The 288358-nt window shown below is 35.9% G+C and overlaps 1 long non-coding RNA gene across 1 annotated transcript; it reads right to left on the bottom strand.

Moving 5' to 3' along the window:
* Nucleotides 1–56840: 56840 nt before the first annotated feature.
* LOC129533098 (uncharacterized) lies at nucleotides 56841–265483 on the bottom strand. The gene is made up of 6 exons (XR_010133451.1): nucleotides 264784–265483; nucleotides 214487–214586; nucleotides 202857–202924; nucleotides 137519–137619; nucleotides 84223–84325; nucleotides 56841–56907 (listed from the first exon to the last, which is right to left on the bottom strand). It is a non-coding gene; the product is annotated as an uncharacterized lncRNA (long non-coding RNA).
* Between the last annotated feature and the right edge of the window lie 22875 nt (nucleotides 265484–288358).

Below are 288358 nucleotides of genomic sequence, written 5' to 3'. Positions count from 1 at the left end.
TAGAATTATTATGGTAGGAAGGTAAAGTGAGGCCCTTTAAACTGCCAATTTCCTGCAATCCCAGCCAAAACATTATTGGAAGCAAAACCACATTCTCACTGAATTGCAGATATTTGTGTCACTCATGTAGTCTGGAGTGATGGCCCCATCATTTACCCATTCAATTTACCTAGTGGCTGCTACACAAACTAGATAGAGTGAGGTAAATAACAATGGATTATCATAATCTTAACCAATGGAAGTTCAAATCTCAATGACTAGGTAGTTTAGTTTCTTCGGGCTTTTGTAATAAAATGCTGCAAACTAGATGATTCAAAAACAACTGAAATGCATTCTTTGACAGTTTGGGAACTAGATGTCCAGAATCAAAGAGTTGACAGGGCCGTAATCCCACTGCAATTTTAGGTGGAATCCCTCCTTGCCTCTTCCTAGCTTCTGTTGGTAGCCATGAATTCTTGGTGTCTCTTGGCTTCCAGCAGCATCACTTCAATCTCCATCTCTGCCATCACATGGCATTTTCCCTTTGTGTCTCTGTCTTCTTATAAGGACATGAGCCATATTGGATTAAGGCCCATCTTCATAACCTCATCTTTACTTGATTACATCTGAAAAAGACACTGTTTTCAAGGATGCTCACATTTAGAGGTACTGAGGTTTAGGGCCTCAACATATCTTCTTAAGGGTCACAATTCAACACCATAGCTTATAATATCTGTACTGGAAAAGATCAACTCACCCTCTGGTACTTGATATGTACTTATTGATATGTTGAATCAGTTATTTTTATTCCCTTATGCAAGAGAATCAAAAGAAGATTGTTTTTATGTGAGAAAAGAGTATTTATTCAAACTCTCGTTACAGAAATGTTAACTGTCTTGCTATTTGTCACCATATGTTTTTCAGCAATCTTATTTCTCTTGATACTCCATCAACTATTATGCTGTTTCAACATTTGATGATATCATGCTCATCAGACCAGATATACAGGAGTGTCAAGTACTCTAAATTCCTTAGTATTACATGTATTCAAGAGGGTAGGGGAGAAACTCCATAAGGATTTAGAAGCCTGCCACATCAATAGTCTTTTAGGGGTCCAATAGCCTGGGACACTCTAAGACTTATCTTTTAAATAAAGGACCAGTTGGAATTTACACTTCCTATCATTAAAAATGAGACAGTTTGGGCTTGGTGGCTCACTCCTGTAATCCCAGAACTTTGGGAGGCCAAGATGGGAGGATTGCTTGAGTCCAGGAGTTCAAGACTGGCCTAGGCAACATAGCAAGACCCCATTACATATATACATATATATGTACATATATTTACATATAAATGTATACATATATATGTAAGTATATGTACATATATTTACATATATACTTACATATAATTTACATATATATTTTACAGATATATTTACATATATATTTTACAGATATATATATATATATATCAGACTCTGGCAGTAGTCTGAACTGCCCAGTCTCAGGTATGTCTTTATCATCAGCATGAAAATGGACGAATACATAATGTTAACTGTGTTAATTCTACACACACACGTGTGTGTGTGTGTGTGTGTGTGTGTAGAGAGACAGAGACAGAGAGAGAGCTGGGTGTGGTGGCACATGCCTATAGTTCCAGCTACTCAGGAGGCTGAAGCAGAAGGATCACTTGAGCCCAGGAGTTTAAGGCTGCAGTGACCTATGATTGCCACTACACTCCAGCGTGGGTGACCAGAGTGAAATCCTGTCTCTCTCTTAACAAAATAAAATGAGGCAAAACATTTGCTACACCTATTTGCTTCCTGGAAGTATGTATTGCACTTGGAAATACTCCTTGTTCTATTTAAAATACTTCTCAGAAGGTGCTATTGAAGTATAAGGGGAAAAAAAGGATTCCAGTGCTGTTCTTGAGACAGTAAATGGGTCTCATGAGAGCTGATGGTTTTAAAAAGGGAATTTCTCTGCACAAGCTCTCTCTTTGCCTGCTGCCATCCACATAACATGTGACATGCTCCCCCTCACCTTCCACCATGATTGTGAGGCCTCCCCAGCTATGTGGAACTTTAAGTCCAGTTAAACACCTTTCTTTTGTAAATTGCCCAGTCTTGGGTATGTCTTTATCATCAGCGTGAAAATGGACTAATACATGATGTTAAATGTGTTAATTGTACTAAAAGTTAAAGATCCTTAGTTGTGTTTGGAAAGTTTCAGCTTAGGCCACTGTGATTTTGGAGTAAAGCCATTCCTTTAACATCCAAGAACTACGGACCATTTGAAAAGCTGGCTTTTAGCAGAGACTGGGTGACTGATAATAGGAGATTAAGGGAATATAGCTGCCTACGATGAACTGAGTCTTATCAAATCTGCCAAATCATAGTTTGGTGGGTAAAATAGCAAGCCATCATACACTGAAAAGATACTTTGGAAATCAGATCTAAGCAGATATTGAGGACACATGTAAGTTCCAGCAATAGATTGCCCAAATCCCTATCTCTCCTATTGTTGTCGAACCAATGCCTCCCCATCTCACTTCTATGGACACATGAGTTTGTTCTATAACTTGCTTGGGAAGAAGTAAAGAAACTGAGATCTAGGTCACAGATGGGTTTGCTGCATATACGAGTGTTAGCCAATGCTGCCACTTGACAAATCAATTCATGGTGGTCTGAAGAATAGGAATGAAAATAAATCCTCCAAGGGGTCAGGGTGATGAGCAAACTCAAACACTTTGTATAGAAGAAGAAGTGTCTGAAGAAAGGCTGTCAGTCAACTGTTGGCAGTAGTGAATGGCTTGGCTATTTGGTCATGTGCCTGGAAAAAGCAACGTTTGAAAATTAGAGACATAGAAGTCTATAAAAGAAGCATTAAATATACTTAGAGGAATAGGTACAAAGAATGCATATATCTGTGTCTTATGTGAATGCCCAACAAAGAACAGGTTTTGTAAGCTCTCAAAAACAAGGTAGGCAGGATAACTCATTTGATGGATGTCAGTCAGTTTTTGCCTGTTTTCAATGCTAGTGGTTCATAGAGATTATGGACAGCCACCTCCTTGAAAACTTAGTGGCAGTATGGATTACATGGGGCACACATAGACTGGAGTGAAACAAGACAGAAAATGTAGCAGATACTACCAATATATCCCACATAACAGCCCTTTAACCAACCTTCAAATCAGTCACAGATGTGGTCCCTATTACAAATGACCCTTTTTTCCTCAAGAGTTCACAGGATTCCTTTCTGTTTCTGTCTTAGGGTCTTCTCTGAAGCTGCAGAAGCCCATTTCACTGACTTGTAAATGCATGAAGCATGAAGGAGGTAATACCTCTGGGGACACCTTCAAGAGTGGGATAGAGGAGCCTGTTTATCAATGCTTCAGCATCCCATCATTCAGGTAGAAAATTTCAGAAGCATTCGGATTGCTTTTTAGAAGATCCTTGTAGAAATGAGCCCCCATTTTTGACAATCATTACCGTGAAACCATACTCTTATATTGCCTTTTCTTACTATTTTGACTCAATTTTCTGAGTCCCCCTCTCCTTTTTATATGATAATATCTCAAATATAATTTATGTACCCTAATCTTTGTCCCTTGTTCTGCTTTGGGGGCAATCTAAACTAATCTACTTGCCATTAAGAGTAGTTTGGGATAATTTTGAAATATATTTTGGTAGTTAGATGTATGAGAACCAAATTTAGGAGGGTGGTTATGTTGTTGATGGCTGGTTCAGGATCTTGACCTTGCTGCACAGAAGAATTTGAGAGTGAGTCCAAAATAAAAGTAGGCAAAGAAGTTTATTCCAATGAAAGGGTACACTCTGATAGCTGGGTCAGCACAGGCTTCTCAGGAATGACAGCCCCATCTGACATTGGGGAATTTCTCTTTATAGGATGTTTGTAGGATTATTCATAAGAGGATGGGGACAGACATTGCTGTTAAGCATGTTGCTGGTGGTCTCCTGGGTGCACACACACAATTGCTGTACATGCTAGAATATACCTCACATGTCTCATTAACATCTTAATTATCCACTCAGTGCTGTGTTTTTTAGTATTATCATGAGCATACATCAACCCAAGGACACTAGTCATGGATTTTCTGTGCTTGCTCAAATTTGGGGATTTTCACTTCTGCTCTTCTTCCTTGCTGCAGGATATTCTAACCACAAGCCCTGGATGCTGTTTGGGAACTATCGAGCAGTTTGTTCTCTTTACCTGTTTGGCAAGTTTGTTTCCCTTTAAGGGAGGCTATGACCACCCTATCTACCTACCTCAGTTTGGACCAAAGATATAAATTTGTAAGTGGTTCAATAGACAGTTTTAAAGCCACATGATTGAATAAGGTCACCAAGCTAGTGGAATTCTCTGACATAAAACAAATCTGTTGGATAAGGTATTGTCTCAGTTCCTCCAAAATTCGACTCCTCTTTTGAAATCTACCTGGATCTTCTGTAAATCTATTAATTTAACTCCATGATAGTCCAGCGTGTATTTGATTCAGGGAGGTAGTAGTAGGAAAGGGCAGTGATCAGCAAGCTGATAGAGTTCCCCCTTTCACTGTCACTTCAACCACAACACACGTGCTCATAGTTATTGTATGGAAAAGTTCACATAATATTTAATTAGCTGTTTTCAAAAAGTTCTTTTAGTTTGAAAATCGAATTAGAAGATCAGGTCCAGGAAAGGAAACTAACTTTTATTATAAATCTAATATGCTCTGAACACCATGTTATATATTTTTCCATTTACTCTTTCTACTAACCTACTTACTTTCCTGCCCAGGTAGGTGAAGGTCTCCAGAAGTTAACTCTCTTGTCCAAAAGTATATGCCCCTTAAGTGGATTTGAATTTCCAGTATGACTCCTGAAAACTTTTTTTCCTGTGTTTATAAGTGTTTAAAAAAGCCTCCATGTGGTGGTTTGAGGTATGGTCTATTCTCAATATTTCTTTCCTTTTAAGCCTTAAACTTGTGATGTTTTCTATATTCCATTAAACTAAGTAAGATCTAATTTTCAAACATAAATACATAAAATATAAACAAAAATATCCTGTAATAATTGAGTTCAGACTCTGGCACTAGATACCCTAGTTCAAACAAGAATGGCAAATTAATACTTATGTGACTTTTCACAAACTACCTGCCAACTTTCTGTGCCTCAGCTCTTTCATCTGTAAAATATACAGGTCTATGAAACAGTGTTTAAGATCACTAATCATCAGGGAAATGTAAGTTAAAACTACTATGAGGTATCACCTCACACACATAAGAATAGCTGTTATCTAAAAGACACAAGATAAAAAATGTTGGTAAGGATGTGCAGAAAAGGGAACCCTAGTACACTGTTGATGGGAATGTAGATTGGAACAACCATTAAGAAAAACAGTATGAAGCTTCCTAAGGAAATAAAAAAATAGAACTACCACATGATCCAGTAATCATTTTTCTGGCTATACATCCAAAGGGGATGAAATCACCACCTTTTATAAGTTTCTGCACTCTTATGTTAGTTGAAGCATTTATTCACAATAGCCAAAATATGGAAACAACCTGAATATACATCAATAAGCAAATAAATAAAAAAAGTGTTATATATGTGCAATAGTTATTATCCAGCCTTAAAAAACCAGGAAAGCCTGACATTTGCCACAACATGGATGGACCTGGAGGAAAAAGTACTATCTCCTACATAATGGTATACTTATAAAAATTAATTAATATGAATAAGGTACTCAGAAGAGTGATACTTAGTACATGAGTTTGTTTGGGCTGCTATAACAAAATTCCATAAACTGAGTGGCTTATAAACAACATAAATTTATTCCTCACCTTTCTGGAGGCTAATAAGTCTAAGATCAAGGCCCCAGATCCATTTACTCTTTCTATTTACTCTTCCATTTACTCCTTTTATTATCCTACTTACCCTCCTGCCCAGTTAGGTAAAAGTCTCCAGAATTTAATTATCTTGTCCAAAATTATGTGCCCCTTAAGTGGATTTGAATTTCCAGTATGACTCCTCAAAATGTATGATTTTCTCTAGGTCCATCCATGTTGTGGCAAATGTCAGCCTTTCCTGTTTTGTTTTTTTTTTTTTTTTTCAGGGCTGAATAATATCCATTGTGCATATATATCACATTTTCTTATTCGTTTGCTCAAGGCATTCAAAATATAGCCTAGCTGCTTCTAACAACATATGCTCATAAGCATTAGCAAAGAAATGACCTGAAACTGGACCTTATATTTAAAGGGGAAGCAGAGTGTAAAAGTTTGGAAAATTTGCAGCCTGGTCATGTGGTAGAAAAGAAAAGCCCATTTTCAGGAGAGGAATTCAAACAGGCTACAGAAATTGGCATAAATAAAGAGGAGCCAATTGCTAATAGCCAAGGCAAAGAGGAAAAGGCCTTCAAGGCATATCAGAGACCTTTGCAACAGCCCCTCCCATCACAGGCCCAGAGGCCTACGAGGGAAGTTTCATGGGTCTGGCCCAGGCCCAGGTCCCTGCCACCCTGCACAACCTCACAACACAGCTCCCCATATCCCAGCCACTCCAGCTCCAGCTGTGGCTCAAAGGGGCCCAGGTATAGCTTGGGCTGCTGCTTCACAGGGTGGAAGCCATCCACATGGTGTTAAGCTTGTGGGTGCACAGGGTGCAAGCGTTGAATCTTGGGAGCTTCCACCTCAATGTCAGAGGACATGTGGAAAAGCCTGGATGTCCAGGAAGAAGTCTTCTGCAGGGGTGGAACCCTCATGGAGAACTTCTACTAGAGCAGTGCAGAGGGGAAATGTGGGGTTGGATCCCCAGCAGAGTCCCCACGGGAAAACTTCCTAGTGGAGCTGTAAGAAGGCCACCGTCCTCCAAACCCCAGAATGGTAGATCCACTGACAGCTTACATCCTGCACCTAGAAAAGCCACCAACACTCAACGCCAGCCCTTGAGAACAACCACGTGGGGTGAACCCTGCAAAACCACAGGGGTGGAGCTGCCGAATGCATTGGGAACCCACCCCTTGCACCAGTATGCCCTCAATGTGAGACATGGAGTCAAAGGCAATTATTTAGTAACTTTAAGATTTAATGACTTCACTGCTGGGCTTTGGATTTGCATGGGACTGTATATCCCTTCTTTTGGCTTAATTTTCCCTGGAATGGGAGTATTTACCAAAGAGTATTTATCTGTACCCCCATTTTATTTCGGAAGTAGCTAACTTGTTTTTTGATTTTACATGCTCATAGGCAGAAGGGACTAGCCTTGTCTCAGATGACACTTTGGACTTTGGACATTTCAGTTAATGGCTAAAATGAACTAAGACTTTGGGGGACTGTTGGGAAGGATGATTGTATTTTGAAATGTGAGAAGGGCATGAGATTTGGGAGGGGCCAGGGGTAGAATAATATGGTTTGGATCTGTGTCCCCATTCAAATCTCATGTTAAGATGTAACCCCAGTGCTGGAGGTGGGGACTGGAGGAAGCTGATTGGGTCATGGGGGTGATTTCTAATGGTTTAGCACCATCCCCCTAGTGCCGTTCTCCTAATAGAGTTCTCATGAGATCTGCTTGTTTAAAAGTTTGTAGCACCTTCTCCCTTTCTCTCTTGCTCTTTCTCTAGCCATGTAAGACATGCCTGCTTCCCCTTCAATTTATGTCATCATTGTAAGTTTCCTGAGGCTTCCCCAGAAGCCAAGCAGATGGCCAGCATCATACATCCTGTATAGCCTGTGGAACCATGGAGCCAATGAAATCTCTATTTTAAATAAATTACCCAGTGTCTGGTATTTCTTTTATACCAGTGTGAGAATGGACTAATACAGCCAATGTGTACTGAGAATCTCTGTGAGAGTCTGAAAAGATGACAATCCATATTATTCTGTGGTAAAACATTTAGTAGAAGTGTCACCTGTCACAACTTGGAAGGCTAGTAATGTACTGATTCCATTTGTGGTTTTAGGTGGAGTGATTAGTCAGTAATGTTATACTGTGCCTTCGTTGCACACAAATAAGGTGATGCAAGAAAGGTATGAGCTCAGAAGTGAATCGGTTACTTTTCAGGAATGAAAGAAAACCATATATTCCAGATAGTTCAACACTTTTAGGGATACTTTTATAGTGTGAGTGTTTCTCATCTTTGACAAGTGCAATGAAAATAAGAAGGCCTTAAGTAATAAAGGCCAATTAAAACTCCTACTGGTGGCAACATCAAAGGTACAGTATTAATACTCTTTATTAAAATATTTTATTATTATGTGGCACTGAGCAAGTCCTCTATTGGACAAAGTGGCTCAAGGAAAAGAAATAAAAGTACAGTTCTTCTGGGAAAGACTGATAATCTTAAATTACTGATAATGAAGTAAAGGGAGAGAAGATTATCTCTCTCAGAAAAAAAAACACGTGGGCATGGCTATTGGCACACATAATAAAAATAAAATAACCTGTAATTATTGAATATTTAAGAATAATCTATAATGGAGAAATAAGAAGAATAAAATAGATAAAAAGAACTAAAATTACAAATGACCTAAGTGGTGGACAACAAATCCCATTATGCTAACATCCATTATGGACACTAAACAGTTTGATCATTTATTTTTTTTAATCAGCACATATTAATTACTATTTTTATGGCTAATCAGACAGATAAAATAAAACATCTGTCTTGACCTAAATTCTTCCTTGTAAGAAGGGCTGCTTGGTGAATTTGAATTATCTATTTCATGAAGAAATGTATCAAGTTACATATCGGGGTGATTCTTAGATACTAATAGTATTATCACTGAAATATATTTTAACTCTATATCATATCACAATGAATAACATTCTATTTGAAGAGTACCATTTCCAAACAATATTGAAATTAAACGCTCAGGCTTTTAGTCCACTTAGCTGGCTTGCAGACAGCTGTTTTATCCCTGTGTCTGTCCTCTCATGGCTTCTTCTCTGTGTATGTGCAGAGAGGGAACGACAGAAACAGAGACAGAGTGCTCTGGTGTCTCCCCTTCTGCTAAGGACACCAGTCCTGTTGGAATAGGGCATCACCCCTGTGACTGCATTTAAACTTTATTACAGTATCTCCCTAAAGATCCTGTCATCAAATAGGTGGCTAGGCTTCAACCTGTGAATTTTGGGAGGCCACGATTCAGCGCATAATAAAAGTCATCTGGAAAGACGTCAGACGTTTCTAATTTTTTAGTCATTGACAAGGGGAGATATGATCCTAAGAGAAAAAATACAAATTTGAAAAACAAATACTTTATGTGGCCAATGAGAGATGTGCTTTGTCAGAAATACTCCTTAATCTCTATAACACAGACATTCAAGAAATGGGAATTCCAAAAACTATGACCTATCCTAATCAGAACATATATGAAGAAATGCAGCCACATTATTAAGGGCCTAAATTTGTCATGAGATAATTCACATTTCCCAGGATTCCTGAATAGATATACTCAGAAGTTTGAAGTCTCACTCTGACGGAATATGATGTTTCTCTTATGCTGCTTGAAAACTCAATTACTTATGTCTGAGAAGACAGAAAACCGATACCAGAGACATATTGCAACTAAGGGAAGATAATAAAGAAAACAGACATAGCATTTGTGAAGAGACATTTGATATTTAGAAAGCTCTCTGAATAAATGTCTTGACTGATTATAATTGAAATGCTTGATTTTAATATTCTTTTGTAAAGAAGTAAAAGAAGACCTGTGTTATCTTTATCCAAATAAAATTCCTTGAACATATATAAAAACTATTTTAATGGTAGGTATTTGTAGGGGTTAGCTATCCTTTATGTTAAAACAAAATATAAATCAATAAGCCAAAACCATAAAATTCACTCACCTCAAATTGTTTGTTATGAGCTAGACTACATAACAATGCTTTACTATTCCTGAGAGTAAGTCCTTTATAAATAAAAGAGTAAATGCACTTAATATTTTATTGCTTATATTAGTAAGCACAAACTTAGCCATCTTACTGGTCACATTTTCCTAAGAAAAGAGCTCTACTATTTTATGTGTGACTGACTAGGAATTTGGAAATTGTATTTTCAGGCTGATTGGATCTCTGCCACACCCTGATTTTTAACAGAGCTCAGTAAATTGAATTTTTAAAATTTAAACTATTTTACATACCAAATATAGACATAACAAATCTAACATTTGAAGGGCAGTTGTATTGCCCAAAGTGCCAGCAGTATAGATTATAAAATATAGTGAATGCTTGAGACCTCTTGGCTCTCAAGTTTCTATGGGCACAGCTCAGGCTAAGGAAACTGTACAGTATCTAGTGGGGCATATTCTGCAATGGCACCTTCACATGTAGCCAAGGAAAAAACGAAGAAACTAAGGACCTTCCTGAGGGTAGAGACTGTGGCAATAAAACATTAAAATAAGTTGACTCAGGAGCTACACTTAGAAATCCAACTCAGAATCTAATCAAGAATATTACTCATTCTCAGGGTATAGTTAAAACTACCACGGAAAGAAGGAAAAAAAAAAAAAACAAACTTTTGTAGAGAAACCTGACAAATGCTACCTTAACCAGGAGATTAAGGTTAGCTTCGACAGTGACAGGCCGGATGCAGTGGCTCATGACTGTAATCCCAGCACTTTGGGAGGCTGAAGCGGGCAGATCACTTGAGATCAGGAGTTCGAGTCTAGCCTGGCGAACATGGTGAAACCCTATCTCTACTAAAAATATAAAAAATTAGCCGGGCGTGTGGGCCACGCCTGTAATTCCAGCTACTCAGGAGACTGAGGCACAAGAATGGAGAACCACTTAAGCCTGGGAGGTGGAGGTTGCAGTGAGCAGAGATTATGCCACTGCACTCCAGCTAGGGTGATGGAGTGAGACTGTCTCAAAAAAAAAAAAAAAAAAAAAAAAAAACAAGAAACAAAAAAGTGACAAATTTTGTTGACAGACAATATCGTTCTTGATATATGATTAAAATAATACTTTACCTCTATAGTGTTCCTTTCAAAACTTATAAATCGAGTCTAATTATGAGAAAAGCATCATAAAAATTCCAGTAGAGAGGCATGCTACAAGGTAACTGACAAGTATTCCTCAAAAGTGTCAAGGTAATCAAAAGCAAGGAAACTCTTAGAAATTATCCCATCAAAAAGGAGCATAAGAAGCTATGATTACTAAATGTAATGTGGTATCTTGGATGGGATCCTGGAACAGAAAAAGGACATTAGGTTAAAAACTAAAACAGTCTTAGTTTTTAAAGCATGGCCTTTAATTAATAATAATGTATCAACATTGTTTTTTTGTAAAAAATGTCCCATGCTGAAGTAAGAAGTTAATAATGGAGAAAAATTGTGTGTGGGGTTATATGGAAACTCTATACTATCTTTCCAATTTTTTTAGTTCCAAAAATGTTTTAAAATAAAAATGTTATTAAAAGAGAAAAATTAAAAAGAACAGTTTTGTATTCATTGTGTAGGTTTCATTTTTTGCCCAATATTAAGTTTCTGATATCCATGATGTTGACATTTGTAGCTATAGATATTTATTTTTACTGCAATATAGTATCTTGTAAATGAATATACCATTTCTATTTCTACATTCTTATTGTTGTTGACATTAAATTATTTCATATTAAAACATATCAGTATAAGTAGTTCAGTCTATATCTCTTGACATATTTATATCTGTTTTTTTGGTTAGTTTGTTTTTGTTTTTTTCTGAGATGGAGTTTCGCTCTTGTTGCAGAGTACAGTGGTGCAATCTCGGCTCACTACAGCCTCTGCCTCCTGGGTTCAAGCGATTCTCCTGCCTCAGCCTCCCAAGTAGCTGGGATTGCAGATGCGTGCCACCATGCCTGGCTAATTTTTTTTGTATTTTTAGTAGAGACAGGGTTTCGCCATGTTGGCCAGGCTGGTCTCGAACTCCTGACCTCAGGTGATCTGCCCACCTCGGCCTCCCAAAGTGCTGGGATTATAGGCGTGAGCCACCGTGCCTGGCCAAAAACTTCTTTATAGTGTATACCTAGAGGCAGAATTGCAGGATTGTAGGGTAATTGCATATTCAGTGTCACTACATAATACTGTATTGTTGCGTGAATTTATTCTCTCATTGGCAACATGTAAAAGTTCCTGTTACTTCACAAATCATTTAACATTTTATATTGTCACAGTTTTGTTTTTGTTAATGTTTTAGATGTTAAATGAACTTCAGTATAAACTTGCATTTTCTAGATTATTGAGATTAAATATTTTAAAATAAGCTTATTGCCTATTTACATATTTTAAAATCTGTGATATATATATCCATTTACTATTAGGAGTCTCTCTTTCTCATCGATTTTTTAGTATCTACTTTCTCAATTTTAATCTTTTGTCACTTACTTGTGCTGCAAATGTATTTTTCAATTAGGTTGTTTAGGCTGGGAGCTGTGGCTCACATCTGTAATCCCAGCACTTTGGGAGGCCGAGTCAGTCAGATCATTTGAGGTCAGGAGTTCAAAGCCAGCCTGGCCAACATGATGAAACCCCGTCTCTACTAAAATAAAATAAAATAAAATAGCCAGGGTTGGTGGCGGACACCTGTAATGCCAGCTACTCAGGAGGCTGAGGCAGGAGAATCGCTTGAACCTGGAAGGTGGAGGTTGCAGTAGTGAGCAGAGATCACATTACTGCACTCCAGCTTGGGAGAGAGAGTGAGATACCGTCTCCAAAAAAAAAAAAAAAAAAAAGGTTGCTTATATTCTCACAGGCTTTTGGTGTCTTTGATGAATAGACATTTCTAATTTTAATGTATTAAATGTATTTAAACTTATTTTTCCCTTATCATTTATAATTTTTGTGTCTTACCTCCTGCTCATAAATACATTTCACATTTTTAATGAAAAATGTTAAAGTCCATCCAGAATTAAATTCCTTCACATATAGTAAATTTTATTTTCTTTTATTTCCACACTTTTATGAGTTTTGGCAAAAGTATGAGTCATGTAACCATCTTGAAGACAAGGTATAGCAGATTTCCATCACCACAAAAAGATTTCCACATGTCATTTGTGGTAACGTTCCCTTCACCTCCTCACTCTCAGCACCTGGGAAACACTCGTCTATTTTTTACCTATAGTTTTGCAATTTCCCAGCACAATGAAATAGTACAATATATAGTCTTTGCTGTCTGGTTTCCTTCACATGGCAAAAGGTTTTTTAGGTTCATCCATATTGTTGCATGTTTTAATTCATTCCATTTCATTGCTAAGTAAAATTCCATTGTATGAATGTAGCAAAAATTATTCATTCACTAACTAGTTTGTGAACATTTGGATTGTTTCCAGTTTTTTATTATAAATAAAGGAACTATAAATATGATTATACAGATATTTGTGTAGATATGTTTTCAATACTTCTGCATAAATACAAAGGAATAACATTATTCATTCATACAGTAAGGGTATGCTTAACCTTATAAGAAATGGATACAAACTAGTTTTTGAAGTGGCTGTACCATTTGCATTCCAACCAGTAAAATGTACAAAAATTTAAATTGCTTCAAATTCCCTCCTACCTTTTGTATTTTTAGTTTTTGTGATTTTAGACAGTGTAGTACTGTCTAGTAATACCTTATTGTGGTTTGCATTTGAATTTCTCTAATGAATAATGAACTTGAGCATCTTATCTTGTGATTACTAGGTATCCAAATCTCTTGTATACAACTATTTGTGCAGTATTTTAAGGATAGGTTGATTTTACATTATTGAATTGTAAAATATCAGTCTATCCATCTATCTATCTATCATCTATCTATCTATCTATCTATCTATCTATCTATCTATCTATCTATCATCTATCTATTCATCTATCCTGAATATAGACCCTTTATCTAATATGAGATTTGTAAATATTTTCTCTTCATTTATTGAACTTTCTTTAAACTTTTATTTTAGGTTCAGAGGGTACATGTAGTACATATATAGATTTGTTACATGGGTAATTGTTTGTCACTGAGGTTTAGTGTACAAATGATTCCATCACCCAAGTAGTAAACATAGCACCAGATAAGTAGTTCTCAACCCAAGCCCCCACCCTGGCCTAACACTTCAAGTAGTCCCTGGCCTGTATTATTCCCATTTTTGTACCTATGTGTACTCAATGTTTAGCTCCTGCTTATAAGTGAGAACATGTGGTATTTCCTGTTCTTGCATTAATTTGCTTAGGATAATGGCCACCAGCTGTGTCCATGTTGCTGCAAAGGTCATGATTTCATTCTTTTTTATGGCTGCATACTATTCCAAGTATTCAATGGTGTATGTGTATCATATTTTCCTTATCCAGTCCACTGTTGATGGACATCTAGGTTGATTCCATGTCTTTGCTATTATGAACAGTGCTGCTGTTGAAACTAGCCCAACACTCCCATAGAATTGATGCTTACTGTTTTGTGGATAATGATAAAAATTGACCCTCCTGGTCTTAAAGCTCAAACTTACATTTATCTTATCTGAGTTTCTTCCCCAGGAACACCACCCTTGGCCTCCCAGATAGTATTCAGGAACTGAACTCACCAGATCACTACATCCAGACAATGAGATGCCAGAGCCCTCATTCATCATGATTCTTGTTTACCAACTCCTCTTTTTACCTCTCCCTGATTTCTGTTTTTCCACATGTAGTTCCATTTCTTCCTTGCTATATAAACTCCTAATTGTAGTCAGTCAGGGAGACAAATTTGAGTCTCATCTCCCATTTCTTCTTGGCTATAGCACTCAAATAAAGCCTTCTTCCCTGGCAATACTCATTGTCTCAGTGATTGGTTTTCTATGTGGTGAGCAGCAGGAGTCACACCAAACCCCTGGTGTTTCAGTAACAAAATGAAGATACATGTGCATGTGACTTTTAGATAGAATGATTTATTTTCCTTTGGGTATATGTCTAGGAGTGCAACTGCTGAGTGAATGGTTGCTCTGTTTTGAGATTTTTTGAGAAATCACCAAGTTGCATTCTACAGTGACTGAACTAATTTACATTCCCACCAGCAGTGTATAAGTGTTCCTTTTTCTCTGTAGCCTCACAAACATCTGTTATTTTTTGACTTTTCATTCTGACTGGTGTGAGATGTTATCTCATCATGGTTTTGATTTCCATTTCTCTAATGAGTAGCTGAGTATTTTTTCATGTATTTGTTGGCTGTGTGTATGTCTTCTTTTGAGAAATGTCTGTTCATATCCTTTGTCCATTTTAGATTGAATCTGTACATTGCTTTGGGCAGTGTTGCAATTTGAATGATACTGATTATTTCAATCCGTGAGCATGGAATGTTTTTCCATTTGTTTGTGTCATCTTTGGTTTCTTTCAGCAGTGTTTTTTAGTTCTTGCAGAGATCTTTCACTTCCTTGGTGAGCTGTATTCCTAGAAATTTCATTCTTTTTGTTGCTATTGTAAATGGGATTGCATTATTGATTTGGCTCTCAGCTTGAACACTATTGGTGTATAGAAATGCTACTAACTTTTGTACATTGATTTTGTACCCTGAAAGTTTACTAAAATTGTTTGTCAGTTCTAAGAAGTTGTTGACGGAGTATATAGGGTTTTCTAGGTATAGAATTATATCATCTGTGAAGAGAGATAGTTTGACTTCCTCTTTTCCTATTTGAATGCATTTTATTTCTCTTGCCTGATTGCTCTGGCCAGAACTTCCAGCACTAGGTTAAGTAGGAGTGGTTAGAGAGGAAATTCTTGTCTTCTAGTTCTCAACGGAAATGCTTCCAGCTTTTGCCAATTCAGTATGATGTTGGATGTGGATTTGTCATAAACGGCTTTTATTATTTTGAGGTATGTTCCTTCAAAGCCTAATTTGTTCATGGTTTTTATAATGAAGGGAAGTTGAATTTTATTGAAAGCTTTTTCTGTATCTATTGAGATAATCATGTGGGGTTTTGTTGTATTGTGTTTATGTAGTGAATCACATTTTTTTTGCATATGTTGAACCAACCTTGCACCCCAGGAATAAAGCCTACTTGATTGTGGTTGATTAACTTTTTGATGTTCTACTGGATTCAGTTTGTTATTATTTTGTTGAGGATTTTTGCATCTATGTTCATTAGGGAAATTGGCCTGTAGATTTCTTTTTTCAGTGTATCTTTGCCAGGTTTTCATATCAGAATTATGCTGACTCCATAGAATGCATCAGGGAGGAGTCCCTCCTTGTTGATTTTTTGGCATAGTTTCAGTAGAATTGGTACGAGCTCTTCTTTATATGTCTGTCAACACTCAGCTATGAATCCACCTGGTCCAGGGCTCTTTTTTTGGTTGCTAGGTTTTTTATTACTGATTCAATTTCAGAATTCATTATTGGTGTGCTCAGGATATCACTTTATTCCTGACTCACTCTTGGGAGGTTCTGTGTTACCAGGAATTGATCTATTTCCTCTAGATTTTCTAGTTTGTGTGCATAGAGGTGTTTGTAATAATCGCTAAGTGTTTTTTGTAAGGTTTGTGGGAATGTCCCCTTTGTCATTTTTGATTATGATTATTTGGATATTCAATTTTTTTCTTTATTAATGTAGTTAATAGTCTACCGATCTTGTTTAATCTTTTGAAGAACTGACCTCTAGTTTCATTGATCTTTTGTATAGATTTTTGCATCTGAATTTCATTCAGTTCAGCTCTGGTTTTGGTTATTTATTTTCTTCTACTAGCCTGGAGTTGGTTTGCTCTTGTTTTCAAAGTTCCTTTAGATACAATGCTAGGTTGTTAATTTGAGATCTTGCTAACTTCTCGATGTTAGAAATTCTGTGATATAAACTTTCCTCTTTACACCGTTTTTGCTGTGTCCCAGAGATTCGGGCATATTGTGTCTCTGTTTTCACTAGTTTCAAGGAATTTGTTTATTTCTGCCTTAATTTTCTTCTTTATCCAAAAGTCTTTCAGGAGAAGAAGGTTGTTTAATTTCCATGTAATTATATGGTTTTGAGACATCTTCTTGATATTGATCTCTATTTTTACTGTGTTGTGTTCCAAGAGTGTGGTTCGTATGATTTCAATTATTTTGAATTTGTTGTGACTTGCCTTATAAATGAGCATGTGGTTGATCTTGGAGTATATGCCATCTGGAGATGAGAAGAATACATATTCTGTTGTTGTTGAGTAGGATATTCTGTTGATGTCTTTTGAACTGTAATGAAGTCAATTTACAAATATTTTTCATTCATGGCTTTAGTTGTTGTGTGCTAAGAAATATTTACCTAATACAATGTCACAGAGTTTTTTTTAATCCCCCAGAAGTACTACAGTTTTAAGTTTTACATACAGTCTATCACCAACTTTATGTTATTATATAGATTATAAGAGTTAAGATTATTTTTTGCATATGGAATTCCAATAGTTCCAGTACCATTCATTGAAAATATTTTTTTCTTTCCATTGAAATTATTTGGCAACTTTGCTGAAAACAAATTGAGCATACATGTGTGGATGTATTTATATGCTCCCTCTTCTGTTCCATTCATCCATGTAACTATCCTTATACTATGCCATATATTTATCACTGTTACTTTATAGTAAGACTTGAAATCAGATACTATGAGTCTTACAGTATTCTCTTATTCAAAATTGTTTTGTGTCTTTTAATTCCTTCACTTTTCAAAGTAATATACAGCCATTCAACTTGAAAGAAAAAGTCTAGTAGGATTTTGATTGTGATTAAATTCTTAGATCAATTTAGGGAGAATTGACACAATATTCAGTCCATTAACATAGTATAATTTTGAACACATTCAGGCCTTTTCAAATTTTTGTCATCAATGTTGTTTATTTTTCCGTGTTCAAATCTTAGTTCCTTTTGATATATCCCTTTTTTCACACTTTCTGATGCTATTGTAAAGGGTATTTTATTGTTAATTTTCAGTTGTTTATGTCTAGTATGTAGAAATTCTATTGTTTTTGTAAACTGACCTCATATCCTATATTACTGCTAAGCTTATTATTTCTCACAGTTTTTTGTAGATTTTTAGACATTTTCTAAAGAGCTCCCTCTTTTGATAATGGGTAATTTTAAAGTTTGTTGTTGAATATCCAAATATTTGGTAATTCTCTAAGTAACTTTTTATTGTTGATTTCTAGGTTATTTCTCTTTGGATCTAAGAGTACACTTTGTATGATTTCTAAAAATTTGTTGAAATCACCTTTATAGCCCAAATCTCTTCTATGTTGTTAAATTCTTAGTGTGCACTTGAAAAGAACATTGCTACTGGTTGAGGAGGGAGGAATGTCTTATAAATATTGTTTAGGTCAAGTTGTTTGATAATTCTGTCCAAGTTTTTGATAGCATTATTGACTTACTGGCTTTCTGTTTACTGAATAATCACTGAAAGAAGATTGTTATAACTGGATTTTCTATATCTGGATTTTCTATATTACCAAATTCCATTTTATTAGGTTTTATTTTATGTATTTTGAGATTTAATTTTTGGTTGAATACACATTTAGAATTGTTTTGTTTTCTTGGTGAATTGAAACCTTTGTTATTATACAATGCCTCTCTTTATGCCTGTTTAAAAAGTATTTTTAATTGTTGCTATTAATTCTCATTTGGTTTCTGTAGTTTATTGTTTCTCATTATTTTTTGGAAATTTTTGGTCATTTCTCTTGACATATTTCTACTATCCTGTTCACTCTCTTTGTCTTCTTCTGGGTTTCCATTTTAATGTATCACAAATCTCTTGATTTCTTCACAACTCTGTGAGATTCTGGGTTTTTTCTTTTTTACTCTTTGCCTTTCAGATTAGATAATTTCCATCGATGTATCTCTCAGTTTACTGATATTTAATTTAAAAATTTCTAGTATTGTGATAATTCTATTGAATAAATTTTTGATATCTGATACTGTGTTATATATTCCTATAATTCTATTTAACTATTTTTATAGTATCCATCTCCCTATGGAAATTCCTCATGAAAATCTATCTGTTCATGCATGCTGTTCACCTTTCTAACTAGATCCTTTAATGTATTAGATGTAATTATTTTAGAATCTTTGTTAGCTAGTTCTAACATCTGAACCACTTCTGAGTCTGGAAATATTGACTGCTTTATCAGTTGAAATGTTTGTATTTTTTAAACCTCTCTTTTATGTGAGTCATAATTTTTAATTGAATGCTTGGCATTGTATTAAAAAATTAGAGACTGAAGTAAATAGTATTATTTATGAAAACGGATAATCTTCTGTCAGGGTTTTAGTGTGGGAGTATGAGTCAATTTATCAATAGTTGAGAAGTGTTTAGGTTTTTTTGTTCCTCTCTTTGCTTTTGGTGCAAAATAAGCTTTATATTTTTCAGTGGGGGGTTGTTGATACCATGTGCTTAGTGTCGAGTCAGGGTTTGGAAGCATTTTTCTCAGTGTTCTTGCTCTACCATAAGGTAAGCAGTCCCTGCATGCCTGAGCCTTAAAAAAGATCTTTCTCTATGTTCTTATCCCTTCCATACTGTTGTAATGCAATTACTTTTTATCCTGTGTTTGGCTTAGGATGGAGCATAGGAGTAGTGTTTCTGTTTGCTTGGTACAACATTGGTTTTAGGCAATTCCTCTGTGCTTAGGCCTCATTGGTGGGTCTCTTAATTTCCCTGACCCTCTTTCTCAACCTGAGGCAAACATACTTTGCTTTATGTCTATGGTGGCTCTTGGTCAGGATAATTTTTCTTCTCTACCCCAACTGTTGCTTTGTGCCAATGCAAGATCCTGAGCTCAGTAAGTTTTACTACACTTCCCCAAATGCAGTGCATCTTTGTCTAGGTGCTAGTAGCAGGAAGGTTTGCTGAGACTCCCACCAGAACTTAAAACTTTGTTTCATATGAGAAAGGTTACAGGAAAGTGAAAAGTTTTTGATGTCTGTCTTCTAGTAGAAGTCAATCACTACCTGCATACCTTTGATACTATAGGACTATATCTCTCCAGACTCCTTATCCTCTCCAGCCTTTCTCAGAAGAATCCAGTAGAGGTCTGTAAAAAAGTTTCTTGTGTTGAGGGCTCCAAGTTTTTCTAAACTGACATGCTGCATCACAGCAGGCCTTTAAGAAATTTTAAAATTTTAGCTGCTTTCTTTTTATCCACTCTTTTGGTAGTTACCTCTTCCTGAGCTCTGTTTATGTGCCTTATGTACCTAAATGTGTAGGGCTTTGTCACTGTTTGAAATTCAGTTCTCATATGTATATGTGTGTTTAATGAATTCAGTGCTTTAAGAAAAAAAATTAGATTATCTGAAATTTTTTTTGATTTTTAGGGTGGAAGTAATATTTTTTCTCACATCTTTGCTATGTGAAAATGAAACAATTCATTTGTATAGATAATTTGAGGTAAAAGTTATATTTTAATTTATTCTCTGTAAAGAATCAATTATCTCTGAATCATTAGTTCAACAAATTTTCTATTTCATATTTTTCTCGTTTGCTTTACTTTGAAGTGTTTGAAATCTTCAAACCATATAATTAATTTATTTGTTCTTCATTCTGATGTAATTACATTGTGGTCAGAGAACATGGAATAAATACCATTTCTTTGAAATTTGGCGAAACTGCCTTGATGGAATAGTATGTTTTTATTATTTGAAATAGTCTATGTATGCTTAAAAATAAGTACTTTCTCCAGTTGTTGAGTTTATTATTCTACATATGTACTTCAGAAAAAGCTTCACAACTAGGTTGTTCACATCTTCCACATGCATATCTTATGTCTGCTCAGTCTATCAATACTACAGTATGTATATTACAGTTTCCCACCATAATAGTAGATTTAACAATTGCTACTTGTGTTTTTGTCACTTTTTCCTTTATATGTACCTGTTTTACATGTGTTAAATGGTGTATACACATTTAAAATTGCAATAGATATTTATCAATAGAAATAGTACTCACGTACAGAGATCTCACATTTTTATCTTTAATGCTTTTGTTTGGCCTTAATATTTACATTGTCTGTAACTCATATTGCTACTCTAGGCTACGTTTATCTGTTTTTTGGAGTAGTTTAAGTTCTTATATTCTATTATTATCATACTTTTTGTGTCTTATGTTTTAATTTTTTATAAATACATATTTTGTAAATTTTTATTTGTATATATCTGGCAATCCTTATCCATAAACTTGAGTGTTTAGTCTATGTATTTCCATTACAGTTTATTTTATGTATATAGTCTTGCTTTATGCTTCCCACTTATCCCAATTTTTATCTTTCTTTATTAATGCATATTTTTCTCTTCTATTTAATGCTGTATTTTAATAATATTTTAACTTTATTTTTAATAAATCATATCAATTAGAAATTACGGGGTTCTTTACTGTTAATATTTGTTTTATCATATCTGCATATTTGCCAATATCTTTACTTTTGATCTTTCTTGAATATCAGAACTTCCATTTAGGGATTTTTTTCTTTGCATGAAGTAGCCACTTTAGAATTTCCATAAATGAATGGTTACTGGTGATAAACACTCTGTTTTTCTCTGTCTGAAAATATTTTTATTTTGTCCTCATATTTGAAATATAATTATTCTATATTTCTATGCTGACAGTTATTTTCCCTGAGCACATTGAAGGCTATTCCATTGTCTTGTGCTTCCAACACAGATATTTGGATAATTGCCTCCTTTTTGGTAGGTAATATGTTTTGCCTTCTTATCTTCTTTTAAAATCTCCTCTTTGCTTTTGGTGATTCCATTCCATTAATCTGAATCTAGTTGTGGTATGCCAAATAATGCTCCTCAAGATGTCTACACCATAATCTCCAAAACCTGTGGACACACTATTTAGTTGCTAAATAGAAATGAGAAAAGGAAAATAAAAGGAAAGCCTTAAAAATAATCTAGTCCTTTCTTCCACACAGGGACTTATGTCGCAAGAATCAGGTTTCTTCCAGTAACTAATTTACTATCAGAAAAAATAGAGATAGTGGGGCGGATGTCTAATTTTAAAAGGTTACAAGCCTGTGTCTCAATATGTACCAGTGATGTCTCTGTTCTCTATTACCTCATATATTGGTACCGGTAGAGTGGGGTGCTGCTGTAAAGATACCTGAAAATGTGGAAGAGACTTTGGACTGGGTAACATGCAGAAGTTGGAATAGTTTGGAGGGCTCAGAAGAAGACAGGAAAATGTGAGAAAGTCTAGAACTTCTTAGAGACTTGTTGAATGGCTTTGACCAAAATGCTGATAGTGATACAGACAACAAAGTTCAGGCTGAGGTGGTCTCGGATGGAGATAAGGAACTTGTTGGGAACTGGAGTAAAGGTCAGCCTTGGTATGCAAAAACACTGGTGGCATTTCACCCCTGCCCTAGAGATCTGTGGAACTTTGAACTTCAGAGAGATGATTTAGGGTGTCTGGCAGAAAAAAAATTCTAAGCAACAAAGCATTAAAGAGAAAAAAGAGCATAAAAGTTTGAAAAGATTGCAGCTTGACCATGCAGTAGCAAAAAAAATAAAACCATTTTTCTGGGTAGAAATTCTTGCCAGCAGCAGAAATTTGTATAAGTAACAAGGAGCCAAATGTTAATCAACAAGACAATGAGGAAAATGTCTCCAGGGCGTGTCAGAGACCTTCAAAGCAGCCTCTCCCATTACAGGCCCAGAGCCCTAGGAGGGAAAAATGGTTTCCTGGGCTGGGTCCAGGGCCCTCCCGCTGTGTATAGCCTTGGGAGTTGGTACCCTGCCTCACAGCCACTCCAGCCATGGCAAAAAAAGACCAACATACAGCTTGGCCGTAGCTTGAGAGGGTGCAAGCTTAAAAGCTTGGCAGCTTCCATGTGGTGTTGGTCCTGTGGGTACACAGGGGATAACAACTGAGGTTTGGTAACACCACCTGGATTCCAGAGGATGTATGGAAATGCCTGGATGTCCAGGCAGAGGTGTGCTGTAGGGCTGGAGCCCTCATGGAGAACTTCTACTAGGGCAGTGCAGAAGAGCAATGTGGGGTTGGAGCTCCCACAGAGAGTCCCCACTGGGGCACTGCATAGTAGAGCTGTGAGAAGAGGGACACCATCCTCCAGACCCCAGAATGGTAGATCCACTGATAGTTTGCACCCTGCCTGTGAAAGCAGCCAGGCTGGAGAGGGGTGGACACCTAAGCCATACCCTGCGAAACCACAGGGCTGGAGTTTCCCAAGGCTGTGGGAGATCACCTCTTGCATCAGTGTGCCCTGGATATGAGACATGAAGTCAAAGGAAATCATTTTGGAACTTTAAGATTTAATGACTGCCCTATTGGATTTCAGACTTGCTGAGTCTTCTGGCCTTCAATTTACTCCTGTGCTGGATGCTTCCTGCCATTGTATATCACATTCGAAGTTCTTCAGCTTTTGGACTCTTGGACTTACACCAGTAGTTTGCCAGGGGCTTTTGGGCCTTTGGCCACAGACTTAAGTCTGCACTGTCAGCTTCCCTACTTCTGAGGTTCTGGGACTCTGACTGATCCACCACTGGCTTCCTTGCTGTTAAACTTGTAGACAACCTGTCATTGGACTTTACCTTGTGATTGTGTGAGTCAATTATTCTTAATACAAACCCTTTCATATATACATATATCCTATTAGTTTTGTCCCTTTAGAGAACCCTGACTAATACACTTCACTTTAAAATGAGTGATTTCAATCACCATGCATATTATATTAATAGGACACAACTAGGGTTTCCTGAAAAATGTGAGAGGACTTTTCAGAGCTCTCACATCTATAATGAACACAATGAAATATAATGTTGGGGTTTCTGCAAAATAGGTACAAATAATTGATCTGGTAGCAATTGCCTGAAAGATTATTTTAATTAAGTGTGTTTTGCTGTTGACTCATGTCTCAATATCTGCCTATTATCTGCAATATTGAAACTGTATGGCATGATATGACAGGCAGGAAAGCTGCATATGTCTTTTTTGCCATTGCTACTTCTCATGCTCATATCTAGCACTGTCTCTTTGTATCTATTTCCTCTTCTGAAAGTTTCCCTTTCCTGCCCCATCCTCAGGTACAGTCCCCAGAGAGCAACTCTTATTCTTCCATGTCTCCCCAACCAGATACTCACAGGCATTACTCTTTCTGTTTAGTTACTAGGCACCAGTTTTCCATTTTTATTATTGGAAATTCATTATACTATATAAGATTTAAATTGTTCTCTGCTTGAATTTTATGTGAAAATTTTTCCAATTTGCCACATAATGCCAGCCTTGCATATACAGAAACAGGTATTTATATATTTAGATTGAGAGGAGATAGAATCAAACTACTCTTAAGTTTAACTTCATTAAATGATTAAAATGAAGGTTCATTAACCATTGGTAAATACAGATTGGATTAAGAAATAAATTATAAAGTTATTATATACTTGATACTCTATTGATTACTAAATATCATAACACTATATAAAATATAATTGAATAAAACAAGCATTTGTTCTTTTCTGATTATAACATTAATGTACAATTATTTGAAATATATTTCCCTAAAGCATAGTAAAATTAATATTAAAACTCCAGAATTATATGCTGCTTTTCCAAAAATTTCAAAACATTCACATACAAATTAAATTATTTACAGAAAAACATCCAGGGCACACTGATGCAAGAAGTAGTCTCCCACGGCCCTGGGCAGCTCCAGCCCTGTGACTTTGTAGGGTTCATCTCACACCCCCATCTCCCCTCCAGCCTGGCTGCCTTCACAGGCTGGTGTTGAGTGTCTGTGGCTTTTCCAGGTGCATGGTGCAAACTGTCAGTGGATCTACCATTCTGGGGTCTGTAGGATGGTGGCACTCTTCTCACAGCTCTGCTAGGCAGTGCCTCAGTGAGGACTCTGTGTAGGAGTGTCAACCCCACATTGCCCTTATGCAATGCCTTAGCAGAAATTCTCTATGAGGGCTTTGCCCCTATAGCACACCTCTGCCTGGACATCCAGGCATTTCCATACAGCCTCTGAAATGCAGTGTTCATGAATTTGCAAAATAATTTTGAAAAAGAACAAAGCAGAAGATTCACACTTCCCAATTTCAAAACTTACAACAAAACTATGTTGACCAAAACAGTATTGTACTGGCACAAGGATAAACTTATACACCCATGGAATACAATTTAGAGAGCAGAAATAAGCGCAGACATCTATGGCAAACTGCTTTTTAACAAGAATGGCAGGATCATTCAATGGGAGAAAAATGGCCTATTCAACAATTAGTACTGGGACAATTGGATAGCTACCTGTAAAAGAATAAAGGTGGACCTCTCCCTCACTGTGTAAACAAAAATTAATTCAAAATTTATCAAATACCTAAATATAAGAATGAAAACAATAAAACTCTAACAAGAAAATAAAACAAGAAAACACAGGGGTAAATCTTCAAGACCTGCAATTTGATAATGGGTCTGTAGATACAATATCGAAAGCATGAACAACACAAGAAAAAATTAGACGAATTGGATTTTAGCAAAATCAAAAACTTTTAAGTGTCAAAGACATTATTAAGAAAGTGAAAGGACAACATATAAACCAAGAGAAAATGTTTGCAAATTATGTATATGATAAGGATCTAGTCCATGAATAAATAAAACCTCCTACAACTCAACAATAAAAGGAAAGAAACCCAAGTACTGGAATAGACGTTTTCTCAAGGAAGATAAAAAGGTAGGCATAGAAAAAGATGCTTTACATTATTTGTTATCAGAGAAATGCAAATTAAAACCACAGTGAGATACCATTTCACACCCACTGGGATGTCTATAATTAAAAAGACATACAAGTGTTAATCAGGATGCAGAAAAACTAGAAGCCTCATATTTTGCTGGTGGGAATGTAAAATGATGAAACATGCTGTGAATAAGTTTGGTAGTTTCTTAAAAAGTTAAACATAGAATGACCATATGACCCAGCAATTCTACTCCTAGAGAAAATCCCAAAAGAATTGAAAACAGGTACTCAAACAAATACTCACATGAATGTTCATAGTAGCACCATTCACAATACTAAAAGTAAAAACAACCAACCAGACAGATAAAAAAATTGTGGTGTATTCCTAAAACAGAACAATTTTATATCATAAAAAGAATGAAGTGATAATACATGCTACAAGGTGGATGAATCTAAAAACTAAAAAACATTACACTATGCCAAACCAGACACAAAATGTCACATGTTTCATGATTCCACCTATATGAAACATCTGGAATAGATACATCCACGGAAACAAAGAGCAAACTGGTGTTTGCCAGGAACTGAGAGAAGGATGAACGGCAAGTAACATTTTACTGGGTATGGGGTTTTATTTTTGCGTGATACAAGTGTTTTGGAACTAGGTAGAGGAGGTACTGGTATACGACACTATGAATATACTAAATACCACTGAACTGTTAACTTTAAAATACTTAATTTTATGACTTAACACCTTCACCCTGTTAGGAACTGGAATTTGTATCTCCCAAAATTTCATATGTTGAAGCTCTAACCCCAATGTGATGGAATTAGGAGGTGAGGCCTTTAGAGTTAAGTAGGTTTAAATGAGGTCCGAGGGTGGAGGCCCCTTGATGGGATTAGTTCCCTTACAAGAAGAAGAGGCACAAAGCCTCCTCCCTCCACCAACTGAGGACACCAAGGTACAGTGGCTGTTTGCAAGCCTGGAAGGGAGCCCACACCAGAATCCAACGATGCTGATGATCTGGTGTCAGATTTCTAACCTCCAAAATAGTAAGAAATATATTTTCTGTAGTTTAAACCACCCAGTCAATGATATTTTGTTACAGTAGCCAGAGCTAATAAAGATATATCTCAATTAGAAAATAATTTAAAAATTATGAATCTGTCTATAGAATAATTTGCATTTCAAAACTAATTTGATCACTTTTGCAGCCATTAATTTGATATTTCTATTTCATTTAAATCTAATGTGAGAGGATAAAGAGATGAGCATATTTTAATATTTTTTTCTTGTTTGCTTGCTTTGTGAGAAATTTTCTTATGAATTTGGATTGATCTAATTTGAATAGAGGATTTACTTAGAATAACACATTTTGGTAGAAATGTAATTTACTTGAATTATACTTAGTGGGTTAAAATTATTTTTAAAAGTTCATCTTTTTGTTACTGAATTGTCTATAAATATAATATTTATTTAATCCTTAGAAAATCTTATGAGGAAAATGGTGTATGATTTTTTGAACTGAAAATATTGCCCACCAGAGGGCTCTCAGTTTTCTTCTATTGTGCATTTTGGAAAAATGAAAGTTATATTTTAATAATCATAGCTTCTACATTATTGAGCAAATCAAATATATTTTGTGAGTATATATATGCAGTAGCTTCCTGAACAGTAATTTAATTACAATTCAATACATTTAAATAAGTGTAGTGAACACATTAAGTAATTAAGTACATTTAGATAAGCTTGTCATAATTGAGGTACAAATAAAACATACTTTAGATGTACACACTCAGTGTTTTCTGCATTTCTTTATAAAACTCTCTGTGAAAAGGAATTTGTAATGTGAACTGTTATGATTTATCAAGCAGAAAATAAAACAAATTCTGCCTTTGGAAAGTCATAGAGATCAACCTCCAATGTATAGTTAAGTTTAAGTATTAATCTCCATTGAGATGGAAAGAACTATTCTAATCTGGATCTGAAAATTGATAAACTGAATTTATGTCTAAAAAATAATTTTAACGCACTGATACTATGTCTTCAGGATATGTGAGTAATTAAGATACAGGTACTTTTCTTGAGATGCTCAAACTATAATAAGAAATAAGCCCATGGATAAATTATCATATCATTTAATGGCCGTAAGAAGTATGTCCAATGAAAACATTGTATCACTAAATCTCAGGGAGAAGTGAAGACTGGGAATGTAGTATATTTTGAAAAGGTATCTCCAGGCATTCTCATCCCTCTCACATTCCACTGTTGAGAACCAATGTGCTAAGTGAAGATTGTGAAGGGAGTTAGTTATAGTTAGTTAACTGTACCTAGGCTATCAGGGAAGTTTCCTGAACCTGAAATTAAAGAGTGTATTAGATAGATAAAGGGTGGAAGGGGCAATCCAAGTAAGGGGAAGAGATTAATCAAAGCCAGAGAGCTAAGAAATTGATAAGAAAAAAAAATAGGCAAAGGAAAAACCATCTGATATTTTTACAGATCAGCACATGATTCAAGTGTCTGGGGAAATGCTTTGGCCATGTGAATGGTGAAAGATGCCGCCACTGGTGAGTTTGGGATCACACCTTCCAAAGCCCTGAACGCATGTGAAAGAGTTTGACTTTACCTTAAAAGTAGGAAGTTTAGAGTCAGAAATCATCTTTAATCAGGAGAATGGCTTGAACAGATCGTTAATTAAACAGCTAAGTTTGAGGGACCTGGACAGTAAATTAATGGTATGAAAAAGCAGAAGCAATAAAATGTGAGACACAGAATCTGATTAAGAAGCAATTACAACTGTTGAAAAAATTAAGAACCTTTAGAAGACCTGGACCAGTGTGGATAACGAAAAAGAGACTGAGGAAAAGACATTAACATCATTAAAGAAACATTTTACCAAGCTTTAAGCTAAGCATATAACTTTATCTGCTCAATGACCTTGAGCTTGCTAGAGGTTATCCAACTCATTCCAGAACTGTCTGTAGTTCTGTGGGGTAAACCAGAGAAATGACCAATCCCTAACAATACTTTTTTATTCTCACTTCTACTAATCAAATGATATTCTACTTTGTTCAGGGAAAATTTCCTTTCTTTATCCTGTTAAGTGATATGGTGAGGTGAGACCTATAAAAGGGCAGGAAGATGTCCCATTAGAATGGAGAACGAACTTCTAAGCAGAAGAGAAGAAACTGATATAAAATAATGGTGACAGATTTAACAAATCAGGCTAATTCATTAAGCCTCATCCTAGGATTATGGTAAATTTGTTAGCTAATATTATTGTGAATTCACTATATGCCACACACTACTCTAAGCATTTTACATGTACTAATTTATTAAAACTTCACAACAATTTTATTGGGGAAAAGTTTATTGTTATGCCCATTGTGCAGATTAAATAGTGCGGCAATGATTGATTAAGTAACTTGCCAAGCGTACTCAGCCAATGATCACAAAACCATTAGCTGAATCTAGGCAGGGTATATCTTTTGAATACTACTCTATCCTACCTCATCAACTAGCAGGAGGTCACATATGACAGAGTTAATTGCGGGCTAAAGAAAATCTTGGCCTCCATCTACCAGGCTTCCTGGTAAACATGCTAATGTTAGATTTTTTGGAGTTCTTATCTAAAAGATGATTTAAGCAGGTGTGCTTGGTCTGTCTATACTGATTATGGTAAATAAATCTTAAACTTATATAATTATATAATTATGGGAATATAGCTGGCTGGAGAATGGAATGAGTCTTATGCTATCATTGCCCAGCAATGACTACCCACATTATAAAAACTAAGCAGCTTAAAATCTGAATGACTTGCTCTGAGTTGACATACATACCACGCATTGTTAGTGCTTGCTTGCTACTCTCAGTATGGAAAGGGGATGATTAGGATGCTGTTTTGAAGGCTAAAGCCCCTTAAGAAAGAAATATGCATGTGTGTCTGCTTCATGCTTGTGTCTTTTGAATCATTAGTAATTTGGTATTGGGTAAGACCTATGATTTGTATGAGTTTGTTTTGACAATCTTACCTTTTTTATAACTCTAGAAGAGCACTCTGGTGGGTGTTTGGCTTTGAGCGGCTAGAGCCTTGCCCTAAGTTAACCTATTTTTTATACAGAATTCAATGTAACACCTATTTATACTTACACGCATACCTGCAGTATCAACAATTCCTAAGCTTCCTTCTAAGAGTCATAAGTCCAGTTCAGGTCTTTAGTTTGGCAGAATGGGAAATACAAATTTTGGGCAGGTACAAATTATTTGTTTTAAAAAAGCCAATGTTATTGTTTATTTATCTTCACTATTAACTTGTTTACTTTTCATAGTCATCTTATAAGATTAGTAACCTTATTATTGCTGTTTTATAAGTGGAAAAACTTAACATCTGCATCCCAATTATTGTGCTCAGTCTGGCCAGTGCTTCCTTCCCACAGAGGGGCGAGGAAGCTGGTGCAAGGAGTGGGAAGAAGCAGTCACCCCTTCCCTTAGAGGTAATGCCGGTGTCTCCCTCAGATTCTATCTCCTGTGTAGTCAACCCATATGGTTGTATTAGTCTGCTTGGGCTACTATCACAGAATACTGCAGACTATGTGGCTTAAGATCTATTTATCAGAATTTAGAGACTAGAAGCCTAACACTGAGGTCGAGCAGGTTTTGGCTGGTAGATGGACAGATGGACATCTTTTCACTGTGTCCTCTAATGACCTCTTCCCTGCATGTGGAGCCAGAGCAAGCTCCCTGGTGTCTCTTCTTATAAGGACCCTAATCCTATCAGATTAGACCTGCCCTTATAACCTCATGTAACCCCAAGTATCTCCTTAAAAGCTCTCTCTTCAAACATAGTCACATTGGGGGTTAGAGCTTTGACATAAACCTCTTGGGAGGATATGATTCTGTCTGTAACAGTGGTTCCTTTATCTTTCTGTCCATCCACTCTTCCTTTTCCAATTGCCTCAAACCTTTTGAAAACCTTTATCTTCTTTGCCTTGATTTCAGCCTCATGGTACTCACAGAGGTGAGAAATAATTTTGCCACTCTTCCTGCTGAGAACAGAGGAATCAGACTTGCTTCTGACTGAGCTCCCTGCCGTCTCGCCTTCTGTCTCTGCCTCCCCGGTATATTTTTCACATGGCCACCATTATTTTCCTAAAAATGAATTGGATGCTCTTAGTTAGCTAGACAACAATATCAAAATTCTTAAGCATGGTTTCACAGTCTTGCCCAATCCACTTTCCTTGCCTCATCAGCCTGTGTTTCAGTCTAGATTTAACTCCACTGGCTGATCTGTTGCTTCCTGCCATTCAGTGCTTTGCACCTGCCTCTGCTATGACACTTAGATCTTTCCCTTTTGTATGCTACTAGTTGTATATATCACTTTTATAAGATTATAAACCTCAGTAGGTAAAATCACTATTTATTTATCCCTGTGTACTTATCTTGACAGGGGTATGTAGAGTCTCAATCTTAAATTTTAAATTATATGATTACTTATTTAATAAGTATTTATTTGATGCCTATTCTATACCAAATGTTCTGCTTCAAGCTGAAAGCTAAAAAAAGAAAAATTCTATTAAACTGTTTTTCAGTAGGAAATGGTCTTTTAGTTTAGGCAACAACTTACAGGGTAGAAACAAATATTCAAAGGTTTTGGAATCCCTAGTTGAGGTTTCAAAGAATGCTATTAGTTCTCTTTTGTATCCATTAGGATTAGGCTTAGTTGAATGTAACTACATCATAATAGAGTAGTTTACAGTACCTTCCTCATACACATGAAAAATAAGTCCAGAAGTAAAAAGGTCACAGCACGGATGCAAGGGAGGGGTCCAAGAGTGTTAGAGACCCACATCACTTAGATGTTACCCTGCTTCCATGGTGCTCCAGACGCCACATCTGCTTTCCTTGCTGTCAAGCATCTGTCTTGCAAAACAAAATGTCCATTTAAATCTCACTGGCCAGCATAATCATATGGCCAGACCTACATGTAAAGTAAGTATGAGAAATATAATCTTTTAGCCAAACACATTGCCACGCTGAATAAAATCAGATGCTTTATTAAAAGAGAAAGAATGAATGGATATGTGGGTGTTGTTTTTGTTTGTTTGTTTTTTTGTTTGTTTGTTTTTGAGATGGAGTCTCACTCTGTAGCCCAGGCTGGAGTGCAGTGGTGGGATCTCAGCTTACTGCACCGTCTGCCTCCTGGGTTCAAGCAATTCTTGTGTCTCAGCCTCCCAAGTAGCTGGGACTACAGGCAAGTGCCACCATGCCCAGCCAATATTCAGGTTTTGATAGAAGTACATGTAAAGTTCTTTAACCAAAGTAAGCAAATCTGTAAATCTGAAATGAAATGGGATTGAAAAATGAGTTTTTAGATATAACTGAGCTGAACTTGAACTGTTTACATTCTATTACATTGCAGCTTAAATAATCAGTCTGAAAATTTAAAAAAAAAAACACAAGCAAAAATCATTGTCAGTTAAAATTTAAAGTTGAATTGGCCAGTGGGCCAAATACATAACTCTCTCTTCTTCATCTATTCTCTCCTGTCATCCAATTTACTCACCCACATTATTATCCATTTACTTTTATGTCCTAAGGACTATTTTCCCAAGAACTCTCCTACACAGCCCCTTTTCTTGGCATCTATTGCCTCTTATCACCCTTGAAGGGCTTAAATGTATGCCTAAGTAGCTTTCCCAGGCAGAGTTGGGATGAGTAAGATTTATTTGCTGAAAAGCCATGAAATTAATTATTCTCCTCTTTGGGGAAGGACTTGAAATAGTCTTCCTAGAAAAATAGCACAGTAAGAGTTACAGGGTTGGTAAAAAGGAACAGAAGAGCAGAGCAAGCAACTGACTGCAAACTCCTACACTGGCAAGTGCTATCTTGAGATAAAAGAACAAAAGACTTCCAAATGGGAAAAATATAACTGCAATTATAGCCCATTTCATTTTCATTCTGTACTGCCAGAAAAACCAGTGTTGTTTTTCCTAAAAATGTGTCCAGAAAAATATGATAAATATGTATGTACAGTATTGCAATACAAATGATTTGAATGTTATCTAAGAAAAAGTGGGAAATAATAGGCTGCTTTTCGAAAAGCTAAATTCTATGTGATTATAATGAGTGCATTTAGGAGATGATTATCCAACATAATCCATCCTCTTTGTCTCTTAATGCTAGTGTTTCCACTAAACATGTTCAAAATGAAAAATCAAAATATCTTTTCATCCTATTGATAATTCTAAACTATACGCAACTAAATTTTCCTCTTAATAGTAGCTCTAATACAAAAAAGTTGAAATAATTTTTAAGACTTTTTACAGAGCACAGAAGATTAAACATGTTTATTTCAACACCTCTTAAAACTGATTTAAATTATAGCAAATAAAAATTTAAAAATATTAAAAATGCATGGTGGATGAGAGGAAATACCAGTAGATGAGAAATGTCACCATATCTTTGGAAGATACAAGGTGAATTGATGAGTGACAACTTACTTTGTAGGACACGGAAAGGTGAAATCCAAATGCCTACAGAGGGAAATATCAACAAGTTCAAGATTGGAGGGATCTGGTATCACAGATAGAAGTAACAGAAGAATAGGTAATGAGCCTATTTAGGAGTAATTAGATCCCAGATACCCTTTCACACTGTACTTCTATAACCTTCCTTTACTGCAGCAGAAAATTGAAGATTTACTCCCTGGAGAAATTACATGAGAAAGTCTCTCTGTGCAGAGGTGAATGACAGGCTGGCCAGCCCTAGAAATGGAGAAAGTACCTGGGAATATCCTGTGGACAAGTGGGAGAAAGTTAACACACAACTCACTTCCCTAAAGTTGGTCCTAAGTTTGGGCAGCAGGCCTCATCCCCAGTAGAATTATTTCCAGGAGAGACTGACTAGCTAAAGAGAGAGGACTGTCATTTGCAGAACTGCTCATTAAACAGATGGACTTGGTTTTATTTCCCTATGTGAAGCCAACCAGTTGACAAAAACCCTTCCACACACATAGTTTCCAATGAGCTTTTTAAGGTCTCCTTCTCAAACATTAAAGGCTAGCCAAGAGCGCCAGGATGATTAAGAAATCCGCCACATAAAAAATGAAAGAAAAACACAATAAAATAGAGGAAAAATTCAAAAGAATACAGAAGGAAAGAGGGATGGGGGGAAATATACATATATATACACAAATGCATATATATATATGTGTGTTTGTATATAGTATTATGCATAATTTTTAAGAATTGTTTCTTTTTCTCTGCACTCTTTGTTTGCATCTTTTCAGATGTCTTCTTCCCTACTTCGCCATGAATATATTAATTATTTTTTAAAGTTTTATTCTCCTTTGTCCAAAAATGGAATTGATAGAGTACCTGATGCATGTGACTACACTGAGAGGGCTTTGGCTGCTCAATAGAAAATTTGAGAAGTATTAGTAGTAGTTACACCGAAAGTTAAGCAAACAAAAGAGAAGGTGACTGTTAACTCCAAGAAAAACAAGTTGTAAAGGAAAGGAAACAAAATAATACCACACAGTGTGGCTTAGCTATGAAACTTGCTTACTTAATCACAATGATGTAGACATTGAATATCGATATAATAAGAAATTGTGGTATAATGGAACATTATGAGAAAAGGGTATATGTATGTGTGTACTAAATTTGAATCCACTTTACCAAGCAGAAAGTACATAATAAAAAAATGCAAGGAATAGTATTATAAACATATTATCTAGAAATGTAGAGGCAAATAAAACAAAAAGTTAAACATTTTAAGGTATGGTAAACTTGGGAGAAAGAGGAGTGGGCAAATTGCCATTTTCTTTCAAGACTTTTGTACTGTTTGGTCTTTTTAAACATATATATATGTATCAATTTAATATAATAAAGTATTCATTTTAATTTTGCTTCTATTTATCTATTACATGACTTGACTTATCATAGATAATTTTATTTCAGTTGCAAGATCTCCTCCTCATAAAGTTTCATCCATAAAAATTATTTCCGACCAGAAAATATCAATAATTTCTATTTTTATTAATCACGTTTAATGTTAAGTACCCCACAGCATCTTTACTAGTTATTGAGCTCACATAAGAGATGAAAAATTGATTTATCATTAAATTTGTATTTATTTGATATGTGATTAATAATTAAAGATAAAATTAAATTGCCAGCCACAGTTGTAAGTCCTTTTTATACATTAAGTGCTATGCATATAGTTTACATACATCAATTTGCTTAATATATGAGGCATGCACATCATTTTGGAATAGATTTGGCTGCAAGTGAGAGAAAGCCTAAATAGCAGTGCCTTAAACAAGAGGGCAATTCATTCTCACATATAAGAAATGTGTGGGCCCGGTGTAGTGGTTCATGCCTGTAATCACAGAACTTTGGGAGGCTGAGGCAGTCAGACAGCTTGAGCTCAAGTGTTGAAGACTATCCTGGGCAACAGGGTGACACCCCGTCTCTACAAAAAATACAAAAATTAGCCAGGTGTGGTGGTGCGTGCCTGTAGTCCCAGCTACTTGGGAAGCTGAAATGGGAGGATGGCTTGAGCCTGGGAGGAGGAGGTTGCAGTGATGAGAAATCACACCACTGCCCTCCAGCCTGGGTAACAGGGCCAGACCATATTTCAAAAAAAGAAAAAAAAAAGAAAAAGGAAATGTCTGGGGTGGGCACAGTGGCTCATGCCTGTAATTCCAGCACTTTGGGAGGCCGAGGCTGGAGGATCACTTGAGGCCAGGACTTCGAGACCAGCCTGGGGCAACATAGAGAGACCTGATCTCTACAAAAAAAAAAAAAAAAAAATTAGGCCAGTGTGATGGCATATGCCTGTAGTTCTAGCTACTCTACTCATGAGGCTGTCAGGAGGATCACTTGAGCCCATGAGGTGGAAGTTGCAGTAAGCTATGCTGTGTCACTGCACTCCAGCCTGGGTGGCAGAGTAAGACTCTGCCTCAAAACAAGCAAATAAAAAATAACAAAACAAAACAAAAAAACTAAAAAGACACATAATTACCATTATTAAATCAGCTGATTCTATCATTCAAAACTGGACACTGTCTCTAAAAAAGAGAAGGAAGAAGAGGGAAGAAGAAGGAGGGGGAGGAGGAGGAGGAAGAAGAGGAGGAGGGAAAGGGAGAGGGGGAGGAGGAAGAGGAGGGGCAGGAAGAAGAAGAAGAAAGAGAAAAGAAGAAGGAGGAGGAGGAAGAAGGGAAGGAAGAGGAGGAAGAAGGGAAGAAGGAGGAGGAGAAGGAGAGAAGAAAGAAGAAAGAAGGAGAAGAAGAGGAGGAAGAGAGTGAGGAGGAGGAGGAGGAGGAGGAAGGGGAGGAAATGTGTCTGAAGATAACAGGGCAAGGGGCTGGTGAAAGGTTCTGCTTCAAAAAGCCTTCAAGAACCCAAGGTCCTCCCAGCTCTTTGCTCTGTCATGCCCAGAGTATGACCCTTATTTTTATGGTTTAAGATGAACACAGACAACCTCTGGGCTACAGAATAGAAAAATGGATGAAGAAGAGAAGCAAAAGGTGAACTTCATCTTTTACTTAAGGAAGGCTAACCAAAACTGTCATAGGCTGCTCTAGTTTAGTTTCCTTTGGCTATGTTCAAACTACTCTTGGTAACTTTTTACAAAGAAATAGAACACTTTAGTTCTAAATGTTTCCAATATTTTAAATAATAGTGTACTGTTACTTAAATATATATATTTAATATACAATATATATTTAATATATTATTGTATATGTTAGTGCTCTGATATTTTATTTATTTCTATATTTCTAACTATCAGTAAGGGTTTTTATGGTTTTTAAAAATATTTTCAAAGGTCATTGAACAATTGTAATCTCCCTTATTAATTATTAAGACAACCTTGCATGTTCCTACTTACATGGCTATTATGATATGTGAGTACTGATAATCAGAAATTGTGGTATACTGGAATATATATGTATATATGATATGATATATCATGTGCAATGTGAAGATTGTCTTTACAAGAGTAAATAGGCAATGGCAAATGGCTTGTATAATTGTCTAAGGGTTCTGAAAAGAAAAAAGGAGAAAAACTGAATAATGAGAAATGAAGATGTTCAGGACAGAGGCAGGTAGTTATGGGAAAAAGAACAAAGTGTGATGATTTTGGTTTTGCAGTTTAATGCACATTACAGATTATCCCCTACAGAAGTGACTGAAACCATCAGGTTAACAGAATGACTTGACCAGTAGATGTCAGCCAGACTCTATCCTTAGCCACCCTACTGCTCCTACAATGAGATCACGACCTGAGAGTAACCATACTGGCAGAGATGGATGAGTTTTATAGGCCTAAAAGCTCATGCTTTTTGGCCTATTACATTTAGCTGGACTATTCAATGTCCAATATCTCATCAAGGCATTTAGTCATCCAACTATTTAATGTTCAACCTGCCAGCAAAATAATCCAGTGTTGATCTTCTACTATGGTAACATTCTCTGAGGAAATCGAAGCCACTTACTATTAGCTGTAGATGTTTTATAGATGACCTATATCCACAGAAAGTCCCTTTATTCTTAGTTTTTATAATGAATGGGTGTTAAATTTTGTCCAATGCTTTTTCTTCATCTATTGTGATTGTATGTGTTTTCTTAGTCTGTGAATATGGTAAAATATATTGATTGGTTTTCAATTGTTAAACCATCCTTGCATCCCAGGAATAAACATCACTTGGTAATGATGCAACTTGTTAATATTTTTAAAATATTTGTGCCACCTATATTTGTGAAGAATATAGGTTTGTGGTTTTCTTTTCTTATGTTGTCTTTGGTTTTGGTGTCAGGATTATGTCAGTCACATTAAATAAGTTGAGAAGTGTTCTCTTTATCCTGTGAATAAGTTTTGTGGTATTTTTTTTTTAATGTTTACAAGAATTCAGCAATAATGTCATTTGGGCCTGGAATTTTCTTTGTGGGAAGGATTTCAGTTACAAACTTCTATAGTAGAGACCTATCGAGATTTTTTTTTTCCCTAGGGTCAATTTTGTTAGTCTTTCAAGAAATGTGTCCACTTTATCTAGGTGATCAATTCATTGACATAAAATTTTTTATAACATTATTTTATTATCCTCTTAATGTAGGATCTTAGTGCTCCCCCTCTTTCCTTTCTAATATTGACAATTTATATCTTTTTTCCTTTTTCTTCATCAGTCTAGCTACAGGGTTAACAATTTTCTTGACAGTCTATTTGTAATATTCATCCATTTTCTGTGTAAGTTATTTCTGATTCTATATTCATTATTTTCTTTTTTCTGCTCACATTGATTTTAATTCTTTTTTAGCTTCTTAAATTGGAAGTTTTGGTAACTAATCATTTTTAATATATGCGATGAGTTATAAATTTTCCTCTAAGTGTTGATTTAACCATATTTCACACATTTTGCTAGACTTGATATATCGTGTTTCATTTTCAGCCAGTTCAAAATATTTTATACTTTCCATAGATTTTTTTCTCTAATCCATGGTTTATTGAGCAAAATCTGGCTTAATTTTCTAATACATGGTGATTTTTAGATATCTTTCTGTTATTAATTTCTCACAATTCCCTTGTGGTCAGGGAACATGTTCTGTATGATTCAACTCTTTTCAATTTATTGAAACTTGTTAATGGCATAGCTTGGAGCACATTTGACCAATGTTCTACATGTACTTGAGAAAAAGAGTGACGCGCTGTTGTTGAGTGAAGTTTCTATTAATATCAGTTAGATCAGATTGGTAGATAATTTTTTTAAGACTTTTTATTCTTACTCATTTTCTGCTTTAGTCATTCTACAAATTATTGGGAGAGAAATATGAACATAATTGCAGATTTTTTTGTTTCTCCTTTCTGGTGTATCATTTATGCTTCATGCACTGTGAAATTGTTGTTATATGCATAGACACTTAGCATCGTCGTGTTCTTGTTTTCTCAATCCACTTGTTAGGAAATATTTCTATCTCTGTTACTATTTCTTTTTATGAAATATGATAGTAATATGGTTCTTTGGTTTTCTTATAATTGTTTCCATGGGATATATTTTTTCATCTTTTTAATACATCTTTTAGATTTAAAATGTATCTTCTGTAGACAGTGTGTGTTTACGTGTGTGTGTCTGTGTGTGTATGTATGTGTATATGTGTAAATAGCTGGGCCTTGCTTTTTTATCCAGTTTGACCATCTGGCTTTTTATTGGAGTGTTTGCCATTTATATTTAATTTAATCACCAATAGAATCGAATTTACATCTGCTATCTAATGCAAAATCACTAAATAAAATAGCTAAAGATTAAGCTATAACAATAAAAATCTGATTGCATCTATCCTAAAAATGTAACATTTAACTAGGAGAATACCTGTAAATGATTTTAAAATCATTTCAATGAGCTGCTTAAGAAAAAAAAGAGCTAAAAAGTTTATAATTTATTTTGAAAAATTACATATGTTTGAAATTTAAAATAACAATAAAATTTATCTCTTTTAAACATACTATTAACCCCACAATTACTGGAAAAAGTATAAAACTATATCCATATCAATTTTAAAAGCATCAACTTTTATAGTTTATAGCTTTTTTATAGTTTCATCATATGAGAAAACAAGAACATGACAATGCTAAGTGTCTATGCATATAACATATTGTAGTTTCATCTGTATCCTTAGACACTATGGTATGTCATTTTGCATAGTTCAAATGTATATGAATGAAATTATACTGCAACAAGATTTTTCATGAATTACACTAATGATATTCATTCATGTTGATTTATGTAGTTATAGAGTATTTATTTTCCTATCTGTATTAATATGACAAAACATATATATCCTTTTTACTGTGTATAGACATTCTGACTGTTAGTCATTTTTCTATTATAAGTAAATGACTAACTACTAATACAAATCCAGGAGATGCTTATCATATAGAATACAATGTGAAGAGTATCTCACTGAAGTTGAATGGTACATGGATTCTTACTAGCAATACTAACAGAAAAAATTTTTTTATATGTATCTCTTGCTGAGTTTGTGCAAAAGCTTTTCTGGGATATATCTAGAAGTAGAGCTGCTACAATAAACAGTATATGAATTTTCAAGGATACTTTGACATCACTTCACTGTTTGCCAAAGTGGTTACACCAATTTACACTCCCATTAATAGTACTTGAGTTTCCATTACTCTACAATTGGAATGTGTAAAATGGTGAAGTGGTATTAAATTGTGGTTTTAGTTTGCATTTCCTAACTATGAATGAGGTTGTTCATCTTTTACTGTTTATTGCCCATTTGTGTTTCTTCTATTTTTTTGTCCAAGCCTTTGGCTCATTTTTGTATTGGCTTGTTTATCTTTTTCCTATTTATGTTTTTATATATTATAGGTTCTATTTATTTATTATATGTGTTGGAAATTACGTCTACCTATATGTGGCCCATATTTTCATTATATGGTATCTTTTCATGAACAGATAGTTTAATTTTAATGTATTTTTAAACGTTAATCATCAGCTAGTCTTCTAGAGGTTGTCCTTCTGTGACTTAAGAAACCCATCTGCACCCCAGGGTCCTAAAGAATGTCTTCCTATATTTTCTTCTAAAAGTTTAATAGTTGTGCCTTCATTAAGTCTTTGATGAATGTGGAATTTATTTTTGTATATGGTGTGAGCTAAGGATCTAATTTTATTATCTCCCATATTACAACCAATTTTTCCATCACTAGCCGTGTCACAAAGGAAGTATTCATATGTGTGTGTGTTTCTTCCTGCTATTGCTGTGTCACCCCATGGTAGAAGGCAAAGGAGCAAGACAGCAAGACAGAGCAAGAGAATGAGAGGGGACCAAACCCATCCTTTTCTCAGGAACTCCACTCCCAGGATAACAAATGCATTCCCTTGACAGCGGCATTAATCCATCCATGAAAGCAGAGACCTCACAATCTAATCACTTCCTAAAGGTTCCACCTCTCAGTTCTGTTGCACTGGGGATTAAGTTTCCAACGCATATACTTAGGGGTGTAGCAGGACGAGTCACAGACAAGAACCCCTCAGACACTGAGTTGTAGAAGGAAGGGCTTTATTCAGCTGGGAGCATTGGCGGACTCAAGTCACCAAAAACCGAGCTCCCTGAGTGAGCAATTCCTGTCCCTTTTAAGGGCTTACAACTCTAAGGGGTTCCACGTGAGAGAGTTGTGATCGATTGAGCAAGCACGGGGTACGTGACCATGACCAGGGGCTGCATGTACCAGTAATCAGAATGGAACAGAACAGGAGAGGGATTTTCGTGATGCTTTTCCATACAATGTCTGAAATCTATAGATAACACAAGCAGGTAAGTCAGGGGTTGATTTTTAACTACCAGGCCCAGTGTGCAGTGCTGGGCTACCTGCCTGTGGATTTCATTTCTGCCTTTTAGTTTTTACTTCTTTTTTCTTTGGAGGCAGAAATTGGGCATAAGACAATATGAGGGGTGGTCTCCTCCCTTAGGGGGACACATCAAAACCATAGGAAGTCACTTCCATTTATGTATGTATGTTCTATTCTGTTCTATATGCCATTTTCTATCCCTAGCCCAAAATAAATTATAAGAATATGTTATTGCTAATAAATATGATTTGGAGAATGTGGTATAGGTGTGTAGCAACAAAGGGCTTTTTACAACATAGCAATAAAGGGCTTTTTACAACATAGCAATAAAAGGCTTTTTAGAACTGTATCCCAGAATTGAACTTATCTTTTCTGTCACAGTTCTAAACAAGCACAGGTCTTTCTATATTGGATTGGGGTCTGCCCTTGTAAAACTTATAGCGCCAAGTTGCAGAGGAGAATGTCTGGCTCATGTTAGCAGCTTGCTCTCAAAAAGAAGTAAAAGGCAGGAGAATTCCCAATTTCTCTTTTCAGACTTGCTAACTGGAATTCACTCCTACTTCCATAGGAAGAGTAAATAAGGAGGGTAGTAAATAAGGAGGGTATAATAACGTTGTTATTATAATAGAACTTCTTCCAAATGGCAATTCAGCCTCAGGGAAAGAAATTTCCCACATTTTTTCAGGGTTCCCAGTTCTAATTGCTATATCTGGTTAAATTTCTTCCCCATTAATGAATGAAAAAGCACAGGTGGGAAATTTGAATGAAGAACACATGACTTTAAGATCACAATAGGATACCTTTGCCAAGGCAGTTAATCTATTCAGTAACTCCCTGTTACCTGGACTTAGTTAGTCTTTTACCATCATGTTCCAGAGTTAGGTTGAGGATTTGGCCTCTGAAGAAATACAATCTTCATTAAACACTCAAAAATAAACTCAAGTTTTAAGGATGCAAAATATATTATTAACATATTGTTAAAGAAAACCAGAGCTGGACAGTAGTTAAAGTGGTAAAAACAAATTGTATTTAGGAACTATTAGGATAGGATAAAAGACCTAGGTAAAGAACTGGGCTCAACTCTAAGCAAAACATGGACAAGTGAGGATTTATAACTGAGGAACAGAGTGACGGTCAGTGGATGGAAAATTACTGAGAGGAAACATCAGGGGTGGTAGTGGTAGGGATTCTAGTTATCTGGACCTAATGAGATTTTTGCTGAAGTCAAGCCAGGGTGATCAGATATTGCCTGGGGGATGGTGGAAATTGAGGACTTTGATCTGATTCCTAGGGTGATCAGATAAGGGCATGAAGGGGATTCTTCCTAAACTGATGTAACTGGATTCTTGCTATAATTGGATGATGCAGGACTGATAAGGATAATGCCAAGGTTGAGGTCTAGTGGGCTTAGAGGAGCCTGACTAGAGTTTTGTTAATATTTTATGCATCGACGTATCCCTCCATCAATTACAATTAAGATGTTGAAAAACTTCATCTTAACGAAGTCAATACTGTGAAAAACTTCATCTTAATTATTAACAATACTGTGAAAAACTAATATAATGTGGCCCCTAATAAGATGTACTGAGAAGGATATAACATTATTTCAGTGCCATTCCTGCCAAAATACCCACAAGCTAAATCTAATCGTGAGAAAACAAGAAAATAACACATATTTTTATTTTATAAAATAACAGGCCTGTACTTTCAAAGAAGTCAAGGTCAAGAGAAAAAAAAAAAGGCTGAGGGGCTGTTCCAAGTTAAAAAGACTAAAGAGACATGAAAACAAAATATAATGCAAGATCCTGGATTGGGTACTGGACTGGGGAATAAATAGCTATAAAAATGTCACTGAAACGATTCATCAAATTGGAATGTGGACAGTGGATTGGACTGTATACTGTATCACTGTATTACATTTCCTGATTTTGATGACTATACTGAAGTTATTTAAAGGAATTCCCTTGTTTGGGGGACATATACACTGGAGAATTTAATGTAAAACAGCACTATGTCTCCAACTTCCAAATGTTTTGGAATAAATAGAAATTGTGTGCATACATGAGGAAAGAGGGAAGAGGGAGGGGAGGGGAGAGGAAGGGTAGGGAACGGAAAGGAGAAGAAAGGAGAGGAACAGATGGTGTAAACATATAACCAATTGGTAAATGTGGACAAAGGTCATATTTGAGTTACTTGTAATTTTTTATTAGGACAAAAGGGTAACAAAATCATTTAACAAAAGGTACCATGAAAACTTCTTAAAGAGTTATAGGGCTGTAGTTGGTAGGATGTGACAAATGTCATTAAGAACAGCTATGGTTCTGTTTCTGTGAACTTAACTGTTCATGAATTAAAAGGTTCTGAATGGCAGACTCAATTTATAATAAAAATTAACACTCAATTTATAATAAAAACAAAAGCAATCATTCTTTATTAAGGCTCTATTTTGTGCCCAGCACTATACTAAGAATTTTATACACATTGTGTTTAATTTAAACAACAATCCTATAACATTGAACTATAACAGCGCTCATCATACAGATGAAGATACTGAAATGATGAGAGGTTAAGCAATCTGCATAAAGCCATACAGCTAGTGGTGGAGATGTCAGGATTTGATCTCGAGACTATATCACCCTAAAATACATCCTGTTAAACACTACATTATACTCATTTCCAAATATAGTATACATGTTTGGAAGATCAGTCCATTAATTACTTGAAGTTGGTGCACTGAGGTTATGGGTTTTGTTTTCCAACAGCAAGACATAGTACTTTTGTTTTTCTCTTTAGCAGAGGATCTGCTCAAGCTTTTCTAAAACACTGTGGTCTTTGGCTCACACCATCTTAATAAAACCCAGGTGTATTTAGCCAGATTATATGACACATGTTCAGGTTCATGTTTGATTTCAAATTAAGCATCTAGATGATTTATGGTAAAGAGTTTACCTCCTTCTTTCCCGTGGGGATTCTAATTCTAATCTTCAGCCTGCTCTTCTAACACTTCCAGCACTTAAGAGTTTTCCCACTTAAACCCTTCGTTATTTCTATAATCACAAGAGACTTTTACCTAGCCTAGCACCTGTTATTATTTCCTTATTTTTTTTTCTTTTAGAAAAGGGAATGTGACTACACCATATTTTACCAAATTCCTAGGGAAAAGCATTGCTTTTTTGTTTCCCTAAATGTATTTGATTACACCAGTATGTAACTATAATAACGGAGATCATTTAAGCAGTATAAAATTTTAAGTCATTTCCATTTTAAATGTTGAAATATGTAACTACAGGAAATTTATTCTCTACACTTCTCACATTTTGAAGTAAGGTATAAAGGCAAAGACAGTTACATTTTGGGGACAGATAACTTGAATTCTAGTATGATTGATGAATCAGATTACAAAAAAATCTAAACATACTGTAGTTTTCATCACCATGATAAACTGAAAACCAAACCTACATGAAAGTTCAAAAACACTTCATAACTGATTTTATTCATTCTATTATTTCTACAGTTCTTGATTAGTCTAACACCAGAGTCACTATTTCCACAATTGTGTAAGACAAGCTTTTGGGCTGACTAAAATTAGGAAGCTGAGAAAAGTCTCCAGCCAAAGGCTGTTTTCCATTGACTTTATTTTACTGCAGTTTTTTGTACTTGAAAAACCAACAAAGAGAAAATCCTCTTTCATGAGATTTCCAGATTTTTTCCAGATAAAAAATTCAGTAAAATACGTAAACATGGGCATTGTTACTAAACTCTGAGTTGTGGGGTGTCATTTTTATTCACTATATATGGTCTAACAATTTCAGAGAAAGTGCCAGCCAGCAGGTAAAATTGTTTCCAATGCGTAATGTAAATGGGAACACGGTTTTACTAGAATATTTGCCAATATGTTATATTATTGAGAGGCCTGAGTCTATCTGCCTTAAGCTAAGTTTCTTTCCCTAATAAGAGGGATTCAAAGATGAGCAGGCCAGCCATTAACTCACTTATGCCTTTTTTGTGTGTGTGTGAAAAGTCACAAAAAGTTTGCAAATTTTTTTTTGTTAAAAGTCAGGCCTTGGCGATGACCTTGAGCAGTAGGATACATATAACTCCTACAAGCTTAGCATTCCAATAATGGAACACTAGGCATAAATAGGTTAATAAGCTTTGGATTAGTCACTGGTGTTTTTTGCTTGTGCCACAGCTAAATTTTGCTGTAATTGGGGACTTAGACAAGACCTTAAAGATAAGCAAATCCATAATTTTCAGTTTATGTTTGAAAAACTGAGGCTCAGATATATTGACCTGTACATAAGAAACTGGGTGTCAAATTAGAACATAGAATGCTTATTTCCTGATTTAGGACATGTTTTGTGTTGTTTATTTGTTTATGGACCCACAAATGCAATTGCTTTTGAAATTTTAACTAATTTTCTCCCTGTGGAAATGTGAGATGCCTACAGGAACTGCCAGGATCACATCCTCCATGCCTCTACTCAACAAGAATAACCCCGAAGCAGGCAAAATGGACAAGTACCATATCAACAATGAAATACCCATTGATTATGCACTGACGGTTTTAATTGTTGATGATCATGTTTGTATTCTACATCAGAAGCTTGATCCGTTCGTAGATAATTAGGACCAGGAGAACAATCTGAGCAATGAACCAATTCACACATGTACCATCAGTAGAGCCTCCACATTTACCCCCCTCTTGATGTCCTCCATGTAGGGATGTTAGTCACTAGTACAAGAGAGGTAACCTGGGTGCTCAATTACATGATTTATGAATTACACCGATCTGAGCAGAGACAGCAGGTGAAGCAACTTGGGTGTAGTTCCAAGATATATATTCTAGTGAATAGACTTGCATCAGCCTTTTTTTTCTGCTCACAAACCTGTCCCTCACTTCTCCACACATCTTCCCACAACACTAACTCCATTGTTAAGTGCTTTATATTACTTACTCCTTTATATGCTCACTTGAGTTTTATCAAAATACAATAAGGTAGGTATTATGTTTTCCATTTTACAATGGAAAAAAACTGAGTCATTAAGTGGTTAAGTAATTTCTTATAGTCTTCTTTCTTGTTCATTGTGAAACTAACAGTTCAAAGTCCTAGTGTCTAATCATTATCATCAGGCCTTATATCTTCAAATGTGATTTTTAAAGTTTCAGGAATGGAAATACAGTAATCACTTTAGGATTAAACATACTTATGGTTAGGATAATCTCTAATTAAAGTATTGACTTTGAAGTGTAATGCTCATGGTATTTTAATTTTAAGATTTGGAAACAAAAATATGAAAGAAATAAGCTACAATGTTCCATAAAAAGATTAAACTAGTTGTTACCTTCTAATTTAATTAAAGAGTACATTGGCACTACAAAATAACTAGATCAGGTAGTAATTCATCAAGAATTTCTATACGGGTAATAATACCAAAAAAGCTGTATAGATTTTTTTTGCAACTTGTTTTCATTTATCCTAAACCAGACTGTACATTAGTATTGGGAAATCTTTAGAACTCTAGTAGGTTATTTGTTTGCCCTAATAACTAAAATTCACTTAATTAAGGGAAAGTGCGTATATGTGTTGGGAAGGGAGTGAAAGTAACATGCATTTTATGTGTACTAAGAAAACTAAAGAAGTGCTTCTTACATAACTACAACCACACTATTATTTACGATATGGGGAGGAACGAGATAGCAAGAAGGAGGGAAAGAGAAACAGGGTGAGGGAGGGGGAGACAGAAGTGGGAAAATGTTATTATGTACATGTACATCTTAGATCAAAATTACTTTAATATGATAGCAGGGTTCTTTTCCTATCAAAGCAACAGAACACTTTATTTTGAAACAAAGAATCAGTACTTTCTCTTTGTCATAAGAATACCATTCCATTAACTGCCACACTGTCCTGCTCTTGTTCACATTCATGCTTTTGTTTTTGGTGTAACACAAATGGGATTGCATAGTTCAGAGCTGCTAAATTCACTGCTTTTCTTTAAGTCTTCTTTTGGCTGAAGTAAGTTATTTAGTCAGTGATGGCTACCATAATTTTATTGTTTGAGATCTGTAGCCACCTTTATTACTCTTTAAAAGGAGAAGCTCTGTGCAAATGACAAATACCCAATTTAAGAAAATACCGACAACTTTTACCTGTTCATCGAGAAAGTTTACATATACCAATATTCTATCTACAAGTACTTACACATCATCTAGATAGCTTGCAAAATCTTGTTTTAATGAAACACATTTGGAATATGATTTTAATGGAATACATTTACACCTTTATGTCATGGTTTGTGAAATAAAATACAGGTTTGCTGCACTATGTGTGGCTCATCAATAACCTGCAGGCAACCTTGGCTGTTATCAATCACCTGCATGCCTATCTCTCTCATCAACGCTTTCATTTCCTTTGGCTTATTGTAAACCACTTCACATTTCCCAAGATGAAAAGTAAGGGGAAAAAGCTTCCTTACTTTAAGTTTAGAATTGAATCTTTTAATAATAATGTTTTATATGAACATAGTGCTTGTCTCCCAAATATAATCTATACATACAGTAAATAGATCTTCTCCCTGCACTAGTATTATTTTTAAGGCAATATAAAAATGTTGAAAAGGATGGTGTATGTTGGAAAGATCTTGCACAGAAGAGCATAATCTGAGGAAATTGTCATGGGATATTCAAAAACCCAGGAAAATACATTAGCTTCTACTTGAAGAAATCCTTGAATGATTCAGAAATTGCTACATAAAAATAAAGCTCTTCTGTCTTTAAAATTAAAGAATGCTTGTTTCACAAATTGTAATAAACAAGTATATCCTCCTCACTTGTTATTACCTTAATAACAAGTATAATATATAATAACAAGTGTATATCTTAATAACAAGTATAATCTATAATACATTAAAAATGTATTATAGAACAAGTGAATTATAGGTGAAAGAATTGATATAAGTAATCTTTATATTTTTTGCATGCTGAGACTAAATAGACACAGTACTTAAGTTCCCCTTCCTCTAAAGTCACATCATAATATTTGAGTGAAATGTTTGAATGTAGACCAGATCCAAATTCTGTGAAATGAGGATATTTGAATTGATGTTATTCTGCCAGGACATCTTTTCAGCTACTCAACACACCTATGAACTCCAGTAAATAGTAATTAATTGTGACAGGTCACTCTAACTTTGTGATCTGTGTAAAATACCTGTCAAAGATTTAACAGAAACACACTATTTAGTGATTCAAGACCTTGTAACTCAAACACCAGATGCTTTATTCTACACTTTTTATGGCATTTTAGTATGTAGAGCTATGCCAGAGAGAATCCAAAGCATAGACAAAAATTACTACTGCTTTTTAAAAGGTAAACATTTCTTTAAGCCTTAAAAATGTTTCAGGAAAACAATTGAAGACAAAATGCATCAACCCGCTTTAGGGAAGAAAAAAAATTTAGACAGATATGCCCACTTTGACTAATCAGAATGTCATATTCTAATATTAATATCAAAAGTGGATATACTTAAAGTTTATGTTGAATTTGAAATACTTTGTTTCATCATTTACTACTGATCATTTCTTCAATCTGGAGGGCAATAATTTTACATTGTAAACTTTAATTCTAGTTACTTCTTTTTCACTCTGTATATGATCTCCTCATATAATTTCCTAAATTTAAAAAGTTATGTTAAATTTCTATAATGAAGACTATCAAAATGATTAACGTGAAACCAATAATTTCTGAGCCTATTGCACTTTTATATTCTTTCTCTTTCATGCAGATGGTTAATGATGATCTATTAGCATACTCCATTTGTATTCTAGTTTTTTAATTATCCCTTGATGGCTTGAAAAATAATTTAATGCCTTCTGTGAAGTAAAAAAAAAAGAAAATGAAAAAACCCCTTAAAACAATTGAATGCCTGCTGTTGAACATGCTAAATGAGCTAAATAATGGGAAACACATTTACAATATACTTTAATGGTGAGCCTATCCAATTTGTGATTTAAGAGGTCAAACTATTGGTTATTTTTGCATTCTTGGTAATTTAAAGAGAAGCAGACTGGGAACTATGCACTCATAGGCCTTATAAAACTGCCGCAGTGATTTTGACTAATAGACATTTATTGCCAATGTTCTGCTGTTAGAAAAACAGCCTTGTAAGGTTGTAAACTAGTAGGAGAGCTCACAGAACCTTGAAGTGTCCACAGCCACAATTGTGTAAACAAAGCCAAGCCAGAAATGAAGGAATCTTCTGTGTTTGTGAATTTATACAATGTGGATAACCCATTAACAATCCAAGGCTGCTTCATGTGTATGTGTCCACACATATGTGTATATGTTTAACCTTGGTCACCTAAGTCAACAGATAAGATTTAACCGGTAATTTTCTATCTCCTGAACTCTTCCCTTATTTCACATTGTTCTCCATTGATTAATAGAGCTCCCCTTTCCCCCACTTGTATCCTGTGATCCAGTATGGGAAAAACTTGTGATTAATAAGTGCAAAAACTACAATTAATTTTGCTATGCTAAATGAATCTTCAAATAGAGCCAATAGAAGAAATTTCTGTTTTGGTGACATTCCCAGAGAAAATTACATACCAGAAATTATAACTGATGATAAATAGTTCTTAGGTACAAACACATCCCTGTTTGCCCAAAGGCTTTCACTTGAAGAGTGAGAAAGAGACAAGAAACAGAACATTAACTTTCCAACAATTGGGTAAAATTTGTCATTTCTGTTCACATATTCCCATTCCTAGCCTTTATGGGGAAAAATATGATTTGTTAGGACAATATGAACATTCTCAACTCATGCAAATGTTGTAATTGTTTTCATTTCATTCTTTATTAACATTTTAATGTTTAACATATTACACTCTATTTATGAATAGTAAAAGCATTATTTTTCAACATCTTTTATATAATGTACTCAATAAAATCATTTTAATCCCTGCCTAAATCTCAGACACAGATGAAACTATGAAGAATGATAAGAAAACTTTGATAAAGAAAATTATTTGAATTTTTCTCTCCCAGAGTTTAATAGTTTAACAAAGAAAATTTTCTATGCAATTGAAAAACAATGTTGTTAATATAACAATCTTTGTTCACAATATATTGGAGAATATAAGGAATGAAATGCTTAAAAAAGAAATAGGATGAGAAAGAATAGGGATAAAAGACTTTATAGATTGTTGAAATAAATACAGATTATCTAAAAATCTATATAGACAGTTAAATTTGGCATAGTATATTTTCAAGTCCATGGACACTACTACTTAAAAGCACTTATTACATACCAAGCTTTATCAGTATTCATGTGATTACATTTACAACAATCCTATGAGTAGGTATTAAAATTATCCCCAGTTGTTGATGTGGAAACTGAAGCACTGAGAGGTCAAGTAACATATCTAAGGTTATTAAAGGTCAGGGGGTCAGTGGGTAGACACCAGCGGCTCTCCACTGGATCTCCAGACCACTCCCTACCTCCCAACACTGCGTCTTAAGATGTACTTTTATCAAAATCCCTGAGACCAAATATTATGAATATATATTTAAATAGGTTTTGAGGGTTTGAAGTTTTCAGGGCTAAAATACATTATTAAGAAATTTAAAGTATGTCCTGTCAGCACATTTTAACCAAGTTGATTGTGACTAAACATTCCTTAGCTGCACTTCTACTCAATTTCAAAAGAATATTTGTTTCCACTAAATTTTAACTTTCTCTACTTCATTTTGTCAATGCTGTATTTTAATTGAAGAAAATGTTTCTGAAAAGTTATATCTTTGGGTACATACCCAAAGTTTTTACCAATTATTTCCTTTCTTTTGCTCTTAAGGGAGTCTATTAATAAGATAAAATCCAGTGTAGTCAATCCAATGGCCTGGGCTCTATATTAACTAGTAAATTGTTTGGCAACAACAGTCTTGCATTAACAACTGACAGAACTGTATTATTAATGAAAATTGAAATGAGAAAATACCTATAAATTCATGCACCAAATATGTTTTAAATATTATGACATTCAATATTGTAATGCCATATAAATGTTTCAACATTGCCTTGTGAAGATAATTTCATTTCATATTTTCATATAACATTTCTGAAAAAATGATATGATTCTGAATTACTAAAGTAATGGTCAATGATAATGCAGCTGCACTACTTGGTTGATTGGCCTAAGGATAAGAGGCCAAAGAGCCTATTCCTAAATAATTTTTAGCACCCTATACACGCCTCTCATATGTATAAAACTTTAAGGATTTATTTAGAGAAGTGTAATATTTGTATCCTGTCAACAAATAATGACAAAGATTATGGAGGCTAAAGCAATTCCATCTTGGATGCTAATCTGCCATGCTGATTTCCAGTTAACCCCAGTTGCAGGAATATCTCTAAGATTTCTATATTATCTATTGTTCTTTGTGTAAGAGTATATGTACTTACCATAAATCTTTCCCTTAGGTCAAAAAAACCTTGATCCTATCCTACTTCAATTGGCCTCTGAATACCTTCTGAATCACATATATACTTTTCCTATAATATAAAAGCCCTAGATTTGCACAGGTAATAGAAGAAGGATCCATCATCTTGTTTCACCGGCCCCTAAGAAACAGACATGGCTTCTATTCATAAGTCCCTATTAAATGTTTCTTTCTAAGAAACTGGGTATGTCAGCCTCCTTCTTTGGTATCTCAGCTTCCTCACACTTTGGGGTAGGTCTGTGTAGACCTTCCCACCACAGAAAAAGGATGAAACAATAATATCAGTGTAAGTTAGGGTTGTTAGCTGCAAGCAATAGAAACCTACTATATGAGGGGAAAAGGAATTTACTGTAAGGAAATTAGGTAGATCCTAGAATCTATATGAAGACCAGAAAATCAGGCTAAGCAAACAAGATGAATTCAAATGAGGCTTTGCAGCAAAAATAATCTAGTCAAAAACACTAAGGTATCCTTACTCTTTGGAAACCCAACCACTGACCACAGACCTAACAGCCACAAATCAAATCTCAACTTTCAGTAGTCTTTCTAGTGCTTATTCAAGTTTCAAACTCTTTAGGAAGAGAGTACCATTGCTGAAGCTATCATTGTGGACTGGCTGCTTCCTTGGTAGGACATAATGATTTCACTTCTGCTGTTTGGGGAGGGGGTGTGTGGAGAGGGGAGGGGTAGGAATATGCCTCCCGCCTCTTATACATTGGGGAATTCCACAATATAAGAATGGTTGGCCCAAGGCTGGGAAACTACTGATTATAAAAAAACAAAAGTCTATAAAACAGTTTTCATAGAAACTATAGCAGATATTTTTTCTGCTCCATTTCATCTTTCCCACATGAAATGTTTATCATCATAATTGCAGGGCGAAGATCAGTGTTCTGTTTGAAGGCACTGAAGCTCCATCTCCATTCTCCAAATTCCCAAGAAGGGAAACATTTAATAAGGGTTGTAAATGAGACAGATCATCAGTGACATATAAAATCAACTACATAAAAAGTAGGTCTGTTTTCTCTACAATTGTAATATTACTATTTTCCAACCAAAATAAGAAATTAAAAACAAAAAAATGCTATAATTATGGCATAGTTCATCTGGTGATTGATTATATTTTATTTTGCCTCCTCTAGAAGACTGGGTCCTGCCGTTTTACCTCTCCCACTAAGTATCCTGTGGTTTTCAATAATACTAGGGGAATTCAAAACTCCACTGAAAGCATCACACATTACTGAGGTAGAAAACTAACAAAGAAATTTGGGACTAAACTTTGACACTAGACAAATTGGACCTGATAGACATCTACAGAAAACTCCACCCATCAACCACAGAATATACATTCTTCCCATCTGCACACAAAACATACTTCAAGATCAACCACATTCCTGGCTAAAAAGTTCAGCTAATACCAATCATACTCTCAGATCACTGTAGAATAAAAATAGAAATCAATACCAAGATCTCCCCAAATCACACAATTAAACAACTTATTCCTGACTGAGTTTTGGGTAAGGAATGAAATTAAGGCAAAAATCAAAAGATTCTTGAAATTAAAGAAAGCAGAGATACAACATACCAAAATCTCTGAGATGTAGTGAAAATGTGCTAAGAGAAAAGTTTATAGTGCTAAATGCTTACCTCAAAAAGTGAGAAATGTCTCAAATTAGCAACCTTGTATCACACTTAGACAAACTAGAAAAACAAGAACAAACTAATCCCAAAGCTAGCAGAATAAAATAAATAAATAATGTTGAAAGAAATTGAGACCCAAAGTCCATATAAAGATAAATTAAACCAGAAGTTACTTCTTTGTAAGGATAAATAAAATAGATAATTCACTAGCTAGATTAACAAAGAAAAAACAGAGAAGATCCAAATAAGCACAACCAGAAAGAAAAAGTAGCATTACAACCATTCCCACAGAAATACAAACGATCCTCAGAGGCTATTATGAACATTTCTATGCACACCAACTGGAAATCTAAAGGAAATGAATAAGTTTCTGGAAACTCAAAGCCTCCAAAGATTGAATCGGGAAGAAATTGGAACCCTGAATAGACCAATATCAAGTTCCAAAATGGAGTCAGTAATAAAAAAACTACCAAACAAAAAGATCCCTGGACCAGATGGATTCACAACCAAATTCTACTAGACATACAAAGAAGAGCTGGTCCCAATTCTATTAAAACCATTTCAAAAAACTGAGCAGAGACTTCTCCCTAACTCATTCTGTGAAGCCAGCATTACCCTGATACCAAAACCTGGCAGAGACACAAAAAAAGAAAATTTCAGGCTGATATCTCTAATTAACATAGACATAAAAATTCTCAGCAAAATTCTAGCAAATTGAATCCAGCAACACACCATAAAGTGAATTCACTATGATTAAGTAGGCTTTATTCCTTGGATACAAAGTTGGCTCAACATATGTGAATCAATAAATGTGATTCACCACATAAACACAATTTAAAACTATATGGTCATATCAATAGATGAGAAAAGCTTTCAATAAAATCCAACATTCCTTCATGAAAAAACCCCTCAACAAGCTAAGCATCAAGGGAACATAACTCAAAATAATAAGAATAATCTATGCTATTACAAATCTATATCCAACATCATACTGAATGAGTAAAAGCTGGAAGCATTCTCATTGAGAACTGGAACAAGACAAGGATGCCCACTCTCATGACTCGTATGCAACATGTACTGGAAGTCTTTGCCAGGGCAATCAGGCAAGAGAAAAAATAAAATGCATCCAAATAGGAAGAGAAGAAGAAAACTCTTTTTACAGATGATATGATTGTATACCTACAAACGCCTACAGAGTCCAGCAAAAGGCTTTTAGAACCAATAAATGATTTTAGTTAAGTTTCAGGATACAAAATAAATATACAAAAATTAGCAGCATTTCTATACAATAGCATTCAATCTGAGGACCAAATCAAAAACACAAACCCATTTATAATATGCACAAACAAAATCAAATATCTAGAAATAAATCTAACAAAGAAGGTAAAAGGGCTCTACAGGGAGAACTACAAAACACTTCTAAAAGAAATAATACATGACATAAATAAATGGAAAAACATTCCGTGCTCAAGGATTAGAAAATCAATATCACTGACATGGCTATATTGCCCCCCAAAATTTATAGATTCAATGCTATGTCTATCAAACCACCAACATCATTTTTAACAGAATTACTGTTCTAAAATTTATATGAAACCAAAAAAGAGCCTGAAAAACCAAAGCATTTATAAGCAAAAAGAGCAAAGCCAGAGGCATCACGTTACCTGACTGTATACTATAAGGCTGCAGTAAACAAAACCAGTACCAAAACATGGTACTAGTACAAAAGCAGACACAAAGACAAAAGGAACAGTGTAGAGAACTGAGAAATAATATCACATACATACAAACACCTGATTTTGACAAAGTCAACAAAAATAAGCAAGGGGGAAATGATTCCCTATTCAATAAATGGTGCTGGGATAACTGGCTAGCCATATACAGTAGAATGAAACTGGAACTCTTTCTCTCACCATTTACAAAAATTAACTCAGGATAGATTAAAGAGTTAAATGTAAGACCCCGAACTATAAAAATCCTGGAAGAAAACTTAGGCAATATCTTTCTGGATATAGGCAAATAATTTATGACTAAGTCTTCGAAAGCTACTGCAGCAAAAACAAAATTTGACTAGTGGGACCTAATTAAACTAAAGAGCTTCTGCACTGCAAAAGAAACTGTCAGCAAAGTAAACATACAACCTCCAGAATGAAAGAAAATGTTTGCCAGATCTATAAGGAACTTAAACAAATCAAAAAGCAAGAAAAAAAAAACACCACACACACATATAAAAAGTGGGCAATTGACATGAACAGACACTTCTCAAAAGAATACATACAAGTGACCAACAAATGTGAAAAAATGCTCAATATCACTAATTATTAGAGAAAAATTATTAGAGAAATGCAAATAAGAACCATAATGAGATACCATCTCACACTAGTCAGAATGATTATTATTAAAGTAAAAAAATAACAGATGCCGGTGAGACTGCAAGAAAAATGTAAGCTTATACACTGCTGATGGGAATATAAATTAGTTCAGCCACTTTGGAGAGGAGTTTGAAAATTTATCAAAGAAAAAGAACTGAAAACAGAACCCTAACCCTAACTCTAACCCTGCCCAGTACCATAATCTGGGCAGCTTATAAATAACATAAATTTATTTTTCACAATTATGGAGGCTAAGAAGTGCATAATCAAGGCACCAGAAGATATGGTGTCCTGTTCCTTGTAGACAGTACCTTCTCATTGCGTCTCCACATAGTCGAAGGGGCAAACAAGCTGCATTGGAACCTCTTTTTTAAGGTCATTATTTCCATAATGAGGACCATTTTCTTATGACCTAGTCACCAACCAAAGGTTGCACTGCTAATGTTATTACATTGGCACTAGGTTTTGACACACAAATTTTGGGGGCACAAATCTTCAGACCACATTATGTGTCAATCAATAGGCAGAGATCAGCAGAATGAATTTTTTGAAAAATATCCAAATGTATACCTCTAGGAGAAACAAGTTGATAAGTAAGATAAAAATAAGTTGAAAGTAAGTTGATGTGAAGAAGACAACATATAAACTATAATCACCTGGAAAGCTAGAAGAGCTATACAAATAGAAATAAAAAGACTTCGAGAATAAAATTATTAATAAAAATAAAAATGGATATTTTATGCTGATAAAAGTGCCAATCCATGAAGAATACATAATTATAAACATATATGTACTTACAGAGCCCAAAAATACATGAAGAGAAATCTGACAAAATTGAAGGAGAAATAAATGATTCCACAAAAATAATTGAAGATTTTAATAGCCCACTTTTAATAATAGATCAAAGAACCAGACTGAAGAATAATAAGATGAAATATCGGAACGACACTAATAATCAAATAGAGCTAACAGACATCTATAGGACAGTCCATCCCCAATTGGGAAAATACACATTCTCCTCAAGTCAACCTGAAACATTCTGCAGGATAAACTATGTTTGGTCATAAATATGTTGCAAAAACTTAAAAAGCTTAATGTTATTTGAATGTTTCAAAGACAATGCAATAAAATTTAAAATCAACGCAACTGACACAGTAAGATGGCAAAATAGGAGTTTCTGGCCCTCATCCCCCAATCAAAACACCTATTTAAAATCATCCATGGATGAAAATACCTTTATGAGAGCTCCAGAATACAGGTGAGAAGGTACAGCATCCTGTTAGAGCACAGAAAGGAGAAAAATGCATTGAAAATAATAATAATAATAATAAAACAAAAACAGTTTCACTTTACCTGCTTCACTCATTTCCCAAATCTGACATGTCATGACACAGAGAGCACCTCAGCCTGCAAGTTGTCCTATGGAGAAAAAGAGAATGAAGTGAGCATCTGACCTCCCTAGTCTTTTGGGGCACACCTGACTAGCTTGCCTATATCGCACAACACACAGAACATTGAGGGAATCAATATGGCTTGATAACCTGGGGACAGCTAAAGACAAAAAGGGACAGTGGTCTTAATAATCAATTTGGGGACCTTGACAGCCATCTTGTAACCCGTGATAACAGTCCCTTCCCCACCTCCCTGGGACCCTAACAACATGCCTGCTGATGCACAGACCTTAGAACTGAGCATACCCACCCACAGAGGCCAGCTGTGAATCCAGAGCTGTCTGTTGACCACTTCAACAGGCACCCAGACTATTTGGTCACACTGACTACACTGACTAGTGAAGGACTTTAGCCAGTCTGTATAGACCGGAAGAGGTAAATTCTTCCTTAAATTAACAGATACCAATGCAGGCTACAGGCATTATAAAGAATCAGGAAAACATGACATCACCAAATAAATAAAAAATAAAAATAAAACTCTAATATATCAACCCTACAGAAAATGAGACCTGTGCAATGCCTGACAATGAATTCAAAATAATTGTGTTGAAGGAGCTCATTATGCTACTAAGAAACAGAGATAGATAGCTAAATAAATCAGGAAAACAATAATCAACAAAATTAGAAGCTCAAAAAAAAAAAACCTACCCAGAATCAAACCATAGAGGTTAAAAAAAAAAAAAGAAAGAAAAACAAGAAAAGAGAAAAAAACAATTAAAAGAACCAAAAAGAAATTCCGGTGCTGAAAATACAATAACTGACCTAAAAAATTAAATAAAGAACTTCAACAGAAGTTCAATCAATCAGAGGAAAGAATCAGTGAACTTGAAGATAGATTGTATAGAATTATCTACTCAAAGTTGCAAAATTAATGAAAAAGAGTCAAGAAAGCCTGTGGGATGTATGGGATATAATCAATAACACCAATATATGCACTATGGCAATGCAGAAGGAGCATACAAACAGAAAGGAGCAAAAAGCTTACGTAAAGAAATTTTGGCTGAAAACTTCTCAGATCTTGGGATGTAAATGGACATTTAGATTCTTGAAGTTTAAATAAATTTTAGATTAAGCCTAAAGAGGTCTACATGGAGACACGTAATTATATTGTCAAAAGTCAAGGGTAAAAAAAATTTGAAATTAGCAAGAGAAAAGCAATTCATTAAGTAAAAGGGAAATTCCATACGGCTATTAGCAGAAATCTCAGCAGAAATCTTTCTGGCCAGAAGATAGTGATTATATATTCAAATTTCTAAAGAGAAATATTTTTCAAACTGCCAACCACAGATGCTATAAGTAGCAAATCTGTTCTTTAAAAATGAAGAATAAAGACTTTCTCAGACAAAGAAATACTGAGGGAATTTGTTACCATAAGACCTAAATTACAAGAAGTGTCAAACAGTTCTTCAAGTTGATATAAAAAGACAATAAACAGCAACACAAAACCATATGGAAATATAAATCTCACTGGTGAAGATACCTATATAGGCAAAAACAGAATAATGTAATAATGTAATGGTGGCAAATATCTTTTTTTAACCCAGGTATAAAATTTAAAAGACAAAAGTAATAAGAATAATTATAACCACAAAAATGTGTCAATGGATTCACAACATAAAAAGAAGTAAAATCTGACATCAATGACATAAAATGTATCAGGGGAATAAAACTAAATTTTCTGTATGCAATTGATGTTAAGTATTTATCAGATTAAAATAGATAGTTATGACAAGAATGTTTTATGTAAGCCTCATGGTAACCACAAAGTGAAAATATATAGTAGATACACAAAAAATGAAGAGAAGAAAATAAAAGCACACAACTGCAGAAATAATCCATTCACAAGGAAAGACTGAGAGGAAGAAAGAAACAACAGAACTACAAGAAAAAAAACAAATCAAAAGCAATGAACAAACAGGCAATAGTAATTCCTTTCTTATCAATAATTACTTTAAATTTAAATGGACTGATCTCCCTCAATCAAATGATGTAGTGGCTGAATAAATAAAACAACAACGTTTAATATTAATGCTACCTACAAGACTCATTTTAAAGACATATGTAGGTTGCAAGGAAATGGGGTAGAAAAAGATATTCTACACATTTGTTAACCAAGTGAATACAGGATGTCTATACGTATGTCAAAAAAAATGGATTTTAAGTCAAAAACGGTCACAAGAGACATAGAAGGTCATTTATAATGATAAAAGTGTCAATTCAACAGAATGATATAACAATTATAAATATTGCCCAACATTAGAGTACCTAAGCATATAAAGGAAATATTGACAGATCTGAAAGGATAAATAGACAGCAATACAATAATAGTAAAAGACATTACTAACTCCATTTTCAATAATTAATAGATTATCTGGACAAAAAAATCAACAAGAGAAGACTTGAGCAACATTATAGACCAAATGGACCTCATAAACATACAAAACATCTTAAACAACAATAACAGAATACACATTTTTCTCAGGTGACCACAGAACATCCTCTAGAATAGATAACAAGCTAAGTCATAAAACATTAAAAAAATTTAATAAGACAAATTATTCTAAGTGCATTTTCCAAACAACAATAAAATAAAACTAGAAATCAATAGCAAAAGAAAAATGTAAAAATTTATGACTACATAAAAATGAAACACACACTCTTGTATAACATATAGGTTGAAAAAGAAATCAAAAGGGAAATTGGAAAACATTTCAAGACAAACAAAAACACAACATAACAAAACTTATGGGATACAATGAAAGCATTATGAAAAGTAAAGTGTACAATGATGAATGCCTACATAAAAAACATCCCAAATAAAAATCCAACTTAACACCTCAAAAAAAAAAAAAACTAGAAAAAAGAAAAATAAACTAAGCCCTAAGTTACCAGAAGGAAAATAAAAGTAAAGATTAGAGCAGAAATAAATAAGAGAATAGAAAAATATTACAAAAATTCAACAAAATAGAGTTGGATTTTTAAAAAGGTAAACAAAAATTTAAAACTCTTAGCATGATTTTAAAAAGAGAGAAGACTAAAATAAATGAAATAAGACATGAAAGAGGAGACATTAAAACTGATGCCACAGAAATAAAAAATCATAAGGCACTATCATGAATAATTATATGCCAACAAATTGAATAAACGAAAGAAATGGATACATTTTTAGAAGCATACAACCTATAAATAAAGAGGGGGAGAGGAAACGTTTTGACGTAATGGATATGTTTATGTTATTGATAGTTATGATGAATTCCTAGGTATATAATTACCTCTACACTTATTAGGTTGTATACCTTAAATATGTGCTGCTTTTTCTATGTCAGTCATACCTCAACAATGCTCTTTAAAAATTATAAAATAAAACAATTTAAAAATTAATAACGAGAGGGATAGCATTAGGAGAAATACCTAATGTAGGTGACGGGTTGATGGGTGCAGCAAACCACCATGGCACGTGTATACCTATGTAACAAAACCGCACATTCTGCACATGTACCCCAGAATTTAAAGTATAATAAAAATATTAAAAAATAAAAATAACATGAAAATTTTGAAAAGTCATCAATATGTAGATATTAGCATTTCTAAATAACCAATGGGGCAAAGAAGAAATCACAAAATAAATTAGAAAATACTTTAAGATGAGTGAAAATTAAAACATGACAAATATGACATGCCAAAACTTACTTGATGTACCAAAAGCAGTAGGTACAGGGAAATTTATAGCAATAAATGTCTGTATTAAAAAAGAAGAAAGATAACAAATCAATAATTAAACCTTAATAAATGAGAAAATAAAAGGCAAACTAAAACTGAAGCAAGCTAATTTAAGGCTATAATATAGACCAAAGAGAAAATGAGTGCAATAGAGAATAGAAAAAAAATTTAATTGAAAAAGACCAACAGTGCATTCTTCAAAAACAATGAACAAACTGACATTCCTTTAGCTAGACTGAACACTAAATTAAAAAATGAAAGCCCAACTACTAAAATTGGGAAGGAAAGAGGTAACATTATTACCAAACTAATAGAAATAAAAATGATTGTAATTGAACACTATAAAGAAGGTATGCCAAGAGATTAGATAATATAGATTAAATGGAAAGATTCTTATTACAGAAAGACAGAAACTACTGAAACTATCTCACAAAGAAAAGGTCTGAATATAACCACAACAAATAAAGATAATGAATTCATAATCAAAAATGCCCCAGTAATGAAAAGCCCAGTAAAAGATGACTTCACTGGTGTTGTCTACATAATGTTTAAAGAAGAGTTAACATTTATTTTTCCCAAAATCTTCCAAAATAAAAGAGGAGCAAAAGCTTCTCAATTAATTCTATCCAGACAGTATTACACTGCCACCAAAATCATACAAAGACATTACAAGAAAACTACCGACAGATATCACTTAGGAATAGAGACATGCAAATTCTTAACATTATATCAGCAATCAGAATCCTGCAACATATAAAAAGGATAATACAACAAAACCAAATGGAGATTATCCCAGAAATGCTAGGTAGGGTGGTTCAACATAGAAAAATCAAAGTGATACATCCAAACAAAAACGATCATCTTGATAAATAAAAAAAAGCATTTGACAAAATCCAAATCATTTAATGATACAAAAAAACACTCAAACTAGAATAGAAGGGAACTTCTCCAACCTGACAAAGTGTATCTATGGAAAATACAAAGCTAACATTATACATAGAGATAAAGACTTCATTATAGTGAAATCTTTTATTTCACCATAATAACAGGAACAGGACAAGGCTGTGCTTGCCACTTCTTTTTGGCATTTTTTTCCATTTTTAATTTTTGTGAGTACATAGAAGGTATGTATATTTATGAGGTACATGGGATATTTTGATACAGGCATGCAATGTGAAATAAGCATATTATGAAGAATGGGTTATCCATCCCTTCAAGCATGTATCCTTTGAGTTACAAATAATCCAATTACAGTCTTTAAGTTATCTTAAAATCACAACTACACAAGTCACAAGTTATTGCTGACTACAGTTACCCTGTTGTGCCATCAAATATTAGGTCCCACTCATTTCTTCCAACTATTTTTCTGTGTACCCATCAACCAACCCCAGCTCCCCTCATCCTCCCATTACCCTTTCCCAGCTTCTGGTAACCATCCTTCTACTCCCTATGTTAAAGACTTCAATTGTTTTGATTATTAGATTCCATGAATAAACGAAAATATTCAATGTTTGTCTTTCTGTGTCTGGCTTATTTCACTTAACATAATGACCTCCAGTTCCATCCACGTTGTTGCAAATCACTGGATCTCATTCTTTTTTATGGATGACTTGTACTCCATTGTGTATATGTACTACATTTTCTTCATCCATTTATCTGTCAATGGACACATAGGCTGCTTCCAAATCTTAGCTGTTGTAAACAGTGTTGCAACAAACAGGAGCGCAGATGTCTCTTCAATATACTGATTTCCTTTCTTTGGTGTACATACCCAGCAGTGGGATTGCTGGATCATATGACAGGTCAAGTTTTAGTTGTTTGAGGAATCTCCAAACTGTTCTCTAAAGTGGTTCTACTAATTAACATTCCCACCAACAACATACAAGGATTCCCTTTTCTTCATATCCTTGCCAGTATTTGTTGTTGACTGTCTTTTGAATATAAGCCATTTTAACTAGGGTCAGATGATATCTCATTGTAGTTTTGATTTTCATTTCTCTGATGATCAATGATGTTGAACCCTTTTTCATATACCTATTTTCTATTTGTATGTCTTCTTTTGAGAAATGTCTATTCAAATCTTTTGCCCATTTTTTTGATCAAATTATTAGATGTTTTTCTTACAGAGGTGTTTCAGCTCCTTATATATTCTAGTTATTAATTCCTTTTCAAATGAGTAGTTTGCAAATATTCTCTCCCATTCTGTGGGTTGTCTCTTCACTTTGTAAATTGTTTCCTTTTCTCTGCAGGATCTTTTTAACTTGATGTGAACCAATTTATCCATTTTTTGCTTTGATTGCCTGTGCTTGTGAAGTATTGCTCAGACAACTTTTGCCCAGTCCAATATCCTGGAGATTTTCTCCAAATGTTTTCTTGAATCAGTTCTATAGTTTGAGGTCTTAGATTTGCCTTCAAACCACTTTGATTTGATTTTTGTATCTGATGAGAGATAGGGGTCTAGTTTTAGTCTTCTGCATATGAATATCCAGTTTCCCAGCACCATTTATTGAAGAGACTGTCTTTTTCCTAGTGTATATTTTTGGCACCTTTGCCAAAAATGGGTTCACTGTAGGTGTGTGGATTTGTTTCTGAGTTTTTTTGTTGTTTTTTGTTTGAGACAGAGTCTTACTCTGTTGCACAGGCTAGAGTGCAGTGGCACGATCTTGGCTCACTGCAACCTCTGCCTCTGAGGTTCAAGTGATTCTCCTGCCTCAGCCTCCTGAGTAGCTAGGATTACAGGTGCATGCCACCACACCTGGCTAATTTTTTGTATTTTTAGTAGAGACTGGGTTTCACCATGTTAGCCTGGATGGTCTCAATCTCCTGACCTCGTGATCTGCCCGCCTTGGCCTCCCAAAGTTCTGGGATTACAGGTGTGAGCCACTGCTCCTGGTCTGTTTTTCAGTTTTCTATTCTGTTGATCTATGTGTCTGTTTTTATGACAATGCCATGCTGTTTTGGTTACTATAACTCTGTAATATAATTTGAAGTCAGGTAATATGATTCCTCCAATTTTGTTCTTTTTGCTTAAGATATCTTTGGCTATTCTGGGTCTTTTCTTGTTCCATATAAATTTTAGAATTGTTTTATATTCTGTGAAGAATGTCTTTGGTATCTTGATAGTGACTGCGTTGAATCTTTATATTGCTTTGGGTAGTATGGACATTTTCACAATATTGATTCTTTCAATCCATGAATATAGAATACTTTTTTCATTTTTGGTGTCCTCTTCAATTTTTTATCAGTGTTTTATAGATTTTATTATAGAGATCTTTCACTTTGGTTAATTCATAGATATTTAATTTTATATGTGGTTATTGTAGATGAAACTACTTTTTTAAATTTCTTTTTCAGTTTGATCACTGTTGGCATATAGAAATGTGACTAATTTTTGTATGTTGATATTTTATCCTGCAACTTTACTGAACTTGCCACTACTAATCAACACTGTTTTGCTCCAGACCCACTCCAAAAAATATGCAAGAAAGAGGAAAGACATCCAGATTGAAAAGGAGATAGTAAAACTGTCTTTAATTGTAAATAATATAAATTTGTTAAACGGAAAATCCTAGGGAATCCACCAAAAGCATTAGAACTAATTATCAAGTTCAGCTAATTTCAAGATAGAAAATCAAAAAGCAAAAATCAATTATATTTGTATAAACTTGCAATGAACAATCCAGAATGAAATTTAAAAACAGTTCCATTTACAACAGCATCAAAACAATATCATACCCAACATGAATTTCACAAAAGAAGTATAAGACTTGTACACTGAAAATTACCAAACTTCATTGAAAGAAATTACAGAAGTCCCAAATAAATAGAAAGATATTATGTGTTTATGGGTTTGAAAACTTAATACAGTAAAGAGGGTAATATTCCAAGTTGGTTTGAAGAGTCAATGAAATCCCTATTAGCTGCCTTTTTTTCCTTTGCCGGAATTTCCAAAGTGTTCCTAAAATTCATATAAAATTTGAGTGCTAATTTACTCAAAAACAATATTGAAAAAGCACAAATTTGAAGGACTCATACTTCTCAATTTCAAAACTTACAGTACTCATAGCTATAGCAATCTAGACAGTGTGGTACTAGCATAAAAATAGACTTATGATTTGAGTAGAATTGAGAGTCCAGAAATAAATCCTTACATGTAATTCATTTTCAACAAGGCTGCCAAGACAATGCAATGGGTCAATAATAGTTTTTTAAGAAATGGTATAGAAACAACTGAATTTCCTCAAGCAAAAGGATGATGTAGGACAACTTCCTCACACAGAATATAAACAGTAACACAAATTAAAGACCTAAATGAAAGAGCTAAAAGTATTAAACTATTGAAAGAAAACATAGGTATAAATTTTAGTGAACTTGGATTTGGCAGTTATCTTTTGGAACTTACACAAAAAGTAAAAGCAGAAAGAAAAAATATATATGTAAAATGAATCTCATCAAAATTAAACACTTGTGCTTCAAAGGACACTATAAAGAAACTGGAAAGGTAACCCTAGAATAGGAGCAAGTATTTGCAATTCACATATCTGATAAGAAAATAAGTATCTAGAATATGTAAAGAATACTTATACAAAGACAAATAACACATTTTAAAAATAGGCAAGCATTTGAATAGACATTTCTCCCAATGAATATATTCAAGTTGACAATCAGCACATAAAAAGATGCTCATCACTGGCCATCAGTTAGATGCAAATCAATGTCTCCCTTAGATACCACGTCACAACTACTATAATGGCTAGAAACAAAGATATAAACAATAACAATTTTTTTTTGTTTTAGGATGTGGAAAAATTGGAATCTTTACAGTGCTGGTGAAAATGTAAAATGTTGTAGCTACTTTTGAAAACATTTTGGCATGTCCTCAAAAAGTTAAACATAGAGTTATAATATTACCCAGCAATTCCATTTTTAGGTTTATACCCAAGACTAATGAAAGCATATCTCCACACAAATATGTACATTTATGTTTATAGCAGTGATATGGTTTGGCTGTGTCCCCCACTGAAATCTCACCTTGAGTTGTAATAATCCCCACATGTCAAGGGTGGGGCCAGGTGGAGATAATTGAATCACGGGGGCAGTTTCCCCTATACTGTTCTTGTTGTAGTGAATAAGTCTCACGAGATCTGATGGTTTATAAAGTGGAGTTCCCCTGCACGTGCTCTCTTGCCTGCCACCATGTAAGACACGACTTTGCTCCTCATTTACCTTCCACCATGATTATGAGGCCTCCCCAGACATGTGGAATTCTGAGTACACTAAACCTCTTTCCTTTATAAATTACTCTGTATCAGGTATGTCTTTATTAGCAGTATATTAGCGTAGACTAACACAAGCAATATAACAGCATAAAAGTTAAAACCAAAATGCCCACAAACTGATGAATAAGAAAAATGCAGTATATTCCTAAGTTGAAAATCATTTAACCGCATCAGAGAATGAAGTATTGATACACGCTATAACAAGATGAATCTGAAAAGATTATGCTAAATGAAAGAGGCCAGACCCCAAAAGCCACATATTATATGATTCCATTTTTAGGAAATGCTCATAACAGGAAAATCCATAGAGATAGAAGATAGATTAATGACTGTCAGAGGCCATGAAGCTGAGGAGTTGGGGAATGTCAGCTAATGAGTACAAAGTTTCTTTTTGTGGTGATGAAAAACATTCTAGAATTTGATAATTGTGATGGTTGAGAAACAATTGTACACTTTAAAAGGGTGAATTTTATGGTATGTGAGTTATATCTCAATTAATTTTTTACAAAATATTGTCTTTAAAAAATTAACCATTAAGTGAAAAGTGATCCACATTCAAAAATGTAATTGACTTGGTGCAATTTTTAGAAATTTAACTAGAAATTCAAAAAGCTCAATGTCATCTATTATTTTATCAACTTTCTTTTGATTACAGTTATTTAACATATTCTTCAATATAATGACTCTTACATTTTAGAGCTTTTATACACGTTATGACGTGGCTAATCACAGCAGCAAATGTAGACCATTCATTTTCTACTCTAAATAATCAAATGTCACTATTGAGCCAAGATTGGTAATCAAATTGCTGAAATTTGAAGAACTCAATGGGACTGTGAAACAACATTTGAGCAACTGATGTTTTTGGCATGATCCATAAAAGAAAGAAATAATTGATAAGCTAGACATCATTAAAATTAAAAATTTCTGTCCTATCTGCAAAAGACATTGCCAAGAGAATGAAAATACACATCACAGATACAGAAAACATTTGTATAATACTATGTATCCACCTTTATAGTATCATACAGACAAGGTTTCCTGCCTGAAAAAAATCTCTGTGCTCTTCCTATTTATCCCTCTCTCCTTCCCCACCCCTGGCAACCACTGATATCTTTATCGTCTCCAAAGTTTTAACTTTGCAGAATGTCATATAGTTCAAATCCTACAGTATGTAGCCTTTTCAGATTGGTTTTGTCCACTTAATGTGTGTTTAAGTTTCCTTCACACCTTTTCATGGCTTGATACCTCATTTCTTTTTAGTGCTGAATAATATCTAATTGTCAGGATTAACTACAGTTTATTTATCCATTCACCTACTGAAAAACATCTCAGTTGCCTCCAAGTTTTGGCAATTATGTATAAAGCTGCTTCAAACATCTGCGTGCAGGTTTTTGTGGGAAACATATTTTCATCTCCTTTGGGTAAATACCATGGAGCATGATTGTTGGATCATATAGAATGCATATACTATTTAGTTTTGTAAGAAACCGCAAAACTGTCTTACAAATTTTCTGTGCCATTTTGCATTTGCACCACTAATGAATGAGAATTCCAGTAGCTCAACATTCTTATCAGCATTTGGCATTGTCAATGTTTTTTGATTTTGGACATTTTATAAGTGTGTAGTGGAATCTTGTTGCTTTAATTTGCATTTCTCTGATGACATATGATATGAAGCATCTTTTTATAAGTTTATTTGCCATCTCCGTATCTTCTTCAGTGAGCTATCTTTCAAGGTCTTTGACCCATTTTTAAAAAGTGTGTTGTTTTCTTATTGAGTTTTAAGGGTTCTTTATGTATTTTGAATAACAGAATAACAGCTTTATATATTTTGAATAACAGTTTTTTGTTTGTTTGTTTTTGAGACTAAGTCTTGCTTTGTCACTCGGGCTGGAGTGCAGTGGCACAATCTCAGCTGAATGCAACCTCCACCTCCTGGGTTCAAATGATTCTCCTGCCTCAGCCTCTTCAGTAGCTGGGATTACAGGCTTGTACCACCACACCCTGTTAATTTCTGTATTTTTAGTAGAGACGGGGTTTTCCCATGTTGGCCAGGCTGGTATGGAACTCTTGACTTCAGGTGATCTGCCTGCCTCGGCATCCCAAAGTACTGGGATTACAGGCGTGAGCCACTACGCACAGCCTGAATAACAGTTCTTTATCAAATGTATCTTTTGGAAATATTTTCTCCTAGTCTGTGGCTTGTCTTTTCATTCTCTTCCCAGTGTCTTTTGTAGACAAAATAGAATTTTTTAAATTTTAATACAGTTCAGCTTATTCTATCATTGATCATGCCTTCGGTGCTATATCTAAAAAGTTATTGCCAATCCCTAAACCACTTAGTTTTTCTTTTATGTTATCTTCTAGATGCTTTATAGTTGTATATTTTACATTTAGGTTTATGATCCATTTTGAATTAATATTTGTGAAGGGCATAAGGTCCATGTTTGGATTTATTTTTTGTGTGTAGATGTCCAGTTATTCCAGTACCATTTGTTGAAAAAAAAAACACATCTTTTCTCCACTGTAATACTTTAGCTTCTTTGTCAAGGATCAGTTGACTATATTTTTGTGAGTTTATTTCTCGGCTGTCTATTCTGCTTCATTGACCTGGGTGTCTATACTCTCACCAGTATCATGCTGACTTGATTATTAAAGCTTTATAGTAAATCTTGAAGTCAGGTACTGTCAGTCCTCCAACTTTAATCTTCTCCTTTAATGTCACGTTGGATATTCTGGTACTTGTCTCTTCATATGAACTTTAAAATTAGTTTGTCAATTTCCACAAAATAACTGGGATTTTGGTTGGAATTCCACTGTATTTATAGATAAATTTGGGAAGAACTGACATCTTGACAATACTGAGTCTTCCTATTTATGAACATGAAATATCTATTTGTTTGTTTAGTTCTTCTTTGATACCAGTCATATTTTGACCATGAAAAAAAATCTTAATTTTATAAAGCTGTCTTACCAGTCAAGACTTAGCTTTATAAGAAGAAAATAAATTTTTCACATTTAAGCCACTATCATTAGGTCATAAGGACTTGCAGCCAAAAATACAAAAAATTCTAACTGATTTACTTCCACTGTACCATCTCCTAGTTATCTCTGTTATCTTTAACATTTTAGCCATGCAATTCTTCTATTTGATTATGTTCAAAGTATCTAAGTTATGTAATAAAATTTATTTTCTCTAAGTAAGAGTCTAGTTTTGAATACCTTAAAAGCTGTAGATGTAGTCATGTGAGAAAATAAATATTATGGATGCTTCAACATGTTATCCACTATAAACAGGTAATAGATGTATTTTATTATGTACTAATAATGCTCAGCTAAGACTCCAGACTACAGCAGGACTACCATATTAATTTAACTATACTCAGCTTGAGAAAGGGCCCACCCATAAAATTGTAACTCTCCTAAATAAATGTTAGACACTTGTATGCATGCTATGATCTGATTAACTTCAGATGCATATGCTCAAAATTGGCACAATAAGAAAGATATCATAGCCACAGATATTTTTAATTATAAGAACTTAACAGTTATCATGAGAAATGGCCCAGTTCCATAGGGAAGGTCTTAATCAAGAATTTAGAAAGTTTATAATAATTGCAATTTTATAATGCAATATGATAACCTGAATTAAGTTTTATGACTCTAGAACATCAAATTCAATTTAGAAATTAATGTATAGTGGTTAAGTAAATAAAGCAAAGTGACAGACTTTCATTAAAATTAAAATAATACCTATATACTGATGTTACAACCATGGGAATGTTTATAGCCTACCTACAACTGTATGATAGTAACATATATCTCAATCTAAAATTATTATATTCATTATAAAAGGGTGAAAAAATACAGACAATTAAAGAAAATTGTTATTGTGTATATGCATTTGTTTGTGTGGGTTGTGTTTGAACACACACTCACACAAAAATTGAAAGTGTCCATTGCTCTGAAAATGACAATCGAATTTAGTAAACATTTTCATGTAGGGCTATCACTCCTTTTTCTTTTTGTTTGTTCCGCTTTTTTCTTTGTTCAGATTTATTTTTCTTTGGTTTATTTTAGCATGTTCATACTAAATATTACAATAAATTACTTATGACATTTATAATCATTGAAATAAATCTATGAAATCCTTTATATATCTCTGAAAGTCTTTTCCTGACACAAGGGGGAAAATTAAACCCCCGCAAAAAGAACAAACAGTTTTGAAACTACCAAGTGCAGTAATTATTTCATTGTAACATAATAGAAATTAGGTATTTGACAGCTTCTTGGATGAATTTCAGTTGCCAATGACAATCTGCAGAATTGTAAACACATAGCACTTATGCAATTTCTCTGATGCCCTTTGCTTGCTAAACCACAAAGGAAGTTAATATTTAGAACAAACGAGTCTTTAAACTATACCCTTCAATTCAACACAAAGAGATATTTCAACACAAAAAAAGCACACACTGGGGCAGAGGAAGTGTTTTATTGTTTATTTTTCTTTTATTTTTTTTACCTCAAAAAAATTCTTTTTTTGATGCAATTTAGAACATCTTAATGAGACTTTAAAATTGGTTAAAATTTGTTAGCAGGACATACAAAAGGATTAATCATTAAATTTAATAATTTACATTTATCAAGAAATACCACTAAGAGAGCAAACATCACCTGCAGATTGACAGAAATTCACATACAACACATATCACACGCCAAAGTCTTGTATAAAGAATAGAAAAATAGAAAAAAAATACAGAAAAATGCAAACAACACAATAGATAAAAAAATTGAAAATAATATTGAAAAGTCATTTCATACAAATAAAAAGACTATCAAACAATGAATAAACATTCTGAGAGGAAGCTCAGTTTCTTTATCTGCTAAACCACTGTGAAATACCATTAAACACACACACACACGGTAATGTTTACAATTAAAAAGAGAGAAAAGGCTAAATGCTGGCAAGGATATAGAGCAACAGGAATTTAATTATATGTGTTTTTTATTAGTGTAACTCAACATAATCACTTTGAAAACACTGGTGGCACTATACACTAAAATTGAACTAAAATATATCCTATCACCAACAATAATCCTCCTGGGTATTAATGTGGATGACCTTTGACAGCAAATATTCCTAAGAAAAAATTTGTATTTTAAAATGGTTTTTATAGCTTAGAACTCATACATACTCCTGTACCTATGACAAAACTATAGTTCTATATCCTTATTTTGTATCTAACAACAACACCTACAGCAAAACTTTAAAACAATCATGACTGAATCTTTAAAAAATAGAAAAAAATGGAAATTTTATATATATGCTTAGAGAAAAACATATACAAGAATATACATAGCAGCATTATTTATAATAGCCTAAAACAGAAAACAACACTGTATTAGTCTGTTCTCACACCGCTAATAAAGACATATCCAAGACTGGGTAATTTAGAAAGGAAAGAGGTTTAATTGACTCACAGTTCAGCATGGCTGGGGAGACCTCAGGAAACTTACAGTCATGGTGGAAGGGGAAGCAAACACACTCTTCTTGACATGGCAGCATTAAGGAGAAGAATGAGAGTGAAGCAAAGGGAGAAACCCCTTATAAAACCATTAGATCTTGTGAGAACTTACTATCATGAGAATAGCATGGGGGAAACCGACCCTATGATTCAATTACCTCCCACCAGGTCCCTCCCATGACATGTGGAGATTATGGAAACTACAATTCAAGATCAGACTTGGGGTGGGACACAGCCAAATCACATAATTTCACCCCTGGCCCCTCCCAAATCTCATGTCCTCACATTTCAAAACACAATCATGCTCTTCCAACAGTCCCCCAAGTCTTAACTAATCCCAGAATTAACTCAAAAGTCCAAGTCCAAAGTCTCATCTGAGATAAGGTAACTCCCTTCCACCTATGAGCCTGTAAAATCAAAAGCCATGTTAGTTACTTCCTAGATACAATGGGAGTACAGGCATTGGGTAAATATTCTCATTCCAACTGGGAGAAATTGGCCAAGACAAAGGAGAACAGGCCCCCTGCAAGTCTGAAATCCAATATCTCAGTCATTAAACACTTAAAGTTTCAAAATGATCTCCTTTGACCCCATGTCTCACATCCAGGTCATGCCGATGCAAGAAGTGGGCTCCCATGGCATTGGGCAGCTCCACCCTTGTAGCTTTGCAGGGTACAGCCCTCCTCCTGGCTGCTTTCATGAACTGGCATTGTCTGCGGCTTTTCTAGGTGCATGTTGCAAGCTGTCAGTGGATCTACCATTCTAGGGTCTGGAAGACAGTGGCCCTCTTCTCATAGCTCTGCTAGGCAGTGCCCCAGTGGGGACTTTGTGTGAGGGCTCCAACCCCACATTTTCCTTCTGCACTTCCCTAGCAGAATTTCTTCATCAGGGCTCTGCTCCTGCAGCAAACATCTGACTGGACATTCAAGCATTTCCATACATCCTCTGAAATCTTGGCAGAGGTTCCCAAACCTCAATTCTTGACTACTGTGCACCACAGACTCAACACCACGTGGAAGCTGCCAAGGCTTGGGGCTTGCCACTCCCTGAAACAACAGCCTGAGGTAGACCTTGACCCCTTTTAGCCAGAGCTGGAGTGGCTGGGACACATGGAACCAAGTCCCTAGGCTGTACACAGCAGGGGGGGGCCATGTCCCTCCCCGCACAACCTTTTTTTCCTCCTAGGCCTTTGGGCATGTGATGGGAGGGGCTGCCATGAAGGTCTCTGACAGGCCCTGGAGACATTTTCCCCATTGCCTTGGTGATTAACATTGGGCCCCTTGTTACTTATGCAAATTTCTGCAGCTGGCTTGAATTTCTCCCCAGAAAATGGGCTTTTCTTTTCTGTCACATTTTTAGACTGCAAATTTTCCAAACTTTTGTGCTCTGCTTCCTCTTGAATGCTTTGCTGCTTAGAAATTTCTTCCAACAGATACTGTGAATCATCTCTCTCAAGTTCGAAGTTCCACAGATCTCTAGGGCAGAGACAAAATGTGGCCAGTCTCTTTGCATAGCAAGAGTGACCTTTACTCTAGTCCCCAACAAGTTCCTCATCTCCGTCTGAGACCACCTCAGCCTGGACTTCGTTGTTCATCTCACTATCAGTATTTTGGTCAAATCCATTCAACAAGTCTCTAGGAAGTTCCAAGCTTTCCCACATGTTCCTGTTTTCTGAACCCTCAAAGTATCTAGAAAGTTCCAAACTTTCCCACAATTTCCTGTCTTCTTCTGAGCCCTCCACACTGTTTCAGCTTCTGCATGTTACCCAGTTCCAAAGTCACTTTCACATTTTTGGGTATCTTTAGAGCAGCACCCCACTCCCTGCAGTATCAATTTACTGTATTAGTTCATCCACATGCTGCAAATAAAGGCACACCCAAGACTGGGTAATTTACAAAGGAAAGAGGTTTAATTGACTCACAATTCAGCATGGCTGGGGAAGTCTTAGGAAGCTTACAACCATGGTGGAAGGGGAAGCAAACACGTCCTTCATCACATGGGAGCAGCAAGGAGAAGAATGAGAGCTGAGCAAAAGGAGAAGACCCTCATAAAATCATCAGATCTTGTGAGAACTTACTATCAAGAGAATAGCATGAAGCAAACTGCCTCAGTGATTCTATTACCTCCTGCTGGGTCCCTCGCATGACAGGTGGGATTATGGGAACTACAATTCAAGAGGAGATTTGGGTGGAGATAGAGCCAAACCATAACAAACACAAATGTCTATTGATAGAATATATAAATTATGGCATATTCATATAATGGAATCATATACAACCATAAAAACAAACAAATTCATGCCACATACAAATGCTACGTGGATTATCTTAGAAGTCTCATAAATGAAAGAAACTAGATACAAAAGAGTATATAATCTATGATAATTCCATTTTTGCAGAGTTTAAACTCAGACAAAACTAATCCATGATATTAAACATTAGAATAGGAGTTTGGGATGGAGAAAAGTTGTAATTATGGAGATAAACAAGAAGAGGACTTATGGCTTCCTAATAAAGTTTCTTTTTTTTAAATATTAAGTGGTAATTACATGTCAATTTTTATTTTGTGATAATTTTTGAGCTGTACACTTATGAAATTGCACTTTGTATGTTATACTTCAATACACATTTTAATTTAAAAATGAAGTTGTAATGTCATAATCATAGCATTGATATATTTATTTTCCATAATATGTATGATATTTAATGCAAGTGTGCATTTATATATATATATACACACACACATATACTAAATTGAGAGTCAGAGTTATTTTACAATTTATTTATCAGGTGGTTAGTAAATATGTTAAAAATAAAACAATTCAAATTTGTGTGCATGTGTATAAGTCATATTTTCTTAAGTTTTATATTTTTAGTTTTTGTGGGTACAGAGTAGGTATATATATTTATGGAGCATATGAGATATTTTGATACAGACATGTACTATGTAATAATCACATAATGGATAGCAGGGTGTTCATCCCTCAAGCATTTATCTTTTGTTTTACAAACAATCCAATTATACTCATTTAGTTATTTTTAAATATATGATTAAATTATTATTGACTAGTCACCCTGTTGTGCTATCAAATATTATGTCTTATTTATTCATTCCAACTATTTTTTGTATGCATTAACCATCTCCACATATCCCTCACCCCTCCACCACCCTTCACACCCTCTGGGAACCATTGTTCTACTATCTCCATTGGTTCAATTGTTTTGATTTTTAGATTCCACGAATAAGTAAAAACATGCAATGTTTGTCCTTCTGTGCCTGGCTTATTTCACTTATCTTAATGATCTCCAGTTCTATCCATATTGTTGCAAATGTCTGAATCTCCTTTCTACAGCTGAATAGTACTCCATTGTGTATAAGTACCACATTTTCTTTATCCATTCATCTGTTGATGGAAACAGGTTGTTTCTGAATTTTGGCCATTGTGAACAGAGCTGCAACAAACATGGGAGTGCAGGTATCTCTTCAATATATTGATTTCCTTTCTTTTGGGCATATACCCAGCCGTGGGATTGCTGGATCATATGGTAGCTCTATTTATAGTTTTCTGAGGAACCTTCAAACTGTTCTCCACAGGGGTTATACTAATTTATAACCCACCAACACTGTACGAGAGTTGCCTTTTCTCCACATCCTCACCAGCATTTGCTATTGCCTCTCTTTTGAATACAAGCCATTTTAACTAGGGTGAGATGATATCTCATTGTAGTTTTGAGTTGCATTTCTCTGATGATCAATGATGTTGAGTACCTTTTCATATGTCTGTTTGCCATTTGTATGTCTTCTTTTGAGACATGTCTATTCAAATATTTTGCCCATTTTAAAAATAGTATTATTCTATCTTTTTCCTAGAGAGTTGTGTGAGCTCCTTATATATAATCCCTATTTAGATGAGTAGTTTGCAAATATCTTCTCCTATTCTGTGGGTTGTCTCTTCACTTTGTTGATTTTTTGTTGTTGTTGTTGCTGTACAAAATATTTTTAACTTGGTATGATCCCATTTTTCCATTTTTTGCTTTGGTTGCCTGTGATTGTGGGGTATTAGTCAAGAAATCTTTGCTCAGACTGATGTCCTGGAGAGTTTCCCCAATGTTTTCTCATAGCAGTTTCTTGAGTTTGAGGTCTACTATTGCTTTCACTGTGTCCCACAGATTTTGTTATATTGTGTTTCAACTTTTGTTTTAAGAACAATTTCAATTTCTTTCTTAATTTCTTCATTGGCCTGCCAGTCATTTAAGAGCATATTGTTTAGTTTCCATGTATTTGTAGAGTTTGCAAAATTCCTTTTGCTATTTATTTCTAGTTTTATTCCACTGGGATCAGAGGAGAGGCTATACATAATTTTTTTGGATCTTTTAAAACTTATTTTGAGAACCAACATATGGTCCATCCTTGAGAACAATCCATGTACTGAGGAAAAAATGTGTATTATACAGCCATTGGATGAAATGTTCTGTAAATACCTGTTAGAATCATTTGGTCTATAGTGCAGATAAAGCCTTATGTTTCTTGGTTGATTTTGTGTGGAAGATCTGCTCAATGTTGAAAGTGGGGTGTTGAAATATCCAGCTGTTACTGTGTTGAAGTCTGTCTCTCTCTTTAGCTCTAAAAATGTTCACTTTATATATGTGTATGCTTCAATGTTGGGTGTGTATTTGTTTAAAATTTGTATGGCCTCTTGCTGAATTGACCCCTTTGTTATTATTTAGACCTTTCTGTATCCCTCTTAGACTTTTGGCATTGAAATCTATTTTTCTGATACAAGTAAAGTGGCTCCTACTCTTTTCTGGTTTCCATTGGCATGGAATATATTTTTCCTTCCCTTTGTTTTCAGTCTATGTGTGTCTTTATAGGTGAAGTGTGTTTCTTGTAGGCAACAGATTAATGGGTCTTGCTTTTTAATCCATTTATCTACTCTATGTCTTTTGACTGCAGAGTTTAGTTCATTTATAAAGTTATTGTTGATAAACAAGGACTTACTCCTGCCATTTTATGTTTTCTGTGTTTGTGTGTGTGTGTGTGTGCGTGCGCACACGCGTGTGTGTGTGGTCTTCTCATCCTTCTCTCTTTCCTTCCTTTCTTCCTTTGAGTGAAGGTGACTTTCTTTCTCACTAATTACTTCTACTTGACCAATTCTGCCATTAAGACTGATGCATTCTTCAATATGTCCATTGAATTTTAAACTCCAGAACTTCTGCTTAATTCTTTTTAATGATTTCAATCTCTTTTTTATCTGGTAGAATTCTTAATTCCATCTCTGTATTATCTTGAATTTCCTGGAGTTTCCTCAAAAACTATTTTGAATTATCTGTGTGAAAGATCACATATTTCTGTTTCTCCAGGATTGGTCCCTGGAGCCTTATGTAGTTCATTTTGTTATGTCATGTTAACTTGGATCATCTTGATACTTGTAGATGTTCATCTGTGTCTGGGCATTGAAAACTTAGATATTTATTATAGTCTTTGCAGTCTGGGCTTGTTTTTACCTTGTTTTTCCTTCTTGGGAAGGCTTTCTAAATATTCCAAAAGACTTGGCTGTTGTGATCTCAGCTTTATCTGTTTTAGGGGGAACCCCAAACCCAGTAGTGCTGTAGTTCTTGCAGACTCATACAGGTACCACCCTGATGGTCTTGGACAACATTCAGAAGAATTTTTGGATTATGAGGCAGAGACTTTTGTCCTATTCCTTTACTTTTTTCCCAAACAAAAGGAATCTCTCTCTGCTCTGAGTAACCAGAAACTGGGGGTGAAATGAAAGAAACACCCCAGTGGCCACCACCACTATGACTCTGCTGCATCAGACCTGAAGCCAGTATAGCACTGGATCTCACCCAAGGCCTGCTGTAACCCCTCCCTGGCTACCATCTATGTCCACTCAAAGCCCTGGAGCTCTAAAATCACCAGGTGCAAAGCCAGACAGTTCTGTGTCCTTCCCTTCAGTGCAGTGAGTTCCCTCAGTCCCCCTGACAGGTCCAGAGGTGCTATCTGGGACCCAGGGACTAAAGTCAAAAACCTTACATGTCCACCTGGTATTCTACTGTACTTCAGCTGTGTTAGCACTCAAACCATAAGATACAGTTCTTCCCACTCTTACCTCTCCTTTCCAAAGGCAGAAGAGCCTTACTGTGTAGCCACCATCACCTTGGGCTTATGGAGAATACTACCAGACTACCACCAATATTCCCATAAGGCTCAAGGGCTCTTCAGTTAGTGTGTGGTGAATGCTGCCTGACCTGGGACTCACCCTTCAAAGGAATGGACTCCCCTTTGGACCAGAACATGTCCAGAAATGCTGTTCATGAGCCAAGTCCTGGAATTGGGGACCCTAAGAGCCCATTGGTGTTCTATCCTCTGTAGTTGAGCTGGTACCTATGGTGCAAGACAAAGTCTCCTTTACTTTTCCCTTCACTTTTCTCAAGCAGGAGGAGTATTGCCTCATGGTCACAACAGCTGAGAATGTGCTGAGCCTTACCCGAGGCCATCAGGTCTCAGAGCCTCACCCAAGGTCATTGACATACTACCTGGGTATCACTGCTAGTTACTCAGCGTCCACGGGCTTTTCAGTTAGCTGGTAATGAATCCTTCCAGGACTGGGTCCTTCCCTTCAAGGCAGTGGGATCCCTTCTGGCCCAGGATATGTCTAGAAATGTCCAAGAGCTAAGGCCTGGAAAGGGAGCCTCAGGACTCTGACTGGTGGCTTATCTTGCTGTGGCTGAGCTGGTATCCAAGATGCAAGACAAAGTCCTCTCCACTCTTTTGTCTCTTCTTCTCAAGCAGAAGGAAGGGATTTCTTTTGGAGCTGTGAGCTGTGCAGCCTGGGGTAAGGGGCTGCCCCAGGTTGTGTCTTAGTAGGTTGTATCCCCCCTACCTTCCAAGTCCACAATCTCTAGGCCCAGTTCAGCCCTAGGATTTGACTAGATGTTGCAGTCTTTATGGCCTGCACTGCCTTTCAGGTTTATTTGGGGCCTCGGAGAACTTTAGCTCGCAGTGGCAAGGCTAACAAGAACTCACACTTTATGGCTGGAACTGGCCATTCCCCTCTGGTTTAAATGCACCCTCTGTGGGTGGGTATCAGCTGAGTTTGGTCCAGTTTTGCAAAATTTCTGCTATAACAAAGGTAGCACTGAGTTCAATGCCTCACAATTGCTGTCTCTCCTTCTCTCCAGGCACAGAAATGCTCTCCACACCACATAGCTGCTGTGGGGAATTGAGAGAAGGGTGTTGTCAGTGAGTCAAGAGTGTTTTTCCTACCTTTTTGGTGCCTCTTTCAGCAATATGAAGTTAAAACTTGGTACTATGAGTGCTCAACTAATTTTTGATTCTTAACAAAGGTGCACTTTTTGTATGTAGAATGTTAAATTGGTGTCCTTGGTGGGGAAGGTGACAATCAGTGGAGCTTTCTATTCCATTTCTATGCCATTTTTCTCCACTCCCAGGTTCCAATAATTCCGATTTTTAAATTCCTGTATTTGGATGTGCATATGCGCATGACAGAGGGGGAGGAATGGATGTTGTTTTCTAGCAACAGTTGTTAGAAAAACATAGAATATAATACTACTAGTGAAATTTTTCAGGAGAACACTTTGTGATAAGATTAAATTTGATTATCAATAACTCTCTTCAATAAAATTAATATGGAATGTAACACTTTAAGGAAACAAAAGATATAAGTTAAATTGATAAACCTAGAAAATTTGAAAAATATAAAAATAAGTAGGAGAATCACAGAACTTGATCTCACTCAGTTCAATCCTTTCATTACACAAATAAAGCAACAGATTTAGATAATATAAATTAATAACCAACATCAGCTTGTTAATGCAAAGTTAGGGATTCTGATACCCCTGACATCTAGAGCACTACTTTTTCCTATTCATCAGTGAGCCTCTCAACATGCATGTATTGTAATGTGTCTGTGGTTAGAATACAAATTTTAGACCTAAATTCCAATGAGCCTCTATTTAAGTTCACATAGTTTCAATTCCATTCCCCTGCCTCCCAAAATTCTTCAAATGGCTGTGGTACTCTCAGCCTAATCCAATATTATGTTTCTCTATATGATGAATTGCCATATTGACTATGAGTCTGTTAAAAAAAATACATTTTTAATAAAGCAACAACTCATACTAAAGTATAATTTTAAACACATCTTTTCATGGTAATTGGAAATTAATGCCCCGAAACACAACTGCCATGAAGACACCCACTGAATTACTAAAGCCAAGCTTCTTAAAAAGGAAAAACCAGGAGTAATGGTTGTCTCTTTAAAATTTTGTTTTAAAAAGATTAAATGATGAAATATATTGCAATTATCAGTGATTACTAGTAATCTGCTACAGTTTTTCAAAAATAAATCATTGCTTCTTTGGTTTTAATTATTTCTCTCTATGGCAAAAAATCATTTTATTATATTATTTATTTATTTATTTTGGAGACAGAATTTCGCTCTTGTTGCCCAGGCTGGAGTGCAATGGCACGATCTTGGCTCACTGCAACCTCCCCTTCCTGGGTTCAAGCAGTTCTCCGTCCTTAGCCTCCCGAGTAGCTGGGATTACAGGCGCTCGCCACCATGCCCAGCTAACTTTTTTTATTTTTTTATTTTTAGTAGAGACGGGGATTTACTATGTTGGCCAGACTGGTCTCGAACTCCTGACCTCAGGCGATCCACCGGCCTCGGGCTCCCAAAATACTGGGATCACAGGTGTGAGCCACCGTGCCCGGCCAAAAATACAAATTTTATTGTAGTGTTAGATTCAACTTCAACCCTTATCACGTATCATAAGGGTTACTAATGACTTTATGTCATACAGGTGGCTCACAACTACCTAACTCTTTTTTTCAGTTCCTTTATTCAATAAATATTAATGGGTAACTATGATATACAAATCAGTGTGCCATTTTTTTTAAAGGAGCATTAATTAACTCTTCCAAAAGATATCTCAGCTGCTTTTTTAGGAGTTCACAATTCCTTAAGCTCATGGTACACATTGTCTTTCAACAAGACTCCAAAAATTATGGCATGTAAATGATGAGATTTTCAAAAATTTTGAATCATCTATCTTTTCATACCACTGCTCCAGATAGACACCAGTGTTGTGGAAACACCCCTGTCCTATCAAATAACTTTAAATTTAATTTAAATAAATGTTCACATCAAATGACTACTGCAACTGAGGCAATGTCAGGTATTCACATTGGAATGTGATTTTTTTTTTCTATACAGGAGTCCCCCTTATCCCTGGAGATACATTTCAAGACCCTCAGTGGTTGCCTAAAACTGCAGATAGTACCAAACCTAATTTCCATCAATTGCATCATGTTTCTGTTCACATCTTCCACCACAAATATAATGCCTTTTCCATCTTAACTAAGAATTTATCATGCACTGTGGCTATAATTTTTGCAGTATGAGGTGTGACAGCAAAACTAGCATAGATTTTGTTTTTCCTTCACAATTTTGCAGTTAGATTTGTTTTTACTGCAGATCTTAGCAAATTACCATATAATTTTTTTCCTTATTAAGTTGAGAACTTTCACCTTTTCACTTAAAGGAAACATTTTGCAGCTTCTCCTTGGAATATCCGAATTGCTAGCACCACTACTCTTGTACTTCAGGATTATTTCATTAAGGAAAATAAGGGTTACTTATCACAAGCACTGCAATACCCTGACAGTCTGATAACAGACAACTACAGAGTGACTGGTGTGGATATCCTGGACAAAGGGATGATTTGCGACCTGGGCAGGACAAAGTGTATGGCACTACTCGCAATGACATGCAATGTGAAATTGATGGTTTATTTCTGGAATTTTCCATTTAATATTTTGAACTGCAGTTGACTGTGGAAAACTAAAACCATGGAAAGTGAAACAGTGGATAAGGAGGGACTACTGTACATTTTTTATTCTATTATTCAGCTTACATGGGCCTTGTGAAAATTTTGAATTTATGATCTATGTTAAGTATTTTCTTGAAGTATTGTTGAAGCCATATTCATTTGTATTCTGTTCTTTCTAATCCTGCAGAAATATTAAAATGTGAAGTTAATTTCTTTAAAGTATTTTAAACATATTTCTTTTCCAATAGCAATAAGTTCTGGCTCTTCAATGTATTCTGCTGAGATTTTCCATGCCTGAAGTGAAATTATTGAACTCAAAGTACATGGAATAAATATTGCAGTTAAACTCACTATAGGCAACATATTAGATCCATAAAATCCCACTGTATCTCAGGTGACCCAATATTAAAGGTACTGAAACAGACACCATGGCTGTTTTCAACTGCAAAGAGAACAATTCTCAGTGGTATTTCATCAATTGAATGCTTATCTTATGAACTGGTAAAGGGCTCATGCCTAAATTTTAGTCATATGCTGTGCATACACAGCCTTAGAAATTTCAAGGAGTCCTGCTTTCTTCTTTGATTTTTTGAAACTCCATCATTTTATTATTCCAAATTATATTTCAAGAAACATATTTGCAAATGGTGGGCATTTGAAAGTGATTTCTTAAATCAGAAACTTTGTGGTTTGGGGATATTTATTATAATGTACCCTTGTGAGCATATGCAGACAGATGCATTAGTGTCAGGATGTGGGTTTTCACAGAGTGCAGTGTTTCCCAACTTTCATATTTATAAATATATATATTTTTGAAATGTAACAGGTATTCAAATTTGGAAATGTGACCCATACTTATTTAACATTGACAAAAGTGTTGTTGCTATTTACGTTTCATAATAGATTTTAAACCACTGAGGAAAATACCAAATGAAAAGGTTTCTTTTATTGAAAACATCTATAACAGACTCAAAATTATTTCAAAGATTCATGGAAAGTTCTAGAAGACAAGCTAAAGATTGAAATGGTAAAGAATTTATAGGATTTATATATCAAAGTTTTAAGATAAGCATATATTTTCACTTTCTACATTTGATTTGCATGGGCATAGTGTAAAAAGAATGTGTTTCTGGGCATTTTAATATATGTATTATGAAGTTGTTCAGAAGCTGTCACAGACATATTCATATCTTAATTGAAAATAAAGGAAAAATCTATAATGGACAATGTATAATAGAAAGAGTATGGGGGAGGGGGGTAAAATACATAAGACCTGACAAATCAATAACACTTTCAAGCCCCAGTTTCCTAATTTATAAAATTAGGAATATAAATATCTGTGATAGCCTCCTCACAAGGTACTTACTGTGAAGGCTAATGTGTCCATACAATACAAAAGCACTTGATAAACTGTAGAGTCCATTAAACCTGAGATTTGAAGGCATCTGTTCAATTACATGAGCAAGGCTTCAGCCCATAAGGAAATAAACAGCTTGTGTGACATCTTCCTTGGCAACAAAATTTCTCCCCTAGGACTCTCCCTAGTGGCTCAATTCCAGAACACTGAGCAGAACTCTATGGGAAAATGCAGAACCAAATTTGGCCTGTTCCAAGGGCAGTGAGAGTCTTCGTGGCACAACAGGCTTTTAGAGGAAAGCCTGCATTGGTGTCCTGGGGAAAGCAAAGCCATGATCCAAAGAACAATCAAGACTCCACATGCTCCAATAAACCACAATTGGGGAAGAAATGCTCATCGACCAGATTAGTACTGAGCTATTGAGAAACATACACACCTCACCTCTTTCTCTGCTTTCTCTCATAAATTGTTGTGCCTACTAGCACTAATGTTTTCCCTTGTTTTTTTTTTCCTTCTTTTTTCTCATTTACTCTTAAGTGCAGACAGCTTAGCAAAACTGCAGATGTTAGCCAAAAAAGTTACTTCATTTCAGAACCAGGGTTACAGTTTTTAAATTAATATTCACTTTGGCCCATATTTCACTGTTGTTTATATTTTTCTCCAACAATATAAGTCATACTTGAAAAGAATCATTTACAAAGCAGCACAGGACGCTGGCTTCCAAAAATAATGGAAATAAAACCTGACATCCACAATAATCAGATATGCCACGTGAAGGACTCTAGTACAGCCTCTCAGAGTTAATTCCTAAGAGCTTCTTTATAAAATGTACTGACATAAATGCATATTGAAAGCTGAAGTTTTTTTTTAACTTCCCATTTTTCATACTTTATCTTTTTGATAGATTGGTCCACAAGTGGGGCTTTATAAGAAATTTAGGAAGAAGGTTGAAATCTACAAGGCATTTACCTACAGAGCTTGATGACTGAGATCATTAATTTGAAAACCATTGATTTATTATAAAATATGCAAATGTGACAGAGTTCCAGAAGTTTCAGAACACCTGCTTTTTGTGTGGTACCCATTGAAGAATGTTAACCTTGGCAATAAAAGAACACATTATGGAGATTCTTCATAATAGATATCCTGATTTCAAAACACTCTCAAGCCTGTCAAGCAAATGTGTAAAAAGAGATTATAACCACAGAATGTCTATAGCATTAAAATGATTAGATTGCTTTTTATGTCAACTATCAGTAAAATAGACAAAAATAGTTTTCTTGATGTTATCATGGGTAACTTCACCTTATTTGTTTAAAGAAACAGTTAAATTGGACCACAGAGATGTAAAAGTCACATACAGATATTAAGTATTTCGAATGTTTTATTTTGCCTTGCTGTGTGGTTCTAGGCATTCTTCTAAATTTCCACTTCTCAATACCTCCTTTCTGACCACATCTTTCTCTAATTATCTTGACTTCTCTCCCAATTTTCAATGACCTCTTATCGGCTATCAATTTAAGTCTACAGATGTAAACTTACAGTCAGCTTTGTCTGCCTGGATGATAGATGAGGCTCTCCACAGAAGTTACCAAACCCTCAGCTGAGTTCTAGATCATTCCCATGGACACTTCTTCCTTCATGTCTGCATATAAATTTGTAAGAGGAAAAAAAACACAGAAACATGAAAATGTACCAGATGAAATCAAAATCAGTTAACTTATTATACTACAACATTAATTTCTTAATTTTGTATAAGGTTCTGTAAAATGTAACATTAGGGCCAGGTGGGTGAAGGGCATATAAGAATACTTTGTACTGTCTTTGTAGCTCTTCATCAAGTGCAATATTATTTCAAAATACAAAGTTTAAAAAAGTACCAGATATTGCCATTTAACACAAATTTAATATATTTTGCCAAATTCTATATACTTTTTTCTATCAATTTCCTTAATATTTTATCACTGCCATGTTAATTTTGGCTCAGGAAGTGTATTCCCTTTGCTTAATTTTTCTCATAATTCATACTAATCTTTAAATATGTCTCCCTTTGAACATTGTTTACATTTTTTTCTCATAGGATTTACTGCCCCAACAGAAAGTATAGGAGTTAAAAACATTAGGAATGAAAATTATTTTTTTCCAATCCAACTTCTATCTTCCATTGCAAGAAAATCTTTATCTCATTCCAATTACTTAGAAATCTTATTCTCCTGTTCTGAGATTTATACCCTATTATCTCCTCCTTTACTAATCAAGTTTTGCAACAGCAAGTGTTTTTACTAAACTGAAACTATTTGTGTAGAGTTATATATTTCTTAGAACTTTCTTCCTAATCTCATCATCAAATTTAATGATTATTTATATATTTTCCTGTCTAGATCTATAGGGTCTGATAAAAGTAAGCATTAGCTCCATACAGCTACTGGGCAATTGAAGTGGGGCCAGGCCAAATACAGAAGTGCTATAAATGTAAAATATATACCAGATTTCAGAGACTTAGTATGAAAAACAATATAAAATATACCATTAATAATTTGTTATATTGATTACATTTTGAAATGATAATGTGGATATATTGAGCTAAACTATTGAATTAAACTATCGAATTCGATAAAAAAATTAAAAAGAAATTACCTATTTCTTTTTACTTTTTTTTTTTTTTTTTTTTTTGAGATAGAGTCTCGCTCTGTCACCAGGCTGGAGTGCAGTGGCACGATCTCGGCTTACTGCAACCTCTGCCTCCCGGGTTCAAGTGATTCTCCTGCCTCAGCCTCCCAAGTAGCTGGGACTACAGGCATGCACCACCACACACACAGCTAATTTTTGTATCTTTAGTAGAGATGGGGTTTCGCCATGTTGGCCAGGCGAAACCCCGTCTCTACTATACTAGATTCCTGCATCAATTAAAAAGGACTTTGTTACTCAGGGCTTCATTTTCATTCCCATTGGTTCTCCAGGTTCTTCGAGTCCCACAGGGAAGAATGATGCTGGTGATCCTAAATGATACCTTCACGTTCAGTAGATTGCATTACAGGAGAGGAACCCTGAGCTTGGAGGATTTACTGCTTTTTTAATGAGCAGAAGTAAACCTCTCTTTGTCCAGAGAGAGATGCTATTTCATCATCTGAAGTTTGCTCTAAAGACAACGCTGAGCAAATAATTTGGGCAAAGAACAGTTAGAGCCTTTCATTCCTAAGATACTCACCAAGAATGAGCAGGAATGCTCAGTGACCATGGCAGATGGCCTCTCCCAACAATTGACCAGATGTTATTGAATTTCCTATATACTTAGCATTATATCAGCTATGTGCAATGAGAAATAAGAACCAATTTGTCTTACACTTTATATATATATTTTAAATCTTCTAAGTTTAGGCTTATTTTGCTCTTCTTTTTCTAGTTTCTTGAAATTTTCTGTTAGGTTGTTTATTTGAGATATTTCTTCTTTCTTGATATAAGCATTTATTGCTATAAGCTTCCCTCTCAGGACTGCTTTTGCTGTACCTTACAAGCATCGGTATGTTGTATTTCAATTTTTGTCTCAAGATGCTTTCTAATTTCTCTTTTAACTTCTTTCTCTTTTAATGACTTCTTAGATCTAGTGTTCATTCAGGATCATGTTGCTTAATTTACACATATTTGTGAGTTTTCCAAAATTCTTCCTGTTGTTGATTTCTAGTTTCATGCCACTGTGGTCAGAAAAGATATTTGATGTGATTACAATATTCTGAAGTTTGTTAAGACTTGTTTTGGAGCCTAACATATGATCTACCTTGGAGAATGTTTTGTGTGTACTTGAGAGCAATGTGTATTCTGTTGCTGTTAGATGAAATGTTCTATAAATATATGTTAGGTCCATTTTGTCTAAAGCATACCTTAAGTCCAAAATTTCCTTGTTGTATTTGTCTAAGTAATTTGTCCAATGTTTAAAGTGTGGTATTGAAGTCTCCTATTATTACTTATTGCAGTCTATCTCTTCCATCAGATCTCCTAATATTTTATATTTTTAGCTACTCCAATATTGAGTGCATGTATATTTATAATTGTTAAAACTTCTTGATGAATTGACCCTGTTACCATTATATAATAAACTTCCTGTTCTCTTTTTTCAGTTTTTGAAGCAAACTCTATTTTGTCGGATATAAATATAGCTCCCTCCACTGTCATTTGGTTTTCCTTTGCATAAAATGTCTTTTTCTATCCCTTTACTTTCAGTTTATGTGTGTCCTTAGAGGTAAAGTCAGTCTTTCCTGCAGCATTTAGTTGGGTTTTAAAAATTAATTCAGCCTCTTAATGTCTTTGGATTGGATAATTTCATTCATTTGCATTAAAAATAATTATTCATAAGTAAGGGCTTATTATTGCCATTTTCTTCAAGGTTTTTTGGTTAATTTGTAGATGCTTTGCTTCTCTCTTCTCTTGCTGCCTTCCTTTGAAGTTTGATAATTTTCTATAGTAGTATATTTAAATCCTTTGTTTTTATCTGTTGTGTATCTACTAACTATTTTTGCTTTGTGGTTACTATGAGGTTTACATAAAATATCTTATATTTAAAACAGGCTATTTTAGGCCAATAACAACTTTTATCACTTGCACAAACTCTACACTTTTACTTCCCCCTAACAATTGGTTTTTGATGACGTTTTATATCTTTTATAGTTTGTGTCCCTAACAACTTATTGTAGCTATAGATATTTCTAATAATTTTTCCTTTTAACTTTCATACTACAGATATAATTGATTTTCTTTCTTTCTTTTTTTTTTTTTTTTTTTTTGAGACGGAATCTCACTCTGTCACCCAGTGGCTCGATCTGGGCTCACTGCAAGCTCTGCCTCCCAGGTTCACGCCAGTATCCCGCCTCAGCCTCCTGAGTAGCTGGGACTACAGGTGCCCACCACCAAGCCCGGCTAATTTTTTGTGTATTTTAGTAGAGACGGGGTTTCACCGTGTTAGCCAGGATGGCCGCGATCTCCTGACCTCGTGATCTGCCTGCCTCGGCCTCCCAAAGTGCTGGGATTACAGCCATGAGCCACTATGCCCAGCCAATATAGCTGATTTTCATACCATCATTAAAACCTGAGTGTTCTGAGTTTGATTATATACTCACATGTACAAGTGAGTTTTAAATTTTTCTATGTTTTTATGTTGCTACTTAGCAACCTTTTTGTTCAGCTTGAATAACTCCCTTTAGCAGTTTTTGTAAGGTAGGTCTAGTAAGGTAGGTCTAGTTTTTATAAGGTAGGTCAGGTTTTGTTTGCCTGAGAAAGTTATTTACCTTCCTTTTCATTTTTGAAGGACAGAATTGCTGAATATATCATTCTTGGAAGGAAATAACAAAGATCAGAAGAAATAAAATAGAGACTAGAAAAATAGAAAAAATCAACAAAATGAAAGTTGGCTTGTTTTTTGAAAGATAAACAAAATCTACAAAACTTTAACAGAAAAATGAGAGAATACTCAAACAAAATCAGAAATGAAAGAGATGGCCTCACAACAGATACAACAGAAACACGAAGGTTTTTAAGATACTACTATAAACAACTATATACCAAAAAATGGATAACATAGAATAAAATGATGCATTTTAGAAACATGTACCCTACCAAGGCTGAATCCTGAAAAATTGAACATCAGAACAAACTAATAAGTAAAAAATTAAATAAGTAATAAAAAAAATCTTATCAAAGAAAAGCCCAGGACCTGATGGCTTTGCTGCTGAATTCTATCAAACCGATAAGGAAGAACTAATATCACTCTCACTAATTCTATTTAACATAGTAATGGATGTGCTAGTCAGAACAATTTTGCAAGACAAAGAAATAATAGCCATCTGTATGCAGAAAGGAGGAAATAAAATTGTCTCCATCTACTGGACATATGACTCTCTCTATATATAGAAAACCATAAAGACTTCACCCAAAACTGTTTGAACTGATAAACAAATTTACTAAAGACACAGTTTACAAAATAAGCATACAAAATTAGTTTTTATACACTAACAGCAAACTACCCACCCAAAAAATTAAGAAAACAATTCTATTTACAATAGCATTAAAAATACTTATTAGTAAATTAAACCAAAGAAGTGAAAGATCTGTACACTAAAAACTATAGAACATCAATGAAAAAAAAACTGAAGAAGACACAAACAGATGAAAAGATATTCCATGTTCATGGATTAGAATAATTAATATTGTCAAAATGTGTATACTATCCCAAGTGATCTATAAAGTCAATGCAATGTCCATCAAAATTCCAATGTCACTTTTCACAGAAATAGCAAATTAATTTTAAAATTTGTAGAGAACCATAAAAGACTATGAATAGCCAAAGCCATCTTGAGCAAAAAGAACAGAGCTGGAGACAACACATTCCTGATTTTGAAATGTATTATAAAGCTATTGCTATAAAAATTGCATGGTACTGACATAAAAATAGGTATGTCAACCAAAGAAGCATAATAGAAAGCTCAGAAATAAACCCAAGTATTTATGATCGATTGATTTTTGACAAATGTGCCAGAATATACAATGGGGAAAGGACAGTCTTTTTAATAAATGGTGTTGGGAAAATTAGATATCCAGATGAAGAAGAATGCAATCGGGCCCTCATCTGACATGTTACAAAAATCAACTCAAAGTGGATAAAAGATTCATATGTAAGATCTTAAACTGTAAATCTAATAGAAGAAAACAGAAAAATTTCCACAACATTGGTCTGGGCAATTATTTCTGGGATAAGACACCAAAAGCACAGATAACAAAAGTATAAATAGACAAATAATACTGCATCAAACTGAAAAGACTTCTGCATACCAAAGAAACAATTACAAGCATGAAGAGACAGTTGCTGAATTGGGAGAAAATATTTACAAAACTATACACTTGATAAGGTGTTAATATACAAAATATATATATAACTAAAACAACTCAATAGGAAGAAAACAACTCAATTAAAAAAATGAACAAAGAATATGGACAAACATTTCTAAAAATAAAATTATAAATGGACAGCAGATATATGAAAATCTTCAACATCTCTAATTATCAGGGAAATGCAAATTAAAACTACAATGAGAAGATATTAACCTGATTCCTTTCATCATGGCCATTATCAAAAAGAAAATGACAACATGTGTTGATGAGGATATGGAGGAAAGGGAACCCTTGTGCATTGCTGGTGGGAATGTAAATCAGTACACCCACTATGGAAAACTGTATTGAGTGTTCTCAATGAACTAAAAATAGAACTACCATATGATCCAGCTATCCCACTTCTGTGTATATATCCAAAGGAACTGAAATCAATATTGCAAATAGATATCTACACTCCCACATTCATTTCAGCATCATTCACAATAGCCAAGATATAGAATCAACCTGTGTCCATCAACAGATGAATGGATAAAGAAAATGTTGTATATATACACAATGAAATACAATACTGCCTTAAGAAGGTAAGAAATTCTGTCATATGTAATAACATAGATGGAACTGGAGGACATTATGCTAAGTGAAATAAGTCAGACAAAGAAAGACAAATACCCTATGACCTCACTTACATGTGGAATCTAGAAAAGTTCAACTCATAGAAACAGAGTAGAAAGTTGGTATCAGAGGCTGAGGGTAGAAGGGACAAGATAGGGAAAGGGGTTATGTTGATCAAAGGGTATGAGGTTTTGGTTAGACTGGAGGAATATGTTTTAGTGATCTATTGTACTGCATAGTGACCCACAGTTAATAATAATGTATTATATTTGAAAAATAATTGTATATTTCAAAATTGTTTAAAAAATGGATTTTTAACGTTCTCACTACAAAAAAAATGACAAATTGGTGAGGTGTTGGATATGTTAACTCATTTAATTGAATCTTTCTATAATATATACATAGATCAAAACACCCTATTGTACTCCATAAATAAACATAATTGTCAGAAACAAATAGACAAATAAATATTTAAGCACTTCATTACATAGTTTACAGTTTGGTAAACACATTCATGAAATTAATAACATAACAACACAGCTTGTAATTAATATTCTTAGATTCATAAAAAAAGCAATCATTTTGAGGAGATAAGATGACATAGTTAAAAAGAACTAATAAAACACTTAAGATCTGAGGTAAAAAATAACACTGGCATAAAATATTAAGAAATAACAAATGAACCCAAAGTATTTCCCTTATCCATTTGATAATTGATTTAAACATCTCTGAACTAACTCTATCTTTCTAAACACTTACTTTTACAAAATAAAATGCATGCATCTGATTACCTTCCAGATCAAGAAATAGAATATGCAATTTATCCCAGAAGCCTCATGACAACTTTTGGTGAGAACTTGAAGTATCCTCTCAATTTATACAGGTCTTATTTTAATTTCTCTCACTAATGTTATGTAGGATTTTATTTTGAGATCTTACTCTTTTTTTTGTTTTATCTTTTCTTAGTTTTATATTTTTTGAAGCTTTGCCATCAGGGAAAAGATTCAAAATTATGACACTTTCCAGTGGATTAGCCTTTTGTCATTAATACATGTCATTCTTTCCTAGGTCAGAGTCCTTTGGGGAAGAGCACGAGCTAAAGATTCTTGTGTAAGTGATTTATTGAGTGCTCTTTAGAGAAAACTGCAAGGAAAAGAGAAGCAGGAAAGCAGAAAAGGAGGAGCCAAGCATAGGTTTGGGTTCAGCTAGAGTCTAAGCTCAGCCAGATCCCATAGGCACTTCGATAATGAAGGGTGCTCAAACCTGACCTTACTTAAGGAATTTGGGCTTTAATATACTTATATCTGTCAATTATTGGCTGCATTTTTTAAGAGAGTAAATTTCATGTTACATGTTTCTTAAAAATATTTATTGGCTAGGAGTCACCCTCAGGAGGGGATATAACCCCCAGCATCTCTGGGTGACATAGTTTTGGGCGTTTCTCCAGAGCAAGGTACAGTTGTGAACTGGTAGCAGCCAGGACTCAGAGGGCCCAAGGGACAGGGGCTCCAGCATTGGAAAGGGGTCTGCATTGAGCACTGACAGCATACAAGATAGGCTTCCAGTCTACCAACTCTGTCTTCACTGTGTACCTTGTGCCATTAAACTGATCCATTGACTTCTTATGGTCAGTGTGGGTATTTTTCAGTTCTACAGTATCTATTCTTTTTTCTTATATTCTATTTCTTTGGTGAAATTTTTCATTTTTCATCTATTTTCTTCAAAATAATAATCCATTTTTTTTCAAGTTTGCATTTGATAACTCCAATATCTGGGTCAACTGTGGGTCTCTTCCTAGTGTTTCTTTTCATTTGGTTGTTTTGAGGTTTGTTGGTAATTTTTATTGAAAATCAAATATTTTATATGAGAAATAACTGAGGTATTGGTAGAAGTTATCTCCCTCAATAGTGAATTCACCCTTTTTGTTGGAAGGCAGCTAGAAAAGGGACACATTAGCTCAGTCCAGCCAAATGCTGAAATGATTGGGGTTGAGCTATACTCCTAGGAAGATACAGTCTACCTTTGATGTACCTCCTAGGATATTGCTCATGGTGGTTTACAAATGAAATTCTTGAGTGCTACTTCCCCTTTAATGGCCCTAAATTAGAACTTTTGCCTTTCCAGCATTATAATATGATTAAAAAAGAAACTCAGCTCTTCTTTTCACCTATTTTCTGCTTGACATTTTAGCCTCCCTTTCCATGGAACTTAAAAATCAGCAAATATCTTGAGGGAAAAACTAGTGTTGAATGTTGGGTTTACTCCAGATCTCTAGTCCCTCCAGCCTTGGCTGCCTTGGCAGTCTCATTCCAATTTCGGTCTCCCCCAAAATTATGAAATTGCTGAAAATTCTTCTGGGTTTTCTGCCTCTAAGCAGCCATCTTCTGCCCAGAATTTTGGCCTCTCTCCTATTCCTTGAGTTGAGAAATGATCTAAGAAAAAAACTCACGTAAAATATTGGGCTCCCCAAAATGCAACTCTAGAATCTGCAATATGTAGGCTTCCTACACCATTTTTCTGATGCCTCCCTGCTCTCTGTGACACAACAATATTAAACTTAGACCAATTAACAACCTTACAATGGCCCCTGAGTGTTTACGTAAAAAGAATGAGTCACATATATTACTTTAAATCAGAAGGTAGAAATGATTAAGCTTAGTGAAGAAGGCATGTCAAAAGCCAGGACAGGAGGAAAGTTAGGCTTCTTGCATCAAACAGTGAGCCAAGTTATTAATACAAAAGAAAAGCTCTTAAAGGAAATTAAAAGTGCCATTCCAATGAACACATGAATGATAAGAAAGCAAAACAGCTTTATTGCTGACATGGAGAACGTTTTAGTGGTCTGGATGAAAGATCAAACCAGCCATAACACACCCTTAAGCCAAAGCCTAATCCAGAGAAAGACCTTAACTCTCTTCAATTTTATGAAGGCTAAGTGAGGTGAGAAAGCCGCAGAAGAGCTGAAAGCAAGCAAAGCTTTGTTCATGAGGCTTAAGGAAAGCTGTCTTCACAACATAGAAATGAAAGGCAAAGCAGCAAATGCTGATACAGAAACTGCAGCAAGTTATCCAGAAAATTTTGCTAAGATAATTGATGAAGGTAGCTACACTAAACAACAGATTTTCTATATAGACAAAATAGCCTTTTATTGGAAGAAGATGCCATCTTGGACTGTCATAGCTAGAGAGGAAAAGTCAATACTTGGCTTCAAAACTTCAAAGGACAGGCTGACTCTCTTGTCAGGTAATAATACAGCTGATGACTTTAGGTTGAAGCCAATACTCATTTACCATCCTAAAAATCAGCTCTTAATAATGATGCTAAATGTACTCTGCATGTGCTCTATAAATGGAACAAGAAAGCCTGGATGACAGCATATCTGTTCACAGCATGGTTTACTCAATATTTAAGCCAATGTTAAAACTTACTTCTCAGAAAAAAGATTCCTTTCAAAATATTACTGCTCATTGACAGTGCTCTTGGTCACCCAAATGCTGTGATGGAGACGTACAATGAAATTAACATTGATTTTCTGCCTACTAACAAGTAAACTTTTTTTCTGCAGCCTCTGGATCAAGAAGCAATTTTGACTTTCAAGTCTTATTATTTAAGAAATACATTTTGTGAGGCTATGGCTGCCACAGATAGTGATTCCTCTGATGAATCAGAGCAAAGTAAATTGAAAGCCTTCTGGAAAGGATTCACCATTCTGGATGCCATTAAGAACATTAGTGATTCATGGGAGGAGGTCAAAACATCCACATGAACAGGAGTTTGAAAGAAGTTGATTCCAACCCTCATAGATGACTTTGAGTGGTTCAAGATTTCAGTGGAGAAAGTAACTGTGTAAGTGATGAAAATAACAAGAGAACTAGAATTCAAAGTGGACCCTGAATACAGGACTGAATTGCTGTAATCTCATGATGATTGTGATTATGGATGAGCAAAGAAAGTGGCTTCTTGAGATGGCATCTACTCCTGGTGAAGCGCTATGAATGATGTTGAAATGACAACAAAGGCTTTAGAATATTACCTAAACTTAATTGATAAAGCAATGACAGAGTTTGAGAGGATGAACGGCAATTTTAAAAGAAATTCTACTGTGGGCAAAATGCAATCAAATAGCATCACATAGTACAGCCAGCGAAATCTTTCCTGAAAGGAAAAGTCAATTGATGTGGCAAACTTCATTGTTGTCTTATTTTAAGAAATTGCCACAGCTACCCTAACCTTCAGGAACCACCACCCTGATCAGTCAGCATCCATCAACATCAAGGCAAGACCCTCCACCAGCAATAACATTACAACTCCCTGAAGGCTCAGATGATTGTCAGCATTTTTAGCAGTAAAGAACTTTTAAATTAAGGTCTGTATAATGCTATTGCACAATTAATAATAAACATAACTTTATATGCACCAAGCAACCAAAAAATTTGTGACTCACTTTATTGTGATATTCACTTGATTTTACTCGTCTGGAACCAAACCCACAATATCTCTGAAGTGTACCTGTATGTACTTAATATTTGTTAGATTTTTCTATCTAATTTCTGTTTGGCTATCTACCATTTTATCTAGTCTGTAGTCAAATGGCCTTTAATTTTCCTCTGTAATTTTTAAATATACATGTTGCAGTATTAATAACCATAAAAATATTTTCCTGTTTTACAGGCTCTTTGAACTATAAATGCCTTGAGAGTGGAGATTGAACTCACATTATATGAAGCATGAAGCCTGGGTTAAATAAGTCCTCAAAAATTAATCAGTAATATAATCTCATCAAATAATATTTGTCTTCATCAGTGGAAAACTTATTTTTTATTGTTTTGCCATGTAATCAAGAACAATGTAATTTGTATGTGTGCACAGAGTTTAAGTAAACAATTCCCCCCAACAATTTATTTCTGGTTATCTTTGGCTTGTGTGTTCTTTTCTAGAAGGAAACAGGTGGATAAAATTATTTCTCCAGACTCTTTTTAGACTTCCTCAGGAATCTATGTTCTAATATCTCTCACATTAGCACCTTTAACAGAGTTCCTGGTTAACAGAGAGTTAACATGCATCCCTCATACCTGGTTCTGTTTGGGCTGTGAGAGCAATTATAGGTCCCTAGCCAAGGATAACAACTAAAGTTGGACAAATGCTTAGTTCTTCCAATGCTGAAATGAAATATTTTTTCTTTCATCCATGATAGTACCTGATATTTTTCCAATCCTCTTTTCACTGGAAATGTCAAAGCCACGAACACAGTTATTAGGATACAAAATGGTTGTACTACCTGACCCCATAGTGTATCTACGACACAAAGTTTTCAGTATCCTCAGAAACACACTCTCAGGAAAATAGTATTAGGGTGGCTTGTTTGCAAATAAATCTCAAAGTGCCTTTTGCATCTTTATCGACTAGGAAGATGAATTATTTTATGTCATATGAAAATCTAAAATAAATATGGTAAAATCTCTATTTGTTGACAAAGGAATGCTGGTCTTAAGGAGTTACTGTAAATTTTGTTGGATGTGATATTATTATGTTTAAAAAAGAGTCATAATTTACTTGACATACATAATGAATTATTTATGCTTAAATAATATGATTTTAGGATTTTATTTCAAATAATTGGGAATATAAATACCACAAAATGGGGGCAATAAGTAGAATAAAAATATGTAGGAAGTTTATGATTATTCAAGCTAAGAAATGGTAGTTTTTCTTTACGCTCTTCACTTTTGTGTGTATTATACATGCTTCATAACAAAAACTTTAAAAACCTTTTCCCTTCTCATGATGAAAAAAATGTTAGTTTCATTTTTAAAAGTCAGCATATGAGATACTATAAGCCCTCAATACAACTGAAGAATTTGTTTTATAATTTTTTCCTAAACAACTTAAACTTGCTTAATTTTTTATAATTTGGTTCATCGTTAGATCAAATCATAATAAGTCTTTAAGAATTCTTTAAGCTCTGAAATCTATATGGGAAAAAATGAAAGAAATGTAAAATAATTTAACTAGTTTTCTCTGCAACATTTTATTGCATGAAAGGAGCACCTTTCACCCTCACACCCGTTTCTTTCCACAGGCTTTTGTCTAAAGACTTCTCTAAACCATTGCTAGCTTCTGTTCCTTGTTCTTCAATCTTTGTCTTCAATCTTACTTTCTTATTTGTCATCATGATCTTCCTTAGCAACCGATACCTCTTCTACGCAAGTGGCTTATTTCTCCTAAACAAACATTTCTTGCTGCTGCTTTGTACTGACCCTACTAATTGACTGGATCATAATTCCCTGTAATACTTTCCTTTCTGATAACAATATTGCCTATTAACTCCTCTGCTAGGTTTTGACACCCCTCCTTACTCTGGCCTTCTTCTCATGTTTCATCTCTAGACAAATTGCCTTACTTAAGGCTTCTTTCCAGCCTTGATTTCCAGGTTCCTCGCATTGATTGTATGTAATCCATTCTGGTGTTTAACCAAGTGTTGCCAGTTTAGCAGTGGTATTCTCCATCTGCACGTGTCTCTGTGAACCTTCACCATATGTTGAGTCTCCTGGGTCTCAAATGTATATCACTATTAAGTCAAAATTGAGATAAACATTCATTAACATTTTACATGTTTCCCAAAATGAGCCCAAGCAAAAACTCATTTCATATTAGCCTCCTCTAAGACTGTCAACAATATAAAGGAAAAATGATCAGAAATACAGTATTTCTTATAAAAGCCAAACATAACAATTTATATAGTAATTTCTAAAATAAGTCCTTATATGTCTTAATAAGTCATTTAAAATATAGTATAGTATATTATTATAATTGCTAAAATTTGAGCATATTTTCTTATTGCAAATGATTCAGTTGTTTGGAATGATATTTTTATACTTTACATATATAAACTTTTTTATATTTTTATATATAAACTTTCAAAATTATAAACTTTCAGTGAAGTACAAAAAAATCAGAGAGCATAAAATAAGACAACCAATGTAAAAATATACATATATTATCACAATTTTAAGTTGGTTAACACTCATCTATTAAAATACTTTAGAACAAAACACACAAACAAAATATTATGTATATTTTCAAAAGCTACATTGGCTCATAACTTCCCATGTGTAGAAGGTAACTTGTTAGTTTTGATCATCCAAACTCCACTTCCCATTTCAAATAGAACCACAAATTTCTTTCTTACTCCCTAGTAAATGATCTATACTTCCATAATTGGATTCTATCTTCTGGAGATTTAAATATTGAAATGGTTATGCAAGGATAGAAGAAATACCATTGCTCATACAAAGTGGCAACACCCAGTCCATGTTGTTATAGATCTCTTCCTGGAATTTGTGATTCTTGGGTCCCCAAAATGCCTTGATTACAATTAATTTTCAAACCTTGCTCTCTAACCTTTTCAATAATTCTATAACTCCCTTAGGTTTTCAGCAAATTCAAATTCACTTATTGTTTAAGTTAGCCAAAATCAGTTTCACTTGCTTGCAAAGATCTGAATTGATACAGATATTGGTACAAAAATGAGAACTGATAATATCTAGGGAATTGTAGACTGTTTGGGACTGTGCTGTTGAGATGGGGTAGAAGAGAAATACTTTCCATTAATATGTGCATATATGATTCCAGGATAGAAAATTTGGAGTCTTATAACAAAATAGCCAATTAAATATTTACTTATTATGATCTAGAACAATGTCTTACTGAGAGCAAGTTTCAGAAGGAAAAAGTGTGGGCACCATAAAATATTTTGAAGAGCACAAGAAATGTGAGTATCCCTCTGGTAGGGTGGCTGATTTCTATGACATTGCGAAAGAATGACAGGCTTAAAACCCCAAACTATCAAATTAAAATATGAACTGATGCAATGAAAAAGTAGGAATTCAACTGATTCTGTAGTTTAGCACATATAGCCTAACTCTTTGCTTTTTATCTGTGGCCATAAGGCAATGATCACAAAAACAGTACTCTTAAGAGGGGAAAAGAAACAGGAAGGAATGACTCACTGCATCATCTCCTATGAAGCACTCTACACTGTCATTGCCTAAGAAAGAAATTATTTTTATTATTTGGAAGTTGCTCTTCTTCTCTGGCTTTAAAAAAAAAAAAAGAAAAAAAAGCTGCTGTTTCCTTGCCTGAGGAGGCTCCCTTATATGTGGTAATTATTCCTTTTCTGCCTTAAATCATTGTCATTAAACCAGTAACTAGAACCAGACTCAAGAATGCCAGGATGTATATGTAAAATCAAACTTGTATAGAGAAGACCAACAAACCAAAAGAATGGCAAGAATTTGCTGGTTTATACTGTTATAAATCTGTTATTTTGGCCTTTAAGAGTACATGACCAAGGAAGGCAAAGTAAAATTTAGATTGGTCTGAATTTCTCAAAATCCCTGTACTTTCAAAAAAATATACCTACCATATGTCTTCTGAAACACCAAGTATGTTCCTAAACTTTATTAGTATTTTTTAATGAACCTAGACTGAACATTGAAATTTTCTAAAGAAATGTGGCATGCCAGAAATCCTATGGCATAGAGGCCAGAATTCAGAGGAATTTAAAAATAATAAAAATGGAGTTTTGCTTTTACCAATTGTATTAGTCTGTTTTATACTGCTATAAAGAAATATCTGAGACAGGGTAATTAATAAAGGAAAGAGAGGTTTAATTGACACACAGTTCAATGTGGCTGTTGAGACCTCAGGAAACTTATAATCATGGTGGAAAACAAATGGGAAGCAAGATCTTCTTCACATGGTGGCAGGAGATAAAATTTCAAGCCAGGCAAATGTTAGAGGCTTATTTATAGAACAATCAGATCTCTTGAGAACTCACTCACTATCATGAGACTAGCATGTGGGAGATGGCCCCAATGATCCAATCACCCCCATCCCTCTACACCTGGGGGTTACAATTCGAGATGAGATTTGGGTGGGGACACAGAGCCAAACTGTTATCACCAATCATGTATATTCCCTCTTTTCTCTTTAATTTTGTCCCTAAAGAGGGTTAAAAACCTGTCTTTTGCATGCATTGGTACAAGAAGTGTCAGTATCCATAAAAGTTACTTTGTTGACTGTTCTGAAGCTTAGGAAGAGTGTGAAAGATAATAGAGTTAAAACAGGCTCCATAATCTTAGTGGGAATGAAAATACCCTGTATAGGTAGAGTCCAGAGGACAATACCAGAAGGAAAGTGGCTGAGATAACTATAATAGCTAGTGGTGATCAGAATAGTCTGAACTGTATAAATCTCTGGTGGTGGTTAATTAATCATGAAGTCCCTAAAAATAAATTAAACTTGTAAAATATTAGGGTTTTACTGTTTTATGTGACAAAAATATAAATTTTAAATTTTGATTTAAACAAAGAAAATAAGAAAATTTCAATCTGGGAATGTAGACTAAAAATCACAAAGAGGAGGCTAAAAACAAACAAAGTGATACATTGGCACTGACCCATCTTTTGCCATGGGAACATTTGTGAGTATTGGTAACCAAGAAAATTAAGCTTTAAGGATTTTAAAGGACAATTCACACACACACACAAAAATCCAATAAATATCCTAAATAATCTCACATTAATCGGGAAAATGCAAAGTAAAACAAAACTGAGAACAAGCTTTGTACACATCAGAAAAGTCTTACAATATTAAGGCTTACATACTGTTTTGTAATTATATATTTTATACAACCTTATTAGAGAACTACTATCTAATAAAACTAAAGACATACTTTCCCTAAAACCTAGAAATTCTGCTTTTAGGTATATAAAAAATTATGTGTACAAAAGACACGCACAGAATGTTCACTATAATGTTGACTATAATCATATAGAAATAAAAACTGTAAATAATCTAAATTGTTCATCAAAAGAGGAAGGACAAATTATGACATATCCATACAATGGAACAATATGCAGTAGCTAAAATTAATGAAATAGAGATAACTTTACCCATATAAATACCAAAATTATAATGTTGAACAAAATAAACATATTACCTACAGATGTACAAGATATTATCTATTTTAGATGAGGTTCAAAAACATAAAAAATCTATCTAGTGAATATTAATGCTATATTTATAGAAAAATTATGAAAAATATAACTAGAAATCGTAAACCACAAGTTCAATAATTTGGGTATGTCTACAGGTGTTTATTTCTTAAAAATATAGAAGACATGACACCTTTGAAGTGTCTTCCAGGAACCTTTATCATTAGAAGTCAAATGATTAAAATTGATTCCTAAAAGAAGTCATCCCAAAGAATTCCTGGCATTCCACCCATTTTCCCTGACCCTTATTTCTCCTAGATAATCAGATCTTCAGAGAGTCCCCACTAGCAAGAAGATTTTCAGCAGATATGGCTTTTTGCCCTTGGACTTCTCAGCCTCTATAACTGCAAGAAATAAATTTCTTTTCTTTATAAATCAGCCAGTTTTAGGTATTCTATTATAAGCAACAGAAAACTGACTAAGACAATACTAAAACTTCTAGACTATTAGATCAAGAGTCTCACAAATGGGTACTGTGGGAGACCAGAATATGCCACCCCAAAATATGAAGAATTGTGGAGGAGCAGATACAAGAAAGCTGTCTGACCTCCCTGTATTTGCCACAAAGCAGGACACAGATTTACAAAGACAAAAGGTATCCTGTCCCCGCTTCTACCATGGAGAACAAAGGTTAACCACTGAAGACAGCTTTGAACTCTTATCAACCTGAAGATGGTACCACAGGAATCTACTTTAGTAAGCTTTACTAACTAGACATTATCTGTCATGTATTTGCTTTTCCACAAGTTGACAACCCTGGAGACTCAGAGTCCATTTTCTTTGCTGTGTCACTTTTCTAAAAATTTACTGTTCTTTGTTGAAGGTGCTGTATAAACTGGAATTCAAAGCCACCTCTTTGAGAACTACTCATTCCCTGGGTGTCTCCCATGTGTGTATGAAATGTACATTTATAAACTTCTGTTTGTTTTTCTATCTGCCTTTTGTAACAGGGGTCCATTCCAACTAAAAACCAACGGAGATTATTCTTCTCCTACAAGTCAAAACTTTTTCTGAATCTGGCAAAAGGTTTAATAGTGAGAAGAACTTGCCTCGTGTTTATATCTTCAGTTTCCAAATCTATGGCTGTGAGAAAATTAGCACTGTTTATATTGGTCACCAGATCTACACAGATACTGCATTTTGTGACCCAATTATGCATCTGAGCCTTTGATATATCATTTTTAAATACTATACAGCCAGGTGCTTTTAGATATAGGAGTTATTTAGTGAAGTCAGAAATGTACGTGTTGTATTACTACCTGCATCAGTATTTAGTAAGTTCATATAAGGTAATGCTTGCAGAGATATACTAATTAGGAAAAACAAATGTAAGTCTAGAAAATCTCCAGTGAGGACAGATATTTGATTCTTTCAGGATAAAAGTATAGAATAATTAGCCTGAAAACAGAGAAACAGGGAACTGACACCTGACCCCAAGACACAATACCATCAAGAATCACCAAAAAAATGAACTCTTCCACAATACCTGACTTGTCTCTCAATTAGGTAAGTGCCCTAAAATGTCTTCACATAGCAACTAGTACCATAGTTTTTACCAATCTTTATTATAAATACTTTAAGTGTCTATTGTTACTATTTGACTAAGTGGTATGAAGACAAGAACTTTACTTACCATGTTTGCCACTAAACTTTAAATTCCTAGGACAATGTCTGGCATGTAGTAGCTGCTTAGTAAATACTATTGAATGAGTGTCTGCTCAAGAATTGACAGATATCAATAAAATATTCCAGTTCATAAGAAAATAAAATGCATTATAAAAATTGTATTTCCAATGATCAAAGAAAGGATTTCAATTTAATAATAATAGATAACATTATAGAGTGTTTGCTACTTTCCAGGCACTGTTTTAAGCACTTTCTAGTAGGTTATCTCATTTAACACTCAGACACCCAAAGAGCTCACATTTATCATTAGAATGGTTAAGTACCTCAGATTTTGGTCCACACACATATTTTGGGGATTTACAAAATAAAATGTTAAAAATTTGAGTGCATTAAGATGAACAATATGACAGAAATTCATAATACACTCTACCATCACCACCTATTGCATTTTACTTGCCAACTTCAAGGTTTTTTTTCACCTGGCTGGTGACCAATGCCATAATAAGTAAAAGTAATTGCTACTTCTTTCTACTCACACGGTAATGATTTTCCACCTTTCTGCAAGTGAGTGACTATAGGTAGTATTCCCCAATGCACTAGATGCAGAGAACCTATTTGCTGCAGAAAGAGTGGAATAATTAGTTTTTTTTAAAGGATAGTTTAACTTACTAAATATAAGGGTGGGGAGGGGTTCCAAAGGCAACTTGTATTAGTTGTTATAAAATTTCCATCTTGGGTAGAAAAAAATATTCCTAAAGGAAGGTGAAATAAGTACCCACCAAACTAGCTTAAGAACAAAAGCTAGCCATATGCAGAAAAAACTGGCTAGCCATATGCAGAAAACTGAAACAGGACCCCTTCCTTACACCTCATAAAAAATTAACTCAAGATGGATTTTAAAAAAAGGCTTAAATGTAAGACCTAAAACCATAAAAACCCTAGAAGAAAACCTAGGCAATACCATTCAGGGCACAGGCATGGGCAAGGACTTCATGTCTAAAACACCAAAAGCAATGGCAACAAAAGTCAAAATTAGCAAATGGGATCTAATTTAACTAAAGAGCTTCTGCACAGCAAAAGAAACTATCATCAGAGTAAACAGGCAACCTACAGAATGGGAGAAAAATTTTGTAATCTAATCTATCCATCAGACAAAGGGCTAATATCCAGAATCTACAAGGAACTTAAACAAATTTATAAGAAAAAAACAAACAACCCCATCAAAAAGTCAGTGAAGGGTATGAACAGACACTACTCAAAAGAGGACATTTATGCAACCAACAAACATATGAAAGAAAGCTCATCATCACTGGTCATGAGAGAAATGCAAATCAAAACCGCAATGAGATACTATCTCACAACAGCTAGAATGGCAATCATTAAAAAGTCAGGAAACAACAGATGCTGGATAGGATGTGGAGAAATAGGAATGCTTTCACACAGTTGGCAGGAGTGTAAATTAGTTCAACCATTGTGGAAGACAGTGTGGCGATTCCTCAAGGATCTAGCACTAGAAATACCATTTGACCCAACAATCCCATTACTGGTATATCCCCAAAGGAGCTTAAATCATTCTACTATAAAGACATATGCACACGTATGTTTACTGTGGCACTATTCACAATAGCAAAGACTTGGAACCAACCCAAATGTCCATCAATGATAGACTGGATAAAGAAAATGTGGCACATATACACTATGGAATACTATGCAGCCATAAAAAAGGATGAGTTCATGTCCTTTTCAGGGCCATGGATGAAGCTGGAAACCATCATTCTCAGCAAACTAACACAAGAACAGAAAACCAAACACCGCATGTTCTCACTCATAAGTGGGAGTTGAACAATGAGAACACATGGACACAGGGAGGGGAACATCACACACTGGGACCTGTCGGGGGATTGTGGGGCTAGGGGAGGGACAGCATTAGGTGAAATACCTAATGTAGGTGATGGGTGGATGGGTGCAGCAAACCACCATGGCACATGTATACCTATGTAACAAACCTGCACATTCTACACATGTATCCCAGAATTTGAAGTATAATAATAAAAAAAAGCAAGTGCCCATTAATTCAAACTCTAGTTCTTTCTGAGGCCATAAGTGTTCTATTAAGCACAAGTAATACAGTTAATTTATTTCAAAGAAAAAAAAAGAATAGTAGTTTGATATAAAAGCAACTGGATGGCTCTGAGTTTAGTAACTTTTCTCCAGCAAGCTCCTAGTGGCTGAGTGGAGAAAATGAAACTATAGCAGATGTTACTCATGGTCAAAGGCAAAACCTTAGAGGAATTTATTAACACCTTATACAGCTCACGGCACAAAGTAAAGCCCTGATCCATTCAAATCCTTATTCAAAAGACAGAGTTTAATAGCTCCAACGAACATGTAATTTCCCAAGTTCCTCTCAATTCCTCCATCTTCCAGAAAAACCTAATTAATTTACTCACTCATATCATACCCAAACATAGCGGAGGGTGATACAGAAGGCAGCAAAGAGGTTCTTATCTGAAAAAACAACTTTGCTTTTGCCCTAGAATTTCTCCTCTGGCTTTCTTCTTTGAGCTTACGTCACCTTAAATTTTTCAGCATGCAGGAAGGAATCCAAGTGTTACTAGAAATCTTGGAACTTAAGTTTCTTCCTAGGTCCAGCATTATCACATTATTGGATGTCAACAAATATTCAGGATTATGTAGACCACAAATTATCTTGGTAAGAAGTGAAATGTCAGAAGCTTCTCAGAGGGTGGCTCCCTTAACCAGATAAAATTCAGTCTTGAGAGCCACGTATTTCCTAACTCTGGCACAACAGGACTCTGGACACTAGAGTCTTTCCCCAAATACCTTTGAAGGCATCCTAACATTTACATCTACCTGAAAAGTCCTAGTCAGATTTCAAGTCAAAATTCAAATGCACCCTTCTCAATAAGACCTTCACAGGTGCATTTCATCACAATTTGTCTCTCTTTCTCAACCCTCTTAAGACTTCATTTTTACTCCTATAAAATTTTCACCTTTGCCATATGCATTTTATATTTGTTTCCTCAACTAGACTATAGCCTCTGGGAGAAAAGATCAGTTTTGTATTCAGCACCTTATTGAATGCAATTGGCTTCATAGATGCCTGAATCTCTTTGAGGACAAGTACAGTATTTTTTACTCTTTCAGTCTGTTCCAGTCAAAAGTTGCTCACCTATGGCAATATTCACACATGAGGTACCCTGGACCCAAACCTACCTCAAAGTTAGAATCTGATAGCTCACCAATGAAGAAGAAAAACGTCTTAGTAGTTTAGTTTTTCTCATTGACTATATCTTGATGCAGGTCTCACTATTACCATCACTTTCATTTATTAGTAATAAAGGTGGTTGGTAAAGTGCACTGAGATAAACTGTTCATGTGGGGAAAAATATTCAAACTGGAAAGTATAATCCACAAATTAGGAAACAAGGGAAATTGCTTCACATGACATATCATGACACTCAGGAAGTACATTTCATAGGAAGGAAGTTATTAAACAGCATAGGTGACTCAACTAACACCTAATTTTTGGAAGCAATCAAGAAAAGTAAATACAAATTAGAATTCTCTTAAAATGGATTCCAATATTCTAATAACTTAGAAAAAGACACACTAACTAAAAACCCTGGATATTTTTCCTAAATAGATATTCAATTTTCCTCTTGTTTATAAATCTTCAAAGATTAATCATAATGGATATATTTTTCTAAAAGAACATTTTAAAAGGGATGAATCCATTTCTTGTCTCTACAGATATAACTGTTTAAGCAAAAGAAAAAACATCATCAATTCCAAGAGCTATAAAATTATAAAATTTTATGTAACAATGATAATAATGCATAATTAACAAAAAAGAGCTAATTCTGAAAATAACAATGTTTCTACCATAACAAGGAACTCAAACATCTAATGCTTTTAACTCAACTATTCAGTCAGAACTCAATTTGAAATGGTAGTGAACAGGAGGCAACCTTGATAATGAACACAGCAGTAAGTTTATTATTGTTACTGAAATGTTATTTTTAATTATGGGAACACTACATACTTATTGTTTTAAGTATCTTTACCATATATTTATTGATAATAATCCAGAAACTGTATAGAATTAAGATTTCAAAATTCCAAAACATAAAGCAGCATATTTTACTAAAGTTCTCCCCCAACCCACACCCTCAAAATACTTCACTTCCAGAAATGCACTTACTAACACCTGCTAGTATAATTTTGGTTAATCATCGCTACTAAAATGTTAGTAAAAGTTGAAAATAAGTATCATCTCTTCCAAAGTCACTAGAGTATTAACTCTCCTCTAAATCAATCATGCAACTATTATACAGGTTCTAATGACCAGATGTCTTATGCATCCTCAATCATCTGATAGCTTAAGAAACAGTTCCCAGATAATTAATTGATTTTTTTCCCTTTCCATTCTTTCTGAAGCTCATGGGAGTCCACTTGTATTAAGCAGCAGGAACAGAATAGAACTTTTCTGACATTCAGAAAGACTTTAATAAAGCATAGTTTGAAATTCAGCTAAAAAATTCAACCTGTATCAGCACTGGAATTATCCTATGATCGTTTTGCTGCTAAACGGTAGACTCAAACACATGGTGCTATGCAAACCTGTGTCTCTTTAAACCTCAAAGATTTCCATTAGGCTTTTATTCTGTATGCTACTTCCTCTTGTCTCCTTCATTTTTTTTTTAATTGTGGTAAGAACGTTTAAAATGAGATCTACCCGTTTAACAGATGTTTAAGTGCGTGTGAGTATTGTTATCTGTAGGCATAATGTTGCACAGTAAATCTCTGGAATTCATTTACCTTGTGTAACTGAAATTGTATGCCCGTTGATAAGGAACTCCCTATTTCCCTCTCCTGACAGCTCCTGGTGACCACAATTCTATTCTTTGTTTCCATGAATCTGACTATTTCAGATACCTCATATAAGTGGAAGTATTTGTCTTTCTGTGACTGTCTTATTTCATTTAGCATAATGTCTTTCAGGTGTATCTACATTATCATATACTACAGGATTTCTTCTTTTTTAGGGTTAAATCATATTCCACTGCGTTATATAACACACTTTTAATCCATTTATTTGTTAGTATACATTTAAGTTGTTTTCACATCTTGATTATCATGAATAATGCTACAACAAACATAGACTCCTATGTATCTATTCTAGTATCTGTTCAAGATCCTAATTTCAATTCTTTTGAACAGATACTCAGAAATGGAATTTCTGGATCATACATATATTTTAATTTTGAGGAACCTCCATACTGTTTTCCACAGCAGTTGCACCATTTTGCATTCCCACCAACAGTGTGCAAGGGCTCAAATTTTTCCACATCCTCATCATTTGTCTTTTATTTTTATATATAATAGCCATCCTGCAAGATGTGAGGTGATATTGTGGTTTTGATTTGCATTACTCTAATGATTAATGATGTTGGGCATTTTTTTCATATACATGTCAGCCATTTGTATGTTTTCTTTGGAGAAATATTCATTCAAGTCCTTAGCCCATTTTTAATTGGATTGTTCATGTCTTTTACTACTGAGTTGTGGGAGTTCTTTATATATTTTGGAAATTAATCTCTTATCAAATATACAGTTTAGAAATATCTTCTTCCATTCTATAGATTGCTTTTTCACTCTATTGATTGCTTTCTTTACTGTACAGAAGCTTTTTAATTTAACATAATTCCACATGTCTATTTTTGTCATCTCCATTCTGATAATATAAAATATACATTCACTATGGATTCTAAATTACTGGTCAGGTAAAGAGTATGGGTTAATCAGTTCATCACCTCTTTATGCCATTCTTTGCGTATTTATTGAGTACGTGCAATGTTCCAGACACTGTTTTAGACACTGCAGATAACAGTGGTGTAAAACATAGGCCATGCTCACGCAGAGCTTATTTGCTTGGGGGAGAGAGATGACAAAAATGTAAAAAAGCAAATATATGTGGCAAAATGTCACACATTCTTTATTTTGTAAAAAAAGAAGCAGGATAAAGTAGTAGAGAAAGACCAAACTGCTTTACTTTATTGCTTGTATTCGATCCCATTAAATCCACTTAACTTTTAGGTTTTTTTTGTAAGGTAAGTAGCAAAGCCATAAGTAACGAAGCAAATTAACCAAAAGCATGGGATTCAAAGAGCTAATCAACACTAATCAAATTGTCCTTCTGCTGACCTGCATGAAAATCTGATGGGAGAGCAAGGGGACAGAAACCCTCAAGCTAATCACCTTTTAAATTTCTGAAGATAGGTAATTCTTTATTCTTTTTTATTCTCTTGAAGAAAGTTAGATTTCTGAACTAAAAATTCCAAGATGAAAATAAGACATTTGACCTCTGCCACCATATTCTTTCATTCTTCCCATCTATAATTCTGAAATCCTTAGGTATAAATACTAAGGATTTACCAACTGTTAAGTATTTATCAACTCATACTATCTTCCTTTAAAAAAATCAAAGGAACTTATGAAAAGCTTACATAAGGATTTTTGTTTGTTTTTTTAATGAGAAGGCTTATGACTGACATCATTTAATACCTTAAAAATGCTATCCAAGTTCATTTTTATATTGGCAAATGAAAAGTACCCTTATATCAAACATGATATTTAATCACAAAATGTTCATAGTAAGCATTGTCAAGAAGGAAAACCTGGATTCAATCAGCACGGCCTATGAAAGAAGCTAGGAAGTTAGTATCTTGCAGCTAATGGAACTTTGGTAAAGTAATGCATTTATATAGTCATTGTGTTTCTGCAAAAACTATGCATTTTATGTAGATTAAATCAAAATATTTGGGGGAAACTCACTAATGAAAATGCCCTGTTGTTAGAAAAGTTAAAAGTGAATAAAATCTACCACCAATCATGAGCTTCATTATTTTCTTTTCCTTTTAAATGACATCCCTCAAAAAGGACACTCAAACTGTCCTTTTTGAGTCTATCTAGTATTCTACTATTGAGTGTGAATCTGTTTCTTTCTTTTTTTTTTTTTAGATGGAGACTCGCTCTGTCTCCATGCTGGAGTTCAGAGTGCAGCAGCGCGATCTTGGCTCACAGCAACCTCTGCCTCCCGGGTTCAAGCAATTCTCCTGCCTCAGCCTCCTGAGTAGCTGGGACTACAGGCCCTCACCACCACACCTAGCTAATTTTTGTATTTTTAGTAGAGATGGGGTTTCACCATATTGGCCAGGATGGTCTCAATCTCTTGACCTCATCTGCCTGCCTCGGTCTCCCAAAGTGCTGGGATTGTGAATCTGTTTTTTTATGATAGGCAAGAAAGGTAGGGCAGTCAGCCCTATGATACAGGTATCTGATTGACATATCTGGAGCTGCCATTTCTTTCCTTGTTTACTAGGTGCATACACATGGAATATTTGAATGGAGATGCAGCCCATCAATGGCAGCTACTGCTGCTATTTACCTAAACATCTTTAATTCTATTCTGTGTGTGTGGAAGGACTGGACTCCTTGATCCATTTGTAGGTTGGTAATGCCATGTGAGCAAAAAGGAAGTGGACTTCAAAGAAATTTCACTTTAATATGATGTATACACCTCTTATGTGAATTTAGCTCTGTTTCTAAACCAGAGTACTGAAAGATATTTAATATGAACAGCCATATTTATAAGCCAATTTTTAAAGTATTGGAGTCTAGAAATAGAAATATTTGCCTGTAAGCTTATGTATACAAATATGTAAATACTTAGATATTTCAAAATGTTTTAAAGCTATTTTCAATATAATATATACATTCATTGAGAATATAAATAACAATATCACATTTTATTTTTACTTAATACGTGTGTAACAGCTACGAAAGGAATTCAAAAATTCTAAGACTTGCAGAATTGAGATAGAAAACAGTAAATAAAATACATAAATGCATCAACAAAATGACTATTTTTAATATCTTGATTATTCAAATGTGGCATCTGTTAATTTTAAGAGATAGCCACTCACTCTGACCACCTGGGTCCTTGTTCTCCTTTTTAGCATTACAGCATTTTAAAATTATTCAACATCACATTCTGAAAAACAGCATATAACCATGATTCATTGGGCAGGTGACTTTGTTAATACCTTGGAAGATAACTGAATCTGTCTTTAAAAGCTTTCTTACAATAAGTTTCATTTTCATTGATTTTGGTGAATGCTGAAGTATTCCACTGTAATGAGCCAAGCGAATTATTCAGGGGGCAGTCTTTGCCACAGTAATAGAGAATCTTTCACAGCTATCCTTAGAGCCCTTTAGACAGGCCTCAGACAAAGGAAACCACTAGGTTTAGTCTCTCTTTTTCATCTTCCTTCTACTAATTTCAGTGTTCTATTTACAGAGGTGCCCTCAACATGGGGGGAAAATCATGAAAGATCTCAGGGGATCTTCAAAATGACTCAATCCACATATTTTGCAGGAGAGGGCACCAGTATTCACTGGGCATATTCTAGAAGGAATTTTTCATAGAACTTTAATCTGAAGAAAATCTTCTAATAAGTCTCCAAAACATACTAATGGTTTATAAGTTCAGAGGATCTTTTCATGTCACATAAATGTTAGGTGAGAAGAGCATTACCGCAGCAGAATATTGTTTAGTGTTTTTTTTTTTCTTCTCTACTAATAAATTACTCAGATTTGCTCAGCGGAAAAGTTAAAATTTGGCAATTTGTGCATTTGCAACAGTTTTTTTTTTTTGTCAAAGTTAATGTTAATGATCTTCAGAGCTACACAAATACTCCCCAAAGTACTGTTTTAGTTCTGTGATATGTATTTTTTCTTTCATGTGTTTTGCTTAAATGCATAACTCATAACAATAGCTACCATATATAAAGTGAAAAATGCCTCATATACGTCATACACCAACAAAGTTACAAAAGATGGTGTAAATTCTAAATATAGATGAGGAAATTGAGGGTTAGATAAGTTAACTGCTTACAATTCCATAGTAAGAATTGGAACAGTGATTTGAACCAGAGCTTTGATTCTTGTGTCTTATCAAAATATTATTACATTATAACATTATTTTACATATATATTAGGTGAATAACATATGACATATATAGTATAATATTTTGTCATATTTTGCTTTCTCAAAAATATAGTTGATACTAACCTTGAGAAATAAAATACATGAAATTTATTACTTTCCAGATACAGTGGATCTGGTATTAACAGAATAATTATATTAATAATAATAAGTTCTTGGACAGGGAGATGGTAACTGGAGGCAAGTATATTAACAATGTTTGTGTTTTATTGTATTTCAGCCAAGAATAATCAATGAGGTAGAGAGAGTGTGAATCTGAACTACTAAACTAAAATTTATTCTGAAAGTCAGGAAAGTGTAATACTTGGTTAAAACTATTTCCTCTCATTGTTCTAATGACACTTCTCTCCTTTACTGGAATTTTTAAAGTATTGCTATTGTTTCTATTTTGAAATAGCACACTAGAATCTTTGAAAGACCACATTTTTCTGCCTTTTCATCACTGCACATTTGAAAGCTTGATGTGATAAGATTTGATTACAGGTCATTCTGTTCATTTTTGGGGAACCAAAAGTACCATAAGTCTCAAAGAAATTAGTTTGTGAAGTTTTGATTTTTCTCATCTCTCATCCCTACCTGTATTAAATTTTCCTCATCACTGTACACAAGTATGGAAAAAAAGCAAAACCACTGTATTAAAATGTAATCCTACAATTATTTAGACCGTGATAATTTGTGTGGCAAAAATCTTTATCACCTTAAGAAAACATTCTTCTACCATACTTATCCTAGTACATGGGAATGTATTTTTAAGGCATGGACAAATTAAAAGAGGAGAATTTAAATGGCATGGCCTTGGACTCCATTGCAAATTGAAGCTAGGTAAAGAGATTGAGATATACTTAGAATTATAATGTGAATTAGTGGGAAAATATGATTCAATTTGCTAAAATTTCTAGGAATGTGGAAGAGGAAGGTTATTAGCAGTGGACTATACTGATTTACATTTATGTCACTAGAAGCAGATGTAAAACAAGAAAACTAGTGAAACCTATCAAATGATAAAAACAATTTCTCCCTACTCTTCTCAACCAGACACATACAAGCCATGAGAAAATCCGTCTGGAAACTTGGCAGTAGAAAAATTCGTCTTTTCCCGGGTTCCTCAGAACCGGTGTGGCTGACTAGGCTTGTCCCTAGTTGGGAGTTAACTTTATAGCATCTTGTCTCATTTAGCTGACTTTCTGGGCTGAACTTTGAAATGCTTGTCAGTGGACCTTTTATCATTTTATAGGAGATAAATTTTCATGTTACAGGAAGTATTTTCTCTGCTCACTGACTTTATAGTTGTTTCAACTATATCCTACTAATTATTTTACTGTAATAGAATTATGCCATCTTGATTTTGAACCCCTGACCAGTCAGTCTTCAGGGAATTGCTTCATTGCATTATAATTTTATCTTTTATTTATTATTCTTCCAACAGTATTTAAAATTTAGATTTTTTAACCTTTATGTGTATGTTATTCGTCCCTAAGTATTACTTTACATAACTTTGTTACAGTGCTTTAAATGATGGCTTTAAACTGCTCTTACTATATACCCCAAACCTCTGACCTAACTTCTCCACTGAACTGCAGATCCATATATTAACTACTTTCTGGAGACATTTACTTAGACATCCCCAAAATGTTTGAAACTCAAGATGTACAAAGCAGAATTTCTTGATTCCCCATTAATTCTGATCTACCTGTCTTCGCCTACTGGAGACCCAGTGTCTCATAACAAGAAACTTGATGATAATCCTTGAATTTACCTTTTTGTCAACGACCATAGCCCATAAGTCATCAAATTCTGCCAATGCTACTTCCTTAAGCTTTCCCTATACTTTGCCTCTACTGCTTTAATCTCTCCCTATGCTTTACCTCTACTGCTAGTGATATTACCATAGTTTGAGTCCTCATTATTGCTCTTCTCTTCTGGACATGAATTCAAAACCTATCTGCAACCTTACTAGTTGTGACTTTGACTAACTTTAACCTATCTGAACCTAAGTTTTCTAACCTGTTAAATAAAATATATTAAATTCTGCATACTGGTTTGTTTTTTTTTTTACTATAAATTGTGTTAATATAGGCTAATCACGTGGGCAATGCCTAATTTACAGTAAGCATTCATTAAAGCTGTATTTGCGATAGCTTTTTATTGATGTATCAAAAAATACAACTTGAGAGACTACTATGTTTCAGGCATCTGGCAAGATAGACAAGTAATTAGGCAATTTTAATACATGTTGCAAGTGCCCCAGTAGGCATGGACACATGGGAATACACAGGCAGGACATCTAACCAAGTCTTTAAAAATCTTGAAGATTGATGAGTAAGCTACAAGCTGAAGAATTAGTAGGAATTAAAAAAGAGGAAAAACTTTCAGGAGATAGAAATGGCATGTGGCAACAAGTGAATGAACAAGAGATTTATTTCTAAGTCTTTAAATTTAGTATTGTTGAAGCCTAGCAGTCATAAAGAAGAGTGGAAAAATTATTATTAGTAACAACATATACATGGACTATCCCCAAAATAAATAAAGAATCCTTCAATAATAAGAGTGTAAAATGAGATAAGTACGTTAAAAATTCATGCATACACATGTATGCATGCATATGAACACACACAAACACACAGAGAGTTTCCCTGTATTTCTCAAATAATTAATGTAGTAGGTAGAAGATTCCATGCATAATTACAAAAAGTACACAAAATACGTAGGATTATAATATAAATATAAATGACTATAAAGAAAATGATGAGCTCTATTGAGGATATCTATGAGATCTTGAGAGACCGATGGAGATTCCATGTATATGAGAGGAAAATCTCAGTGTTCTAAAGATGCCAACTCTTTCAAATTCAACTTTAATGTATAGTAACCAAAATCCAATGAGCATTTCAGGCATTTATTTTAATATTAAAAAGATGTTTCTAGAATTCTTTTGTAAAAACAACTTTTGATAAGAAGAGCCAGGGAATTTCTGATAAAGAAAGTTAGAAAGGAATACTTGCCCAGATAAATATTAAACCTAATATAATTGACAGAAAAATAAATAGAGGAAAAATACCCTTGAAACCACATGTATTATATATATACATATTATATATAATACATATATGATTTTTGTTCATAGTAAAGTTAGACTGTAAATTCAATAATAAGTAATTCAGTAAATAATGTGGATATTTCTATTTACTTCACAAAACTTGAATGAAACTAAAATAAAGTTATATTCTACCTCATATCTAAAATCAAAGTAATTCCAGAAGGAAGAAAGCATAGATACATTTGTTTAATAAAATTTGAGTGGAACAGGTACATCCTTGTACAGCACCAAAAGCAGGAAGTACCAAAAAATGGATAAATTTGATCACATAAAAACCTTCTTCAAAAAATTAAAGGAAAACAACAAACTGGGGTGATGCTGTTAGCCACCAGTTGTGAAAATGCATGATGATGTGTAGTTGTCACTGTCTTGCATTATACAGAGTTCTTAGTAAAGGTATCTGGTAAGCTGTAACACTTAAGGAAATCATGTCCTTCAGTTCTGGACATTTTTCTTGAATTATGTCTTTAATTATGTTCCTTTCTCCTATTTCTTCTGTCCCTCCTTTGTAAATTCCTATGATTTTGATATTGGATTATTTGTACTAGTCCTCTAATTTTTTTCCCTTATTTTTCATCTATTTATCTTTTTGCTCTATTTTCTTTGGAAGTTCCTCAATTTTATATTCCATTTCTTCTAATGAATTTTCAATTCTGCTGTCATATGTATAATTTCCAAAACTCTTTTATTTTCTAACTTTTGTTTTTAGCATCCTGTTATTATTTAACAGACGTAATATACTCACTTTCTACCTTTAATCTATTTCCGCCAAGTTACTTTTGCTTTGGGCTCTGTTTCCTTACAGAGCTAATATTATTTTGTTATTTGCTCCTATTTATATGTGGGAAGCAAAAAAAGCTATATGCATGAAAGAAGTAATCAGCTGTTGGCTACAGGATAATTTACCAGGTCATTTCAATAAGAAAACCCTCACATCTTAATCTTTAGGTCTGTTCTACTGTATTGTTTAGATTCTCAGAGAACACACTATAAATCTGCTTCCTAGAAAGAGTAAGCAATTATGTGAAAGGGGAATGGAAAGAAGTCTGGGGAATTGCAATATTAAAAACATAAACTTTCACTTAACCCCGTTTTAACCACAGTAACACCTCCCAGCTGGGACTAGGTTCTACAGTAAAAAGAATAAACCTCTGGTCATCTCTGGAGAGAGAAAGTCTTCTTCCTGAGCAGAATGGAAGAGAAAATCAAAAGGTCCAACTGATTTTTAGTCTGATCTTCAAACAATTAACCATATTTACTACTACCTCCAAGGTAACTAATACTGTCATTTTCTGTAGTGTAAGTTGGAATGCTCTGGGCTTTCTCCATAGCAATCTTATGATTTAATTTTCTCAAGTCTGCATCATTTACCACTTATCCATCTGCTTTCTAGCTTCCAAAGATGTTTTCATTTTTTTTCATCATTTAATATCATTTTACAGTTTCAGGAGGAAGCAGAACCAAATGAAAACATAATGAGTGGTTCAACATACCATCTTCAACAAAGCAGACCTAATGCTGAAAACTTGAAAGTCTGCATTCAGTATGTGATTATTCATGTAGCCCAGGCAAAAATGAATCAACCAACAGAGATAAATTCTCCAGCTGCAAAGGAAAGAAACTTAGGATCAAGAATCCAGATAGATCTTTCTTTACACTACAACAATGAAAGTACTGTATTATTGTTAAATAGATGCCTAACTACATTCAGAAATCCTATTACTAGGAAAAAAAAAGCTAAAAATTTCATTAACATTCAAATGCCATGATGCTTTTTCCTGTTTTCTTCTAAGAGTTTTATAGTTTTACTTTTTATGTTTAGGTCTTTGACCTGCCTTGAGTTAATTTTTCTATACGGTGTAAGTTAAAGATCCAACTTTAGTTCTCCCAACACCATTTATTCAAAAGACTGTCCTTTCCCCCATTGAATGGTCTTGGCACTCTTGTCAAAAATACATTTACTGCATATGTGTTTATTTCTGTGCTTTCTATTTCATTCCATTTGTCTCTGTGTCTGTCTTTATAACAGACTATCTTTGCAGTAAGCTTTGAAATCAGGAAGCACAAGACCTTTCATTTGTTGTTTTCTCTCTTTTTTGGCTACCCAGAGTATCTAGATATTCCATATGAATTTTCAGATGGATTTTTCTATTTCTGTAATCTAAAAAAAATTCTGCATCTTAAAAAATAGGAAGTCATGCAATCCATAAACATAGATGTCTTTTTTATTTGTGTCTTCTTTAATTTCTCTTAGCAATGTTTTATAGTTTTCAGTGTACATGTCTTGCCTCCTTGCTTAAGTTCATTCCTAAATATTTTATTCTTTTGATTCTATTGTAAATGGAATTGTTTTCTTAATTTCCTTCTTTATAATATTCATTTTATTATATAAAAATCCAACTGATTTTTGTGTGCTGATTTTGTGTCCTTCAACTTTGCTGAGTTAATATTATTAGGTAAATGGGATTTTTGTGAAATCTTTAAGATTTTTTAAAATATATAAGATCCACTCATCTGCAGAGAATTTCAGTTCTTGCTTTTCAATTTGGATGCTTTTCATTTCTTTCTCTTCTCTAGTTGCTCTGGCTAAGACATCCAGGACTATGTTCAATAGTAATGGTGAAAGTGAGCATCTTGCCTGTTTTTCGTCTTAGGGGAAAAGTTTTCAGTCTTTCACCATTGAGTATGATGTCAGTTGTGAGATCTTCTTAGGTGGCCTCTATTATATTGATGTAGTTGTTTTTCGATTCATAGTTTTTTTAGTTATTTTTAATCATGAAAGGGTGTTGAATTTTGTCAAATGCTTTTTCTGCATGAGATGATGAAGTTTTTCCCTTGATCATGTGTTTACAACTATAAATTTCCCAGTTAGCATTGCTTTTGCCACATCCCATCTGTTTTGTTATATTCTGTTTTTCTTTCCATTTGTCTCAAGGTATTTTCTAATTTCCTTTTGACACATTGACTTTTTTAGTGTATGTTGTTTAAGTTCCATATATTTGTGAATTTGCAAGTTTTCCTTCTGTTGATTTTTAGTTTTATTTGATTGTGATCAGAAAAGAAACTTTGTAAAATTTCCATTTTAAAAAACTTGAGATTTGCTTTTTGTGCTAATACATGGTCTCTTATGGTGTGTATTCTGTGTGCACTTGAGAAGAATATGTATTCAGCTGGTTGAGGGCGGAGTGTTCTGCATATGTTTATTAGCTCCAGTTAGTCTATAGTGTTCTTCAAGACCTCTATTTCCTTACTAATCTTCTGTCTGGTTGTCCTATCCATTATTTCAGGTGGTGCGGTAAAGTGTCCTACTATATTATTTTAGAGCTTCCTATAGTTTGCTTCAATTCTGTCAGTGCTTACTTTGCACATTTTCAAGCTGGTGTTTGGTGCATATATGTTTATAAGTGTTACACTCTCTAATTAAATGGACCCTTTAATATAATATCATAATCTTCTTTGTCTCTTAAAACAAAAAAGTCTATTTTTATAATATTGGTATAGCCACTCCTGCTCTCTTTTGTTATCATCTGCATTGAATATCTTTTGTCCATCCTTTCACTTTAAGACTCATGTGTGTCTTTAGATCCAGAGAGAGTCTCTCTCTCACACACAGCATAGAGTTAGATGTTGTGTTTGTTAATCCATTTTACCAGCTTATGTATTTCGACTGGGGAGTTTATTTATTTGCTTTTAAAATTATTACTAATAGGAAAACACTTGCTTTTGCCACTTTATATTTGTTTCTGTATGTCTTATAACTTTTTTGTCTCATTTCTTTTATTAGTGCCTTTCTTTGTGTTTAGCTGAGTTCTGGAATTACATATCTTTACTCCCCTCTCATTTCCATTTGTGTGTATTCTATAATTATTTAATGATTATCATGGGAATTACATATAACATCTTAAAATTATAACAATCTATCTAAAACTGATACCAGTTTAACTTCAGTCACATACAAAAACTCTAACCCTTTATATATCGGCACCCTCACTTTATTTTCAGAATTTTATTGTAAATTGACAAGTTATAATTGTATATATTTAAGGGGTACAATGTGATGTTATGTTATATGTATATAATGCGGAATGAGAAAATTAATCTAATTAATAATCCATCCCCACAAATACTTTTGTGGTGAGAATATTTAAAATTTACTCTCTCAGCAATTTTGAAATATATATTAACTATAGTCACCATGTCATACAACAGATCACTAAAAATTATTCATCCTGTCTAATTGAAACTTTGCGCCCTTTCACCAGAATCTCCTCATGCCTCCCACCTCCAGTCCCTGGTAACTATTACTGTATTTTCTGTTTCTATAAATTCTATTATTTTAGATTCCACATACAAGTGAGATCATGCAGTATGTCTTTATGTGCCTGACTCATTTTACTTACAATAATGTCCTCTAGTTCATCCAAATTGTCACAAATGACAGAATTTCCTTTTTAAAGGCCAAATAGTATTCCACTATGTGTATATACGTACATCATTTATTCTTCATTTGATGATAGATTTTTCTATATTTTGGCTATTGTGAATAATGCTATAATAAACATAGAAGAGCAGATATTTCTTCAATATTCTGATTTCAAATCCTTTGGATCAGTACCCAGAAGTGGGATAGCTAGATTACGTGGTGATTCTATTTTTGAGAAACCTCCATATAGCTTTCCATAATGGCTGTACCAATTTACATTCCCACCAACAATGTACAAATGATCCCTTTTCTCTGCCTCCCTGTCATCACTCATCTTTCATCCTTTTGATAACAGTCATTCAGACAAGGGCAAGTTGACATTTTGTTGTGATTTTAATTTACATTTCCCTGATTATTAGTAATGTCGAGTAATTTTTTACATATCTGTTAGCCAATTGCATGACTTCTTTTGAAAAATATCTATTCAGGTTCTTTGCACTTTTAAAAATTATATTATTTGTTTTATTGAGTTGTAGGAGTTTCTTATTTTTTTATATTAACCCATTATCAGATGTATGGTTTGCAAATATTTTCTCCCAATCTATAGGTTGTCTCTTCACTCTGTTTATTGTGTCCTTTGCTTTGTGGGAGCTTTTTAGTCTGATGTAATTGGTTTTGTCCATTTTTTCTTTCGTTGCCTGAGCTTTTAAGGTCACATCTAATTACTCAGACTAATTTTGTGTAGCTTTTGCCCTATGTCTTCTTCTAGTATTTTTACAGTTTTAATGTTTAAATTATTAATCAATTTTTGTATATGGTGTGAGACAAAAGTCCAGTTCTATTCTTCTGCATGTAGATATCCAGCTTTCCTTACATTTGTTTTATTGAAGAGACTGCCATTTTCCTATTGTGTGTTCTTGACACCTTTGTTGAAAATCAATTAACTGTAAATGTATGGGTTCATTTCTGGGCTCTCTAGTTTGTACCATTGGTCATTGTATCTATTTTCAGCCAGTGGCATGCTGTTTTTATTACTATAGCTTTGTAATATATTTTGAAGTCAGGTAGTGTGATGCCTCCAACTTTGTCCTTTCTGCTCAATATTGCTTGGGATATTCAGGTTTTGTGGTTTCATATAAATTTTGCATTTTTTATATTTTTAAGAATTCCATTATAATTTTGATAGGGATTACAGTAACTGTGTATATTACTTTGAGTAGTATGGATATTTTCACAATATTAATTCTTCCAATCTATGAATAGAAAATATCTTTGTACTTATTTATATCTTATTCAATTTCTTTTGTCAATGTTTTATAGTTTTTAATTGTACAAATATTTTACTTCTTTGGTTAAATTTATCCTCTTGCTTTATGTTATGTATGTCACAGATTACATCTTTATGTATTGTGTATTCATTAACAGCTTTATAATTGTTTTGTGCATTTTTTATTTTAAATCTTGAACATAAGTGTAGTTACAAATAAAACTGAAATACTATTTTTTATATTTTTATGTAGTTATCTTTATTGATGAATTTTATATGTTTGTATGACTTAAGTTGCTATCTAGCATTCTTTCATTTCAACTTGAAGAAATCCCTTTAGCATTTCATGTAAGACAGGTTTAATGGTAATGAAATCCCTCAGCTTTTTTTGTTTGTCTGGAAATGTCTTAATTCCTTTCACATTTCTGAAGGACAGAATTGCCAAATATGTAATTCTTAGTTGAAAGGCTTTTCTTTCTGCACTTTAAATATACCACACAACTGCTTCTTGTCTGCAAGATCTCTGCTGAGAAACTCATTGATAGTCTTACTGAGCATCCTTGTTCATGATAAAAATAAGAAAGTTTGCTTGCTGCTTTTAAGATTTTTCTCTTAAGTCTTTGGCTTCTGACAGTTTGATTATGTGTCTTGGTGTGTCTAATTGGGTTTAAACTACTGTGAATCTGTTGAATTTCTTGGATTTGTATATCCACATATTTTCTCAAATTTGGGAAATTTTCAGGCATTATTTGCTCAAATAATCCCACTGCTCATTTCTCTCTCTCATCTCCTGTTTGGCCTCTCATCCGCCAGTTGGTTCACTTGATAGTGGCCAGTAAATTCCGTAGCCTCTGTTCACTTTTCTTTATCATTTATTTTTCTTTATGCTATTTACATTTGATGATTTTAAGTGATCTGCCTTTAAATTCATTGATTCTTTCTTCATCTGTTTGAGTATTCTGTTGAACCCCTCTGGTTAATTTTTCATTTCAGTTATATTTTTCAGCTGCAGAATTTTCGTCCAGTTCTTTTAAATAAACTCTGTCTCTTGAGATTCTAATTTTGTTCATATATTACTTTCTTATGTTTTATTCTTTGCCCACATCTTCCTTTAGCTCTTTGAACATATTCAACACAGTTGTCTTGTCAAACATTTGTCCAGTAAGTCAGATGTATGTTTTTGTTTTTTGTTGTTGTTGTTGTTTTAGGAACATTGTTATAGACTGAATTGTGTCTACTCCCCACAAAAAAATTTAAATGTTAAAAACCCTAAACTTCAATGTGACTATATTGATAATAATGCCTCTAAGGAGGTAATCAAGGTTAAATTAGGCCATAATGATAGGTCCCTAATCTAATAGGACTGGCACTTTTGTAAGAAAAAGAAGTCAAACCAGAGATTCTTCTTTCTTTGTGCAAACACACAGAGGAAAGGCCATGAGAGGACACAGTGAAAAAACAGATATCTACAAGCCAGAAAGAGGCCTCATCACAAACCAATCCTGACACCACCTTGATTTATTTTTAGCCTACAAAATTGTGAGAAAACTAATTTTTGTTATTTATGCCACCCTATCTGTGGTATTTTGTTATGGCAGATGGTTTCTGGTGATTTATTTTGTTTCTTTGAACAAAAGGTTTCTGGTGATTTATTTTGGTTATTTGAATGATTTGTTCCCCTGTTTCTTTATATGCTTTGTGATCTTTTCTTGAAAATTGAACACGAGAAAAAAAAGAGAAACCTCTCTCATTTTTGCATGGAAGACCTTCGCTAATTATCAGGCCGCTGGGCCTTGAGATTACCCCATAGTGAAGATTTAAGTTCTTCTTAGGTCTTCTCAGGCCTGTCAAAGCCTGTATGTGCTTTTTAAAAAAAAATTATTTTCCCATGCTGCTTTTAAACGTCTTAAATTTCCACAGTCTGACTTCAACTTCTTCTCAAGGCCCTAGATGTTTCATTGTATTCCTCTGCCTATAGTCTCTTGCCCTCCAGCAATCCATGGGCCTGAACATCCCCTTTATACATCATGGTAATGTATATTTTGAATGTTATTTTAATCTTACACATTTTTTCTATATTTGTTCATGTAATCCACAGATATAAATTATTTTGCTAAATTTTTGCCTTATAGTTTAATTTTTTAAAGGAAAAACTGTTACAGTTGATTTTTTTTACAAACTTGTAGCATTGAGACATATTCATGTTTAATTAGAGTCATTGCTCATAGTCATACTAGATCAAGTTAACACCTTAATTTTACTAAACCTCTAATCTATTGGCTTATGTATTAAAAGTCATATATTAAGTTGGAAATAGAAAAGAGGAAGTCAAATTGTCCCTGTTTGCAGATGACATGATTGTATATCTAGAAAACCCAATTGTCTCAGCCCCAAATCTCCTTAAGCTGATAAGCAACTTCAGCAAAGTCTCAGGATACAAAATCGATGTACAAAAATCACAAGCATTCTTATACACCAATAACAGACAAACAGAGAGCCAAATCAGGAGTGAACTCCCATTCACAATTGCTACAAAGAGAATAAAATACCTAGGAATACAACTTACAAGGGATGTGAAGGACCTCTTCAAGGAGAACTACAAACCACTGCTCAATGAAATAAAAGAGGATACAAACAAATGGAAGAACATTCCATGCTCATGGATAGGAAGAATCAATACCATGAAAATGGCCATACTGCCCAAGGTAATTTATAGATTCAATGCCATCCCCATCAAGCTACCAATGACTTTCTTCACAGAATTGGAAAAAACTACTTTCAAGTTCATATGGAACCAAAAAAGAGCCTGCATCGCCAAGTCAATCCTAAGCCAAAAGAACAAAGCTGGAGGCATCATGCTACCTGACTTCAAATTACACTACAAGGCTATGGTAACCAAAACAGCATGGTACTGGTACCAAAACAGAGATATACATCAATGGAACAGAACAGAGCCCTCAGAAATAACACCACATATCCACAGCTATCTGATCTTTGACAAACCTGAGAAAAAAAAGCAATGGGGAAAGGATTCCCTATTTAATAAACGGTGCTGGGAAAACTGGCTAGCCATATGTAGAAAACTTAAACTGGATCCCTTCCTTACATCTTACACAAAAATTAATTCAAGATGGATTAAAGACTTAAACGTTAGACCTAAAACCATAAATCCCTAGAAGAAAACCTAGGCATTACCATTCAGGACATAGGCATGGGCAAGGACTTCATGTCTAAAACACCAAAAGCAATGGCAACAAAAGCCAAAATTGACAAATGGGATCTAATTAAACTAAAGAGCTTCTGCATAGCAAAAGAAACTACCATCAGAGTGAACAGGCAACCTACAGAATGGGAGAAAATTTTCACAACCTACTCATCTGACAATGGGCTAATATCCAGAATCTACAATGAACTCAAACAAATTTACAAGAAAAAACAAACAACCCCATCAAAAAGTGGGCAAAGGACACGAACAGACACTTCTCAAAAGACATTTATGCAGCCAAAAAACACACGAAAAAATGCTCACCATCACTGGCCATCAGAGAAATGCAAATCAAAACCACAATGAGATACCATCTCACACCAGTTAGAATGGCAATCATTAAAAAGTCAGGAAACAACAGGTGCTGAAGAGGATGTGGAGAAATAGGAACACTTTTACACTGTTGGTGGGACTGTAAACTAGTTCAACCACTGTGGAAGTCAGTGTGGTGATTCCTCAGGGATCTAGAACTAGAAATACCATTTGATCCAGCCATCCCATTACTGGGTATATACCCAAAGGACTATAAATCATGCTGCTATAAAGACACATGCACACGTATGTTTATTGCGGCACTATTCACAATAGCAAAGACTTGGAACCAACCCAAATGTCCATCAATGATAGACTGGATTAAGAAAATGTGGCACATATACACCATGGAATACTATGCAGCCATAAAAAATGATGAGTTCATGTCCTTTGTAGGGACATGGATGAAATTGGAAATCATCATTCTCAGTAAACTATCGCAAGGACAAAAAAACCAAACATCACATGTTCTCATTCATAGGTGGGAATTGAACAATGAGAACACATGGACACAGGAAGGGGAACATCACACTCTGGGGACGTTGTGGGGTGGGGGGGAGGAAGGAGGGATAGCATTAGGAGATATACCTAATGCTAAATGACGAGTTAATGGGTGCAGCACACCAGCATGGCACATGCATACATATGTAACTAACCTGCACATTGTGCACATGTACCCTAAAACTTAAAGTATAACAATAAAAATAAAAAAATTAAAAATAAAAGATGGAAATGGTATGTATGGCTGGTGTATTTTCTGACTCATTTAAAAAATATTTTTTGTTGCCTTCACAGTTTTCTTCAAATTTCTGTTGACTTTTTCCTTTTTTCTAGGAATTAAGTGTCATAAAGAAGAATGAGGCTAGTTGGACTTTTTCTTTATACATGGCATGTTTATCCCTGTTTCACCAGCCAGAATAATTATAGGGTTTTATCCTTATTTAATATGCTTAAAGATTTCTTAAAGACTTTTTTCTCCTAAAACTTCCCGAGTCTGTTAATCTGTTAATAACAGTGTGTTATTTTAGTTCAGAAATGTGTTTTATCAAGAATTTGATAAGGCCATGTTTCTTATAATTTTAGACCCTCAAACTCATATCTTCTAAAATATTCAAAAATATGTAATATGTAATATGCACTTTGCCACTCACAGAATACTAACAAATTGATCATTTATTGAGCCATATATAAATACTTCCTAAAAGTGGAAATCGTACAGGCTTCATTTGTGATTACAAATACTTTACATTTTTAAATTAATAAGAAATTATATTCTTAAAAAACCAACAAACCATAAGGCAATTTTCAGTCTGTTACATATCTTTTGCACCAATGACAATATTTTTAACATACAATAATTTCAAAATATATAACACAAAGAAATAGAAGCCTTGAGTGGAATTATCATCAAGACAGAAGCTAAAGTTTATTCAACAAACTTTGTTCACAAAATGTGCTAGCCTCTGTTGTTTTACATGTGAGTTTTCTCAAACTCTCAAGGAATAGATAATTTCCCATATACAAAATATTTGAGAAAATAGTTGTTATTATGATTACACCTAACAAGATATATAAAATGAAGCAAGCCAATATTATTGATGAATATAAGTACTAAAATTCTAAATAATATTTCAGCAAATTAAATCTCACAATCTTTCATGAAATAATACATAGCCAATTTTATTTCAGAAATACAAGATCTGTGTCCATTATTCTCAGCATTTGATTTTGCCTCTTACATCACTTAGAACACAGAGTTCATGTACTGTAAATGCTCTGAACTTCTCCCCTTCAATACTAAGTGCATTTCCAATATTAATTGTCCAGCTGGCCTTTCAATCCCAACTCTTTTTGTTTCCTTTAGAATTTTTCCCAACACTTTGTTTTCATCTCAATTTCCTACAACTTCAATAAGTCCTTTTGATTGATTCATTCCTTTACTTCTATATCGAGCTGTTACCAATTCTTCTTCCTTTCTTCACAGAATTCCTTTTCTACCTCCACTCCCTTGTCATATACTTACTCCTTAACCATCTGCAATTTATGTTCTGTCCCACTTATCCCAAGATCTTAAACTTCTCACAAGTCCAAACAAGTAGATTTTTATCATACTCTGCAATCATTGACTGATCTATAAAATTAATGCTGTTGACCACTCTCCTTTTACTATAGTGCCTCTGTTCTGTACTGAGTTTCCTTCCTCGTCTCAGAGCACTTTTTCATGCTTCTTTGCAGTTTACTCTTCTGTAGCCATCCCTATGAAACGTGTCCTTTTTTTTTTTTTTTGAGCTGGAGTCTCGCTCTGTCAGGAACCTTAGGAATCTACTTGGTGCTCTATTCTACTGTAGCTGAGCAGGCATCAAAGCCACAAGACAAAGATTTTCCCACTTTCCCTCTCCTTTCCTGAAGCAGAAGGAGTCTCTCCCCATGGCCACCACTGCCCCAGGCCTGTGGCCAGTACTACCTGGCTACCAAGGAGTATACTCAAGGCCCAAAAGCTCTTCAGTCAGCTTGTGGTGAATGCTGCCAAGCCTGGGTCTCTCCCTTCAGGGCAGTAGGCTCCCCTCTAGCCCATTGCAAGTTCAGAAATGCTGTCCAGGAGCCAAGGCCTGGACAAGGAGCCCAGGAGCCTGCTTGGTGTTGTACCTCGCTGTGACAAAGCTAGTACCCAAGCTGCAAGACAAGACCCCAGCTGCTGGAACCCTCTACTCTTCACTCTAGTTTCCTCAAGTAGGAGTCTCTTCCCATGGCCACCACAGCTCGAAATGTGCTGGGTCACACTTAAAGCCAGCATGGCACTGGGTCTCCTGCAAGGCCCATGGTGAGTACTGCCTGGACACGACTGATATTTATTCAAGGCCCCAGGGCTCTTTAGTCAGCAGGTGGTGAATCCTGTCAGGAATGGGTCCTTCCCTTCAAGGCAGCAGGTTCCCTTCTGGCCGAGGGTGTGTCTTGAAATGTCTTCCAGCAACTAGGGCCTGAAATGGGAGTCTCAGGACTCTGCCTGGTGCCCTATTCTACTGTAGCTGAGCTGGTATCCAAGTTGCAAGACAAAGTCCTTTTTACTCTTTCCTCTTCTCAAGAGGAAGGAAGGAGTCTTCTCTGGACCTGGGAGCTATGCTGCCTGGAGTGGGGAGAGGGATGATGCAAGCACTCTCTTGGCCACTCTAGCTGGTATCTCACTAGGTCATGTGCACCCCAAGTCCACTGGCTCTAAATTCAACACAGCAAGGACTAGACCAGGAGTTGTAGTCCTTGTGGCCCAGACTATCTTTCAAGTTTATTTAGTAGCCCAGAATACTTTAGCCCACAGGGCTGGGGCAAGCCAGAACTCAGGTTCCAATGACTGGGATAGATTATTTCCCTCTGCTTAGGACTAGTCTTAATGTTCCTTCCATGGGTGCCAGCTGAATTCTGCCACATGTTGCTTTCTGCTGTGACAGGACAGCACTAAGTTCCAATGCGAAGTCTCACAATCACTGTGTTCTCCATCCCCCAAGCACATAGAAACTTTCTCCCCATCACATGGTGCTGCCAGGGGATGGGGGAGGGGCTGTGGAGGCCAGGGGATGGGAGGAGAGGCTGTGTAGGCCATTCAAGATTGTCTTTCCTGCCCTCATCAGTGCCCCTTTCTTTAATATGATGTTTAAAACCAGGTACTGTAATTGCTCACCTGATTTTTGGTTCGTATAAATATGCTTTCTTGTGTGGATAGTTGTTCAATTTGGTGTTCCTGTGGGGCACGGTGGATGACAATCACTGGAGGAGTTCTATTTGGCAATCTCGCTCTGCGCAGTCCTTCAAACTGATGATACTCTTTACTTATCAGGAGCTTTACATGTATTGGCCAACATATACTTATTGAGCACTTTGAAAATCTTGATAATCATGTAGGGACAACTGTTTCTCTTCTCTTCAAGTTTATGACTTCCCTAATACTGAAAAAAAAGTCTGAATGATTCTAAAGAAAATGAGGTTTAAGTTCTTAGATTCCTTGAGTTGACAACAAGTTATCTTTGCATCCATTTGCCGTTTGTCAAAATGCAAACCCTGACACCTGTTCCAGTGTAATTTATTATTAAGCAATATATTCATCTATATTCATCTAGACTGCAAGCTGACATTCCACTGAAAACTTGGAAAACTTTAGGCCCAACAGATGTGTAATACGTTTTGCCCACCAATCTGGCAGACTTAGAATAATTGTTTCCCATAACACATTTTGAATACTGTAGAGATTTCAGTGCCAGAATAGATGTTGGCTCATTAAGACCTGCGGAAATATCTACAAAGTACGTATTAGCCCAGCAGGCCTTTCCCTGGAATGAGTATCTCAGAATAAGCACATAAATTTGGTTTGTGGTTGTTCAAATTCCTATTATTATACCAAATACACTGTCTCCATGGAACCAGATAAAATAACCTCTGTGGAATTTAAATGGTTTAAACAAGTAGAGGTGCCACGACTATGCACAACATCAAACTTTTCTCCACATTTGCAAATGTTATTAATAATGTTATGATTAACAAAAGAACTGAAAGCAATATCTACCAACTAGTTTTGGCAGTTGGCATTCCTGATAGTTATTCCCACTTTCCTCTACTTATTTGGCAGTTGCTAAATTTTTGCCTGTTGAAAACTTTAGAAAGCATGTCCATTTTATTAAGTAAGATACAAAAGAAATAGTGGTGATTGCGGAGGAGGCCATTTTCCTAGACCCTTAAAACTGATCTATCTTAAAGGCCTGACAAGTGTGCTCACTACATTGAATCTTTGTTTCCATTTGCTGTGCTATCATCCTAAGAACGATCTTTATTAGCTCTTTCACAGGATATTAAAGTAATTCTGTTTATTATTTTTATCCTTTCTCCAATCAGTCTCTACCTCAACAAATCCTTTTATTATAGTCATTTTACTATGTATTTATTTGATAACAATTGAGAGGGAAACTTATAATGGCTCTCTGATACCCTCCATAATAAAATATTTCTCTAAAGTTTTATTACTTCCAATAACTTAACTCACTTAAAAAACTAGTCTTTCAGTACCCAGTTTTCCCCTCAATTTTTTTCTCTTTTCACTTTATTAACTTAAAAAAGGTTTTCTTTTTCTTCTTTTCCTAGCTGAGACCCAACTTTTAAGAAAAAGATTAAATCCATTTACTTCATAAAACTTCTAGATTAAAATGACGTTTCCCTTAAGTAACATAGAGCAATCACAGGCTGTATAATCTGAGGATTTTTAAAAGTCTCAGCTAGGTAAAGATTAAGAATAAGATGCTTCTTATTCCTCAAAATAGCCATTCTAGTTATCATCCCTCTAGGATAACTATCTGTATGGCCACTTCCATGAATAGATGAACAACTAACTTACTCTTGCATTACAGCTCATTTACTTAAATGTGCCTTTATCCCAGAAGTTAAAATAACATTATTTAAGAAGATCATTTTTTTAAAAGCCATTCATCTTACTTCATTCTCATTTCTTTGTTCTGCAAAATGCATTATAGAGTCTCTCTTAATAGCAATAATTTATATTTGTCATTCTTGTAGGCAGGAACTCAGGCTCAGAAGCTGGTCAAATGCAATTAGCTTGAGAATTTCAGGCCTCAGATTTGCTGAAGTATTATATCTACAATAAAGAAAGCTCCACATAGTCTCACAGTAATGAAATCCACAGATTGCCATTACAACTGCAGGCATCATCTGAAACTATTTATTGATATAATTGCATTCTTTGGGCTGCTTTGGGATATCTGTACTGAGAACTGTACTTTCTTAAGTATACATTCAAGACCCAAATCAGAATGCATAGATTTAATATTTGAGAAGATGATTTTAAAAAAGAATTTTACAGCAAGACAGTGAGCTTTGAGATGTGGTGGAAAAGATGACTGAACTGAGGTGGAAAGAACAAGTTAAATTATATGACAAATTGGCTGGGTGCGGTGGCTCACACCTGTAATCCCAGCACTTTGGGAGGCTGAGGTGGGCGGAATACGAGGTCAGGAGATCAAGACCATCCTGGCTAACATGGTGAAACCCTGTCTCTACTAAAATTACAAAAAATTAGCCAGGCATGGTGGCAGGCACCTGTAGTCCCAGCTACTCCGGAGGCTGAGGCAAGAGAATGACGTGAACCCAGAAGGCGGAGCCTGCAGTGAGCCAAGATCGCGCCACTGCACTCCAGGCTGGGCGACAGAGTGAGACTCCGCCTCAAAAAAAAAAATTATATGACAAATCAAGAGAGGTGGTCATGCAATTTTTAGGTTGGAATATTGTTTTAATTTTTTTCTGTCAAGTCCAGAAATATTTTTCAAATAATGGTTTTCATAAATTCCCTTATTTCCATTAACATGTATTACTTTGATTTAGTTAAATGTTACAAGTTTTTACTTGCATCTCAATATGTACAGTCCTTTTACTATGCAAAATTTTATCATTACAAAGAAAAATATTCCAAGTCCAAGCAGACTGATGAAGTCATAGTGTTTTATGGATTTATGATAAATGTCATGATGGTAAGGAATGTACACTGGGAGTCAGGCAAATACATTCAAATTCCAGGTCAGACATGAATTGTGAAGACTTGGACAAGTCATTTAAAATTTCTGAGCCTCAATTTCCATTTACATTAAATGATCCTCAAACTTGTTTGACTGGCAATGCTCTTAGAAAATGTATTTACATTACACACTATATATAGTACACTATATATTACATTTATTTCCATTATGTAAACATGGAACAATTTTGTTTCTATAAAAAGGTGAATTTTTAATATAAATACAGGTCTTGACATCTTAATAAAACCATTTTTTTGAGAATAATTAAGAAATTACATTTCTGTTGATTTGGGGTGGAGAGTTCTGTAGATGTCTATTAGGTCCACTTGGTGCAGAGCTGAGTTCAATTCCTGGATATCCTTGTTAAATTTCTGTCTCATTGATCTGTCTAATGTTGACAGTGGGGTGTTAAAGTCTCCCATTATTATTCTGTGGGAGTCGAAGACTCTTTGTAGGTCTCTAAGGACTTGCTTTATGAATCTGGGTGCTCCTGTATTGGGTGCATATATGTTTAGGATAGTTAGCTCTTCTTGTTGAATTGATCCCTTTACCATTATGTAATGGCCTTCTTTGTCTCTTTAGATCTATGTTGGTTTATATCTGTTTTATCAGAGACTAGGATTGCAACCCCTGCTTTTTTTGTTTTCCATTTGCTTGGTAGATCTTCCCCCATTCCTTTATTTTGAGCCTATGTGTGTCTCTGCACCTGAGATAGGTCTCCTGAATACAGCACACTGATGGGTCTTTACTCTTTATCCAATTTGCCAGTCTGCGTCTTTTAATTGGAGCATTTAGCCCATTTACATTTAAGGTTATTATTGTTATGTGTGAATTTGATCCTGTCATTACGATGTTAGCTGGTTATTTTGCTCATTAGTTGATGCAGTTTCTTCCTAGCATTGATAGTCTTTACAATTTGGCATATGTTTTTGCAGTGGCTGGTACTGGTTGTTCCTTTCCATGTTTAGTGCTTCCTTCAGGAGCTCTTGTAGGGCAGCCTGGTGGTGACACAATCTCTCAGCATTTGCTTGTCTATAAAGGATTTTATTTCTCCTTCACTTATGAAGCCTAGTTTGGCTGGATATGAAATTCAGGGTTGAAAATTCTTTTCTTTAAGAATGTTGAATATTGGCCCCCATTCTCTTCTGGCTTGTAGAATTTCTGCCAAGAGATCACCTGTTAGTCAGATGGGCATCCCTTTGTGGGTAACCCGACCTTTCTCTCTGGCTGCCTTTAATTCTTCTCAGCACCACGTTGCATTTATTCCAAAACTGACCACAGAGTTGGAAGTAAAGCAGTCCTCAGCAAATGTAAAAGAACAGAAATTATAACAAACTGTCTCTCAGACCATAGTGCAATCAAACTAGAACTCAGCATTAAGAAACTCACTCAAAACTGCACAACTACATGGAAACTGAACAACCTGTTCCTGAATGACTACTGGGTACATAACAAAATGAAGGCAGAAATAAAGATGTTCTTTGAAACCAATGACAGCAAAGACACAACATACCAGAATCTTTGGGACACATTTCAAGCAGTGTGTAGAGGGAAATTTATAAAACTAAATGCCCACAAGAGAAAGCAGGAAAGATCTAAAATTGACACCCTAACATCACAATTAAAAGAACTAGAGAAGCAAGAGCAAACAAATTCAAAAGCTAGCAGAAGGTAAGAAATAACTAAGATCAGAGCAGAACTGAAGGAGATAGAGACACAAAAAACCCTTCAAAAATTCAATGAATCCAGGAGCTGGTTTTTGAAAACATCAACAAAATTCATAGACTGCTAGCAAGACTAATAAAGAAGAAAAGAGAGAAGAATCAAATAGATGCAATAAAAAATGATAAAGGGGATATCACCACCGATCTCACAGAAATACAAACTACCATCAGAGAATACTATAAACACCTCTATGCAAATAAACTAGAAAATCTAGAAGAAATGGATAAATTCCTGGTCACTTACACCCTCCCAAGACTGAACCAGGAAGAAGTTGAATCCCTGAATAGACCAATAACAGGCTCTGAAATTGAGGCAATAATTAAGAGCCTACCAACCAAAAAAAGTCCAGGAGCAGACGGATTCACAGCTCAGTTCTACCAGAGGTACAAGGAGGAGCTGGTACCATTCCTTCTGAAACTATTCCAATCAATAGAAAAAGAGGGAATCCTCCCTAACTCATTTTATGAGGCCAGCATCATCCTGATAACAAAGCCTGGTAGAGACACAACAAAGAAGAGAATTTTAGACCAATATCCCTGATGAACATCGATGCAAAAAACCTCAATAAAATACTGGCAAACCAAATTCAGCAGCACATCAAAAAGCTTATCCACCATGACCAAGTGGGCTTCATCCCTGGGAAGCAAGGTTCAACATATGCAAATCAATAAACGTAATCCAGCATATAAACAGAACCAAAGACAAAAACCACATGATTATCTCAAAAGATGCAGAAAGGCCTTTGACAAAATTCAACAGCCCTTCATGCTAAAAAACTCTCAATAAATTAGGTATTGATGGGACATATCTCAAAATAATAAGAGCTATTTATGAGAAACCCACAGCCAATATTATACTGAATGGGCAAAAACTGGAAGCATTCTATTTGAAAACTGGCACAGACAGGGATGCCCTGTCTCACTACTCCTATTCAACATACTGTTGGAAGTTCTGGCCAGGGCAATCAGGCAGGAGAAAGAAATAAAGGGTATTCAATTAGAAAAATAGGAAGTCAAATTGTCCCTGTTTGCAGATGTGATGACTGTATATCTAGAAAACCCCATTGCCTCAGCCCAAAATCTCCTTAAGCTGATAAGCAACTTCAGCAAAGTCTCAGGATACAAAATCAATGTGCAAAAATTACAAGCATTCCTATACACCAATAACAGACAAACAGAGAACCAAATCATGAGTGAACTCCCATTCACAATTGCTTCAAAGAGAATAAAATACCTAGGAAGCCAACTTACAAGGGATGTGAAGGAACTCTTCAAGGAGAACTACAAACCACTGCTCAATGAAATAAAAGAAGACACAAACAAATGGAAGAACATTCCATGCTCATGGATAGGAAGAATCAATATCATGAAAATGGCCATACTGCCCAATGTAATTTATAGATTCAATGCCATCCCCATCAAGCTACCAATGACTTTCTTCACAGAACTGGAAAAAACTACTTTAAAGTTCATATGGAACCAAAAAAGAGCCCCCATTGCCAAGTCAATCCTAAGCCAAAAGAGCAAAGCTGGAGGCATCATGCTACCTGACTTCAAACTACACTACAAGGCTATGGTAACCAAAACAGCATGGTACTGATACCAAAACAGAGATATAGACCAATGGAACAGAATAGAGCCCTCAGAAATGATACCACACATCTACAACCACCTGATCTTTGACAAACTTGACAAAAACAAGAAACGGGGAAAGGATTCCCTATTTAATAAATGGTGCTGGGAAAACTGGCTAGCCATATGTAGAAAGCTGAAACTGGATCCCTTCCTTACTCCTTATACAAAAATTAATTCAAGATGGATTGAAGACTTAAATATTAGACCTAAAACCATAAATCCCTAGAAGAAAACCTAGGCATTACCATTCAGGACATAGGCATGGGCAAGGACTTCATGTCTAAAACACCAAAAGCAATGGCAACAAAAGCCAAAATTGACAAATGGGATCTAATTAAACTACAGAGCTTCCACCCAGCAAAACAAACTACCATCAGAGTCAACAGGCAACCTACAGAATGGGAGAAAATTTTTGCAACCTACTCATCTGACAAAGGGCTAATATCCAGAATCTATAAAGAACTCAAACAAATTTACAAGAAAAAAACAAACGACCCCATCAAAAAGTGGGCGAAGGATATGAACAGACACTTCTCAAAAAAAGACATTTGTGCAGCCAAAAAACACATGAAAAATGCTCATCATCACGGGCCATCAGAGAAATGCAAATCAAAACCACAATGAGATATCATCTACACCAGTTAGAATGGCAATCATTAAAAAGTCAGGAAACAACAGGTGCTGGAGAGGATATGCAGAAATAGGAACACTTTTACACTGTTGGTGGGATTGTAAACTAGTTCAACCATTGTGGAAGATAGTGTGGCGATTCCTCAGGGATCCAGAACTGGAAATACCATTTGACCCAGCCATCCCATTACTGGGTATATACATAAAGGAATATAAATCATGCTGCTATAAAGACACATGCATACGTATGTTTATTGCGGCAGTACTCACAATAGCAAAGACTTGGAACCAACCCAAATGTCCAACAATGATAGACTGGATTAAGAAAATGTGGCACATATACAACATGGAGTACTATGCAGCCATAAAAAAGGATGACTTCATGTCCTTTGCAGGGACATGGATGAAGCTGGAAACCATCATTCTCAGCAAACTATCTCAAGGACAAAAAACCAAACACCGCATGTTCTCAGTCATAGGCGGGAATTGAACAATGAGAACACTTGGACACAGGAAGGGAAACATTACACACTGGGGCCTGTCGTGGGGTGGGGGGAGGGCGGAGGGATAGCATTTGGAGATATACCTAATGTAAATAACGAATTAATGTGTGCAGCACACCAACATGGCACATGTATACAAATGTTAGAAACCTGTACGTTGTGCACATGTACCCTAGAACTTAAAGTATAATAAAAAAAAGAACTAAGAAAACAAAATAAACTATATAAGTAAATGTAAAAAAAAAAGAAATTACATTTCTAAATTTTCCTTTGTTTATTTGTAATTTGGGCATTCATTTGTTACAGCTCAAAAAAAGAGCATTGAGTTTTTACATACTTCCCTATATCACAAAGGTAATAATTGGCAGAGTCAGGATTTAAACTCAGGCCCTGAACACTGAGCTGTTCTTTGAGATACTCTGAACTACATGATCCCTTTAGCACTAAATTCCAAGATTACATTATTAATAATTCCAACAAATGTGTATTGTTGATGTTCACTGTATTATACTGGGGGTGGGAATATCAATATGAATCTGATGTTTGGTCCATCCTTGGGGAAGTATATGAAGAGAAAACAACATGTAGAATGGGAGCAACAGGGCACTGTAATGTTCCAGCTGAAAGAAGGGAGCTCCTACTTGGCTTTGAGGAAGGCATGATTAATGAGGGGGCATCTTCCTAAAAAAGATGACTCTTGGGATAGTGTAATTTGAGAGTAAAGATCAGGTTGAGAGGAATAGGAAGATAATGATAGTACTGTTTTGGAAATGTTGCTGTAGATAAGCACAATTGAAAATATGAAACTGTGCTGTAATCCCAGCATGCTGGGAGGCAGAGGCAGGCAGATATACTCACGTCAGGAGTTTGAGACCAGCCTGGACAACGTGGCAAAACCTCGTCTCTACTAAAAATACTGAAAAAAAAAATATTCTGAAAGTATGAAACGAGGAACAGTGGCTTAAACTATACTGAGATAAAGATTAAATGGTCAATATTCCTTAGATTGTGGTTGAACTCAAGAGAAATTATTCTCTCAGCTTCTGTGGGCAGGTAAGAAGAGGAAAGGGCCTAAAGCCATAATCCTAAGAAAACCCATGTTTAAGGAATCGGCATTAGAAAACAAACCCACAAAGAGACTAAAACAGAGAGAAGGGGTAACCTAAGAGCGAGATGCAAGTGCTAAGGGAGAAGAGTTTGTCACAAAGATGGCAGTAAATGGTTGGATGCCACAAAGAAATCAAATAAGCTGAGAGATTTTTTAAAAAGACTTATTAGTTTTAGAATTGAAGGATCCAGGGTTTTGCCAGGGGGACTCATCACCCAGATTCAGAAACCATCAAGGCATAGTCAATTTCATTTCACCCTAACCTCCACCCAGTTCTCCCTTTCCGGCATTATTTAGAAGCAAATCCCAGATATCACATCAACAGCAGATATGTTTTTAATATGCATTACCAATCAGACACATACTTTGCCAGAGTATTTGCAGAGGGCCTGTGTGTGAGGCATACTGATGGCCAGAGTTACAGCATGAGTGGGAACCAAAGAACTGAACTCCCTGAGAGCAGACTCTTCTTTGAGGAACAGCAGAGAGCAGGAGAGAGAAAAAGAAACAAGGGGAGGACACAGAGTCAAAGCAATCAGAGGGAGGCATTTGCTTTTCTTTGTTTTAATTTTTAACTTAGAAAATACAAGAGCTTGTTTATGGACCACTGGAAGGAGGCTGTAGTAATAGAGAGACAGAGGCGTACATACACACACATATGGAACAGCCGGTAGAGGTGGGGTTTGGGTTGTGGATTCAAAATACAGAAAAGGGAAGGGCTGATAGCGATTGTATAAGAGATGAAAAGGGACCAGCTCAAAAGCTGTGGGACTGACCACGAACAGACAAAAAAAAAAAAAACGCTTCCGTTTTTCTGAGAGAGACTGGAGAAAAGAAGGGATAGTAAAGGCAAATGTCACTTTATTTGAACAGTGGGAGTTCAGAATAAAGAAGTTCATAATTGCTAGCCTTTGTTTTCACAAAGAGGAAGAATACATTCATGTTTTAACAGAGATGAGGACAGTGAAAGTAAAAGGGCTTGAAAGAGTGGTGAAGTTGTCAAATAGTTACTAAGGGGAAATGGAATAAGAACCTGCACAGAGACAAGCAGAGGGGTCTCTCAGTGTGCCCGAGGGCCCAGGGGAGAGTGGCCACAGTGAACACTAATGTAATCAACCCACCACAGGCATCTGGCTCAATTAAAGTTCTACTTGGCCTAGTCTATCTGACATGTTCCTCTATATGACTAATCTGACACCACAGGCTGGCTGGCTCTCAAGAAGGAAATACTTTCCTCAGAGAAATTTCCATTCCCAAAGTATATCTTGCTTGCTCATGTGCTACTCCTGGTTTGCAGAGGTCAAGATTCTGCACAATATCTCAGCAGCACTGACATGGGCTGCAGACAATATGACCAAGAGGGGTCCACTAGCCAGACATGCTCTGCAAATGTTTTGCTCAATCTGCACAGGGTTTTAAAATTAAGGAAATTAAACATAAAACTCTGGAGTTTCCCCTTTTGTTATAAAAGTCCAGAGAGCTCTTGGTTTGTGTCAGGGACTGGCTGTAGGAGAATTCAGAAGGTCCACATGCTGTTGTTCACCACAAGTCCCACCACATCCTTCCTCATCATCTTAATTCACTTATACTTGTTTCTGCTAGAAAGGGAATGGTATTTATTAGGAAGGTTACGAGGAAGTGATATTTACTAAGAAGATTACTAATGTCACATTTTCACCTTTACTACAAAATACACATAAGACCATAGAAGTCATCTTTAAAAGAAGAATTTTAAGCAGTTTATTGATAAGAAGATAAAGGCAATTCTGGAGCTAAAAGGTCTTTCCTCTATTATCTAATAATAGCTCCTCCTCTATTATCTAATAAAACAATGTATCCCTACTCAACAAGTGAGTGCCAGGACATTGTAAAAGTTGTCAATTGTGTTTGCTGTATGAAATCTCACCTAGACTATCACAATAGCCTCTCATCTGAGATTCCCGAGCTCTTCTCTTACAATTTTCTTCTCCACCAGCAATACTGTTCACAAATGTTGTTTGACAAATGAGGAGAACACAGAACAAAGAGGTCAAATAACTTACCCTATTATACAGCTTCTGGGTCTGGTACCGGGAAATAGGCCTTCCTGTTTCTTCCCATACTCTTCATGGTCTGTCTTGTTTTCTAGAATGCTGTTTAATCCCTGAAAATGGAAAACATAATTTCTTCCTAAACTTTTTTTTCCAAAAATTAAATACTGCTTGTATTTCCTTGTATAAGATTTTAACTGCTATGGTTGTATCTCCTGTATCCCAACTTATACACATACCATCTCATTTGGTACTGAACACACAGTAATGGCTCCCATAAAATGAGGCACATTATACACAAATAGGGTGGGCGGTCTTGGAAAAGATATTTCTACGTCAGGCATAGGATAGACAAATTTAGCATATATTAAAAATGTTTTGAAACAAACTACTTTTTCATTAATATATCTTATTCATTTGGATACTGTTATAATAGGGTTACACAGCAAATCTGTATCTTATTTGCAAAAAGTATTTTGGGGGCCTGTATAAATCCAGCCAAACCTGTGTTCTAAAATCCTCTTCGTCCTTTCATATTCTGGACTCTAATACATTTTACACTAGCCCTTAAAACTGTGTAATTCTAATTTTAAAGTATCATGGAATTGGCAAGATGAAAGTCTTTTATTAGAGAACTATTCATTGTAATAGCTACACTCTGCCTTTCAGATTACTAGGGAATTAACCACATAATATTCCACCATATATAATTTTGAATGGCATGTGTGCAAGTATAAGAGTAAGTATTTAGAATAAATATTTGGATTATTATTTAGATTGTGTGATAAAAATGTAGTACAATTCCCTGAAAGTTTTGCTGATAACTATATTAGTCAAATTCAAGGGTTTTATAATCTGGAAAGCAGCACATTCAGTCTTTTTCCTGGCTGATCATGACAATGGAGGACAGAGATGTGTTAAGCACTCGATTGCATTTACTATGTGACAAGCAATGTTCAAAAGGCTTTACCAATAATCAATAATTGAATCCTTTCAACAAATCTATGAGGTGCATACTGTTATTATTCTCATTTTACAGATGAAGAAACAGAGCTATAGAAAGATTAAGTAACTTGACAAGATCATACATCGAACAATTACTTCTTTCAACTCATAATTTTGTAGTTGACGGTTTAAATGTATTCATGTGACACTAGGAGGAAAAAAAACTGAATGAATAAATAAGACAAAGACAAGAAAAGTAAAGCTGTAAATGAGAAAGATACAAATCCAGACAAGAACAAAATACACAGCAGTGAAAAGTAGCAATACTGTGCTAAAAAAAATCTAAAACCAGAAGAGAATTACAGTTCTCGTTCAGTCTCTCAGTTTTTAAATTGGATGTTGAGGACTACAAAAGTACGGTATTGTCTTCACACTTCCACAAATGATTAACATCAGGGTCTAGACTAGGAGTCTGACAGACACTCTCATTGAGCACCATCTCTGAGCCAGGCCTACACTGAGCACATAGGGTAAAATCTAAACTAGTCAGAGTCCTCACCCACCAGGAGGTCACCATTAAGAGAACAAGACCAACAGATGCATAAATAATAACTCTAGTGTGAGGTAAGTGCTAGTGGACCTCTGGACAAATAGAAAGGATTAATGAAGAGTTCTTAGGAACCGCAGGAAACATTCTACAGGATAATTGACTATTAAACAGACATATAAAGGAAAAGAAAAATTTTGCCAGGCAGAGAAAAGGGAAAGTCATTACAGTTGAAGGCCAAAGCTCACAAAACAGACTAGAGTTCTGAAGCACCATAGCATGTTCCATGCACACTGTGTGCATTAGATGTATTCATTCAAATATTTTTTATTCAACCAGCATTTGTTGAGAACCTACTATATAGCATGGAGAATGGTGTTTCATACACCCATGATAAAAATGGTGCTGGTCAGAGAGTTCTCAAGTCTAATTAGGAAAGCCAAGTCTCCAGAGAGTTCACAGTTTAATTAGGAAAGCCAAGTGAGTAAACAAATTAGACTAAGTGCTAAGAGAGATGTCTTGGTCTACTTTGGGGCTTAAAGTTTAAAGAGGTAATTTCTACTGGACAGGAAAGGTTGGCAAGGAAAGGCTTCAAGGTCAACACTTGGTTTGTGTCTCAAGAAATGGGTAGCTATTTGGCAGGAATGTAGAGAAATGAGAAGAGGTGTGAAAATTTGATATAAATATCTTGCTAATGAGGCAAAAGCTACCTAACTTGATAAGAAGGCAAGGTTGGTCATTACCTCATAACTGGCTCCTCCTGGCATCCGGATTCACGTCAATTAGCTAGACTTTTAAGAGAAATAAATAATTCTAAATCTATAAACCTCAAATATAGCCCATCATCTTGAATGGTGCTGACACCAGACCACATGAGGTGGCAAATTCTTTTTAAAAACACTTTCCAGATGAATCAATCACAAAATAAAATGACCCTAGCTACAGAAAACAAATAGAAATCCTTGTCTATTTTATTCTTTTACTTTACACTGTTGGGAAAGCTCAAACCAGCAGTACAGTTTCCTAAACCACACAGGCCTCACCACACACCAGTCAGCATTGTGCTGGTGTCCAAGCCCTTGGAGCAGGGGCTTTGCCTTCATCTCTTTGGGTGGCAACTGAGAAATGGTCCACGGAAAATAATAGAAACACATGTGGAAAGAAGCACAACTGTGACCCTTAATTTTGCAGGCTGAAAACACCAGATCATCCCCAAACCCTTCCTGTTTCACAAGAAAGACGTAGGTGGTAAGAGGGATGACAAGAGGGTTGCAGTTTACATGGATGAATACCTCGCCTCAAACGCAAGCAAGTTGATGACTAGATCTGTAGTCAGGGATCACCTAGCTTCTGATGGGGATTAATTAAGTGCAGCAAGGACACTTTTCAGCAATGTGCTTGCCACCCGTCAATAGCGTCTAACCAATCTTAGGCATCTCTAAGTTTGCCTTAAAATCCCAAATTATTTGTCAAATACCATGCATGTCTAAGAACATGCTGAGTCAGGCTGTACACCAATAAATGCCTTGGGATTGTAAGCATTTTTTAACAAAACATCACAGAAGAAGAAAGAGACTACCAAGAATACATAAACTATAAAAAATGAAAATGAACAGAAGGAATAAACATTTTGAAGTTCACATCATCAAGCTAATCAACTAGTGACTAAAACCAGTAATTCATCTGCAGCCTCTTTAAGAAGGCCACAAATTGTCCCTGCTGAAGCAGCATAACTGACGTAGTTTGCTGGTTGGAACTGTGAAGACTGGACATCAGTTCTTCAAGAAAAATTTTGGAAGAAGCAAGTCCAGTGAATAACAAGCTAGACTCATTATCCTTTATAGCAGATTTATATTCTAGAAAGAATACAATGAGATCGACATGGTCTAATATAAATAACAAAACTCAGGTCCCTCACTTACCTTATGAGCTTTTCATAAGTGGTCTGTATTTTCTGTTCTAGGGACTTTAACATAACTAAAGGGACTGTTTGCTTTTCAGGTTATGTTAGATATAGTTACACATAGTGAGTGAGTGAGTGACAGTTTCTGTGAGGCACATGAGGTCAGAGGTAAATAATCTCATCATTTTTATCCTAAAATTTGCTACAATATCCTATGGACCTTAATTAAAATTTGTTTACACCAAATAGATTAAGTTTTTGAGAATTTTTGTCCCGGATAATTTTTTTAATTGTACTTTAAGTTCTGGGGTACATGTGCAGAGCATGCAGTTTGGTTACATAGGTATACACATGCCATGGTGGTTTGCTGTACCCATCAACCTGTCATTTACATTAGGTATTTCTCCTAATGCTACCCCTCCCCTAGGCCCCCATCCCCCGACAGGTCCCAGTGTGTGATGTTCCCCTCCCTGTGTCCATGTGTTCTCATTGTTCAACTCCCACTTATGAGTGAGAGCATGCAGTGTTTGGTTTTCTGTTCTTGTGTTAGTTTGCTGAGAATGATGGTTTCCAGCTTCATCCATGGCCCTGAAAAGGATATGAACTCATCCTTTTTTATGGCTGCATAGTATTACATGGTGTACATGGTGCCACATTTTCTTTATCCAGTCTATCACTGATGGGCATTTGGGTTGGTTCCAAGTCTTTGTATTGTGAACAGCGCTGCAATAAACATATGTGTGCATTTGTGTTTATAGTAGAATGATTTATAATCCTTTGGGTATATATCCAGTAATGGGATTGCTGGGTCAAATTGTATTTCTGGTTCTAGATCTTTGAGGAATTGCCACACTATCTTCCACAATGGTTGAACTAATTTACACTCCCACAAACAGTGTGAAAGCATTCCTATTTCTCCACATCCTCTCCAGCATCTGTTGTTTCCTGACTTTTTAATGATTGCCATTCTAACTGGTGTGAGATGGTGTCTCATTGTGGTTTCTATTTGCATTTCTCTAGTGACCAGTGATGATGAGCTTTTTTTCATATGTTTGTTGGCCATATAAATGTCTTCTTTTGAGAAGTGTCTGTTCATATCTTTCACCCACTTTGTGATGGGGTTGTTTGTTTTTTTCTTGTAAATTTGTTTAAGTTCTTTGTAGATTCTGGATATTAGCCCTTTGTCAGATGAGTAGATTGCAAAAATTTTCTCCCATTCTGTAGGTTGCCTGTTCACGCTGATGGTAGTTTCGTTTGCTGTGCAGAAGCTCTTTAGTTTAATTAGATCCCATCTGCCAGTTTTGGGTTTTGTTGCCATTGCTTTTGGTGTTTTAGTCATGAAGTCTTTGCCCATGCCTATGTCCTGAATGGTATTGCCAAGGTTTTCTTCTAGGGTTTTTATGGTTTTAGGTCTTACATTTAAGTCTTTAATCCATCTTGAGTTAAGTTTTGTACAAGGTGTAAGGAAGGGATCCAGTTTAAGTTTTCTGCATATGGCTAGCCAGTTTTCCCAACACCATTTATTAAATAGGGAATCCTTTCCCTGAAAATTGCTTGTTTTTGTCAGGCTTGTCAAAGATCAGATGGTTGTAGATGCATGGTGTTATTTCTGAGGCCTCTGTTCTGTTCCACTGGTCTATATCTCTGTTTTGGTACCAGTACCATGCTGTTTTGGTTATCGTAGCCTTGTAGTAGAGTTTGAAGTCAGGTAGCATGATGCCTCCAGCTTTGTTCTTTTGGCTTAGGATTGTCTTAGCGACGCGGGCTCTTTTTTGGTTCCACATGAACTTTAAAGTAGTTTCTTCCAATTCTGTGAAGAAAGTCATTGGTAGCTTGATGGGGATGGCATTGAATCTATAAATTACCTTGGGCAGTATGGCCATTTTCACGATATTGATTCTTCCTATCCATGAGCATGGAATGTTCTTCCATTTGTTTGTGTCCTCTCTTATTTCCTTGAGCAGTGGCTTGTGGTTCTTCTTGAAGAGGTCCTTTACATCCCTTGTAAGTTGTATTCCTAGTTATTTTATTCTCTTTGTAGCAATTGTGAATGGGAGTTCACTCATGGTTTGACTCTGTCTATTATGGTGTATAGGAATGCTTGTGATTTTTGCACATTGTTTTGTGTCCTGAGACTTTGCTGAATTTGCTTATCAGCTTAAGGAAATTTGGGGCTGAAATGATGGGGTTTTCTAAATATACAATCATGTCATCTGCAAACAGAGACAGTTTTACGTTCTCTCTTCCTACTTGAATACCCTTTATTTCTTTCTCTTGCCTGATTTCCCTGGCCAGAACTTCCAATATTTTGTTGAATAGGAGTGGCATGAGAGGGCATCCTTGCCTTGTGCCAGTTTTCCAAGGGAACACTTCTAGTTTTTGCCCATTCAGTATGATATTGGCTGTGGGTCTGTCATAAATAGCTCTTATTATTTTGAGATACGTTCCATCAATACCTAATTTATTGAGAGTTTTTAGCATGAAGGGGTGTTGAATTTTTTCAAAGGCCTTTTCTTCATCTATTGAGATAATAATGTGGGTTTTGTCATTGTTTCTGTTTATGTGATGGATTACATTTATTGATTTGCATATATTGAACCAGCTTTGCATCCCAGTGATGAAGCCGACTTGATCATACTGGAGCCTCAGATAATTTTTTTTACAGCAGTGAATTTAAAGTAACTAAATATTTTTCCAAAACCCTGTAGCAGAAATCTATTTGTAATATGATTTCTAAAAGATGGAGAGTGAGGGCAGGCAGGGGGGATGGATTTCAAGAGGAAGAAAAGTGCTATATTTAGTTAAATTAAAATGGAATGGTTTGCATCTATACATAGTGAATTAGCTGTCATTGCATAACAGATGATTGGCATCTATTTGCACAGTGATTAAAGAGTATTTTCAGTCCCCAGAGTCAAAATCCACATGGAGTGTTATATGTTCTCATCTGAATAATTACTCAGTGGTCAAGAAAAGACAGGGACTATATTCACAAATGGACACCATATTGAATCAGAATCAAGAATTTCATTAGACTCTCATCTGTCTTTTCAGCAGAATACATTTCTATCCTTCATTCATTCTTTTCATCATTCTTTCACAAATTTTGAGTGAGCAGCGAAAAAAATAAGGAAAAGGAAAAAACCTTATATTCTGATTAATAGAGATAGATAATAAACTACATAGTATGTTCTGTGTCATGTATGTTAGATTAGTTAATAAGAAGAATAATAAAGCAGGGACTAAGGCTCAGAAATGTGAGGGGAAACATTCAGGCAGAAGAGCAAGGAATAGCTTGTTAAGAAAGTGGCATTTTATTCGACATCTGAAATAGGTAAGGGAGTGAGCTAGGTACATGGCTAAGAAAATAGAGTCCTAGGAAAGATTACTGCAAAGGCCCTGAGGGCGAAGTACGTGGTGTGTTCAGTGACACCAAGGAGGGCAGTGTAGCTGGACTAAGTGAGAAACAGTTATGGGCATAGAAAGGACATCAGAGAGCTCCCTGGGAACCAAATTATGGAGCGCCTTTATATAAACAAGACTTCTATTTTCACTGTGATTGTGATGAGGAATCATTGAAAGATTTTTAAGCAAAATAGTAAGATAATATCACATTCTTTATAGCAGACTATTTCAAGAAGACTTTTAGCTATGCCGTGAATAGTTACAATATTCTATTCCAAAAATATTTCAACTTTATGGTGGGGCATGGTGGCTCATGCCTGTAATCCCAGCAATCTGGGAGCCCAAGGCGGGCAAATCACTTGAGGTCAGGAGTTTGAGACCAGCATGGCCAACAAGGCAAAACCCAGTCTCTACTAAAAATACAAAAATTAGCCAGGTGTGGTGGCAGCCACTTGTAATCCCAGCTACTTGTGAGGCTAAGGCAGGAGAATCGCTTGAACCCAGAAGGCAGAGATTTCAGTGAGCCCAGATCGCACCAACTGCACTCCAGCCTGGGTGACAGAGTGAGACTGCATCTCAAAAACAAACAAACAAACAAACAAAAATTTCAACTTTATAAATCTTTGGAGTTGATCTAACAATAACTCCAAATTCCTTACTTTACAGTGAAGAAATTAAAGCCCAGTGATGGTGAGTGACTTTTCCCATTCCAGTAGTTGGTAGTTAAGATCAAACTTTTCAATGGAATAAACTAGAGGAAGAAGTGGTAAGTTTTATTGCTCAAAACCAGGAAATGCACTGATTTATTTTGGAGGAGCTCATTTATAGAGAACTCACAAGATTGAATTACAATTTAAGTTTTGGCTAGATCTGTTAATTTTATATGGTCATAACCTACATCTTCTTTCTTTACCAGTAATCCCAGTGAGAATGATGTCATTTAGCCTTTTCCATACTCCAGATACTCTTATCACTTTTTGCAAAACTGGGAACTGAGGAGTATCTTTTCCATGGAGTAGAAAAGACTAACCTATCGACTAGATAAAGTACAGATGACTCTAGGTTTGAAAGAAAGCACCTTGGTTAAACAGAAAAAGCTTCAGCTGAACAAAGAACCCTTCATAGCTGTTTCAGTTAGTGACCTTTTTGATCAAGGCTTTGACCATATAGACCATGACCACCTTTAAGTTATTCATATGGCCGTGTTCCTGAATAAAACCTTTTGGTTCTTCAAAAGTTAAATCACCTAAAGCAGATATAATTTATTTATAGAAGTATACTCTTCTTTACTAACCTAAAGTATGAGGTGTTTTGGGGGCACAATTTGGCTGACTTCTACTACAAGGAGCTACACATTCATGAAAGACAACATCCTTCTCTTCATAGAGTGATTTTCCTCCTGTAGCCTGAGTTCTAGACTCATAGGTCAAAACTCAATTTGGGCAAATTCACATGGGGTGGAAATCTTGGTATCTTTCATCATACCAAAACAATGTACAGTTTTAAAACTTAAAGCACTAAAGAAGCTAGCATCACTGAAAATATCCTCAGGAAAAAATCTGAAAGCCTGGACAAATTCTGAGTTAAACAAACACTATCAAAATCCCAGGGATATATTAGTCTTTTAAACACTGCTACAAAGCCACATCATGGCATGTGGTAAAGGGCCCAAATGAATCAGAAGATAATTAAGCATCCACACATTCATTGGTCTTCCAGTTTAAAAGGAAGAGAGAGGAAAGTGGCTAGTATTCTCACACAGGTCTTATCAATAAGACTAAGTTATCAAAGTAGAGCCCATCAGAAGTAGGATTGGTGTAGCTCACTTGGTGGAAAAGATAATTAAGGGTGGCAGGATGGGTTAAATAAAGAAGATACTGGAGATAAGAAGATGCTCAGGAGGCTGTTGTCATCCAGATATGATGCCAGGAGGAGGGCAGGAGGGGGTTGTTTCCAAAGTTATCATAACTCTTATGGAAAGATTGGCCTCTGTAGATATTTCAAGTAAAAATCTGATAAAACATGGTGATTAGCTAGATCAGTAGAGGGATAAAGATTACCAATTTATTTCAAACCTGGAATGTTAGAACTATGACAGACGTAGACAATTAAGAATAAAATTTGGATTGAGGAGACAAGAATGAAAGAGCTACCATTCATTGACTACTTCCAATGTACTAAGCCACGTGCATTCATTAGCTTATTTAATGTTCTCAACAACCCTGTTGATTCATTACTTTATCCATATATTTATTCATTGACAAACATTTACCAAGTGGCTATTATAGATTGGGTGTTGTTCTATGTAAACATCATTATCTCCAATTTTATACATGAGGAAACTGAAGCTCAGACAGGAGCAGTAATACATCTAAGGTACCTAGCCAGTAAATGGCAGAACTGGAACACAAACCCAGGTTTAATGGGTTCCAATGTCACCATAATTACTATATTAAACTGCTCTGAATTTTAGCTTTGGATTTAATTCAAAAGATGCAACTGACCCCCAAGAAAGTCCAGTTGTGGGACAAAAAGAAAAAGGATTGGAGGGCCATGAGGCTACTGGCATTGGCTGAATAAGAAAGGCACCAGGACATTGGGAATCAAGTGTGTATGTGAGGCATAAAGGGAGAAGCAGCTTTATTACATGAACATCTCAGTGAGGACATTGGCTTTGGCTAATAGTATGGAGGGTCAAGGGCTATAAAACCAAGTACAGCCGCCGCTGAATTTTCTGGTCTCTAGGAGAAGAAAGGATGTTGTAGGGATGAGATGGACCCATATCTCCTCTGAAATTCAGATATCCAGAAACTGACATACCCTATGATGTTAAAGATATCAATGGTACATTAAGTTATTTAATTAACACAGACTGGATAAGCCTGATTTTTTTTAATTTTTGGTACTGTTCTGGTTTGAATTGTGTCCCCCAGAAACAATATGTTGATGTCCTAACCCCGAATACCTCAGAATGTGATCTCATTTGAAAATAGAATTATTGCGGATATAATTAGTTAAGATGAGATCACATTAAAGTAGGGTAGGCCCTTAATCCAATGCAACTGGTTTTCTTACAAGAAGAAAAGAGACACACCTGGGAATACCATGTGATAACAGAGACAGAGACTGGAGGGATGCATCTATAAGCCAAGGAATATCAAGCATTGCTGGTAACATCAGAAGCAAAGAGAAGGGCATGGAACAGATTCTTCCACAGAGCATGCAGAAGGAACTAACTCTACCGACACCTTCATTTAGACATCTAGCCTGCAGAATGAGAAATGAATTTCTGTTGTTTTAAGCCACCCAGTTGGTGATACTTTGTTGTGGCAGCACTAAGAAACAAATATAAGTATTTATCAAATTAAAAAAAATCACTCTCATGATGTCCCAGGAATGTTCTAAGTGCTATACCAAATAAACTAATTTGATCACCGTAACAATCCAATATGCTAAGTACTATTATCTACATATTACTGATGAGAAAATTGAAGCATAGTGAGGTTGCATAACTTCTCAAATAAAGATGTGAGACTGATACCCACATAAGTCTGGTCCCAGAGTCTACGTACCTAAACACCATGCTCTGCTCTGTGTCATTACCCTAAGAATTCCTATTGCCCTTACTTTTCAGTATACTATCCCAGGCCCCTCAATTTCATTCCCAAAGCACTGACAATCTTTTTTTTTTTTTTTTTTGGATGAGTCTCGCTCTGTCGCCCAGGCTGGAGTGCAGTGGCGTGATCTCGGCTCACTGCCAGCTCCGCCTCCCGGGTTCACGCCATTCTCCTGCCTCAACCTCCTGAGTAACTGGGACTACAGGGGCCCACCACCACACCCAGCTAAATTTTTTGTATTTTTTGTAGAGACGGGGTTTCACCATGTTAGCCAGGATGGTCTCGATCTCCTGACCTCATGATCCGCCCGCCTTGGCCTCCCAAAGTGCTGGGATTACAGGCGTGAGCCACCGCACCAGCCCCAGCACTGACAATCTTAAATTACATAATCTCAAATGATGACAAGAAAATTAATTTGCCCACTGGTTCAGCATTTAAACAAATATTTCTCATAGTCAGTCTCACATTTAATCCTTGAAACATTCCAGGGTTGGCCTATCTTTTGTTTTGTGGAGTTTGTTGATAAGGTAGAACGCAGTGATTTGAAAAACAATTATATGGTGTTGGTAAATGCATGTTGAACCATGGATGTTGAATAAACTGAAAATTCCAAGGGATTTTCATGTAATGTATACACCAATTTTGCAGGATTCATAGAAGTTTCATTACTCTTTTGACTTTGGTTAACTGCTCACATATTGTTATAAAATAAGATAGAATAAAGCAAAATATTTGCTTAACTATATTAAAGACTGATGAGGGACTTCACAAGTTTGCTCAGGATGAGGTGCACATATTGGAGGAGAGCTGTACGACATCCTCTCTGGATGTTGCCAATTCTCTTTTGGAGTCATCCTTTTGCTTCATTATTAAGAAAGACAGGATACTCCCTTCCCTAAGGGGCCAAAACAGACCCACTCCACAAGAGGCCAGGACCAATGTGCCTTAACGAGGAAGCTGAACTAAGTTTGCTTCAGGGCAAAGCACTCCCTCAAGTCCCATAAACTTTCCAGGAATCCACCAGATTAGCCAAAAGAAACAATGCTGTGAAGTTGAGGGAAAGGAAAGAAAGAAAAAGAAAAAGAAAAAGAATCCACATGCAACTAAACTCTCTATGTAATCCCCAGCTGCCTCAAATTGGCAGTTCTATGAAGCAAGAGTTCAGAGCAAAAGCTATCAAAAACTTTTTTCTGATGTGGGAACCTTGCATGTGAAAGTTCAAACCAAGTCATAGAACAATATGGAAAACACATGTAGGTATTGTTGATTGACTATGAGAACACAGTTAACCTCCTGTCAGCTTTGTCAGCTGCCTAGGGAATAGCTGTTCGACTTTCAGTTCCCATCCCCATGAAGCCCACAGACAAGGAAGTAAATCGGAAGTCTGCTTTCTAGGGTAGTTTTCAATGTAGTAGATAAAACTATCTCCCATTTCCTGAATACTAGAGAAAACCATTTAAAAATGCCCAGACAGAAAGAAAAACACACACACATAACATAGTGGCCTGAAATACAGTATGTTTTAATTGATAAAGGTCACTCTGTTAAATAATGATTTATTTATATTAAAATTGGAGATCAAGTAGTTGAGCTAAGGAACAAAATGGAGCATATGCTCCACAGGAAGAGCAATGTGGCTTCATTGTTTTCTTTGAAAAATGTGGGTTCTCAGAACAGCAAATAGACATACTGAAATCTACATTTAAACTGTTCCTCGGTTTTAAGTGGTTTTAGAAATATTAATGTGGAAAGAAATGCAAGTGTATCAACATATAGCACATAAACAACTACCTAATTATGTTAATTAATCTGGCATGTTTGGTAAGAAAAAAATTAAGCAGTAGAGGCTATTCTATCCTCCATTCATTCAATAATTCGGTGAATGGGTGCTCTGCACTACGTGTGATACCATTTTGCTTCTTGTAGTGCAGACTGCCACAATAGGCTGAAACAGATCCCAGAACACAAAGCAACCACCGCATCTGGTGCTCAAATGGAGAAAAAGCCATCTGTTCCAATGGCGAAGTTAAATCTGACTATGTTAAACTTCATAAATAAGAGAGAGTGTGTGTGTCTGGGGCCATTCTTGCATTGCTATAAAGAAATACCTGAAACTGGGTAATTGATAAAGAAACATGTTTTACTGCTCACAGTTATGCAGGCCGAATGGGAAGCATCTGCTCAGCTTCCGGTGAAGCCTCAGGGAACTTGCAATCATGGCAGAAGGCCAAGAGAAAACAGTTACATCACAAGGTGAAAGCAGGAGCTAGTGAGAGAGGGAGAGAGAGAGAGAGAGACAGAGGGAGAGAGAGAGGTGGTGGGAGGGGGGAAAAGGTGTCATACACTTTTAAATGACCAGATCTCATGAGAACTCACTGTCACAAAGACAGCACCAAACCATGAGGAATTTACTTCCATGATCCAAACACCTCTCGTATTAGTCTGTTCTCACACTGCTATAAAGAACTACCTGAGACTGGGTAATTTATGAACAAAATAGGTTTAATTGATGCATAGTTCTGCAGGTTGTACAGGAAGCATGCCTGGGAGGCCTCAAGAAACACAATCTTGGCAGAAGGTGAAAGGGAAGTGAACACGTCTTCACATGTCAAAGCAGGAGAGAGAGAACAAGTGAAGGAGGAAGTGCCACACACTTTTAAACCATCAGATCTCATGAGAACTCACTCACTATCTTAAGAATAGCAAGGAGGAAGTACGCCCCATGATCCAATCACCTCCTGCCAGGCCCCTCCAACAATTTGACATGAGATTTGGGCAGCAGACACAAATCCAAACCATATTATTCTGCCCCTGGTCCCTCCTAAATCTCATGTCCTTCTCACATTGCAAAATACAATTATCCACTCTCAACAGTCCCCCAGTCTTAACTCATTTCAACATTAACTCAAAAGTTCACAGTCCAAAGTCTCATCTGAGACAAAGTAAGTCCCTTCTGCTTATGAGCCTGTGAAACCAAAAACAAGTCTGTTACTTCCAAGATACAACGGGGGTACAGGCATTGGGTAAATGCTCCCATTCCAAATGGGAGAAGTTGGCCAAAAGAAAGGGGCTACAGTCCCCATGCAAGTCTGAAGCCCAGATCAGTCGTTAAATCTTAAAGCTCCAAAATTATTTCCTTTGACTCCGTGTCTCACATCCAGGACATGCTGATGCAAGAGGTGGGCTCTCAAGGCATTGCGCAGCTCTGCCACTGTGGTCCTGCGGGGGACAGCCCCTCTCCAGGCCACCCTCACAAGCTAGCATTGAGTGCCTGCGACTTTCCCATGTGCAGGGTGCAAGCCATCAGTGGAGCTACCATTCTGGGGTCCAGAGGATGGTGGCCCTCTTCTCACAGCTCCACTAGGCAGTGCCCCAGTGGGGACTCCATGTGGGGGCTCCAACTCCACATTTCCTCTCCACACTGCGCTAGTAGAGGTTTAATAAACAAGGAATTCCAAGGGATCTTCAAGTGCAATTTTGGCAACAAGTAATTATTAACTAACACACTTATTTTATTATCGAATCCAGAATAAATGTATCTAATATATATCTTTTTTAGATCTGGTTATTTTAAATGTCATATCATTTATCTGTTATATGCATAAAATTGAATATGAATTGCAAATACATATACAGTTTTACATAAAATATATATTAAGTTTTATATAGAGAGAGAGTTATATATATACATATGTAACTTATGCTTTTTACCCACTTTTTTATAGGCATATGGGGATTACAAAGACTGTCACAGTCACAAAGAAGTTAAATACACTTGTATAATGTAACACAATTAATAAATTCATGTCTTCTTATTCCAAGTCCAGGCCTTTTCCCATTAGGAACATGGTTGCTTTCCCTATTTCCAAACATAGAAAAGTAAATATGACTTAAAGGACTTAGGGGCATCACAAATGAAGTCAAAGGTAAAATAGTGATGGTGGATAGTAAAATAAAAGTGAAAAGTTATCTGTAAAACTCTGAGGCAGAATGAGTTAGAAAAGAATGAAATCATTTATGTATTTAATAAAAGCTTTGTGGTTTGGCTTGATACATGAGCAATATTTAATATTGTGTTTATCTATAGCGTTCAGCCTCATAATTTGTATGTACATCTAGCTAGCACTAAATATCACCAAGCATGTTCCAGACAATGTGCTAAGTACTAGCAATACAACAAAGCAGCAAGCATGGATCTTGACTCTTCCCAAGAGGAATTTATGATGTTCCAAACTGAACCAAAATGAACACAAGGTAATCACCTCAAGAAAAAGGAAGATGTGTTTGCTAAGTCTAAGGATAGGCAAGTAAATGCTAAAGAAAAAGTGTGTGGCATTTCCTCCTTCAACCTCTGTCTGTCTCCTGCTCCAACATGTGAAGACTCACTTCTTTGCCTTCCACCATGATTGTAAGTTCCCTGAGGCCTCCCAGCCATGCTTCCTATGGAACTGTGAGTCAATTAACCTTTGCCTATTTCCCAGTTCCAAAGTCACTTCCCCATTTTCAGGTATCTTTATAGCAGTGCCCCATTCTTCTGGTACCAATTTTCTGTATTAGTCCATTCTCACGTGGTTATAAAGAACTACCTGAGGCTGGGTAACTTATAAAGTGCCACACACTTTTAAACCATCAGATCCATCTATCACAAGAACAGGAAAGGGGAAATCTGTCCCTATGATCCAATTACCTCCTACCAGGCCCCTCCTCCAATTCAACATGAGATTTGGGTAGGGACACGAATCCAAACCATATTAACCTCCAACCAGGCCCCACCTCCAGCATTCATGACTATATTCAACATGAGATTTGGGTGGGGACAAATATCCAAATTATATATAAATATATAAAATCATGCATTTTATAATAAAGACAAACCAACTGCCAAAATGTATAAATACATTGCCAAGATTTGGCTTTCCTGTATTCAAATTGGAAGAATAGAAAGATAATACAAACAGTGGGCACCTGAGTCAGGATAATACTTTGCTGTTCCTTCACATTGGTATACTTTAAATAATCAAACATTTACTTATAGAAGACGCTGACTAATGTGTGGGAAGAGAATAGAAACGTAGCCCCCTTGTGGCTATTTCCAAATTCTCTAACATCTCAAAAGCTCTATTCCCAACTGCACATTCTACTAAGAAAATAGTAGCTTTATAGTAGGTGCCACCCTGCTTTAAAGGCAGATTAGGGACAATATATTTCATGCTCCAAATGACTTATGAAAGTATTATTCAACTATGTTTTTGCTAGAAATGTTATAGTAATATTTTATATATCTTTGCACATATTTCACAATATTTTAGTAATCAATGATGTACTCTTCTTTTTTATTATTATTATTATTTTTGAGATGGAGTCTTGCTCTGTCGCCCAGGCTGGAGTGCAGTGGCGCAATCTCGGCTCACTGCAAACTCCGCCTCCCGGGTTCACGCCATTCTCCTGCCTCAGCCTCCCGAGTAGCTGAGACTACAGGCGCCCACCACCATGCCTGGCTAATTGTTTTGTATTATTAGTAGAGATGGGGTTTCACCGTGTTAGCCAGGATGGTCTCGATCTCCTGACCTCGTGATCCACCTGCCTCTGCCTCCCAAAGTGCTGGGATTACAGGCTTGAGCCACTGCGCCCGGCCTCAATGCTGTACTCTTCTTTATAGTTTAGTATTCACGTAAGTAACCCACCTACCCTACTTCTTAATCCAGCAATATTTCTATAGCTATTCCATTTAAATGAAGAATGGTCTTAAAAGCTCTAAAGAGTATTTTCAAATTTGGCATGAACAATAACATCCCATCAAAGGAGATCTTCCCCTAATACTATTTCATCATGTGAGAAATTTGAAGAAAAGCTAATAGTTTGCCTGTTTTGCTGGTTTCAACCAGCATACAGTGGGTGGGTGTGTAGGCTTCAAAGTTGCAAAAATGGAAGTATTAATTGAACATAAAGTACTATATGCAGAATGAAAAGATAACATTATGTGAGAAAATAACCATTTGAAATAATAGAACCAAACTAAAACATTCTCAGTAGATCATCAGGTTCAAGTCGTTTCCAAGTCAAAGGAATTATTCCCCCAAACAGAGCTGCTTGATCTACTATAAAAGTTATTTAATAAAAGATATACTTCAGCTTCCTCAGAACAAATCCTTCTGTGTATCTAACCTTTGTACATAGAAAATTCTCCCTTACTATTAACGTGAGCCTCGTTTTGCATACTTAAACTTATGAACACAGAAATCATATAAAATCATTCTTGGCAGTTCTTCTCTTGACCAGAATGACACATGCCATGATGATCTTATCATAACGTGCAGCAGGAAGTGGCTAATGAGGTCACCCTAGCAACTACAACCTCGTCAAAGAGGCACATATTTTCTGGTGAAATAAGGCAACCAATATATTCATTTAGCTCAGTCTCCCTTTTCATCTAAGTTGTTATCACAAAATTCCCAAGTGTTGGGTTTATAGCCACAGATTCTTCCTTCAAATGAAGTAGGCTCGTGCAATTGTCTATTCTTGTAAAAGCTGCTACTAATTTTGTACTTCCTCATATTGACCTCAGAATCATCCTGAAAATGATTCTCTGCCCTCGTCCTGAATATGGGCTCAGTTGATGAAGAAAAATACAATTTGGAAAAAAACGATTCAGGACATCTAAAGAGACTGAGCTGACAAAAAAAAAAAGTGCTGGAGATTATGGCTCTATTTGATTTCAAAATGAACAAACTCATTAAAATAAATTGCTTCATGCAGAAAATGTATAAAACATATGGAAAGCAGAATATCAAGAAAAATATACATAACGTTTATGAAAACAATTATTCAATTTGGCATTCAAAATTATACTTCAGTGGAAAAGATAAAAAGGATATAGGAAGTGCCAAAATAACATTTCTGACACCACTTTTCGTATATACCCTAAATTGGATCTAATGTAAAGTAGAAAAATATGTGGAAAACCTAAAATCAGTAACATAAATGAAGGAAGTGCAGTGCCCTAAATGCGTAGCACTTTAAAGCTGGAAAGAACGTCAGAAATTATTTATAAACACAATGCCTCATTTTACCAAAAAAACCTGAAGTTTAGAGCAGTTAAAGTTCTTGCCTGAGGTAATACAGCTAGTTAATGAAAGAACCAACACAAGATCCTCATGCCTCTCAGTCCAGTACTTCAATCTCCATTCACACTTAAAGTAACTGACAGCAGAATATATGCCTTTATTTTGAGATAGAATAGGGATTTTGTACACCTGCGGTCATAGTCCGTTTTCACACTGCTATGAAGAATACCTGAGATTTGGTAATTTATGAACAAAAGAGGCTTAATTGGCTCACAGTTCTACATGTCTTGGGAGGCCTCAAGAAACTTACAATCACGGAGGAAGGCAAAGGAGAAGCAAGCACCTTCTTCACAAGGTGTCAGCAGAGGAAGAGAGAGCAAGGGAAATCCCACTTTTAAACCATCAGATCTCGTGAGAATTCCCTATCACAAGAACATCATGGGGCAACCACCCCCATGATCCAATCACCTCCCACCACATCCCTTCCTCCACATCTGGGGATTACAATATGAGATGAGATTTGGGTGGGGACACAGAGCCAAACCATATCACCTGGGTTCCAATCCTCTGTTTTTCCCTCCCTGCCTCTAGTCCAGCTCTGCTCAGCCTAACCTGTTTTTGACCTGACGATACAGAAACAAAAGAGGGTTTCCTCATGCAGCATTGTGGCTGTAAGGACAGAAGAATAGCAGTTACAATCTTGGAGGGCAGAGATGACATGGGGAGATGGCAGGACAGTTATACAAAACATATGTTGTCTTTCCTTAGCTACAATAACTCAGTTTGATCAATTTGAATTATACATAGTAGATGCTTGGCAATTGCAATACTACTCTGATCTCTTTAAAAGTGGAAAAATGAAAAGCATTATATATTAACACAAAAGGAAAATATCATAAACAAACAAGGCATGACTATGACTGATTCTCACTCTAGCAAACCAATGATTATGCAGGGAAGTCCAGCAAGAGAAATAAGCAGAGATAGCTAGGAGGAGGCTATTTGCAAATTTTTAAGGATACCTACTATATTTCAAAGGTTGTTACCTGAAATGAAAAGCAGCTACATTATGTCAAATAATTTCCCATGGACAGCAGCAATGAAACTTTTTCTAGTCCAACAGCTTCCTTGAGCCCCACAGTGAGGTTATGCACACAGTGAAGCTGCAGCTGAGAAAACCTATCAGAGGGTAGGGCCATATGGAGTGGTATTTTTTAGACCACAATTTTTTATCCTCAGATAACACTGTGTAAAAAAGAGAAGTGGGGAAACGTGGTACTCATGCAGCCTATAGTGCCAGCACTATACTGGCCTATGTAAAGTAGATGAATACAACTTTCAACATTGTGTTTTATATTTATTCACAAGTGGGAAAAATAGATTGTGCTCTTCATGATCAGCAAATCTATGTGAGTCATGAAAGGAAATAGAGGAGAGCATATTACCAAATGTACTGTAGGTACAAATCACAGCAAAAACTTTAAAGATGCAACGAAAGCTCAAACACATTATCTCTTTTATAACTTATTGATGCTGAAAACCGTTTTCTAGTCCACAACACTGGCATCAACAAGAATACTATTACTTTTGTTATTATTATCTTTTCAACTTTTAAAATGTTGGAAAGAATTTTAAAACTAATCACAGAAAATGAGCTAAATATTTCAGAAAAAAATCTGCCAATACATTTTTTCTGTCCTCTCATGTACCTTATAGCCATTCTGCCTATCTTTGCTTCCCAATATGCCTTGGTATTTCAGCTACTAGCAAGAATGCTATAAGAATCAGACTTCACTGTCAGTTTGCATTGTGTTAGTATTGATGGCTAAAAATAATATTTTAGTTTTTTTAGAGGTATTTTTTCTGTTTCAAGTTTTTCTTTCAAGAACTGCCGTTTTCATCTGGTACAGATGCCAATAATGGCTGTACCTCCACTGCCAGTGGGATCGGAATGACACCTGCTGAGCCAGTCTAAACACTGTATCTCATTCAACATAGTAACTGATCCAGAAATGAGAATAACACCCAACAGAATCAATCAAAGTCCATTTGAAAGTTTTATATGGACATAAATAGAAAAGAAATACCTTTCTTACCTTCAGAGATCTTGAGCATGAAAAACTATGTCAGCTTAGAGCTTCTGGAGGCCATCTTTACTGTAACATGGAAAACACCTGACTGAGAAGCCAACAGACAAAAGCAAAGATGAGATGTTATAGAAACAGTTTCCTGTAACATCATGAACACGTGGATTCAGCCATACCTGAATCTAATGCATTGCTTGAAATTTCCAGTTAAACGTGGCAATAAGTTTTGACCTTTCTTTCTTTGGTCAAGCTACTTAACTCATGTATAAGAGTATTAACTAATACCAGGCCTCAGCAAAACTTTGTAACACCTCACAATACTATTTGTATTGGTCAAATGGTGCGTGTATATGCATCACTGACTCAGCTTAAAATATAAAATTATTAGATTTTTGTGTCATGTGAATTAAAAAAGTTATTAAGGTGAGCATTTAAGAGAAATTCAGTATATATTTATAAGAGAATAGATGGAGATGATTTGGCAAAAATCAAAAAAAATTCTCTAACTCTTAATTCATTTATTCATTCAACAAACATTTACAGAGCACCTACTCTGTACTATGTACTGCTTTAGGTTATGGGAACACAAAGTGAACAAAATCCCTGCCTTCATGTGGTAGATGATGAAACAGGAAATAAGTAGGACAAATGAGTAACATAAATAATATGCTGGATTGTGATAACTGTTAAGGAGAAACAATAAAGCAGTAAAAAAATACTTAATTTGTTTCCTAGTGGGGAGGCTATGTTTAAAATGTCATATTCAGTGGCCAGGGAAGGCTCATTAAGGTGGTATCTTTTGGGTAAATACCTGAAAGCAGCAAGGGAGAGAGTTAAATAGATGTCTAAGGAAAGATCACTCCAGATAGAGAGCACAGAAAGTGCAAGACACTGACAGGTTTCTAGAAGAAGAGTGACATGGTCCGTTTATGTTTCACCAGAATCACTTTGGTTGCTGATTTCATAATAGACTGAAGGAAGGAAAAGGTAGAAGCAGAGTGCCCAGTCGGGCAGCTATTGCAATAATCCAGGTGAGAGATGGCAGTGTCTTGGATTAGGGTGGTGATAGTGTGTGTCTTGAATGTAGAGCTAATGCTTACACATAAGATATGGAGCCTGAGAGAAAGAAAAGAATTAAGGATGGCTTCAAAGCTTTGGGCCTAAGCAACTGGAACAATGGAGTTTCCATTCATTGAGATGGTAAACTCTGCAGGAGAAAAAGGATTTCCTAGTGTCAATGGGGGTAGGGTGTGTGCATGGAGGAGGGGTATGGTGGTTTGGGGCATGTTCAATTTCAGAAACCTGGTGGAGACATCAGGAAAGGTGTTGGATATACAAATCTAAGACATTCTACTGGGAAAAGTCCCCACTCCTTAAGTGTGGGTTGTGCATAATGACTTCCTTCCCAAGAATAAAGTATGAAAATGAGGAGGAAAATAACTTTATAGTGGAGAAATCTGGTAAGTACTACCTGTGGTGGTTAATAGTAAATGTCAATCTAATTGGATTGAAAGATGCCAAGTATTGTTCCTGAGTGTGTCTGTGAGGGTGTTGCCACAGGAGATTAACACTTGAGTCAGTGGACTGGGAGAGGAAGACCCTCCCTCAATGTGGGTGGGCACCATCCAATCAGCTGCCAGCTTGGCTAGAAAAAGCAGGCAGAAGAAGGTGGAATGAGCAGACTTGCTGAGTCTTCCAGCCTTCATCTTTCTCCCACGCTGGATGCTTCCTGTCCTAGAATATCAGACTTCAAGTTCTTTGGCTTTTGAACTCTTGGACTTACACCAGTGGTTTGCCAGGGGCTCTTGGGCATTCAGCCACAGATAAAAATCCTAGAAGAAAACCTAGGCAATACCATTCAGGACATAGGCATGGGCAAGGACTTCATGTCTATAACACCAAAAGCAATGGCAACAAAAGCCAAAATTGACAAATGGGATCTAACTAAACACAAGAGCTTCTGCACAGCAAAACGAACTACCATCAGAGTGAACAGGCAACCTACAGAATGGGAGAAAATTTTTGCAACCTACTCATCTGAAAAAGGGCTAATATCCAGAATCTACAATGAACTCAAACAAATTTACAAGAAAAAACAAACAATCCCATCAAAAAGTGGGCAAAGGACATGAACAGACACTTCTCAAAAGAAGACATTTATGCAGCCAAAAAACACATGAAAAAATGCTCATCATCACTGGCCATCAGAGAAATGCAAATCAAAACCACAATGAGATACCATCTCACACCAGTTAGAATGGCAATCATTAAAAGGTCAGGAAACAACAGGTGCTGGAGAGGATGTGGAGAAAAAGGAACACTTTTACACTGTTGGTGGGACTGGAAACTAGTTCAACCATTGTGGAAGTCAGTGTGGCAATTCCTCAGGGATCTAGAACTAGAAATACCATTGGACCCCGCCATCCCATTACTGGGTATATACCCAAAGGATTATAAATCATGCTGTCATAAAGACACATGCACACATATGTTTATTGCAGCACTATTCACAACAGCAAAGACTTGGAACCAACCTAAATGGCCAACAAGGATAGACTGGATTAAGAAAATGTGGCACATATACACCATGGAATACTATGCAGCCATAAAAAATGATGAGTTCATGTCCTTTGTAGGGACATGGATGAAACTGGAAACCATGATTCTCAGCAAACTATCGCAAGGACAAAAAACCAAACACCGCATGTTCTCGGTTATAGGTGGGAATTGAACAATGAGAACACATGGACACAGGAAGGGGAACATCACACACCCACACTGGGGACTGCTGTGGGATGGGGGGAGGGGGGAGGGATAGCATTAGGAGATATACCTAATGCTAAATGACGAGTTAATGGGTGCAACACACCAACATAGCACATGTATACATATGTAACAAACCTGCACTTTGTGCACATGTACCCTAAAACTTAAAGTATAATCATAATAAAATAAAATTAAAAGAAAAAAAGGTTGCACTGCCTTTGAGGTTTTGGGACTCGGATTCAGCCACTACTAGATTCTTTGCTCCTCAGCTTGCAGACAGCCTATCATGGGACTTCTTCACCTTGTGATCATGTGAGTCCAATTCTTTTTAGCAAACTCCCTTTCATATACATATATCCTATTAACTGTGTCCTCTAGAGAACCCTGAATAATACAGTGCCTCAATAAGATGATAGAGATTAACATCAATAATGGTGAGTCATATCAATGGTATATACTCTTAATATGATGTAATGAAAATGGCACTTTACCTCTGTGGTCTGCATCCTCCAAATCCACAACCCCAATCCCTAAAACTCATAACCCCCAAACCCATGACCCCATGAGATAAACATCAGACAAATTCCAAGTAGGGAACATTTTACCAAATACTAACCAATATTCTTCAAAATTGTTCAAGGTCATCAGACACAGAAAGTCCAAGAAACTGTTACAGCGACAGAAGCCTAAGAAGATATGATGATTAACTGTAATATAGAATCCTAGATGGGAGCCTAGAACAGAATGTGGCATTGCATAAAAACTTAAGAAACCTGAAAATATGGATTATAATTGTTAAAAGAAAAACTTCAGCCAAATTAAATGTAAAGGAGTTTAATTGAGCAATGAACGATTTGTGAATCGAGCAGCCCCCAGAATCACAGCAGATTCAGAGAGACTCCAGTGGTGCCTCATGGTCAGAACAAATTTACAGACAAAAAATTGGAAGTGATGTACAGAAATCAGAAGTGAGGTACAGAAACAACTGGATTGGTTACAGCTCAGCATTTGCCTTGTTTGAATACAGTTTGAACACTCAGCAGTATATAAGTGGTTGAAGTATGGTCGCTGGGATTGCCCAAGACTCAGCTATTGTTACAGGTGCATACTCCTAAATTAGATTTTCAATCTTGTCTATCTATTAACTTAGGTTGCAGTTCATCCACAAGGACCCAAATATAGAAGTACGGAGTCCTTCTCAGGCCATATTTAGTTTGCTTTAAGGTAATATATCAACACTGGTTCATTAATTGTGATAAATATTAATGTGAGATGTTAAAATAGAAGAAACTGGATATAGCTATGTAGAAACTATACTGTCTTTGCAAATTTTTTGTAAGCTAAAAACTACTCTATAATAAAAAGATTAGTTTTAAAAACATACAAAGGAGCATTACCTAGAATAATAAAGACATGCTGCTATCCTAGAAGGTGAGTATAAACACTGTTTTTTAAAGAGACGAGAATAATTTGTCTTGTCAAATGCTTCTTCTATTAATTTCCTGTTACTGTTGTAACAAATTGCCAGAGATCTAGTACTTAAACCCGCACAAATTTATTATCTCACAGTTTTGGGAGTCAGAAATCCAAAATGGGTGTTGCTGCACTAAAATTAAAGTGTTGGCAGGGCAGCATTCCTTCTGGAAGCTCTTGAGGACAATCCATTCCCTTGTGTTTTCTACCTTTTAGAAGCTGTCTTCATTTCTCGGTTTGTGGCCTCTTTCTCTGACTTCAAAGCCAGCAGTATGGTATCTAAAATCTCTTCTCAGATTCTGTTGTCACATCTTCTTCTCCAACACTTACCCTCTTGCCTGTCTCATATAAAGACCCCTGTGATTACATTGGGCTATCATGGATAATCCAGGATACTCTCTCCATCCATAGTTTAATCACATATGCAAAGTCACTTTTGACATCTAAGGCAACATATTAACGAATGCCAGGAATTAGAATAGGGGGAGAGCAAAAGAGGTATTATCCTGTCTACAGAGGATGAAAATTGGCCATTATTGTTAATTAGAAGTCATTAGTGTTCTTGAAGAGAAATTTTGACAAGTTACGGGGTGAAAAATTGATTGGAGTGGGTGAAAAGAAAGAATGGAAGTAGAGACACTGGAAACAATGTATATAAACCACCAGCAAGGAATTTGCTGTAATGGTATGTTAGTTAGGGTTCACCAGAGAAACAGAACCAACAGGTTAGAGATTTATTTTAAGGAATTGGCTACTGTGATTGTGGAGTCTCTGGCAACAACAAAATCTGATGGAGGAGGCCAGTAAGCTGGAGATTCAGGAAAGAGTTACGGTCAGAGTCCAAAGGCAGTCAGGCTAGAGACCATGAAGTGCTGATGTTGCAGCTGTAGCCTGAAGGCTGTCTAATGGCAGATTTCAGCCTTTTGTTCTATTCTGGCTTTCAACTGATTGGAGGCCCACCCACAATATGCAGGGCAATTTGTTTTACTTAAAATCTGTAAATATATAAATATCACCCTAAACATCTAGAATAATATTCGACCAAATATCTGGGCACTGTGGCCCAGCCACATTGACATATAAAATTAAACATCACAACTAGGAAAGAGTAAAATGAGCATTAATTTTAACAGAAAGTGAGGACAAGAAAAAGTTTTTAAGCTGGGAGAAATCAAAGCACATTTCCATAGTTAAAGGAAAGCTCTAGTAGAGGTAAAAATAATACTAATAATGTGGGAGAGAGGGGAGGCAAAAATATCCTTTGGTAGACAGAAGGGATGAAATATGAAGCACAGGGAGAGGGATTGACCTTGATGAAGAGTATGAACAGTTCTTTAATTTAGTAATAGGAGGGACAATAGGAAACCTGCAGACACAGTTGTATGGAAGTGAGTGATGATGAGAGCTTGTGGAAATTCTCTTTAGATTGCTCCAATATTCTTAGTGAAATAGGAAGCTTGCTACTCTCAGCTGAGAGCAAAAATGACGTCGGGAGTTTTAAGGAAAAAGAAAGAAGTACACTCAGAAAATAGGGGAGAATTGATGATGCAGAAAATGTAGTAGGAATACCTGGTAATATTGAGAGGTGACAGTGTGCTGGCAGCCCTCGCAGCCCTCGATCGCTCTCAGTGCCTCCTCAGCCTCGGCGCCCACTCTGGCCACGCTTGAGGAGCCCTTCAGCCCACCCCTGCACTGTGGGATCCCCTTTCTGGGCTGGCTGAGGCCAGAGCCAGCTCCCTCAGCTTGCCGGGAGGTGTGGAGGGAGAGGCATGGGCGGGAACCAGGGCTGCGTGTGGCACTTGTGGGTCAGGCAAGTTCTGCGTGGGCGTGGGCTCGGTGGCCCCGCGCTCAGAGCAGCCAGCTGGCCCCGCCGGCCCCGGGCAGTTAGGAGGCTTAGTACCCAGGCCAGCAGCTGTGGAGGGTGTGCCGGGTCCCCCAGCAGTGCCAGCCCACCAGTGCTGCGCTTGATGTCTCGCCGGGCCTTAGCTGCCTCCCCGCAGGGCAGGGCTCGGGACCTGCAGCCCACCATGCCTGAGTCTCCCCCCGCCCCCATGCTGTGGGCTCCTAAACGGCCTGAGCCTCCCCAAGGAGCACCGCCCCCTACTCCACAGCACCTGGTCCCATCCACCACCCAAGGGCTAAGGAGTGCGGGCGCACGGCATGGGACTGGTGGGCAGCTCCACCTGCGGCCCTGGTGCGAGATCCACTGGGTGAGGCCCGCTGGGCTCCTGAATCTGGTGGGGACTTGGAGAATCTTTATGTCTAGCTAAGGGATTGTGAATGCACCAGTCGGCACTCTGTGTCTAGCTCAGGGTTTGTGAATGCACCAATTGGCACTCTGTGTCTAGCTCAGGGTCTTTAAATACACCAATCCACACTCTGTATCTAGCTAATCTAGTGGGGACATGGAGAACTTTTGTGTCTAGCTCAGGGATTGTAAATGCACCAATCAGCACCCTGTCAAAATGGACCAATCAGCTCTCTGTAAAACAGACCAATTGGCTCTCTGTAAAATGGACCAATCAGCAGGATGTGGGTGGGGCCAAATAAGAGAATAAAAGCAGGCTGCCCGAGCCAACAGTGGCAAGTCGGTGGGGTCCGCTTCCACACTGTGGAAGCTTTGTTCTTTCAGTCTTTGCAATAAATCTTGCTGCTGCTCACTCTTTGGGTCCACACTGCCTTTATGAGCTGTAACACTCACCACGAAGGTCTGCAGCTTCACTCCTGAAGCCAGTGAGACCACAAACCCACCAGAAGGAACGAACAACTCCAGACACGCCGCCTTAAGAGCTGTAACACCGTGAAGGTCTGCAGCTTCACTCCTGAGCCAGAAAGACCACGAACCCACCAGAAGGAAGAAACTCCAAACACATCCGAACATCAGAAGGAACAAACTCTGGACACGCTGCCTTTAAGAACTGTAACACTCACCGCGAGGGTCCGCAGCTTCATTCTTGAAGTCAGATCAAGAACCCACCAATTCCAGACACAATATCACTGTCCCACTTACAAATAGTCATGAATTTAAAGTGAGAGCAGTCAGTACAGGTTTTGTCTTCTCTTTAGCATCATTCAGCAGGATAGCTGTAGGCATGGAGCAGGAGCCATTTAACCAGACTGGTGGTCTAACCTAGTAAGTCTGACAAAGTAGGAGGCGGTCACAGAATTGCTGGTGTGTGTAAGGAACTGATTACAATGATTGCCCATGGAATTTTAGCTGTATAAAGACATGAAATGATGTAAGTGAAGATAAGACGGTGAAAGATGGTGAAAGATAGTGAACAGGTAAAATTAGCTGAATACAAATTTTCATAAGATAGAGTTTTTGCATTTGAATTAACTAGGACAAATGAGCTGTAAACACAGCAGGAGGCAGAATGTGAGTGAGATGAATGGTATCAAGGTTATGAATAGATTAAAGTTATTAGTAATTATAAGGAAAAGAACATGAAAATGAAAGGTGCCTGCCATAATGTGGAAGACAATATAAAAAACTGGGGGATCAGGGTGTTAAAATTTAATGCTGACATCACTAAGAGTTCTGACAGTGTCAATACCCTCGAAACTAGGATCACAGGAACACATCTGTATTTGAGCCAGGTGGGCTTTTTGTCTTGTTGCAGTGAGGAAGAACACACACCACAGGAAATCATGGAGCATCTCAGTAAGAGGGTATTAGCAAGAACCAATTATAGGGTTTGAACTTTGGTTGAGGGACTTGAGGGGGTATCTAAAGAAGCTGAGTCCACTATAGACTTGAATGCTGTCAGGAAGCAGGAACAAATCTGTAACTAAGTATTTCAACAAATCTTATCTCCAGGAAGGGACACTAGAGCAAAGCTAAAGTTATCATTGCTAAAGAAGTAGAAATTACTTATTTTAGTAGTCAAGATAAGAGGGATCTTTTATATCTGGCGTAACGCATTGACCTTATTTTTGTCTGTGTTTAGACGAAATTATAAAATAGTCTTACTTTGTCTCCCTTTAGTCTCATAGTCTGAGGCTGATATTCTGTGAGGCTGTTTATACCCAATAAAAAAGTAACATGGCCTAGTTTCCAGGTGACAGGGACTGATCATTTATTTGTTTAAAAAATGCTTTCTCAACAGGAATAGGAGAGTGGCAGTAAATCAAAGTTGAAATCTTTAAGGGGTAAAGTTGATGGAAGTAAGATACACTCCCCAGGAGTGTAGATGACTAGAAACAGAAATGTAGAGAAGGTATAGTGTGATAACAAGAGATTCAAGATGTTTGCTTGTTTATATTACTAGGAGGTTGAGAAGACTGTCTGGAAGCAGCAATAAGAAGGAAGGAGGGTACTTCCTCTATCTCAAGGCTCAGTGTTAAAGAGGAAACCAGCCACCACATGGGGGCTACAGAGGAAGCAATACCACCAAGTATCATTAGACTTTAATTATTAGAAGATAAAAAGAATATTCACAGAAGAAATGAGGATAAACGCACACTGAAAAGGCTTCAGAAGAGAAGAATCAGTGGGAGGCAGTTTACAAAAAGGGATATGTGGAACCACGTGAGGGATGGCCTAATTCTGAGGCAGATAATAGTGGTAAAGCTGTGGATGCTAAGGAGAAAGAGGCAGAGATGGAAAACTTCCCGGATTACTCAAAACTCTGGGCCTTTACCTGAACTGTGGCAATGGAAGCATGGAGTTCTGCACAGGAGCAATCTTCATCGTTGCATGGCACTTACTTGACTCTTGCCAAAGGTTGGCCTACAGAGGGATATTTTTACTTTAAACATATAAGCTGCTCTTCAAACTGGAAAGTATTACAGTAGTCCAGTAGTCCCCCCATATCCAAAGTTCCACTTTCTGCAGTTTCAATAACCCATGCTCAACCATGGTCCAACAATAGTGAGTATACTACAGTAAGATATTTTGAGAGAGAGAGAGAGACCACATTCACATAAATTTCATTACAGTATATCTTTATAATTGTTCTATTTTATTATTAGTTATTGCTGTTGCTAGTCTTTTACTATGCCTAATATCCAAATTAAACTTTATCATAAGTATGTATGGAGAGGAAAGAAATATAGAATGTAGCATATGTACAGTTCAGTACTATCTGTGGCTTCAGGCATCAGCTGGGGGTCTTGGAACATATTCCTCTCAAATAAGGGGAATGAATGCATCTGTTGCTAGTTCACTAAAATGTTTTTATTACTTGATTTTATTTTAATGATTCATAAAAGCCAAAACATATTGCTCAGTTAAGAACCTATCTGTCTCAAATAATGACGGACTACTGTATTTGTTAATAATTCGCCAAATGTTGTGAAATGTTCACCAAAATTACTTGATTTTAATGATTCACAAAAGCCAAAACAAATTGCTTAGTTAATCCTGTGTATTATATTGTATTAACTTGATATTACATATATTTTTTGAAAAGTCTCCAGATGCCTCTCAGATTTTGCATCTTATTCTTTCCTTTTTTAAAATAATTAACTATGGACCTTGTTTGCTTGTTCTTTGCATACCTTATTATTTGCTTCAATATGCATTTGTTTAATGAATAGAAGTATCAATACATACTTTAATGAATAGAAGTATCAAATGAATAGTTTAATGAATAAAGTAGTTTAATGAATAGAATTATCAAAATATCCTATTGTTTTGCTTTGACAAATATGTTAAATCGATTGGCTCCTGATAAGGGGAGATCTTCCTACAACATGTCTGAAAATTCTTCTTTATCACATCCAAAATTCCCAACAGTAGTAGATCAGTGGGCCAGTGCAGAAGAAAGTCAAACTGAGAAGGAACTAGGTCAAAAATTTAGTACTTTTCTTCTGGGCAGAGGGATTATGAGTAATATTTTCACCAAGTTTTTCTATTCTTTCCTATATATTTTTAAGAACTCATACTAAATATTCATTGACTTAATAATCAAGACAAATATTTTTAATGAGGTCAGTTTGGCAAAAACTTCCAGAGGAGATGAGGGCTCTGGCATGGCCAACTGAAAGGGAATTTTATGAAAATCATGGTGGGATATGCTCAGCTCAGAATTCCTAGAAGGATGCAGAAGACTAAAGCAGAGAACATCATCAGCTAGCAAGTGCTCTCAAGTTCTTGTTTTTGTCTTATAAAAAATGGCCTAGACCTCCCAGAAGAGTCTGTAACAAACATCACATTCCAAACAGAAATCATTCATCTAATGATTTTTGCAGGCAACAAAAATGAGTCCATCTTCTGCAGAAGTAATATTCTGAAAAGCAAGTTAAATTTATGACATTAGGTCAGTTTTACAAGCCAAGAACTTTGAGTCTATCTAGAAGAAACAAATGAAAAACTACTTTGCATCCAAAAGGCACTAAAGTGCAGCTTCAATAACCTTCCATGGGAAAGAATTCTAATTTTTGTTTTCAAGTACATGTGGTCACATTACTTTTTGAAATAGAATGATTCGATAATAATTATTTGAACCGATCTGTCATATATGACCAATAGTGCAAAGCAAAAGCAAAAACAGTCGCTATTTATATGGGTTTTCTCAGAATTACTACAATAAAAATCATTGTCTATTGCTAAGCTTTTTTTCTTTTGAGACAGCACAACATCAGTCTTCAAGTTAAAATAAAGTGTGACACTCCAATAAAAAGAAAACTATAGAAATCAAATCTTAACTTATTACCATAAGTAATAGAGTAAGCAGTCTACAGATGGAAATAAAATAATATGCATTTTTGCCTATATTTGCCAAAAAGAAAAGGAAATCAGAACCATCAAGTACTTACATACCATGTCTAGCATTTAATACAATATTCACACATAGCAATAGAATAAGTAAAAACATAATTTGGTGTACTGTTGAGGATTACGTAAAACAGTGCATTTCCAAACTCATCAGATGGCCTAATCCACCAGCATTTGCCATCATGTAAACCAAGATGTGGTTATGTTTTGACACCAACAATTTCTTAAAAAGGGTGTTTAGTTTCTAGGAAGATTTGTTGAAGTCTCAGATGTAGTTACTGAAGACTAGCTATTATAAAGAAAAGTGGGTTTAGCTTTTCTGTAAGAGGAGACTCATCGTAAGTACTAGAATATGTCTTGATTCTCTTCATGTACGGTGAATGGATTAAAATTAAGAAATGAATCCTTTCCTCAGACACATTCCTTCATGCTTGCTAAGCTGCATTATGAATGCATGAGGCTCTCCCTGCAGAATTCTCTATAGGCACACCATGTCTAGTCTTAACGCTTTATGCCCTGCTTGTTTGTTTCACCACAGAGTTGTGCAGATGCCTATATCTGTTCTCTTTCCACAATGTACTTACAAGCATATTTGGAACTCTTTTAGACTCTGATAAGGACAGTTAAATTTAAGTGAAAATGTTGGGAGAAAGCTGCAAGAAGAAATAAAAAAGAAAATTAGAAGATATTTTTAGGAAGAGGTTGCTTTAAAAGATTGAACACAGATTACTTCATTCCATTCAATTTAAGGGGAAAAGAGTTGAACAGAGATACCCTGCCAGTGGTGATGTTTTCACAACACTGTGAGTGTATTAAATGCCACTGAGTTTTACATTTTAATGGCTAAAATGTTGAGGTTTTATTTTATTATTATACTTTAAGTTCTAGGGTATACATGCACAACATGCACGTGTGTTGCATATGTATACATGTGCCATGTTGGTGTGCTGCACCCATTAACTCGTCATTTACATTAGGTGTACCTCCTAATGCTATCCCTCCCCCAGACCCCCACCTTACCACAGGCCCCAGTGTGTGATGTTCCCCATCCTGTGTCCAAGTGTTCTCACTGTTCACTTCCCACCTATGAGTAAGAACATGTGGTGTTTGGTTTTCTGTCCTTGCAATAGTTTGCTGAGAATCATGGTTTACAGCTTCCTCCATGTCCCTACAAAGGACATGAACTCATCATTTTTTATGGCTGCATAGTATTCCATGGTGTATATGTCCCACATTTTCTTAATCCAGTTTATCATTGATGGACATTTGGCTTGGTTCCAAGTCTTTGCTATTGTGAATAGTGCTGCAATAAACATATGTGTGCATGTGTCTTTATAGCAGCACGATTTATAATCCTTTGGGTATATACCCAGTAATGGGATGGCTGGGTCAACTGGCATTTCTAGTTCTAGATCCTTGAGGAATCGCCACAATGTCTTCCATAATGGTTGAACTAGTTTACAGTCCCACCAACAGTGTAAAAGTGTTCCTATTTCTCCACATCCTCTCTAGCACCTGTTGTTTCCTGACTTTTTAATGGTCGCCATTCTAACTGGTGTGAGATGGTATCTCATTGTGGTTTTGATTTGCATTTCTCTGATGGCCAGTGATGATGAGCATTTTTTCATGTGCCTGTTGGCTGCATAAGTGTTTTCTTTTGAGAAGTGTCTGTTCATACCCTTTGCCCACTTTTTAATGGAGTTGTTTGCTTTTTTTCTTGTAAATTTGTATGAGTTCTTTATAGATTCTGGATATTAGCCCTATGTCAGATGGATAGATTGTAAAAATTTTCTCCCATTCTGTAGGTTGCCTGTTCACTCTGATGGTAGTTTGTTTTGCTGTGCAGAAGCTCTTTAGTTTAATTAGATTCCATTTCTCAATTTTGGCTTTTGTTGTGATTGCTTTTGGTGTTATAGACATGAAGTCCTTGCCCATGCCTATGTCCTGAATGGTATTGCCTAGGTTTTCTTCTAGGGTTTTTATGGTTTTAGGTCTAATATTTAAGCCTTTAATCCATCTGGAATTAATTTTTGTATAAGGTGTAAGGAAGGGATCCAGTTTCAGCTTTCTACCTATGGCTAGCCAGTTTTCCCAGCACCATTTATTAAATAGGGAATCCTTTCCCCGTTTCTTGTTTTTGTCAGGTTTGTCAAAGATCAGAGGGTTGTAGATGTGTGGTGTTATTTCTGAGGGCTCTGTTCTGTTCCATTGGTCTATATCTCTGTTTTGGTACCAGTACCATGCTGTTTTGGTTACCATAGCCTTGTAGTATAGTTTGAAGTCAGGCTGCATGATACTTCCAGCTTTGTTCATTTGGCTTAGGATTGACTTGGTAATGGGGGCTCTTTTTTCGTTCCATATGAACTTGAAAGTAGTTTTTTTCCAATTCTGTGAAGAAAATCATTGGTAGCTTGATGGGGATGGCATTGAATCTATAAATTACCTTGGGCAGTATGGCCATTTTCATGATATTGATTCTTCCTATCCACAAGCATGGAATGTTCTTCCATTTGTTTGTGTCTTCTTTTATTTCATTGAGCAGTGGTTTGTAGTTCTCCTTGAAGAGTTCCTTCACATACCTTGTAAGTTGGATTCCTAGGTATTTTATTCTCTTTGAAGCAATTGTGAATGGGAGTTCACTCATGATTTGGTTCTCTGTTTGTCTGTTATTGGTGAATAAGAATGCTTGTGATTTTTGCACATTGATTTTGTATCCTGAGACTGCTGAAGTTGCTTATCAGCTTAAGGAGACTTTGGGCTGAAACGATGGGATTTTCTAAATATACAATCATGTCATCTGCAAACAGGGACAATTTGACTTCCTCTTTTCCTAATTCAACACCCTTTATTTTTTTCTCCTGCCTGATTGCCCTGGCCAGAAAGTCCAACACTATGTTGAATAGGAGTGGTGAGAGAGGGCATCCCTCTCTTGTGCCAGTTCTCAAAGGGAATGCTTCCAGTTTTTGCCCATTCAGTACGATATTGACTGTGGGTTTGTCATAAATAGCTCTTATTTTGAGATACGTCCCATCAATACCTAATTTACTGAGAGTTTTTAGCATGAAGGGCTGTTGAATTTTGTCAAAGGCCTTTTCTGCATCTATTGAGATAATCATGTGGTTTTTGTCTTTGGTTCTGTTTATATGCTGGATTACGTTTATTGATTTGCATATGTTGAACCAGACTTGCATTCCAGGGATGAAGCCCACTTGATCATGGTGGATAAGCTTTTTGATGTGCTGCTGGATTTGGTTTGCCAGTATTTTATTGAGGATTTTTGCATCGATGTTTATCAGGGATATTGGTCTAAAATTCTCTTTTCTTGTTGTGTCTCTGCCAGACTTTGTTATCAGGATGATGCTGGCCTCATAAAATGAGTTAGGGAGGATTCCCTCTTTTTCTATTGATTGGAATAGTTTCAGAAAGAATGGTACCAGCTCCTCCTTGTACCTCTGGTAGAATTGAGCTGTGAATCTGTCTGCTCCTGGACTTTTTTTGGTTGGTAGGCTCTTAATTATTGCCTCAATTTCAGAGCTTGTTATTGGTCTATTCAGGGATTCAACTTCTTCCTGGTTTAGTCTTGGGAGGGTGTATGTGTCCCGGAATTTATCCATTTCTTCTAGATTTTCTAGTTAATTTGTGTAGAGGTGTTTATAGTATTCTCTGATGGTAGTTTGTATTTCTGTGGGATCAGTGGTGATATCCCCTTTATCATTTTTTATTGCATCTATTTGATTCTTCTCTCTTTTCTTCTTTATTAGTCTTGCTAGCAGTCTATCAATTTTGTTGATCTTTTCAAAAAACCAACTCCTGGATTCATTGATTTTTTGAAGGGTTTTTTGTGTCTCTATCTCCTTCAGTTCTGCTCTGATCTTAGTTATTTCTTGCCTTCTGCTAGCTTTTGAATGTGTTTGCTCTTGCTTCTCTAGTTCTTTTAATTGTGATGTTAGGGTGTCAATTTTAGATCTTTCCTGCTTTCTCTTGTGGGCATTTAGTGCTATAAATTTCCCTCTACACACTGCTTGAAACATGTCCCAGAGATTCTGGTATGTTGTGTCTTTGTTGTCATTGGTTTCAAAGAACATCTTTATTTCTGCCTTCATTTTGTTATGTACCCAGTCGTCGTTCAGGAGCAGGTTGTTCAGTTTCCATGTAGTTGAGCAGTTTTGAGTGAGTTTCTTAATCCTGAGTTCTAGTTTGATTGCACTGTGGTCTGAGAGACAGTTGTTATAATTTCTGTTCTTTTACATTTGCTGAGGAGTGCTTTTTATGTTATGTGTATTTTACCACAATTAAAAAATTAGCCCAAGTAAAAGGGGAAAATGTGCTTTATCACAGACATATAGCATTTCAGGATTATAAAGAACCTTAAATGTAGTCTAGGCAAGTGTTGTTTAAACTCCTGGCAGCAATAACTTTGTGGGTCATGAAATCAATCTACAGAAGACCAGAATTTTCATAAAATAGAAAAGGAAATGTCCAAGTGTATCATATATAGTAAGTATAGTTTAATAATATTATGTTTCAGTTGTATGTGTACGTGTATGTTCGTGTACTCAGATATAATGTAAAACATATTTCTCACCATATGTTAAATCAAAAATGGTAAAGGTATCTCATCTGGCCCAAATTTTGATCAGATGCAACTATCCTTTCTACAGAAGTTTGACCTTTACATCAAAGGAGTAAAGACAGAGGATCCTAAATTTAACAGTAGTAAATATATGATCTATAGAGGACCTAACTAACAGAATCAGGTATAGACTCACACCAAAATTATAAAGATATCAAATTTTGAAACTCAAGTATAAAACTATAGAACTGATATGTACTAGTGGATACCCTTTGTGAAGTGTCACTTACAAAAATGACTCAGAATGTGACCCTTAGAAAGCCATGCCAAGGAACACAGTAGTATAGAAATGAAAGCACATGCCAATTGAACACTTAAACTAGCAAAATCTGGCAGGGAAAAGGCAATCAGCATTCTGCAGACACTATTGCTGACTAATCTGCAAGTATGTGACAAATGTTCTGGAATTCTTTAAGGATGTGCAAAGGTAGGACATACAAATCCACTAAAAGTGATTTATTTAGATTTATATGAGGTTCTATCATAAATCTAGGTTATTATATTGCAGTTGCACAGCAATCTAAGAAACATAATAGAGTCTGAAAAAGAGACATATAACAGAGTTTGGAAAAGTCCACAGGGTTGAATGCAAACTAATTAGAAATTGATATAATTTTAAAAAATATTTTCTAAAAATAATCAAGTATGTTAATTGATTATCTTTATCTTCATTTCCAGTACCATCTTCATTTCCAGTACCATCAAGTATTAGGTGCCCCGTAAGGGTGAGCCTTTCCACTGAAAGTCAACATTAGCTTCCCCTCAAATTCCAAATGGTTTGTTATAGTCAACCAGGACATCTCAGTTAGCAAGGAGGTCACTGTTCTCCAAGATTTACCTCTTTGTAGATAAGATATAGTAACACATATGGTCCTTCTTCCTGATCTTCTGAGACCCACCAGACTTAAAATGCATTCCTGGCAGAGAAGTCAGGGACCTCAGTCTAAATCACTCATCAAGGAGTGCCAGATGCTTTTGTGGAAGACAAAACAGAAAAATGCAACATATTCTAAAATGACATATATGCTACCCACAGTGGGGTATCAGTAAAAACTTGCTGACAGTTCAAACTTAAAATTTCCTGCTTCCCGAATGCTGATAATAAAAATCCAAAACCATAGACACTTACGCAAAATTACCTCTTCTCAAGTGTTGAAAATAGTTTCTAGGACACCATTCATAAACATTTCAAAACATTTCTCAGACAGGAGGGCTTTACCATGGTTTAAGAAGATTTGCAGTAAAGATGTTTAGACAAAATGTATTTGAAAGTAGCTGAGGAGTCACTACTTCCCTCGTTTACGGAGAACTAGGGGGTAAGAGGAGGTAAGGAAATAATATCCTTAGAGAGCTAAACTGATAACCTCTTTTCTTCAAAATGACAAAACTGGCTACCTAAAGAAGTAACCAAGATGACTGCAAATGAGTTACTGATGGATCTAGAATACTTAAAATTCCAATTCAAATGATATGGAGATGTAAAATTGGAATGTAATTATAACTGAAAAAGGCAAAGTCTAAACTATTATTCCTATCTTAAAGAATAAGCCTATAGTATAACCTTCATTATGAAAAAAATATTTTATAATAGAAAGATAACCAGCACGGAGTCTATTTAAAATAAAAAACTACCAAATATGTTGATTGTTTTTTCAGTAAAATATAATAAGCAGGAAATGTGCATCAGTCCATGATGAGTAAATAGGTGTCACACTTACAGTCCAGCTGTAAACAAACCATAAAACCGGACAAAATACATGAAACAAAGTATTATCAGACAATAGAGAGTATGGCAAGACTAAGATTCCTAAGGGAAACAAACAAGATGATCCCAAAATCATCTCAACTTTTTATCAGGTAACACATTATAGATCACAGTGCAAAAAATGGGAAATAAAGCAGACCACAGCAGATTCACTGAATTGATGAGTCAGAGACTGCAGTTCAGAGAGGGAGGCAAAATCAACTAAAAGTTGAAGATGCAGCTAAAGCAGTGTTAAGAGGAAAATTTATGACACTAAATGCCTTCATCTGGAAGTTAGAAAACTCTGAAATTAACAATCTAACTTTTCATCTAAAGGAACTAGAAAAAGAAAAGAAAAAACCAGCCCCAAAGCTAAGAAAATAAGTAACTAAAATTAGAGAAGAACTTAATGAAATTGAGACACAAAAATCCATATAAAAGATCAATGAAACCAAGGATTGGTTCTTCAAAAAAGTAAACAAGATTGTTAGGCCATTGGCAAGATTAACAAAGAAAAAAGAGAGAAAATCCAAATAAGTATCAGCAGAAGAGACAAAGATGACACTACAACCGATCCCACAGAAAAACAAAAGATCCTCACAGAATGCTATGAATAACTCTATGTACACAAATTAGAAAATCTAAAGGAAATGAATAAATTCCCACAAACTCAAAGCCTCCAGAGATTGAATCAGGAAGACACTGAAACCCTGAATAGACCAATATCAAGCCATGAAATTGAGTCAGTAATTAAAAAAAACAAAACCCTACCAATTACAAAAAGCTCTGGACCAGATGAATCCACAGCTGAATTCTACCAGATGTGAAAAGAAGAACTGATACCAATTCTATTGAAACTATTCCAAAAAAATCAAGGAGGAGGGACTCCTTCCTAATTTCCACTATTTAATATAGTACTGGAAGTCTTAGCCAGAGCAATCAGCCAAGAGAAAGAAATGAAAGGCATCCAAATAGGAAAAGAAAAAGTCAAACTATCTCTCTTCACAGTTCAAAGAATTTAAAACAGAGGGACCTTTCAACCCAGCAATCCCATTACTAGGTATATACTCAAAGGAAAATAGATTATACCAAAAGGACATATACAGCAAGATGGTGAATTTAAACCCATCAATATCAATAAGTACATTACATAAAAATGTTCTATATTCCAATTAATAGGAAGAAATTGTCAGACTGCATAAAAGAAGCAAGATTAAATTACATGCTATATAGAAGAAGCCCATTTGGAATATAAATATACAGATTAAAAGTAAGAGGATCAAATTTATATCATGCAAACACTATTCCTAACATTGCAGTGACCCACTTATAAAATATCAGATAAAGGCCGCAGTGGCTCATGCCTGTAACCCCAGCACTTTGGGAGGCCAAGGCAGGCAGATCACGAGGTCAGGAGATCGAGACCATCCTGGCTAACATGGTGAAAACCCGTCTCTACTAAAAATACAAAAAATTAGTCTGGTGTGGTGGCAGGTGCCTGTAGTCCCAGCTACTCAGGAGGCTGAGGCAGAAGAACGGCGTGAACCCAGGAGGCGAAGCTTGCAGTGAGCCGAGATCGCACCACTGCACTGCAGCCTGGGCGACAGAGCAAGACTCTGTCTCAAAAAAAAAAAAACAGATAAAATAGACCTTAATACAAGGAATATTGCCAAGGATAAAGAAGGATATTTCATGTTTAAAGAGTCAATGTATCTAAAAGATATGAGAACCTGGAATATGTAGGCCCTTGATCAAAGAGCTTCAAAAGATATGCAGCAAAAACTGGCAGAAATGAAAATAATATATACTCACAAATATAGATGCAGATTATAGAAACAGAAAAAAATTATAAAGAATAGCAAAAACTTTAACAATGTTACCAAGCAACTAGACCTAATTGACGTTGATAGAACACTCTACCCAGCAACAACACAATACATATCATTGTCAAGTGCACATGGAATGCTTACCAAAATAAAGCATACGGATTATAAGATAAGGCTCAAATTTAAAAGTATTAAAATTATATAGCATATGTCTCTGACCACAAGAAAAAAATAGAAATCAATAACATAAAGATATTTGGAAAATACTCAAATTCTTGGATGTTAAACAACAAACTTTTTAAAAAACCATGAATCCAAGAGGAAAGAAAATAGAAGATATTTTTAACTGAATGAAAATTAAAATACAACATAAAATTTGTGGGTTTCGGCAAAGTTGGTTCTTAGAAGGAAATTTACGTTTTTAATGCTTATATTAACAATGAAGAAATAATTAAAACAAACAATCTAAGCTTCTACTTCAAGTAAAAGATGAGCATATTAAAATATGCAGACAGAAATAAATAATAAAGACGAGGAGAAATTGCTTTTAAATAACTGAGAAAAACAGAGAAAAATCAATAAAACCAGAAACTATTTGTATTAGTTTTTACAAATATTAGTAAAACTGATAACCTCTAGATAAGCTGAAAAAGCAAAAGAGCAATATAAATTACTAATATTAGAAATTAGCAGGAATATCAATACATATTCTACAGATATTAAAAGTACAATAGAGTATTAGTATGATCAGTTTATGCCAATAAATTCCACAATCTTTAAGAAATGGACAAACTTCTCAAAAGACATAAATTACCAAAGTTAACATAAGAAGATGTAGAAATTCTACATAGGCCTACATTTACTAAAGAAATTGAATTTGTAATTGCAACTTTCCCCAGAAAGGAACTCCAAGACCATATACTCTCACTGGTGAATTCCATTAAATATGTAAGAAGAACAAACCAACCATATTCAAATACTTTCAGAAATTATTGAAAGAGGCCATCAATAGTCTAAGACTAAAGCCGGACAAAAATAATTATTAGAAAACACCAGGCCAATATGTCTCATGAACACAGAAAAAAAATTTAGAAGACATTGGCAAATAGAATCCAGTTTTATATTTAAAAGATAAAATATCATGGCTGACAGGAAATTATCACAGGATTTTGAGACTTGTTTAAAATTTTAAATGAATTTTATAATTTACTATAACAGAAAAAAATATTTAAAATATATAGAATTATTTCCATAAATGGGGAAAAAACATTTGATAAAATTTGACAGTCATTCATAATTTAAAAACAAAACAAACTAAAATAAAATAAAACCTCTTAACAAACTAGTAATAAAAGGGAACTTCCTAACTTTGAAAAAGGGAGCATTGAAGAAAAGCCTATCAATCACTGGCATAATACTTAATGATAAAAGGCTGAATGCTTTCTTCCTAAGATCAGAACCAGAGTGAATAAGAAAAGAAAAAAAAATCAAAGACATGAGAATTGGAAAGGATGAAATAAAGCCCATCTTTATTCTCAGACAACATGATTAAGTACATAGAAAGTCCTAAGGAATCTACAAAACATTATTAGGACTAATAAGTGAGTTTAGAAAGGTTGCAATATGTAAAAATCATAGCTCACTGCAGCCTCAAACTCCGGGGCTCAAGAAAAACAAAAATAGGTAAATGAGACTTAATTAAACTGAAAAGCTTCTGCACAGAAAAAGAGATACTAAAGACAGTAAAGAGACAACCTACAGAATGGGAGAAAATATTTGCAAACAATGCATCTCACAAAGAGCTAAGATCCAGAATCCAGAAGGAATGCAAACAACTCAACAAGAAAAAAACAAATAACCTCATTAAAAAGTGGACAAATGATATGAACAGACATTTTTCGAAAGAGAACATTCAAGTGGCCAACAAATGTATGAAAAAAATGCTCATCATCACTTACCATCAGAGAAATGCACATTAAACCCACAATGAGATACCATTTTACACCAATCAGTACGGCTATTATTAAAAAGTCAAGAAACAACAGATACTGACAAGCCTGCCGAGAAATTGGAGCACTTATATGCTGTTGGTGGGAATGTAAATCAGTACCTCTATGGAAAATAGTATGGAGATTTCTCAAAGAACTAAAAATAGAGCTAACCTTTGATCCAGCAATCCCACTACCAGGTATCTACCCAAGGAAAATAAATCATTATATTACAAAGACACATGCGCTCGGATGTTTATCACAGGACTATTCACAATAGCAAAGCCATGGAAACCAACCTAAGTGGCCATCAGTGCGTGATTGAATTAAAAATGTGATATATGTCTACCAAGGAATACTACTCATCCATAAAAAGCAAATGAAATCATGTCTTTTGCAGCAACATGGATGGAACTGAAAGTCATTATCCTAAAATGACTGAGAAACAAGAAGTAAAGAATACATGTTCTTACTTATAAATGGGAGCTAAACAGTGGGTGCACACAGACATACAAAATGGAATAATAGACATTGAAGACTCCAAATGGTAAGGGGGGATAAGGGGTAAAATACCACCTATTGGGTACAATATACATTATTTGGGTGTTGGGTACATTAAAAGCCCAGATTTCACCACTGTGAAGTATATCCATGTAACAGAACTGCACTTGTACCCCTAATTCCATTAAAATAAAAAAATTAATTTCAAAAATGAATAAATATATGTAATATGAAATAATTTTATATTAGTATTTTAATTTCATAAAAAGGTTTTTGTAAAGTTGTTTATACTAGCAAACAGCCATATCTTCAAAATATGTACTAAAATGCTGGAAAAATATCTATTGGCAACCTCTTAGTGCAAATCACTTCACCAATTAACTAAAAAAGGTCAATTTTTGAATTTTATTATTCTGCACATATTATTTTCAATTTCCCCTTGCAACTGAACATCCTTTTTGATTCATTTAGTTGATGACAGCATGTGAACATGTAATTAGATTACAGATATTTCAAGATTGAAAAACTAGGATTCTTCTGAAAAAATATACAGATCAATTGCAAATATGTTAATTATCAATAAACAAACAGAAAATAAAAATGTCTAAATTTCATACTTCATAAAATAATTAAATATTTATGATAAATTTAGGAAAAAAGTGCATGACTTGTAAACTGAAAACTAGATGGTATTGATGATAGAATTTAAAGATCTAAAGACAGGTTTTCATGGATTAGAAGACTCAATATTGTTAAGATGGAAGTTCTTCACTAACTGACCTATAGATTCAACGTACTCTTAATCAAAACCCTATCAGACTTGTTAGAGAAATTGATAAGCTTATTCTAAAATGTATAGGGAAAGCCAAATGATAATTCTAAAATTTCACAACTTCTACTAGATTTTAAGACTTGCTATGAAATCACAGTAATGTGACAATGAGGTATTGCTAGACATCAATGGAACAGAATGTAATCCAGAAATGGACACTTCTTTACTAGGTCAACTAATTTTTTACAAATGTGGGAAGATAATTCAATGGGATAATGAACAGATTTTACAACAAATAGTCCTGGAACAACTGGACATCAATGTGTAAAAAATAAACTTCAGATTTGTCTCACGTCACAGACAAAAAAGGAACTTGAAACATATCATTGATTTAAGCATGAAATCTAAAAATATAAAGCTTTTAAAATAATATATAGAAGAAAATCTTCAGAAGAGGCAAAATTTACATAAGTAGTGCAACATAAAGTATCAATAAAAAATTAAAAATTATATATTGAAGTCTTCCAAAGAAACCATTAAGATCATGACAATTAAGCCACAGAGTAAATATATATATAGATAGATAGATGCATATATCTGACAAACAAGTTCGATCCAGAATATATAAAGAACTTGTAAAACTCGATAATAATAATTCAAGCAAAAAAATTTTAAATGGGCAAAGTATTTGAATGGATACTTCACAAAGGAAGATGCACAAGTGACAAATAGGCACATGAAAAGATGCCATCATCATTATTCATCAGGAAAACGACAAAAACACAATAAGACTAAAACTTAAAGGAATGACAAAAGCAAGTATTGATGAGGATGTAGAGCAATTGGAACTTTCTTAACTTGCTGATGGGATTGTAAAATGGCATAAATTCTTGGAAAAATAGTTTTGTACTACTTTATAAAGTAAACCATATACTTACCATAGAGCCCCACAATTCCATTCTTAAATATTTACCCAAGAGAAATGGGTAAGCCACACAGAATCCTGTACATGAATATGTTCAGAGAAGCTTAGTTCATAACAGCCAAAACTAGAAATAATACAAGTGTCCATCACCAGGTGAAAGGATTCATAAAGTACAGTACAATTCACAATTGTGGTACAAGGAGTACCACTGAATGGAATACTACTGAACAATAAGAACAATCTGTTGTCATGTACAACACATGGATTACTCTCAAAATCATTGTGCTAAGTAAAAGTTGTGAAATTCAAAAAAGTATATACTTTATCACTCCATTGATATAAAATTCTAGAAAAGGCAGATCTAATCTATAATGATAGAAAGCAAGCATATAGTTTTGGTTGCATCAGGAGTTGGCTGGGGCATTAACTAGTTAGAGGCCCAATGGAACTTCTGAGAGTGATAGAAATTTTCTATATCATGATTGTGATGGTAGGTACATAAGTGTATGCATACAGCAAAACTAATCAAACTGTACATTTAAAATAGGTGCATTTCATTGTATGCAAATTATGCCACAGTAAAATTGACTTAAAATACACTTTAAGGAACCATATGTGTATACTGAATGAATGCTTAACTAAAACATCTGAGGAATAGGAGGTGGTTACGTGAAGTAACCAGATGCTTCTAACTGTACCATCCTTATTCCTTTATATTCAATAAATTAAAATACAATACATTAAATTTTACACTGTAGTTGTACTAATTGAAAGTTTTCCAGTAATCCAAAAACTATTTTATAATATTGCCTTGTTTTGGGGCTACTTATATCATGAGGGTTTATAAATGTTGTGTTATAGAAATGGAAGGCATAAATAACTGAGTTACACTCATTTGGAGTGTAAATGTAAACTGAAATAAAGCTATAATGTAGCTATGTAATCAAATATACTTCTATAAGTACATATATATAAATAGAATGTGTGTGCTCTCAAAGATTGTTTTCAAATTAATTGAAATTTACTGACCCTGCAATAAAAGAAAATGGCTAAATAATATTTCAAAAGATGAATTATGAGCTGATATTGTTTTAAGTCACCCAGTTCTTACACCAAATAATATGCTATATTTGCCTGACATACCCAAGAATTTTTAAAGGAAGCAACTTACACCAATTTTACATCTAAATAATGTAAAAAACTCCAGCATTTCCTCTATGTAGAGCACATCTTATATATGTAAATTTTAGATATCTCATTGGCTTTATCTTCTATCTTTTAGTCTTTTGCTTAGTAAGTACTTACGTTGTGTATTTACTCTAGCAAATAAAATGCAAAGAAACATCATAAAGAGATGGTTTTCCAACAAATGAATTAATTCTTTATCTTTAATCCAGATCTATAGTTTAAAGGCACAATTAGTTAAGTGTGGAAGCTTGAAAAGAGACTTCTTTAGTACTTTTCTTCCAGATATATTCATATTCATTAATTCTTTTACTTTTCATTTACTGAGAGTATAGAATATGGCAGGCACTGAGCATACTGTTTGTAATATAAAGATAAGGCAGGATGTGCAATATCATAGAGCTCATAGGAGACAAATATTTAAAGAAAACAAATTCTGACCTTACTCTGGAATATCTACAATTATTTTAATACTGATACAAAACTACTTGAAAAGTTTGCAGCAACTCAAATGTATACTCTTTTCTCGGTGATTTCATTCAAATTCAATAAACATTCACCCATTTGAAGAGAACAAAAATTATCCACAGAAATGGTATGAATTACATCATCATCATAAATGAGAAGCAGAAAGATTCGTTTCATTCTCAAATTATCTTCTGATGCAACTCATCCATGAGTATGGAGACATTGCTTTATAAGTTTGGTATAACACTTAGTTTATAAGCCATTTCATAGAGTGTTATATTATGTCCTTTTCTATCCACTATGACTAGGAATACATGACACGAATTAGATATCTGCTTTCTTATTTGCTCATTACTTCACAGTTTTGTCTTAACCACCTATAAGTAACCTATCTTTTAAACAAATAAAGTAACAATTTAATAAAACACAGCAGCAATAAAAAAGCAACAATCTATTTTAGCAGCCAAGGAAAACATCTGTACTGAAGACAGAAACATTAGTCTCTATTCATATGTAAAAATGGCTAAAATCAAACTCAGACATTAGTAATTGATCCAGGATGTCTCAGAACTCCATGACCTATGGCTGTCAAAATTCGTTGCTATAATAAAAAATAAAAATTGTGGTTGCATTGGTGGAGTTGGGGTGGGGATGAATTTCCAAGGCAATTTGGCAAATATAGGAAACAGTTAAAAAGATAAAACTGAAGACTTTGTATAAAAACTAAGCCAAACATATAATTTTTATATGCAACGCAATTAAACTAATTGTTTTTCTTCTAGAGTTGATTAAGAAACATTGACAATTGAAAGGGAATAAAATGCTTTTAGTATTTGGCTTGGAATTATGTCAAAAGAAGAAAATCTTCATTTTTAAAATAGACAGTGGTCATGAGGTACTTTGGGCAGGTTAGTTGGTGGATCATGAGGAATGCTTTCTCCTTTTGCATGCCACATGACAGAACCATTCTTAGACTCTTTATAGGATGAGGTTTTTGGACACACCTAAAGATATTTCAAAAGTGATCACTGTTACAGTTCTTTTACAAACAGAGAAGCAACCAAAGCAATTTATTCTACTTTTAAAACAATCTGATTACATAATAAAAATATAATCTAACATCTGCACATTTAAAAATATTAAATATTTGGTTTGTTTCCCCCTTGGGGGAGAAAAATTTCTGAAACTTTCTTTCCTGCTTTCTTATCACCACCTTCTTTTCTCATACCCCCAGCACACCATTCATTCTCTCACATGAAAGGGGATACCTTTGTCCAAATGCCTCAGTCCAAAATATAATAGGCATTTGGATCATTGCAGGTCAAAAGGAAAAGGTAAAATCCCTTATTTTACAAATATTTTTTCCAGAATCAATTTCCTACAAATATAGAGCTTTGGAGTTTTTTTTGTTTTGGTTTTGGTATGGGTAGCCTTACATTTTAATAGGTAACATTCACTGAAAGCTTGTATATATAATGCATTTTAAAAAATATTTTAACTTATAATAATTGGTTTAAATTTTACAACTCTAGGGAGCAAGTAATATTATTATCCCTTCTTACAAATGAGAAAATTGAGGCACAGAGAAATTGAGTTACTCAAGGTAAGTGCTTGAGTCAGAATTTAATCACTGATGTTATAACTCCAGAGTGAGTATGCTTCGTCAATATGCTTTTAACAACAGGAATTCTGAGAAATACAAGTTACAGGAGAAATGGATTGTCTCATCTGTGTGGGGTCCTAAGCAAAGCATTTTCCATTTGTTTGTTTGTTTGGGCAAAAAACAGAAACCCATCCAAGCCACCTCATCTAAAAAGAATTATTCCAGGCTACAAAAGGCTCTCTCAGAGGCATAAGAACAGAAGTTTAGCCTGAACTGAAGTTGAAAAACTGTTAGAAACAAAAGCTCTTTTCTTTGATTCTCAGGAAACATGTAGTCAATCCATCGGTGGCTCCTCATTACAGATAGAATGTATGTTCCCATGTTGCCCAGGCTGGTCTCGAACACTCGGGCTAAAGTGGTTCGCCCAACTTGGCTTTCCAAAGTGCTGAGATTACAGGCATGAGTAACCCTGCCTGGCCACCATTCACTTCTTACCTAGTAAACTCTCTCTCACATCTATAACCAGAAGGAGGTGATGATATTCCCATTTTACAGATGATGAAATTGAGGCTCAGAGAGATTAAACTACTTTCACAAAGCCACAGAGCCCTAAGTAGTGGCTCCTAACATTTGAGAGTACATCACCTTATTTAAAACACACATTATTGGGCCCCATCCCCATAGTTTCTAATTCTGTAGGACTTCGGTGGGGTCTGAGAATTTGAATTTCTAACCACTTCCCAGGTGAATTGCAAATGGTTTTAACAAAATGCTGAGCACATGGAAGAGGAAGAATATCTTTCCAAAATTAGGAAAGGGAAAATACTCTTTACAGAAGAGATGATATTTGAGCTGGACCACTGAAAGATGATTAAACATTCACGTGGCAGAAGAATGAGACAGGCCAATAGGAGTAGATCTGGAGGTACAAGAACTCAATATACATCATTTGGAAATTGACTAGAAAAGGACAAAAAGGAACTTTCTCTGATGATGGTATTAATCTATATATTTCTTCTCTTGAGATAGGAAGGCAGAAGAAAATGGTAAATAAAGATAAAAATAAAACTGGGGCCAAGGAGGGGGATGTTGAGTGAATTCATACCTGTTAAAATTCAAATTGCCATCTGAATGGCCAAGTTTACTTATAATTATAGTATCTTTCATTTCTGAGTTTCTCTAAACATTACCTGGTACTCACTACAAGAAACTTCCATTTTTACATGTGTTTCTATTGTCTTTACCAAATTTATTGCAATTTTCATACTTACTTCAGTACCCCTCCTTATACTCATTTAATCTTCACTTATTTTGTGGAATGAATCTCAGGAATACTCCTTACTTGTTGTATTACACATACACTGATCTATAGTACATAAATTAATTTTCACATTTCTTTGATACTAGCACTTTTAAAAAAAGTGAGTCTGTATTGGTTGTTAAAAATTGATGATTATTAGTAGAGACAGTAAAATTTCAAGAGATGTCACAATCTAATATGTGGTCTTTGTCATTGTTTTAGTGCAGTATAAGTATATTGCACAATCCAAAACTCAGCTGCTTGTCTTTCCTGTGCAATGAAGTATAATTTGCGAAGGAAGCCGGATATCTGGTTATTAGTATATATCCACGTTCTGGTTCCACTCTCTCAAATAATGTCTTTGTCTGACAGATGTTGCATAATCTTCTCCATACCATTACCACATCTAACACAAAAGAAGGTCATTGTCAGTATGTTAGTGGAGCCATTGTTTGTCTTGAATATTCTCTTATGTCATCATAGTCTTACTTGAGATAAAAGTTGAGACATTTCTTAGTCTAGAAAATGTTTCCAGGCTACAGTTCTCTGACTGAAGGAGAAGAGAAACACTAGAGTTTCCAATAGTCATACCCACTGCTTACTGAGAAAATAAATATCAGTGTGACTTCAAGCAAGTCACTGAATCTCCGTACACCTCAGTTTCTCTGTCAATAAAGGATAAGTATAGAACGATGAGGATAGAAATAGTATCCACATTATTTAGTTATTATGACTATAAAATCAGTTAAAATATGTAAAGCATAGACTAGTAACTGGCTCTCAGCCTAAGATCTTTTTTTCTTCATTTGTTAAAAAAAATTGTCATAAAAAATGTTTCACTAGATATATTTAGTTTATTATTTTCTAAAATCAGAAAAAAAAGTTGCTAAGCACTGTAGAATATTTGTATTGCCCCAATGTGGGTGTGGTTTTACAAGGTTAAGAAGCAACTTGAACTTGTACAGGACCTACGTTTGTTTCCATTTTGGTTTACTTGCCTTCTCGGCATGTAGCATTTAAGAGAGGTTTTTTTAAAAAAAAAAGTCCCCGGAGTTTGCAGTCTCCCAGGAGAAAATAAAGGAGTTTTACATGAAGAACTGAGAACACAGTTTTGGAAGTAAAATTATTTATCTCGTGAACATAGATCAATAATGTTAAAGCAATTATACTCTGGATGTCTGGGAATTCTTTCTACTTGATGCTTTATTTTTTATCTTGTGATTTCTTCTCTCTTCCAGACTTATACAACCTTAAATTAAGTACATAAAGATGGACATGGAATGATTTTCATTAAACAAAAGCAAGATAATTTTATTAAAATGTGCTTATTGATGGTAGCAAAACGATTCTGTATGATACTGTCACGGCATATACATGACATTATGTATTTATCAAAACTAGCAGAATTTTCTAGCACAAAAAGTGAATCTTAATGTATACAAATAAAAAATTATTTAGGAAGTCATGAGATTCCAGGAAAATATTCCAACTGTAGGAAAAAAAAACCCTCACTATATTACAAATATATCGAAGAAAAAAAATAACTCATTGAAAGGGATTGCGAAAAGGTACATACCTCAGTAATCTGAGGAATGTGTACAATCTGTAAAACTTAAGGCAAAACAAACTGCACATGAATGCTGTATTCTAGTTGTTTTCCATTTGGGTATGGATTAATAATATTGATACTACTACATGTGTGACCTGGAATTGAGCAACTAATAAATGGATGGCAAGTGGTAACGGCCAGTTTTCTCACTGTTGGAGTGGTAACTTATAGATAAGCAAGGGGAAGAGGCTTGAATAATGTGAGTTAGAATTGCAGATGTTAATAAGAAGTTATGTTTATCATAATATAGATGATCTAATTACATATAGAAATGTTTATTTGTATGTATATATAGACCAGTTAATGCACACATATTTTTTTGCCCTTTCAGAAAAGAGAGCCTAAAAGAAATGGTGCCCTGGAAGCAAAGAGCATGCCTAGAATTCAGATCCTGCTTTCTAATACTATTTTCCAATAAAAAGAACCAGGATTCTTTGGATAAATGGTTGATTCTAGGAATGGGGGAGGAAGTGCATAAGATAAGCCTGAAACATCTTGTGGTGCCAGAAAGTAAGGAAGGACTTTATAAAATTAAAAAAAAAAACTTATATTGATGGAGGCATAGGAGTCAAGTGAAAGATATTCCAATGGCCAAAACTGCAATAATTTGAGCAACATGAAGTAGTGCTGTATTATTGCCCCAAATATAAAACAAACATTCATGACTCCATGCTTATATAAATAAGTGACTGAATAAATAAGTATATGAAAGATAATGGAAATTCACCCATGTAGAAAAATTCCAAAGAATTTATGTGGATACTCCACCCTTAAGGAGTGGGGAATATAACTCTCTTTTAGTGTGGGCTGTGCATAGAGACTTCCTTCCAAAGAATACAGTATAAGAAGAGGAAGAAAAAAAGAGTAACTTTATAGTGGAGGAGATATTCCTACACTACCTCAGCCAGGTGGTGAATGTTAAAAATAATGATGATAAGTCAAGTTGATAGCATATACTCTTATGTGTTGAGGGTAGCATTTTACTTCTATTGTCTTTCTCCCCAAAACACATAGCCACTGTATAATCCTGGGGAAAAAAATCAGACAAATTCCAATATGGGAATATTCTATGAAATACCTGACTAGAACTCCTCAAAACTGTCAAGATCATTGAAAACAAGGAAAGTCTGAGAAACTGTCACAGCCAAGAAGAGTCTAAAGAGACAGGACAAAGGTAATGTGGTATACTGGGTGGAATCCTGGAATACAAAAAGGACAGTATGCAAAAACTAAGCAAACCTGAATAAAGTATGGACTTTAGTGAATAATGTGTCAGTATTTATTGTTACAAATGTACCATACTCATCTAAATAATGCTAATAATAGGAAAATTTTTTTGGGGTATATGGTTATTCTCTATATTATCTTCTCAATATTTTTAAGTATCAAAACCATTTTTAAAAGTCTACTTTAAAGGATATGGTCACTGGTATCAGCAAATATGTTAAGATACAGAGTTCATTTATGTCTGGGTTTTTTTTTTTGAACTAATTAAGTGGCAGAATACATCCTAGAATAGTGGACTACACCAGTTTGACAGTGACTGATCTATTAACATGATTTCTAAAATATCTCAACCATTTTACTTACTTCGCACATGTGTGGGAAAGGGAGGCAAGTAATAGAGCCTTTATGTGCTGCTCTCCACAATGGTGTGATACATGTAGAGTATGGGAATAACAAGCAGCATTTCTGATCAGTGCTGTGGTCTAGGAATTAAGAGCTAGAATTTCTTGACTCAAAGGAGAATAAGTCCTTTTATCATTTTCCTGCTAGTTATTTTAAATTCTAGTTATCAACTAGAATCCCAAAATATTAGCATCAATTAATGTTTTTCAACTAAGCTGTCTTCATACCAGGTTGCCTCTGAGTTCAAGGGTAGTATTATTGAAATTAACACAAGAAATAGTCAAAATGAATAGTACTTTAATATATAATACTTAAATTCTAGCATGTACAGATTTACCATGAAGCTAACAAATCTTAAATTATAGGACCTCTCACTAGCAATGACCCTATTCAAGTTTTTTGTGCTTAATTTTATGTCTTTAATTTCATGCTTTTTTTCCCAAAAAAAAAAAAAAGGCTTCTGAAATTGTGTGAGCTCCAGGACATATGACACCCTGCAACATACCTGCTAGCCATATAACTGAATGAAGGAATAAAATAGATATTTAAAACCCATAAATAAAGTCCTAGTTTAATCCAATAATTTTAACATTTACATCAAAATAAGTAGACCCTTGTAGTAGAATTGAAACAATTAGCACAATTGAGTAATTTTTCCACATTCTGTTTCCTCTATACATTCTCCTAGGGAAGGAACAAAAGAACAGTAACATCATCAAACGTAAGGGAGCCATAAATAGGCTTCTATGAAGTTGATTATCAGCTACTATATATTTATATGTAACTAAACATGACACTTGAGTACTATTAAGTCATAACAACGTAAGAGAATTCTTGATTCTTTATCAACATTATTTCTTTTTTCTTTCCAAAGCTTCTTTCAGATTCAAAGGGCACATGTGCATGTTTGTTACATGGGTATTTCATGTTATGGGGGTGTGGGGTACAGATTATTTCATCACTCAGGTAATAGGCATAGTACCCAACAGGTAGGTTTTTGATCCTCACCTTCCTCCCACCCTCTACTCTCAAGTAGGCCCTGGTGTTTGGTGTTTATTGCTTTTCTTTGTGTCCATGTGTACCCAATGTTTAGCTCCCACTTATAAGTGAGAACATGTGGCATTTGGTTTTCTGTTTATGCATTAATTCACTTAGGCTAATGGCCTCCAGCTCCATCCATGTTGCTGCAAAACAACAACAACAAAAACAACCAAAAAAAATGATGGTTTTTTTATTTTTTTATTTTATTTTTTTTTATTGGCTATGTAGCCTAGACTATATTAGTCTCATTGAGTCCTTTGTGTTTAACACTGTTTTTAGAAAATATTTCCCTTATCTTATGGGAAAAATGCAAAAAAAAAAGTTGATCTTATAATCCCTTCCAGGGCATAATATTCTATCTTGTCATTAAAATACAGAAAGGCAAAAGGCTGCTTTCATTAAAATCCTTCCCATTTCTCAACGTCTATTCCATTAATTGCTTATTCTGTGTCATGCACTGTACCCAATGCTATGGAAACAAAGATGACCAAGGCATCCCTGACCTAAAATGCATCACAATCTGGTGGGTGAAGCAGATGTGATAATCAACTATAAAACAATGTAGAAACAGTGGGAAACACATGATCCTCTCATGAAACAGGAGACCCATATTACTTAGTTGGTTTGTAGTAGCCACAGGAAGACTTACTGGGTTTGAGAACCACTAAGAAAAGCAGGGGAATTTTGAGCAAAATCATCCTACAAGCAGTTTGGAGTTGCTGACCATAAAAGTTGGTGTAGAGATTATTAAGAGTTGGCCTGGAGAGTTAGACAAGAAAAAGATTATGGAAAAACTTACATATACAGAATATCAAGGAGTGGGATTCTATCCTACAGATTAGGAGACAATATTGAGCAATTTAAAAAGGGGAATAACATGTCCAGAACTGTGTGATATATATATCACAGTTTCTTTATCCACTCGTTGATTGATGGGCATTTGGGCTGGTTCCATATTTTTGCAGTTGCAAATTGTGCTGCTACAACATGCGTGTGCAAGTATCTTTTTCGTATAATGACTTCTTTACCTCTGGGTAGATACCTAGTAGTGGGATTGCTGGATCAAATGGTAGTTTTAAGAAATGAGATAAACAGCAGTACGATAATAGTGGGGGACTTCAATAATCCACTGGCAACACTAGACAGGTCATCAAGGCAGAAAGTCAACAAAGAAACAATGGATTTACACCATACACTGGAACAAATGGACTTAACAGATATTTACAGAACATTCTACCCAACAACCACAGAATATACATTCTATTCATCAGTGCATGGAACTTTCTCCAAGATAAGACTATATGGTAGGCCATAAAACAAGTCTCAATAAATTTAGAAAATTGAAATTATATCAAGTACTCTCTCAGACCACAGTAGAATAAAATTGGGAATCAACTCCAAAAGGAAACTTCAAAACCATGCCAATACATGGAAATTAAATAACCTGCTCTTGCATGATCATTGGGTCAACAATAAAATCAAGATGGAAATTAAAAACTTTTTCAAACTGGACAATAATAGGGACACAACCTATCAAAACCTCTGGGATACAGCAAAGACAGTGCTAAGAGAAAAGTTCATAGCCTTAAATGCCTTTATCAAAAAGTCTGAAAGAGCACAAATACACAGTCTAAGGTCACACATCAAGGAACTAGAGAAACAAGAACAAACCAAACCCAAACCCAGCAGAAGAAAGGAATTAACCAAGATTAGAGCAGAACTAAATGAAATTGAAACAAAAAAAATACAAAAGATAAATGAAACAAAAAGCCAGTTCTTTGAAAATATAAATAAAATTGATAGACCATTAGCAAAATTAACCAAGAAAAGAAGAGAGAAGATACAAATAAGCTCTGTAGAATGTATATGCCAGCTATGAACATCATACTAATGAAAGAGGAGGTATTACAATTGACTTTAATGTGTTAGTATAGCCTATCTATGTTAATAATAGCTGCCATTTTTCCTTTTTTCCCTGAAGTTCATTTTAGCATAACTAAAAGGCTCACAAAACGAGAGAATACAGCTGGTATTTAATATTCATATCTTTAATACTGGTATAGAGTATTCACTTTTCCATTAGTTTTTACACTTCTATCTCTTGGCAATATTGCTGGCAATATTTTATTAGTACCATCATTAGCAAGCAGTCAATAAACTCACTGTCCAATGTGCATAGAAGGGAATAACATAGCACCAGCCTTTGAGAAAAGACAGGCTTTATTGCAAGTCAACTGGCAAGGAGATGGGAAGAAATGCTCAAATCTGTCTCCCCAAGCTGGGGTTTGGGTCAAGTTTTATAAACATACAGTAATGAAGTGTGATCCGATTGGATTTTGCAATGAGGTGATGCTGAAAGGCATAATCTGACTGGGTCTTACTATGGGGTGATGCCAGGGCTCAATCTGATTAAATCCTGAATCCTGCCATGTGATATCTGCTTCTTAATTCAGTCCCAGCTCCTCAGTCCAAGCACTTACATTCTACCTGTGGTTGCTCATTTGGTTCATCTGGGCATATTCAGGTTACATGACCTTTAACTGGAAAATCCATGGCAACTGAAAAACAACTTACAACTTTGTTCATAAAACTTGAACCACCATCCTGGCCAATATAGTGAAACCCCGTCTCTACTAAAAATACAAAAATTAGCTGGGCATGGCGGCACATGCCTATAATCCCAGCTACTTGAAGCAGGAGAATCATTTGAACCCAGGAATCGGAGGTTACAGTGAGTCGAGATCATGCCACTGCACTCCAGCCTGGTAACAGAGTTAGACTACATCTGAAAAAAAAATTAATTAATTAAAAAAAATTGAAGCAGATTCATCTGCTGTGGTTACTCCATGATTATATCCCAGTAGCATATTCTATGGGACCATTCCCTTGGAAAACTAAAATAGTAAGGTCCTGATATTAAAAGCCATATTTAAAAAGTTTGGGTCACTTTGTTCATATATGCTATCTCCTAGATGGCTGGAATAGAGTTTAAAGAATGCAAAAATAAATATTTTTCTGGGGACAATTTTAATTATTATTATTAAATAATCAAACTTTGCTCTAATTTAAATGTTGTTGAAGTCTCTAGGAAAAATGTATGTCTATCTTGCAAGTTGGACTTTACAGACCACCCTTTAAAGAGAAATAAACAAACACTATTGGGATTTAATTTGGAGATTTAGCTTAATTGATCACACATGTAGGAAAACTACTAATTGGAGACATTAATAACTTGCTGGTTCACTAGTGGTTGTCAGGCTATTACCAAGCCGATTGAGCTTTTTTGGTTCGTTACTTAATACCAACTACTGAACCTGTGGTTTTAATAAAGTTCAATTTATTTTTAAAAGACAATCCAATCCATCTCCATGTGTGCTTCTCTTAAAGATTAATTTAGGTGACTCATAATACATTTTTTTGAAGATGAGAGGAATGAAAAAACAAGCCCCAGTTGAATTTCTGTTTTGGAGCTGGGTGAAAATGGAGCAAATTGTGACTTACTTGACATTACTGCAGCTTTTTTTCTCCCATAATATTCCAACCAAAACATTGGTAGGGGAAAAAACACATGTACAACAATTTTTCAAGAAATAAGCTCATTCTGTTTGTGCTCCTCTGTAGAATGTGTATGCCAGCTATGAACATCATATTAATTCTACTATAAGTTCCAATATAAGTCCAATATAAGTGCCACTTCTGGGACTCCTTCGTAACTTCCAGATTCCTGCAGTCTGCTTTGATTTCCCCTCTTTATGTATATATCCCTTTAGCAAAACACTTATTATACATACATTCTCTGTTAGGTACTGTGATAGGCTCTGGATATACCAAAATTAAGACTCAATCACGAGCTCACTAAGACCAGAGAAGGACAGAGATAAGAAAATTGAGAAATAAATACACTGATGTTATTACCATAAAAAAATGTTTGTTGTGTTTGCATGTGAAGGGTGTGTGTGGGTGAAGGTAAGAGGACAATTACTTATAAAAGTTCTCTGAGATGTTACAAATGAGCTGAGTTAGGGGTTAAAAACTTGCCTGAATAGATTATCATTACATTTTTTAATAGTGTGCAACTGATTAAACAACATAAATGTATTACAGATTTTGATAATGATTATTAATTATAACAATATTTTGGTAGAAATAGATCTCTTAATGAGACTTTGTGTTCAATAAGTTCATGTATCTACACATAAATTTTTTAGCATGATACATTTGTCAGCATCAATTCTATTCCTATTTTTCATTTTTATACAATTCAGTCAACATGTGGTCATATAAATAGGTGGAAATGGAAAATTTTCTTAATAGTAATATTGCTCAAATCTTTGAACTCCTTCTGAGCTTCTGTGTCATCTGCCAAAATTACCAACTAATCTATCATACAAATAATTCGTAATGACCTATCAGCTGCAACTCAATTATTCCCTGAAATTCTTTAAAAACAAAGAATGGGGAACGGCCTGATTTTAAAAAGGCATTTAAAACAATTTACTTCCTGTCCCTAGATTGTTAGGAAACAATGTTTCATGAATATTTTCATATTTCTGCACAGAAAGAGTTTTTTTTTTTTAACAAAAACTACCACTATCAGCAACCTTGATAAAGAATGGATGACAAATAAGCCTTGAGAGTTAAAGGTACAGACCTGCAGAGAGATTAGTAATATTTTCCTTAGAGACATCTGTTTACACACAAGGAACTGTAAACCTAGAGAATCTCAGCTCTTCTCCTTGGAGAGGATTTGTTTATCTTCTAGAGCAAAGCTCTCTATCTCTATCTCTATCCCCATAGGGGAGGAGGATTAACTGTGCTAACTGCTCTATGTGTTTCTAGATGTATAATTTCAAGGTTTCTTTCTGTATTAGTCTGTTTTCACACTGCTAATAAAGACATACCTGAGACTGAGTAATTTATAAAGGAAAGAGATTTAATTGACTCACAGTTCTAGATGGCTGAGGAGGCTTTAAAATCATGGTGAAAGATGAAGGGGAAGCAAGACACATCTTACACGGTGGCAGGCAAGAAAGAATGAGTGCCCAGCAACGGGAGAAATCCCTTGTAAAAACCATCAGAACTCATGAGAACTAACACTATCACAAGAACAGGATGAGAGAAACCACCTGCATGATTTAATTATCTTTACCTGGTCCCTCCCCTAACACATGGGGATTATGGGAACTAAAATTCAAGATAAGATTTGGGTAGGGACACAGCCAAACCACATCATTCTGCCCCTGGCTCCTCCCAAATCTCGTCTTCACAGTTGAAAACACAATCATGCACTTCCAACAGTCCCCCAAAGTTTTAACTCATCCCAGCATTAATTAAAAGTCCAAGTCCAAAGTCTCATGTGAGACAAGGCAAGTCCCTTCCACCTATGAGCCTGTAAAATCAAAAGCAAGTCAGCTGCTTCCTAGATACAATGTGGGCACAGGCATTGGGTAAATACGCCCATTCCAAATGGGAGAAATTGGCCAAAAAAAGGGGCTAGAGGTCTCATGCAAGCCCAAAATCCAACAGGGCAGTCACTGATCCTTAAAATTCCAAAACGATCTCCTTTGACTTCATGTCTCACATCCAGGTCATGCTGATGCAAGAGGTGGGCCCCCATGGTCTTGAGAAGCCCTACCCCTGTGGCTTTGTAGGGTACAACCCCACTCCCAGCTACTTTCACGAGCTAGTGTTGAATATTTATAGCTTTTCCAGGTGCACAGTGCAAGCTGTTGGTGGATTTACCATACTGGAGTCTGGAAGGCAACGGCCCTCTTCTCACAGCTCCACTAGGCAGTGCCCCAGTGGGGACTCTGTGTGGAAACTCCAATGCCACATTTCCCTTCTGCACTTCCCTAGCAGAGGTTCTCCATAAGGACCCCACCCCTGCAGCAAACTTCTGCCTGGACATCCAGGCATTTCCATAAATCCTCTGAAATTTAGGCAGAGGTTCCCAAACCTCAATTCTTGACTTCTGTGCACTCACAGGCTCAACACCATGTGGAAGCTGCCAAGGCTTGAGGTTTCCACCCTCTGAAGCCTGAGATTTGGGTGGGAACACAGACAAACCATATTACTCTCATATAGTACAAAGTCCACTATATACTCAGGTATTATCTGCAGTTACCATGTCTCTCCAGGGGAAATTGAAGAAAGATATTTGGTAAGTAAGCAAAAGTCTGTCTCTAGTCCTGAGGTCTCATGATTAAGTGTGTTTGTGAGTGTGCATGTGCATACACGTGTGTATATGCATGCACATGAATATAGAGTATATAAAACCATGCAATAAGAGTAACATCTCAGACACTTCACAGTTTCAGGCCAAACATAGATTAATTCACTTTCTCAAGTCCAATATTACTAACTGTCCCTGCTTTGAATCCCTGAAGGTTTTGACACTACATAACATTGTAAGGACAGGGATGTCTTTCTTTTGTAAAGGAAAAAAAGACTATTGTAAAAGTATAGGTGGGAAAGGAATACCTATAACTGTCTTACAGACAGATCAATTGTAACATGTGGTTTTGTATCCTTTGGAAAGACTTTGCATATACCAAGTTGCACATTATAGGACAAGTAAAATAGAGTGGGTGAAAAAAGTAAGTTGTAGAAATAATTGAGGATGATTCTTTACATTACAAAATTAAATATTACATTTTTATAGTTTCATGTATCTGTGGTTAACTGATTAAGAAAATTTAGCGAGTAATAAACAAAAATACAAGGCAGTGAATTTTTTAGGGAAAATGGGGACAGTTATGGAAAGCTTCAAAGATACTGGTCGATGTTGTATTTTCTAATTGTTTATTTCAATATTTTCTGTAAACTATACAGATATTACTTTAAATTTTGTATATTAAATGTTTCATAATTTTTGTCTCAAGTTTTTAAGGTAACTGTCAATGTCACAGCTGAGTGATTGAGATGCCCTCAGTAACACCATGAGTGCCTGTATTATATAAAGCACAGTAAATAAAAATTTTATATTCATTCATTCTTCAGGTATTTACAGATCAGCTATGTCATTGTTCTTGGTGCTTCTAAAATAGTTAATAAGACAGGATGGAATGAAGGAGTGTAGTTTAAAGACTATTGTAATAATCTAAGTGAAAGATGATGGTGGCTTTGACAGGGTGGTAGCAGTGGAGATGATAAGTCATAAGGTAGTAGCAATATTGTGAATGTAGAACCAACAGAATTTCCTGATAGTTTAGATATGAGGTGTAAAAAATATTTAGTATGACTCCAAGGTTTTGACCTAAGCAACTGGAAATACTGAGTTTCCATACATTTGATAGGTATGAGAATGTGGATAAAACAGGTTTGATGGGGGAGAAAATTTGTTATCTGTATTAGATATAAAGTGGTACTAAATGTATAGGGCTGGAGTTCAACAGAGAACTATTTAAACACCAGGTGCACTGCTCACCAATTCTGCCAATTAAAAGCATCTTATTCTAGCTTAAAATTTTCATTTAGGTTCTTTTGTTTTTCAGACAACTCATTTTAGCCATACCAAAAGTTGTGTTTTGACTCAGAACTATATATTTTTTAAAAGTTTTTTTTATGATAAGGTCTATGATTTTCTAAACATATAGCTTCAGTACAAATACATGTGAATGTGTGTGCAAGTGTGTTTATGTGTGTGTGTATTTTCAATAAACTATAGTGCTAATATGGCTTTGCCATTGATTTCCAACTGTCTTCACTGGGAAATGTTGAATCATTGGCTAGTAATAGCTAAGGAACATGCCTTTGTCATCTTCTAATGCTGCGTTGTCTTTCTACAGACCTCTGTTGTGAACCATACCATTTTGGTCTGAAATTGATATTTCCTTCAGTCATGATTTTTAATACCAATTGCAAAGATGTCTTGGTCTCTGTGTGTAACCAAGCACTCAAGTGTCAGGCTTCAAACAGAGAGCCAATTATTTGTCTGGGTCTAGTAATCTCTGTTCTTAACCACAGGTCCTGTTATTAGTATTCTGTTCCCTATGTAAACATTCTGTACAATAGCAGTTGCAACTCTCTCAGTTTTGAATACTCTCTCATATTCACCCTAGGTCTCAGCCCTATCTCTAAATAGCACAACAACAGTAGGAAACATATTACAGGTATTTTAGGGTTTTTTTTTTTTAATAAAACAGTAGATTCCACATGGCTAAAATACTAACTGGAAAAAGTCTCCCCTTCTGTGCAAAAGTCATGATTCCTATTTTATTTCATACGTAACATTAGAAAATATGTTGTTGCCTATAGAACTCCAAATTTTGCTAGTTGATTATATTATAACCTGTTTTATAAATACTAAAACAATAATTTTGTGAAGTTAACTCAAGTCTAAGTTACACTTTTTAACTTTGCACTTTTGGAAATTTGATTATCAGTTAACACAGATGTCAGATTTATATTACTGGGATAGGTAAACTTAGACCATCAATTTATCATTTTATATTAAAATATAAATTTTAAAATGATGAAACTATAATGTTCATTTGACTCTTTATACTCTTATCTGCAGAAAATTTACATAGAAAGACACATTTCTACCAAAATAGTTCTTAATGAGTAGAGTAATATTGTTTTGAGTGATTGGTTTTAATACCCACAGTTATCAAATTACATTTGAGAAATGAATTAGAATTAGGAAAACTTTGCCCTATATTATACCTAGCTCTTGAAAGAGTTTTAATCTTTGGCTCTTGTCCTCGTACACAGCACCACTCATCTTGGTATATATCATTACATCAGATGTGTAATAGCAGGCTTTCTTTATATCAATTATCCTGATGTAATATATATTCATTGTCATGTTTCTTACTTCTTTATTCTATATCTTATACCGTATTAAGCATGAGAGATATGAATTGGAAAAGAAATTAGCCATGAGTGACATCAGCAAGAAGGTGGAATATCAAGTATCTTCTCCAACCACAATGGAATAAAACTAGAAATCAATAGCAATAGGAACTCAGAAAACTGCCCATATACTTGGAAATTAAATCACATGTTCCTGAATGTTCAACAGGTCAATGAAAAAAAATTTAAAATTTTTCTAAAACAAACAAAAAAGGAAATACGGCATACCAAAATCTATGGGATACAGGAAAAGCAGTACTAAGAGGGAATTTTACAGCAATAAAGATCTACGTCAAAAAAGTAGAAAGATTTCAAATAAACAGCCTAACAATGCATCTCAAGAAGTTAGAAAAACAAGAACCAACCAAACCCCAAATTAGCAGAAGGGGGAAAAAAAAAAGATCAGAGCAGAACTAAACAAAACAAAGGCTGAAAAATAAGGCAAAAGATCACTGAAACAAAAAAGTAATCTCTCTTGAAAAGGTAAACAAAATTAACAAATCGTTAGCTATTCTAAAAATGAAAGAGAGAAGAACCAAATAAATGAAATCATAATAAAAAAAGACGTTACAACTGATATCACAGAAATACAAAGAACCGCTAGAGACCATTTTGAACAACTATACACCAACAAATTAAAAAGCTTACAGGATATGAATAAATTCCTGGACACACATAACCTACCATGATTGAACCAGGAAGAAATGGAAAATCTGAACAGACCAATAATGAGTAAAACTATTGAATCTGTAAGAAAAAAATCTTCCAAGAAAGAAAAACCCAAGATTGAATGGTTTTACCGCTGAATTCTACCACTTTTAAAAAACTAACACCAATTCTTCTCAAACTATTCTAAAATATAAGGAGGAAGGAGTTATTTTTAACTCATTCTATGAAGCCACCATTACCCTGATAACAAAACAAGACCACAGCCAAAAAAGAAAACTATGGCCAATATTCCTGATGAACATAGTTGCAAAATTTCACAACAAAATAATAGAAAGCTAAATCTAACAACACATCCAAAAGATAATACACAGTGATCATATGGAAATTATCCCAGGATGCAAGAGTGATTCAATATACAGAAATCAATAAATGTGATACATCACATCAACAGAATGAAGAACAAAAACCATACATATGATCATCTCAATATATGCAAAAAAGGCATTTGTTCAAAATCAAAATCCCTTCTTAACAAATTAGATATAGAGAGAGCATCCCTCAACACAGTAAATGCTAGATATGAGAAACCCACAGCTAACATCATACTGAATGAAGAAAAGCTGAAAGCCTTTTCTCTAAGAAATAAACAAGACAAAGATGTTCATTTTCACCTCTCTTATTCAGCATAGTACTAAAAGTCCTAACCAGAGCAAACAGGCAAGAAAAAGGAAGGGGGGTTATGTTGGTTAATGGGTATAAAAATGCAGTTAGATAGAAGAAATAAGTTCAAGAATTCAATAGCATAGTAGAGAAATAATAGTTAACAATAGTTTATTATTTTAAAAGAGAAGAGAATTGTAATGTTCCTAATACAAAGAAAAAATAAGTGTTTGCGGTGATAGAAATCCCAACTACCCTGACTTGGTCATTATACATTGTATACATGTATTAAAATATTATATGTACCCCCCAAAATATGTACATTTATAATTCATAACTTACAAAAGACACAACAAACAAATAAAGAGTGTCCAAATTGGAAAAAAGAAAGTCAAATTGTTTCTCTTTGTAGATGGCATAATCTTATAAATAAAACATCCTCAAGACTCCACTAAAAAATTCTTAGAATAAACAAATTCAGTAAATTTGCAGGATACAAAATCAACTAACAAAAACCAGTAGCATTTCTATGCACAAATAACAAACTAGCTAGCAAAAAATTAAGAAAGTAATCCCATTTATAATAACTACAAATAAAATAAAATAACTAGGAATAAATTAAACCAAGGAGGTAAAAAATCTTTACAATAAAAATTACAAAACATTGATAAAAGAAATTAAAGAGGACATCAAAAAATGGAAAGACATTCTATGTTCATGGATTGGAAGAATTAATATTGTAACAATGGTAAAAATTACCCTACTACCCAAAACAATCTACAGATTTAATACAATTCCTATAAAAATACTAAATAACATTCTTTACAGAAATAGAAAAAACAATCCTAAAATTTGTATGGAACCACAAAAGCTCAAATAGCAAAAGGAATCCTGAGCAAAAAGAACAAAGCTGGAGGCATCACACAACCTGACATTAAAAAATACAACAAAGTTATAGTAACAAGAACAATATGATATTGACATAAAAACAGACATATAGACCAATAAAACATAAAAGAGAACCCAGAAAGAAATTCAGGTATTTAAAACCAACTGATTTTTGACAAAGATAACAGGAACATACATTGGGGAATGGACACCGTCTTCAATAAATGGTGCTGAAAAAACTTGATATTCATATGCAAAACAATAGAACTAGACCCATATCTCTCACCACATACAAACAATTCAAAATGAATAAAATACTTAAACATAAGACCTGAAACTATAAAACTACTGGAATAAAACATAGGGACAACACTTCAGGACGTTGGTTTGGGCAAAGATTTTAGAGGTAACACTTCAAAAGCACAGGCAACAAAACAAAAATAGATAAATGGGACTATATCAAACTACAAAGCTTCTGCACAACATAGGAAACAATCAACAGAGTGAAGAGACAATCTACAGAGAGAAAATATTTTCAAAGTATTCATCCAACAAAGGACTAGTATCTAGGATTTACAAGGAACTGAAACTACTCAACAAAAACAACAACAAAATCAATTAAAAAATAGGCAAAGGATGTAATAGATATTTGTTAAAAGAAGACATACAAATGGCCAATGGGATTAATGCTCAACAATAATCATCAGGAAAATGCAAATCAGAGTTAAATGAGATAGCATCTTACCCTAGTTAGAACGGTTATCATCAAAAAGACAAAAAATAAATAAATAAATGCTGGTTGAGGATGCAGAGAAAAGAAAAAACTCTTATTTGCTGTTTATGGGAATATATATCAGTATAGCTGTTACGGAAAACAGTATGCAGGTTTCTCAAAAAACTAAAAATTGAACTCCCACATGATCTAGGAATCCCATACTGGGTATTTATCCAAAGGAAAGAAAATCACTACGTTGAAGAGAAACTTGCACCCCCATATTTATTGTAGCTGTATTAACAGTAGCCAATATATGGAATCAATCTAAATGCCCATCAATGGATAAATGAATAAAGAAAATGCCATATATATATATATATATATATATATATATATATGCAATGGAATGCTACTCAGCCGTAAAAAAAAATGAAATCCTGCCATTCACAGCAACACAGATGAGCCTGGAGGACATTTTGTGAAGTGAAATAAACCAGTCACAGAAATATAAATACTACATATTCTTACTCATATAGAGGAGCTAAAAAAATACCGAACTCACAGAAGTGGTCAGTAGATGCTGAGAAGGATGGGGGGAAAGTAGACATTGGTTAACAAATACAAAGTTACAGCTAAACAAGAGGAATAAGTTCTAGTGTTCTATAGTACTGTAGGGTTACAAATAATTTAGTGTATATTTTCAAAAAGCTAGAAGATTTTCAATGTTCATAACACAAAGAAATAATAAATATTCAAGGTAATGGATATGCTAATTACCCTAATTTGATTATACATTGTAAATATGTATTGAAATATCACTCTATAGCCCATAAAATATATATAATTATTACATCAACTAAAAAGGAAATTAATAATAAAGGTATTTGAAATATTGATTTATATCCACCATCATTAGTGGTTAATCTTGCCCTACATTTATTTTGTATAAGAATATTAACTAAGAGTAGCAGAACATTTGAAAATATTTTTATTTAATTATCCTCTTGTTTTATCTTGTTCTATCTACTGATAGGATTATGCAATGAGAAAAGCATGAAAAACATTGGCTTTGGGGAGCCATTGAAAGGGTTTCAACAGAACTATTGCATGGCTATACTTTCAGTTAGAAATCTGGGAATGGGATTTGTGGAAGATAAAGAAAAATAAAGAATAAAATACAAGTAAAAAGTTGAGGTTAGAGGCTGTTGTAGGAGCTCAGCCAAGAGATGATTAGGACCTGTAGTATATAATTAGTATTAAGAATGAAGGTAATTAGACTCTCTTGTGAACAATTTGAGCCACAAAATTAATAAATGGGAAGACTGATGGGGCTTGAGGCTGGTGCAGTGCTGAGACTAAGGTGAAATCAAGAAGGACTGAAAGTTCCCTGGATTTGGGGAGAGTGTGGTGTACATCCCAGTGAGCTTTACCAAGATGTGACCAACTCCTCAAACTCCCCCGAGAGTTCAGCAACAGATTCTGTACACTGCTAATCTTTTCTGTCTTACATGGAGTTTAATTATATTACTAATTATAAAGATATAATCTCTGACTTTCAATTCAATTGATATTAATATACAGTTATTGAATATCTGTTTATCAACTCAGTATTGAAGCTTCAGAAACATATTCCACTTGGGGCTCCTTTTATTAAATGTTGTGATAGGAATGTTGAGATGTTATTTATTATGCATTTATTATATATCCATTCATAGTTTCCACTCATCAATCATTCTTTTTTAGACCAACACATAATAAAGGACAAAATGGAAAAAAAAATACTGAAGTCATCAGAATTTCTACACAATACCTTCAGTGTTCTTCCACTTTGCAATGCTGACATTTTTCTCTTGTGAGCTCTTTTCTCATAGCTTCTCTCTGAAAATGGACAAAGCTACAATTGTTAATGAAGCAAAGATAAGTGAGTCTGAAAAGCAAAATGAACTCTAAGCCAAAACTAGTGAAAAATTACACTATTGCTGCCAGTGAAAATCAAAGCCTAAAAATATATGACTGCATGACTGAATGAGAAAAACAGAGAGGAGGAACAGAATAAGAAGGGAAATAGAGCAAAGGAAAAAAGAGAGGTGGCATATGCTACAAAGAATAAAGACACAGGTCCTCAGTCTTCCTGAACTCTGGCAGTGACCTTGGTAAAGCTGTTCCAAATCTTGTCTAAAATTACATATTAGTCTGATATGTGGAAGTAAGCAATTATGACTGCTCCATATTAATTAAAAAAAAAAAGACTTTAAGCATTCCTGAAGACTACCTGGAGCATGCCCATTGAAAACCTGTGGATCATAGGCACCCAGCCTGAAAGTATTTAACAAAGAGAAGACCATTGGGAAAGTTTCTTTTTTTCTCTTTCCTTTTTGCTTCCTAATTGCTTTAGAATTCCTGACACAATTAATTAGGCAACAATAAAATGCAAAAGGAATTTCTACTGGCATTTGGCATTATAAATATTATGTATACAGGAATGATAATTTTGTTGGCATTCTGCAATTCTCTGTTTTCAATTTCCTTCATTCTTTTATATAATAAAGTTTTGGTTACGCCTCCAGATACAGAATAAACTAGGTGAAGTTTAAAGCCCTGTTGTCCCAATGAGTTTTCTTGTAAAATGTTATCCAAAAGTCTTTCATTTAATGATGTCCCTATTGATGAGACATTGACTTCGTCGTTGTTTAATCTTTCATTCTCAAATGTCTGAACTTTGTAGAGGTACAGTCTATGTTGAACAATATATTAAAATCTTTGCATGAAAGTATTCTCATCACCTACCATAGTCCCTGGCATTTATATTCCAGTTAAATAACATTTTAGATTTAGATTCTCTATTAATTTATTCTCACACTGTTATAAAGAACTACCTGAGACTGAGTAATTTATGAAGAAAAGAGGTTTAATTGACTCACAGTTCCACAGGCTATACAGGAAGCATGACTGGAGGCCTCAGGAAAATCACAATCATGGCGGAAGGTGAAGGGGAAGCAGGCACGTCTTACCATGGTGGAGCAGGAGTAAGAGAGCCAAGGGGAAGGTGCCACACACTTTCAAACAACCAGATCTCATGAAAACTCACTCACTCTCACAAGAACAGCAAGGGGAAAATCTGCCTCCAGGATCCAATCGCTTCCCACCAGGTCTCTCCTCCAACACCGGGAATTATTAATACAATTCGACATAAGAATTGGGTGGAGACAAAGAGCCAAACATATCATTCCACTCCTGGCCCCTCCCAAATCTCATGTCCTTCTCACATTTCAAAACACAATCATATCTTCCCAACAGTCCACCAAAGTCTTAATTCATTCCAGCATTAACTCAAAAGTCCTAGTCCAAAGCCTCATCTGAGACAAGGCAAATCCCTTCCTCCTATGAGCCTGTAAAATCAAAAACTGGTTGGTTATATCCAAGACACAATGCAGGCACAGGCGCTGGGTGAATGTCAAAAATATAAATGTGAATTTTTGTAACAAAAGCATAATTTTAAAGAAACTAAATAGAGAGAGCTGTGGTAATCAGAGGACTTGTCTTGGCTTTTTTTTTTTTTTTTTGAGACGACGTCTTTGGAGTGCAATGACACGATCTCAGCTCATGCAACCTCCGCCTTCCAGGTTCAAGCGATTCCCCTGCCTTACAGCACCCGCCATCATGCCCGGCTAATTTTTGTATTTTTGTAGAGATGGGGTTTCACTATGTTGGCCAGGCTGATCTCGAACTTCTGACCTCAGGTGATCTGCCTGCCTAGGCCTCCCAAAGTGCTAGGATTACAGGCGTGAGCCACTGCACCCGGCCTTGCTTTGGCATTATTAAAACTAGCTAAGAATTATTTTTCCCAAGCAAAATATTTATTGCAAATTCAAAACTTACTTTAGAAAAAATAAAGAATTTGTATATCTTTCTTCTCTCCCCAAATTCCCTACCCCCCAATCAGAGAGGATATTTCAAAACACTTTTTCATCTTCCTAAATAGAAAATAAAATGGGAGGATAATATGCCCTGGACCAATGAAGCCCAGATAAAACTAAAATCATTCTGTTAGAGAAGGAAATCCATAAATACTATTAATATATTTGAGTTACAAAGAAACTTGAGCCTTCAAAGCAAGACAATAAGAAAGTTTAATGTTTTAGCACATTATTTATTAAAGCTGCAATTCTTTACACACTTACCTTAAGTATAGTAAGCATGTGATTTGACTAAATTCCCTCAGTGCTATGAAGTAGGTACTAATACTCCTATTTCACAAATGAAAGTATTATAATTTAAAATGGTTAACTATTTCCCCAAGACTCCATGGCTTAGAAGAGCAAAAGCAAGTCTTGAACCAAGTCCATTTGGTTCTTAAGACCAATACCCTCAGAGCACACTGTTGTAAGCTTCCAAAGGCTTTGCAATCCCTACAGTATTCTTTCTCAAAGCTTTTGGCCATGAGATCTTCACTACCACTGTTTTTTCGGGTTTTTGTTTGTTTGTTTGTTTTTTGCTTGCTTTTATACCTTCTTTCGAAATAAAGAGATGAAAGAAAATAAAAGATTATAGCCAAAGATATTCCCTCACACCTTCCCTCATACCACCCAAAAGGAAAAAATGATCAGCTACAAAAACTTTTCTGGCAGTGCCTTGAGATGATGTCCTATGGGACCATTTGTGATAGTCATTTCTGTTATTTTCCAACTCCCAGGAGCTCCATCCAGCCCATGTTCTACCTAAGATACACTCCATTCCCTCATACATCATCAGTCACTGACTACTGTGATGGTGCCCTTTTGCAATAGCTTCCTTCTCTGCTCCTCCAGCATTCAACTTGGTAGATAAACCTTTGTGTTAAGAAGGCCGGTTTACTACTTAGGTACTTCAATTGTGTGAACAAATAGCACAGGCAGCAGTAACTCCTAAACATATAAGAATTTATGCCTGCAACAGTGTTAACCCTATTTGTAGTTTTTCACAATATACATCAAGACAATATGTTCATTTTTTCTCCCTGAACTCAAAAAGAACAATTTCTAGTTCTTCAGGAGAGTACTTTGGCTCTCTTATCTCATAAGCAATACCAGTAATATTGTGAAAAATCAGCGAGTAAAAAATAAAAATTAAAAAAGACAAGTGAATAAAGAAGTAGAAAGAGTGATGAATGCATAATGAACCAAAAAATCACCAATGAGATGTGTGAGATTCATACTTTAAATGTTTCTTAACCACAGAAACCCTGTTTACTGTTGCTGCATATATATTTCAAAAAAGTGAGAAAAACTAAAAATAATAGAGGCAAGAAATTGAAAAATATAACAGCCTGAAGCCATTAAGTATAAAGCAACCTAAATCTCAACATAATAATTCAGAATATTATGTCACATTATAGCATATTAATTAGTATTTATAATGACAGTTCTGAGACAGTGCATGTTTTGGAAATTTGAACATTTACAGAGAATGTTTAAGTGATACCAAATGCCCTTTCTTGCAAAACCAAGAGAAATGTGTGAAACATTTTTTAAAGACTCCCATTAAAAAAATAAACTTTAGCACTTAACATAGATAAGCTTCAGCTGGAAAAATCACTTACATGGATCATTTCATTTCACACACACCTAAAATATTGGGTGTCTATTCCTACCATGTGGAACATTTTGTTTTTTAATGGATCACTTAGTCTTTCTCAGAGACTGAGGAAGATAATGACTCTTGGCTTCTAGCATCTAAAGAAATCATCAGCTTTTCTCTTCTCTTTTGGAAATGCATGACTGGGAATAAATACATTCCTCCCTCTCTGCTTTTCACTCCAACCTTACCAACTAGTTCAATGCCCAGAGAGCCCATGCAAATTGTTTCCTACATATGCTTTTGGCAAACACCTCTAGCACTTTCTCTTCCATCAAATTTTCTCAGCCTCTGGCTGGGCGCGGTGGCTCATGCCTGTAATCCCAGCACTTTGGGAGGCTGAGGTGGATCAGTTGAGGTCAGGAATTTGAGACCAGCCTGGCTAACATGGTGAAACCCCATTTCTACTAATAAGACAAAAATTAGCCAGGCGTGGCACATGCCTGTAATCTCAGCTACTGGGGAGGCTGAGGCAGGACAATCTGTTGAACCCAGAAGATGGAGGCTGTAGTGAGCCGAGATCTCGCCATTGCACTCCAGGCTGGGCAAAAAAAGTGAGACTCCATCTCAAAAGAAAAAAAAAATCTTCTCAGCCTCTAAAATATATCAAGGATAATTGAAACAAATATGATGAAGACATTCCAGGATAGAAATCATAAAACAATGGGCTGGGCACGGTGGCTCACACACTTAATCCCAGCACATTGGGAGGCCGAGGCAGGCGGATCACAAGGTCAGGAGTTCGAGACCACCCTGGTTAACACAGTGAAACCCTGTCTCTACTAACGATACAAACAATTAGCTGGGCATGGTGGCGGGCGCCTGTAATCCCAGCTACTCGGGAGGCTGAGCCAGGAGAATGGCTTGAACCCGGGAGGCGGAGGTTGCAGTGAGCCAACAAGATCACGCCACTGCACTACATCCTGGGCAACAGAGCAAGACTCTGTCTCAAAAAAAAAAAAAAAAGAAAGAAATCACAACACAAAATTCTTAGCCCTAAATTAAAGAGGTGGTCTGTTTATCAGCAGTCAATATTTGGAAGACGCAAATAATTAACTATGGTAACCTTCTCTTCTTTTTACTTTATTTATTTTTTATTTTTTTGAGACAGAGTCTCACTCTGTTGCCCAGGCTGGAGTGCAGTGGCGCAATCATGGCTCACTGCAACCTCCGCCTCCTGGGTTCAAGCAATTCTCCTGCCTCAGCCTCTGGAGTAGCTGAGATTATAGGTGTGTGCCACCACGCCCAGCTAATTTTTGTATTTTTAGTAGAGACAGAATTTCACCATGTTTGTCAGGCTGGTCTCGAGCTCCTGACCTCGCGATCCACCCGCCTCGGCCTCCCAAAGTGCTGGAATTACAGGCATGAGCCACCGCACCCAGCCCCTTCTCTTCATCTCAATCAAAGTTTCACCTGACAGGCAGTGTGGGTCAGAAGTAGAATTATATAATACAGATATAATGTGATTATTAACATTAAAAAGAAACTACTCTTTTGAGATCATGTTAATCTAGTTGGGGATAGTTCTTATTACAGGTGATCTCTTTATTGTATCACTTTGATGTTCAGAGCCAAGCCAGTATAATATAGAAGCAAAGAAAAAAAAAAAGACAGAGAAAGGAAGAATATCTTCAGTCACAGGCTTTGTGAGGGCAAGATCCCTGTACCTTAAATCTTGTAATGTAAATTTACAACACAGTAGCGATGCATCAGTAACAAGGACTCAGAACAGCAAAACTCTGACATCAAAACACAGTAACCTTAGTAGTCATCTTAGTAATAAGGTTTACTTTCTAGAAATTATCCTGTTGGCTATAGATGAAGCCACTGTGCTGTACCTTCTTTACAAAAGAGTCTTGTTGAATTTCCTCGTTTGTTCTTGACTCTCCTTCATTTGTACTCCTTTGTCCAAAAAGTGACTTCACGCCTCCTAAATAACTCTTTGGTCATTGTCACATTCTTAGTTCAAGCCACCACATCTCTTGCTTGAATATCTGCAGCAGCATCAGAACTTCCTGCACACAGTTCCATTGACCCCAACTCTAGAACATTAAAAATGCTCTCACTTCTATCTGTTCCCTTCTGTTGATAAGGTGGTTTTAAAAATGCAAATCAATCATGTCACTCCTTTATTTAAAACTCTTGAATGTATTCCGATTACCCTGTAATGAAGCCCAAATTCTTAATACATACTAATAAGACTCTCCTGAGTCAAATCTCTCTATAACTTTTCAGCCCCATTTTGTACCAGGAAGGTTTATTGGGGATCTGTACATCTGAAAAAAGGGGAAAGAATTAAGATTGGGCAGAGGGAGAAGCTGGACTGCGATGTATATCTAACAAAGCCTCAGCCAACCTGGAGGGGACATATGGAGGACATATTGCCCATTAGAGTCATCCTTCACCAAGCTAAAATTAAAAAGCCTTTATGGACATGTCTCAATCTGTAACTGGATGCAAACTGCCCAAGGGTGGAATGACCTAAAGTGAAACAGCTATATGCAGCTAAGGCAGACTCTGACAAGTTGGCAGCTGGAGGGTGACTACTAATCTTCCTCTCCACATTTGGTCATCTAGATTTTTCTGGGATAAGGAATTGCGTTATGCATGCCCTCATCTACCACAGCCCATTTCTTATACCACTCATATAATCTTTTAAATACACTCGGGGAGCAGCTTCTCCAGTATTTGGATGGGCCTGTCTTCCTGAGGTAAAACTTAGAAGAGACAATTTAGTAGGATAAGCAATAGTCTTCACTTCTACAGCTATTCAGGTCCACAGTTGATACTCATCATCTCTTTGCTTCACCGTTGACTCTAAATTTCCCTCATGCTTAGCTTCTACTTCTTCTGTCCTGGGTGATTTACATGGTGCCATGACCCAAATCTTCATGCTCAAAGACTCTAGGTTCCAGGCACCATGCTGTAGTTTATGTATCTATATATTTATCAGTAATATTTGGGAAATGGAGTTCCAGGAGGTACCCATGTGGATCATGTGGGTTCACACATATTCCCTTCTGTTTTACTATGTAACAGCAGGTCCAACTCCTCCTGCTGATTAGTCAATTACCCCTGTCAAGTCAGTTACCTCTGGCTCTTGCATGCTGGCCCTGGGATACAAGGATCCCAAGTGTGTAGCTTAAAATTTAATGGTAGCTTTGCTACGTCCCCTGCTTACAGTGTGCCCTTTTGGAAGCCTAGGACCTCTAACTCTTTAGATCCTAGTGTTGCAAGGATGTGAATCACCAAATTCCCCCAGCAGGTTATTGGGAGGGATGGTACAAAGAGCTACTCCTTTTTCTACCTCTTTGTTTCATTTCCCACTGGAAATACAATGCCGTATAAGCTTTTTCATTCAAGGCCTATATTGCCTTGAATGAAATCCTAGAGGATAACATGTCATACATGCAGGCTACCACCTCCCAAGCTGGCACTTCAGCTGTGCCTTCCACAGGCTATTCAGTGATCTATCAGGCTGTCAGCTTGTGGGTAGTGCAGAATGTGACATGAACAGTTGATCCCATGGTTATGAGCCCAAATATCCCTTTTGATATAAAGTTTGCTGCCTGTTCTAATACAGCATTGTGTGGGGTTTTACACCAGTGGATCAAACACTTAAATCTTAAGATAATGGTACTGGGTAAGGCCCTGTGGACAGAAAAAGAAAACCCATATCTGGGATATATGTCTATTCTTCTGAGAATGAATCACTGCCCCTTCCAGGATGGAAAGTCCCCAATAATATAATCAGCTGGCCAATAAGGGATGAATTTATCTCCTTGAGGAATGATGCCATATTGGGAGCTCGTAGTTACCTCTGTTGCTGGCATATCAGACATTCGGCAGTGGCAGTAGCTAGATCAGCCCTGGTAAGTGGGAGTTCATGACATTAGGCCCATGTGTGACTTCTGTCTCCGTTACTGGTACTGTATGGCCAACCTGCCAGCACTGGGTAGACAACAACAGAGGCTGGCTGAGTTTAAGACAGGTTGGGTCATATTGTCCTCTTGGTTGCATGAAATACTACTAATATAAAAATCTTGATCTTTCCACGTGTGCTCACTTTCATATGTTTATCGAAATGTCTCTATCCCAGACTACTTCATCTCCAGTCTTCCAAACCTTTTCCTTCCAAACTTAAAAGCTTTCATGCTAGACCATTTGCCTCTGCCCATAATTCACACATAACAAAGTGCACTTCCCAAAGGTCTGCCTATTGGAAGAATTTTTAACCACCATTTGTTAAGCCAATCCCCTAGTAAGGCTGCCATGTGTTTTTGACCCACACTCACATTAATTAATTCATTAAACTTTTATTGAACACTTAATCTGTGCCAATTACTTTCCTAGGGTTTGAGAATCAAAGAACAATAAGACAACATCTTTATTCACTAGTTCACAGCCTAGTGCAAGTCAGAAATAAATAAAACACAGTAAGTGATACTAACACGATTAACAGCACACTTCCAAATAAATAGGTATAAATGTTAGATATTTCAAAAATAAAAGTTACCCAATAGCAGAAAGATTGGCCTGCAAACTGAATAGGTATGGATTTATAAAATTACAGTTGCAAGTAAAATTAATTAAAATACAACCTGCAAATGTGATTATCTGCTGTCAAGATGAAGCCTGAATATACTTTAGGGAAGCTGGCAAAATGGCCCCTGGTTAATACTATAAATGCTGCACACCAAGCAAATTCTGAGCTCATATAATTCCTCTTTTTCAAACATGTGGTTCAGGGTGCTTCTCAGGGCCATTATTGCCTGCCAACACTGGAGTGGATTGTATCTTTGGGAAGGTGATAAGAAATAGTGCCAAAGGAGGCAAAAAGAGAAAGGGGACAGAGTTGTGCAAAAAGTAAAGACGAAGTACCACTGGAACAATGTGTTCCTAAATAAAATACGTGATTATTACTGTTCAGAGTCTATGCGGTTTCTGGCATAGCTCCTCAAAACAAATCAATTAGATATAGGCAAATGTTCTCAGCATTGCAGAGTGATTGGTCAAGAGTACAAAAAGGAAATCATATTTCAAATGATATTTGGAAACAAAAAATACCTCAAGCCACTTGAAGAAAGCTAACCATGTGCTCCAAAAAAGGTGTTGCTTACCTAAAATTCTAGGTATCGATCTAGGTCTCTAGGTGGAAATTAAGAGAACCCAACCTAAGAAACTCTCCCCTACCCCAGGCAAAAACAGTCACAGTGTAAATCTAAACCTCAAATAGATATTACAAGCCCAACTCTGAGGAGTGTTTTCTCTCCTCTAAGTATACAAAGAGAAAAGGAAAAAGAAAAAAAAATCTGCTAACCAAACACTGAAATCTTAACAGAACAAGCACTGGAACATTGGACAACTATCCATGTCTTGTAAATGTCCAGACATTCTTAACTTAAAAAATCTGGCTGTGTTTATCATGGAAAATATAGAATTAAGGTATTTCCAAGCCTTCCTGGATTTAATCATAAAGTACCCCAGACCTCCTGTATGACTCACCCATCCTAATGATGATGATGGAAATGAAAGCATGTTTCTTGGTGGATTAGCTAACGGTGTCCAAGTGAACAACAGACAAGTCCAGAATTATTGTCAAGGCATCACGTTCATCCTTGGCATGACAAACATTCAACACTAAGAGTAAATGGCATTTTGCGAAAAAGAAAGTCTTGCCTAAAGAACAAGTGAGTTCTTCCCGATGAATGGAAAAGCATTTTTATAGTTTATGCCAAGTAAACAATAATCTATTTTTTAAAAAGACATAGTGGGAATCATTTAAGCACTTAAAAGATCCAGTGCTACATGCAGTAAGTGAGTGGCATAAAACATTCCATGCTTAAGGAATATGCCACTGGAATCCTCATAAGTAATATCACCACTTAATGGCTGCAGGCACTTCAGACACTAACTCTTCTTTAACAGGATTCATCGTGAATTTGTTATACTCATTCATTTAAACAATGATCCAATATATGTTAAATACTGTTAAAATTAATTTGAGAGTGTTGTTCCTGCATAATATAGTGTGTCTGTAAAATTCTTTCTTATTGTAATTTTCTATTTGATCCACCTCTTTCCTCATAGCTAATTAATGTCAGACCTAAGCTGTGGATTCCAAAACTTACTCATTTTACAAGAGTATTTCACTGATTGTATAAACAACAAAGAGCATGTCAAAATAACAAAATGTCTTTTATTTCTTGGAAGTAAGAAGATATTTATTAAAGTATTTGTTTTGGCTAAAGGCTTCAGGCTGGGCACTGTGGCTCACGCCTGTAATCCCAATACTTTGAGAGGCCGAGGTGGGCGGGTCACTTGAGGTCAGGTATTTGAGACCAGCCTGGCCAACATGATGAAGCCCCATCTCCACTAAAAATACAAAAATTAGCCTGGCATGGTGGCGCGCACCTGTAATCCCAGCTACTCAGGAGCCTGAGACAGGAGAGTCCCTTGAACCTGGGAGGCGGAGGCTGCAGTGAGCCAAGATCGTGCCATTGGACTCCAGCCTGGGTGACAGAGTGAGACTCTATCTCAAAAAAGAAAAAAGAAAAAAAATAATAAAACTTCAAATTAATTCTCCCATAGTCTTCACTAACCATATGTGTGCGTGTGTGTGAGAGTGTGTGTGTATGTATATATAATTTAGAAGAAAAAAACATACTAAAATCAGTGTCAAATTGAGTTTTTAATATTTTACCAAATGGAAAAATCTATCAGGTGAAATAATGGGTTTTTCTCATAAGGAACTAATTAACATACTGTGCTTCCTGTCCTATCTGCCTTTCATCATAAACATTAACTTGTTACAGCAGCATAGCATACCCCTACTGCCTGGAGATACAATAATACCCCATAGAGCTTAATCCTAACTTTTTTTTTTTCTTTGACATGGAGTCTTGCTCTGTCCCCCAGGCTGGAGTGCAGTGGCGCGATCTCGGCTCACTGTAAGCTCCGCCTCCCGGGTTCAGGCCATTCTCCTGCCTCAGCCTCCCGAGTAGCCGGAACTATAGGCACTTGCCACCACGTCCGGCTAATTTTTTGTATTTTTAGTAGAGTCGTGGTTTCACCCAGGATGATCTCGATCTCCTGACCTCGTGATCCACCCACCTCGGCCTCCCAAAGTGCTGGGATTACAGGCGTGAGCCACCGCGCCCGGCCAATCCTATCAATTGTTTACCATGAATATTTCTTTTTCAAATTTGTATTTTAACTATTCAGCCATAAAAAGGAACGAAATAATGGCATTCTCAGCAACCTGGATGGAACTGGAGACTACTAGTCTAAGTGAAGTGACTCAGGAATGGAAAACCAAACATTGTATGTTCTCTCTCATAATTGGGAGCTAAGTTATGAGGACACATAGGCATAAGAATGATACAATGGACTTTGGGGACTTGTGGGAAAGGATGGGAGGTGGGTGAGGGATAAAAGACTACACATTGGGTACAATGTACACTGCTTGGGTGATGGGTGCACCAAAATTTCAGAAATCACCGCTAAAGAACTTATTCACGTAACCAAACACCACCTGTTGCCCCAAAAACCTATTGAAATAAAAAAGAATTCAAAAAATTTATTTTAAAAACCAAATTTGTATTTTAGATTGTGAAATGCTGTGCTTTTACAACTTTTACTAGCAGAAGAATGGAAACAGAAGTATTACAATAACGTTATGAAATATCAGGTTATGAGTCTAAACATTTGGCAGTATCTTTGGCCACAAGTAAAAGAAATTCTAAGGAAACTTAAACACTAAGAAAATTTATTATTCCACATCATAGAAATGAAGAGAAAGTTCAGGTTTCGGGGTTGGTTACTTACGCATTCCAACGGTCATCAAAGCCTCAAGTTCTTTCCTTCTCCCCTTTCTCCTTTCTTCCCTCTTTCCTTTGACCTCATCCACAGGCTGTTAGATAGATGGCTGCGGAAAAAAAAGAAATCAAATTCTTAATTCAGACCAGAAAAAAAAAAAAGATCCAGACAAAAAAGATAGACTATCCTCTGATGTGGATAGCTCTTAGGGTGGAGGAAAATTTTCTAGAAAATGTACCAGAAGACTGAAGTTTATAGTTTGTTGGTTAGGATTGGGATATATTTCCATTCATAGACCAATCACTTGGAATGATAATCAGCCTACCCTTAGAAAAAATGAGTTATGCCTCTGTAGCTGGGATGGGGTCATATTTTGGGGGCACATGACTGCATGAGAATGCTGTATACCTGAATAAATCCAGATTTCATTTGGAAGAAGAGGAAAAATGAATAGTGAGTAGATCATCAAAAATGTCATCTTATAGTAACTGTAGCTGCATTACAGGTGTAAAGGCTAAAATTTAGGAGTGCTGGTAAGTAGAGTATTGTTGAGGAGGTAATGATCAGAGATTAGAATTTTAAATTAAGTTAAGCTAATGTGGGTTTTAAAAATTTTTTTAATAAAATGAGGATTAGATATAACTAAAAAATAAATCCCCAATAAATAAAGATTGAATCAAAGACAATGCATCTTTCTGGACTCAGTATCAGTCTTTCATGTATCAGTATTAAAAAATACAAAATTATGAAAATTTCAGTCCAGTTGCTCTGTTTACAAATAAGTCCAAATTATCTGAGATCACATAAGAATCAGTGATAGGCAGATATCCTTAAACTCATCGTATTTTTCCTGTCCCAATATTATGTTACATTTTTTACTGAGTATCATGTCGTTATAAAGATACATCAGTTAAGATTTTTTAATGCAAAAATTATCATTCCATAGGAGTGCAGGTGCCTTCTTGATAAAATGATATATTTTCTTTTGGGTAGATACTCAGTAGTGAGATTGCTGGATTGAATGGTAATTCTATTTTTAGTTCTTTGAGAAATCTTCATACTGCTTTTCATTAAGGTTGCATTAATTTACATTCCTACCAACAGTGTGTAAGCATTCCCTTTTTGTGTCCATCAGTGAATGATTGGATTTAAACTGTGGTATAAATATACCATGAAATATCACTCAGCCATATAAAAGAATGAAACCATGTCTTTTGTAGCAACATGGATAGAACTAGAGACCATTATCCTACGTGAAGCGACTCCAAAACAGGTCAAAAGCTCCATGTTCCCACTGATAAGTGGGAGCTAAACAATACGTACACATGGACACACAGAGGGGAATAATAGACATTTGAGAGTCCAGAAAGTAAGAAGGTATGAGGGAAGTGAGGGATGAAATAATATCTATTCCTATTGGGCACGATGTACAATATTCAGATGATAGGTGCACTAACAGCCCAGACTTCACCACTACACAATATACCCATGTAACACAATGCACTTGTATGCCTAAATCGACAAAAATAAAAAAATAAAATCGTGATTCCAAATTGTTCTGAATGCTTTTACATAAGCATAATAAGAAATGAAGCACCTCTTTTCTCTTTTAGCACTCTTTATTTTATCAGAAATTAAGTTACTATTATTAATATTGATGCCAAAAATTGGCTATCTACTATGTGTCAAGTATTGTGTCGGGTGCTTTGTAATCATTATTTCTAATTGTCCTAACAGCCCAAAAGGGAACTCAATAGATCCTTTTTGAAGATGGACTGAGGTTCACAGGCTTTAAGTTCTTTGTCCAGGACAAGTTGATTCTGGAGCAAAGATTTAAAGGTTTGTTTACAAATAAACTTTTTGTTTGTTTACAGAGCAATATTTTTTATAATCATAGATGCAAAAATTCCAAACAAAATTTCTGAAAATTAAATCTGACAAGATATAAAAACAATAATATATCACAACCAAATTGAGATCATCCCAAGAATGTAAGGTGGGCTTAATTCTTGAAAACCAATCAGTATACTTCATCATATTAAGGGATTTAAAAATTAAAAATACTTATTATCTAAATAAGCTCAGGAAAAACATTTGACAAAATATAACATCTGCAAATAAACAAAATAAAAACTTCTCAGTAAACCAGAAATAGGAGGGAACTTCCTTAACCTGATAAAGATCACCCATGAAAATCCTTCAGCTAACATCACACTTACAGTGAAAGACTCATCTTTTCCTCCAAGATGAATAACTAAATAAAAATGTTAGCTCTCATCATTTCTATTAATACTATACTGGAGATTCTGACTACTACCATAAAACATGAGAAATAAACATAAAACACCCAGATTGGAATGTAAAAAGTATGACTGTCTTTATTCACAAAAGAAATAATTGTATACGTAGAAAACCTGAAGAACTGTGTAAAATAACTTCTAGAACTAGTAAGTGAGATTAGTAAGGCTGCAAGGTTAAAACATCAATTGTATTTCTATCAAAAAATAATTTTATAATCATCTATAACATTATAAATATGAAACACATAAGGATAGATTTGAAAAAGATGTGGCAACTACAAAACACTGCTAGGGAAAATTAAAATCTAAAAATATAGAGAAATATAGCGTGTCCATGGGTTGGAAGACTCAGTAATATCAAATGTCAGTCTTCATTAAATTAATATGTAATTGCAATGCAATTGTAATCAAAATCCCAGCAAGCTTTTTTGTGTAGGAGGTTTCAAGTAGAAAAGGAAATTCAAAGGACCTTGAAGAGTCAAAACAACTTTGAAAAAGAAGAGCAACATCAGAGCATTTACACTACCTGACTTCACCTTACAGTAGAGTGACAATAATTAAAGAATACAGTATAAATGTAAATATAAACAAATAGATCAATGGCCTCACACACATATGGATGATTGATATTTGTAAAGATTCACAGGAAAGTCAGAGGAGAAATGGTAGTTTTTTCTTCAAATTATATTTTCTTCAAATTATATTTTCTTCAAATTATATTGAAACTATTGGACATGCAAACTACATACAAGACAAAAAATTGCCATATACAAAAATTAATTCAAATGGAATTTAATATAAAAACTAAAACTATAAATCTAGGAGAAAACTTTTTTGATCTTGGATTAGATGAAGGTTTCCTAGTTACAATACAAAAGGCATGATTTACAAGAGAACAAATTGAAAAATTTGACTTTTTCAAAATCAAAACTTTTCTTTTCAGAAGACATTGTATTTTATTTATTTATTTATTATTATTATACTTTAAGTTTTAGGGTACATGTGCACAATGTGCAGGTTAGTTACATATGTATACATGTGCCATGCTGGTGCGCTGCATCCACTAACTCGTCATCTAGCATTAGGTATATCTCCCGGTGCTATCCCTCCCCCCTCCCCCCACCCCACAATTGTTAAGAGAGTAAAAAGATAATCCACAGACATAGACAAAATATTTGTAAATCATATATTTGATAAAAAGATTTGTACCCAAAATATATAAAGAATTTCAAAATTAAACAATAATAATGCCTTCAAAAGTTGGCAAACATGTGAACAGACATTTTTACCAGGGGAAATAAACAGATGAAAAATAAACACATGAAAAGATGCTCAACCTCATTAGTTATTAGGGAAATACAAATTAAAATCACAATTAATATGACTGTATACTTTTAGAAAGGTTGTAATTTAAACAACTAACAATACCAAGTGTTGGCAAGGCCATGGAAGCACCAGAATTCTAATACAATGCTGGTGAGAATCTTTAATGGTACAACCATGTTGGAAAATACTTTGGCCATTTCTGAATCTGTTAATTGTACACCTACTTTGTGATCCACCCATTTCATTGCACAGTATTTACCCAAGAGAAATAAGAACATATTTCTATAAAAATTGTAATGTTCGTAGCAGTTTTATTTTAATAACCAAAAACTGAAAACAACCCAGTCTATCAACAGGTGAATGAAAGCAAATTGTGGAACATATAAACAATAGAACACTATTCAGCAATAAAAAGTAAACTATTAATACAACAAAATGGATAAATCTCAAAACAACTGTGCTAAATGAAAGCAGACAGACAAAAAGAGTTTTACAAAGCACATGAGAAAATTTTTGCCAGTAATGGACATGCTCATTATTAATTCTGGTAATAATTTCTCAGATATATTTTTATATATTCATATATATATCAAAATATATCAAATTGTATGGTTTAAATATATGCAGCTACTTGTATGCCATTTATACCTCAATAAAGCTGTTAACAGCAACAAAGTAATCTTACTTATTTTGAAACTTCAGGCTGAACTTAATCCAAAACTCATATCCCATCCTGCACGGACTAAACCAGAAGCCCTGGCTGCATAAAGTAGATGGGGTTGGAGAGAAGGTTTTAGGTCCTCTGGTGTGGGACAAGGATAAGGAAAAGAGAAGGCATTATCTTTTTACGTGACTTTCCTTTTGATGGTAGTTGGGAGGTATTTCCACCCTCATTCTAGTCATGTGGTTTCATCTGATGTTGAGAATTTTGCTAATATTAGGGGCTCCATGTGGGTGATGTGCATGGGTTCCTCAGGGTGGTGTTTACTTTCACCTAAGCTTCGTCCGTTGTTCAAGAGACCTCTTTAGAGGAGCAACTATGTCTGCCATTGGCTCCACCAGCAATAATATTATATATATATATATATATATACACACACACACACACACACACGCACACACACATACACGCACACACACATACATATATATGTGTGTGTGTGTATATGTATATATATGTGTATATATATGTATATATACAAATATATGTGTGTGTGTGTATATATATATGTATATATATATACACACACACACAAATAGAATATAAATTTCTATTCACTACTGTCTAAGTGTGAAGGCACCTCTCAAAAGCCTTGCAGATTTGAGATCGGGAAACAATAGCCCTAATTTGCTTGCTCAGATAAATTATTCTATGTCATTAGCCACTCAAATCATGCTGTTCCAGGGAGCCTCCTGTCTTCAGAAAGCAGATGCCAGTCTCTGCTCACTACTGAGGCCATTAAACCTTATTCTTCTCAGAGTGGGAATGGAGGAACTTTAATAAGACTGCATGCTGTACTCTTGGGTTCCCTACAGTTCTTTTAAACACATTCTCACCAGACTCTGCTCTGGAGAGTTCTGAAGCTCAGAAATCACCTATTAAGAGAAGAGATCTCAGATTCCCCCTCCTTAAGGAACACTAAGCATGATGGAGTTATTTATATCCTACTGCTCAAGGTAGTCACCAAGCTCTGTTTGCAAAAAGTTAAAAAACTGCAACCTCAGGCATAAACAGGTTAAAGATACTACCAGTCTTCATGAGTGATCTTGGGTTCCCCTTAACTTAAGTTCAGTAAAGGAGGGAGGGAAGACTCTTTGCTCACAGACACTTTACTCCACAGTGATACAGTCAACTAGTTTAATAACAAATCTGTTTTCATTTTTTCTTGGGCACACAGCAAGTCTGTTCCTAGAATTGACAGCATTTACATGTGGCCATGAGTTCTATACAGTGAGCAGAAGTGAAGTACGACTACTACTTTTAGTCATAGTACATTACAATCTCTAAAATAATAATTTTATATGTTTCTTCCCTAGCTTCAATTTGGATATAAATGCCCAGAAAGACCACAGAAGAGAGCAGAGCCTCCAATAGCCTGGGTCCCTAAATAAATACATAAACCCAAGACCCCTGTGCCCCAAACTAAACCGGCATTAATTCCTAAGTAAGAAGAAATAAATTACTACTCTTTTAAGGCTTCAAAGTGCTTTTATTTGCCTGTTACAGTAATTTATCATAGCAAAGACAAAAATTGATATTGAGAGTGGAATATTGCCTTAAACAAAGACATTGTCTAATTAGGCAGCAAACAGTAAATATATATATATATATGAGCTAAACAGATGGAAACTCATGTTACACAGTGGCAAAATATTTGGCAAAATCATCATCTGCTTGGAAGATAAGCCAACAGCACCTGAACCTGCAGTTTGGGGGAAAGTGAGAGTAGGATTGAGAGTGAGTGTCTTAGCTTTTACCTAATGCTTTTAATGAGGTATTACAAGAGAAAAAATGAGATCAAATTGCATAGTCTGCAAGCATAAATGAAAGGGAATTAAAATTTTCAGAAATGTGACCTCTGAATAATTTGGAAAAGTGAACTCTTTCTGGACACAAAAGAGTAAAAGATTGATAAGCCTTTTGAGTAATGTAAGCCCTGTAAGACTTTACTGAACAAAAATTCGGCACTGTCTTTGAGACTGAATGAAGGTTAATGCATTTCCACCACAAATTATTGTTTCATATGGCCACAAGGTAGTTTTGCTTAAGCTGAGAGAGGCATGAAGAGGAGACAGCAAAGAAATAAGCCAGATTTCAGAGTTCTAGTTGGGAGAACATTTTAGGTGTGCATATTGAAATGTGAAATTGATTGAAAGCAAGATCAAAAAACTCCTAAGATATTGAGGGGACTGTATTGTCAAAAAATACATATGTTAATTACTTCTCAAGCCTTTAAACAACTTATGGGTGCTCAAACTTACCTGAGCAGTAAGTGAGCTACAAAATCTGAACAACTCAAAATGGGCATAGCCCCAAAGCCCACTTGAGATGTGCCCATGGAGAATAATAGATAAGACGAAAACTACCAGAGAGTGCAGCCAGAGGCCTCACAGGAGAGTGCTCAGGGACGGTCCTCCTAGAATACAGAATAAGGGTCTAATTAAGAACTTTAAAAGCAAAGGACCCTTACAAAGCCTGCCCTACAGGAGTTGATTATTGCTGTTTAGCAGTCACTGCTATGTCTGTCACTCATTCCTCATTTGGACAGTTCACTGTTGTTATTCTATCCCTGCTTTACTCTTATACAGTAAGTGTGGAGGCAGTGAGTGAGCAGATAATTGTCTTTATAGTTTAGTAGTCACTGGACCATGAGAAGCAACATCTGGACCTTGTAGAAAAGACTGCATATCACCTGGAGATCACAGACATTGAGTCTGTAGACAAGGTAAGTAAATTCCATGAATAAGAACTATGAAATGAATATTTAGTGACCAGACTATGGAAGAGATGGCTTCCCAGTCAAACCAGTGTCTTCTCTTTCTTCTTCCTGGGAAAGATAGCTGTATTTCCTAGCTCCCTTTGCATTTAGGTGTGACAATGAGACTGAGTTCCAGCCAAAGAGTCGATGGAGTGAAAATGACACACACCATTTCAAGGCTTGTCCGATGTTATGGGCTGAATTATATCTCCTTAACTTCACATGTTGAAACCCTAACTCCCAGTAGCCCAGAATGTGACTGTATTTAGAAACAAGGCCTTTAAAAAGGTAATTAAGTTAAAATGAGGCTGTTAGGCAGATCCTAATCTAAGCTGACTGACGTCCTTATAAAAAAAGGAAATTTGAACAAAGTAACACCAGGGATGTACACATAAGGGGAAAAATCATGTGTGGACCCAGTAAGAATGCAGCCATTTGTAAGCCAAAGAGAGAGTCCTCGGAAGAAATCAACTCTACCTATACCTTGATCTTGGACTTCTTTTCTGCAAAACTGTGAGAAAATGATTTTTTTTATTCAAACCACCCAGTCTGAGGTGCTTTGTTATGGCAGCCCTAGAAAACTGATGCAGCCCATAAAGCCCTCCTCTGTGCAATCCTCTATACTCTTCCTTTCTGGCTGGCTGGAATGGAGATGACCCCCAGCATAAGGCTAGATGCTCTTTGCCAAGAATGGCAAATTTACAAACCGGAAAAAAATCTTCTCAAAGGAAAATCATCTAAGCCAGGAACACCCACATTGTTGAATTACATAAGTGAAAAATAAAATTTTATTGTATTAATCTACTAAAATATGGGGGGTCGTTAGTTACAACAGTTAGCATTACTCTTGACTAGTACATCCTAGAAGACTGACGATTTCCTTTTCTTTCCCCAGTTCTCTTCTTAGTCACTGTTGGCAGGGGGCGGTATATACTTTTCACCTCTTAACAAGCCCTGTGGGAATAGAGCTGGGTTCTATCACATATTGGCTTTCAAAGTGGGATACTCAGCTCATCTTGTCCACAACTGAAGTCCTTAACTACAACTCTGGGACACAGTAAATTTTTCACTCAATATCTTCTAACATGGTTTAAAAATAGATTGCTTAAGGTAAAATAAATAGAAAATTCACAAATATATTAATTAAAAACTATATCCCAATTTTAACGTGTCAATCAAGGGGGATGTTTTCCATTATTTATGAGGAAATGAGGAGGCTAGCCATTATTTTTAAAGCTAATTCTGTCATAAAGAAGCTCATATAACTGTCCTATCTTTTAAGACTGGAATATAAAGATTACAGTCCAGCTATAGATATTGTTAAGGACTTTGAGCCCAACAAATGAAATTCTTTCCTCTCATCTTCTACTTATGCTTCTTAAGAATGGATAGGAAGGAGAATACCTTTTATAAATATATGGATTTAATATATGAATACATGAAAAGCATTCTTCACACAAATAATCCATTTATTAATATATTTATGTAATTAATACCATGCTTCTTGCCTTATCATTGACTCTGAAAAAAGTGGCCTAAGCATTGTATCTTTGAACTAATATCAGATATTTTGGAGAAATTATAATGAAATTTAGAGTAATTGTCTTAAATTGGAGCTAGACATTAGGATAAATCAAAGGGTTATTTTAACCAAAGATTCTGGAAGCACTAATGTGACATCAAAGGAAAACTACTTAGGTACTGAAAGGAAGTAGTGAAAATGAAGTGACAGCTGAACATGTAAAGACCTACAGAAAAACAGAGACCCAGGAGTAATCAACAGACTATGCTCTAACATCACCAACCAAAGCCATTGCTGCACTAACCTGGTATAGCCCTCTTTTGTTGGCTTGGAAACAGGCAAAAAGAAGTCTTAACATCTAATAGTTCTCTATAGGCAGGGTGACAATATGTCTTAGTTTGCCCTAGATGGCCCCGAATTATTGCTGTAAAAACTGTACTATTGTAATATTTAGGTGATAAATTTTATAATCCTGTTCACAGGATAGACTCAGTATATATTTTGCAAGAAGGGACAGAAGAAAGGGTTCCTTGAAAAACTTTAAGGACAGTTTAAACTGCAACTACATTTCTTGCTCCAAGAAGAACCATATCTCGTCTTCTCTTTGGTTCTCTCTAAAGGCAGCTGTATTAGTCTGCTCAGGCTGCCATAACAAAACACCATAGATTGAGTGGTCTAAACAACAGAAATGTATTCCTCACAGTTCTGCAGGCTACATGTCCCAGATCAAGGTCTGGAAGAGTGTTTCTCATGAGGCCCTTCTCTTCCTGGCTTGCAGACAGCCACTTTCTTGCTGTGTCCTAACATAGCCTTTCCTCAGTGCATGCATATGGATAGAGAGAGAGATTTCTCTCTTCCTCTTCTTATAAGACCACCAATCTTATTGGATTAGGACCCCACCCTTATAACCTTATTTAACTTTAATTACCTCCTAAAATCCCTATCTCCAAATGCAATCACATCAAGAGTTAGGACTTCAACATATGAATATGGGGGTATACAATTCAGTCCATAGCAGTAGCTATAGTTTTTGAGGTACCCTTGTAATTGCTTCCTAGTATATTACCACAGCTTAAGTGTAAAAGTCAGAGTCATAGCTATATATATATTTTTAATTTTCTTCTTGGCACGTGCCATGAAATTTGGCCAGTCAGGATCAAAGAAAGCCAGGATTGTAAACACCAGCCTGTATATTTTTGTTAGTGGTGTTTTGTCATAAGCCAGAGCCTGAACCCATAGCTGAGAGATAGCATACTTTGTTTTGTAGAGAGTAATTGGGTTGATGAGCTTCTTTGTTCAACCCAGTTACATCAGCAAAACAAGGATGGATATATTGAGGTATGCATTGATTCATTTGGAGACAGTAAAATGGCTTAAGAGACAGTGTGGCATAAACTTACTTCTCACTTTAAGGGAAGGTCATAACTGGCATTTGGATAAGTCTGTGTGGTTTAGAAAATAACTGTTTACTTATATCAAACAACTATCTATAAATCATGAGATCAGAGAGCATACACTGTCCTAAATGTTTTACCTGTCTTCACAAAACTAATTATTTTCCCTATATACCTTGTTTCTGAGGTCACTTCTCAACTTTACCATAATTGCCTTAAGACAGTAATCTCCAACTGACTCCAATAAAGAAGTCTGATCATAGTGATTACATAAACCAAAATTATGGCTTGAAGACCATTGAAGTGCTGAATTTCAAAAGCAAACAGGAAAGAATGGAAATCCATCTCTTTTGGAAGATAAAAGGAAGCTCTTATACAGATGGGATATATAACTTTAATTAAATCATTAAAAATATGGGGGCTCCCAATAGTAGCCAAATTCGGTACTTTGCATTTGTGAAATTAAACAGACCTTAAGCTATGATTTTTAAAAGTCTTGGCTTTAAAAATGATAAGGCAGCAAACCACAGGATGTCATAAACTCTGGCAAGAACCAGGTTATCTTACAAGCGACTTTGTGTAATATTACAGACAAGTCTATTTAGATATATTGATATTGGGACAACAGGTAAAATAAGAAAGTAATGTTGTCCAGACTGACAGCAGATCAAAGCCCTATAGGTGCAGCTATTTGTATGGGCAGACAATAGGGAATGACAACCCCAGTAAAGGAAAGGATAGCAGCGTTTCATCTAAATAACATGTTGTTGACATCTTAGATTCCCAGCAGAAGTGAGAGGGGATATTGAATGCTCAGGGAGGTAAAGGATGGCAAGGATTTTAGAAAAAAAATTATAAATGACCCCAGAGAGAAAGCAAAAGCCAGAAGTGTTTAAACATTATCTGGCAATAAAAGTTAGGGATGAACTTGTGAGTCACTGGATCACACCAGATTTCCCCCTTGCCAATTTCCCTTCTGCCCTTTCCTCACGACAGGAAACAAGATTTTTTAACCTGAGCCAGAAAGCAAGTGATAGCTGATGATTGCTGATGCAGATCACAAATGAAACAATAAAGTGCTGTGGAAGAAGCTGTTCTTGGGACAGAATACTTCCAATGACGCCTGTTGAAAGTGTCTTACTTTTTGAGGGGGGAGGGGAATGTTTTGTTGCTATTACTTGTTTGTATTAAATAGATTTACTGAAGTATAACTAATATTCAATATACTCCACATATTTAATGAATACAATTTGATGAGTCTGGACATCATTCATGTTCTTAAAACTTTCCAGTGGCTTCTGATTGCAATCGTAATGAAATCCAAGGCAACACGTACTGGTTTCCCTTAAGTGTACTTTGCTCTTTCTCACCAGCTGCTTCCCCACAGGAAATGCTCTTCTATATCATGTTTATAAATGTATCTTTCTTCTCTTTCAGAGCTCAGACTAAACACTATCTCTTTATAAATGCCTTCTATGGCCACCCAATAAAGAGTAGCCACTCAGACACTCTTACGTTCAAAGAATTTGCTGAGTCAGTATTATTTATTGATGACCACCTCTTTTCTTCTGTTTACAAAGTGCTGTTCTCTCTTCTACAGCAGTTCATTGTCTAAGGACTCGTAGCCCTTCACCCTGAAATGTGAGCATGCATCAGTTTCTTCTGGGATGTATTTCTGATTTGGGGTTATTTTCCAGTCACCAAAATGCAATTAACTTTGATGATGACAGAAATGCTTTAATTCCTATTAATTTTATTTGCCCCACAAATGCTTGTTGACCTGTGTACAAAGCACAGCACTAGGTTCTCTAAAGGGTGTTGGGAAAAAAAAAAATTACCTTGTTCTTTCCTCCACTGAGGGCTTACCATCTATCAGCCATGGTTTCTAGGGCCCTTGGGTACTGAATTAACTGTAAAACACTCGCTCTTATTAGGATTATATCCTAGCAGACGAAAATAGTTCATAATTAAATAAATAAGAAAGAATGAAAGGCAAGTGTGATAGTGACTTCAACAAAACCTAATATTCTGTTAATAGAAGTTTGAAAAAAATGAATACAAATAAAAAGCAGGAATTCCAATGACCAACATCTCTTGTAGTGCCTGTCTCTACAGATGTATTGCCTAAACATTCAGCTATAGAATTTCCCTCCTTCGGTTTTCTTCAGATTTACCCTGGGATATTTTAAGTGATACAGATGCCTTTTAGTAGGATGGCTTCTACTAATGGAGTTCTCAAAAGTGAACATCACTAACATAAATAAATTCCGTGTCTACGTTTATAACATATCTCACAGTATTTCCATAGATATTGATAATGTTCCTTCCAAACGTTCATTTTCTTTAATGTTTTAATAAACCATTCCAGCTTATAAACTTTTGCCACAAGTTTTCCTTTCACTTTGTGCATAGATGGAACACAGTAACAGCAACAACTGAAATGAATTTTCAGCTTGGAAAGAATGTGCAGAGTGATCTCTCGACCTCATTCAAGTTCAGGAAAAATTCAGTTCAGGTTCCCTTTCATCATCTTTGCTGTTTATTCTATAAATTCCATCATCAAGAGTAGCCTAGGGCAGACTTAGCCACGTTGACACAGCAGAACTCAATTTTTTAAGGGAATAGGAAAAGAAAACTTTAACGTGTTAAAACAATTTCTGATTATTAGGTGAATATTTTTAGTTCTGAAAAGAAAAGCATCTAATACAAGCTTTATTTACAGAAATTTTAGGGGCTTTTTTTAAAGTTGTATGAACAAAATATGATATTTCCTGTAATTATGTATTTTTAAACTCTATACCAGGAGCTTATAATCCTGAAGGGAGGAGGAATTTTATAGTTAATCTGCCAGAAGCCAAACCATCAACCTTGGTGTGCATGCATCTGCCCTCTTGAGCGCTTCAAGGTAATCACTTACTGCATATCAGAATTGAGAAAAATAAATCACCTAATTAGAGTCCTATTTTAAGTATTACTGTATTTATTTAAGTACCAATGAGCTAGGCATCATCCGACCTGTCCAAAGACCCTTTTTGTCTGTAATTACACGTGCCTTCAGTCACATCTACAACAAACGACCCCACCCTAGGGTTTTCCTACTGGGAGATCCTATCAGAAAGGTCACATCCTTCTGTAAGTGAATTTGTGAAAATAGACCCAATTGATATTTTTCATGTAGTTATAAATGGGTTTGTTAGCACCTCATAAACACATCTTACTCAATATTAATGACATTCCTTTTTATAGGCTTTTCTCCCAGTCTGTTTCTCATAAAGAAGATACAATATGACTTAGCTGCTGAAGAAACATTCTTTGCATTGCACTGATACTTTCTTCTTAATCAATTATAAGGAGATCTCCAAGCCATAATAAGGAATCAGAAAAAGAGTATAGCATTTATAGGCTAGAGAGGATAGACAATGTTGTCATACTATCGATTTTGTGAACTTGGGCAAGATAATTAACTGCCACAATGTCCATATCTGGAAAACAAAGCTAATGCAAAATAAAAACTCCTACATAATAAGCTTGCTATGAAGATTAAATAAGAAAATATTTGCAACATGCTTGCAATGATGCCTGGTATGTAGTCAGTGCTTAATGAAAATTAGCCAATATCATAACTGTGTTAGAAGAAGTGTATCAACAACAGTGTTGGAGTTGGTAGGAAAGGGAAGGAAGAGTTATTTGGAGTCAAAGATGGGTTTTTTTCATTGTTGTTTTTATTTTTAGCTGTATATTAACAGTTGTAAAATTATGATTGGAATTCCTGTTAGAAAAGTAACACCCAATGGCAAGACTAAAGCTTTCAAGTTCGAACCCCGCATTTTGCATTGAAACAATTGTTTTATAATGTGGTTTATGCTAACTCAAGGGCTCTTAGGAATACAACTACCAGTTTATAGTTTAGTATTAAATACACAGTCTTACATCCAAGGAGCAGATTTTTAAAATTGAGACCAATAAAAGAGAATATTGAGATTGACAAAAGGTTTCAAAGGAAAACATTTTGTATTAGATGGAAACCTCAAAGCAGTGAATTTCCTCCACCAATGCTTTCAACACTCTTGAAAATTTCCCCCACAAAAGAATTGGTCCAAATGGTGTGTATAGCACATGGACCAACAGACTAATTCTCAAAGTTTAAAAAACACAATATTGCCAGTCTAGTTAGAATTCCTCTCATCAGGAAGGCAAATAGGAGCAGTGCAAAGGCAAATACTGTGAACAAACCCAGCTGTAAATGTATTACAATCCACTTCATAATAACAGTCTACTACATAAATAATGATATCATGGCAAAAGTCACATGTTCAATCCTGCTACAGACACATCTTGTTTTATTGGCTTCACATTATTTATTTTACAGATATTGTGTTTTTTACAAATTGAAGGATTGTGACAATTCAATCAACACTATTTTTACAACAGCCTGTGCTCACTTCATGTCTCTGTCACATTTTGGTAATTCAAGCTGTTTCATTCTTACTGTATCTTTTATGGTAATATATAACCAGTGATCTTTGATGTTACTATTATCATTGTTTTAAGGCACCACAAACCATTCCCATATAAGATGGCAAATTTAATCAGTAAACATTGTGTGTGTTCTGTTCGACTGCTCCATCAACCATTCCCCTATCTCACTCTCTCTATTCCCTGAGACACAATATTGAAATTAGGCCAATTAGTAACCCTAAAAAGGCTTCTAATTGTTCAAGTAAAAGGAAGAGTCACACATCTTTTGCTTTCAATAAAGAGCTAAAAATTATTAAGCTTAGTGAATAAGGCACGTGGAAAGATGAGATAGACCCCAAGCTAGGCTTCTTACATCAAACAGATAACCAAGTTGTGAATGCAAGTAAAAAGTACTTGAAGGAAATTAAAAGTGCTAGCCCAGGGATCACACAAATGATAAGAGAGCAAAATAGCTTTATTGATGACATGGAGAAAGTCTGAGAAGTCTGGATGGAAGATCAAACCAGCCACAACATTCCCTTAAGCCAAAGCCTAATCCATAGCAAGGCCCTAACTCTCTTCAATTTTATGAAGGCTGAGAGAGGTGAGGAAGCCTCAGAAGAAAAGGTGGAAGCTAGCAAAGGTTAGTTCATGAGATTTAAGGAAAGAGGCCATCTATATAGCCTAAAAGTGCAAAGTGAAGCAAGAAGTGCTGATGTAGAAGCTGCAAGCTATCCAGAAGATCTAAGATAACCGATAAAGGTAGCTACACTAAGCAACATATTTGCAGTGTAGCAGTAACAGCCTTATATCAGAAAAGGATACCATCTAGCACTTTCATAGCTAGAGAGAAGTCTAGGCCTGGCTTCAAAACTACAAAGGAGAGGCAGACTCTCTCTTTAGCAGCTAATCCAGCTGGTGACTTTAAGTTGAAGCCAATGCCTATTTACCATGTCAAAATCCTAGGACCCTTATTAATTATGTAAATTTACTTTGTGTATACTTTATAAAGGGAACAACAAAACCTGGATGACATCATGTGTGTTTACAGTATGGTTTATTGAATGTTTTAAGCCTACTGTTGAGACCGGCTGCTCAGAAAAATAGATTTCTTTCAAAATAGTACTGCTCATTGACAATGCCCTTGATAAACCAAACCTCTGATGGAGATGTGCAAAAAGAATGTTGTTTTCATGACTGCTAATGTTACGGGATCTTTGGAGTGTCAATTTTCTGGCTGGAAACTTCTGTGGCCAGTGGTGCCTTTGCCCAAGTTCGTGTCCTGCATCCAGAAAGAATGAGGTATGCAGACAAATGGAGGGTGAACAAGACGAAGAGGAGCTTTATTGAGTGTTAGAGCAGCTCAGAGGAGACCCGCAGCAGGTAGCTGTACTCTGTAGGCAGTTCCTCCTGTCAAATGTTCAACTCTCAGCACAGAGGAGGCCCTGGAGAGGGTAGCTGCTCTCTGCTACTGGTAGTCCCAGTATCTTCTGCTCTCAGCAGAGAGTAGGTCCTAGAGAGGGCTGCTTCTCTCTGCAGCTGTAGTCCTGACATCTCTTCAGGTCTCTGAGTCTCTCAGAAGAGAGGGTAGCTCCTCTCTGCAGCTGGTCATCCCACAGTCTGTCTGTCCTCTGCTCTGGCTGAGCCCCAGGCTTATTATGGACCTCACAGGGCAGGAAGTGCATGCCAATCAGTCCCTGGGCAGCCATAGGCAGGCCTGGAAGAGGAACCACATGTCTCCACTTAGGTCCTCAGGACTGACAGCTCAGCCCCCAGCCTTTAGGCCCTAGCTGGCCTGAAGGTGGGTCCTTACCCGGGACCCGCCCCCTTCTGTTCAGGAATCTGCCTCTCACTATCATTCATGGCCCACTGGCTCTGCCCCAACTTTGCTGGTGATCAGAGTGGGTGCCAACAGCAGGGAGAGGCCTGGCAGCAGAAGCAGGCACTTCCAAGCCTCTGAGGGTAGGGGGACCTTCCCAGGCCCCCAAGAGTACAGGGATGCCTGTCTACAGCCATGGTTTGGGCAGCTCCTGCTGCTGCACCTGGGCAGGCAGGGCTCTTGCCTGTTCCTGGCTCCCCAAGATCACAGGGAGGCTCGGATCCACAGCTGTGGTTTGAGTAGCTGCAGCTCTGCCCACGAGCACAGCAGTGCCCTGGTTTCAATGGCGGCTTGGGCAGCTGCAGTTGCACCCATTTGTCCCCAGCCCCCACTGGCTCCATGGAGCACGGCATTGGGCTATGCCCATCACAGCCTGGAATGGGGGCTTCGAGTCCTTGCTGGGCCTGGGCTAGCATCTGGGGCAGGGATGATGTTGCTGTGAGCTCCTCCTGTGGCGCTGGCACCCAGGGGCGGCCTGAGCTCCTTCTTGCCTGGTGCACAACCAGCCCCTTAGGGCAGTGGGCTACAGGGGGTGGGGGTGCTGCCTGCCTCCTCGCTGTGCACTCCCTGAAGTGGCCAACATGATAACAGCAGCTGCACCAGATGGCCCATGGCTGCCATCACGAACACAACATCCACTCTTCAGCTCACGAGTCAAGGAGTAATTTTGACTTTCAAGTCTTATTATTAAAAATTTTTTAAGGCAATAGCTGTCATAGAGAGTGATTCTTCTGATGGGTCTGGGCAAAATAAATTGAAAACCTTATGGAAAGGATTTATAATTCTAGATGCCATTAAGAACATTTGTAATTCATGGGAGGAGGTCAAAATATCAATATTTGCAAAAAATTGATTTCAACTTTCATGGAGATCTTGACGGGTTCATGACTTCAATAGAGGAAGTAAATACAGATGTGGTGGAAATTGCAAGTGAACTAGAACTAGAAGTAGAACCCGAAAATGGGGCTGAATTGCTGCAGTCTCATGATAAAACTTTGAATGAGTGAGGAGTAGTTTCTCATGAATGCTCAAAGAATGTGGCTTCCTGAGATGGAATCTACCGCTGCTGAAGATGCTGTGAACATTGTTGAAATGACAACAAAATGGTCAGAATGCTACATAAAATTAGTTGATAAGGCAACAGCAGGATTTGAGAGGATTGACTCCAATTTTGAAGAAGTTCTACTGTGGATCAAATGCTATTAAATATCATCACATGCTATAGGAAATCTTTCATGGAAGAGTCAATTGATACAGCAAACTTTATTTTCTTATTCTTAGAAATTGACACAGGCACCCCAAACTTCAACAACCACCACTCTAATCAGCCAGGAGCCATCAGTATTGAGACAAGGTCCTCCACCAGGTATATTAAGTTAAATTATAGGACACTTAGTATGTGTCCACTTGAGAATTGCTTGGTTGGTGTGAGACAAACAAACAAACAAAAACAACAACAAAAAATAACCCACACATCTGGTGTCAGAAATGTTGAGTTACTGTGTAAGAGAGTAAAAAAAAAAACACTTTGGGATTTTTTTCCTAGCACTATAAATAGCACTTATCACTGTATGAAAATGTTTATTTATTCATTTATATTCTTACTTAATTTCTACCACCCCAACTCATTGGGCACTGGTACCATATTTGCTTGGTTTACCTCCACGCATCAAGTGTTAATATATAGTACAGTGCCTAGCACACAGCAAACCCTGAACCAGTTTCCATAGAGCAAATGAATAAGGATAAAAGCGCTGCAAGAGACACATCTAAACAAATTTGCCAATATCAAAAATTTTACAGACATCATATCTTATTTTGGACAAAGAGAATACAGCATAAACTCATTAAGTATAAAAGAAAACAACTCACTCGGACACTTAAATACAGTTGAGTTAATTTCATTCTTCTTATTTTGTAGTCCACTATTTTTTTACATTCTTACTCATTTCTTTTACCTTCTTTTGTTAATGCAGATTCAATAAATAACAACTGACATGTAGTGCTTCATGCAATAGTTTTTGTGTAACTTATTATTAAATGACTTCCAAAAAAGTCATTTAAGTCATTTAAGTTGGGGAGAGTATCTGGGGAGAGTATCTAAACTCCTAATGAAAAGGTAAATTTTAGCCTTGCTCTTTCCTGTCCAGATAATGAAGAAGTTCTCCAGCAAATCAAGGTGCAGAGTTGAAATATTTGCTGCAACAAGCCAAATCTCTTTCATCAGAGTAAACTAGGACTTCACTTGAATCCACACTTCAAGTTAGAATAAATGTTTTTGCCTTTTTAATTTCTAGCACTATAAAAGGGTTCATGAACTTCAGTAAAATAATTCCAGCTGCTGGTACCCAATTACTAAAATTGAACAAAAAAATATAATTTGTGCAGAAACAAAACGGGCATATAACCACCCAGCCCTAAATCCAAAATCCATGCCGAAACAATTTCTCAGTGGTTCACAAAACATTACCAAAGGCCTTGCTTGCACTCAGTGATCATAAAGCCATAGGGATAAGATAATCCTTAGGTGCGTTATGAAGACTAATGTTCTAGTACTGTTTGAATTCGAGTTGCATTTTAAGAAATCATCTTAAGCTCAATGAATTACTCCCTGAAAAACATCTTCCAGGCCATTCACCAATATATTTTGTGAAAATTTTGCAGTTGCTGAGTAAAACATAAGCAGTTAGAGCAGGCTGGATTTTTTCCAAAAATTGTATGTTCCTGTGGATAAAGGTCCCTGAGGACATTTTTGATAGTGATCTTGCAATGCAGTACTGCTTCAGAGTTGGGGAAATTGATGTTTGGTGAATTGGTGCTTTTGCTATTTTTTCCTAATTCAATTTCCTCCAATACTCTAGGGAAATCAGAGAATCTAGTATGTTATTTCCTTCATAGGTCAATATTTTTTTGACATGTTAGTTGAGTAATGACATCTTGTTTCTTTTGACCAATTTATTATACCAAGAAAGATTTTCTGCAACATAAATAAAACTCGAAGTAGAATTTATTTTAAAAATAAAATCATACAGTTACTGACAGTATCAAGAGCTATGACTGATATTTAAGGAGATACTTCAGGCTCATAGGTCAATGAGAATCTATTCTCCTGTTTAATTGCCTTCATACCATTTTTCATTCTTTGAAATGACCTTGTTTAGTTCCTTCTCTGTTGTATCTCTTCCTCTCCCTCTCTCCCAGGACAGCTGTATCCTGTACATGGTTGCAGTTTTCAGTCACTATTTCTTGAATTAATGAACAAACAGCCATTGATTAACAGCATGAAGAGAATATTGTGACAAATTATTTCATACAATAAAGCTATAGTAAGTTAAATAAAATAGAGTGCCCCAAAAAAGATACATCCAAGTCCTAATCTCTAATAGCCATGACTGTTGCCTTATTTGGAAATAAGTCTTGCAAATATAATTACATTAGAGATCTCAAGATGAAATCATTCTGGGTTTAGAAAGGGCCCTACATCCAATGACTGGTATTCTTATAAGTAAAGAACAGAGAGTTTTGAGACACAGAGTCATATGGGAGAAGGCCATATGAAAATGAGGGTAGAGATTGAAGTGATGCATCTAATTTGTGACCCAAACCTCAAAGACACACAATTTATCCATGTAACAAACTTGCAGATGCGCCCCTGAACCTAAAATAAAAGTTAAATTTTTAAAAAAAGTTATAATAAAAGGAGAGATGATAGGCAGTGGGCATAATATTGTGATGTAGACAGATCTATCCTAAGTCTTCATCCAAAAGACTGCTCTGTCTTTTCAGAGGAAGAGTAAGCAGATTGCTCCCATTGTTCAGATTTCCCAAAACCGCAATAAATTCTTTGTACCCTTAAAAAAATGATTCCTCCCCCGTCTCTACTAAAAATACAAAAAATTAGCCGGGCGTGGTGGCGGGCGCCTGTGGTCCCAGCTACTCGGGAGGCTGAGGCAGGAGAATGGCGTGAACCCAGGAGGCGGAGCTTGCAGTGAGCCGAGATCGCGCCACTGCACTCCAGCCTGGGTGACAGAGCGAGACTCCATCTCAAAACAAAACAAAACAAAACAAAGCAAAACAGATTCCTCGTAGTCACTAGAAGCTAGGAGAGGGGCATAGAATGGATACTCTCTGAGAGCCTTCAGAAAGAACTCTGGGCTGGGCGCGGTGGCTCACGCCTGTAATCCCAGCACTTTGGGAGGCCAAGGCAGGCAGATCACAATGTCAAGAGATAGAGACCATCCTGGCCAACGTGGTGAAATCCCGTCTCTACTAAATATGCAAAAATTAGCTAGGCATGGTGGTACACACCTGTAGTTTCAGCTACTTGGGAGGCTGAGGCAGGAGAATCGCTTGAACCCGGGAGGCGGAAGTTGCAGTGAGCCAAGATCGCGCCACTGCACTCCAGCCTGGCGACAGAGCGAGACTCCGTTTCAAAAGAAAAAAACGAAAAAAAGAACTAACTTTGCCAAGAACTTGATTTTGGAATTCTGACTTCCACAACTGGGTAAGAATAAATTTCTGTTTTAAGCAACCCAATTTGTGGTAACTTGTTGCATCGACCCTAGGAAACTAATATGAGAGCAAACAATTAAAATCATCTTTATTTAAATTTTCTTTCTCATTATGGCAGAAATGGAAAGAAAGACAAGATCTTAAGTGAACATTCATCAGTCTGTGATGGAAAGAGATGACATCTAAAATATTTCACTAGTAACATTTGCTAGTAACGGTAATGAAAAATCATGACAATGGAAGTACCAGTTTGGTTAGATAATGGGTCAGTGAGGCAGTGTGAGCTAGTGATGCCAGACATCTGCATTCAAATCCTAGGTCTACTGCTTTCTAGCTGTGTAACCTCAGACAAGTTATTAATGTTTGACCTCTTGAACTCTCTGGAAAATAAGGATAATAATAATTTCTACCTCCTAAGGTTGTGGGGGGATTCATGCAAGTAAAATATCTAAGTAGTGCCTGAAACAATGTGCTGAGGAAGTCTTAAAGATTATTCATAGACTTCTTAATAACTTAAGAGAACACAAGTTATACAAATAGAGCATAGGATTAATATTGGTTGAAGATGACATGAAGGGTACACGAAGAAATATGTTCCTGATTTTTAAAGCTTTCCAGAGGTTTAAAAACTCTTATGATTTAGGATCTCTTTCTCCTTCTTTCTCTCATTCTCTCTCTAGTACTTCTTTCTGTCTGAAAAGGAGTGTTTCTTCTACTGTTTTCATTCAAATCTCTCCTTCTGTACCCTAATGCTCTTGGGAAAAGGAAGGAATGAGAGCAAGAAAAGTGTAGAAATCTGTCCCCATCTCTCTTCCATGCTAATGGAAGATATTAGAGGCATTCAATTTTGAGATTGAAGTCCCATTCAAAACCATCTAGTTCAATTCCCTTCTTTACAAATTTTCAGAAAATTTATGAACCTCATCCAAGGTTACTAGGTTGTATAGGACAAAGAACTTGGGCATCTTACTCACTGCTATTTACTTATATGCTAGCATAGGTCTGGCATGGAACTGAAAAACAGATGAATGATTGACAAGCAGTTGATGGCATTGACTGTAGTGGTGGCCCATGTGGAGCAGCCATTGCCATCACACCAGCTGCAGTAGGGGAGGTACAGCCAGGACTGTACTTCCCATGAAGCCGGCGAGAGCCAGGAGCAGGCAGAAGCCCTGGTACATTCCAAGTTGGAGAGGAGGGAACTCCACCCTCCCAAGCAAAGCTGCAGCCACCTGGCTGCAACTGTGGACCTGGGCATCTCTGCACTCTTGAGGACTTAGGAAGTCCCCCTTCCCCTGCAGGCTCAGAAGGGCCTGCTCCCACTACCTGGCCTCTCCCCACTCATGGAACCCACTCCAGTTTTGGAGGAAAGTTATGGCTGAGCCCAGGCACTGTCACAACCCAGCCTGTGTGTGCGCACTTGGGGCAGCACTGACATGCCAGCCCCCTGCCACCTCGGCCCCCTCTGGACTTTGGGTGCCAGCAAGCATGGGAGGGTGGCTGAGAGAGAGCTAAGGGTGACTCGTTGCAGGCCTGCAGGCATCTCTTGGCACAAACAACCTGGGTGCCATGGGCACTGTAGATGGCAGGTTAATGGTGGCAGGATGCAGACAGGCTCCTGGATGGTCAGGGGTGGCTCCCCAGTGAAGCACCACCTTCAAAAGCCAGGGATGGCCTGAAGCCTGGGGACTGGGCTGTTAGTTCCACAGACCAGAGTGAGAACTTATGGTGCTTTTTGGAGCCCACCCACAGCCACCCATGGACCAATCCGCATGTACTTCCCCGACTCTGAAGCCCATAAGAAACCCTGACTCAACCAGACCTGAGAAAATAACCAGATGCCCTGTCTGCAGAGAGGAGCTACCCACTGTGGGTCTCCTCTCTGCTGAGAGCTAAACGGCAGGAGGACTCCCTGCCTGCGGAGAGGAGCGACCCACTGCGGGTCTCTTTTGAGTTGTTCCATTGCTCAATATAGCCCCTCTCCTCCTTGCTCAACCCTCTATTTGTCCACATACCTCATTCTTCCTGGACATAGGACAAGAACTCGGGACCAGCTGAATTGTGGGGCTGAAAGAGCCATAACACCAACAGGGCTGAAACACACTCCTTGCTCACCTCATTGCAGGCAACAAGAAGGAAAGAAGAGAGAAGGAAAGAAGAATTGTGGCCCTTTGGGTTGGCCAGACCTAGGAGCTCCCTGAGCCAGGCTGTGACAGCCTCTATGGGGCTCTGCAGTTCCTGGTGCCTCTAAGCTTCTGGGTGCCACCATGTTCCCCAGTGCCAGGCGTGGAAGCTGCTTGAAGTACACCTGGTCCAGCCACAGTATCGCAGGGAGCCAGAACTCACGCTGGCACCTGGAGCTGCCCACCCTGCTGCAGCCAGCATGCCTGACTATGTGCAGTGTCCAAACCCATTGCTCGCTCCCTCACACACCCCTTGTCACTCTGCACCTGGCTTACCCTTGGCAGGCATGAGAACTTGGCTGGTAGCATGAGCTGAGAGCAGACTGAGTGGGCAGAATGAGCCCAGTGGGTCCAAGGAAAATAGGCAAAGGCGCCACTGGCCATAGAGGTTTCTGGCTGGAAAAGTAACACCCCAAGGATCCTGTGACAGCATCATCCTGGTATTGTATTAGTTCCATACCTCATTATATATAACCATATAGTAAAAAACAAATATATTGAATTATGTCCACATGAAGCTAAAGTATGTAATTTTGATTATTTTGTGCTGGAAAGATGATCCTTGATTTTGTTGAAAATTAGTATCATCTCATCGGAATCTATGCAAATAGTAAAGATGATTTTATAAGCCTAGAGCCACTTAGAGTAAAAAAGGTTTTATAATGTATATATTTTATCTTTTTCTTGCTCTGTAAGATTTCTCTTAAGGAGGTTTTTAGTGGAGTATCAGCTGTTCCTAAAAATGCCAGATCCCCTTTTTATTCCATCTGCAGGACACATGTAGCCATCTCTTCTTTCTTTCAGAGGGAATCAGTCTGTGTCCACATCCCAGAAAGTAAATTTGGGAGGTTGGAGGGAGTGGGAGGTGGTAGGAAAGTCAGCCAAAATGAGCAATTTCAACTTATTTGATTTTCTTTTTTTTTTTTTTTCTGTATAAGTGCAGTGGCCAAGACCCAAACAGGCCTGACTCTCCCGCCAGCATGCAGTTTTTCCATCACTCCTCTCTAGCTAGAACATTGACCCAACAGTATCACTCACAGAGTTTTTTACCATCGGGTGTTTAACATCCCTTGGAATTCTGATTCTGGGCCTTCCTAAATAATATTAAGGAAAATGAGTAAACTTTACCATATTTTAAAATGTATAATTCTGCTCTTTGCCACTTTTTCTGACATTTGTCTCACTACAGAATTACTTTAGACACATCATCATTTTATAATAGTATTCTATAAATGGAGTTCTTTTGCCCAAGGATTCAAGTTGGGTAGATAGGAACAAGATTAGGTATCTATGTAAAAAATGATTTTTACTTAAAATATATGAAAACCAAAAAAAAATCTCTTAAGGTTTTATTTTTAATTTACTGCAAAGAGGAAAATATGACTCAATTTGAATCAATGAGAGTTCTGAATCCAGATATAGAAATATCAGAAGGCCACTGACAGAAGAGTCATGAAGAAGCCTTAAGGTACCACAGTAAATGACTTGTGGAATTAAGACTACTTTCATTGTATCAAAAGCCACTTCATGACCCACAGTATTCCCTCACACTGAAATAAAAGAAATTTATTTTGTTAAAATTCTGCCTTTATTCTATAATCTGAGACTTTTTCTTGAGGTGGGGGAGTAGGGTCTTGCTCTGTCACCCAGACTGGAATGCAGTGGTGTGATTGCAGCTCACTGCACCCTTGATGTCCGAGACTCAAGTGATCCTTCCACCCCAGCTCGTGAGTAGCTGGGACTGCAGGTGCATGACACCACACCCAGCTAATTTATTGTTAGTAATAGTAGTAGTAGTAGTAGTAGTAGTAGTAGTATTTACTTTTTGAAGAGACCAAGTCTCCCTATGTTGCCCAGGTTGGTCTTGAACTCCTGGGCTCAAGCAATCCTCCTGCCTTAGCCTCCCAAAGTACTGGGATTACAGGCATGATCCACTTCACCTGGCCCTAATCTAACACATTTTATGGGTTTTCTGTTTGTTTTCTGGAGGGGTTTTAATTTAGTGGGGAAAGATACTTGGCTTCCAAATAGTGAGCAGGTCACAACCTTAGACATGTTTCCTAAAGAAGACTTTTACAAGTTTAAGCTTCTTTAGAACTTTGACATCATCAGTCAGCTATGAGGCTTATCACAAAACCAGGAATTCTTATTGCCCCATTATTTCTCCCCCATCCATCTCTTAGGCTTAGTTTTTCCTTCTTTTATGAGTAGAACTTTATAATCAGTAGAATGTGTACTTTTAAAACTTTTTCTTTAGTGACAGGCTTCATGTTGTCATTAACATTCTCCTACTCAGTTCTCCTTTAATCCAAGGGTGAGTATTTGTGAGCTACTGATTAGAACAGGTGTTCATTTTGTGGCCACTGGACAGAGTTTCCTCTTGAAAGTTCATTTATATCTTGATCTCTTTACTACTACCTAAAGAAGAAACTAACAGAGAACAAATGGTCTTTTTAAAACAAAGAATAAACTCTATGCCTATAAAGAATAACATTTAAGTTTGTGCTTCTCTGCTCAAAGAACTGGTTTGAGGCATTTTACATTGCAGGTTAATTTCATAATACACCTCTACTTCATACAACAGTGCAACCATAATATTAAAGCTTACTATTGAAAATTATGAGCTTTGAAAGTGCTATGATTCTAATTTCCCAAACTGCTTCTTCAATTCAGGCTGACTTTAATAGAACACTTAAGTTGGTTATTATGGAACCAACTTAAGTATTCTATTAAGTGTTCTATTAAGTTGGAGACCAACTTAAGCATTCTATTATGGGAAAAATGTATGTAATACTAAATATTTTAATTAAAGTCCATTTAAAAGATTAATAATATTTCAAAATGTCTGCTGAATAGAAGTAACACATGAGTAGGTCACTTAATTTATCAGACTCTCAGTTCTCTTATCTGTAAAATGAAGTGCTCCGAGTAGCTTATCTTTAAAGTCCCTTCCAACTTTAAACGTCTGTTTGATCAGAATGTTTCTTCCCTAGGATTCCTGGTTCTAGAAAAGCATTCCAGCACAGGAGTTATCTGCTAAAATCCTAAACTAGATTTTTTTAAGTTCCAACCCCAGTAACCATCCCGTATTATCTAAGTCAGAATACATTCTTGGGCATATTTGCGATGTCAAGCCAACCTGAAATACAAGCCTCTGACTGTTACCAAGGTAACCATTCTGCATATACTTCCACTTGCCTTGCTTAACAGAGGCTTCCGAACTCCAAGAAAACACCACCACCAATCTGGAATTAAAAGGAGGAAAGATATATAAAAGTCCTCAAGAATAGAAAATACTTCAAAACCAGACCAACTATGGGCCAAAACGTGTACTATTACAGAAAACAAATCATAGAATGCAAAAGAAAAAAACTACCACATAAGTAATTTGCTTCCAAAAATTTTACCTATGAAATTAAATTAATTTGATCAATATTTTAGAGGTAGAAGAAAAAATCCTCCTCTGAAGTGAAAACAACTTTTTTCCTTACCTCCAAAATTAAAATGGTAACAAAATGAAACTACATGAATGGAACACTTTGCCTGTATATCTGTACCTTTTAAAAAAAATAATAATAATTTTTATTGCCAGTGGCAAGAGAAACCTTAAAAGCATTCCTACTGGTTAACGAAGACAATTTGAAGAACTCTGCCTTTGGATCACAGTATTTGTTAAGATATTCACTGGTTCCTTGTCTTTGCTGTATGTTTTCCAGCAATATACTTAGCATGTCACCTTTATGTGGCTGCAGTTACCCCAACCATTTTCATAGCTCATAAAATGGTTAGGAAATGTTTACAAAAATTGCCCAAAGAAACTGAGCCACAAAGAACATGAGCTTCATGGATCTCAATGGTCCAGATTTAATTTAGTTTACAAGGAAGGAATTTTTTTCATTGTAAATACACTGGTAACATCTGTATTTTAGGTTCTCTTGGAAAGATAAATAAGAAGCAGTTCCACCCAATGTGTATTATTTGGCTGTCACTCTGAAATATGTGATGCTCTAATTATTCTTCTCATGAAATCATACACATAAAAGAATTCTCTCTCTTTCTGTAACATCACCGTCCTTTTCTTGGTCACTTTCAGTTATCTGACCGTGGTGGAAAGACATTCTGCCAAAACTGCATAATAATATCTGCATACAAAAAATTAGCCTGGCTTGGTGGCGGGTGCCTGTAGTCCCAGCTACTTGGGAGGCTGAGGCAGGAGAATGGCGTGAACCCAGGAGGTGGGGCTTGCAGTGAGCCGAGATCCAGCCTGGGCGACAGAGCGAGACTCCGCCTCAAAAAAATATATATATATATATTCCATTTGGAATCTATTGCATGAACTGTCAAAATCAAAGTATACTCTTGAATTTGAAGTCCACTACTTACGAGGGATGACCTTTAGCCCTATAATATTTGAATATTTTTTCCATATAGGCTGCTAGGGGATGCATGGCCAGAAAAGTATCCCAAATAAGATCTCAGTTTATAGTTGTCTGGAGAATCACTGAATGGAACAACAGCATACAGTGTAAGTATCAGATTGCCTTTTCTATTTCATTTTGGTGTTTTACAGAATAAAGGGTGGTACTGGACTATTTGAGTTTAATTGAATGTGCAGTCAATTCTGAAATGCTGGTTTGGAACCCTACACTTGAGTCTTATGCTGAACTTCATGTAGTATAACTGTCAGTAGGGCAGCTTAATAAATTAAACAACATATTAGGTGTGTGCATGTGTGAGTCCATTATACAAACTCTGCAGAGGAAGCTAGCTGTCAGACCAACTCTAACAGATGTCTCATCCTTGAATGCCATGCCCTGGAGAAAGGTTCCATAAGGAATTTATTATCTAGACTTCCCTTTTCAATAATTTATTTGATCAACCTATTTTAATGTATATTTTCCCTTAACCATTCTGGGTCAGTAATTTGTGAAGAGAATGAAAAGAAATCTAAAATCAAAAAAGATTCTCATTATGCAGACTAATGCTACAATTTTTGCTTGACAATTCCAAAGTTGTATGTGGGTAACATGTATACTTTCATGAAAACGTATCTGTGACCCTCCTTTTTTATATATCTAACCCAGAGAGAATGATAATGAAGATCATTGTCCCAGTTACTTTCCTGGAAAGATAAAACCTTGTCTACATGTAGGAGGCTTCTTCCTTTTAAATTGATACACTTATAGAACTAAACAATTAGGGGATGGTGAGATATTGGAGCCAAAGGTATATAAGTTCCTACTGCATGCTGTCTATATGAGGTTAATTATAGACTGTGTTGTCTGTGTTCAGTCATGGCTCATTACCACATGTCTTTTGGAATTTGCCATATGGGAAAAAAATTTTCACAATCTCTCAAGCACATGGTGAGTTTCCAGTTTCCTGAGGAAAGGTAAATCTAGTCTGCCCCTCACTCCCAAGTCCTCAAAACCCTGACACTTGTAACACCATAAATTACCTTTAAAAACATGAGGAAAAAAACAGATATTAGGCTAGAGGGATTAGATGTGAGATGTGTAACCAAGGATACCTATCCATAAGGCTTAAAAGAAAAAGGAATAACTCCTCAATCTGTGATATGAAAAACATTATTTGACTTACAGAATATGTTATTAATTGTCCCAGCACTGAGCTTTATCATAACTTACGTAATAAGAGATTTTGTGTACCTCTTAAGAAATACACAAATACAAATAGACCAAAAGTTGGCAAGCTTTTTCCAGCTCTTTCATTCTGAAATAAAAATGATTTGGAAAAACACAGTGCAAATCCAACTTCACCGTTTAAGGAGTTTATCGCATTCTAGACTTGGTTATCACTGCCTAAATCAAGTAAGAGCAAATAAAGCCAACCCCAATCCCAGAAAGACCCATTAGCAGGGGTCACGCTAAGTTTATGGTCCTGATTGCTTCTTTGGCCTGCAGAATCAGGCACAGCACAACTGACCAGGTGCTGAGATGGGACCTGCTGAGGACGTTCCACTTCTAAAGTCAGGAGGTAATTTTACCAAATAGGAAGAAGCTGATTATTTCTCTTGCATTTCCAGAAAAGAAAAAGGCTCTGGGTTAACCTGTAATGACAGTATTAGCTTTCAAAGCATTCTAAGCCTTCACAAATTGTGCCAATGGGGATGAAGAGAAATATTAGGTACAGGCCAGCTCATGAGGTTCCATGATGCTTTCAGGAAGAAGCAATAAGGCATGGGAACTCTCAAGGAGAAGTTCCCAACCAATCAGAGTAGGTTCTATCTTATTTTTTTGTACTAAGGAACACCAGCTGAACTAATAAGAGCTCAAATGGTTCCTGGAATATTCTTGACTCTTTACTCACTAGAATAACTTTGTGAGCCCAAAGACATTTAGAATCATTTTACAGTGACCTTGGCTGACCCAGTTTGCTCACCAAAACCATCTCTATAGCTGCTTTCTTTTTTCTTCCCCTAGAACCAGGTTGATCTTCAATAGGATCAGTCCTTTCATAACAGGAGGGTCACAAGGACAATGAAGAGTGAGAGAGGAATAAAAAGCAGGGACTAAGATCCAGGCTTAGGAAGGACACTGACAAAACACAGACTCTACTATTTTATTTGAGATTCAGGGCCAGGCATCAATTTTACAGGGAAACATACAATAGGCAAGGTAACAAGGTAGACTACAGATAGAAAATCAAAACATAAGCCCATGCAGAAGGCCAATATATAAATGAGAAGGGAGGCTGGAAAGTGGAAACTACATTTCCTCATATATAAAATATGATGCAAAAGGATTCATTTGATTTAAGACCTGTGATTCAAAGTTTTATTCTTCTTTGAGGTTTATGATTATTGTTTTTTTTTCTTTGATGCTTTCTCTCCTTCAGAAACATCTATCTCTCTGATGTCTGCCCTCCATTTCTATTTCCATCCCATTATTTTCATCTTCATTCCATAATTCTTTCTTCATTCTATGAGACCTTGATTCCAGATAGTATTATTTCTAATACTGGAAATCCTAGAATTATCCAGCATTATATATTTCACATTTCCATTGCATTATTTTCAGTCACTGGAATAAAGTCAAAAATAATAAGGTGCAACATACAAGGTTTTTTCTTTCATAACACATTGTCATTTTTAGCCTAAAGAAGTATAAAGCAATGTTGATATACAGATGCTAATAAGTTTAATATTTTACCTGATCAACATAATTTCCTATGCCCCTTCTTTGGTTTCTAGGGAATACCTCTCATACTCCTTGTGTTCCTAGAAGAGCTGTCAGTCATGTGTTCATCACTCCCTTTGTCAAAGGGACACGTGATCAAGTTTGATCCAATCATAATACAACATCTCCCTCACAATGATATGGTTATCGTAGGCCTAGGACCTAAGGTTGGCCAATTAGAATCCTCTCAGGGATTCTTTAGCTGCTTCTGCTGCAAGACTCTTCTATTTTTATTACAACTTCTAATGATCTAGCACTTTTTTCTAAATAATGAGAGTCTATTCATGTAGAAGAAGCTAACACATGTGTATAAGTGATGAGAAGCAGAACCAAAAGATAGAGACAAAGCTCAAACCATGAAAATATCGTTTGAGCCCAGATTCCAGCCTTGACCTCCCAGTTCCATCAGCCAATAAATATTGGTCTTTACTTAAACTAGTTTTAATTGGGTTCCAATCACTTAGTACTGAAGGAGCCCTGGGATGTATAAATGTCAAACACTATTAACAGGAACACAGCTGAGACTAATAAAAAGCCTCCACAGCTTAATGATAAATGACTAATGTATGCTGCCCACATTTTCCAGGAATTCTTGATGCCTAATGCCAGTAATGTTGTACATGCTCAGTCAGGTTGGTGAACATGTCAATTACTGTGGTTTACAGATGAATTTCCAGGTCACTGATTTTTTTTAAAATTTTCTGCTGTTTTAAACAGGGTTGTGGATTATGGATTTTAGATTTAAGATGATGCATATCTTCTTGACTTCAAGAGGCTATACAGTATTGGACATGACATGGTTACATAGTAAAAAACCATACTGTGCTGAAGTGAGGGGCAAAATTGTGTAGTCACACATAAGAAGTATCTCTATATCTTCTACTCAAATGAGAGAAGCCTCTTTGAGTTCATATTGAATCCTGCAGTTGTTCTCATCTCCAAAAATAAATACAGCAAATTGAAAACACTGCCCTATTTCCCCTGTATTTCCAATTTCAAGTGCATTCATCCACTGAAAAAAAAAAAGTCTTTACTGATGGCCTACTATGTACCACAAGGTAATGTATTATATGCTATGGATAGCAATAGAGAGGATAAAGTTCAGGCCTTGGTGATGAAGCCAAGCAACAAACCTATAAACAAATAATTAATTTTGGGTAGTAATAAATGTTCTGAAGAAAAATAAGTCAGGTAAAGATATAGGGAGAAGAAGCCTTCCCTGAGGAGGTAACATTTTTGAAGGAATCACATGAGGGAGGACAGAAAATGAAAAACTATAAAGTTAAAAAGGAATAATGCCAGCAGATTCAAGGAATACAAAGTCTAGACCAGAAGAAGAAGAGTGAATAGGGCCCTGTAAACCTTGGCAAGAAATCTGGATTTTACTCCATACATTATGTCAAGTGATTGGAGGGTTTGGGTAGAAGAGTAGCATAATTTAAGTTTTCAGTAGGTTACTCTGGGGGTAGGAGAGAGGTAGTACTCATAGAAGCAGGGAATTAATAGATGCCAGTTAAGGAGGTAAGCCAGGTGAAACCACATGCTGGCCAGGTAAGACAAAATGCTGGCTTGGATAAAGATGATAGCAATGGAAGTGATGAGAAGTGGGTTAGGGATACAATTTCAAGTTAGAGTTGAAAAGACTTTCTACCATATTGGATGGAGGCATAGGAGAAAAACAAGAATCAAGGATAAATCAATTATTTTTTAATCTCAGTAACTGTGTAAATGATGATGGCATTTACTGAGATAGAGAATGTCAAGAAGGAACTTTGTTTCACAATGAAAATTCAGATTGGATTTCTGCCTTCCATGTATGAATGGCACCTGGGGAGGCAGTCAGACCTCAATTTCCTATGCCCAGCATGACCAAGTGGAAGCATAGAAGTTGGTTTGCATTGTCTGAGCAGAGAAGCCTAAGAGAGCCCAGAGTTGCCCACACCCAAATGTGTGTTGGAGCAGTTAAATATTTCCCCCACATTCAAAGAGAACAGCACAGAAGATTGAAACTCTCAAGCTTTTATGATGGCAATAAGAGAAAGCACATCAAATGTCTATAGAAAGACAGCTTAAGCCCCTTCTGAAAATATCTCAGCAGAAGCCAGAACAAATGAATGACAATGACTCAGACAAGGCATGCCATCTGCCTCACCCCATTTACTGCCTGATGCCTAGAAATAATGTAAGCCCTAGCTCCCCCCTGGAGAAGCTTGATGTGATTCTGCAAAAAATTTGATAGGCCCAAGTGAAAAATGATTTTGTCTTGCAGTTGAATAGAGGCTTATTACAATTCAGTTATAGGAAAAATAAAGATAACCACATTTCACCTCTAAGTTTGTAAGCTTGAATTTACATCTTCCACATAGAGTAGAGATTACCCAAGGGCTAATTAACATGGGTTTTGAAGAGCCAGAAACAAGAGGAGGAATTACTAAAGTACGTGAGAGCTAAGCACAGGCATATTTCTTCATTCAATATTTGACCAAGGGTTTCACTAATTTCTTTGGAAATAAAGTCATTGTCAATGTCTAGGATAAATGCAATTAATCAATACCAAGAACACATAAAATCGCTGTAGGTAATTTTTAAAATATTAATTCTAAAGTGATCTGTATAACAAACAATATAACCATAAATCCAAAATATACATTTGATTATTTCCATTTAATCCATTTGTTTTATGAGATCACGAATTCTAAAATCCCTTCTGAAATTGTCATGTATGTGTAAGAGAACAGGTGCTTCCCAAGTCACAATGGCTGTCACAATGCTGCTGCACAGAAAGGGTAGCTTAGGTAGGTGGTACTACTTACTGAATATTATCTCAGCTAGCCTCACTCTTACCCGTGGTGACACATGGTATCACAGCAAAGATTTCTATGTAAATGTGTATAATTATAAGCTATATGTCACACTGTCCTCAAGTAAACCAATGTATCTCAGAGCATTTTCTGTCTGTTCACTTGAGAACCATAAGTTGGTATCTACCTATTCAGTATGAGGAATACTGTCATTTTGGGTATTCAAGACTATAGAAATATTGCGTTGTAGTTTTTTAACTTACAAATATGGTGGAATTAACTTGCATATAGAAATGATCAACATTTTTATTAAGAATTATAAATTTTATGAATTATTTGAGGAATTGCACTAAAAGCATGGGGTAATAACATTAGAAAATATGGCTTCTCACTGCTCTTTCTTAATTTTTTTGTTATATCAAATGATACAGGGCTTCCTGAGATTGTTTTGTGAGTTTATTATTGTGTTAGTTCATGTTTTGTTAATTCAATTATCGATTTCCATATCATCAAATATAGAATCAAATGTAGATTCTTAAAAAACAATGTCTCCAAGAGGAAATAAAAATTTTAGGGACAGACAACATTCCAAACTGAAGATGATTTACCATGGAAAATATTTAAGGGAGATATTATTTGGCTGTCTACAGTAATAACACTGACAATCATCTGTGGATAAACCTGAACAATGTCAAATTTTTCAAAGGCCTTCTGTCACCAAGAAAAGTAAAGGTATATTTTCCTTATTTAGGAATATGAGTGCAACTCTAGTGTTCTTGTTCACAGTGCTTTTGTAGTCTAAACAAAATGTTTATTACATTAGACTGTAGTATTGGGCCAATTATCATGAAACCCACAATGAATTAAAATACTTCATTGTTTATCTATTTAATCCATTTTAAATTTGTATTCCTTTAGAACATAAGATTTCAAGTAAAATTTGTACAATGCCCAGATTCAGTTGTGGTGACAATAAATTTCCCAAGAAAATTCTCATTCTCTTAGAAAATAGCTTTTAAAAATCTAGTGCCAACTTTATAATTTGGGGAAGAAATATGACATGGTGACTTAAGTAACTTTGGTGCAGGTTTCATAAGAAAACATTTTAAAAGTCATCCTTATTAATCATAGCAACTATAGCCAATATCTTTTATTTTTGCCTGCCTAGGAACCCTTTTATTTCTGGGTAAAATAGAGGCCTAATTTGCCTTTTGGAAACTATCTTTCTCTCCATTCAAATAGTTTTAATAAAATGGTAAATGACATCCCAACTACCTTTTCCTATTTCTGCCTCAACTGAGACGCAGTTTTTTAAGCTTCAGTTTTCTCATCTATGTGATATCAACCACAGAGTAAATGACGTATTCACATTTTTTTGTACAATATAAAGTATTACAAAATGAGAGGCATTATTATTACAATGTCTATTGACTGGAAAAAAATGAATATTTATAAAGACATAAGAAAATGCTCTTGCAAGTATGACTGTATCACCACATGTAAGAAAAATGAGATGAGCATTTTCTAATATAAAAGTTGTTTGTATTATGTAAGGAGACCAGATACAGAAAATGTGTGTTCCAGATGATCTACAAGTTGGTTTATGTATTTCAACACCTTGCTCAGGCAGGTCATAGTCATTGAAACTCAGGAGTATTACTCCGTTCAAATGTATAGGGACGAAATAGCTCAGAATACTGTGGCATTTATGGCAATACTCATAAACGGCCAGGATGAAATCCAAGTTGATTTGGATTATTGTATATGTATCAGTTAGAGTTCTTTGGCTAAGTTAAAAGAAGAAAAGGAATTTATGGGAAGCACTTGAGGTTGTCGATGGAATCTAAGAAAGATTTGAACAACCAGCTCAAGATTCTGTGGGTTGGCACTTTGGGCTGTCTCACCTGATGGTTCTCATGACTGGCCCCTGCTGAGCTCACCACTGCATTTGTGGACAACTCATAATATGCCTAAAGCTGGCTGTTTTTTCTCGAAAGGGTAGGGTCACTGAGAAACGTGTTGCTCATCATCCTGCAGGCTAATTTAGCTTCTTCTCATGGTGACAGCCAGAGGGTCTTCAAGAGCAGTGAGAGGCAAGCTCCAGTGTGCAAGACTTTTTCAGATCCCCGCCTGTATCAGGTTTGCTCATGTCCAGTTGGGGAAAGCAAATCATAAGACCAGTTCAGAGGATGTGAGAGGAACTACCAACAGGAATGTATAAAAGGAAGATGATCATTAGTAGCCAATTTTGGAACCACAACTCATTTATTTGTTGATTGGTCAATCTACTTTCGATACTAGGCCAAGTTAGCTATGTCCTGTGTGGCATATGGTGTAAGCATAATATAATTTCCACTAAACTTGAAAATCAGAAGAGTTAAACCAACTACTTTAAATTATCAATTTAAATTCAAATTAAATTACAAATTAAGAGATAATTATAAGGCTTTCAAAAGTCTCTAAGTTTACTAAGACAGTATGATCATATCATTTTTTCCATAAAGTAAAAAAAAATGCTCTATGGTTCATAATATAGACTAGGGCTACTGCCAAATTTAACATTCCATTTATTAATTTATCAAAAATTTCTATTTTCTAGTTAAAAAAAAAACTTTTATAAACCTCATCCTTTTTCTTCTTATCCATCATAAGAACTAGTAATTGGCTTTCTTTTCAGGGCCATTTTTATACACACCCTCCCTCGCCCAAAACCTATGACAGTGTTCTCACTTCAATTTACTTGAGTTATTTTATAGAGATTGAGTAGAGAGTACATATCATGACCCAATGAAGATATTAAGTGGTCATCTAGGTGATTTATAGACAAATGTTTTCTTCCTACATGTGAAGCCTGTCTCAACATGCAAATCAATGAAGACCTCAGCAAAATCATTGATTTAAAACACATCATGAACTTGAAAGATCCTACACAAATCATTAAAACCAAGAGTGTTAAATCCATGACTACTGAGGTTATATATTATCTTATTCCTCATGATAAAGAAAAATAAATATTAGGGTACCTTTAAATACATAGGGTGTGTGTGTGTCTGTGTGCGTGTGTGTGTATGCTGGCTCAATTTTTAAGATAGGAAGTTGTATTATATGCCACATAACTTGTTTCTAATAATGCCATTGTAATCCAAAACCCTTCAAAACTTTATATTAGGTTGGTACAAGAGTAATAGCGGTTTTCGCCATTAAAAGTAATGGCAAAAAACCGCAATTACTTGTGCACCAACCTAATACTTATAAGGAATTTAATTCTAAAAACTGTTATCAAGAAAATGCTCTGCCAGGCTGCGTAAGTGTCTCTTTCATAATTTACAGCACTTACCAGTGGGACGGGCTTATCTCTAACATATGCTTACAAGTGGCATGTCATTCAAGGACCCAAGCTTCTTACAAGTATTTTGATAGTATCCTTTGATATTACCTTTGTAAATGCCTGTTACAACTCTATCTAACATTAATTCCTCAGTTAAAAAATATTTAAGGGCTACTAAACTATTTATTCAACATAGGATGACATTTTTCTCTGCCACATTAATAAAAATTGCATCTCAACCACCAAACAAAAATGAGACAACGGTAGCTAAAGAGCAGCTTTGTTGGCCAGTCAAGGAGTCATAGGGAAAACCCTGGAAAAGCACTTGATCTCAGCTGGTTGTGCCCACCATGGTTAGCATGAGATGCTTCTTCTCTTACACAGAATGAAGATTCAGGAAACTTCTCCACACTGTTGGTAGGGTCAGACAACTTGGAGGTTTGCTGGGAAATAAGAGCTGAGTGCATTGTGCTTTGTTTTCCTGCCACACCATGCAGTTGTCTGCTTTCCAACATCCTTCATGTACTGCACTTTTCCCCAGCAAGTTTCTAGCACCCTGCAACAAGCCTCTTGAATTATGGTCACACATCTACACCCCATTGTTCTATAAAGATAATAAAGAAACACGGTAACGTGCTACATTTGGACAGCCTTCTCAGTGAGGCAAAACAGAGGTCAAGAGAGGAAGACTATCAATCTAAAGCTAAAGTGAGAGAAGAAAATTAAAACAAAAACTTCAAAATAAATCATTCACTAGGAAGAAGGTAGATGACAGAGTATGACAAAGTGAGGTGGCAGCTCAAGGTAGGAGACTCAAGACAGGCTCAAGATCCTGTTCAGAACCAGAGTGCATTCAAAGTGTCACAAGTGCCTCATTTTAAACAGAATCAGCTCTAGATGCCAAAAAATTGCAAGAGGCAGAAATTCTTAGGAAACTGATCATTGGTTTCTTTAGAAAGAAATGTCCAAAAGCTAGTTATAAATCTATTCTATAATCAGCATAGATGTGTATGCATCAATTACAAGCTCCAGCCTTCCAACATCATCTTTGAACCCTCTAAATATTTGTGCAATTAAATTGTAGTTCTCCCTCTTTCTTCTTTCTCTCTCTCTCTCTCTCTCTCTCTCTCTCTCTCTCTCTCTCTCTCTCTCTCTCTCTCTCTCCTCTCTCCTCTCTCCTCTCTCTCTCTCCCCCCACTCCCCAACCCCACTCTGGCTTTTGTTCTTTCAATCTATCAATATATAAATGGATAAATAGATGAACAGACAGAAAGAGGATGGGTGATAGCTCTCTCGCATTTTGGTTTGGGTTTGGGTTTAGGTTTTAAATCTCCAAGGTTCTTTAAACTACAAGGTTCTGGAAAGCAGGAACCATGTCTGTTCTTCAACATGTACACACAAGTGCTTAGTTCATGTGACGGTTGCTGAGAAATACTTTTGCACTGTCTGATTAAATGATTCAAGAGTTTAAAAATTCTTTTACAAAACATAATAGAAAATATGCATGTAACAGAATATATACAATGAGAACCAAGTGCTTTTAAATGTTTTCAGAAGAAAGATGCCAAACCCTGCTTGGCAAAGACATGCGCCTTCATTTTATTTCAATGGCACTTCAACAGACACACCAGAGGCCAAAATTTAATATTTTTAAAATATAAAAAATACTCAGAATCAGCAGCTTATTTCTGTTTTTGTAAGTTCTACATTTTGGTACTAGAGAAATTATATTTCTGGGGCAAGATGATCACCCTATTCTTGATGCTGTGGCATATAATTTGAAGATTTCATAGCACTGAATTATAGCAAGCATCTGATTCGGTTAAAGTTTGGAAAGCTCTGGTTAAGAAAAGAATTCATCTGGCCTAAATCAAACTGGGTAAGAGCTTACCAGAGAATAAGATATAGAATAGCTATGTTGGGGTATAGGAAATTGTTCAGTTTTCAAAGGAAGTAAAATTCCAGGAGAAGCAGTAGTTAGTCTAATTTGAGTCTCATTTACAAAGCTTGTCCTTCAAGGTAAAGGACTAGCAAGAAACTAGGTCAAAATACTGTTTCTTTAGTTTCATGTGAGATTGTACCTCAACTCTTACTTGGAGAATTCCTTCTCCTATCTTTCATCAATTCTGCAGCACTGCCATCAATATCACCCTCACTGTGTACCCAAATCAGCAACTCCATAAATTTCAAAATCCCTTGCTCTAGCATTTTACAGTACCTGTACCAAGAAGCTCTGACCATGTTTAAATTTAAGCTTATTCACTTTCTATTGTAAAAAACAATGCATGCAGACACCTGCAAATCATCTGAATATAACAAATGCATTTTAAGGAAAACCTAGAGGATGACCTCTATAATTAAGAATGATTCAATAAAAGAATAAGAAAATACCTCAAGTACATAGGTCAAAGGAACACATTACATTTTCTTGTAATTTTTGATAATATAGTAATTTACTTAGGCAGGCTTGCTTTAGATGACACAATGACTTTCTGGGTACCTGTAGGGAATTTAAGTTTAATCAACTTCACAGAGGCAAAAGGCTATTCATTTCCATACTCAAAATAATGGAAAACAGTTACTCTATCCCAAAGCCTGTTAAGAGGCCAGTAAAATCACTGTATTGTATTAACTTGCACTTCTGGTCCTCTAGATGGTGGCTGTAAAATTGTAAGTGTTTGGATGAACACTTCACAGGATTTGATGATGAGTGCTTTTCACAAAAGAGAATGAGTCACACAGCTTTTACAAGGATATCTGCCTCATAGAGAAAGCCTGAAACACTGGAATAAAACGTTACCTCTGCCAGAAGAATGTCGGGAGGCAAACCAAAAGACAACATGTGAAACTAAATAAGTTACACTGTGTAAATCAAAGCTCCATTTTGCTATTTAGAACACGGTTTTTGGCAGCACATTCTTTATTGTTCCAAGCAACAACAGTAAGAACCAGAATGGTTGCTAGGAAGTTTATAAAGTTTTCATAACCCAATGTTCCTTGGCACTTTTTTCCCCTCTGGGTATCGTACTTTGCTTGATCATGGCTGAAAATGATAGAAACATTTTCATCAAAATATTATTTAAATAGATATATTTAATTATAGTTAAATATTATATGACCCTTTGCCCTGTTGAGTGGGAGACTTCAATCCCTGTAGAAGATGTAATGGCGGGGATGAGGGGCAACTGTTTATCTGTACACCATGCATCAACCCAGCAATTAAGCAGTTTTCTATTTTATATTCAATATGGATATATTTCAAGAAGTTATAAAATTGTGGTAATTTTGAAGGATTGTTAAAATAAAATATAAAAATCCTAGAAATAAAAATCTGTTTATTTGTATAACTAAATTATTAATATTTGGGGAGTGGACTCAAACAATGACACTTTTCAAAACTATTTTTTAAAAAACATTTTTAGTTATTTTTAGTTTCCGGATTTTCTGAGTAAGTATTCCTGAATAATATTTTTAACTTTATTATGAAATGTTGCCATTATAAACATTATGCTTTTACATAATCAAATTGGGACTTTAAAAATAGGCTAAAGATAAATAAGTACTTTGACTGTCTTTTGCTTTAAGTTTTTGCATTTTACTTTAAATACAAACATTTTTCATTTGTTCAACTATTAGGTAACTTTCCAAAAGGGGAAATATACGTAGATGTAGATCTCTAAGAATTGTTTTAAAAGGAAAGAGAATATTAACTTTTAAAGATACGTGTTTTGACAAAAATTTCTGTTATACTTCCTTTGGTTGAGTTTCCACATTAGTCTAAATCTTTTTGTTTAATACCAACAATAATAACAAAAAAAGACAATAAAAATATAGAATAACATGGATATAATTTTTTTTTTTTTTTGAGATGGAGCCTCACTCTGTCACCCAGGCTGGAGTACAGTAGGGCGATCTCAGCTCACTGCAACCTCCACCTCCCAGGTTCAAGTGATTCTTCTGCCTCAGCCTCCTGAGTAGCTGGGACTACAGGCACGTGCCACCATGCCTGGCTAATTTTTATACTTTTAGGAGAGAGGGATTTTCACCATGCCAGGCTGGTCTCGAACTGCTGACCTCATGATCCACCTGCCTTGGCCTCCCAAAGTGCTGGGATTACTGAGCCACTGAGCCTGGCCTAAACATTTCTATTAAAGAATGTAATTTAAAGGTAAATTGAGAAAACACATTAGTGTTACTCATTAAAAGTTCAGCTCCATTTTTTGAAGTCACATTCCTGGACATCTAATACATATTTTACAACAGCATGTCCAGATCTGTTTTCTAAAATAACAAACATGATGGATAATGTTAACATTAGTCACTTATTCACAGATTCCAATAAAAGTAGGGAAAAAAAATATGTGAAGAGGTAAAGTAGATAATGCCATAACACAATTATCACCACTAAAGTTTATACGCTAAGTTTTAACAATCAGATCAGTAATTGTCACTCCCTTAAGAATGCAAAACGTTTGCATAACTATAAAAGATGTACCAACCAGTATCTGAATTATGTGCTCTTTCCTCCGGGCCAAGTTTAATTTCATTGCTTTCTCACCCACTAAGTGAATATTACACAATTCTAGTAGGTGAAATGACTATATTATAGAGATAACCATCAGTCTGGTCTGATTTTTTTTTATTAATTGCTTTAAAAAAAACTGGTCTTGTATTTTTGCAATGCACCACTGGGAATACATTTTCCATCAGATGGTAACATATGTGGTTCTCAGGATACAATGGCTAAAAAGCAATACTTTTTAAAAAGTGTTTTAAAAATAATATTCAATGCTTTTTTACTATCAACATGTTTAAATGTAAAGTTATATCCAACAAGCAAAAGTAAACCAAAAATATGTTCCAGAGACCACATGAAGGCACACAGTTGCTTGCTAAACCGCATGTTGATTATGAAAAAATAATAATCAGATTAGTTTTCTAAATCATAAGAGTTTGTCCTGAAGATGACTTTTCCTAGAGCACCAACAACTTCAGGACATTTAGCCTTATGTTTAACTGCAATTAAAACAAGTGAACATTCTGGTGTCTCTAAACAGATCCTAATGTCCCTAATACCTTACAAAGGAATAATTCAAATATTCTTATTCACAATATTCACATGTAACGTTTGAGAGTCAAATGCTGATAATCTCTGGCAAGCAAAAAGCAAATATTTAAAACATCTCTCCAGTGGCACTTAGGTGAGTGTCACTAAGAATTTTCTGTAAGTGTATAAAATCATGTAATGCTGAGAAAACAATTCCCGTAATTTCAAGTTTAAGGTTCATAAGGAGGATAACTTCTATGAAGAGAAGGGAAAGCTAGTATTTTCGATTTGGATTAAAAATGTATTTTAACATTTTCCATTCATTTTAACTTCAGAATCCTTGGAAAGAGTCAGGTCAGGATTAAGCCCCTTCTGGACGGTAAATGTTGCCATTTTTAGTTTAAGTCCTTAGTAAACATCTTTGTCTTTCTCAAGGGCTCTTTCCTGGAAGGACCTCCATTGAAGGTCCATGTACATAACATGTACATTTGTCATATTCAGAAGAATATTATGGCACAAGAATATCTTACTTCCAACTACATCAACCCATTACATGCATCAAATGGCTTGGTTTTCATCCATGCCCAGATCTTGGTCTTAGAAGTCAGTACCTTATGGATAGTTGAAAGGATAAGTTTACCAAACAGATGGCAGAGTCTTCATGAACTTTCAGAAGGAAACCACAGAACTAGTTTACATAAATCTGAAGAGAAAATACTTGCCACAATTTGAAAGGATTACCACAAAAATGCTGCCCCTCCCTCCAAAATTGCAAAAGCTCACAGAGATAAAACTTATAAATTGCCATCATTTTGGAGGGAAATAGAACACATGCAATATTTTCCATTGACCTCCCCAGCATCCATCCACCCCACCCCATTCACAAGACCCTTTTCAACCTACTTTACTTTCCATCCTACCTGCCACCTGTGACACAGATTGGCTATATGCTCACACATTACTTTCCACTTTCTAGATACAAAGCTATACTACATTTCGTACATTTCTGGTGTTTTTGCTTTGGTTTTTATTTCACTTTTGCACAGAGGTAGTTAAGACAAGTGTGTCTTCTTGAAGCTTTCTCTTTTAACTGCAAATTCATGAGATCAAGCAAACTTCTTGCCATATATGAGAGATGTAGAGCCACAGCAGGGAACAGCTTAGGTCCCTGAGTGACTGCAAGGAGCAGTTTCTGTCCCCCTGACCCACATTGAACTTCTATGAAAGCAAAAAGCAGACTTTTATTGTGTTAAGCTTCTTGGATTTAGATGTTGTTTCTTACAGCATTTGACCTATTTTCATTAATAAGATTTAAAAACTATTTCTCCTTCCCATTTTCTCAGTTTTCTCTTCACCTCACAACACACAAAAATTGTAGTCAAAACCAAACTGAAGCACAGCTAGGAACTGAGACTAAGTAAAATGCTATGAAAATATTACCCATGAAATAAAAAAAATCCTCAGTATTTTCATTTGTTATTTAAATACCTAAGACATTTTCACAGTCAAGTAACAATTGTTGTCAAGTGATATCACAGTCAAGTAATCTGTTACTCATTAGATTTTTTTTTTAATTTAATGTGGAAGGAGTTTACCATGGCCAACCCAGTAGAAACTTTACGAAGTACCTCTCAGCTGGAGTTACCCTTTGTATCTTCCTTACTCATGACTCATCCGAAGATCATTCTAAAACCATTTCCTTCTTTGCTACTACAATTCACTTAAAAGAATGGAGAAGTTCTTACAGTAGGATAATGACCTTGGAGTTCCACAGAAAGGCTAGCAGTATGAAACGGAGATGAGATCACCCTATACCGAACTTGCATAACTATAATTTCATAATCAGATGTGTTAAATCATGTTAAGTCACTAACTTTGGTCTTTCTAGAAATTTTCATTGCTCTACAGGATAATAAACTATTCCATCAACCAGAGATATATGGGACAAAAAGGAAATTCAAGTAGCGAAATGGAATTAGCCTTATCTTGTAGATATTTCAGAGTTTCCTACATTTAACCTTTATGAGTAGTGTGCTACAATTCTTTGGGGATGAAAAACATAGGGAATATGTTAGATAGTTAAACTTCACTGTTTGACCATGCTGGAATTCTTAGCCATTGTTTTCAGCTGGAAAAATATAAAATAATAAACTTAGATGTTGTAAGTGTGACCTTTGGAACTTTCTTTGTTGATACTATCATGAGCACACATATTAAAAGTGAAATGGAAGATGAATAGTTTTGCGGGTAAAGAAATATTTTCCATCTTCACAATCTATGGTTTCAGGGTTCCCCTAAGGCCTTAAAATGAAGTCTACTTGGTGGTCTCAACTCTAACCCCTGGAGAATGTATTCCTCATCTCCAACACAGAACACCTGATTCTGCAGAATTTGACACTTCTCTGCAGCCTCCACACAGAAGAAATGAAGGACTTGACATACATGGAAATTAAATTATCTTCCACCCCTAGAGATATGCTGTCCTCCCAGGTCAGGGTTACATGAAGGTCAAATGAAGGAGCTCACATTTCAACCACGTCTGCCCTAGCTGTGAATCGACAGAAAACACATCCTTTTGAATTCTTGACAGTATGCTACATTTTATGTGATCCATCAAAACTAAGAATGGAATAAACACACAAAGTAAAAATCAACTTAAAGGAAAAATAGCTTTGCATTATCAAACTAGGGTGTTTACCTGAAAAGCTAGAAGTTGCCTCTGAAGCGTGAGTTTCCCATGAGTTTGAAACACACAAGTAAATTATAAAACAGTCATAAAGATACAGCCTGTATCAGCAAAGACTGACTGTTATTGTTCCATGTAACCTTCGTGGACATTTAGAAGTCATGTACTTGGTTTTGCTGATTAGTAAGTCACACTTCCACATAATGACTGATGGCTTAGAGGCAGTCAAAAACAGAAAGAAACATCATAAAGGCTTCATTGAAAATATAGAACCACTTGCAAAATAAGATAAAAATCCATTGAATCAGAAATAATCATTGGTATTCATAGATGAACATTCAACATATCATTACATTAGACTTACTTAAATGTTATATATTTTCAGAGGACTCTCATCACTAAAAGTAAACTATTTTACATGTTCACTTCAGCTCAATTCCTTCTCAGCTGACATGTTAAGCCATCTATTGGCTGAAACATGATAAATCTCAGCCAAATTGGAAAGCTAAAAACATAAAATTCTTTGCACAATAGAATGTTTTCAGCTCATCCAGAATACATTTCATTTCCCACTCTCAGTGAAAGTTTTGAATATTTACTGAATTTATGTAATTATGCTAAAAATAAGGATGATTTGTTTTAAAGCCTTTGAAGACACCCACAACTTTTAATGCAGAAGATATGAAAGTCTTCTCGATCCCAGAGGTCATCTATTCTATTCTTTTTCATTCTTTGAGGTGCCTAATCTGGGTCATAGTTATTTTGCAAGAGAAATAAGCTTTCCATCCTCTCTTGCATTTAGAGACTATTAATCCATGAACCCACAGCCTACACTGAAGACCCAAAAAAAAGATTTAAACAATCCTATCATCTCATGGGTAGCAGCAGGTAATTAAGATTAGACCTGTGCTTCTTTAGAACTCAGGCTACCCTTTCAATAATGTGCATTGAAAGGGTAGGTTAAAGTCATGTAATTATCAGCAAGTTCTTTGATCAACTGCACTCACATTTTAATCATCGTCTGCTAAAACAGTCACTTTGCCACAAAAATTTTATATCACAAGGCATCCCTAGTAAATATACATGGATATGCAACTCTTCTCACTTTCACAATCTAACAGAAAACGAAAAGCCTCCTACGTAAAGGGAATACAAAGAAATGAAAAAGAGTTCCACAAACAATTAACAAAGGCAATGTAAAGACAATGTGTGGTCCAACTAATATATCACCCAAGACTGCTTAATTACCATCCAATAATTTATCTTTTCATTTGACTAAAATGGAAAATGAATATTTTCAACCAATAGAAATATAATGTTAATACAGCATGCATATAATAAAATTTTTATATAATAAAATTTAAATCACCAAATTACATGAAAGAGTAAAGCTCGGGTTTCCATACCTGTGGCCCATCAGCATTAGATCAAAGATCATTTTGCCCACCTTGCTCGAAAGAGGGTTTTCCTATGATATTTTTGAGAAGAGCTCCTTGGCTTAACTAGCTCACTTTAGAGCCTGAAATCATTACCCTTATAGCCTCTCAGACATTAGAACCCTGTTTGCCCAAATGTATACAAGGACAAACCCACCCTTTCTGGTTCAAACTACAAAATTCTCCTGCCAAGCAGCAAAAATGTCACACCTAGACATAGCAGCCCTACTCAACAGTAAGTGGAGGAAGCAGCCTTGCTGGACACAGTTTCTCCTGGACAGCTCTACTGGTTTGAGCACCAAGCTCCTGGTCTCTTGTATTATCATGTGAGGACAAAGTTAAGCTGACTTTCTGCTCTCCAACTCAGAGTAATCTGGTCAATCACAAAATCACAGAAAGTTCCTATTACCAAAAAACAAATATGTATTTTCCAACCAAATAGTACATATTATCTGCTCGTTTACTTTAATGCAAAAGTAATAACAAGTAATATGTGTTGATTATAAAATCACATTATATACAGAAATAATCACTTTTCCCCAATACCACCACCTTCACCAGAGGTAACCCTCCCAAACCTTTTTTGTGCATTTATAGATATAGATAATGCCTTAGTCCATTTGGGCTGTTATAACAAAATATCATAGACTGGGTATTTGAAAAACAAGAGAAATTTATGTCTAATAGTTCTGGAGGCTGGGAAGTCCAAGACCAAGATTCCAGCAGATTCAGTGTCTAGTGAGGGTCCCCTTATTGATTCATAGTTGATGTCTTCTTGCTGTGTCCTCATATGGTAAAAGGAACAAAGAAGCTCTCTGGGGCCTCTTTTATGAAAGGGCACTAATAAAAATGAAGCATTGATAAAAAGGGCACTAATACAGAAGGGTATTATAATAAAGGACACTAATCCTATTTATTAGGGCTCTTCCTTTATGATCAAATCACTTCCCAAAAGGCCCCACCTCCTAATACCATACATTGAGGGTTAGAATTTTAATATATGAATGTTGGGAGGTCACAAACATTCATATCATGGCAAATAATAAAAGCAATAGTCAAAATATATCTAGCACTTACTATGTGCCAGGATTTGTACCAAGGACTTTTATAAATTCTAAATCATTTAATTCTTATAATAATAAGGACTTGATTTCTATGAGACTTGCTTTTTAACTTAACAATATATCTTGGAAATGTTTCAAAGGGAATGGTAAGGGTGGAATAAATTTCAGTGCTTCTGTAAAATACATATTAAACTGTGACTTATGTTTCCTATGTTCCTAAATTTTCACAGTACATTGGAAGTAGGAGTACAGGATAGATTTGTGCAATAGCCCTTTTATATTCTTCTCTTTCAAAATCTATAGCAAATGCTAAACAAGAGCACTGTGGACCACACAACTTTTCTCCAAAATGATTACCAAGTATTAGGAAGAGATAACTGCTGTCAATTTACCCTCCTTCAACTTACTGAAAAGCAAAGGGAATCGTTCATGAGAATTGGTAGAGAGAGGTGGAAAAAGGAAAGAAATATTAAAAACACTGCCAACTACTTTGTGTATATTTTTTAAAACTACATAAATAAGCTTATTATATGTAGTAGAAATAAATGGAAGTATTTTGCAGGGTTTTCATTCTAGCTAAAAAGCCAGGTCTGAAAATAGTGAAAGAACAGCCGGAAGACAAAGGACTTTGAAAATTTTAGGAGACATTTTCGTCTTCATAGCTTCCTGATGCCAAAAAATGAAGCAAAGCTTTAATAATATCTTCAGCACAGCAAAATCATGACCCTCAAATATCAGACTTAATATTCTCATTTAGTATTTCATAAACTTCTACAAGTTTCCCAAGAAGAGCAAGTACTTTTTTTCTCCAAATCCTTTTTATGGAAAACTAGAATGTGCCCAGAGGAATCCTCAAGCCATATTCATTCACACATACAAAGAGAAAAAGCTAAAGTTGTTCACTAACAAGTTGATAAACTGCAACCCAGCCAAGAGTTGATTCTTATGGAATTGTTTTGCTATGTATTGAAATGACAGAAGTATAATGTCTGTTGTTTCTGTGTATGGATTACATCTAGCAAAGTATAGGATAACAGAAAATCATATTATCCTACTAAAAAATCTGTTATGCTTGTTTTTTATATTCCATTAAACACGTTGGCTTAAGTATGTGTAATCTGATAAAGGACATATCACCTGGATGTTTGTTGAAGGGATGATAGAGGTTTAGTCTTGTGGGTCAAATGCAGGATGGTATTTTGGAAGTGCATGCTAGGAAAGTGCAAGGATCCGGTTCCAAAACTCATTTTTTTTAAAGAGGTACTTGAATGCCAAAGAGTCTGAGTGTTACATTGCCAAGGTGCTCTCTAAAGGCAGGGGTCATATAGTGTACACTCACAAAGACAACAGCAAGAGTGTAGCAGTCTCATAGCAGGGAGACCCTTACTAAGAGGGAGTCTGTTTCTTTCACCCAAGATGTTGGTCCCCCTATTCTATCTGCTTTTCTGTCGAACTCAGTCCACCACACCACCTAAGAAAAAATAATCCAATTCCTTTGCTTATAAAGTAAGGGGTTTACTTCTGCAATATAACACTCCACAAACACTACCAAGTGGTCTAGAGGTTACAAGGTCTAGCCCACACTTCATAGCCCAAGAGAGAGCTACAGTTGTTGAATATTCATGTTACTGTGCCAGTCAGCCTCAGAGAACTCCAGCTTCCAGCCACTGAGTACAAGTATTCAGTAAAATAGAGAGGTCTATGGATGTCTTTCCAACTTACCCACTTAAACAACTCCAGCCTTAAAGGTCAGTATAGAAGGTGGGTTGAGGAACACAAGTTGAGTGTCTGCTACATTTTTTAGAATTTTCATAATTTTATCCCTACTTGTAAGAGGATGAGTGAGATATTAGAATATCTGAGAGAAGAAGACAGCATTTTTAAATTTAGGCAGCAGATTCAATTTAAGAAACAGCTTAAGAATACCAATCTCAAAATTCAAGCAGAAAGTACATTACAATATATCAACTAAAAACAGTAGCTACTAAAGAAACCACATCTGTCTATTGCTTTAATTTTAATTGAGGTTATATTGTTTTGTTTGCCATTCATCTTATAAGACAAATTATATTTAGTATTTGCCTAGCACTTCAGTTTGAACACTTAACACAATTAATCCTCGCAATAGCCTTATCAGGTAGGTAGCAATGTTCTTGCTTTATATGGCAACGTTCAGTCTCAGAGAGGTTTAGAGACCTGTCCAAGAACAATCAGTTTTTAGGTGAGAGAAGTCAACTCTCCCATGTTTCAGTCCAATGACATTATGCCACAGCTATTTCCTAAGTCACTTAAGTCCCCAAACAAAAATGTGGCAACAGTCACGGAGGGTTAATTAAGGAAAAGGAACTTGTGAGACTCTAATGACTTATAAAACCAGCTATTAAAAATGGTTGTCTTGGACCCTGAAGCCACTAATGAATTGATTTATTAATACTGGACTCTCATTATCTTGCCTGATATCCCCCAGGTTGAATCATGCAGAGTGTCCCAGATCCTGAAATAAGATATCTCTCAGTCAGTAGGAACCAGAATATGTGAAAGAGAAATAAGGCCTTGCCTGTTGTAGAGACAAGACTTTCTCAAGACTTTTGTTAGTCCCTGGAGATAATCTGCTTCCTGGCATTAAAATCATTCAATTAAAAAAAAAAAAAACTTTTGAAAAGAAAACAGTAGTTTCATTTACATATTAATTGGGAATATTTAGACAGACCAACAGTTTAAATTCCCATTAATTAAATTAAACCATAAGTATAATTAAACCATAACTATAAACCAGAAGACAGATTGATATCAAAAGCAAACAAACAAAACAAAACAAGGAAACAAACAAAAAACGCCTCATGTTCACACTGAATGACATTTTGTAACTCTAATAATTATGTGTCCTTCATCAAAGAACTTCTGGTATTTTGTGCCTGAGCTCCTAAGAATATTTTCTATAAGTATACTTAGGAGCTTAGGCACAAAATACCAAAAGTGAAATACCAAAATACAAATGTGAAACTTGCTGATTTGGAATAGAATGTTGCGATTCTTTAAGACGATATTGGTCAAGTGGGTTAGGCCAGGATATTTATGCAATTTAGTAAGATAATTCATTTTCGTCTGGTAAGACTACAAAAATTTCTTTGCTATCACCATACCTACTTCACAATTTAGTCAAATTTAATAAAGTAAAATGTCATCTTAGCCTGTTAATGCCTTCTCTTAAAATTTATCTTGTATAATTTAAAAAAAAATTATTTACTAATTTTGTCTATAGTCTTCCTATATAATGAATAGATATGAAGATTAAATGTTCACAGGTTTTCTAAGAATGGGTCTTTGAAATGTTAATTAGAATATGAGGAGAAAGCATTTTTTTCAAAACTTAAATATGTTGATCCCAAGGCTCTCATTAGAAGTTAGCTTTATAACTGAGATGACTCTATTTTCTTCTTTTTTCCAAAATTCTTGTGTCAATTATTCAATTCTGCTTTTAGTGGACTCAATAATATTGCTGCCTGGCTCTTTTCAGTGTTTAGCGTAACAGTACAATACCTGAGAATGTACTATGAAGAACAAAACACTATAATGAAGCTTCAAGACCAGCTCTGATAAAAGTTTGCCTTCTGCCCAAGGTTCAACCATTGCCGCCACCACCACATAGTCCCAAGTTTATTAGGTAAACATATTTAACTGCAATTTCTTACCTATCCTTGTCAATGTCTTCATTCAACTGAATTCAAGTACCCTGAAAATTGGGTTCCTAGATTTTATTTATCCCAAAAAGCACCTAAAAGAAGTTTCTATTCTGAAATGTCATTAAACAACTGTTTGTTGGATTTGGTGCATTCATTCTGATGTCTTATACTTGATTTCAATAAAACTAGATCTCAGCCTGAGGTGCAGGGCACCCAGCCATCTTCAGAGTCATTGGGTTATGGTAAGCATTACACATAATCCCAAATGGTGAAGTCCTTTCTGACACTCCATTTTTTGGCAATTTAGCCTTTTGGTGAGAGTAAGTCAGCTTGATGGATGATCCTGAACAGAAGTTATGTGATCTCTGGCCTTCATGTGATAGAAAACATTTTTTTTTTTTAGAAAAACAGTGTCTTGTATAATCCATCATGAAACAATCTTTCAATTTAGCTGTTGTGACTCCAGTCTTCCAGCATCAATGTAAATGTGCTTCAGATCATGTTAGTCCCAGTTCAGATGAAATTCTGCATTTGACAATCCACACACCATCGCCAGCTGGAATGAGGCCTCCTTGAGTTAACACACACATTTAAGATCCAGGCCCAGATACAGAACGAGCTATTTGTTGAACATAGATCATATATGAACCCAACAGATGTAGAAATGCAGCTATAGCCAGATCCACAGTGCAGGCAGGCAGGATTCGCTATGGCCCAACTATGCTGACACCCGGGGGCCATCTGGTCTTCTCCACACCACCAATTAGCACTAAAAATGTCATTTGTGATGTAAAAGTGGGAGGTTTTTTTGTTTTTTTGTTTTTTTCTGTCTCAAGTAGCCACATCGCTCACCAAACAGCCACCAAACATTTTTTCATGGTGTTTGTGTAAGTGAGAACCAAGAGGAGAAAGATCTTGGCACATTAGAAAATAGAAAACCACCCATTGCTGCTTGAATTGCTTTCTGGCATAGTGAAGGTTTCATTTCTGTTTTGGCTGTGGTTTCACAACCTTGAAGAAGCCAAACTGTGGATGTGTAAGTTACTTGATAACTTAAAATACAAATTCTTAAATCACTCACTGCCTTTCCATTTCAAATAGCATACAGTGAACAATCTGTTTGCAATAATAATAGGCATAACATTTTCCCACTTCCCCCTAGCTAAATGGATGCTGATACTAGAACTCTGGGTTTACTTTTGCACCTGAATTCCTCTGTGGTGAGTATTGGGGAGATTCATATTCCAAGAGAGGATTCCAAATGGCATTCTGGCAGATGACAAACAATACAAATGTAGTTCATTTTTATATTAATTTATAGGCAGCCTTATCCCAAGCCCCTTGGGCATCCTAGCAAAATTAGAAAAAAGAAAAATAACTACAAACATTTATCCAAGTGAAACATATCCAAATAAAACCAAGATCAAGAGCTCAAAATAAACAGTACTATAATGAATGCTGCAAACTACAAAAAAAAAAAAAGTTTAAATTACTCAGAACCCTTGAGGCTGAAGATGTGATCAACCAATTAAGAGTTGCAAAGCATTTTGGAGCTATAAAGCTTCCTATCAATGAAAGTGTTTATGAGTTTGGAATAAAGATTCACAAGAAGATGCCCTTCTCAGCCAACCGTATCCTGATCGCAGCCAGCAGAAATAATTCCAGGTCTGCAAGCTGCTCTTAGTGATTGGGGCAGGACCCTGAGCAGATGTTTATTTATTTGTATTTATTTCATACATGTTTCAAAATAAATTGACATAAATCAATAGATCCCTTCTACAAAAGAAATAATTTTATCCTTAATAGAAAGAAATTACTGGCTTTGAATGGTGAAGTTGAAAGAGTAGAAATCATGATATTAAATGAAGAAATAAATTATTTTAAATACCTATTAAGGTGTTAGTCAATTAACGATACTGTATTATCGATTTACCTTAGAGTAGGGGGCAGGGGAGGGCTTTTTCCTAGAAATAATGCAAGGATATAAATCATCTTAATATCAGAATATGTTTACATGGAGTCTTTGATTCAAACCCAATTCGTGATGTTAACTGATGTCTGGATTTAAATATTTAGACCCTTTTATGTGAAGCAGAAACAAGTAAACTTTAGTAAATGAATTAACTTAATATTTTTAATGTGTAGTTACATAATGAAAATAATTGACTCAGTCTTCTTATGTTTTAGGGCTCTGGAACATAGAAACCAGTACCGAATTTAATGTGGGTCCAAGAAGTTGGCACTGCCCTCTGAACCATATATAAGGGATGTTACTGAGTCAAATCTTAGAGCAATGCCAAGATCACATCTACAGTCAAGTTACTGAGATCTTAGTCCAGGCACTACTGTGAATGCACCACTACCATGTGGAAACCATATAGCAACAATTTTAACAAGCTTTGCTTTCTTTGAATGACTGAAATTTAAATGTGAAAGTGAGAGAGCAATAAAACTCAATATATAGCATCAGCAAATTTGTTCAAGATTGTAACCCAATAGAATAGGATTTCTGCCAACACTAAAAAATATTTTCAGTTTTTCATATTTAAATTCAATTCTAAGTTGTATAAGTGTAAAGAAATTACATAGTACAATATACTAGTTCTCATACTTAAATTTAAGCAGAAGAGCCCTGGGCATATACATAGGTTTTTAATAAAATCTTTAACAAAATGTCAAAATTTAATTTTATTTATTTATTTATTTATTTTGAGATGGAGTCTTGCTCTGTCGCCAAGGCTGGAGTGCAGTGGCGTGATCTTGGCTCACTGCAACCTCCACCTCCAGGGTTCAAGCAATTCTCCTGCCTCAGCCTCCCGAGTTGCTGGGACTACAGGCGCGTGCCACGACGCCCAGCTAATTCCAAAACAGATAAAAATAAAGCTGTCCTATGGAAGCAGGACCAGGGGTCTTGGGCTTCCTGGTTTGGCCTCCTGTTTCTCATATCATAATTATTTGTTTACTTCTTGTATTCCTCCATACTATCATAAGCTCTTTAAAGACTGTGACTGCCTTGTTTCTTTATATTCTATGGTACTGTGTACACCGGCTGTGCTACACAGCCTGACCATAGTTTTAATAAATAAATTTTGAAAAAAAAAGGGAGAGAAGAAAGGAGAATGAGAAGAAAGGAGGGGAAATAAGCAGATGCTTGGAACTTAAAAGTGACACTCACTACACATGATAATTAGTATTTGTGTGTGAGTACTCTGGACAAGGAGTGGTGGAAGTTGTTATCTCAGATGGGCTTTTAGAAGGCAAGCATGAAGCTAGGTTCATAGAAGTGTTCCCATAACACCTTGCACATTTCTGTATTATAACATTAAACATTTTTCACTTCAGTGTCTGTTGACATATGCCTGTGTTCTGACAAGACTGAATGTTCTTAAAAGGTGATGACTATTTCTTATTCAAATTTGTGTCCCGGACAATTTACAGAATGCCTGGACATAGTAGGTGCCCAATAAATACTTGTTGAATGAATAATCTCTTTAAGGTTTTTCAAATTTTGTGAGGAAAAGCAGTACTTAATTACAAAATTTTCATCTGAGATATTCAGTGTATATTTTAATTCTTAGATATACAAAAGCATGACTAGCGAATTTATTAAATAGGATAAATGTATTTTTGTTCAGTATAATTTATTCATTGAAAACATTACCTCCTAGCTCTTTTAAAAATGCTTAGTGCACAAATTTTGTTTTACAATTGTGGGAAAATTAATATCAGCCACGGGCCAAAAATTTGGATGATGATCAATTATGGACATAATTGTATATCTACCTGATGAAATACATATGTATTTAGAGTGATGATTTTGAAGGCCTATTTAGAGATGTTTTAAATATTATTTAGCACAAAGGACATACACTCTGATGTGTGGATAATACCATATTTCTATGACTTTGTTCATATAATTTTGTTGATTGTTGGCTTACCCATAGAATGAGAGCACTCTCTCCTTTCCAGTGGCATAAATTTACCTACAAATTAAGATGAATTACATTCTGACAATCTATAAACTCAATAATTCAAGGTATTTTAACCTATGACTTATAAGAACACTTATTTTCTTAGTAGAGATTAAATAACATCTGTTTTTTTTCAGATAGTATAAAAGGAAAGGAAACTAATGTTTTTGAATACTCTAATGTGACAAGAATTTTATTTTGTTTTTACAGCATTTGATTATATCTGATTCCTTTTTCTGGTTGGTATGTGACAAGAGAACAATGAGTAAAGCCACCTCTCCAAGGTGCCGCAGGAGAAAGAGGCACTGAGCCTCTCAAATCCTGCCCTAGTCACCGGCATATGCACCCCACCTGTTTATTGCTGATTTAGAGTGGCTCAAAAATAATACTTAATACTTTGGAATTGAATTAACACACAAAAGTGAGAATGATGCCTAGCTTCTTTGAAGATAGAATTGAACCCAAAATGATCTTGAAAAATAATAGAAGTAACAACAAATACTTAACAGGAAGGCAATCAAGAAAGAAAAACAAATACCTGACATGAATTCAGGATGCGGAAGAATGGGTTTGCCACAGAGGCTGGAAGGTGCCATTGTGAATTATGAACTGAATATGAGTCAGCAGCACACTGCTATTATTTTTAAATCAAGCAAGATAGAGGAATGCACTAACAAGAACATAATATGCAAGACCCATGAAGCAATTGTCCCGTTGGGACTTGGTCAGGCACTTAGGATAGTACTATATCCAGTTCAAGGTCCAGAAACTAAAGAAGGATAAGAAAACTTGGAGAGAGACAAAAGAATAGCAACACAAAAGATTAAAAGTTCAAATAAAAGGATCTATAAAGAATTGGAAATCACAGAGGGAGACTACAAAATGGCAACTTTCTTCAATGTTCAGATAGTTACACATTTTTCCCATAAACTTTGGACTTACGGAGAAGATATTGCAATCCTCTCTTGGGCGCCTTACGGTCTTTTAATGACAACGGATTAAAACACTCTTTAGGTTGGCAGTGTTAGGAATAGAAAGAAATAGATGCTGACTCTGTGTCAGTTTCTTAATTTAAATGAATTTTGTATAGCCATCTGCAGAATATTTATTACTAGTACCTCAAACTTAAAATAAATTTCCTCTGTCAAAAATCTATGTTTCATCTTGAATCCCCTTATTTAGTGGCATCACTATGCCTCTAGTCACACAAGACTGACAAAGAGCCATCTTCGACCTCTCCATCTCTCTTACCAGACACACTCAACTAATGATGAAGTTCCACTGATTCTACCCACTAGAAATTTTAACTCGACTCCTTCCTCTCCATTCTTCCTGTTCTTATCTTCATCTAGACCTTATCATCTCTTCCTTGTACTGTCTCCATGGATTCCTGTGTATTCTAATGTGAGTCTCTACTCAGAATCCCTCCTCTGCTTGAAGACTTCAGCTGGCCCTATGTATGCTTCTTAAGGGACAAAATCAAAGCTTTGTAGCATGACATGCAATACCTTTCATGTCCCCAAACTAGCTGCTGGCCTCAATCCCTTTACATCTCTTCCAAATATCCTATATTTCAGCCACAATGAAATACCTTACCACTTTCTAACTATGATTAAATATCCTTTCATGTGGTCATGATTTTACAATAAGTTTTTTGCTCTGCCTGAAATGTCTCCATGCCTTTTCTCTCTCCTGGACTCCTAGGCTTTTGCATTTTCTGCAAAACTGTCATTAGAGGTGATATTTCCCCCCAGATCCCCATAAACCCATGTCCAGAATCTAGGTTAGATTTCTTGCCTATGTGCATCCTTGTGCCTATTTCCTTTATACACTTTTTGTTAATACCTGTCAGGTCACCATCTCTCCATTCAATCTACAAGCTCTTCGAAAATAGAAAATACATCATTTACTATTGTTATATCTCTTTCTTAGAGCTTGAAATATAATGGGCAATCAAAAAATGTCTTCCGTCAAAAAAATGTTTCCCCGCTGGATTACAGATACCTTAAGTAAACACATCATCTTGTATTCATCTTTGTATATTTATTGAATGAAACTTGAAAGAATAAATGATTTAGCATCATTCATTACCAAACTCATAAGTTGTTTAGCTCTCTCATAAGTTCCTATTCATAAGGTGATTTAAAAGATTATTATTGACATGCAGGTTGGGTTCTAAACAAGCTACAGCATACCTCAGAAATATGATCTGACTTTTATTGGCTCTCACCTGCATTCCAGAAACTTAGCCAGGGAAAATTGTCATGAACTCAATCACATCTGTGGAGCTGGCAAAGTTATGTAAAGAATAACTAGCCAGATGATTGGAGAAAAGATGGCCGAATAGGAACAGCTCCAGTCTACAGCTACCAGCATGAGTGATGCAGAAGACAGGTGATTTCTGCATTTCCAACTGAGGTTCCGGGTTCATCTCACTGGGGAGTGTCAGAAAGTGGGTGCAGGACACTGGATGCAGCACACCGAGCATGAGCCGAAGCAGGGTGAGGCATCGCCTCACCCGGGAAGTGCAAAGGGTCAGGGAATTCCCTTTCCTAGTCAAAGAAAGGGGTGACAGACAGCACCTGGAAAATCGGGTCACTCCCAACCTAATACTGTGCTTTTCCAATGGTTTCAGCAAACGGCACACCAACAGATTATATCCTGTGCCTGGCTCAGAGGGTCCTATACCCACAGAGCTTTGCTCATTGATAGCGCAGCAGTCTGAGATCAAACTGCAAGGTGGTAGTGAGGCTGGTGGAGGGGTGCCCGCCATTGCCGAGGCTTGAGTAGGTAAACAAAGCAGCCTGGAAGCTTGAACTGGGTGGAGCCCACCGCAGCTCAAGGAGGCCTGCCTGCCTCTGTAGACTCCACCTCTGGGGGCAGGGCATAGCCAAACAAAAGGCAGCAGAATCCTCTGCAGACTTAAATGTCCCTGTCTGACAGCTTTGAAGAGAGTAGTGGTTCTCCCAGCACACAGCTGGAGATCTGAGAATAGACAGACTGCCTCCTCAAGTGGGTCCCTGACCCCTGAGTAGCCTAACTGGGAGGCAACCCCAGTAGGGCAGACTGACACCTCACATGTCCAGGTCCTCCTCTGAGACAAAACTTCCAGAGGAATGATCAGGCAGCAACATTTGCTGCTCACCAATATCCGCTGTTCTGCAGCCTCCGCTGCTGATACCCAGGCAAACAGGGTCTGGAGTGGACCTCCAGCAAACTCCAACAAACCTGCAGCTGAGGGTCCTGATTGTTAGAAGGAAAACTAACAAACAGAAAGGACATCCCCACACCAAAACCCCATCTGTACGTCACCATCATCAAAGACCAAAGGTAGATAAAACCACAAAGATGGGGAAAAAACAGAGCAGAAAAACCGGAAACTCTAAAAATCAAAGTGCCTCTCCTCCTCCAAAGGAATGCAGCTCCTCACCAGCAATGGAACAAAGCTGGATGGAGAATGACTTTGATGAGTTGAGAGAAGAAGACTTCAGATGATCAAACTACTCTGAGCTAAAGGAGGAAGTTCGAACCCATGGCAAAGAAGTTAAAAACCTTGAAAAAAATTAGACAAATGGCTAACTAGAATAACCAATGCAGAGAAGTCCTTAAAGGACCTGATGGAGTTGAAAACCAAGGCACAAGAACTACATGAAGAATGCACAAGCCTCAGTAGCCGATCCAATCAACTGGAAGAAAGGGTATCAGTGATTGAAGATCAAATGAATGAAATGAAGCAAGAAGAGAAGTTTAGAGAAAAAACAATAAAAAGAAACGAACAAAGCCTCCAAGAAATATGGGACTATGTGAAAAGACCAAATCTACATCTGACTGGTGTTCCTGAAAGTGATGGGGAGAATGGAACCAAGTTGGAAAACACTCTGCAGGATATTATCCAGGAGAACTTCCCCAATCTAGCAAGGCAAGCCAACATTCAAATTCAGGAAATACAGAGAACGCCACAAAGATACTCCTCGAGAAGAGCAACTCCAAGACACATAATTGTCAGATTCACCAAAGTTGAAATGAAGGAAAAAATGTTAAGGGCAGCCAGAGAGAAAGGTCGGGTTACTCACAAAGGGAAGCCTATCAAACTAACAGCAGATCTCTTGGCAGAAACTCTACAAGCCAGAAGAGAGTGGGGGCCAATATTCAACATTCTTAAAGAAAAGAATTTTCAACCCAGAATTTCATATCCAGACAAACTAAGCTTCATAAGTGAAGGAGAAATAAAATCCTTTACAGACAAGCAAATGCTGAGAGATTGTGTCACCACCAGGCCTGCCCTACAAGAGCTCCTGAAGGAAGCACTAAACATGGAAAGGAACAACAGGTACCAGCCGCTGCAAAAACATGCCAAACTGTAAAGACCATTGATGCTAGGAAGAAACTGCATCAACTAACGAGCAAAATAACCAGCTAACATCATAATGACAGGATCAAATTCACACATAACAATATTAACCTTAAATGTAAATAGGCTAAATGCTCCAATTAAAAGACACAGACTGGCAAATTGGATAAAGAGTCAAGACCCATCAGTGTGCTGTATTCAGGAAACCCATCTCACATGCAGAGACACACATAAGCTCAAAATAAAGGGATGGAGGAAGATCTACCAAGCAAATGGAAAACAAAAAAAGGGAGGGGTTGCAATCCTGGTCTCTGATAAGACAGACTTTAAACATCAAAGATCAAAAGAGACAAAAAAGACCATTACATAATGGTAAAGGCATCAACTCAACAAGAAGAGCGAACTATCCTAAATATGTATGCATCCAATACGGGAGCACCCAGATTCATAAAGCAAGTCCTTAGAGACCTGTAAAGAGACTTAGACTCCCACACAATAATAATGGGAAACTTTAACACCCCACTGTCAACATTAGACAGATCAACAAGACAGAAAGTTAACAAGAATATCCAGGAATTGAACTCACATCTGTACCAAGCGGACCTAATAGACATCCATAGAACTCTCCACCCAAAATCAACAGAATATACATTCTTCTCAGCACCACATCGCACTTATTCCAACATTGACCACATACTTGGAAGTAAAGCACTCCTCAGCAAATGTAAAAGAACAGAAATTATAACAAACTGTCTCTCAGACCACAGTGCAATCAAACTAGAACTCAGGATTAGAAAAACTCACTCAAAACTGCTCAACTACATGGAAACTGAACAACCTGCTCCTGAATGACTACTGGGTACATAATGAAATCAAGGCAGAAATAAAGATGTTCTTTGAAACCAACGAGAACAAAGACACAACGTCCCAGAATCTCTGGGACACATTCAAAGTAGTGTGTAGAGGGACATTTATAGCACTAAATGTCCACAAGAGAAAGCAGGAAAGATCTAGAATTGACACCCTAACATCACAATTAAAAGAACTAGAGAAGCAAGAGCAAACACATTCAAAAGCTAGCAGAAGGCAAGAAATAACTAAGATCAGAGCAGAACTGAAGGAAATAGATACACAAAAAACCCCTCAAAAAATCAATGAATCCGGGAGCTGGTTTTTTGAAAATATCAACAAAATTGATAGACCACTAGCAAGACTAACAAAGAAGAAAAGAGAGAAGAATCAAATAGATGCAGTAAAAAATGATGAAGGGGATATCACCACTGATCCCACAGAAATACAAACTACCATCAGAGAATACTATAAACACCTCTACGCAAATAAACTAGAAAATCTAGAAGAAACGGATAAATTCCTGGACACATACACCCTCCCAAGACTAAACCAGGAAGAATTTGAATCCCTGAATAGACCAATAACAGGCTCTGAAATTGAGGCAGTAATTAACAGCTTACCAACCACAAAAAGTCCAGGACCAGGTGGATTCACAGCTGAATTCTACCAGAGGTACAAGGAGGAGCTGGTACCATTCCTTCTGAAACTATTCCAATCAATAGAAAAAGAGGAAATCCTCCCTAACTCATTTTATGAGGCCAGCATCATCCTGATACCAAAGCCGGGCAGAGACACAACAAAAAAAGATAATTTTAGACCAATATCCCTGATGAACATCGATGCAAAAATCCTCAATAAAATACTGGCAAACTGAATCCAGCAGCACATCAAAAAGCTTATCCACCATGATCAAGTGGGCTTCATCCCTGGAATGCAAGGCTGGCTCAACCTATACAAATCAATAAACGTAATCCAGCATATAAACAGAACCAAAGACAAAAACCATGTGATTATCTCAATAGATGCAGAAAAGGCCTTTGACAAAAATCAACAGCCCTTCATGCTAAAAACTCTCAATAAATTAGGTATCGGATGGGACGTATCTCAAAATAATAAGAGCTATTTGTCGCAAACCCACAGCCAATATCATACTGAATGGGCAAAAACTGGAAGCATTCTCTTTGAAAACTGGCACAAGACAGGGATGCCCTGTCTCACCACTCGTATTCAACATAGTGTTGAAAGTTCTGGCCAGGGCAATCAGGCAGGAGAAAGAAATAAAGGGTATTCAATTAGGAAAAGAGGAAGTCAAATTGTCCCTGTTTGCAGATGACATGATTGTATATCTAGAAACCCCATTGTCTCAGCCCCAAATCTCCTTAAGCTGATAGGCAACTTCAGCAAAGTCTCAGGATACAAAATCAATGTGCAAAAATCACAAGCATTCCTATACACCAATAACAGACAAACAGAGAGACAAATCATGAGGGAACTCCCATTCACAATTGCTTCAAAGGGAATAAAATACCTAGGAGTCCAACTTACAAGGGATGTGAAACACCTCTTCAAGGAAAACTACAAACCACTGCTCCAGGAAATAAAAGAGGATAGAAACAAATGGAAGAACATTCCATTCTCATGGGTAGGAAGAAACAATATCATGAAAATGGCCATACTGCCCAAGGTAATTTATAGATTCAATGCCATCCCCATCAAGCTACCAATGACTTTCTTCACAGAATTGGAAAAACTACTTTAAAGTTCATATGGAACCAAAAAAGAGCCCACATTGCCAAGACAATCCTAAGCCAAAAGAACAAAGCTGGAGGCATCACGCTACCTGATTTCAAACTATACTACAAGGCTACAGTAACCAAAACAGCATGATACTGGTACCAAAACAGAGATATAGACCAATGGAACAGAACAGAGCCCTCAGAAATAATGCTGCATATCTACAACCACCTGATCTTTGACAAACTTGACAAAAATAAGAAACGGGGAAATGATTCCCTATTTAATAAATGGTGCTGGGAGGACTGGCTAGCCATGTGTGGAAAGTTGAAACTAGATCCCTTCCTTACACCTTGTACAAAAATTAATTCAAGATGGATTAAAGACTTAAATGTTAGAACTAAAACCATAAAAACCCTAGAAGAAAACCTAGGCAATACCATTCAGGACATAGGTATGGGCAGGGACTTCATGTCTAAAACACCAAAAGCGGTGGCGACAGAATCCAAAATTGACAAATGGGATCTAATTAAACTGGGGAACTTTTGCACAGCAAGAGAAACTACCATCAGAGTGAACAGGCAACCTACAGAATGGGAGAAGGTTTTTGCAATCTACTCATCTGACAAGGGGCTAATATCCAGAATCTACAATGAACTCAAACAAATTTACAAGAAAAAAAGAAACAACCCCATCAAAAAGTGAGCAAAGGATATGAGTGGACACTTCTCAAAAGAAGACATTTATGCAGCCAGGGGACATGTGAGAAAATGCTCATCATCAATGGCCATCAGAGAGGTACAAATCAAAACTGCAGTGAGATACCATCTCACACCAGTTAGAATGGCGATCATTAAAAAGTCAGGAAATGGCAGGTGCTGGAGAGAATGTGGAGAAATAGGAACACTTTTACACTGTTGGTGGGACTGTAAACTATTCAGCCATTGTGGAGGTCAGTGTGGCGATTCCTTAGGGATCTAGAACTAGAAATACCATTTGACCCAGCCATCCCATTACTGGGTATATACCCAAAGGATTATTAAATCATGCTGCTATAAAGACACATGCACACGTATGTTTGTTGCGGCACTGTTCACAATAGCAGAGACTTGGAGCCAAGCCAAATGTCCCACAGTGATAGACTGGATTAGGAAAATGTGGCACATATACACCATGGAATACTATGCAGACATAAAAAAGGATGAGTTCATTTCCTTTGTAGGGACATGGTTTAAGCTGGAATCCATCACTCTCAGCAAACTGTCGCAAGGACAAAAAACCAAACACGGCATGTTCTCACTCATAGGTGGGAATTGAACAATGAGAACACATGGACACAGGAAGGGGAACATCACACACCAGGGCCTGTTGTCAGGTGGGGGGAAGGGGGAGGGATAGCATTAGGAGATATACCTAATGTTAAATGACGAGTTAACGGGTGCAGCACACCAACATGGCACATGTATACATATGTAGCCAAACTGCACGTTGTGCACATGTACCCTAAAACTTAAAGTATAGCAAAAAAATAAAATAAAATAAAATAAGAAAAATTTTAATTATAACGCACTATATAAATATGAAGTATGATTGGGGTATTGTTATTAACATACTCATTTTGTAGGAAAAGGTCATCCATGACTCAAGTGTTTATCATTTCTTTGTATGAGGAACATTCCAATTCCACTATTTTAGTTATTTTAAAATATACAATAAATTATTGTTGACTTCAGTCACCTTGCAGTGCTATCAAATACTAGATCTTATTCATTCTAACTATATTTTTGCACCCATTAACCATTTCCACTCCCCCCACCCCTTCCCAGCCTCTGATAATCATCATTCTCCTCACTATCTCCATGAGTTCAATTGTTTTAATTTTTGACTCCCACACATGAGTGAGAATATGCATTTATATTTCTGTGCCTGGATTATTTCACTTAACAATGTTCTCCAGCTGCATCCATGTTGTTGCAAATGGCAGGATTTCATTCTATTTTAAGGATGAATGATATTACATTGTGTATATGTATTACATTTATTTTATCCACTCATTCATTGATGGACACTTGGACTGACTCCAAGTCTTGGCTGTTGTGAATAGTGTGCAATAAACATGGGGGTACAGATATCTCTTTGATATACTGATTTCCTTCCTTTTGGGTGTGTACCCAGCTGTGAGATTGCTGGATCATAAGGCTCTATTTTTGGTTTTTTGAGGAACGTCCATACTGTTCTCCATGGTGGCTGTGCTGATTTACATTTCTACCAACAACATACAAAAGTTTGCCTTTCTCCGCATCCTTGCCAGCATTTGTTGTTGCCTGTCTTTTGGTTATGAGCCATTTTAACTGCAGTGAGATGCTGTCTCATTGCGGTTTTGATGTGCATCTCTCTGACTGATGTTGAGCATTTTTTCATATATCTGTTGGCCATTTACGTGTCTTCTTTTGAGAAATGTCTGTTCAGATCTTTTGCCCATTTTTTTTCTCTGACCTGTCAGGGATGAATTTTGCCCATTTTAATTGGATATTACATTTTTTCCCATTGAGTTCTTTGAGCTTCTTAAATATTCTGATTAATCTCTTGTCAGATGAGTGGTTTGCGAATATTTTTTCCTATTCTTCACTTTGTTGTTTTCTTTGCTGTGCAGAAGCTTTTTAACCTGATGTGATCCTATTTGTCCATTTTTGCTTTGGTCGCCTGTGCTTTTGAGGTATCACTTGAGAAATCATTGTCCGGACCAAAGTCCTAGAGACTTTCCCCAGTGTTTTCTTTTAGTAGTTTCACAGTTCCAGGTGTTAGATCTAAGTCTTTAGTCCATTTTGATTTGATTCTTATACATGGCAAGAGAGAGGGGTCTAGTTTCATTCTTCTGCATATGGATAGCCAGTGTTCTCAGCTAACATATGCATTTGTCTGGGCTTTAGGATTCCTCATAAACTAGTCCCCAGGCAAGAGTAGGGAGGTTTCCCCTAAATCCTGGTCTTAAAATTGCAAAGGCAAAGGATCCCAGGACACAGCTGGAGTGCATCAAATTACTTTCAGATTTTAAGTTTCCCAAATTGTGAATTCCCTATTGGTCTGATTCTGGGTTAGTAAAGTGGCTATAATCTAGGGAGAAGTGTCTTTGTGATCAGAGATCAGGTTTTTGTATCCTTACATACAAAGGTGGTGATTAAAGCCACTGTGAAGAATGTGCTTGCCCAGAGAGAGTGAGGATCTGAGAAGGGGACTGAGGTTAATGCCTCGGGCAACACCCGCACAAGATTGTTCATTTATTAGATTTCCTGGAGCTCAGCTCAGTGCCAACCATGCAGTGGGTAACAGATAAACATTTTTTGAATTGCATTCCATTAAATAGTATATTTTTCATTCATTGATTCATTCACTCAATAGATACTTGTTAAGTACCTAGAAACGGTTAGGTTATGGGCTGGGTACTGAGAATGCAATTGAAGTGATCAAACTAAGCACTGTGCTGGGAACTTAGAGTTGGGGGACAGGAGGTTGGAGGCAGACCTTCATCAAATAATCTCAACAATACAATTATCAATGTGATAACATATAAGCTAGCCTGAATTTTAGTGGATGTATTTCTAATAAAGTGACATTTAAACTAAAAAAAAAAAAAGAATAACTAGCCACATCAGTGGATGTAGCGTTTTCCTTACCAAAAGAAAAGAAATTATTAGTTCTAGATAAACACTGGCAGCAGTTAGAGTTCTATCTGCCAGTTAACCCAAGGAAAGAAATCCTTTCAACCACTGCTCAATAGTCAATCCCAGGGGTGATCACTGTTCAGATTTCTGTCATTGTAGTTTTTCATTGTGCCTATTTTTAAGCTTCACATAAATATATGCATACCTTTTGTGCCCGAATTCCTTTAATTTAGCATAACATTTTTGAGATTTACATTGTCTATTCATTTTTGTTTGTTCATTGATTTGCTCTGTCAATTGTACAAATGCTCTACTCTCCATTAATTTGTTTTCTGTTGATAATTTTTGTAATGTTTCCAGATTTGGGATATTAGGATAAAGCTATCTTTTGTAGATAAATATTTTATTTCTCTTGGGTAAGAGTGGAGAGTGGATTCCTGAGAGAGAAACACCTGAGAGTGGAATTGCTGGATTACAGGAATTGCTGCATACATTTAAATTGCAAGCAACTGTCAAAGTAGTTGTATCACTTTAGTTTCATCAGCAATGTAGGAGAGTACCACTTGCTCTTGCTCTTTTCCTTACCAAAATTTGGTATGCATGATATATATTTTTAATTTTAGCATTCTGTGGTTGTAAAGAGGTATCTCCTTATGGTTTTCATGTTTATTTCCCTAATGAATAATGAGATTGAGTATATTTTCATCATCCTTACTTTGTTATGTATATTTCCATCTGCCTACTTTTTAACTGATTTGTCTTCATTATAAATAAGTGATATAAATTTTTATACTGGTTACAAATCTTTTTCAGATATACGTATTTTAAATATTTTCTACTAGTCTGTAACTTGTAAATTAATTTTTTAAGGGCAAGTTTTGATGAGCACAAGCATTAATATTAATGAAATTTAATCAATCATTTTATTCATGTTTTAAGAAATCTTTATCCCAAAATTGCAAATATATTTTTCTGTTTTATACTAGAACCTTTATGCTTTTAGCTTTTATATATGGGTCTATGAGTCATCACAAATTAATTTTTGTGTGTGTTGTTAAATAATTGTCAATATTGATCTTTCTTCCCTAGATGAAGATCCAGGTGTTCCAGCAACAAAAGCACTGTCCTTTCCCAGTTGAATTGCTTTACTACCTTAAATAAAAAACAATCATATGTTTGTGAGTTATTCCTGAACTCTATTCTGTTCTATTACCCCATTTGCCTTTGCATTAATACCTTGACTAATGTAGCATTAAGTCTTAAAATAAGACAATGCCAGTCCTCCAATTTGATCTTTTTCAAGATTGGTTTGGGCATCCTGTTTGTTGCATTTACATAGAAATTTTAGAATCAGTTTATCTATTTTTATACAAATAATATCTAGTTTGGATTTTTTTATGGTTAGAATAAATCTATAGATTTGGGTAAAATTAATATAACAACACATTAGTGTGGTATATATTTCTGTTTATTTATATAATATTTCATTGCTCTCAACCATGTTTTAGAGTTTTAATTGTAGAAGTCGTCTGCATATTTTTAAAAAGTATATTCCCATTGTATTTTTAAGATGCCTTTGCAAATAACATTTAAAAATTTAATTTTCTAGTTGTTCATTACTGGTCTGCACAAATATAATTCATTCTCATGTATTGGCTTTGTGTCGCATTAGTTGCTACTTTCATTAATCAGCTTTTAGCCTGAAGTGCTGCAGTCAGGACCACATGAGGTAGCTAAAATTTGAGAAAAACCCCAGATTCTTATTTGCACAAAGAATCAAAAGACAGATCTCAGGAAATTAACGCAGTTAGAAAATGAAGAAGGTTAATCTAGAAAGGAGAGAGCAGAGAGTGGGAGCCTCAAATTCTCTGTATCAATTCTACTCCAATTTCCTGCACAGACAGGATTCAAACAGACCAACTTAAAAAACAGCAATTTCAGCTGCTGTCCATTGCAGGAGAGCCTAAATTTGGAGTTTGAGTCCAGCCATGCTAACTTTCTGCTAAACGAAAAGAAATCAATGCTCTTTGAAGATCAAAGCAGCATCTTCAATTTCCATAATGTATTATTTATAACGTTGGGGATTCAGGTTGACTGCTGGGCATTGCAATGTTACATTGTAGTGAAACTGGATCATGATGTCTACCTTTAAAGGGTGTTCAGCCTTGTTCTGGCAGGCAGTTAACTATGGCTTACCATTATCTTAGGTGGATAATATAAAAACTTGATTGAAAATCATTTCTGACATATTTGTCTTTAATAAAACATAATTTTAGTGTAACTATTTCTTAATAGGGAGCTGGCTAGGAGAGGGGAGTTTCCCCTGATCTTTGACACAAAGTACCCTAAACCTGGCAAGACATGGCTCAAGGCGTTAAGGCAGTTCTAAAGCATCCCTAGGTTTGGAGTTATTTATAAATGTGTCACCTTTTGAGGACCTCAATTACATATTGCTTCTTGTGAAACAGTAAATCCGATTTACTTTACAGTATAATTTCAGAATCATAATTCCAAAATGTTTTTATAAAAATTATTTACGTGTATTAATCATTTTAGCAATACCAGTCAGCTTCCATTTTGTATTTAAAGTAAAACCATACGCATTACTTTTATTGGATTTCCTTGTCACCTGAAATGGATGTTTATAAAAATTTTGGAGTCCAATAGACAAACCAAGTGCCAATGTTATGCCCACCTTAAAATACTGCTTATATAAATAATTCCTTTCTTTTATATCAACTCCAAAGATATGCCAAAGAAAAAACTCATCTCTCACTTCTTCAAATGAGAAAAAGAGTTTTAATTTGTATCATTATTCTCAAGTATTGAGTCTCGAAAATCCTATCTCACAATTGATGGAAGAGTAGTCAGGTGCAATTCACAGAGCTTAACAATAGACAAACCACCTGTTTTGTTTGGTTTTCTACCCCACCCAAGATAGGATGGTATTGAAGGTGGCCTCCAGTTATAGTAGAATCTTTGAAATAGTTCAAGGAAGGAAGACATCCTCACCCGGAAAGGGTCAGAAAAATGGTGGATAATACATTATTATTACTTAAAGTTATCTTAAGTGGATAATGAAATTTATTGAAATTCATTTCTGACATATTTGTCTCTAAGAAAACATAATTTTATTGTAACTATTTCTTAATAGGGAGCCAGGTGGGAGGTGGGAGTTTCCCCTGATTTTTGTCTCAAAGTACTTGTATTCATCCATTTTTACACTGCTGATAAAGACATACCCAAGACTGGGCAATTTACAAAAGAAAGAGGCTTACTGGCACTTACAGTTCCACATGGGTGGGGCAGTCTCACAATTATGGCAGAAGGCAAAGAGGAATAAGTCACATTTTACATGGATGGCAGCAGGCAAAGAGAGAGAGCTTGTGCAGGGAAACTCTACCTTATAAAGACATATTCGCTATCATGAGAACAACATGGGAAAGATCTGCCCCCATGATTCAATTACATCCCACGGGGTCCCTCCCACAACATGTGGGAATTCAAGATGAAATTTGGGTGGGGACACAGTCACACCATATCAGTACCTTAAATCTCCAACACCTAGTACATCAGTGAACATTTCAAACACAAGTCTATGGGTCAATGCTTATTTCGTTTTTTGTTTTTTTTTAAAGAATACACAAGCTATGGATTCACAGGAACATTCCTCTTGCTAAATTCAGAGTATTTTCTGTATCATACTCCAAAATGAGCAAATAGGCATTCCATTTGATTAATAGTCAATCACTTTTTATCTAATCCATGTATGTCTCCAGAGTAAATATGCTAAGTATATGGAACCATTACTATTTTGCATGTGGCATTTTAAGATCACAAGAGAACTAGGGGGAATGGAAGCAATAAGTAAAGAATAAGAATATTTTGTGTGGGAAAAATAGTTTACACTGTTTTAAAAACCAGTTTTATTGTTGTGCTATTCAAATTACAGTATAATATTTGCAACAGAATGCATTGGCTTTGAGCAAGATCTGTGGCCTGGGTACTTTGGGCAGAAGGAAATAAGCGCTGCCTCTGTGCCACGTATATTCAACTCTGCTGAAACCCATAAGGTTTTCAGTTTCACCTGGAAGAAGACAGAGAATCATTTTGAGGCAGGGACTCTAAAGGGGACAGGAAATGAGGACAATGGGAGGGAAGGCTGGCTTTTATTATTACCTCCCAACTAGCCTGAGAGGCAGGTTTTTGAGCCTTTATAAGAGTTTCAAAACAAGAAGCAGAAGAAATTGTGTAAATCAACAGTGAAACCCTGAGAAGATGCAATAGAGTCTGAGGGTCCAGTGAATACATGTAACATGTCACCTGCGCCCATGTGAAGAGACCACCAAACAGGCTTTGTGTGAGCAACAGGGCTGTTTATTTCACCTGGGTGCAGGTGGGCTGAGTACAAAAAAGGAGTCAGAGAAGGGAGATAGGGGTGGGACAGTTTTATAGGATTTGGGTAAGTAGTGGAAAATTACAGTCAAAGGGGGTTGTTCTCTGGTGGGCAGGGGTCACAAGGTGCTCAGTGGGGGAGCTTCTGAGACTCATTGTCCAGGAGAAGGAATTTCACAAGGTAATGTCATCAGTTAAGGCAGGAACTGACCATTTTCACTTCTTTTGTGATTCTTCAGTTGCTTCAGGCCATCTGGATGTATAGGAGCAGGCTTGGGCTCAGAGGCCTGACATAACGGAGTTAGGGAAATGCCAGTGTCCACCTCCCAGAGCCTTTAATACTATAGAAGACCATGCTCGGGTGCCACCAACAGAGCCTGGCTGTGGGGAAAGACTTCACATGGAACAGGCAAATATAGCAGGGACAAGGATGACACTGAGTCTTAATGAGGACCCTGAAACTGGAGGAATCTCCCTATATACCTAGGGGAGGTTTAGAAAGGGCCTACATTCCTATAGGCGCAAAGCTGGCATTAAAATAGAGGAAATGCATCCATTAAAACTAAAGTGGCCTCATTTATACTCAAAGGTGGGGCTTTCAGGTTATACTTACAAACAGCTCTAAACCTAGAAAGTTGCATCCATGTATGCACAAGTGCTTAAATACCTATCAGATGCGTACTACCTCTTTTCTTCTGGAAAACACCTTCTCTGTCAGTGACTACAGTTAAACATTAGCCAATCTGTGATATTGACCCTTATTTTTCACAGCTCAGCAAATTCTTCCACAGGCTGACCTTTTCTTAAGGGTACCCACACATCCATAATTCCCTTTAGTCCTCTCCCCTTACATAATTTGGCCTAGTCACCTAAGAAAGTGACATTTGCCCTTCCTCCTCTATTTTTTGTTTCACTTTGAAATGACAACCAAAAAAAAGTTATTGAAATAAATATTTATTGAGTGAAGATGCAATATAATGCCTTATAGTTTGTGAAATATAAATTATTCTCTGCCTGCAGGGAGATTAAAATCTCCTAAGGTAAATGGGATAGTATATAAGTTACCAGAAAACAAGATGGAATGTGATAATTTAAAGAGATACCTATGATAATTTAAAGAGATACCTAGCATAGGAGCATTCAGAAAGAGAAAATGAGTAACAATGAGATTGTCCAGCATTTAAGAGACAATTAATAAACATCAAATGCTATTCTCAGTGCTTTATGTTTATTACCTCATTTAATCCTCATAATAACCCACTGAGATAGTTATGATTACCTCTGTATTTTTTAATATGAGCACACTAAGGCACAGAGATTAAGTAACTTGTCTAAAGTCACACAGCTAAGAATTGTCAGAGCAGATCAGAACAGTACGAATTCACTACACCAAAGAAAGAAAAACCCAAAAACATTGAAAATTGAAATCAAATTAGAAATAAAGGGCCACTTCCATTAACCTCTAAAAACATAATGCTGACAATAAGTCTTCTTTGCTTTTCACTTTTTATAAATTAAACAAAATTTCTCAAGTACCTCAACCACCTAAAATTAAATACAGTTTCCTATTCAATTTCATTTTTCCAGGCTTTCATCATTATTTTGCAGTTGTATTGTTTTTACTTTCTTTGTAATCCAGAAGTATTTCAGACAATGGGTAAAGCAGACTTTTACAGGCCAAACTGGAAATCTAATAATCAGATTTTTAAAAACCAACTTACAAATGAATCTCTGAAACACCACTTCCTCTTGTATTGAGAATATGAAACACCATCTCCTGTGATTGAGAACACCTATGGCAGGTATGAACATGAATTAAACAGAAATACTGCCTTCTAGGAGTTTTTAAGATCATTTTCAGTTAAGATTCTGCCTTCTAAGAATTTCTCATATATGAGAGGAAATAAGACAAGTAAATAATAATTTAAAACAAATAGATGACATGTTATTTAAAATAAATAGAAAAATTGCTATTGTCAATTTGGAGAAATTTTGTATTGAACGTCAGATACCTTTGAAGATCTTTAACAGCAAACTGACACACGTCTATGAAAATTGGTCAAATATCCTCACTGTTACATAATTGGCATTAATTGGATTTAAGCAACAAAAGAAAGTATTCTTCAAAAAAAAAAACAAAATGAAACAAAACAAAAAGTAGCAGAAAAACTAGACCACACACACAGTCAGAATAAATTGCAGCACTAAGCTTCAGTTTAGTGAATAGTTTTTCCAAATTGGAGAAAAAGCAGTTTTAGAATAAGGATCTACTTACTTCTTACCTCCAATTCCCTCCCCTGTGTACATCTACCCATACATACACATACCACAACACTTACATTACTACGGAAAGCACATTTACAGGTAGGGCGTGGTGGCTCATGCCTGTGATCCCAACACTTTGAGGAGGAGGAGGCAGGAGGATCACTTGAGCCCAGAAGTTAAAGACCAGCCTGAGCAACACAGGGAGACCCTGTCTCTATGAAAAAATTTAAAACTTAGTTGGACATGGAGGTGCTTGTCTGTAGTCCCAGTTCCTCAGGAGGCTGAGGTGGGAGGATTGCTCGAGTCAGAGGTCAAGGCTGCAGTTAGCTGTGATCATGCCACTGCACTACAGCCTGGATGACAAAGCCAGACCACACCTCAAAAAGAAAGGAAGGAAGGAAGGAAGGAAAGAAAGGGAAGGAAAGGGAAGGGGAGGGGAGGGGGAGGGGAGGGGGTGGAGGGGAGAGGGAGGGGAGGGGGAGGGGAGGGGAGGGGAAGGAGAGGTGAAGGGGAAGGGGAAGGGGAGGGGAGGGGAGGGGAAGGGAAGGAGAGGGGAAGGGGAAGGGAAGGAGAGGGGAAGGGGAAGGGAAGGGGAGGGGAAGGGGAGGGGAAGAGGAGGGGGGGAAGGAAGGGAAGGAAGGGAAGGAAGGGAGGGAAGGAAGAGAGGGAGGGGAGTGGAGGGGGAAGGGAGGAAGAGAGGGAGGAGAGTAGAGGGGGAAGGGAGGGAGGGAAGGAAAGAAAGAAAAAAGTCATTTACATGTTTACTGAGGAATAATTATCTTCCTTTATTTTTGGAAATCAAGGATGTACATATTAAAAGCACATTTTCATATAACTTACTTCTAAAATTAGCAACCAAGATAAAATAATCAGATTATAACACCAGCATTTTGTTTTTTTTAATTAGTTTATTTATTTTAGGTTGAGGGTTCAATGTAAAGGTTACACAGATAGGTAAATTTTATGTCATGGGGGTTTGGTGCGCAGATTATCTCCTCACCCAGGTAATAAGCATAATACCTGATAGGTAGTTTTTCAATCCTCTCCCTCCTCCATCCTGAGGTAGCCCTGGTGTCTGTTTTTCTATTCTTTGTGTTCATGTGTAATCAACATTTAGCTCCCACTTATAAGTAAGAATGTGTGATATTTGCTTTTTTGTTTCTGCATTAGTTCTCTTACAATAATGGCCTTCGGCTCCATCCATGTTGCTGCAAAGAACATGATCTCATTCTTTTTTATGGCTGTATAGTGTTCCATGAAAATCATCATTTTAAATTATCACATTTTGAACATTCATGTTCTATTACAGAGAATTTCCATACAGTATAGTATTTTTTCATTAACTCCAGTGGATTTTATAATTTCCACCAATTAACTAGCTTATCAGTGAGAGTTATGTCTGCCTGTTTTTTTACTACCCATAAAGGAAACACTATATTAAGCTAAAGGACCATTTTCTGACTACTGCTTTCACTTATAATTTCATAGTTATATTTTGTCTTGATTACCAGATTAAAGATCACTGAAAAAATGTGGCTTTGAAGCAATCCTTAGGAGATAACATAGAAAACTTTTGATTTAGAAGCTGAATGAATTTAATCAGGATCTCATTCTAAATTAAGAACTAATAGGAGACTATTCCTCCACCAAAGCCAGCATATATTCAAGCTACTTCCTCAGGTATTATCATTACTTAAAATTGTGAGAACTCCAATAAGAAAGTGATTCACTTCTAAATTAAATAACTCAAATTAAATTTACTCTGACTATAATAGGTTGTAATTGTTATTTTGATCAAGAATAAAATTTGTGGCATTTGCTTCATAAAACTTCAAGCAGCATTTTCCCCCAATTTTGAGATTAATGAAAATTTTCTTTCTATTTTTTAAAGACTTACTTATTTGTTTTCTTGAAGCAGCTATAGATTCACAGGAAAACAGAAGTGAATACAGAGATTTCCTTTATACTCCTTGGCCCCACACATGCACAGCCTCCCCCATTATCAGCATCCCACACCAGAGTGGTACCTATGTTACAATGGATGAACCTACATTGACACATCATTATCACCTACAGTCCATAGTTTACATTAGGGTTCATTATTGGTGTTGAACATTCTCTAGGTTTGGACAAATGTATAATGAGATGTATTCACCATTATAGTGAATACAGAGCATTTGCTTTCACTGCCCTAAAAATCCTCCATGCTGTGCCTCTTCATCTCACCCTCCCCACAACCTCCAGCAACCACTATTCTCTTCACTGTCTTCATAGCTTTGCCTTTTTCAGAATGTCATATGATTGGAATCATACAGTATGCAACCTTTTCAGATTGGCTTTTTACTTTTCTATTT

This window comes from Gorilla gorilla, chromosome 3 (genome assembly GCF_029281585.2).
Source record: "Gorilla gorilla gorilla isolate KB3781 chromosome 3, NHGRI_mGorGor1-v2.1_pri, whole genome shotgun sequence".
NCBI classification, from domain to species: domain Eukaryota; kingdom Metazoa; phylum Chordata; class Mammalia; order Primates; family Hominidae; genus Gorilla; species Gorilla gorilla.
This window is presented reverse-complemented; position numbering and strand designations above follow the sequence as displayed.